Source organism: Motacilla alba, chromosome 7 (genome assembly GCF_015832195.1).
Source record: "Motacilla alba alba isolate MOTALB_02 chromosome 7, Motacilla_alba_V1.0_pri, whole genome shotgun sequence".
NCBI lineage: Eukaryota > Metazoa > Chordata > Aves > Passeriformes > Motacillidae > Motacilla > Motacilla alba.
This window is the reverse complement of record NC_052022.1, coordinates 31,177,931-31,466,288: the sequence shown is the minus strand read 5'-3', so window position 1 is coordinate 31,466,288 and position 288,358 is coordinate 31,177,931. Positions and strand designations below refer to the sequence as shown.

The 288,358-nt window shown below is 38.4% G+C and overlaps 1 protein-coding gene across 9 annotated transcripts; it reads left to right on the top strand.

Moving 5' to 3' along the window:
* The first annotated feature begins 108,655 nt into the window (after positions 1-108,655).
* On the top strand, positions 108,656-252,034 carry GULP1 (GULP PTB domain containing engulfment adaptor 1). 9 transcript variants are annotated; one of them, XM_038141783.1, is made up of 14 exons: positions 108,656-108,809; positions 128,010-128,064; positions 176,055-176,143; positions 188,577-188,638; positions 211,882-211,953; positions 220,061-220,159; positions 222,312-222,449; positions 223,770-223,886; positions 224,237-224,329; positions 233,689-233,913; positions 236,752-236,890; positions 243,446-243,540; positions 245,275-245,285; positions 249,999-252,034. In XM_038141783.1, exons 3-14 carry the CDS (start codon positions 176,116-176,118, stop codon positions 250,018-250,020), a joined length of 1,101 nt encoding a protein of 366 aa, XP_037997711.1. In that variant the 5' UTR covers positions 108,656-108,809; positions 128,010-128,064; positions 176,055-176,115; the 3' UTR covers positions 250,021-252,034. The 9 variants fall into 9 exon arrangements, with proteins under 9 accessions (XP_037997711.1, XP_037997704.1, XP_037997705.1 ...); XM_038141777.1 differs by lacking the exon at positions 245,275-245,285 and adding an exon at positions 117,661-117,755 and having other exon boundaries at positions 108,660-108,809; XM_038141779.1 differs by lacking the exons at positions 108,656-108,809; positions 245,275-245,285 and adding exons at positions 110,754-110,770; positions 117,661-117,755.
* The last annotated feature ends 36,324 nt before the right edge of the window (positions 252,035-288,358 follow it).

The window sequence follows — 288,358 nt, the reverse complement described above, 5'->3', positions numbered from 1 at the left end:
TCTCAGCACTTTCTGAAAACTTTCATGCAGAAACTGTCCCACGAGTACATTGTTCCACCAGGCTGACATATCTGCTCATTTGCAGGTGATGAATTCTCACCAGAAATACATTTCAGCATTTAAACATTGGGGGCAGTTTTGAGACTTAATTTTTCATAGAGCAAATCATGGCTGTGATGTGTACAAGAGAACTGAGGGGGGGTGGGGGGTGATATTTAATAATCTATAGCACATCTATAGATCATCTGAAGAGAAAAGGAATTGTTTTTGAGATAAAGAAGAAAAAAGGATCGCATATGATGATTCATAATAGTAATAAACAATTTATAGACTCTACTAATGTGATCTGGATGAGATTTACACAATATATTTATATAAGAGGAACAGAAGCTGGTTTGGCAGTCTTACTCAAATTAGGCAGTTCGGGGTGAAAGGCTTTTGTTCTAGCCTTGGGCCATGACCACTGAAAGTTCCTGCAATCAATTGATGGCTCATGGCTCCTGCAAAGAGGCCCAAGAGCCCCAGCCCTGATGCTGATGAGCAGGAGCTGCCTGCACTCAACAGACATCCAAAGTGAATCCAAAGGCAGCAGGGCCTCAGGAGCTGACACCTGTGTGGTCTGGGGACATGAATTCCTGTGAGCTGGCACCCTGTTCACCTGGGCTGCAGTGTAACTGTGTGCAGGGGTGGCACTGCTTCGGCAGCCACTGGCAGGAGCCTCTGCTGAGCTACAGCTTCCATTGGTGGCACACTCAGTGTCAGCAGGAGCAGTGTCATCCAGTGTCACCCAGTGTCATCTGGGAGCAGATTCCTGTCCTGCACCAGGACAGCAGCAATCTTCGGGAACAAGGTCACCATGCAGTTAAATGCCAGATTTAACCATCCATCTTAAAATTGTTCAGTTAAGAAATTGTTTTATTTTAGCTCCTTGCTGACTTTCATGAGAACTGGAAGGACTCAGGAAAGATAAAAATGTGCAGACATAAATAAGAGACTGGTTGTATTTGTTACAGCTGAGAATTTATCATGGTACACTAGGATAATTTCATCTGCAAAGAATATTGACAGAGACTTCCACAAAATTAATACTTCAAATCATTTCCTTGTTCCATCAGCACTTCTCTGCATTTGCCACTTTCCCACATTTAATGTAGTAGTGTCAGTCTGTAGGAAAAGCTGCAGCTAATTTGTCTAGTGACCCTAATGAATGAAACAAATTATTCTATTTACTTGAGCAGCATTCTGATTCAACAGCAATTTTCTCAGCACAGCAATTTCACTGCAGTTCCAGTGCAGAGAAATATTTTCAGCCAATGTTTAGGCAATCTCACAAGTGTTATTAAACACTGTTAGTCATACACCAGCCATCCGTATCTTAGAGCACTCCAATCTTGTATTAAGAATTGAGTATGTTATGGAGAAAGTCAGAGAAAAAAAGAGCAGAGAACATTACTGAAAAATTCAAGACAGTCTATAAACTGAATAAGATTCCGTAGGGTTAGCTTGGATATTATTTGAAATAAGATGTTAAGACTATTTCCCATTGTTTATATTTGACATTTGAGTATTTTCTGCAGTGATATGCAGATAACACTCATTTGTCCAATAGTATCATTACAAAACAAGACAATTAATGAATAAAAGCCTTAATACTTCACTCAGTTTATCATGAAAGCAGAAACAGCATTGTTAGATCAGAAATTATCTACAGGGGAACACAGTTCTTGTGAGAGTACTATCTTGTGGGGTAGATTTAATTGTATAACCACATTAAAGGGTAAATTCAAGGTTAACTGCTTGAAAGTCCTCATTAGAAAGAGTTTGTGGTAAACAGCTATCATAAAGTCACTGTTAGAAATTTTTTGTTGTTTTTGTGCTGAACTAGATTTCTGATGTTGTTGGGTATCTCTCTCATAATTCAGTATTTGACTGTTCTCTCTGCAATCTGATTAAGGTTTAAAAATTTAGGAATGATTAATGACTGGGATGTAAAATTTATCCTTAACAAACCCCATCTCTTTTACAAGCTGGTTATTTGTATAAAACCTTTACATACATGACTTTATTCCAATTTTAATATACAGGCTTTTTTCACCCCAAAGTCTTTTTTAATCAAATAATCATAGGCTGAAATAAACATAGCTTAAATGGGGTTTTAAAATCACCTATGCTTAGAATGAAATCAAATTATCCCCAAATTAAAACAAAACAAAATTCATATGCAAGTATAGTCATGTGCATGCAGCATGTATAGAAACAGAAAAAAGCCTTTTCCCAAGATATCACTGCTGCTAAGCTGAAGCATGCAGTGCTATTATGCAACCTTTTATGAAACATATTCTCTCCCACACTTCAGCCCTGCTCTCCACATCCCTTCAGGCTACACAAAAACAACCCTAATTCAGAGAGATGACACTCTACAAAACATTGTTCTGATTCCTACAGTTAGTTTGCCACTTCATTCATCTGACACCAAATTCTAGTGCCAACCTAGATGCTGAGCATGTATAAACAGCTGAAAATGACTTGTGGGATGGGGAAATATGAGCAAGAAGTTAGGGGGAAGTTCCCATTTCATCTACTTCTAAATGGCAGGTATTTGCAAGGTTGCCCTTGAGGGTGCATTCATCTCCTTTTAGACATACTGACTAGCATCACAGACCACTGCCAACATTTGTTACTGGACAAAAGATCGTCACTGAAATCTTTACATACTCCTGAAATTGTAGTTTCTGCCTCAATCTTAGTTTGACAACTCTGACAGAGGTTTTACAGAAGGCTTTGAAATCAAGCTTTCAATGGATTGGTCATGTCACATATACAGAGAGGTGGCAAACACACAGGAGTCCCCTAACACATGAACATATTTAACCCAGGAACCTCAAAGCATTAGTAGTTGTTTAATACAACCCTGATGTTAATTTTTATGCTGTCACAATGGCAAAACAATACTTTTCTGCTAAAATAGCTGTAACATTTACTCTGAAAGTATCTGCACATGCAGAAATCATTTATAAACAGCAATATGCTCTTCAAGTTCATACCTGGAATAACCATAAAGTATCATTTGCAAGGTATTGCTAGAGACCACCTTACTAGTGCTAAGAACCAGCTGCCCCACTCACGTGTTGTCATGACCACTTCAGGGCAGATGGTCACAAGAGGAGACAAGGGCTTCAATATGCTGATCCTGAAAATCCGTTCAACTTTTGATGCAAAAGGCATGCAACAAAAATCTCCAGAGAGATAACACCCCTTGAAGAGTTTTATTCCACTAAATTGTGGGTCTAGAAATAAATAATAGCATTTTGGGGACTAGGCAGTGAAGACCCTCTTTAGAAAGCTCTGTTTAGGGCAGACATTTGGAGGAGGATTTATCCTTTCTTGCCATTGACAAATAAGAACACTTGTATTTTGGAATTCTGAAACTTTCTCTTGTTCTTCTATGAATATGTTAAATCACTTCTAATAAAAGATAATTGAAAATCTATCAACTCACTAACCAATTTCTTCTAACTACTTGGAATCAATGTTATTCTCATATTTCTTCAAATGTTTTAAGAGTGTGACTAAGTCTGGGGAATAACACAGCAAATACTACTAAAATGCTTCAGTTTGAAAGAATTATGGAAACTCCATCCAATATTATTGATAGTAATATGACAATTAATTTGAACAGCAGAGAGTAATCCAATTTGTGCTCTAAAGGAAAACCATTTGCATGATACAGAAATACTTGTACTCAAAAGAGCTGATGCCAGGAGAATTTAAAATTAAACTATCCTAATATATTACTGGTATATCACACCATTTAATGAGATTTATTATCAGATTTTCCTCCCAGAATGCTAAGTCAAATATTGGTATAGGCACCTTACTCATCTCTTATTTATACATACTATTTGATACTAAGTATTTAATTCCACTTTCTTCCCCCAGACACAAACTTCCAATGATCCTTTGCCAGGAACCTCAGTTATTGCCATTCTCGACAAAGGCAGCTAATATAAACAGAGTTAAATATTTATTTGCATTTGACTTCATTTATTCTATATTGCTTTTTTTTTGGTAGGTTGTAGTACATATTTAAGTATGTCAGACTAAGTGAAAAATACGAGAGGTTGACTGCATCACAGCCACTGGAAAACACTTAATTGTTTTTTCCTTTTCTTATTAAAGCATGCTTTATGTAGCACGCATCACTAAGTTTTTTATTGGCTTTAGTAAATCAAGCACAAAGACTTTTAGGAAATAACTTATGAATGGAAAGGTGAACTTGATTACCTTATATATACGAGACTGAAACATTGCAAATCTTGCGCAAGTCTAGAGTACAGAAGAAGTTCTTGTGTACATGTAAGCTCTTCACCTGGAAAGCACAGGACAAAGCAACAAAAAGATTTTGTAATTCAGTTTCACAGTTTTAAGTTATTGCATTTAAATAGTTCCAAAGTTCTGTCACGGCATTACTGTCTGCTGTGTCTTTATCACAAACATCTGTGACCCACATTAGGGCTCCAAATGAAGGAAATGTTGGAGAGTTTCTTTTAAAATCAGCTTAGAAACTAAGGACTGTTATCAGAAGCAACAGCAAGAATCACAATGGGCCATTACCTGTTCATAGGAAAGAATAAAAACCAGATATTTTTAATTAACCTGGTAACCATTTTAGAAAAGGTTTGTGCGGTAATCATGGCAAATATCCAGAGCTCTCCTCTTAGCCCGATACCAATTTCTCTACCAGAATGTTCAGGACAAGTATAGCTGTGAAATTCCTGCTCTGCTGTATATTAAAAAATCAGCAAACCTGGTAAAAAGAACACAATGCATTGAAAAGCATATTTTTGGTCCTTGGGCATTAATTTCCTTCACCTATTGATTTGCAATTACAGTAAATAACTTTGGGGTTTTTTCCCCATGGGAAGATTCATCTTCTTGCAATTCCCCACATAGTTAGAGGGGGAAAATATTTTTTTCAACCAAAGAACCTATTTTTAGTTCAAGGGCTTGCAGAGCTGACTTGTAATATATTTTAATGCTGCCCATGTGACATTTTCCATTTTGGACATTTATATCTAGTGAATTCTGTAAACACACCTTCCATATTTTTTCTTTCTAATCATACCCATCATAGACTGTATAGTTTTAATTATTTTAAGATTTATGGAAAATCTGTTTATTGCTTTTTGTAATTAATTTCTATTACCTAAAACAGCCTATTTGGAAAACTTTTCATTTGGTTTTCAGTTTGCCCCAGATGGAGTCTCTCATTTTGCCTGTAGTTGTTGCTTCATCCATGTGTTCTCCTCTGTAAGGATGGACTGATCAGGCTGACCACAGACTCTCTGAAAGCTGCTGACTGCACACTCCTGGAGGTCCCTATCACTAAGAAAAGGGTCCAGGCTTCCAACCCTAATAAAGGTCCTTAGGTAACCACAACAAGAACGTTCCAGCAAAGTACATCCCTACTTTGCAGATACAAAAACTGAAACAAAATTTGAAATACTTTGTCTAGTCATAACAACAGACTTAAAAAAAAGTTTTAAATCCAAACCTGCATTTAAATCTAGTCAACTAGCTCAATTTCATAATGCCAAATGTTGAATTTATAGTTAGCAAATATGTTCTGTGATGAGGTATGTTCAAAATGAGAAATAATGTGCACTGAGGCCAGGAGAGTTCTCCTACTGATTCACCCAGTTCTTCATAATCCAGCAGCTGAAGATTCTAATGCATATCTGACTATTTTTTCATTATTTCATCTTCTCTCCTTATGATCCCAATCTGGTGCCCACTGAATTTCAAAAGAACCAGATCAATGGCTTCCCAGCACTTTCCATCAGCTGCTGAACTGAGATAAGGCTCATTTCACAGAGCAGGCAAATGTCAGAGGAGGGAGAGGGGCAGCAGCACCCCAGACCTGGCAGCCCTGCAGGGGAGGAGGTGTGATGGGCTCTGTGAGGGGTCATGCTGCCTTCAGCCCTGCCCAAGGTGAGCCAAATGCCACTGCTCTCCTGCCCATCCCTAACTGTCCTCCAGCAGGGCTTTTCCAGGCCCTGTCTGCCTCCAGAGGAAGGAAACTATGCTTTGTGAAGGCTGACCTAGGACAGAGACTAGACAGAGTTAAAGAATAAAGTAGGGATTTATTAAAAGGCCTCAATGGGTCCACCTTGGGCAGCACAAAAGCCCAGCCAGGGCTACACCCAAGATGAACCAAAATGGTCACAAAATGGACAACTGGGTCTCTCACTTCTATGAGTTCTGGTCCATTTGCATGTTGGAGTTAATTGTGCAATTACAGTTTTGGTTATGAAGTCCCATCCTGTTTGTCTTTCTCTCTTCAGTCCACATTGTTTATGCTCTTGGGCCTGAGATTTTCATCATTTATCCTTGATCCTCAGCTAGAGAAGGAATTGTTTTGTGTCCCTGCTCCATGAAGAGAGGTCACCATCCCCTAATATGGAGCTCAGAACTACACACTAAAGCAGCACAGAATCTGAAAAATATAAAAGCTAAAATGTGAGACATCAGAAACAATGCTCTGTACTCTGTACACAGCCTTACCCTCATTAGAGTATTTTCCTCACAGCACTTCTAACAACTGCTCTTCAGTGCCTACTATAAGGAGCAATCCTACTGGTACTTGTAAGAGTACGACGTAGCAAACACTATCCTCTGCACAGCAGCCTTCTATCATAGCTGAGAGAAAACAGAGTGAAACAATGACATTAATAACCCTAAAACCAAAATATTAGATTGAACGAGCTACTTCATTCATCCAGGAATAACATACTATTGTTGTACATATGTACACCGTATGATTAAATTAATATTTTGCCTAATCTATTTAATCAAAGTGCAGACTTTACATTTAAAGCAAAATCAGAACTTGATATCTTCTCCCCCAGAGCGCTGAGCAAAAAAGCAGTTGTTGTACATATTCATACAGCTGAGAATAGGCAATTCTTCCTGTACAAAACTGGAAACTTTCCTTTCTTGCACTTTGGGCTAGAAGCTGAGATAAATAATGTGCACGGAAACAGAAACCACTGTTTCCAGTCTTGAAACATGTATCCATTTCAAAAAGGAAAAGTTGGTGCCACAACAGCAAAGCAACCCAAACAATCACCCCCTAATGACGTACTTAAGCATAAATCACAGATTTTAAGAAAGTATTTTGATAGCTAAGGTTAAACAGTCAGTCTTGATTCCAAAAATACAGAAATTTATTGAATAGATTGATAAATAGCACTAGAATCTATAACCCTAAGGACAATGAGCTTTTTGAAATATCAAAATAAATCTAATTCAGCGTGTGTTTGACAGAACTAGCCTTTCAACAGAAATCACTGAAGTTCAGTTTAGAACCATAAATGCTGAAATATATATAAGCCAATTGTACAGTATTCATGTTCAAAACTTCTAGAAATGGGAAACCTTGTACATTTTCGTGCTTTACAACACAATTCAAATTCAATTCTAACATAACTCTCTCCTTTATTAGTTTAAAATGTTTTTTGGAGAAGTCTGATAGTTGCTATTAATTAAACATTTAAAGAAACGTAAACCCTTATTAAAATTTAGTCCAAATTAAAGCTTCAATTCACTTTTCTTTCACAATTTGTTAACTGATCTCAGTGGAGCTCCCTAAATTTACACTGTTTAATTAGGATTAATTCTAGACTACAACTGTTGCAAAACATACAGTCTAGAGAGAAACAACAAGTTCCTATTTGTCTAACAGAGAGAGCATAGAAAACTACTCATTCTGCTTGCTCTTGGATTTGATCCTTGTTCCTCACTCTCATCAAAGAGAGACTTCCTCTGAAGGCAGGGGATAAAACTCCTTCCTCACTGAGGTCAGTGAAGCCAGAGCTTTTAATGAAATGCTTTTCTCTCAACTGATGAAGTCCCCAAGCAGCACAAAGCTAAAAAAGGAATAATCAGTTTCAACTGCATCTCTACTGCTTTGGTCTGCAAGTAAATGCAGAAACATTTTACAAAAGCAGTAAGTTTCACTGTAAAATTAAGTAGTAAGTTTATTCTGGCCTAAGTCAACAGCAGAATAAATTGCTCAGTGTAGACAGGCCTGTAACACTAACACTGTTTATTCTGGAACCTCCCTAACATCCATGGCCTTTAACACAACCTGGTGCTTTTCATTGATCATCCACAACTGGGTTAAATTTTTGCCAATTCCCATTGATAAGTCTCTGGTAACATAAGGGTTATTCCATAGTCTCTTTGGATTTAATTAAAAACATTTCTTGGAGTGATCTAACACATTCCATCTCCTAGCAACTGAATTAACAATTACTTAAGTAACTTAAAAGACTGTCCTATAAGGCCATAACTGGGACAGGGGGAAACATTTGTATTCCGCAGCACCACCCAGGAACTCTTGGTCCTTTCCCTGATGGCGACATTCCTGCAAAGGCAGTACCTGGCACAGCGGTTCCTGGCGGGTTTGCGGTACCGGAAATAATGTGACAGGATTGCTCTGCACTCGCTCCTTTGCTGCAGCTATGACAAAGGGGCTGCTTCTGTGGATGCAAATGAGGCCACAAGGACAAGCAGCACTACTTAACCTCGCTGAAAAACTTCTCATGCTTCCCTGCATAATGTCCTGTTTGCCTCAGGAGTGAATCAGGCTCCTTGGAAAACAGCATCACTGAGTACAGCTGAAAATTTTGTTGGCTTGGGAAGGAACAGCTGTGGTTGTGACCCAGGTGTCACTGCTTAGACACACCCAGGCAAACAGAGCAAGAGAACCAAAAGCTGGAAAATTTAGAAGTACAACCTGTACTATTGATAGTGTAATTAAAACAGCAGTACAGGAAACAGGCACAAACTGCATGAGTCCCTCGAATTGCCTGCCACATTAGACACTCCAGAGAAGAAACTTGATAAAGCTCAAGGACATAAAAGGGTATATTCTACAAAGACCACCTAAACCTCATTGACATAATATCACGTTGCATGTACTGCACACAAGAAACAAAGCATCAATAATCTCTAATCCACACAAAGGACTTATTGTGAAAGCGCTTCTAGGCAGACTAGTTTGACAAAACCAGGCTGCATAGTCAACTTTTTCAAAGCCATGTAGGAGACACGGATTTTCATTTCTATTTAGATAAATGTACTAAACTTATTGAAGTTTTGCTTAACTGGGGAAAAAAAAAATCACATCCACCTGCTACAAGATGGAACATAATGTTAGACAACAGAAAGGCAAATAACAGGCAGCGTCAGAAGAGACAGACAAGACCTGGGTGACAAAAGCATGACTTGCAGTATTTCTTCCCTCAGACCACTACTATAGCTATTCTATACACCCTAAATTAGGCAATAAGATGTTTGACCTTGACAAGAATTAGAAAGATCAGGGAGCAACATTTTGTGGAATCAAAATTTACAGCAACAGCCTGAGAAATGGTTCAGAAAGGAGGCCCTGGCCGGCAGTCCCGAGGGTGCAGCACTACTCAGTGCCAGCAGGGAGGTGATGTGGCAGAAACTGGGAAACATCACAGCAGAAAACGTAAAAGTTAATTTAAAAAAAGGGTAGGATTACTCTGTCTGCCAATACATCAAATCCATGCCTGCTGTCATGAAGTAGCCTTTAAAGTGAACTGCAGCCTGGGCCCGAAGATTTGATAGATATCAGTCTCTATGTGCAAGAAGCAACAAATAGTGCTGCAAAATAAGATAGTGGTAGTACAGAGAGATAAAAACCCAACTTCCCAGCCTACCCCTCAGGGCTACCAAAATGCAGCAGCTTCATAGGCCCATCACTCAAAGAGTTACTCTCTCCAGAAACTCCAAAACCAGCAGGGCCAAGATGAGACTTGGAGTGGTGCAAACTCCACAATCAGACTATTTAGAGCCCAAATGAAATAGGCATGGGGATCTCTTGGAGGAAGCCCTTCCACATTGAAGATATAAAAAGGATGAACAAATAGAACCCTCAAGCAACCTCTGCCTTTGATGCCGAGCAAAGAGTGGCATGCATAAATTTGTGATGTGTTTGCCCTTGTTTCTTATTGAAGTTTCTCAATGATAACAATATATTTCAGTCTCTTATCTGTTAGAAAAATGATGATCATTTTTGTATTTATTTCCTAAACTGAATCCAGAAGTTGTGAAAGATGCAAGGTGGATTTCACTGTGTTTGCCAGCTGCTGAGAAGACAGCAGGACTTCAGCCAACCCAGAGGACTAATTCCACTGCTTATTACTGCAGATAAACACCCAGAGCAGAGCCCTCTGCTCTGCCAGCCATAAGTCAATCACAGGAGTCAGAAGGCAGTTTGCTCTTTGCTAGACTAATAGCCTGGCAATTATAAGCACACTTCATTTCTTGCTAGATGTCCCATTTTTTTCCCATGAATGCACCTTGTAGAGAGTGCAGCCCAACAGCTCTCACATCTTCATTTCCACTCCTAGGAAGGCAAACAGGAATCCTTGCAGAGGTGCTTTGTTTCAAAGTGTTTTTCCATAGGGAAAACCTGCCCATCACTGCCTGTGTGCACATCTTTCTATCGTCATTTTTAATGGGCTGCATCAACTCTACCTGCTTTGCTGCACCTGATTAACTGCTTTACAGACTGTGACACCTTAATACTGACCATAGACAATGAAATGTAGCCAGTGCACAGCCATAATGGAATGCACAGCTTGATATTTTAGTGACATGGATGTTTTCTGTGTGAACCTTGAAAAAGTGCAAAGACTTTAGAATGATGCCTCCCAGAAACATTTACCCTAAGAGGGTAGAAAACAGCAATTTTGTTCACCAATGGCTTTCCAGGGCACCACTGGTATTTATAGGACAGTCTGTGACCCAAGAAGGTTCTTGAAGAAATCTTGCCTGGTTGCCAGATTTTACATCTGAATTCATTATTGTTGAGATGTGGCTTATTTAAAAACAATCTTATTGGTGTCTTTAAGCCTCAGCTGCCTGCAAAGTTCAGCTGTATTTTAATAGAGTCTGTGAAAAACTTTTGCAGATTCAACAAAACTGGAAAGAATATCTACTTTAGACAAGTGGGAGATACAGAATGACCAAAGAGACACAAATTTCAAATAATTCAGTATAAAAAACCTGTTACAAGAAGTCATGTATAGAGATAATAACATGAAAACTTATAAATTACGCAAATGTATTTCTACATTTTAGGTATTTGGATGGTATAAATACGATCTTCTGAAAAATCCTAAAAGGCATCAACAGATATTTTTGACAGGTAAAAACTTAATTTTCTCTAGTTATACTTTTTTTTTCTTTGTTTAATATTCAAACATTTGTTAACTTGAGTTTTATAGCTACACTTCTCCCCTTTTTTCCTCAAAACTTCTGATTTCAGTGAACCAGCTAACCTGATATTTCATGCACTGCGGGCTGTCTGGCAAGAAACTAAACATTTTTGTCTACTTCAGTCACATTATCTAGGTCAGTGGCTCAAGATCCAGAGAAATATTACATGTGCTCTATTATTTCCCTCTCACTCCACTATATAAAACTGAAAGCACAGTAAATTCTGATTTCTGAGCTCAGAAATGGCATGTACCAATTATCTGTCTGAACATAGGCAGCAAAACACTGATGGCCCTAAATAAAATCCCAGCCATCCACCAGAGGTAGCAGAGTTGGAAAGCACAACGCAAAGCTTTGGCAGTGTCAGGAGTCACTAGAAACACAACCCAACAGCCACAACTAACAAACTTCATTTGGTTCTGCCGCCCTTGAAAATGCCTGTTTCCAAGTGGTTTCTTCCTTCTGTTATCTAGCAGGGGCTCACATACCTACAGATACACATCCATTGATGCTCCTCCCAATCTATTTATTTCTGCATTTCAGTAAACAAAACAAGCTGAACTCTTTTACTCCTATGGTAGTAAAGAGATTAGTTACTTCAGCTAAAGGTCTACATGTTAAAGGAAAAAAATGTCAAAACAGCTTCTGACTTCATTTGAGAGACTCAACTGAACTGTTGACACTACACCTGTAAAAATGATGCCACCTAGTTTTTGTTCCATCCAGAGTGCTCCCAAAAACATTGTGAGAACTCAGCCTTGCAGAACGAATAAAGAGAATGAAACTCCAGGTCTCAGACCATCAGGATACCGCAACCACTAAGAATTAAACTCAATCCTCTAGTCTGACTGCTCAAAGGTTCAGGAGGCTGCTGTAAAGGTGGGTTATTACAGGTATGTATTTCGGTAAGATGAGGCTGAGCTAAGCACTTTTGTTCCCAGAGTAATACCTCCCAATGCCAACCAGAACTACCACTGCACTCAAGAATCATGGATGCAAAGAGCCTTGAAACAATAGAACACAGAGGAATTCCCTAACACAGATACCTAAATTGCTCAGGAACAACAAAAAATTATAACTATGCTAGCAGTGTGAAATGTTGTAAATAACTTCAGCTCCTTAGACAGAAATATTACCTGCCTACAGCAGTAACCCAAGGTATGGTTGCAGTTTCATTTGCAGAAGTCTTTGTGTTCTTTTATTGATTTTAAAATTGCCTGCCACATGCCCTAGAAAAAATAATTTGTAACCTACAGTACTATGGATAAACAAGTATGATTAGTCCCATGGATAAATAAATGCATTTGTACTCAACCTCCCTCCTCCTCTTGGCCTCCTGTTTTCCTGTTTGGTAGTAATGTGATGATGATGATGCTACACAGCACCTGGATATCTTGTTCTGATTTGATCTGTCTCCCAGCTAAATTCAAAACCAAGTGAAGGAACGTGCTTGCTCATTTTGCTGAGCAACAGGGAAAGGGTGTATCTCCTCCAAGGAGAAATTAAACTTTGCAACTCATAATTAAATTGCTGCAGAGAGAGTCTTAGCAACAAAAAGACTCAGCTTATAAAAAAAGCTTTCTGTTTGTAGGTATCACAGAAGTCTAATTGGAAAGATTTTACACCTTTCTCTTTACTCTGAAGTAGTAAGTTTTAATTAACAATTATTTCGTGGCTTAGAGCAGCCTGTACAAGCTGTGGCAAAATATCATTCTCCCATTTTGTTTTACAAGCATTTACTTTTACTTCAAGTAACACGTATTTGAAAGTGCATCTTGAAAACTGGACTGTATTTTCCAACACTGAAAGAAAACACAGATACATCAAGGGAAATTAATAAGCAAGCCTGCTGTTACTTTGTGAATGTCAACAGGTCTTTGAATTCCTACCTCAACTTTAAATATGTGTGGAGGGCTATATAAATATATATGTACACACACACACACAGAGGAAAAAAAAAAAAAATCTTTTCTTGGTATCCCATTCCCCAAGCCCAGCTGGGACTCTATTGAAAACTCATCTCTCAGATCCACTTCAAGTTAGTAAAATATTTAAGCTAACCAGGTCTGCTAGAAATCTCATTAATCCACAGAAATGAAAAACATCCTCCTGAATTAGTACCCAAGTCTCGCGTCTGCAAGCACAATCTAATGCAAGGCTGATTTTCAAAGGATGGGTGTTTATTGAGACATCTTTGCAGTGGGTTACTAACTAGGTTTTCACCATCTTTCACATAAAAATGTTAGTTTAATTATGAATTATCTTCTGATTTAACATTTTCCTTTAATTGGCAAATATTTGTAGCAATTAACCCCTCCAGATTGACTCAGACAGTGTGAGTCATGTCTTCCCTTGGGGATTTAACAATTACATAACTCTGCTTATCCATACCACCACATATAACACCTGGATGTCAAGTTGCTGGAAGTGTTTCTCTCCTTATAAATAATGCAACATCATAATGCTGCTAATTATGACATGTACATAATTTACTGCTCCCTAGGGGCAACAGAAATTTCTTCTACAGAAGGCATAATATTAGTTTTTCTAGTGACAATTTTGAGGAAAATTATCTCAGAGCAGGAAGGTGGCTGGAATTCTTCTCTTCCTACTTACGTTACACTTCCATGAATAGAGTGGGAATTTTCAGTAATTGTCTGATTTAGAGCAATATTCAAAACCACCACTCCTAAATAAACATTTGCTCTTCCAAGTGAATCAGTTTGCAAAGAATTTTCAAGGGCACGTTTGGTAATTTCTGCCTTTGACACCCCAAACTCACGAAGAGAATTTTAGTAGAATAAAGCTTAATGGTCATGTTCAGATTCTTTTGGTTTTGAGTGTTGTTTTTCCCTTTTAGTAGTCCAAAATTTGGTGTACATTGAATCACATCTGAGGAGATATTTCAAAGATCTAGATGACAAATTAAGTTTCAGAGATGGATTACATGACAAAAAAAAAAATTGAATTAACATAGCAGGCTCACATTGGTTATTATGCAGTATGAGAAGAGTAGACACAGTAAGTTGCAAGGAATTGGCAGTTTAAGATTTTCATTAAGCAGTAACAAACTGAGGCATGTTTAGTTTTAATATGCAACCTGAGAAATGACAAAAAAAAATCTGATTCTTGATAAATGACTGTTTAACTTATTTCTTACCCACTACAAAAGACTTCAAGTGAGTAAGGTCACCCTTGGAAATCCTGACTGTATATTGATTATGTGCTCTTTATTAAGAGGATTCATCTTGTTTCCTTTGTTTCCTGGGAATATGAGAGTTTTCATGGCTAACCAGTCTGACTGCAAAGCTGTTATCACCATGTTGTAATTGATCTGTGAAAAACCCCACTGCATTGGGAAATCTGCTCTCACAAGATGCATCACAGCCTATTTGTTGATGCTTCCAGCATCAAATCATGTTTGAGCATATGGACAGCATTTACCACATTTGCTGTTTTGGAGGGAATTTAGCTTCCAGTAGGAAAAAATTCCATGCAGAAGTGTCTGAACTCAGTAGCAAGTGACCAGCAGAGACCCCAAGCACACATCAAGCTAGGTTTGCTTGCCCTGCTTCATCCTGCTGAACACATAGATCTTGTTTAATCTGAACAATGCATGTTCAAGTTTTTAAAATAACTTGACCTTTACCCTCTTATGATATTTAGTATTGGCAGTTAAACCCTAAAATAAACTCAAATTTTTTAAATTTTATATGAATACATACTGTAAAAATGGTAATATAATTTTTTTCTTGAATCCAAGCGGGCACATTTCCAGTAAGCTAATATGACCATCCAGCACTTCTTTGCTAAGAAAATCTACTGCAGTAAAAAAAAATCTGCAACTATTTCATGCCAGCTTTTCCTTACAGAAAGGTGAGAAACCAAGACAAAGAACTGATGGAAATTAATTTTTTTTTTTAAAGTCAATGTTTACAAAATTGTGGCTTTTTTTCCCCTCAGCAAATTACTGTCACCTCCTCTGAACCCTGAGAAGTTCTTTGAATATATGCCCTGCTTTCAGAAAATGTCACTGCTATTGAATTCCTGCTGCAGCTAACTGGTAATATTTTCACCAAATTAGTCTAATTTTCTCATTTTTACCAGAAAAAAAAATCTGCCTTCCCCCTTTATTTCCTGAGAATTTAATCAATTTAGGCTTTTAGAAATAAGTTTGGGGAGGTAACAGAGAGGTAAAGTGAGGATGACTCAAAGACAGTCACCAAAGCTTTTTAAACAAAGCTTTCTAATACATTTACTGAAAAATAAGTGCTTTTAAAGAGCTTTTACAGCATAAATCACACACCATTTGCAGTTGCAAACATCAAAAAAAGATGGTATTTCATCTTAGCTAAGCGGCTTTTATATACGAGATTGCATTTTTCTGAAGGTTGATGGGTTTAGCAGCCTATTGTTTCTCAATAACTATTAGGAAATATGCTCTGTTCAGGGCATGTGAAGTCTTCTTCCAAGCTAAGAATTCTCAGGTTTAGTCAGATTTTCTGTAGTGAAAGCACTCTTATCACAACCTCTACATATTTAAGTTTCTGTATTTTCCAAGCCACAAAGTAGGGGTTTATAAAAACCCAAATACTGTGTTGCTCCTATGTAAAATCCACAGGTGGACCCCCACCCTTTGGTCAATTTTTACTACTGATTTCTGCACGATCACTACATTTCAAACATCAAATAAGCTCTTCAAGCAGCAATTAAACTGAAAGAGCATTAAGGACTTAAACCTATCTAAAAATTCCTTCTGTCTCCTGCTCAAAAGATCTATAGAACACTTAATTTATTTCTGACAGTATCATGGCAATGCCATTAGGCACAAAATACAGCAAAAATAGGAGGGAGCTCACCTATGGTCCAACAAAATTGTCTCATAATGTTTAAAATCAAAATTAACGCACTAATCATTTATGGCTCATAGGTATGGAGACCTTGAAATTACCTCAATAAAGAAATGTTGAAGACAGTCTTAATTATAAAATGTGTCAAGAAGAAATTTTAGGAGCAATAGGAAAGGTCAAGGCAATTAATTTTATTGGATTTTCTCACTGATTGTTAGATAGAAATAAAGTGATTCAGCACACCAATGCTGCTGTTTGTACACCCTTGCATATACCAAGAGATCATAAGTTGCTTAGGAAAAGGAACCTTTAGAGCCCTTCATTTAGAATTATCATCTACCAGAAGCATCACTGTCCATTTGGACAGGTTTTACCATTGCTTCAATTAAATTTCCTTTCCCCATGCTAAATGAAATCAAAGTCAATCAATTATTGTATCAGACCAGAATCAGGAGACTGAGGCAGAACTGCTTCTTCATTTCTGGGATTAATGCAGCACCACTCCAAGTCCTCTCCTGACAGATCATTTATAAGTATTTCTCTTTGCAATTATATTCCCAGCTTGTTCAGTGAAATCGATTTTAAGCTAAATAATTACTTCAGACAAAGTCACAGATTTCTCTGCTCTGACTGATACAGAGAGGCATCTGAACGAGAGGCATTAATAAATTTGTGAGCTACTTTGAACAAATTACACATATTGTTACAAGGGAATTCACAGAAATAGCAGATCTAATTAAGTGCTTCATAAAGCAAAACATGGGGCAGATGTCAAACTGATAAATCAGGTTTATTAGGTGTTATTCTGATGAGATTTTACTTCTCTTAAGAAGTATTTTCACCCTATGTGACAATATTGTGCTATCCAATGCTTTCTAACATTTGAGCAATATGAAATCTGTAAATCTCTCATTTTACAATTCTGTATTGAGTGAATTGAAGTTCAGTTAAATATAATTCTTAACTGAGAAGTCATGTCAGATAATGGTGTTGTTTATGGTTCAGCTGGTCCTACTCCAAGCATAAGCATGATAGCTGTCTTTTCTAAAAGCAGAATAACATCTATGGAGAATATCTACAGGCAAAGTCTTTTACCTACAAGTACAAAGAAAAATTAGAGAACACATCAACGTGTTTCAAACATTTTTATATGTTCTTATAATTGTTTTGTGAGTGAACTGGTCAGCATTTTCACAGCTCTAGGATTTACCATGTTTTAATAGTATACAGTTTTACATATTTATAAAATGTTTCTATGTGCATTCATGTACCATGGAGAGGATCAAAAAGGAATCTCAAACTTATTTTCAAAGCTGAATATCTCTTTGCCACTTGAGCAGCAGGACCAGATCAAGTGGTCAGACTTGATCAGACCCAGTAAAAAAAAAAAAGGAAAGAATCTGCAACTTGTATGAGCCTCCAGCTCTGAGATTGTTTTGTAATCTTTGCACACCACTAAAACAAGGACAGAGGCAGACGTGGATAATAAAACAAAGAAAACTATGGAGAAGCTAATTAAGGTCTTAACTGAAATAAGATTAATTGTTTACATGACAGCAAAACTGTGGCTTAATAGCCATTCATAAAAGCCTGCAGCATGTAAATATATATTAGGAGAAGAATACAAAACGTGCCTTAGGAGGGGATAATTGGAATAAAGTAATGAAGTATGAAAACAGAAAACCTATGTTATCAGAATAAGAAAAAATATGACTACAAATGCTTCAGAATAACTTGCTCTCCTAGAAAGACTTAATTGTTCAGTGCTGGAGAGCTGAGTTCACCTGTAAAGGTAACACTATTTCTTTCTAGCTCAATGGCAAACCTAAGGAATATATTTTTCTGAGGTTACTTACTGGTAAAGTCAGCACTGCACTTGCTTTGCATTACCTTTAAAATGTGTCTCCCACTGAGAGTCTGTGACTTTCCATGCAGGAAAACCTTCAAAGAGAGTACCCAAGAAAATGACTTCTGGCTCAAGAACAAGAAAAAAATTAAAAGGATTTCATGATCCAAATTATATTGTAGGAACAAGAGTTTGCATTCAGGGTAAAGATGCCTTGTAAAGAACAAAGTCAATTGGACTATAAACCCATACCCTGCCCATTTCACCATTGATTTGAAGCAGCCACAGAGAGAAAAGGAAGATTCTGAAAGCATCACAAAAGCAGAAGTCAGCAGATCTTGCAAAGACAAATATAAGTTTTAAGTAGAACACCACGGATCTGTATCATTGATTTTTCTGCCAGCATCTGCATATCCCAAAGGGCAGCCCAAGCATGAAAGGAAAAAGCCTGCTAAATAAAGGAAAGGATGAGTTGGGTGCTGAACCTCTGCCTTGTAATGGGGAAATGAAGGCCGGACACCTTGTTCTATCACAAGTAGGTAAGAAAAATAGAGTTGATGTTTTCATCACTAAAATGTTCACTCTGTAGAACAGCACAGGAGCCTCACTGTGCTGCTGCTCATGACTTCAGTCAGGCTGCAAATACTTGGGCGACGTCAGTGAGGCAATGTCACCTTTCTGTGCCAAGAGCAACACCTAGGCTTGTCCCAGGGGATCATCCCTCCTGCTGCTGGCTTCCCTTTCTGTGCAAAGGGCAGCTCCATGCACTGGGAGCCTGCTTCAGGCCATAGAGAGGCCCTGACTCTACAGAGCCTGTATAATACATGCAAATCAGTACCTGCATTAAACAACAGTAATTACATGGTGTAAATGAAACCAAGGCTCTAGCAGCTGAACTGCCACGTGGGTGAGTGTCCTGTCATGCTCCGTCACCTGCGCTGGTCACACTGGGCTGTGTGGGCAGGGTAGCCACCCACAGCTTGCATGGCTGTAGCTATTTCCAGCCACCATTAGCAGTGCACACACAGCAGATGGAAATTGAGCATTGTGTTGCCATTCTCTTACCTACATTGAAGCTTTCTAGGGCTGCAAAAAGGGGGAAAATAACTAAGATTTGGATCAGAAAGTGCAATAAATGAAACCATATTTCATATGTCAGTTTCCTCTGGATCACCTCTCGCTGTTTTGTTTTCGGGCTGTGGTAGAGTATGTCTTTTCTGCCCCATTTCATCTTTACTCTAAAGGCATAAAACAGGAAGCAGTTCTACATAGTTCTTACCTGGGCAAACTTTGGGTTTTTCACCTTCCAGCTTGGCTGGAGTGGAAAAAAATGGGGCTGGATGCATCACAGCTGCAATGGGGCCCAGTTCAGGAGGGTTTCAGCTGAGTTTGGTGTTAATCAAGGGCATTTCGGGGCTCCAATTTTAAAAAATAAAAGGCTGCTTTTCTTGCACAGTTGTGATTCCTATTGCCTCATGTCTTCTACTCTCTACATGAAGGTGAATGAAGGGAAAATTTTGGGGCTGGGCATAATCTACAGACATACTGGAGCTCTACCACTAGAAATCTGAAGGTCGTGCAGAGACCCACACAAACTCCCTTATATATGCTTATCAAGTTATTTAATCAAGCAAAGACCATTTCCCCTAATTTTAAAACAGAGAAATGGGGTTTTTTATTTACATTCCAAGTTGGTTGAATTTAAAAATATTTTTATTGAAAATGATTTATTGGACAAAAATCAGAACTCCAGCCAGATAAAGGCATAAAACATGAACTTTACTGGCTTCAATAGTATCACTCCTCCCCTGACTCTAAAGGTGTCAGATCTGCTGTGCCTTACAAAATGAAGGGAAAGAAAATCTGGAAGTGACAGTTTGCGCTGAAACCAGATGATAACTTTTAGCAGAACATATTCCCATCTCAAAAAGAATTTTGCAAGGCTTGTCATAATGATCTTCAGAAGACTTTATTGTGGTTGATGCTCATTTGGAAGCCAGGACTGAATTCCAGACAAGAACTTTACAGTGAAGCAGCTCCAGGTTTCTTGAAATCAAATATTCACTTTTCAGTTTGTGAAGGAGGCAGCTCACATTATGTGACTTGTGAAGGGGCAAATGTTAATCTCATTTTACCCATCCTTTCACTCAGGAAATTATTTCTCTTTTGGCAATCAGCAGTGCCAAACAGATATAGATGACTAATGATGAAGGTCATTTGCTGAACATTGTCCCTTTTTGAAGGAGACATTCATTTCTCAGCTGCCACAAACAAAATTAGGAAATCTTGTACAGCAGGCAGAATTTTAAGAAACAATGGATCTTTCTTTTTATAAAGACAGTTCCTTATTTTTAGTCTGTAATTGCAAACCTACAGTCACAAACATTTCCACAAACTTAAGTACAAGCACAGGTAATGAATTAACACTTAATAGCTTAGCTATCATTGATTTAATTCTTCAGTTATATTGATTTATTTGATGAAAGCACCTCAGTCCATTTTACTTCTTTCTTGATAACAAAGGAAGTTTTATATAGGTATCAAATTATCATTAATAAAATTATTCTAGGGAAACTCTTACAGCTGTATCCCCATACAAAATTGCAGTTGTAGTTCAGTGAACTCTTAATCATTCTAATTACCTCAGTTTGAAGCTGGTTGGAAAATACAATTTGCCTACAGCCAAAGAATCAAGTATGACAAATATAAGGTAGAATTGGTAATTCCAATGTCAGGATTTATCCCTAGCCAGCCACTAAGCCCCACACAACTGCTCACTCCCTGCCCTGGCAGGGTGAGGGAGACAATTAGAAGGGTAAAAGCAAGAAAAATCTTGGGTTGAGTTAAGAACCGCTTAATAATTGGAACAAAAATTAAGAAAAAACCAAAAACCCAAAACAATTTATTGTAATAAAAAGGAAAAAGTACAAAGACAGAAATAAAACCCAAGAAAGCAAGGGATGCAAATAAAAACAAATTATTTGGCTGACGCCCAGCCAGCCCCCAGGCAGCAGCCCACGTTCCCCACAGTTGATACACTGAACATGAAGCCATATGGTCTGGGATGTCCCTTAGGTCAGCTGGAGTCAGCTGTCCAGCTGTGTTCCCTCTCAGCTCCTTGTGCACCTCCAGGGTCCCTGCTGGCAGCATGGGGTGAGGAGCAGAAAGAGCCTTGACCGTGCAATCCCTGCTCAGCAATAACCCAAACATTACTGCATTATCAAAACTGTTTCCAACACAACTGCAAACCACAGCCCCACACCAGCTACTGTAAAGAAAAATAACTATTTTAACCAAAATCTGCACAGCAAATCAGTTTCTTCTTTACTAAGAGGCGCTGCAACTTCTGAAAGGTAGCACTGTGCCTTCACACCCAGGCACAAAGACTCAGAAAAGGCTTAGCCATCCTATTTAATTATAAGTGTCATTTTTTGTTAATGGCATATTCTTCTCAGGTGCTTAATAGGAAGATTTTTTTACAAATTGCCAAGTGTGCGGGACACAAAAAAGACAAGAGATTTTTATTGTAATCCTGCAACAGTCTTACAGTTCATTTTTTTTTTCACATAAGAATGCTGTGACAGGTGTCTTGAAGTAGCCTATTATAGCTGCTAGACAGTGTATCACAAGGTTGTCACCTTCCCAGCTCCAAGGGAGAGACTGACACAGCACACTTTGGGACTCTGACTAGGCTTGGGGACTGAGCCGGGCTCCTCACAGCAGAGCATCCCCCCAAAGCCCTGTAACTGCAGCTTTTCCAGGCATCTGGATGTGCTCAGAACTCCAATGATTCCTTTGGCCCCAGCCTTTCCACACATTTTTGTTTGCAATGCACAGACAGTGCTGGCTCTGCATGGCTGTATGCTCACAGTTTGCACATGGCTGGGACCCCTATCCCAAACAGGCCACAGCTGTTTCTTCTCTGCCTTATCCAACGCAAAATGGAGAAGAAAAAAAAAATCAGACTAAAGTGGTTTTGATCATAAAGCAGCTATGCATCACAACTATGATGAAAACAATCTGGTTTTCACTTGTTTCAGTATTTACTCAGAAAATAAAGCACAACAAAAACAGCTGTGAATCAATTCAGTCTCAACTTACGGTTACACACTGTCCTTTCCCCAGAATGAATTGCACTGCTATAAGCTAAGCCACAAGCACATAAAATAATCACAGAGCTCTATTTGCCATGGCTTATACTTCTGTGGAACTATTGAAGTAGCAACATATTATCCCACAGGAAAGATATTATCAAAGATTAGAAAAATGTCTCAGAAGAAAGCAGATTTCCATGTTAAGGTTGCTGTGATTTACCAGTAAGCATTCAGTGAGATGATTCCTCATGTTATATCACTGTGAAATAGAAAAATACCTTTTGAGCTTGTGGAACACCTTTAAATTTCCCAAATACTAAAACAAATCCACCAGCACAATTTCCCAATCATTGCATGCAAAAAGAAAATTAAAAAATGGATTGATTTATTTAAAAATAATTTCATATTGTCCTGATACAGTTCATTCAACAGATCATACCTAAGATGGTTTATAAAATTTAGTATTAAATGCAATCATGATTCAATATGATAATACAATTATCTTTTTCTATAAATACACACCTAAATGTATGTTTAACAATGTAATCTCATCAATGTCCATGAAATAAACTTCATAGTGAAAAAGAACCATTTTGGATATTTGAAAAACCCCATTGTTTGTGCATGTCCAGTGATTCAGAAAGAAATCCTGTGTGTATAGATAACCATCAGCTTACTCTACAGAGCTGGGATTTTAGGCTGAGAGAATAAAGGAAACAAAGAGAAATGTGGAACATGGAGTCTCCCAACTTGTTTTGGTACCTATGTCTGGATCCCTGTTTCTTAAACACAGAACATTTACTTGGAACACTCTAGCTTTCACCTGGATTTTAAGTGTAATTTCCTCTTTCATCATCTGCTGGAGTTGACAAATGCTGACATCTCGCCCTGTAATTAACAATTGGATCTAGCTTGCCTTGTGCTTTTTGGCTTTGCTGAATTGACAGCTTTTGAACCAGCTCTGCAGGGTAGCTCGAGGCTCTAGGGCAGAGAACACAGACAAAGAAAAAGTAACAGAATTAGCAAAACAGGAATGGGGTGGGAGAAATACAGTAGTGGTAGTGAGAGCATGGGAGAAAGAAAAAAGAGCTGTTCCATCAAATCAGGTGGCTGCTAGTCCCACTTCGGTTCACAGTAGAGGACAGAAAGCACTTCATGGTGCTGATGTCCATAAGTGAATTTAAAAGGAGTGATGAAGCATCCTCCTCCAGAGAAGTTATAAATTCTGCTCATCCCTGAAACAGCTACATTGCTATTCATGTAAATGCTCTAAGCAGTAAAGTGCAAGTTTGAAAGAAGCAGCTTGGTGAATATTTTGATGAGGCAGGGACTAGGAAAACCGAATGCCATGAACCACAGTAGCTAATTCCACTTTCAACTAGATCCTAGCTCTCATTAAAATACAAACTGACAAAATAATTTGGGGCTGCTGTGACACATAGAGATTGAGGTTGAGAGTGTTAAAATGGCTGGAAGAATTAGAAGTAGAATTGACAATTAAATCTAAAGCAAGATTATGGGGGTGGGGGGAGAGGAGGAGAGAAAGTGCCTTTTGCTTTGAAAAAAAAACATCATAGAAGGGGAATGGTTTCCATGATAACCCCTCAAATAAACAAGAAAGGCAATGATAACATTCCTAACTCAGTATTTCACTCTATGGTGACCCACCACACATCACAGTCTCTGCCAGGGAATTTTAACTGGCACCCAAGGTCAGTGTGCTGCCTGGAGCAAGTCAACACAAAATATCTCATTTCATAACTCTTAATATCAACTTATTAGATGGAAACAGTTGAATATTTTTTGATTAATAATTACTGTTCAGACACACAATATCTGAAGAAACTCTTGATGCTTACACTTCCTTTCCGGGGTATAAATCTTGGTGGAAATATTACCAAGCAGAGCAGAGGAGGGGGTCAGCCAGACACTGAGGTGGAGCACAGGAGCCACATCTGAGGCAGAGAAAAAACCATTTTCAGCTCTTGCTGAAGGTCTCAGGTCTATGCTCACAACCAAATATTCTTTTTGTATTTACACTGTCTCTATTGACAGCATCCTTGTATCATAACTAAGTTTTAAACCATATCTTTCACATTAAAGCCATAACAAAGCATTTTCCCTTTTAAAGGTATTTAAACTTAAAGAAAGCTCTCGCCTATTTTGTTCAGGTTTTGCTTACTTTCAAGCATTTCAGTATCACTTCTTACAAAAAACAAGACTTAACATCTGAAGTAGACCTTTCTTCTGGATTGTTTGCAAAAATTTGTAGATCCTAGCAGACTATAATATTAAAGCATAACATTTATTTGGTGACAGCATGACAAAACTGACATATAACACTTAATTGTAAATTTATTAAAATATTCCCTTTAGTTGTGCTCAATCTAATAATTCGTTTTAATGGTCCAGTTATTAATAGCAATGCCAGCTGAATCATTAAAGGCAGAAGATGGACATAAAGGACACATCAGTACCGGCTTCCTTGGAGGTGCTGTGTCAGCAAAGTGCACAGAACCGACAGAATCAGCATTACACGGAGCAGCTCTGTCAGGGTCTTACCTGTACAGCCTGCATTTAATGGCCTGTGTTTAGGTTCTGGGGACAGTCTCATCCTCATGCCCTGTGGGACTGAGTCTCACTGTGGGCAAACTTGGAAGTTTGCAAATGAACACTACAAAGTTAGTAAGAAGCACAATAAGGGAAATTACAAACAGGCAAAACCTGTGATTGCTGTGATTCAGAGCAATCTCTGAAACTTTTTTTACTTTATTTGTTAAACATCTGTCTAGCTCTGTTGTTATTACACTGTACCACCAACTTAAATTTATCTCTGTCAGATCTTAAACAGCACCTGGAATGCAATTATATGCCTCATGATACCTTAGCAGCAAGAAGGGAATTCATTTGACATTTCCAATTTGTTCCTATGGGATATTACAAGGACAGGGTGTTACAAGGAAAAATGAACAAAAAAAAACCCAAAAACCTCACCAAGCAAAAAAAAGAATACTCAAAATTCTCATGTTGAAGTTCAAGAAATTAGCACAGTTCACCATTAATATATGATCATAAAACGAGCACATAACCACATATAATCAAGAATATTTTATTGTATAGCCTGAACTTTAGGTTAAAAGTTCAGTTAAGAGTGAATATTTTATTCTACTTATCCAGACATCTTGTTTGTATGAGCAAAGGTATGGAAAGGAAGACAACCTACCCAGCTTCAAGAAACCAAATGGACTATCACACCCTTTGTGACCTTTGAGAGAAAAATAAAAGTGTATCAATGAAAACCACTGTTTTCAAAATCCAGCATATAATCAATGTAATCCATGACTTTTTGGGCATCTCTTTTTTAATTGTTGCCCCCCTACCTCTGAGTTACAATAAGTCTTTACAATTCCAAAAACGCAGAAAAACAAATCACTCTGGCTGCTGTAGTCAAAGCCACACAAAGAACAGATTCAGAAAGTCTTTAGATAAGAAAAAGCAACTGAACACCTTTATTGATCAAAAGAAGGCCAGTGGAACAAAGGTGCACACAATGTCTAGTTTATAATAGGACAGTTAGTAACTATAAAAGAATGAATTCTGGCCCCAGAATCCCCAGCTGGTGTAAAGGCTGTGTCATGGCACAGCTCATGTCACGGAAAGCAGGTTAAACAAATGGAAGTTTTTGGTCTGAATTCCAATATTATTCAGGGACAATACCAACAAAAGCTGAACTGTTCCTCTCATGCCTGGTGGTGGTTTGTGTTCTGCAGAACCATTCAGAAGGCAATGAGGAGGCACAAGCTAAGCAAAAAGCTTTGGTGGCACATTTCAACACATGCTGAACTTCAGGCAGGATCCCAGAAATTAACTTAATTAATGAAGAATGCTGCAAAGTTCACAAGTGATGCAAGAGCCTCCAGAGCACAGACCTAGGGTTCTAACAGTCTTGAGGCTCAGAGTGGAAAAATCTACTTATCTGTTTAAAAAACCCTCCAGAACACTGATGGCCTCCACTATCAACATGCCAGAGCCCTTAACCTGCATCAGTAACTACACAGTAAAATAAAGGATCACAACCCATCTTCTGGAATAACATATACAGAGTTTGTATGAGAATAATTAGATATTCTATTTGTGTCATCTTGTAGTTTCAATCCATACAAGGTACCTTCCAGGAGTAGGATTTATCATCTACCTGCACTGGTCTTTGAAAGGAGAGGAAAAAGGACTGTTTTTTCCTTCTAAAGACAACAGTACCTAAAGGAGAACTGCAGCTGAGGGTGTCTTAAGCAAAGAACTGGAGAGGAGTGATTCCTTAGGGTGCTGGATTGCTTACACAGTTACATTAACAACGCCAGGCTGACAAACCCACCCTGACACTGCATCAGGTATTCACTGTCTGTTCAAGGGAGAGCCCGGCTCCTGCAGAAAACTTCCCAGGAATGTTATAAACACTGAGTGCTCAGACAAATTACATCAATTCCCCTTGTGGGGAACGCAATGCTTGTAGCCATCAATACTGAATGCAGTCCTGGAAGCTTTGTTAATCTTCTCTGCCCTGCCTTATCCCTGGCACTAATTAATCTCAGTGGGATTTTGTAAAATGGTGAGAACAGCAACCGTAAAAATCACATTTAACAACCATTTCCAAACTGGCACGAGTTACTTCCCCAGCCATTGCAATTCAAGAAACCCCAATTGCATAAAGAAACCCTCAATGCAAACCGATGGCATCAGGATGTCACACCATGGAAACCAAGCCTCTCCAAAGCCCAGAGTGGCTCCATGTAATGGGGGTGGGGGTAAAGGGAAATTGTATGGGTTTTTTTTTGTTGGTGGGGTGTTTTTCTTGACAGATCTCCTTTCAAGCAGGTGTTCAATGTTTCCTTTTGAAATAGGGCAGAGTATTACACCTGTACTACAGCAGGACTGGAGTAGAAGAGGAAGAGAGATGATAGATGGGCATGTAATACCCATGATTTAGGGGTTTTTAACTGACATCATTTAAAAATTATTGTTATTTTTTAATAAATAATTCCTCAAATTATTGTGACAAGAGACATTAGCTCATTTTAGGGAGAATTCTCATGACCACAGCTAGAAAAAGCATTAGTTATGCAACTACTTTACATTATTTAAATCACAGCACAAATAACATCAATACATAAGCAAACATATATAATTTAAATATTTGTACAGGAAAAGAAATAAAACCATATTCCAGGATTTTTTAGAGCACATATAACCAAATATACTATCTTTTGATTGAAATTCCTATTAATAAATTAAGAGACTTTTTTCAGCCATCTTATTACTTCAGAACAGGTAAGTTACTGTAAGGTGATGAACGTGCATGATCTGATTACTTCAGATCATAATCACCACAAAATATGGTACAGTCACATCTGCAGCAGGAAAAAATGAAGAAAAAAATCTAAAAACTTGTGCGAAAAGACCACAAACACAGGGGGCAGATATCAATGAATTGAGTAAAAATTACCTTTTCTAGTCTCCTCATCTTAAAATGTGACATTGGAGAATACTACATAGTTGCAAATCCTGCATAAAGTTAAACACAGAGACAGGGAGTCTCAGGAGTCTGTAAATTACTAGCAGTGAACAAAAAGCAGGCTAGAATGGGATTCTCCTCAGGCATAATCTCAATTTTGTTAGCATTTTAAATGACAGTTTGAACTATCACTTCAGAGGTTCAGCTTTGGCTATAATAAAGGCTAATGAATTTTTTGTCATCCTGATACATGTGCGTCCCAACAATCTCTGCATAGATTAACAAATGAATATTGGCAGAACCTGAACATAAAATCTCAACATTATTTACAAAAAAAAAAAAAAAAAAAAACAAAAACCTCAAACATTATTTACAAAAATCTGTAAAGTCAGATTTAAATAATGAAACAAAAAAATCTTCCAATAGATTTTAAAAGGAGTTCAAAATAGGCAGCATTCATAAACATCAACAGTATATGGCATGACCTTGATTTCATTTCAGTCTAAATTGTCTCAATGAAAATTGAGAACACACTTTGGTTGGTTGGCAACAATTTAAGTAATACCACCTGTTTGCTTTCATTTGTAACTTGAAATATATTTGGGTAGAGGCAAACAGATATATTTAAATCAGAGCTTCTGAAATACTGCAAAATTAAGCTTTTGATTTAAAATGCTTTAAAAGCCCTTTACCAGCCCCAGCTCTACCTGAGTAGTTTTGCCAGGGCTGACAAGCACCATGGATAGTACCTACCCAAAACCTAAGCAACAATTCTGGTATTTTATGTCATGAAAATGGTGTTATTTATAAAAACAAATACTGAGCTTCACAGTTAAGTGTCTTCTCTTTCCTTCTGTTATTGGGGGATTTACACAGGCTCAAAAGAGTAAGGTGGTCTTTGTTTGAGAGGAATGACAGATTTGGTATTGCAACACCAGCCTTCAAATCTTTATACTGCAATTTATACTTGCAAGAAAAGCCTAGTAAAAATATAGAAATGCTTTTCAGCAGCTTTTTTCACTGGTTGAACTGACTTCTATGTGTTTTAATAGCAAAGAAACCAATATTAACCACTTAAAGCTCTTGATACGCACACACATCTGGATTCCTATTATTCTGATTGTTATTCTGCAAGGTTGTCACATTCCTGCTGCATTTTTGTTTATAGAGAGGCCAAGTCTCCCCTGACTCAGGTTTGTAGTTGCATGGCAAAGAATTCTTGTATTATGGGTCTTTATAGTACGACAAAGATCCCCTCCTGTGCTTCATATCATAATTCTCTTACACTACATAGAGCTCTCAGTGCCTTATCTACTTCAATTACAAGGTCAGAATTCAATTTTATTTGGTATTGTGATTATATTAGTGTCATTTAAATTAGGATCTGCTTGCAGTTACCCCTGACTGAAATTACCAAGTGACAATAGTGCTTTTGCTTTCTTTGTGTAAGAAACAATGCCACCATGACAAGCTTTACTGCTTTTCGATGTTTCAAACTGCATACCGACAATACTATGGGCAAGATAAGGCAAAACAGATTTAAATCCATGCATGCTGTAAATAAGCAGTTCTCTGTCCAAAGAGCCTTATTCCAAGTGCTAAAAGCCCATACAAAAAGCATTTGAATAGAAAATGCAAGATGTTCCTATGGAGGGATTTCTATGGATTTTTTTCCCACCCACCTTTTCTATATCTTCTGTGTAAATCACAACCCTGAATTTTCAAAAAAATTCAATGGAATACAATGGAATTCAATGGAAAAGTCAAAATATTGCACAAATCAGCTCTCCATCACACAGCCTGATCCTAGCAATAAAGTCAACTAACTACTCCCTGGTACAGTATTTGAGGGAGAGATCTATACATTTGTTGTCCACGAGTAATTAGCTCAATCGCAGTGCTACACACCATGGAAACCCATCCACTTCATCATCTAATTTTACCAGGCTACAGGAAAGCCAACTCGGTCAATAGTGATGCACATGAGTTGTAAGTTGTGTAATTAATTTTTTGTTCATGGCTATAAATCTTCTGGTTTCAAATAATTGACTCTTGTCAATGGGACAAATGACAGATATGCTTGTGACAAAAATTGTAAGTTAAAGATGAAAAATCTCCACCAGCGACTCAAACGTTCTTTCAAACTTGCCCAACCTTATGCATTTTCAAAACCATTCAATATAATTTTGTAATCATCAGTATTTGTCTAAACTTCCCTATAGACAAGGCTATGCTAAAAAATATTTCTTCTCCACTTCATCTTCCCAGGCCATCACACATCATTTCTATTGCTCTCCCGAGTCCCTTTACACTGTCTTCATAATATAAAACAAATGGAAATAAGCCACATCAAAATCTATACTTAGTCCACTGAAGTAATAAATAGTCTTTACATTCTTCTGGATATTTTTTTCCTTATACCTGCTGTTGGGGAAAACATTTGTCATACAAATTTATGGGCACATTAGGTATAATAATTCTGTTTTGTATTTTATCTCTGCAGAAACATTAGGAGCTGTTCTAGTCATCTGAGTGCAATAAAACAGTTATGCTTTTAATACATCTTATTTGCCTATGAATAGCTTTGAGCAAGATAACTACAGGCTTCTTTTTATCAGCATATTAACATTTAATGTGTGTTTGGACTCAGGGCCTGTGTGTTTCTTTTAAAGCAAGATTATGACATTAAGATTTGTGAAGAACTCTCCACTGGTGTCAGTAGGGAGTAGTTAAAGCATGACTGACACGAGATTGTGCCAGTCACAGCTTGACCCAAGTTTCCTTTTTCTGCAAGACATTCACTGAAAGACTTTAAACAGACTGTGCTTGCTCCCACTTGCTCTGAAGAAAATAATTTCTAAAGTTCAAAGGGAAATATCTGTGCAAGCATCACTAATGGTATCCTAAAAGCGTTCTTTTATTTCAGTCAAGGTGAAACAGGAGCAAAGACCTGCTGTTTACAGCTTCAAACTAGGTTAACTTTAACTGGGCTCTTTAGCCTGGAGGAAGGAGATGAAGAGCCCAGGCTGGCAGATCTAGGTTAGCAGTCTTCTACAGGGGGCTGCCTGTAGGAGCAAGGTGTGTTCTCCCACTGACACTGCTGTGGGCAGAGTGCACATCCTCACAGGGGAACTACATATAGCCCACAAAATAATTGTGCAGCAGGTTAAATACTGGGATAAATACATGCAGCAGTACCCAGTTCTAGAGGGACACCTGCAGCCTAAGCGTTCTCAAGGTAGCAAAGCATTTACATGCTGGGATTTACTACCAGTGTTAAGCATTTCCAAGAAATGCAAGTTGCCTTGAGGCACACAGCTTAGCTCCATTTCAGAGGAAGGCAGCAGAGCTGGGAAATTGCAGGTGATTCAGTTTAAATTGACTTAAATTCAAACATTTTGCAAATACAGGCTGCATTCCTTTTTCATGGACAATCACAGCTGCGACCAATTGATTGCGCAGAGTATACAGACACATGAAGATCATTCCTGCTGAGAACAGTCCTTCAGCAAAATACTATATAGTATATGGAATGTATATTAGTAAAAAGATGCATAAACTAGTACAAACTAGTTAATTTACACTTTGGGAAGTTAGTATAGTATAAACTTTGGGAAGATTGACCGAGTTCGGCCTAAGCAGTCTCGTAACAGAACTTCTGACAGGCTAGCTATTTCTTGTACCTGAGATAGTGCTACAACATCAGCTAAAAAGAAACATTTCAGCAGGATGAACAAGACTTGAAAATAAACTCAGTCATAACCAAACTAATTTTGTCTAATGTTGCCTTCCAAAGATTTAATATGCACTGCCTGTTCCAGTCATAAGAATTAGAAAGTTAAACTTCATTAAGGTAAAGCTACAACTGTTGCAAACAGACAGTAATTATGGACCTGTCAAACAAAACTGATTTGAAGAGAAGGGAACTGCTCAGCCTTTCTAATCCTAATTTGTTAGGTAAGTACAACATATCATTACAAAACATCACATGGGTAAATTTATGACCACAGAAAAACAGCTGAATACATTAGGCCAAATAAAAACAATTCCCTTCAAATAAAATTTCATGTGCAAATCTGGACCTGCAGACATGAGAATGGGAACATGGATGACATGCAATCCTATTCATGTTCTCTAATTTTTTTTTCATATGTCTGCACTGATTAAAATGAGTATTTGCTGGAATTGCTGTATTGGAACAATAATGAAACAAGCAAAAGATACCATTCTGATTTGTCACATCTTAAAAAGCCAAATTTTCCTATCAAGTTACTGTAGAAATTTAAAAGCTATCAGGGAAAGGCAGTGGAAAAATATTTGTTTTCACAAGTAATGGATGCAATGCTTTTTTCCTTCTATTTTAAAAAGACCTTTAGCTCTTCATCAATGATAGTTACATTTAAGAAAATAAACTCTTTCCTCAAATGTGCATTTCAAGTCTAATAGCAGAAGCCAATACCCTGATTAATATTACATGAACATTTCCATTATCATTTCAAGCTGACTGAAGAAATAAATGCCTTCATAATGCCTATTTCCAAGTTCAGTGTGCTGCCTTGGTTTTCCTATAACTACTTTTTCCTTAATCCAAAGATTTCAGTGTTTCCCTTCCAGAGCCTGCCCAAGAGCAGAACAGCTCATGCAGACATGAAGGTTCTTTCCCTTGTTGGAGAGCTCTGATCACCTGCAGGAAACAAGAGACCTGAGACTCCCAGAGCCTGAGCCCTGCAGCTGCCAGAGCTGCTCTGCACAAAGCTGGACAAGAATATTTCCTCAAGCCAAACCCCTATGATCAGCCCTTAGTATCCTGATACTTTTCTTTTCCTCCAATTTTATTAGGTCTCAGACAATGGATTCTATTGATAAATGACACATCTATTTATGTGAATACTAACCTCTTAGACACTCTGAGCTCAGCTCAAGTTGTACAATGTCTCCAAAGATGTTCTATATATTGCAGAAAGACATTCAGTTTCTCATAGAAGTCAGGTCTAAAAATTTTGATTTATACAGCTGAAACGAGTAACAAAATTCCATGCAGAAGTAATGTTATTTGCTGAACTTCTAATATAAAATTGTTTTCTACTGAATAGTCGACAGCAGTTATGTGAATTTGTGAATAGCAACATCTATTAATTTGTCTTCTTAACTGATTTTTCATTTACATCAGTCCTGTCCTTTTTTTTTGTACTGTTCCCAGAATGGGAGAAAATGGAGTAATCAGTCTTGAGGTACCAGTGGTAAAATTAATACCTTCCTTGAACATACATTTCTTAATACTTTTTTACTCTGCAAGGATATAAAATATCCTACTCTCACTGCACTTCTCAAATTTATTACTGATGCCCTAAAAGGTTGTTTTTTCAATGAAAAGCAACTTCTGAATGAGAAAAATCTACCAATATGCCTATCCTGTTTGCAGATCCCATCTTTTCTTCTCCTTCAGACTTGTAAATTGAGGGAAGTGCTTTCATTTTGTTTGCTTTAACCTGTTTCTAAAGACTAATTTTGCTTTTCCTACCTTTATGAGAAACCTGATGATGCTCATTCCTAAACAATGAAGTGATATTTTATGTGGTAAATTGTCAAAGGAACAATTTTTTTTTTAATCTGTAAGCACTGGAAGTATACATGTTGCAGGCTTCATGTAACAATGTGCCAGGCATTTTACATGCAGCAGACAGCAAAACACCTCACTAGCTACTATTTTTCATGTTCTTTGATTTTTTGAATATTAGGACCGAAATTGTGTCTGTGTCTTACTGCCTCTGGTAGCTTTGGGTGTGCCAAGGAGCTGCAGAGCTTCCTGACAGTGACTGATGGAAGTGCTGAGTGCCTCTGACAGTCAGACCATGCACCTATTACTTTGCTGTTGTTTTTCTTGCCACAGAGTGTTTTTATGGCTTTCATCTTTGCACAGCTCATCTCTTTGTAGTGTAATGATGCATTTCCTGTATTTCTCATGAGAGTTAAAGTTCCACATTCAATCTCTTCCCATTTTACCTTCAAACTTCTCTGAATAGGGGGTCTTCCTTATGGATTTTCCTACATTCTTACAAAACAGAAAATATTTCTCATGTTTAGACCTATGAGTTGCAGCAGTTGAATTAGAGGCAGCTCAACACAACCTGTTCCAACCAATACAAATTTCAGACTCCAGCCAACAGGTAAAACTCTTTCTGCAAGCTCAGGTCCCTGGACTGCCTGTCTCTGCAGATAGAGGACAGCTCACCATGAGCTCCTTCAAGGGCATCTGCACCAACTCTGTCACTCCAGACAAACTAGACTTGCTAGTACTGCACCTCCTGGGCAAAGAGAAAATTCACTAAGTAATTCCTCTTTAACACTTTCCAGGCAGGTTTAAGAGGACAAATATTGGCTAGAATTAAAGATCTGAAAACTGCAGCAATGCTGAAGGAATGGGAACAGACAGACAGCCAAAAGCAAGCTCAAGCAGCAACAGGCAGAGGTTCATCCAAACCACAGGACTTCACTGTTCTCTGTATGTGATGGAACCACTCCTGGTGCTGCAGTCAAAAGGGCAGGGTCTGCCTGGAAGCCGAGTTCCTGCCCCAAAACTGCTGAAGATATTCATGCATAGGCCCCCTGTTCTTCTCTAAGTAGAAATGCAGAAGCCAATATTAGTACCTTTTAATATAAGGGGCTAAACAAGTGCTTAAAAACTTGGCCTCTGAATATTCAAGGTTTCCTACCAAAAAAATCCCAAAAAAAAAAACCCAAAAAAGCAAAAGAAAACTACCAAGAAACAACTCACTTTCAGCCATTATGAAGACAGATAGAGAAATCAACTTTTTTTAAATGAGGCCCTTTAAAAGTCAAGGGCCTCATTAATAAGTGATGGAAGCATTATAAAAATGGCATGAGCAGTTTCAATGATTGGGGAATCACATAGGCTGAAATGGAGTTAAGTTGAAAAAAAAAAAACAAGCCACTACCAACAGGCCTATTCCAATCACATCGTGTCCTGAAAACATCAAGCTGAATGCAACTGAGAAGTGAGAAAATGACAGCAGCACTTTGAGAGTTTAAATCCAATTTTTCCACATGAGGTGAAACTAAACCAGGAATAAAATGAAGTCATGGCTGAAAGAGGTAATTTGTAAAGCAACACTATTGCTGGTACCTTCAAAGTTGATTTTTTTTTTCTGTAAAAAACCTAAAATACGCAAAACTGTTAAGGAATGAGTTAAATACATCTGAATACACCTGAAGTAATCTTTTATTTAACATTTTGACAATAGGTGCTGCAACATGAAAACATTATGAGAGAGCCAGGTACCTCCTGTGTCTCTGTACTTGCTCCAAGCCTTTGTTGAACACCTGCCACATGATCCTGCTGCAGTGCTGAAACCATAAGGATTAAAAAAGCAGAGATGGTAACTGGAGAGCAAGTTTCATTCATGGTGAAGATGGCAGCTGGATCACACCAAACTTTCCAGAGTAATGGAATGACTCCAGCACTGTCACCTCCTGACTCCACACGTGCCATGCCAGCAACAAGACACACAACTCGTGTCCTGCAGGTGTGATTTCATGAAGGTAACTGGGAAGGCGTTAGGTTACATTGAAAGAAATTCAACAAAATGCTTCTCAGTACAGAGATTACACAAATCAGCAACCCTATTATGGGTATCAATCAGCAAACAACGTGGAGAACCTACAAACAATTACTGCTATTAACCTTTGCAGTAGCCAAACACAACAGCACATGGTGAAATTCTTCAAAGTAGTGCTGATGGATTTCATTTTCAAGGCATTCCTCAATATTTTATGCAGCTTTTTCAAAATAAAATAATGCTTATTGAGGTCAGCCAGCACTAATTTAAAGTCACCCAGAACACTGCTCTAATGCCATATAAGACACGTATGGCATAGGAGGCTTTATTTGCCCATAACTGCAGAAAAAGACATATACTTTTATCATCCTGTTTGTGCATTTCAAGAAATTACAAGTTCCACACTTATTTGGGATGGAAAAGACGAGTAACTAATAAGAATCAGTTTCATTTTATAGTCTTGACACCTGTTCAGTATTTTAGAGCACATAGCGTATTACTAAGCAAGTCATTAAAGATCATGGAATAATCAATATCAGAGTGATAAAGCCAAATCACCCTGGGTTTATAGAAAAAAAATTAATAAAAGTGAAACTTACTACACAAATTGCTCTGAGAACAAACACAAAGCTACATCAAAGAACACAGACCCCAAAAGAGATCAAATTTGGACTAAATAAAAGATATCCATATTTGCCAAAATTTTGAAAATTGAAAAAAGAGTAAAAAAGTACCTAGGAAATGGCCTGGAACATGAGAAGGAAGGATAAAACTAAAAGCATAGCAAACATCCCCCTGAAAACAGAAGCATAGCAAACATCCCCCTGAAAAGTTGAAGTGCTTCCTCCTGTATACTATTTTTGGATGGGGCAAAGATGAAAAGATTAACATAGTATCAAAGTGAATAATCATGTTTCCTACATCGAGACAAAATGCCTGATCTTAAGAGCACTTGTGCTGATTAACTCCTGTGTATAACTGAAAGCAAGTGACAGTATTCTCCAGTCAGTGTCAATAAAATTGGGAAGGGAAAACTGCAGGCAATTGAGGTAATTAATCCTGGAATAAATCTGCTCATAGGCAATCCAAACTGAGTAACTTTTCAACTCAATTTTACTGGTTCTCTTGTAAGTAAATGGAAAAGTAATAGACATGAATTAAACATTTTCATTTCACAGCGCTAAGCGTTCACCCATCACCCATGAAGCTCATTCCTCATCCCTTGGGCATCAATTGCAGCAGTGCCTGCTTAATAAATGAGCACCAATTATTCAGAATTATTAAGAAATGTACTCAGCATGTACTCCCCTCTTTCACATACATCCAAGAGTGCAGAGCATCAGTCTGGCACGCAAACTATCAAGGCATAGCCAATCACAACAAATAAACTTAAAGAAGCAATGGTGCTAGTAACTTATCCTTAGGACTGATAATACTGTTTGGGTTCTTTTTACAAAGTACAGTCTCAGAGCTAGAAAAATATCCTCAGAACCTGTGTGTTACAAAAATCAATAAAATTATTGCTGCTCCAATGTGTAACTTATCCATAAAACATGCAAACATGTTTATAAATTCTCTTTTTCAGACAATTGTTATATGGAACAAAAAAAAGCAATATTTGGAATTGTTATACTTTTATAGTATTTCTGTGCACTACTTAAAATGAAAACAGTTTCAATTCTAAGACCTAACTAACAGGACAACTTTACCAACCATCATCTGGTAAGTAACACAATATCCCCAACATCATTGAACTTCCCAAGCACACTCTACACAGCAAAAAGATATGGGAAAGATAATAAAATGTTGACTCAGGAATGCTTTTTAATGAAGATAACTTCTTGGCCTCCCCTAGTTTTTAATTGTGTTCAAGCTTCCCTTCCATTGTTTTATTTCTGGATAATTTCCCACAACAAGCTTATAATGTTCTTAATTTAAATATTTAGTTTTTGCTGATCATTTGGCTAATCTACACCAAGACTGAATAAAGTTTCAGTTTTCAGTCTACATTGAATCAAGCCAATCCGACATCTTCTAAAGCAGTAAATACACATCATATTCATCTGGTAAGCTATTACTCGTTCCTGTAAGGAATATTTTTGTCTCAAGGAATTTTGAAAGAAGTCAGTTCTGGGGTCAAAAAAGCAATTCAAATTCTCTCTCTCCTGTTTTTCTCCCTAAGAGTGTGCCATTTTGCAAATGGAAATGGGTAATTCTCACACATGCTTGTGTGCTAGGCAGGAATCGATCCAACAAAACTCATCGGAACCAGTTTAGAGTAATTTACCAACTCAGATTGCAGAGCATCTAGTTATTACTCTATTAGAAAGCAGTGACTAACTCTAAAGCAGGAAGTTCCTGAATCACAAATTTCTGGAATCTGCCAATGTTCCCTCTAGAAAGACTGGAAATTATTCTGTGCTCTTCTCCTCCTGCCTCTTCTCCAAACATCTGTTGCTGGCCCTTGTCAGAGAATGGATATTGAGCAAAACAGACCCAGCAGGACTCTTGTCATGCTATTTGTCATTCAGATTAATAGTAAAGCAGCGAAATCAATTTTATTTCAATTTTAAATATCCACACATAACCAAGGTTGTGAAAGACAAATTTCATTTTCACAACGACAATATATTGTTTTTGATGCCTTTTTCTGCTAATGCAGTGTATTTGCACACAAATAGAAATCTAAGTTCAAAACAAAGACAGTCAAAATGTCTCATTAAAGACACTATCACTATTCAAATTTTTATCTGATTTCCCTCTGAAGAGACACTTCTCTCACAACTAATCAAAGATGTTAGCTCAATTTCATGATAATATAATTCAATTGAATGACAAAGTATCTCCAGTTTCTTCAGTCACAGAGGATTAAAATTTTTTTCTTCAAACAGGTCTTGATTTTCAATCAATCATTCTATCCTTCGTGAATTTATTCACCTTTTTTCACTTGTTCATTTTTTTCTTTTTCAGCTGTCCCTACTCCTAAAAAACATATCCAAATAAGCTTGTCCTCACTAGACCTCCAGAAGATTGTTGAGTATTTAAACCACATAGCCTATTCCTGAAAAACCACAGAGTTTTATACATCCATTACTCAAAGAGCTGACAACATAGTACCACCTCTGGGAGGCTTTTGAGCTCTGAACTCTGTCCTATTCTTGAGCTCTGAACTTCTATAGCTCAAGAATAGTGCAGCTACACTGCTACCAAGGCCTGCATGGTTTTGTTAGAATTAATTTGACCACAACTATAGATGCTGATATTATTTTGTAATGCTAATTTAAGAAACATTTTATGGATTGGAACAAAGAATAGACAGCACCTCTTCATATATTTTATTTCTGGGCACTCCTACAATTTGTCTGCTTGAGAATAAAAAAAAATTCATACAAGAAGGATATTTTCTAAGGTAATAAATAACATTAATAAATCCATGCAGACAGCTATTACAGGCAGATAAAAATGATGGCACATAAAGGGAAAGCTTTCTTCACACATGTCACAGCAAACAATGCTATTTGCTGTTCTCCTGTAGTACACTGCTGTGTCCCATATGGTATAATGGCACACAACTGTTCTGTTGCTTTCCTTACACTCCTTTCTTACTCCTCCTCCCAGGCTTTCCTATTTTTATGTGACCAGTTGCATTAGTGCCCTGCACATGAAGTGCCGCAAGCAAACAAGGCTCTCTCACAGCAAATGCCCAAACACTCAGAAACTAACAGTTTTTACTGTTTTAAATTCAGAGAAATATTCAGCTGGAATTTAAATTCAGCTGAAAACATTTTCTAAGTCACAAGCTTCCAAAATACAATACTTTCTCATTTAGGCATCTCTTCATATGACTGCTGAGGAGGCTCATCAGACAACAGGCTACACTGTAAATTCTATTGCTCTCAAGAGAACTGCAGTTCCATGACTAGTTTAGATGTCTCTTACACTGATTAAAATTAGCATTTAAAATACACACACAGGGAGTATTTTCTGAAAACTAATAGTCAGATTAAGGCTTTGTCTCGGTCTGCATTTCCAAGTTTTACTGATGAAGCTGCACCTGTTCAATTCAAATCACATATACTGCTCAGCAGGTTTTGACTTCATCAGAATTTCTGATATAGACAATTTCCCTCCAGAAGTGTTATTTTGCCTGATTAGTATTTGGGATGTTCTGATGGCATTTGCTCCATATACACTAGAGGAATAACAGGGTTTGGCTCCAATTGCATCTGCAGCCATAGTTGCCTACATAAGATGGTCCAGCCTGTGCACATCATTAGTCTGGCTCATAAAAGGTAATTAAATGGTTCATGAGTCCTTCCCAAACCATCTAGAATTTGTGCTGAGTTCCAGACAGGTAAACATAAGGCCAGACAATTTATATTTAAGAAAAATGCAGTGGAAGTGCTGTGGCATCATTCAAGACCTGCCATTGGAGCTTGCCAGCAGTAATCCTGCCTTGTGTCTGCAGCACACTCCAGCTGCACTTTCAGTAGTGCAGACAGGGTTGTGTAAACAACTCCTATAGCAGAGGACATATGCTAGAACAGGGATAAAATTACCCTGTAGGAGCCACAGCATCTACATCTGGCTCAAAAATGACACGGGTGTTATGCAGAGGGCATAGCAAGCCTGCTGCTCTCACACCTTCCACAGTCAGCTAAATTCCAGCACACATCTCCTTCCCCTATCAGATTACTGACAAGAGACCATAAAATAATGACCCTGGGCAATTTTATTGATTTGTGGATTTGTATTCCTGTGATAATTTTGCTCTAAGTGGCAACTTTATGTTTATATTCATTTTTACTCTGATCTTTGTGAATATTAATTAGAATTACTTCCTTCTCTTCATCATGTCTCTTTTGGCCAGTGCAAAACCAGCAATTAGCAGGGGGTGGGCAGTGCAGTGGGAGGTTGAGTGAAATGCAGCAAACATGAAGCATTCTGCAAAATCTTAGAAGTGTGAATCAATTCATACAATACCCTGACAAGCCAGAGACATGTTATCCCATTTTATGGGAGTCTGAGACACAATTTAAGTGACTTGCCTAAAGCCAGAACTGACAGATGGGGGATTAGAGGTCCTGTCTCCCATTCTCTTCCATTTACTTTTCTGATTTATACCTGCAAAAAAGGAGGCATGGCCTTACTCAAGAAACAGTATTAAAGAGAAACCCAAAGAAATTGAATATAACATATGCTTTGCCTTGCAGAAGATGATAAAAATGTTTAAGTATCAACTTAGATTTTGACAGTTGAAAATTTTTGTGGTTGTTTTGCAAAATGATGCAAAACAAAATCTGCCAAATACCTAAGTATTTGCACCTAAATACCTCAGACTCAAATTTTCCTAGAGAGGTCTGAAACATAGGACATCATTGAAAGACTAGGAAATTGTGTGCAAAATGGGAACTTTGTTATATTTTACAAGTTCTGAGAAGGCAATGTTGGCTATTTCTTGAAGCTAGTAGTCCCTGCATCACTCAGCATTTTTTGCTTGCTATTGGCAATGTAACTCTTACCTGGTATTAGTAGAGAAAACAAGTATTCAAGTACCTGAAGAGACTGTAGATGAGTTTCTTTGAACCATGTTCAGGAAAAACAGCGAAAGGGATCAGGGCATCTATTTTTTACCTTTTTTTTTTTTTTTTTGTAGTGTCTTTTTATAATTTCTAAGTCAACTTCAAATAAGTGAGTAATTCAGTTTCACAATATAGCAATGCTAAGTAGTTTTAAGATGATTTTTGAGATCTTTAAGCACCCATAAAATGCTTCTGTTCCCATTTTACCCTCCCCTCTTCTCTACTGCCCCCAAACCCTCCTGGTTTTGCCTGAAAAACTAGAGAACAGCTCCTAAGAGAAGGCACAGCCTTAGAAAAACCAGGATTTTTTGCCAATAAAGTTAAAAGAAAATAAAGAGAAAAATTTCTGCTAAGTTCAGCAATATGTACAAGACCCAAAACACTCCTTTTTTCAGTAGAAGCCACTACATTCCAGATCTTACCTTCTGGAGGCTTCTATTGGACTTTTTCCTAGACTCAGAACTTATTCTGGTATGGTCAGACCACAGAAAAGAGGAGGATGTGCCCCTACTAGGAACACAGCCACATTCTCACAAAATCTGCACACTTACAGAGAGAAGGAATTTAGCAGCACATGCCTAAGAAAGAAGGAAAGAGAAAGTCTCCAGGGAAGGGCAAAACTAGAAATCAAGCACACCTGTTGTGTTGCTCCTTCCCATATCCATAGCAGGAAATGAAAATTATTTTCGAAATAGCTTCATTAAACTAAAAGCATGTGTTCTGCAGCACTTGTCCTTAAAATTCCCATTATTTTGTCAAACGCTTCAAACTTATCTTTGGCAGCTTCCTTGACATCTCTTCATCCTACCCAGTGCTGGTACAGCTAAAGTGGTGCCTTCTTCAGCTGATCAGCCAAGGGCTGATGGCCACAGCAAGGATCTACATGGGGACTGCAGCCTGCTACAAGTGACAGGAGAGAGGCTCTGGTGCAGGGGAAGGAAGTCCCAATTCCTGTCATCATAAAGAATGGAAGATAGAAAGATCCCTTTCTTCAAAAGCCTACAAGATTTTCATTAAATTAAGAAATAAAAGAAGCTGGAGTGTTGGAGTATTTTTCTTGCTACTGAACCTCTAACTCAACCTTCTTCCAAAAGAAATGAAGAAATATAACTAAGTTATGGTTCTTAACTTGCTTGGGAACAGTTTCATCTGCAAAGAAAATGGCCTGCAATAAACCCAGGAGCCACTGGAGACTGAACAGCATTCCAAGGAGAGGAAATGAGTGATCCATTTTGCATTTACAAGCTACATCCTGAAGTAATCATTAGAAGCTTTTTTTTTTTTTGCATCTTTTGAACAAACCAGTCATTGATATAAAAAAGCTCTGCAGGAAAAAATGTTAAGTGCCTGCTAAGTTCAAGAGACAGGAGAAGGAAAAGAGGATTTTCTTCCATGAAATTACGCATGCCTTTGCTCCCCAAAGATGGGAGAGCTTCCAAGAGACCGGGTGTTACACAGACTATTTCCAGCTGAGTTGCACTCTTGCCATAATGTCAGAATCACATGAAATTAACTCTTTACATAAAAACTTGAAGTTGCATTCCCCTTACTCCTCAGAAAACCAGATTCCAGTAGTTCCATGAGATAACATAGGCAATTTGCAATAACCACTCACACTGCTTCAAAGAATTGGCAGGCAGTTTGTGTTTAAGGAACCCCACCAAATATTATGAAAGCAGCATCTGCCAACACTTTGTTTAGTGCAGTCTGTGTTCCAATACCCACACAGCTCTTACACAATGTTCAGTGTCAGGCTTCACCATCAACTGGGAAATAACTTTTCCAAGTCAACTCTGTCTTGCAATTTTTTTTTTTTCCCAGAACTTGTAAGCATGTTTGGTAAAAGAAAGACTTCTATTCCTTCTTTTATAAGCAGAAAAAAGCATTTTAAGTAGAGTTAATGATATGAAGGCAGGCAAACAATTCACAGATGTACAGAATACATCACACAGGAATACAGTCCTGCCAATAAGGCTAGCATATTTTTTACCTGAAAGCAGTAAAAGAAACCAAACTACTCAATGAGAATCTCCTGAAATCCTTGCAGAGACTAAAATGAAGATACTTTAATTTTTTTTTTTATTTTATGATCTAATTCATTTTTTTTACATGGAGCAGAGGTTGGGAAATGTGAAATTGAATCTACTTCTACTCATTCAACAATATCTGAGAGACAGACTTAAAAGTTCAGCAAAGCACAGAAGTTAAGAAAGAGTGAGTGTGATGTTTTTTATACCTCACAATAAAATCACAAGGCCTAGACACATATGATATGATTAGACAGAAGTTCCCCAGTGCTCAAATTACTGTGTTCACACTGCTTGCGGGAGCTCGCACTAACAGCACTGACCAACAACACTTCTGCTCTGATGAAACATTATTTCTTCCTTGCTGAGATTAAAAATATTTTCAGTAATATTTCCAGTTAACACAACTGTTATTAGTGCTGCATTAAGGCAAAGGACAGGGCACAAAGTGTGGCAGGACATCAGATCAATTCAGAGACCACAGTCCATGACAGAGCAATCCATATACGACATGCCAAAGAAGCTGCTTTTTATTTCCATAGCATCTGACATGAATCCCTACAGGGAAACGTGCTCAAGCACAAACAGCAACACCCCCCTCCCTTTCATGCATTAATATATTGCTTTCAAAGTGACAGTCAAGGCATTCCTATCGTACTTCATTTTCCTCAGCTTCATCTTTAAACTGTGTGCTGCTTGTAAACCACTCAGGCAATCACAGGGAATTAATTTTTTGGTGCATTAACATCTGCTCTTGCTTTCTTCAGTTTGATCCTAGCCTCAAACTACAGACCTTAGTGTCATTGCCACAGTGGGTTCACGAGTCATAAATTAAAAGACTTCCCATTTCATGCTGAAAAAAAAAAATTACACAAGCCTTGCAGTATTCCCATGTATCAAGTTAAGGGAGCAGGTTTGTAATAAATAGTAATAAAGAGTGTATAGGTTTTAAGCTAGAGGAATGCCCCTGATCCTCCAAAATTCCTAAGGTAGGATTTCAGGAACCCAGCATTATTCTGGAAGTTCTTTTTATTTGCTATTTCGTTCAAGAATTAACGAGGATTGCAAAATTGCATCAGTCAATGCCACAAGGCATTCAAATTCCTTTGCTAAGACTGGGCTAGCAAGCCAGCTGCTTTTATTTCATACCAGTGCCTGGAAATACAGTTGCTGTAGGTCTACTGTTATTGTGCCTGCAGAACAGCAGTCCAACAATCCCAAATACTTCAAACATAGCTGGGCAAAGTCTCTGGAAAAAGGCATCAGAAAGCCAAAGCAGGAGATAAACTTTTCAAAACACTGCCCAAAAGTAATTTAATGCCCAGAAAGGGAAAGAGCTAAAGTGGAGCAGCTTGATAAGATACACCTGCAATAGAACTTTGGGGTTTGGAGATCTTTTAAAACCCTTACTAATCCAGTCAGTGACCCAAACATCAGGTTAGGTTTCTTTAGTTTATTCATCACAGAGATGTTGTAGTTCAGCAGTTAGCAGCAATGATCACACACAGACTGAGGAGAGAAGAAAAAGGGAAAACAGAAAAATATTAAAAGTAAAAATGTAAGGTGAATATCTCTTTGTCTACATAAATATATCACTTTGTCCATTAAGGTATGGGCAATTTTAAAAATAAATGCATAAAGAGACAATATGTATTAATCTGCTTTTTTGACTTCAAGACATCCTCATCTATACATTACGAAGTCCACCCTTCACAACCTGTTTTTGTAACCTAGCAAAGGCTACACTTCAAGAGCCTCCAACAGCATCTATCAAGGAAGTTTCCTTAGCAAAAAACTCCCAGATGTTCTTGGAGCCTAACAAATACAAGTCAAAGGTATAGACATCTTCACAACACCATATTTCCCTCTCATTTCATCAAAACCATCAAGGACATAGTCTTCCTTTTCTAATTGCTCTTGTGGTTTCGTACTGACATGCATTTTTCTGTTAGGAATCCACCAACCTATCTAGCTTTCACCAAGCAGTCATAACTAATATTCACATATATGATATTTACTGCTAACCAGACTTAAGGCCAGCGATCTTACGTAAGGCAATTTTTGCTCAGAAAATCAATCTTAGTGAAATTTGCAGATCACATCTCAGAGGATCAACCACTCTGCATAATACTGCTACAGCCAGTACTTTTCATTTAACCATCCTGACATACATGTCCACAATTTCTCTGTCTTGCTTTTTCTGCTAGATTTGTTCATACAAGAGCCTCAAGCATCCTTGTTAATATATTGCAAATGGACAAATACATCTTCATAGAAATGAATAAAGATATAGGAAACTGAAATCCCTGTTCTTATGCCAGCATATAAACCAAAACCTCAAATATAGATGGTACATTCCTGTGTAAAACTTTTAAGTACAATGTCAGACATTAATGATGAAAACATTTGCATAAAACTGCTTTGCTTATTTACAGAAGACTCAAGTCTTTAATCTGAAAAAGAAGCACTTTCCCTGAGAAATGATTCACACATTGAACCACATACACAACGCAACTATTTGCTTCTCAACACAAAAACATAAATAGCACTCTGTTTCCTTTAGGAGTAGCTGTGAGAAAATCTTTGAGAGACTCTCCTTGAAATAAAATAGACATGGAGATAAACAGAATTAGCAAACGGCTTTACTTTGGCGAAGTTAAATCACAGCTGGAAAAAGTTCCCTACAAAACCTCACACGTAAAGAGGATTGCTGGATAATGTTTTGTTTGGTGCCATCAGTGTACAAATATTCGTGGAGTTTTTTACCCCTAATGCCTCTTACTGCACCCCTCTACTACCTGAGGAGTACCCCATTACAATGGCACTTCCTGCAAGGTATCTGAGATCACAATCCCACACAGGACTGCTGGGACAGCAGCTGCATATTTTCCTCTCTTAGTTTAAACTGCAAGGAAATATAGACAGATATATCCCACTGCACACAAAAAATGATAACTCATTTCATGGCATAAACATTCCTGTTTCAACCACTCCAGCTGAGACTCTTATTTAGCTTTTTTAAACCCCTGCAACTCTTTCCATGCCCTTTTGATTACACCTTATTAATCTAGTTCTAAATAATAATTTTTATTCATTGATTATACAAACTGATAATATTTGAGACAGACAGTTTGTATTTCTGATCAAGAGCAGAAATGAGTTAGGACAAAGAAAACATCATGTAACCATAAATGAAATAAGTAAATCAAAGTTTTTTGTTTACACTACACCAAAATTGTCAAAATTAAAAAAAAAATGAATCTAAATTCTTCCAGATTTCACAATATTCATCTTTTCTGAAAACAACTTTCTGTTCCTTAAGTTAACTGCACAACAAGTTAACTTTTAAAAGTATCATTTAAAAATGCATTCCTGCTGTACACTTTAAGACCAAAATAAGAACTTGCTATTTTTATTGGTCCCCCCTATTGAAGGGAAAACAAAAAATAAAACCTCAATACCTATTTATACTGGCTAATTCTATTATTAGTGAAGAAAGCACAGAGACTTTTTCTAAACTGGTGGCTGAAAGAGTATTGAAAATATGGTGATCTCTGGGTAAGAGGGATAGATCAGTGCTATGCAGCCAGCACTACCCAGTTCCTGGAAATGCTTGTGAGAAGAGAAGACCAGGCAGACAAGGGTCTGGTCTCTCCAAGAACTCCAACATTCTCACAAATTTTATCTTTTCCAGTGGGTATCTTGACAGGATGTCTGTTAGATTGAATCTTTCCATGGAGCAAAAATGAAGAATAATTTCTATGAAGTTATTTGATTTCTACAAACTGCAGGAATTCACACAGTATCTATATTCCATTTTCCACCTAACATTTACAGAGTTTTATGAGCACATGAGGGTCAAGTGCACTCATAAGTGCAGTTTAATTACTTCCATATCAATACCCACACAAGAGTCATAGGGGATTCCAAGTTTTAAGTGTCCTTGTCAGATAACTAAGAAAAGGAAAGAATAAGCAGTAACCTGAAGTAACACCAGGGCTATAATTGTCAAATACAAATGGAAAAATAAATGCTTATACTAGTTCTCTCTCTAACCAGCAGCACCTAGCAATCAATTTCTCTGTCCACAAGCTTCCAGCATGATTTTTGATGCACCTTCAGACAAAGGAGTTCCACCAAACATGCATAATGTTGCCAAAGCAGTTCAAAGATACATATGCAGTTCTTACCACAGGCACACACCCAAGATACTGCAGGAATTTCCATCCCATTCCAACCACAAGAGTTGTGTGGCACAGAGGTTGCCTGGTTTATTCCCTACCCCTGCTTCCCAGGATGAGCTTGAACCTAGTTCCAGGGCTTTTTACCAGCACTACCAAAGCTACCTCAGGGCTGAAGACAGGCCCCATCAATAAGAAAAAAATATTGGTTTGCAAATATACACAATTTGGTGGAGCTAAGTATACAGTCCCACTTTTAAATTCAAACAATAGATGACCTATGTTAAATCAACTTTTCCAAAATCTAAGACTAGACTTTGAAATTGCATCTCCCCTCAGGTGAGCAAGAAAAATACCAAACCTACAACAAAAATAACCTCTCAGCTTATCTCTGTTCTGTGCTTTCTAAAGACTTTAATTTTTACAACATGACATTGTCCATAAAGGTGAAAAGGTCCAAAACACATGTGACTAAAGCTGGTTTTTGCTGAAGTTGTGAAGCAGAGTGTGAAACAAAGCTGGTCATGAAGGACAGCTTAACCTCAAAACAATTCACTCAACATCCTGTGCACAAAGCAAAGATGTCAATGCTGTCTGCTAAATCCTGACCAAATTAGAACATCAGACAGCTAAAATTTTAGTTGCAATCCTTGTTCTAAGGATTTATTTAAATGGTCAGTTTACTGGGGTTTTTTTAATCCTGAAATCAGAGGCAATTACTTTAATCCCTAAAAAAGGACAATAAGCATGAAGAAGCCCCACCTGAGTGTGCAGGAAGTTGTATTGAAAGAAATGAAAATCATCCTGCTCAAACCGGATTTAGAGACTCGCCCTTTCCAGAGCTTTTAGAGCTTTCTCATAGTTTACATATCATAGGATCCAAACAGTGTTCATGCTAACTTATCCTTTGCCTGGAATCGTGTCATAGGATTTACAAAGATGTTTTTGCCCAAATCCACTATTATTATAATCACCAATGAGAAAATCTGGAATACCAGCGCAATATTTTTAGGTTTCTCTACTGAGTTTTCACTGTCTGAACTGTTTGCTTCAGAAGTTATTACAGCTATGACTTTATTTGTGACCTACTCTTGGGGAAAATGGGAAACATGCAAAAGTTTCTGCAGAGTCAGCAAGATTTTTCTGTTTTTAGCAACACATTTTAATTGCTGAGCAACGCACAATAAAATTTAAAAAAATGGGAAATAATTATCTCATGTTAATTCCACAGGCAGATAGCACATTGGCTTAATGATTTCCTCATTTTGTTGAGACTTGAGGTGCATTTGCCCCTTGCACTGAGAACATCAGCTCTCTCTATACCACTGAACACACTTGACAGCTTGCTTTCACTTTCTCTATTAACAATAGCCTTGAAATTTGCTTCTTAAAATGGGTTCATACTTCAAAAAGACTTTTCAATAATATTAGGAAGACAAGGAAAATTACTTTCAGTTACATAACTGCTAGATAAAATATGTAGTTACACTGAAATGAATAAGGATTAACTCAAATTATATTTAGACCAGCAGTGATCTCATTGGATTCAATATTTTAATGGGTTTGTATTAGAGTAAAACATGCTGAGGTGATAAGTTTGAATTGTTAATATAATTTTTTACCTTGCAGGTAGTAAGACTTTTACTCTTCACTATGATGCTTTCTATCTTGTATTTAATATGGCTTAGTTATGTATTCAATGCTACTACCGTAAGCAGTGATTTAAGTAGGCAAACTTAGCTAAAAAATTTTGCCACAAGCAGCAAATAGTTAGTATTAGACACCAAAAATGATGAAGTTCACAGGTCCTACAGGTTAATAGCCATATGAAAGCCTGTACAAATTAAACAACAACAACAAAAAAAAACATGGAGTCATTAAACTACAGTTCACTCATTTTCTCTAAGTTATGGGGGTTTTTTTTTGTACTGTGATACCATGGAAAAATCACATTCATAAGCTTCCCTTATCTGGCTGTCCACAAAGCTTCCAATAAAATGCAATCATTAGAGACATGATAAGATCTGAAGCTGCTCCAGGCAAATTTTCAAATACTTTAGGAGGCTATTTGATGATTATCCATCTAACAAGTAGACTGAAAGCAAGTGAAAACAGACTGGTAGCACATTCAGTGAAATAGATTTCTAGTTTAAGAAGTCTCCCAGAACCCATGGATGTTTAGTGTTTACTGGAAGAGCAGAGACCCCTGTAGATAGAAGTAATTACCATCTGCACAGTGCCAGCCCCTGTCACTCTTTTGTCTCACTTGGAGATGGCTTAGGGGAAAGCTGCCTGCTCGCTGCTGTGTCCCTGCAGCTCAGAGGGGAGCTACAGGATGGCAGTGGAGGCTGATACCATCTAGGCACAAATGACTATTCCCTACTGGGATAATTCCCCTCAGTGGCTGTGGGGACTATAACCCCAGTCAGGTCACACTGTGACCAACTCCTATCAGTGCTGTCTCTGCTCTTATAGACACAGCTGGGACTGATGGAGACAATGCTCTGAAATGCACTACATTTTAGGGCATTTTCCTGTGATGCTTAAGTGAACAGAATTATAAGATTAATTATTTAAGAGTTAATAGGAGAGAACAAGCTCTGTCCATGTTCTCTAAACCATGATTGTCACAATGGGCAGCATTAAAGAAATACTGTGTTTATATGGGTACATCAGGTGGTGAATACTTTCAGAGACTTCAAAAAAGTTAAATATCAAACTAGAGATCAGAGGTTTATTTAATCAGCTAAAAATATAATCTGAAGAGAAAAAAGAGCCTTTTTCTTCCCCCACAGTAACTGTCACATTCCTCATTTGGAATATCTACTGCTGTAAATGTACACTTTGTTAAGCAAAGCAGTAGTTGGTCTGAAAATTGTCAGCATGACAGAAGATTAGGCATTGTGTGTCTGAACCAGTGTTTCTTGTTATCTGCTTATCCAATAACCAGTAATTCCTTTTATCTACAGCACAAAACTATTCCTAACATGAACCTTCTGCTGTCATTTATAGCACAGTTAGCAGTGTGGAAGTATACTCCAATTAAACCCACTTCTTCTGATTTTACACATATTAGTAGCCATAGGTGAAAGAAGGTGGACTTGGCTCTTACTATAGTAATTTTCTTAAATAAAACAAAAACAAAACAAAAAAAAAATCAAGGAATAAAATCATATGGACAAGCAAAGAAAAATAAGAGCTCTTCTTTAGGCAACCACTTAATTCCTTTTAATTGCAATTGCCTAAAAATAACCCTAAGCCCCATATGGCATTTAAAACTGGTCCAGGGGAATTAGCTTAAATCACCCGCTCAAACTCGAAGACAGGTGTACAGCTTTCCCATTCCTAACAAAGGCTCTTAAGCAAGGATTGTGCCAGTGTTAAAGCTGTAAAATCTGTACACTCATCCCTCTCAGCGCACAGGAGCGCTTTGTGACACTAATATTTCACATGATCAATACTAACAGGGAAGAAGGCTAAGGTCCCTGAGTTAAGTTGTTCACAGTAGCCACAACAGCAGCGTTGACAGCTTTTTTTATTATTTTTTCCCCCATCAAATTTACATCTCATACTTGGAGGTGCATATATGCTAGTCAAAAGGCAGACTCCTGTCATCAGAACAGCTTTGATTGTCAGCACTTTTGCTGTTGTTTGGTTTCAAATCTGATAGAATTAGTTCTTCAGAAACTGCAAAGGTTAAGGTGCTTGTAACATTCTCAATGAGCCGTAACAGTTAAAAATTCCCAAGTTTGTTGGATTATGTTAACACATATAACATTACACAGTATCTCTAGGCACCCCGAGAGGATCAAGTCCTAAGAAGGATTTTGAAGGTATAAATTGAGCAGCATGTCTGACTACTCCACAAAGCAGCATAGGAAAAGGAAAGGAAAAAACAGAGAAATCAAGAACCCCAAGAAACCAGTCAAACATATGGCAAAATAAGACTGGGAAGCTGGCTTTAAAGCTATCACAGGGAAGTAGAAGCCTGAAATAGAATCCTGATACTGAGAGGTTACGGGGCACAAAAGTCCAACAAAAAGATCTAACAGCATGGAACTTGAAATTACTGTCCTTTTTTTAGCAATATTTCATTATGTAATTCAATGACAAGATTATTTCTTGGCATTTGTTAGATGAAACACCATTAAATTTCAACAATTAATGCAGATGAGATAGCATATCTTCAGTTACCATCTTTTGGAACCCAAAACTCAGAATTACTTCTATTTATTCTGATTCATTACATGTTTATACTGAATTTTTAAAAATCAGCTTAAACATAAGTATATATTAAAAGAGCAAAATAATAAATAAAAAATTATGCTCTCTTAATAAAGACCACTTTCTTGGATACTGTATCTATTTAAAGATATAGAAAGCCGAGTCTGAAAAAGACTTTGCCAAAACTTATTAAAAACAGATTTGTCAGCTTACAAAACACCTTCTGCTGTTCCTCACAGAAAGATGTGACAGGTACATTTAATAGGGTTTTGTTTTTCAAAAGTCTGCAAGAAACAGTGACTTCTACAGAATTACCATTCTTTCTTAATTGCATAATTATTGCAATTCCAAGCATTTAGTTCAATTCAGGAAAGATTCCACTATTTCCACATAGGAAATGAGCATAGACTTTGCACCTAAAAAAATTTAACTGAAGTAGTTTTACCAAGAGACACTTCCATTTACTCATTACAAAGAATAAGAAATTGTGTCACAATTTGAGGAAAGTAATTGGGGGATGGATGTGAGGGGTGGGGAAATGAAGTAAAGAAACTCATCACGACTCTGCTGTAGATCACACATTGAAAGATAGTTTATCAGCTCTTAGGAGTTTTTTTCCAGATCTTGGCTCTACTTTCATTCATGCCCTTTAAGAAAAATAATATCTGCATTCTTACCAATTTTCTATACATTCTTCACCTATTCACATCCTCACCTGAACATTACAGTTGGTTCCTCAAATCAAGGTAGAACACCATTAGTAATTAAGTGTATGCTTAAGACAGCACATAAATCAGGATTTATAGGCTCAGAGCCCATTAATCTTCACAAAATCTCTTTGGATTAAGTGAAATCACATTAGAATCTAGGGATAGCATTTAGGAGGTTGTGTACAAGACTGCACAGTAAAGTGTCTAAATAAGAGAACATATTTCTAGGAGAAAAAATTAAAAAGCAGCTCAATTTATGGAGATAGCATAAGTTGATATATTATACCAAAAGAAAAAAAAGCACAGTTCAGTCATAATAACAGGGGACACACTCTTGGATGGTTTAAATTTGCCTTGTTGGGATTTTACAGCAGCAGACACAGCAGCACAAGTAGCCAGCAATGCAGATGCTCAGTTAAGAGGCACATCCAGGAGCAGAGATGGACACCAAACAGCCCTACATGTGAAACCCTCCCATAATTCAGCAACAGTACTCATCAGCAGTTATTAAGGGCATGTAATTCATGGTAATCAGAAAGAAGTACCTTCAAAAATTAAATGAGTGCTGGGCTGTGTGTGCATTTTACAAGGAGCCAATGCAAACTAGAGCCTTCATCCAGCTGGGCAAAGCAACCACCCAAAATTCCTTAAAATTCCCCTAAAACTGTTAAACCTGCTCTCATCAGATCTGTAAAGTTACAATCACTCTCATGTAACTTTCCAGAGAAAGACATCTTTTTGAAATCATAACCAAGAAAACTTTCCAAAAGTACCGACCGGTACATAATAACCCCATAGATGTAGCCATTAACAGGGGAAAATAATAATTTTGCATATGTTTCTATTAAAAAAATCTCTATTTCTACGATGGTTTTCAACTTTATCACCAAAATCAAATGTTTGGTTTTGGGTTTTTTTTTAATTCATAAAGCAGAATTTCCTGTCAGGAAAATACCCTTCGAACTTGTTTATTTTAATTTTAAGTATTGAATTATTCTGACCATTGCCTACATTCATGTCTCTCTGCTTCTTAATGGAATAAAGCAGTAAGCAGAAAAGCTGCTGTAACTCTTGCTGTGATGTCAGTGTAGGCAGTGACTGCAATTTGGGATGTAATAGAGTGCCAAAAATTTAACTCACTTATAAAATGCCTGACAGATAAATCAGAGCTTGGGCCATTTTAACTGTGATCACAGAAATTTATGACCATGAAGTCTTGAAGCAAAATATAATTTATTTAATGTGGGATAAATTCATTCAGATAATTGTCATAATAATCAGCCCTTGAAGAGAAACCAAAGCTGAGGTTCAGTATTAGCTGATATTATATGAAAACTGAAACAGAGAAAAGCTGTTAGAATATCAACACCATATAAAGCATTTTTACTTATCTCCTAGTTAAGACAGAATGGACTCACATATGAGTAATAAGGGCTTGAACTGTGGTAAAATATATCAAAATAAGTGCTAAAAATGGCAAGAGGCTAGCTGTTCCTATCCAAGCTGCCTCTGAAAGCTCTACTTGATACTTAGCAAAAAAACCAGGATTTAAAATTGAAAAAATGTACCTTATTTGTGCTCATGTTTTCCTGCCACAGCATTCTTGTAGTAGCATAAATGTTTTACTTTGTTTTGCTAGATAAGGCACAAGTGAGCTCACCTAAGTCCTTCTTTCTGGAAGAAAAGTAGCACATTGCTATCTGTGAAACAGACTGAACATGAAAAGCAGCCTCCTCTGGCATCCAACTGCAAAGACACATCAGACCAATTTCAGTCCGCAGTAAATCTAGGCCATGTTTCACTTTTAGTGCCACCTTGCATGGTGTTTACTTCATGGCAGACTCTTCCTACATTTAATCCTCCAATTACCTCATCCTGCACTTCTCAACCCAAAAAATCCTATAAACAGGGGTCAGCCTTACTGTAGCCAAGATGCTACTTCTCATTTTTGCCATGCTCAAAAAGCAAAATTGTGGGAAAAGGGATTATTGGTTGCTATTTATGTGGGGAGGAGGAAAACAGAAGGAAAAACAGCAAAGGAAAGCAAATAGAGCTTAGGGGAAAAACCAGTTCCAGACAGAGAAAATAATCAAGCAAATAATTTAGAGGAAAAACATGAACTAATTGTTTCCTCTGCTAATGTTGGAGGCTTTGGGACTGAGGGAACACAAACCTATGCCATGCTCTTTCCTTTTTCAGTTTGAATCCAGTCACAAATCCTCACGGGCTGCCCCAGCAAGAGGACAGATGCATTATTTAGGCAGCTGCCAGCATGCAGTGTAGCTAGGAGGAGCAGGGGAGCTCACACACTTCAGGGGTTTCCCTTTCTGCTGCACAGCACAGCAAACCCTTCTCAGATCTGCTCATCCCTGTGCCAGCCCTCTGCCTTTCCCTGCCTGTCCCATGCCAGCATGGCAAAGGTGCGGTTGGTGTTTCAGTACCCGATCCTGGAGTGCCCCAGTTCAGCCAGCAGAGCTGCTGCCAGGCCATGGCCTTGCCCAGGGACCTGAATTTGGGCAGCCCCCCCCCAGGGCATCCCAGAGATGGGCACTGCTGTCACACCAGCATATGGCTAGTGAGAAAATAAGAAGCCTGCTTTACATACAGAACGTACACCTTTCTAAAGGAGGAAAAAAGTCATGAAATGCTCAAGCGTACAATTAAAATTCGAGGTTTTTAAATTTAGTAGTAAATATTCCAAAGTATAAATAACAAATCAGCTACAAACAAAAGATGAGAGGTTGTTCTAAGCTTTGACATCTACCTCCTGCCAGCCACCAGCAGCAATGTACCCTTTTTCTCCTAAAAGCCATCCAAATATATTTGAATCACTTTGCACCATCAAGGTTATGAAGGCACCAAGATAAACTAGTTGCTTCAATTAGTGCAGGTATCAGCGCTAGCATTACTTTGCTATAATGTGTGTGCTGGAGAAATGAAATCCATTATTTTCCTTAACATACCTAATGGATGAGTAAGTTCCTTTCAGCAAATTTCAGTAATATTTCATAACCTTTTTGTATTTTTAAGATATTGGCTGCTGGCAAAGCTTCCAGCTGGACAGACAGGCAATTCCCAATCCTGTGAGGACATTCTTAAGTACAAAAACATTTTGGAAGTGCTCGACAGAAGGACTTACTATGCAGGAGGTGAAGCAATAGGCAGCTTCAGAAAGCAGAGCTGGATCTCAGCTGTCCAAGTGTGTTGGTCTGGTGTGCAAGCCCTCAAGTCAATCAGGAATCTGAGTAATGCAAAGAAAAGTTACCTGAGTCTGGAAAATTTTGGCAAGAGGAGCTACATCTTAAAGCAGGAAGCCAAAAGGGCTTTTTCTGAATTTACTTTTATCACACAAGCTTTTATTTATTTGATTTAATAAACCCTAAAGTCAGCCTCAGAGGAGGTTTTTTTTATGTTAACAACTCAGGCTGTGTATGTTTTACATGGCAAATATTAAGCTAAAAAATAACATGCTATAGAGAAATTGTTCTAGTATTCCACAGATGTCATTGCACAATAGTAAGAAAGGTACTGTGAAACTCTAAACAGAGGCATTCTGGTAGTTTATTTAATAGCACTTATTTAAATTGTTCACAAGTGTGTCAAATTAGTTTAAAGTATTCATACATTGAGTTTGTTGAACATCAGCAGTATACAGCTGCTCGTGGCTCACAGACTGCAAAATTGGTAGGGAGCTATTAATGAAGTGGAGAGATTGCATGCAAGAGCCACATTAGTGCAATGTGACTGTACAGGCAGCCTTGTAATTCAATTTAATGCTTCCCAGAGAAAGCTTAAGCAGGACAGACAAAGCAGTTACACCAGATTTTCAATCACTTTTCTATTATATTTTTCCATTCTAATTGGCACGATACCCCAAGGTACCAAACCTCCAGTGGCACAAAACTCACCTGTCCTGCTAATGCCTCCCCAGTTGTGAATTACTCAGTTTTTCATACATGCACCAAATTGGTTGTTTGAATTGCACAGAAATATCATTACCATAGCAAGAATAACAGTTTAGGAGACAAATTGACAGTGTGCAACCAGTTACTTAAATGTTTAAGTAACTCATGGAATATTATCAGTTATTGGAAGAGCATGCTATGATAGATACCAAACAGGGGGTTTAGGGTTAATGCCACGAGTTCTTGAGTGCCTCAAGTAAACTTCATTTTGTGAAGTACTTTATATCTGTTACCTGTCAGAGATGAATTAATTTTTTCTTCTGCCTGATCCATAATCCCAGTTTGAATGTTAAGAATAATCCGTGCATTTTTACGTTAATTCACAGCAAAACAATTGCAGCATTGATAAAACAATGAATCTATAGTGCTTTGAATGCATTGCCAAGCAATATACTGTATTTGAATAGTTGGTATTATGAAGTGACTCATCAGAAAACCTTCAGTGTCCAATAAAGATGCATCAGGTTACATGTTCATTGCTTTATGAGAGTGTTATAATACAGAACTCTCTAAAATAATTAGACTGAAGAAATAATACTTGAATTTTCTAAACTGAGGATGCTTATATTGCTGCATCAACACTGATTCTCACTAAAGCACTATTTTAAAAGTTTTCAAAGAGCATTTAGCAGCAAATAAATTCTTCAAGTACGTATTCCAGCTCCAAAGTATAATTAGGACTTTTGGAGAGACACTGCAATGTGTTGAACAAAGTGTAGCACAGAGGGATAACAAAAGATGACAGGTGTCAGTCTTTGTGCATGTCTTGGAGGGAAGGTTGACAATAACTAGAAAATATAAAAGGGGGAAAATTAAAAAATAACATGGTGAAAAAATTAAAAAATAACAGAGTGGGAAGTAGCAAAAACCTCACAACTTCCAATACTGAATATAAACCAAGTACCACCTTTTCCTTTTTTAAGTACCCTCTCGTACAAATGCCTTTTTTTTAGAGCTGCAGTTAACATTTTTCAGGACACCAAAAACCAATTTAAGAACTTTGGAAGTGGGCAATGGACAGTGTGTTTCAGTTTTGTGTGCAGATATAAATTATGGATCAAAACTATACTTAAGAGAAGAAGTGGCATGTAGTTTACTTTTCTGGAAATTTAAGTTCTGCTTCAGATTTTTCATCTCCACTCAGGAAAAAGTTATTCTTGGTCAGAATCAATAACATATTGAACATGGAAGGGAAGGAAAGAAGCAAAACAGGAGTCCCATGTCAGAACAATTTCTATGATTCACATTTTTAAAAAATTCACTTTCTAAACCCAGATTGTAAACAACAGCAGGAAATCCAAGAAGAAAAGTTTGGTTTACTTGAAAATGAGGGGCTATTTCCTCAAAAAAGTCCACTACTTCTAATTTGAGCTTCAGAAAAATAGTTCCCTGATTTATATTTTACACAAATATATTAGTCCCTAGATTAAATTTGTTACTATTTAATAAATTTAGTCACTTTAGGATTGAGAAAAAAAATTCACAACACACCATTTAGTGCAGAAGGTATTTTGGCTGTCCTTGGCTTGCTGAATTAGAGTGGGCAACTTGTCACACAGCAGCCACCTGCCCTTGCTGTGATGCCTTCACACCAAGGGGACACAGGTCATGTTGACAAGTTTCTCTTTGAATGTGTAAACCTGCAGTAAGGTAAAGCATGCTACTGAACAGTAACACTAAATGTGACATTTCAGGAAGGAAAATAATCACTCAGCTCTCTACTGATTCATGCAGCCACTTTCAAGGCAGTGCTAACATTCAGCAGGCAGGCAGGCAATATTCAAGCCAGGAAGGCTGAATATCACACCAGAAATCTTACAATGAGAGAACTAAAGTTTTCTCTAATGTGTGATAATTGTAAATATTCCAGAAAATAAACAAAATCTTCAATATTTCCTTGGTTTTCCAGCAAATCTCAGAGGAAGGAGAAGCTAGACTTGAGATGGCCACAGCTATATCTGAGAAGAGGCACTCTTGTAGCCTAAATAATAGGGTTGGTTCAAATCTGAACTCGAGATCAAACATCTGCGCACCCAGTACTCCGAAGCATTCCAGAAGACTGCTTACAATTTCAGGAGTTAGGTGCTCACTTCAGGAGGTGTCACTGAAGCAGACTCAGTGTCAGCCTAGGATCCCTTGGAACACAGAGAGGAAGGCTAGCAACAGAAGCTAATACTGGGCAATGAAGCTTGCACTGGTGTCTATTAATGAAGGTACACAACCAGAAAGTAAGAGAAACATGGGTACTTGGCAGTATTCAGGATGCTAAACAAAAAACATTATGAGAAATTAATTATTTAATCTTCCCAACATTCTTCCATCTTTCAAGCACCCAGGCTAAGATTCTGAAATTTATGTGGCATTGTATTCAGATGTAGGCTCTGGAGTACTGAGCAACAAACTTGTAAATATAATTGACTCAGAATTTTTCTGTTACCGTATTGCAAGTGAAAAATCTTAATTCAGACTCCAAAAGTCACACAAAGGAGTACAAAAGCTAGGGATGACATGAAATAAACATGCTTTGACACCCCCTCCCTGTTGAATTAAAGAGCTTGGAAGTACAGGAATATAGTATAACCAGAAAAGCATGAAAAATGTTTTGCAGTGTTTTTTTCCTGTGTACTAATTCATATTGTTCTCAACTGTAAAGAATGAAAATATGTTTGAGAGTTGGAGTAGAAATAAACAGAGAGCTGTAAGTGACATTCTCTATTAAAGGAAACTCGTGGCAATTGTCCAAAAATGTAAGTGCAGAATATTTAGACTCATTTATAGTCAGCATTTATTAGATTGATTAGCTTTTACACACAATACCTATTAACCTTCTAAAGTCACATATTTGATGTACAAAACCATGTAGATGCAAGTATCAAAAGCTCATGGCACAGCATGGGTACTTAGGAACTTCCTACTTGACTTTGCTACCTTTTGCAAGCTAATCTGAACATTCTCAAGTGCATGCAGCAGCAGTATTGATAAAGACTTCAAATTCATGAGAAATCCAGCTGTTTTCTTTCAAACATTCTGATGAGGGGGTTTGTTTTGTCTCCAAGTAAGGCAGCAATTTAGTGCAAAGGTTGAGAGCTAAAATGAGAATATACAGTTGTGAAGTAGCAGGGAAATGTTACTAGAAATGTTTTAGAATTGAAGTAATTACTTGTAGTCTGTATAATATCTAATTCCCCCTCAATTAATTTTGTTTAATGGAATAGTGTATAAATAGACACGAACTGTGCTACACCAGTTTTACAGTCCTTTGTAGTTTCCCCCCCCCATTTTTATTTGAGGTACTTCAAATCTTGGTGCTTGTTCTTAGCGGATATCTCCAGAAATATTGAAAATTTTGGGACTAAGAATTTAATTTGGAGTTCCATGGAAGTTAACCTTCAGATTGCTGTATTGGATTGACAAGAATGTTTGAAGAGAGACAGAGAAAGCAGTAGTCCAAAATCTGGCTGGAGGATTGCTTCTTTCCTGGCCTCAGGCAGCATAATTTCAATACAGGGCTGCCAGTGCTAGATTGTAGAAATCCTCAAAAATAAAATTACTAAAAGGAGTCAGAACAGCTCTCTCCTTCCCTCCCCCCTCCTCTCCAAGATCCACATGGGAGCATACCCTGGCAATCAGGAACATTGATGTAGAAGGTACATCAAGGGTAATCAGGTCTAGTTGCCTGGCACACTGCTGTTATTAATTATTGACTACCTCACAGTGACCTTCAAGCAGTACCTCCCAAAAAAAAGACAGTATGGGTCAGACTACAGCTATCAACTCCTCCCAGAGAGGGTTTTCTGTTCCTGCACAGATATCTGTAGTGTATAGTCGCAGTAATTAAATAAAATGAAGTTACATAGAGTTTGGAGTGCACACTCGACCTGAAGACACAGCAACTCATCTTTTCTTAATATTATTCTCAAGTGAATTAAAAACTTAATTACAAATTTTGACTAAGTCATTCCATGAGAATCAATTCAGGAACTCTTTCCTCTGAAGAAAATGAACACTAAGATAAGCATAAGAGTTAGATAAAAGTCCTTCAAAATAAGAAGTTCTGATTTTTTTGAGAGTCAATTAGAGGACATGAAATGCCCAAGGAACAGAAAACAGGAAAATCTGAAGAGTTGAAAAAGCACTGGAAATTATTCTGTAGAATTGCAGCAAAAAGAATGCTATAGGCTATTCAATAAAAGCACACAGGGAGTGATCCAGCTCAGTTCCTAAGTTCTTCAGGAATTACCTTAGCAGTCCCTTAGAAATCATAATATAGGGTTACATGGAGCAAGGGCAGCATAATTCAGCAGATCTTCACCTATGCTTAAACTGGAAATACTGCATGCCTTACAAGAATAAAGTCATTCAAGTTAATTTCTCAAAGAGCTAACTTGGCTCCTCCAGCCAACTTTTTTGAAAAGGAGCAGAAAACCTACATCACCCAGCCAACCACTACAAGCCATTTTCCAGGGCAGCATAACACAAAACAGAGCTCAAATGTTTCTGTATGCTGAGCTAATTAAAGGAGTAGATTGCTTACTAAAATCTGATAATTGAGCTGATATCAAAGCCCATAAAGCTGCTAGCCTTGTTTTCATCTGTTAAAGCAGATCAAACCACAGTGAGGATAAAAAAAAGAACAGGTTTCTTGCTAATGAAAACATATATTTAAACATGACATAGCAGGTTGTAGAAAAGCCTCCAACAAAACTGAAGATTTAACTTCTAAAACTGCTTATAAATATTAATACAATATCATAATCCATTTAATTCTCAACATCTTTCTAAATTTGCAACAAGGATTTTACAAGTCAGCTTTCATCATCAAATATACCTTAAGATGTGAAGACAAGAGCTGTCACTTTAAACCCTCCTGCAGTCTTTAAAAAAGACAGGGTGCAACCTACTGCTGGAGTTACAGGTCATTTCCCCAGAAAGGCTCTTGATAAAACTCTGGAGAATCAAAAATCAGGTTTACTCACATGTAGCCTAGAAAGCACCAATTAAATAGGGCCAGTCTTGGATATCTTTCCTTCTATGCACACAGAAACAATACCTGAACTTGGAGACCTTCTGAGAGCTTACACAGCTTTGTTATTAACAAAACTAACTTAAGCATTACTTGAATATGAGTCCCAGTAACAAGGACTGTCTGCTAATTTACTGTCACAATCTTTGTGACAGAGCACAAACTTGCTCAGTTGCTTTGAAAAAGAATGCTCCCCTACTCAGAAAGGATCAGAAAACACAGCAAGGGATGAGAAGTTCAGCAAAAAAACTGAAAATTGGGATCAAGGGTTAACAGTGTTATTATCAACTACATCTAGGTCTCCTACGTGATGTTATCCTAGTCATGCTGTTAAAAAAAGCCAAAGTTATTTGAAACAATAATGAATTTCCCTATTTTTTAATTCAAGAAATCAGCAGATGAACAATTAATTTAATTTATTCTTTTACTTGGCTAAGGAATGCCTCAGCAATTTAGAAGACATCATTCCAAACTCCAGCCAGTAGTGTTTGCCTCCTTTAATAATTGAATAGTGAATTATTTGAATTATATACCTTCCTATATTAAGACCTAAGAGGTCTATAACTCCCAAATACTTGGTTAATTATCTTTAGAGCTCTGGCACTCCTATTAAAACTTGAAATACACATGAAAATGCTGTTTTGCATGGGGATTACGGTGCTCTCTTCACACATAGAAGACCCCAGCATAATCATATATTTAATACATACTAGTTCATAGAGGGAAGCAAGAGAAGCACAGCACAGCTTGCTTCTTAGCAAATAAACACAACAAAAATTCCACATCATACATACAGTCTTAACTTGCAGCATAAATCCTCCTACTGCTCTGTTAGTGTAAAAGTCATGAGTAATATGGTCATAAGAACAAAGCTGCTAAAAAGTTCAAGATAAAAGATTTATGCTCAAAGAAATTTCCTGCCATGCTACCCTAATATTTCAATTTGAAGGGGATTCATCTGAACAGATGCAGATTTGGGCCACCAAGATGGTCCTGAATGGCAATGCAAAGTAGCTTTATATCTTCAACCAGCATCATTGAGATTTAAGTCCCAAATACAGGCTGCCATCACATTCTGAACTGGGACAGTATCTCTAAAACACCTCCTAAATGCCAGAGGCCAGGACAGTTAGTTTTGAAAAATGGCAATCCACTGATACCATTATCCCTCAAACAATGAAAAAAAGTTTAGAATTCTGCATTGAAAAGTTGGTAAATATGACAACGTAAGCCAGGTTTAAATTCATTAAAAAAAGTAAAATAACAATTTAATGGCTAACACAGAAACCAAACATTCCAACATGTTTTTTTGGGGTTTGGTGGATTTTGTTGTGTTTGTTTTTCAGTTTGGTGTGTTTTGCTTCCTTGTTTTTTCTTCCCCTTAAAGCACCACCATAATATTGTTTATTCTAAGGTTTCTTGACATGGGTAGGTTGTGAGTGGTTTAATGCTTGGATTCCTGGGGTTTTTTTTACAGTGGGAAAAACCATTTATCAACATTGCTCTCTAGAGGAAATTTGACAAATTTGCCTTGAACATTTGAGAATTCAAATGCAAGGTGGGAAAGAGAGACAGACAGGGTCCCCAGTGTAGAAAGGAGGAAATTACAAAGTAAATGAGAAAGTAGAACTAAACTTCTTCACTCACACACATTACTAAGAACTTTCACCAGTTCTTCCACATGATGGTTTGATGGCCCAGACAATTCAATTAATCACACTGCTTGAAACAAACTGCACACAGCTTTCATAAAACCTACTAATTCTGGAATTCCTAAGATTGGAAAGGCATAAACAGAAATAAAAGGAGACATGCCTCAGACAATACAAGTATTAAATACCAAGCCAGGTGTTCGACACATTACTTTTTGGATAAGTCATCTATTTCTGTCTTACAGACACACATACAAAGTAAAATAAACCAATGACAAGGAAAAAAAAAAACTCCAAATCTACAACTCCCTAATTCTTGCAGGCTGTATTTAGAGCATCATAGCAAGTGCTTCAGCCATGTAGAGTGAGCAGCTATGTAGCTATGGCTGGAACATATGAAGCAGAAATAGACACAGCAGACTGTTGTTTCTCATTGGAGCAGTTTGTGCTACAAACACAGCTGCACCACAATTACCACTGCACTTAAATCAGTACACAGCCACAGTAAATAGCAGTGGTATTTCTAAAATTCTATTTATTTTCTGAGATGTTTTTTAGTATTAACCAGTGAGGCTTCAGCACAAAACTACACATAACAGGCACAGATTTCAACACTCGTTGTACTAGATCATCAGCGTTGCTTCTGAGGAGACACTTAATTCCACCCAAAAATCAGAGGCCCATTATTATATGCTGGAAAAAATACATTTTGTGTCTGTAAGTCTACCAAGTATCAAAACCAAATGGGACTATTACAGTAATACATCATATTTGAGCTATCTCATTTTGTGGGTTTGAGTTTTTGGTTTGTTGTTTTGGTTTTTTGAACACAGATAGCAAGACTGTATTAGTCACATTACTCTATTTTCTGGGAAACATATCAGGGAAAAGAGAAATGTAAGAACACTCCCTGGCATTCATTCCTTCCCAAAGCATGACAGAAATTTCTGAACTTTAAGGAAATGTCTTTTGAGCCACAGAGCAGCAGTGAAAATCCTTTTATTGGCACATTTATCAGAACCAAATTCTTGTCCTTCACATTCCTTACTTTGTGCATTTACCAGTAGAAAGAAACAAAACACTTTAGAATGGCGTCAGTCTAACAGACGCTTTTTTTTAGGCATCTGCAGTGCCCTGCGAAATCAATGTCACCATGAACATGTCTACATTTAGATCTCTGAACTGCACAAGTGTTTTACTGCAGAGCTGCAGTTGCATGGAAATACAGGCCAAGAACCACCAAAGCTTTGTCTAGTTCATGCTCTGACAACACAGCCTCATTTCTTCTCACTCCTTCTCTCCCTCCACTGCCCACTCTTGCTGTAAATAAGAATATTTTGGCATTCTTGGTGCCTTCTCCCTCTAGCATCTCTAATGGGGTAGCTATTTACCACACTACAGCTCATCAGGTCGCTGTCATTTCAGTGCTGCTTTATGTGCTGCATATGTCAGATTTTTCATGTGCTGGCAGGAAGTCTGAGCAATGTGTCCTCAGCAAGGATTCACTTATTTCCCTCATTGCTTCCTGAAGAAGTTGCAAGACATGTATAATCATTCACAGGATTTCTTGCTGAGTGCTTTGGGCAAATGTGTCACATTGAGTTATTCTGCTCTCTGATAGATATTTGAACCTTAAAAAAAAAAATGTTTAAGCCAAGATAGACAGTTTGAAAGTAATAGATCCTTGGAGGAGAGCAGCCTTGAAGAAGAATTACAGCCTAAAGAAGACACAATAAAAGCCCGGGCAAATCTTGTGGCAACACAGTAAACATACCCAGAATAGTCATGAATGAGATACCTAGCAGTAATTTTGTAGAAAAGGGTAATTTTCTCCCCCTCAAAAGTTATTTTTCAGTACTAACTACCACAGAAGATTCCAATATAATAAGAATTCTTCAGAATTCTGACCACAAGTGCTGTCATGTATGCTGCTCTTACAGAAAAAAGTGTAGTGCCAACATTTTCTAGTGTTAGGACAGCAATAGCTTGTCATAAAATCATCAGGTTCTGCTCACTTCCTTTCCATAGAATAGTCATGTTGTTGGTTCTCCTTTTAGTCCTTAATTTATTAAGGACAAAGGAAATCTGACTCAGATCATGAGTTTTGAGCCAAGATTTAAACTACAGAAAGTACAATTATATTGCATATTAACATAAACAGAAATTCTTACAATTAGTTCAATTCCCCTTTTCTCCCTTCATAAATAAGTGCTCACTATTAGTTTCTCTCTCTTTAATAAAAGAAGGATTTGTAAAACATTAGAGCAATGAAAGTTTATCCTTACATACTTCTGTCAGCATAAGCCTTTTTATCTCCCTCAATGATGTCGTTTAAGCATTACATGCAGAAGGTTGAAGCTTGTTTTTTTTTTTTTTTTTTAAGATTGCTTGACTAGCAAAGATCAGAGTCAGTGCTTTTCATTGAAGAGAGTGAGCTGAGACACCAAAGTGAGCAGGACCTCACTCACCAGCTCAGGACACTGACTGTATTCACCCACAGCTAGAGAAATATCACAGACAGACACACAGATTTAACCAGCCTGTTCTAGTCACACCAACTGCATTTTGTTTGCATAACTCTATAAGTAATTAATTTGTTAGAATTTCTTGCTGTTATGACTCCATTAAGTATTGTCTTGTTTATGCTGTTAATTTCAAATTTAAGAGCCATAGTGCCCAAAACAAACAAGCTTCAGAAGAGGCTGTTAAACAGATCCTTCTTATAATTACATCTTTATTTTTAATGCAAATGCATCAAGAACAGTTTAAGACCAAAATCCTTCTAAGTAGCCCAAATAAACCCACCTGAATAGGCTATGAGTGAATAGCCATTTGAATCACAAAACATGATCATAAATGAACCAGACAGATTCTGCAGTCTCCATTGCATCACCCCACTGTTTCAAAGAGTTGTGTTCTAATAAAGTCCTCTGCAAGAACTTGTCAAACAGACTAGAAAATGTGAATTCAGATGTCAAGTGGAGCTCAGACTAGTAAAACTGAATGGAGTTCCAAATCCTGAAGTAAATGAAGGTTTAGAATACATCATTTCAAATAAGTTTTAATTCAGGCCTATACCATCTACAACTGAAGCTTCATTCATTCTCTGTCCTCTTTTTCATATCAGCTCACATATTTTGTCTCATACTAAATTTGCTGCTGACATGTCAGGTGAGGACAGTGGCTTCCTAAAGGTGATGCAGCACTTAACACAATGGGTACTTGAGTGCATTTGCCTTTAACAGCACACAAACTTTGCACGTTTATGTAAAGTCTGAGCATGTACATTATTTCAGATTCAAGTTTTTGCAAAAAGACCAGTATTGGGCAATTATCTCTGCCCTTAATTTATTCAAACTAACACGAAATCCATCAGGAGTTTCACACAAAGGCTACAATCATGGCTTTTAGAATTTTATGACCACATAGCTCAATCTAATTCCTACAGTTTCAAATTGCTTCAATGAACTTCAAAGTTGTGCTAAGTAATAATGTCTTGGGTCATTAACTTGAACACTGCCAGCTTGCCCTCATGATTGCATTTACTTTAATTAATGTAAGGTAGTAATTAATGGCACACTTAACAGAAAGGACTGCTTTAGCAAATTGCCAGTTTTTAACAAATAAAGCAATCTTGAAGTGTTTCAGGCAAGACTGGAAATAATCTGTTGCAGGTGGCAAGTGCAGAGACAAAAAGGCTAAGCCACAGTGTTTTGTGGGTTTTTTTTCTAAATTTAGGTGCAGCAGGTTTAATTGTCATGCTAAAATCTTGCCCACACTTTATCACTTTTCTTTTTATTTTTGCAATACTAAATTTGATTCATAACAAAACTTCAGCATGCATCCATGATTTCTACATAAAATTATGAAACTGTTGGAGAGAGAAGTGTTAGTTATTCTACCATAACAATGAAGACATCAAAAGAGAACTCATTAAATAACTGTGTACCAACCTCCTACTACCCTAAACAGCTCTTACAAGAACACTTGGTATTCAGACCTCACACTCCCCTCATGCATCTTTTGCAAGGCCTCCAGTAAAATTTTGACCAAGCCAAGCTTTGTTCATGGGATGAATGTCTTAATGTAATCTTTCATAAGTTTTTGAGGGGAAAAAAAACCCTAAAATACTTCTACTAGCAGAAATAAATTTACACATAAGAACAGCGGTATGGTATAATGTAGAAAATTAATTTTCTAAATACTCTGCTCCACAAAAGCACTGATCCACACAGTGACTTCCAACTTTAGACTTCTTACTAAATTGTCCAAAGCCAAGAGAAGTTTATTCTGACAGCATAGCATTTAAACAAAGTATTTGAAGAGAATACTCCTTCACAGACCTGGATCAATTATCTGAACTGGTAGAGTGTAGAACACCACATTGACATGAGACATAATTTGATGCTAGAATGAGGTAACAAGTTTAGCTGATATACAAATCGGTAACACAAAAGGAAACTCATCAAGGGTAAAGCTCATTCCTTTGACTTCTCCTTCTCCATCCTGAAAAACAAAATGAGAGCATAGGCCCACTAAGGTCTGTATGACATTATCACAATAATCATTATCCCAAATGTTTTCACTGGCAGGGGATGAGAGAATCAAGAGCTAGGAAGCAGAAAAAATAATTTCAGGTACAAGATTTCTTTTGGATGATTCAGAAAGAAATCTGTCTGCCAGCATGAAGAACGATTTACTTTGAGAGCCATCTGTGGGAGATAACTGCACCTGAAGTCTGGCAAAAAGCACTTTTTTTCTTAATGACTCATTAGTTCATTTTCTCCTCTGAGAATGATAAAGCTTCCAGTCCTGCATTTGGAGAGGAGGGTAAAATATTGGGAGAAAGTGGTAGAAAAATGGCAAAAGCAAGGGACAGCAAAGAACATATGAAAAAATGTTGGAGAGGGAGGTGCACCACATGCCTCCAAAACTTTGATTTCTGTATTTCCTTGCATAAGATTGCTCCCTGCATCACAACAATGGTAAAGGATTCATCTGGAGATGTTAAATATCATGAACAGGTGGGTGGGAGTCCTTTCAATCATGCATAACCAGGGAGGAATCTCAGAAGCACCACAATAAGTCCCTGCTTCTGGTCCTTGTACCATTCCCAGGCATGCAGGCAGACTCTGACAGTGCAGAAGAATAAGCTCTACTCCCATTTGTGAACTTCTTTTTTTCTTTACAGCCTGAAGTTTTAACAAGGAAAGCATCTGTTTAGATTAAATGCAGAGATATAAAAATGTCAGTGTACTCTGAAGTAGTCTAGTATGTTTGGGAGTTATAGAATAATTATAAAAGCATAAATAATCATAGGCAGTTTACTGGTCTGACATTAGAAACCACATCACTGGAAATACTCAAAACCTCCAAATCTAAAATCCAGACTGCATAAGCACAAGCTGGAGCTGGAAAAATAGTTTAAACAGATACTTAAGGACAGGAAAACTCTGATAAAGTTATGAATTAAAGCAGTCACCACAAGACAGACTGCAAAAATGACAAACAGTTGCAACATTTTCATCCAACTATCAGCGCTGACAGATATCACAACATGGGGACCCCTCTTTCATCACACCACTGTATTCTCATCCTGGCCACTTCACTTGGTTGCTGTCACCCTGTATCCTGACTACTCAGAAGGGGGCATAGTAACCAAGAGATTGCTGACCTTAGCCTACAAGCTGCCTGGCACCTAAATCATCCATCAGTCTCACATTTGAAGGCAATATCAGACCATCAGTCTCACATTTGAAGGCAATATCAGACGATGCATTTGTGAAGGAATAGAGCCAAAAAAGTCAGACTAAATTCAAGTAAGGACAACTCAATATTGCCTTGTTAAAATGCAGAATAGATACCAAAAAAAAAAACAGAATACAAATTATTATCTGTGTTCATCTACATATGTAGAAATACAAGAAAATATTAAAGAGGAAAAATGTGTAATGATTTAGAATACTTTAAGATGGAACAAAAAAATGTGGATCAATGAGCTGTAGCTTACTATCACATACACAGACAGGAAAAGGTCTGAGTCTCAATTACTCAAGGTTTTATCTGTCTTCAAGAAATTCTGCCACTATTCCCACCTAAGAGATGCACTTTCCAAACTGTTCCTTCAGGCATAACATCAACTGTAGTTATCAGTAAATAATGAATATCTGACAGAGCTCACTCAGTCAAGGGGCATGATCTGTTTGCTGCACCACTGCTATTTCTATGATGCTATTTTACCTTGGTTTCTCACATACCTTTTACAGCTTTAATACACCAGTGTTAACCCAGCACTTTAAAAAGTGGTTTCTTTAAAACTGCATGTTGGACAGCCCCACCCATCATGTTGGTGCTATTTCAGAGGACACACTTGGGGATAGATTTGGGTGTACATAGCATCAAGCTCTCAACTAATGCTTCAGAACAGCTTTGTCAAACCTTATCAAAAAATGACAATTTTTTTTCCTTTCCTTTGCACACAGACCTCCTACATGGAGCTGAAAACCCAGAGCTTCTAGCTAAATCATCTGGAAATCACTTCACAGTTCAAACCACAGTGTAATCCTTCCCCTTGACAAGAGGTATTTCAGGAGAAGTCTGACAACACACAAGGGCTTTCAATCCAGCAAACTCCAGGAAACTGTCCATGATGGAGTTTCTAACTCTCTGTAGGTAATGTATTTTAAAATTCAGTGTAACATTTTAAATAGTTATTAAGAAAAAAAACCACCAAAAACCACAAAACACCCAAAAAACCTACAAATTAAGCTAGTTCCATACTTCTGCTCTACATACACTAAATTTGATTTGAGGAGGTAGTACATGTGATACATGCAGAGTGACAGAAGTCACCCAATTTCAGCATGCCCACATGTACAGACCTCAGTGATGCCCACAGAGGCTATTTGTCATGCCCAACCACATTGAACATCAATGAACAGAGTCAGCTGTAATTAGTTCTTCACTGGCTTTGCAGCAAGGCTTGCATAGGTTTGTGTTTGGGGCCATGCATTTGTGGGTTGAAGTTCTTAGGAGTGAGCAGAATTGGAAATTGTTGGCAGGCTTACAGAAATAATACAGATGAAGTCTGACAGGAGTCAGAGTGCTAAGCTGAGACTTGCTGTAATTGAAACATCAGGCAATGGAGAGGCTGATTAAAATCAACATCTTCATCTGACTATTTTGGCCCTCCAGGACATGGTCCAGAGACCAAATTGCTAGAAATTAGTCATGCCTTGCTCATTACCCCAAAGGCACAGACTTGCATACAAGAAATTGAACACATAACTTGAAAAACTCACTGTTGTCCAAATCAGACATTTTTAAAGAAAAGAGACAAAAAACCAAAAAACCCAAATCCATCAAAACACACAAAAAAACCTCACCAGATTTAAACTGATCCATAATATTTCCTTTGTTCCTTTCAAAAGTGTTTTTACTGAACATCTGTTGATTTAATACATATCCTACCCACACCAGGAAAAAAATGCATAATTGATCATGTTTTACCATCACTATACACAGAAGTCGTGTAGTCAGTAACTAAATTTTGGAAAGTCATGAAGAAATTGTAATACAGATTAAATTACTGGAAACCAGGTAGACAGCTTTTATCTCCATTGCATTATTTGTCTAAGTCCTAAAGTAAACTAAGTATAAAAAACATACATAAGATGTTACATCATATGCATGAAATATCTATAAATATATGTACCAAAGCTGTAATACGAGGAAGAATAAGTCCCCAAAACCAGCCAAAAACTCCATTACTCTACTTGACAGAAATTGTTTTCTTGAAGTTTCTAATTTTAAGCTCTGCATACATCAAATGAAGTCCTAAATTAAGCATAACCAAAGATCCTTTTCTAAACACTAGATTACCAAGGGATGAAGTTAGAAGTTTTATTAAATCCAAAAGTTTATATTATTAAATAATGAACTAAAACTCAGGGCTTAAAATTTTGGGGGAAAAAATAAAAGCAATAATGATTAATGTAGTTTTTGAAATTCCTAGCATCAAGCTATGTTTAAAATATAATATGAAACTCCTGAAGAGCTTTTGAGTAACTCATAATGCTAGATGATTATTTAGCCTCTTTCAAAGCCAAGGAAAGCTTATGTTTCCTAGACACTTTCCCCCCCTCTGAGTCAGTAAAAAACCAAGAAGGTCTCAAGTCTAGAGAGGTTTCATTTGTTTCCAGACTCATTATATGTAGAGCCACTAACTTCCTGCAAGAATCTTTCCTTTGAAACAAACATGAATTTGTCAAGGGCAGACTAAAATAAACTTTCTCTGTGATGCACATAAAAAATTTCCTTTGTTTGTAGAACACAAATTAGTACCTCAAAGCATGTTTCAACTGAAACCAAACACTGAATGCTTAGATTTCCTATTCCTCCTTATAAATATTGAAAATTGCCCATCAAAAAGGTTTAATGACAATTCTTTTCCTAAGTTTGCCTCTGGTATCTGAGATGTACATGCACCAAGACCAACTGAAATGCATTAATATCACATTAACACTAAATAAACAAAGCCAAACAGTCAAAAATTAGTTTTGACATATCCCCCCCACCCCAATTTTTAATTACTCTAGCAAGTCCTTTAGGAAGATTGGTATTCAGTTGCTGAAAGCAGAGCAGAGTTGTTGCACGACAAACAGTGCATTACTTGTGACCAACAAGGCAGCCTTTACTACTCCTGCCTCATGAACAAATATCATAACCAACCTGAAAAGGGGGCTACCATCAATATAATATGTTTATTATATATAATTCAAATGACAAAAAGTTATGTTTTAATGATCCATGATATTTAAAATCACGGTGCTTGTCTGCAACTATCAGCACCACAGCAGGATACACAGCATGAAGAAAGCAATTTCATTTCCAAAAGGTTCTCTGGAAACCAATTTTGAAGTGCCTAAACACAAAAAAAAAAACCAAAAAAAAAAACACTGAAAGACTGCTGTAATAGCATTTTGAGCCTACTCTACCCATGTGCACAACAACTTCAAATCTTAGTAGTCTGGAAAAGCAATACAATTATAATCCTAATACTGGGGGACTATTTTTTATTTTTAATATCCTGAGCTGGGAGGGATCCGCATGATTTTCAGAAATCTGCATCTAAACCTAGAGATCAGAAATTTTCTCTCCCTCACCGTTAGTTTGGATTTGCCAATAAGGAGGGACCTAGGAATAGTTTGTTGGTCAGGACAGGAAGCATTTTGCAATTTTTCATCTAAAACATTAAGAGGTTTTTAGAGTGCTGGTCACTCCACTGTCACTCCATATCACAAATTATGTTCCTGAAGAAATAAAATTTGAACTGACATACACTCCACTGGAAAAAAAAAAAGGAAATACACATTGTGTCTGCTGTAGAAAGAAAACAAGCATCATGCCTACAGCAGAAGTTTATTGTAAAATGTTTTTAGTATACTTAATTGCAAAGATGGGTCAAAAGTTCAGCTACTGATTTAATATTTCATTATGCTAGGGGACACCAGCCACTCTGGTGACCTGCCACACAGAGCACAGATTTAATGACTGAATTGCATCTTCTGAGAATTCTTGATTACAAGGTTACTTCTGATCCACAGTCAGACTGAGATGATCTTTTGTTAAAGGTGCAATTCCATAACACACAAAAATTGTCATTAGAGAAGGCAGGTTTCTGTTCAATATAATTTACATTTTAATTATTGAATCTGGAAAGAATATGCCTGGAGGAGAATTTGCAACACCATTTAAGACAATTTTTTCAATATCACTAAATTGCTAAGTTTATGAAACCTCTCTGATTAAGTAATAAGCATTTTCTTCTTGAACAGCATGATGCTAACAAACAGGAAATCAGGGGTCAAGTTCATTGTCCTTCTTATTCCAGTAAAGAAATCTAAACAAAGCCTGATTGCAAACAATCTACAATTAGACAGAAATTACTTCTCAGAGAATTCTTTATAAACATAATGATGTATTCAAAGTCAGTTATTGTGATAACTGAGGAAGCAACAAGCTCATAATGAGCAGTGTTTGATAACTTCTAATCAGAAGCAATCTAGAAAAAAAGGTTTATTTTTAGCTCAATTTTTGAAAGAGACATGGAATTTGTAAGGACAGTACATTTCTTACATAAAAGACCACATTCTGAGTTTTCAACTATTCCTGTAAAACAACAAACCCAAAAAACCCACAAACAAATGAAAAAAATACTAAGCTAAAATTTTGATACAACAAAAGCTGAAGAGTGAATAGGCCATGTGACATACAGAATCATGAAGCATCTAAAAGCTCTTTTATGGATCAAGCCATTAAATCAGAGGCTAGAATAAAATCATCCAGCAGCATCTAAGTCTCTCTAGAACTGACATAATCCATGGAACAAACAAGCAGGCTCCCTGCTCCCTCCAGCAGCAGAAGGGTTATTTCCATGATGTCTTTTCTTGCTAAAGAAATAAAGATCCTGAACATGTAACTGTTTTTAAGACAATACAGCTTTTAGGAAATCAAGCAATGTGTTTCACAGGGTGTATTTAACAGAAATAATTCATCAGTGATGACAAGGGGTTTATTTCAGGGTTTGGTGCTTTGCTGCTCTGTTTCACTTAAGGCAGTTATTCCAACTGTTGAACAATGCAAGGGAGGAGGGGAAAGGTGTGAAAAAAGGTAACCTTTCTGCTTCTCTTTTGCAAACTTTAACCTCACTTGCGCTTTGTGCCTGGCTGAAGTCACTCCTCCACCCTCAACAGCCAACAGACCATGACTACAGCAAACATTACCTCCCATAAATGTGGGCCAGCATCTGATGCCCAAGACAGCTTTTGAAAATTAAAACATTTTTCCCCATACACATTGTAAAGTTTTTTTCCCTATTTATATCAAAAGTGTAATCCTTTTTTCACCAGGACAACCATCGTATCAATCCTAATAAAAATTTTAGTTTAATTTACAAGAGTTATTTACGCTGAAAAGCAATTTCAGACTCTCTAGCCTCTAGGTTAAAAGCGAGAAGGCAATTTTCACTCAATATATTCCCTTAAAATCATGTCTATTTTTTTCCCCAAGAGCGCTTCTTTTGTACTTCTTGTTCATCTTAATGAGATTTGAACAAGTTATTTAAGAAGCTATAAATCCCAATAGAAGATTTGACTGATTTTTAAGCAACCTACAATACTTGATTGTAGAGCCATGAGTCTTAGATAATAATTTTCTACATAATATTTAAATAATTAACCTGTTGCAAAATGTGCTCTTTATAAGGTAAGGCTCCAGAGCACAGCTATAAAATGAGTTTGGGACTAAGTCAATGCATGATATTACATTTCTTTCATGTTGCAAGACTTCCTCTTTCGCACATCAAGTTATTACAACTTATTACTATGTACAAGTACACCACAAGCTAAATTTGTGCAGCATCTGTATTATAAACACTCTTATCTTCCACACTATTCCCTTCAGATAATGCTCTCTTGTTCTTTTGTTCAAAGAGCTGACTGCAGACAGGGAGGAAAGGAAGAATTATCATCTCTGTGCAGGCAGGAATCAGGATCAGAGAAGCTTAGCTACCCCGTTGGAATTGATATAAGAGCCAAACCTATCTCTGCCACAAGACTAGCATTCCTTTTAAAGCCATCTGTGAGATTCCTAAAACACACCTTGAAATAAACAAGGCAATCCACACCTCGATTCAGACAGTAACGGGTCTTTGTGCAGAAGCAAAATTGTTTAATAAATCTAAACCAAGCCCAAATTCATTCACTCAGGAAGTTACCCAATAGTCAGACCTGATTATGAACATTGATGGAAAGTAAAGATAAAGCTACCACTGAAAGGTTTTAGAACTGTTTAAAACTGGTCTCTTGAGTTAGGGAAAAGAAAATTAATTGAAAGCCTTCTAAAACCAGTATCTTTGAGAAGTTCAAGATGTCATGATCTTACAATATTAATATCTACAATATAGAATTTTATATCTACAATAAAGAACCCATATTTTCACTGATCTCACAAGAATGTTCCATGTATCTTCTGAATTACAAAATCAAGAAATAAATCACACATTAAGCAATCAAAAGCTAATCCCAGTCAATGATTAGACTAATTTTGCTTATCATGATCTGTTCCCTGTTCTGCAGATGAAATATGGCTTTCCTGCTTTTATGAGTATCATAATCTGGATAGATGGCATGAGATGAAAGTAGGAGATTGAGAAAATGACAAAGTGTTCAGACAGATTGCTTTCTAGATCAGATTATCCACCAGAAAAGGAAAAAAACATTCACAACCACTGTTCTTCCATTTACCACTGCAGAATTAAAAAAAAAAATTAAAAAATCACACGACAAAACCATCCCAATCCACTCCCCCCTACACACATGGTATTTTCCAACGCACAGCTATCCTTTAGAAATGCTGTAGATCAAGAACTAAGAATGGAACAAACCTCTCAGAACTCAGAACCAACAGCCTCACATTCCAGGTCTAACACTGATACTTGCTTTGAGTGCTCACACACAGCTGCTGCTACTTTTGCAAAACTTAGTTCTAGGGATTCTGTAACATTACAGTATTAATAAAAATTTGCTCCCTGTGGTGTGAGATTTTTTGCTTTCCAATCTTCAGGCAGGAAGGAATTGGCAAGTGTTCACTGATTTACTGCACTGCTGCACAAAGTTTATTTTGAATATCCAACAATAAGCTTCACCACAAATTTGGTGCTTTGTCTGTTTTGAATTTATGTCATCTACTTCTGGTAAGGCTTAATTGACTTAATATTCCACTTCTTGGAAGAGTAAATAGTGTGAAACAAGTTTATAAACATACTCTAAATAACTGGGTTTATTCAAGCTATTTATTACTAGCAAATTCTACATCGCTTATCCTGAAGCATTTTGTGTAAGTGTGGCATGAATTTCTCATAGCTCTCTACATAATTTTCTTAAATGTTTGCAAACAGTTCTGCTGGCAGGACTGGTTGTCCAAAACATGAGTTAAAGCTTTCTTTAAAGACACAAATGAACATGAAGGTAGAATTGAAATTATTATACTAGATGTTTGCACTGGATCATAAAAACACCCTCTCGTTTTACAGTGAAAAAAAACCTGCATTTTGAATGCTGGCTCTAAGTATGGAATTGCAAATAGAGGACTCTGAAAGATCATTTTGCATTTTACCAACTGTGCAATGAAGTTACCAATCCAGTAAAACAAAATCCTAACACACCCCCACCATTAGCTCATAAATCAGTTTGAGGAAACATGAAATCAAACAAACTGAGCCAAGTTCAGATCCCATTGAGTTCCAGTAAATCTCTACCTCTGTGTTTACTATAGATTCTTTACCTCTATGGGAAATACACTTGACTGAGAAACCTTGTTTTATTCTCTCAGCCCCTTTTAAGAGGGAGGAAACATCCACGGCTTAAAGCACTGTCTCACTTTCCAAGATGTTAAATGTTGGCACCCATTGCACACTTCTAAACCTGAACAAATAAATTACCAATTCCAGAGGGCTGACCTGGAATTAATACTGACCTACATACTGCTCTTCTGCATCAATTTGGTTTATGCTAAAAAGCACAAGATTAAATACATTCAGAGGGTTTGAAATTCCCTTCTTCAAACTCCCCAACAGAGCCTTCCCCACGCCTAACCCACAGCCAGAGCATTTCTTTGGAAGTGCTTCAAGGTTCTCACCATGTCAGATGCTGGCTCCCAGGCCATGTAGGACTGATCAAAGGTCACTTAAAAACACCTACTTGCTGAACTAAATTCATTACTTGGACATTTTTTAGTACTTTTCACCCATTACTGTTAATATTCTTCCACATCTTGCATGGTATTTTTTCTTACATGATTCAAAGCAAAGCACTGAGCATCAGATTCAAAGCATTTGTAATAATTTCTAGGTTTAGCCTGTGGTTTTTTTGAAAAAGTAAGGCTTTTAGATCTATTTTATCATATCCTATGCAGTAATCTGAAAGTCTAACTTTGGATGCAAAATAAAAAAAATAAAATGAAATGTTTCATTTAGCAAAAGTACAGTCTCAACTCTAAAAATGTAAGTTATCAACTACAGCTATGTAATAAACCATCCCAACAGCATCATTCCAATAGAATATTATTTAGATGCATTTTATTCCAAAAGCTCTATTTTTCCTGAATTTTCAGGACCTCTGCAGACCTTCGGCTCTTCTGTACATGTTCAAACACTCAGTTCATAATATTCATCTTGACCATGCACAAATGTTTTGTGAACCATTTATGCCAATTGGTGCAATAAATGAGCTAAGAATGAGTTTCTCTAATCACATTACAAGGTAGCTTTGTTGTGTTGGACTTTTTTTAAAGAAAAAGTGTACTTTTCCCACAACACACAGCTTGTATTCCTTTGTGACTGCTCCAGGAAAGGAAAAGAATGAGGAGTTGAACTTAGTGCAGCTAATCAAATGAGTTAAGATTGGAAAATCCTTATCAAGCAAATCTTCAGGAAGCAAACTCAAAGAACACTAAGTGGCTTACTTTCTCACTGGCACTTGGGGAAAGAGAAGGAGCAGGACACAGCAACCCCTTCTCTCACATAAGAATCATTAGCATTTACAAAGCCTAAGCTTTGAAGGGAAGAAAGCCTTCCAGTCCCATTCTGCAAAGGAAACCTTTCAAACATCAACTGAGGGCAAATAAATGATGTGCCAAGTCTGGTGCAGAGAGAAAACCTGGATGCCAGAAAGTGTCCCTCCCCCTTCCTTGGAGGGCAGAAGGAGACACATTGTTTATGCCTGCTCCTGAAGTTATCCTGAAGTTCCCAGAGGGCTCTTAACTCTTGAGGGACCAACTCCAGGGTGCAATTCCCCCTGATCTGGACTGCTCTATCCAGCAAGCCCAGAGGCAAGGAACAGGCTAAACTACATTACTCCAATTCCCGGACCAAGTGCAATATGAAAGAAAGGTTTTAATGTTGAAAATGAAGAAATAAGGTCTTTGAAAAGGAATTTAACTAAGTACTAACCTTGGAACTATCAAGCAGGTAAACTTAGGGCTCACTGAAATCTTGTGGACATCTCTGAACTTATAAACACTGTAGCAGTCCATACCAAATTAGACATTATTTTTAGATTTCATTTTACTCTGCTATCAAGATCAAATTTCTAAGACAAAGCAGTGGGTATAAGAAGGTAAAAAAACATCTCCAAGTGCATTGAAATAACAAAAACACACATCTAGTTTATATTCCACTCTACTGTTGGAAAAAATCCATAGAAATCAGGCAGAATTACTTTGGAAGAAGTGGAATCAGTTTCAGACTAAACTGATTACTGAGGATTCCTGAAGCTTAACATACACATTTACAATGGAATCATGTCTGATGTTAGTTTCTACATCATTTGGTTAGTCTCTCAACAGAACCTGTTAGCAGCCTTCACTTTGGAGCTCATTTAACAGTTCCCAGCACCACCTTTCATTTTGTTCCCTATTCTTGGTTCTGTCTTCCATGCCTGTGTCTGCAGAGTACAGTCCAGTAAGTACAAACTTACTTTTAAAAGCCAGATGACAAGTAATTGTTGTCTGCACCCTTTTGAGTAGAATTATGCCCTTTATGAAACACTTGGAGTCATCTCAAGGTCACATTTCACTCAGATCCTTTATGCAGTTAATTGAGCCCTTAGGAATAATAGCTGTGTCTAAATGTTTGTCTACCACAGTCCCTCATATTCAGCATTTCAGTGGCACTATTCCCATCAGTCTTAAAACAGCATCATATAACTGGACAAACAGCTCCATTTCATCCCATTTCTGCACTAACAGCCCACAAACTTAAAACATGTTGCTATATTTGGGGCAGAATAGAGGGAAAAATAGTTTCTAGGCTTGCAGCTTTGAATTCAGAGGAAGGATATGTCTGATTACATTTTTGTGTGTGCTCAGAGAAGTTAACAACCTCAAAGCATATTACTTAAAACCCAATTCTCTGTCATTAAGTTTCCATTTACACAAACCTGGAACTGGCAGCAGTCTACATCCTCTAATGAATATCTTATCTATCATTCAGCACAATAATTAATGCAGAAGTTCAAAAGAACACTTTTGCTCATCTGCTCTACTCATGATTTGACTAAAAGATTAAGACATCCCTTAATATGCAGTCCTACAAGGAGATATTTCTTCAAAACTGACCAGGCAGTTAACTGAAATAATTTTGAAGCATGTGGCTATATATTAAATCCAGTGATTAAGCTTTCAGACAGACCTTACTAGTAACTTTCTTCCAGACTCAGAGCTTTCACCTTGCATAATAATCCTTGGCTTTCTTGAAAGCACTGAACCTTTGTTGCCAGCTAGCACAAGTTACAGTAGTTAACACCACACTTAATTGTGTAATTAATTTATTGTGACTAAATTTCCAGCTGAAAGCTGTGAGTCACGCAGACCCTGCTCCACAGGTCTTTCCTCCAATTTCAATTGAAGCAAAACAAGCATTAAGCAGATTTGTTTTTAAAGCTCAGCATAACACCAACACAGAGCTACTCTAACACCTTCTCTAACAGCTTGTAAGCCCTTCCTTGCTATTTCTGTAGCTCCATGTGCAAGGACTCTTCCATCACCAGCTTCCAAGCTGAAATTTTTTCATGGCTTAATTTTTTGGCCCCATGTCCACAAAACACAGGTCTTCTGTTCAGGACTGTTAGGATTGCAAGTTTTCACCCAAGAGCCTTCATCCTCATAGCATTTGACTTTCCACTATCAGCAGTTCCCTCTTGTTCTGTAAGAGGACAAGCCCCTGCTCCCCACCTGTCTGTCGTGAGGCTCTAATGAACCAACTTGACTCAATTTCAGTGTGCTCAGCTCCTGAGTTTGAGAGGCTTCACTCTTGCCATTACAGACCCTGCTGCACACGACAGGTAAGAAAGACTGACCAGTTTTCCCTGCAGTACTGATGTGTCACCCACATGACAATGTACTCAGCCGTCTCCAGTGAGCACAACTAAAAAGGTACATCTTGCTTCAGCCACACAGAAATAAGTGTCAAGCACAGAATCTGGGGCCATTTAAACAAAGCTGCTGCTGTAAATTCTGTTTCCTTTGTGGACAAATTACTAGAACGACAGTACCTAGTCTTCCAGGATATTAATTGTTTAATTTAATTAATTCAGTGATTCTGCTGAAGCAAGGATTGAGCTCTTCTGCTCGCACCCGCTTCCCCTCCCCAAATTAGAATGTGGCAACATTGATTATTAGCAGCTATATACAAACCCCCTTCTCAGGTTCATGCCCCTAAACCTTTATCCTTCAGTAACCATCCAGTATTCAGTACAAAAGCAATTGCACCTGTTTTAATTAGAACACCTTTTAGCAAAACAATTTTTCTTGCTTCCCTGAAAACACAAGAAGGAAAGGAATGTTTGGGTTGCTGTATAACAGGGTTATTGATAAACTATTTTCTTCATGCAAATCATATACCTAATAGTCCACGGCTCTAATGTTGGCATGCAACCATCACCATTCCCTTCGCTGTCCTCCACAAATACAACAAATTCTGTCTCTGCTGCAGATCACACCTCCTTTTGAGCCAGGTCAGATTATTCAGCAAGATACAGACCTAATCCTTTGGTGCATTCCTAATTGCTACCCATACCACTCTAGAAAGAGCCTTAGCAGATTTCTTTCTAGCCATAGCAAAGCAGACTTTGTCTAAGACAAACCTCATGGACATGCAAATTTAATTAGAACAAAAATTTAGTTCTGCTTTGCTTCCAGACATGATTAAATGTTCCATAACACAGCTGCAGCATCTATCCCTCCCACAATTGTAGCCTTTCCATTGATAAGGCCTTCTTACAGAATTTTTTTTTTTTAGAGCTAGACATTCAGCTTTCAATCTTCCAAAGTCTTCTTTACCAGGTACTCAGCCATAATTTTCACTGTGTTCCCTCAGAGGAAAACATCATCTGCACGCACTGAACCCATGAAATGTGGACATTAGACCAGAGGGACATCATAATTCATTTGGACTTTCATTTGGAAAAATAGAGCATTAAACAACCTTCAAACCCTTACATGTTGGCGATGCTGCTGTGGACTAGCAGCACTCATGGACTGTTAATGAATGGGGACGTGTTTCCGACTTGTGTTTTAAGTTACATTTCCCTGCAAAACATGCAGCACCCAATAAAATCCAAAAACAGTCTGAGAGACTCACCTCAAAGGGGGCCTGAATTTCTATCTGAAAATACCTTATTTTCCTAATTGGTTTGAGCTAAAAAATACTGTAAGAAGGCACACAACCATGAATATCTGAAAACATATTTCCTCAACTGATTATTCTTCCCTTAAATTTAACACCATCAATAAGCAATAGTGACTTCTTTTGACACTCCTATAAGTTGCATTTCTGATCTTCTCCCCAGTTTAACCCTCACTGAAAGAAGTTATAAGTTGAAAAAAAAAAGTAGCTTTTCACTTTGAGATACAACCAAAAAGGTCTAAACAAATCTTTACCCTAACTACAAAATATTCTCCTACATAATGATTTACAGATTTCTTTTACAGCAGTAAAAAACATGTTCACCATAAACAGAAATAGGATACAGCTGTACTCTTCTGTCCTAAACCAAAATTAAACAGGAATGACAATCCCTTCCCCATTATCAAACATATATTCATGTGCAAGACTATTAACTTGAAAAAAATAATCACCCCACAGATAAGTGCTGTGGATAGCACAGTTCCAATGGCAAACCCCTAAGCAATCAGTGTGTTATCATTATAGATGTTTTCATCTGCAATACCAATGATTAGAAGTATTACAAGTTTAATATCCCTCTCAGATTGTTTACACTTCACATAAGTATCATTTGTCTTTGGTGTTCTCACGAATACTTTATTCATTGTACCCTGTGCAGTGCTGATTAACCCCACAGATGAGTCTGTTGTATGATATTGTATAAAACCCTCAGCTCCGGTTCAGCACAGTTACACCCTGTCTTCCATCAGTTCCCTTTGTCTCAGAGTTGTGATTATTTTCTTTTATGCTGACTCTTAACTTAAACCCTGGGTAAGGGCAGAAGCTCTGATTTTACTCAGTTTTATCAGTAAAGATATATTGCTGGATCTCTTATTCTAATTTACATAATTCATTAAGATGGGGATAAATAGGTCATTTGAGATCCAAGACTCTCCATCACAGACATCTTTCATTTATATATTTTATAACCCTTGAAAAAAACTTGTCCACAAATATTTAATTTTTCACATTTCACAGCTGGACTTCTTTCCTTTATTAATTTGAATGCTACCCTCCTGTCAAAAAGGCAGGCCTAGATCCTAGAAATATCTCTAACACAGGCCTAGGTTACAACACTTTACCTCTCAAGTACAATTCAGATGTACATAAACCAGAAATAATTACCTCTGAAAGCAATATGAAAATATAACAAAATAATTCAGAGAGAACATGCCCAATAGAAGCTTTACTCTTGGTATTACTCTGTATTGCTGGTTTTTTGCATGAAAAAGTGCTTTACACTATTGTCTTGGCCTTCATGCCCTTTTTTGACTGCTTTTCTTCAGCCAGGTCAGCCTTCACTAATGACACCATTGTAAGATGAAACAGAAATGGAAACACCACACATCACCCAAATGATTCAGAATTGATCGGAATTATGATTTTTTTCTGGATTTTTTTTTTTTTTTTTTGCAGCTCAGTTTGCTGCAGGATGCTCATAAGCGAAATCTATAAGAGTAGTAATCACAATACTCAATTCTCCCAATAATTTTTGGTTTATACAGTATTTTAAAATAAGGTGGATAGAAGCGGGACTCAAAGCTGAGTCTGAAAGCATAGAAGTTAAAAATAAACAAAGCTTAGAAATCACAAAAAACCACTACAAACTGAGACCATCCTTTCTTCCCCTACCTTAAATGCTTGTCCTTAAAGCACAAATCAGCAGCTACCACAGTATGGTCCACAGAAATTTGAAAATTCACAGCTGCTTCATAGGAAGCCAAAGAGGACAGCTAATCACTCAAACTCTCCTCTTCCCTGCAGACATCCTCAGAGCACCAGCTCTGTCCCCATCAAGGCTGATAACTCAGCACTCCACAGCTACTTTAGGAAAGTTATATGTACATCTAAATAATGAATAAGCATAATTTCTTGGGATGAGGAAGCTTAAAGCTACAAACAGATAAAACTGAGAGCTAAATCCATAATGTATTACTCATAAGTTACAGAAGGAAGGATTATTACAGATAATGTAGAAATTCAAAAAATGTGTTTGGTCAGCAGCATTAGCAGCTACCCAGAGAACAGTAGTAATGGAAAGAGACCAATTTTCCAGTCACAAACTCCTGAGGTGAGACCTTGCAATAAGAAAGAGCAGAATAAGAAAGATTGGCAAAGGGCACTGCTCTGGTCTGGTTCCTTTGACAAGTGTGACAGCAAGGAAATGTGATTTTCCAGTGGGAATTTTAACTGTCAACATGGAAAACAAATATGGCTGGGTTTTTTAATTTTCTAATTATTCGACTTTTCTTTAGCTACAAGGCTAGCAGTTTAACTTAAAAAGAAGTCAGATGAAATTATTTAATGCAACTCTCATGAGCTTCTAGGATTTCAAGTATTCTCATCTATAATCCAAGCACAGAAAAGTTTAAGTAATCGTAGTTCAGAGATGAATAACCAAGATATACCAGCAAGCTTTTTACATGGTAAGGCTGGAGAATCCTCAATTAGTTTTAAAACTCCTTAATGAAGCAAATCAATGAAGCATGAGTCTTCTCATTGGGTCCTTAGTTGCACACATCTTAAAAGACTAAGCAATTCCATCAGTTTACAGATATAGTCTCTGACATTTTAGATACTTAACAGCAGGCAGACTTTTCTGTTCATGCGAGTTCCTGACCAAATCTTTAATTTTACAGTGATAATGAATAAAAAGTTACATTGTGCACTCCGTAGGTCTAGTTTACCTTTTTAAAAAGCAATAATACTTTATGTGGATAAGTAGGGGATGGAAAAGAACATGCAGTTCATACAGAAAGACATGGGAAGACTAATGAATATTCCACTTGTGTTTGGGTAAGGCTAATTAAGTTGCAGAATCACTATCCCAGTTAGAGCCCTTCCTGCACCATATACTTTTACAATATTTAGACAGTGAGAAAGATTATTTAGGTAGCACAGCTAGTCTTAAAAAGTCTAAGAGTTTGTCATAAATCTAATAATTAAATCAATACTATTAAAGTCATGTATTTTCCTGCACCTTTTGCCTCCTTGGAGAGCAGCTGTTCACAATTACAACTGCATTCTCAGTTACTTGCTTAGGTCATATAACACCAAGGAACATTTGCTTTCCTGAGCAAAATCTTTAATTATAAGAAACTCTTCATTTTCCTCCTTGTCAAAGACAAAAGAAATCATAGCAGTATAATCAGGACATGCAGCCTTCCCATTAATAACATAACAGGCAGAAGAAGATATACACCATTTTTGTAAAGTGCAAATTCCACCTCCTTTTCACCAGTCTTGCCCAAGGTTTTAACAGAATAATTCACAAGTGGTTGAGGTGTTGCTATTATTTCACTATTGCTGTACCCAAGACCTCCAACCACCACCACACACTCCATCCCTCATAGTTGAAGTTGAAGGGTTTCCTTGCAGCTGAGAATAATTAGCTAACCTGAACATTTTGGCACAGCTAGATGATGTTTTACCTGAAGGCACTAATTACTTTTACTGTAGCTATCACCTCATTTTTCTAGCTAGCAAGAATATAAGTACATTGAAAGGCTTTCTCCAAGGGATTTTGACAAGCTCCTCAGTGGATAAACTGGGAGTGATTTGTCAGGGCTGGTGGCATACTTCATGTCCTCTGCACTGATATTTCCCACCAGATTTGAGAAATCCAGGTTTAGTCAGAGAAATCAGAGAACTGCTCAAAGCAAACACTATGTAGCTTAAGATGAGAGTTTGAGAGGAACCAAGCTGTCTTAGTGTCTCTTCAGAACAAGATTAGGCTTAGGCTTGTGCAAATCACCTGAAGTACAAGGCTGCAGGGGTTTTGACAGGGAGTCAAATATGGAATATGCTTACACATGCCCTATTCGTTCCCAATAGGACTCTGTTAGCAAGGCCTTTGACTCAAGGCTGATTTGACAAAACCAAAACACAAAGCCATGTCAGGCACATTTGTAACAATGCTCTATCACTGATCACCACAACAGGAACATCTGCCTTTTCGTCCTGCTCTGAGAGGAGCATGTCTCTCTAAAGAAATGCATCTGCAAACAAAGTGTAACAACAGCACATTTACACTAATATTTAAACAGCAGTAAACACCCTAGATACTGCTGAAAGAATCAAGCATCAGCTGTAGGCCAGCTCTGCAACACATCCAGTGACTCACCTGGTAAGTACTTTAGCTGCTAATCCAGATCAAACTCTGTAGTCACAGCTGTGGTTATAGTTCCCTGCAGTCAGCACAAAAGTGAGCTAAACCATACTGTTATATTCTTACTTGGATATTGCCTAAAAAGCTTTACATATACTTGTCTGAGTCCTAGTCAAAGCTTTTTAGCATGTCTTCAACCTGTTTCTAAACCCTAATCAGGAATTAAACCTGATATCTCCATATGACTTTACTCCTAGAGGCACAAAGCATCAGCCTTTGTTGCTGCTTCAACAGTTTTGACAATTTAGTTTTCAAAATCATTGGAAAAAAACGTACTATTTCTCTAAAAGAGCAAGTAAATACAACAGACATACACTTTAGTGAGATTTTCTAGCTAAAAAGCAAAGCAGGCATCTTACTTCAAGAACCATATACATAGTATTATACATAATCTACTAGTGAATTTTCCTGACTATTTTATAAACTAAAAGAAGGCTTCTTCTGTTTGTTTTTGTTATAAACAACTGCCGTCTTCCTAATGATAGCAGTAGCCTCATCAGAAGTAAAACAATATATCCCAATGACCAAATTCATCTAGAAAAACTAAATAGCAAAGAAAAATTAAAAAACCCCACACACAAGATGCCCTATAAACAAGCCAACAACACCAAAAATCCAAAGAACAAAAAGACAAAACAAAACCCCAAAAAACATCCAGTTTCAAAAAACATCACTTACCTTAAACTGAAAATGAACTCAAATTACTAACTTTAACCTTAAATTCTTCAAAACATAGAAAACCTACAAAACTGATATATTTCAGTTGTCAAAAAATATGTTTAATACCAGGCAATTTACCTTTGCTAGACAAGCTAAGATTGCACCTCATATGGAAGCAATTAGAGGTACTTAAAACACCACAAGGACAAGTTTAAAATCATACTTTTACAAGTATTTTTCACATGCCTATAGAACTATGGACTGACATACTGAAAATACTGTTATAATGACAAAACACAGCAAACACTTAACTGAAGAAGGAAAAAATGGCATATTACAGCATATATTGCAGATAGCCATAACATACAGAGGACTATACAACTTCAGAAAATTTTAAGCATTCATCTATCTATACAGAGCAAATCCTTACCTCATCAGAAGGCTTCAAGCATCTACCCACACAGAGGACCATCTTACCACTCCAGAAGGCTGTAAGCATCTGCTCCTAATTGTCCATTAGCCCACCCTTTTATAGCCTCCTGTTAATGCATTGCACCTGTGTGCCCTCTGCTCCCTTGGGTGGTTGCTCAGTGCCCCGGGCACTACGTGGCTCATTACCTTCAATAGCATTCACCTGTCCTGCACAGCTGCAGCACATTAGGGGTGAGGCTTGGCCACAGCCCCACTCCCAATCACCCCAAACTGTGTGCCCACAATAACAAAACAGCTTGTAGAAAAAATCCCCACCCCATTCTAAAGCCTTGCAGCAACACCTGCACCATTAATAGCAAAGTACTCACAGGCACAAGTGTGGTGTCATTGGGCAGGGAAATAGCATTGAAATCTCAATCTACTTTCATGTTTACATGACAAAACTGCAAATGGAGTAAGAGAATCCAGGTAGGGCTTGCCTGATGGACACAATACCTGAACTCCCTGCTGCACAATCTGCAGGAAATTGGACAGGTACTGCAGGCTCAAGGTAGAAACACAGAGCACTTTCAGAAAGAGTCACCCACAAGAAGGTCACATCATCAAAGCAAAAAACAAACACACAGCACCTGAGAACACGGAGCAGCACCTTGGGAACAAATTGCAAAGGCCTGAGCGCGTTGAGGGCCCTGAGCGGCCTCACCTGAGGCCTTCCGCAGGTAGGCTCCATTTAAACCCAGGCTGGGGACATGGCTGCCTGTTCTCCTGAGGGATGGGGCTGTGCTCCTTATGATGTTCCTGGTTAGATGGTGGTCTTGACACTGTGTTATGTCCCTGGGGGGCCATTAAGGGCAGGTGAGCTCTGTTTTTCTGCCCTGTTTACTGTGGGGAGTTACCGTAGTGGGTGAGGTGGTCTCCCGTACTTAGCTTCCCTCAGAGCTCACTTTGCCCTTCGTGAGGGAATGGTCCCCCTCTTATGCTCACTTATATATAAACAGTATTTTAGCTTGATATTTTTAACTAAATACATGTAGAGAGCAGTTTGTTTTTTGTTTTTTTTTTTTTTATTCAGTACCTAAAGGCTCCACAAGCCATGTGGAAAAAGCAATTACTGCTTTTCACTAGCAGGATATTTTCCCCACATCAAGTCCACAGGTAACAACAGAGGTTACGGCAGCTTTCCATTGAGAAATCTTGCCTGCAAAAGGTAAAGCTTTAGATATCTCCTAGAGGGGGTGGAAAAAATAATTTAGTATGGATCAGAAAAGACAGTAATAGTTGTGGCAAAGTTAAATGTAATTTATAGGGGATGAGTTTTACAGGTTTTTGTTATGGGTTATCAGGCATGAGGGAGGGTGTTCATGAGAAGACTAGACAAGCAGTTTGTACCCTCCTTCTGAGGACTAAACAAAGCACTTCTCTAGGCTGGTGAGGGACATGGGGACTTAGTGCTGTTTATACTTCCTTTGCAAGATATTGAAGGGTGTTCTTATGCTATGTAAAGCACTGAAATTAACTTTATCTGATATATACTAGAGCTTATATTCATTGCAGGATAGGCTACAATAAAGAACTTTGATACATGTGGTTCTTATCTAATTGCCTCTTAAAGAAAAGAAGTAAAAATTGACTACTTACTTCATTGCCCTAGGTTGGACCTCAAACACATGGTTATTCTCTTCTTTTCCACAGCTACTTGATCAAGCTAATTTCTCTGCAAAAAGTTTACTATTGTAATAACTTCAAGTAGTCTTCTGGATGCTAAATGATAGCAGGAGGGGAGCTGTGGGTTATTTTGGCTAGAACTTTGCATTCTGAGGTACTCCTGTGCGCATCTGACATTAGCAATCAGACTCGCCCTTTGATACTTGTATTTGTTAAAGCTGCAAGCATGTTATGTCCTTCCAGCCTCTGAGGTGGAGCAGGGAAACCACAATGAGCTGTTGATTATTGACTGTGGAATCAAAGCTTCGTGTTAAAAATGCTTTTGGTGATACATGAGGGAAGCTTTTTAGACTAGAAATGTGCTAAATGGATAGTCTTTGTCGAAATGTGATAAGTAGCTAATAGCTGATGCATTTTTGGTCACAGCTCTGCCTTCAAATATTGATTTCATATGAAAATTAGTAGGTTAGAGGAAATTACATTTTTTCAAAGGGTTTGTTAAAAGAAAACTCCATCCATGTTTTTTACAGGGTTTGCTTGTTTTCAGTTTGGTTTTGAGCTAGGAAATTTGGTCTTACCTTTTTTACTGAATTTTAAGGATCTTCTCTTTTCAGAAATGCAGAAATTAAAGGGCTGTTGGAAGGCCTTGTTTAAGACAGTAAAGGAACTGTGACAAGTGAAGTATTTTAATACAGTATTTATTGATACAATCTGCTTTGATGATGTGACCTTCTTGTGGGTGACTCTTTCTGAAAGTGCTGTGTCTTTTTGCCTGTCCAATTCCCCTGGAGGTTGTGGAGCAGGGAGTTCAGGAATTGCACAGTCCATCAGGCCAGCCTCCCCTGGCTTCTCTTACCCCATTTTCAGTTTGTTCAGCTATCACAATATGAATGTAGACTAATATTTCAATGCTACTTCTTTGCCAAATGACACTTCACATGTTTACTTTTCAAAGCTTAATCAGCAAGATGTTACAATGCTTTATAACTTTTGTAGTGCTGACAGTAGCAATACTCTTCCTGTAGCACCCATGTCTCCCCAAAAACTTCTCTAACTGTTGTTTTTACACTGGTGTGATAGATGCAAATAGCTGTGTGTGCTCTCAGAGAGGCACCAGGTGAATCCATGGAGCAGGAGGGGTGTGAAGTGTGTTAGGGGAGAGGCCCTAAGCCCTGTTGGGGTAGAAAGGTGAAAGGAGGGTTTGACTGGTGAGCTGCAGCTCAGGCAAAGGATCAACTCCTGGGCAGGGCTCTAAAAAAACAGGACCAACCTGAAGGCACCTAGCTGGTACTTGCTGCAGCTCAAAAAAAAATGAAAAGCTGGAAGCAAGGAGCTATACTGGAAAGACAGTGGCTGAAAAAAGAGGTTTTTGTTAATACTTATATCTAAGTATCTTCCATAGATTGTGAAATGCTTTTCTACTCAGTAAGTTTATTATTCTTGATTGTACAGAAATACAGCCCAGCCTTTCAGAGAGCAGTAGCCTGGCCCTCACAGTGTCTGAGGCTGTGGTGTGTAAGGAATGTAACCTCAGTTTGGCTGTGGTAGTTTTGTGTTATGAATATCTGTTGTTCTGACGGCTATTTCATCTGACATGAACAAAAGGAATGGAGCAAAAACCTGTGTATTTTGTACTGAACTCACAAGAGCAAGAAGTTACTCAGGACAGATGTGTCTTACTAGATATCTTTGTAGAGTGGGATATTTTGCATTTAGCAACTCTACCTTGTAGTTTGGGGGTCTTTGGAGATGGTCACTGTCCTTGTATAAGGTCCACTGAGGTGTCTGTACTGGGTGTTCATGGTTTAAAAATCTGAGGCTTTCCATTTGAATTTCCTTGACTTGGTGATGTGGCATTCAGAATGCTATTTAAGCACTTTTCTTTCCAAGTTTTTTTTTCCTTTCAAAGGCTAGGGTTTTATGCCTTAGAAACTGAAGGTAAAATAATAAGGTAATTATATCCAAAGCCATTTTCTTAAGCTAATTTAAATAGAAAAATTGAACAATTTAATTGCTGTGCATTCCTTGGCTTCTTTGCAATGATCTGTAGCAGTCAACAAAGCAGATTGAAGTGAAAAAGGATTTTGCTTTTGTAATGGGCTTGTAGTGCAACTTTGCAGTAAGCTAATAAAAAACTAATTGAAAACTGAAATCTAGAGAAGTTGTCATGCAGATATTTTGCATTTAAAATGGTGTAGATTTATATCTTTTATGGAAGTATTAAAGAAGGGTATGAGGGTTTGTTTGTTTTTCCAGTTTGGGGTGAATTCTATGGTCTTTTAACAAGAGAGGTGACAATTTATACTTTTGCCTTGAAACACAATATGGTAGCATTTTAAGACGGAAAAAGGATTTTCACTTCTGTAGGAACAAAACAATTGTAGCAAAGAGCTTTATATTTTTACTTCCTTGTAAGAGCTGCATATACAGGTGAAAAATAATGGAATAGAGGACATTGTAGTTGGATGTTCGAGAATGGGATGGACTTGAGGTTGTGAAAAACTTTTCTTATTGCTTTGTGGAAAGACACTGCTCTATACTTCTCAGGCTTTGTCTTCCTCTCAACAGTGCTAATTGCTAGTCCAGCTACTATGATTATTAATTGAACATCTTATGAAAAAAACCTTTTTTTGCAGATTCTGCTATAGGTCTAGAAAAAGATGATAAAGTCCAAATAGCTTGCAAATTGTTTTAATCCATAAATGTTTATACCTATTTTTCATACATTGCTCTGCTGACTGAATGCAAGGTCCATTGACCTTTAGGACTGAAGTTTTTCATTTCAGCTTATTCAGTTTTGGAATATTTGCTTCTTTCTGATTGTTAATGATGAATAATTCTTCTAATGTATTTGGAACTGGCAAGAAACAAGTTTAATCCAAGTATCCTCTAACACCTATTGCCTATTACAGTAAGGAAGTGTTGTGAAGGAAAAAGATGCTTCACTTTTTTTCTTGGCATCAGGTGGAATCTGAACAGTCTATGACCAAGGATTGCCATCCACACTAACCAGGACAGCAGGTCTTTATTGATTTGTATTTCATGTTTCTCCAGCAGTTTCTTCTCATCTGAGACATTTAGTAAGGGTGTGGTATTTTAGAAATAAAATTCCTGTAACATTCTCATTTTCAGAGTAAGACAGACAGAAAAAAAACCCAAAAAACAGGGCCTCCATGATTTGATGGTTTTATTTTTTTGGTTACTTCAAAGGATGTCTTTTTTTTTTTTTTTTCCTAGCATAGGATATATGCAACAACATTTAACTTTTTGGATTTTTCAGTTTTCTAAAACAATAAAACTATTGGCCGATGGTACATACAAATTGCGAGTGCAGCCTGACAAATTAGGCCAAAGTATTTGGCTTATAAAATTCATCCTGGTGCTAATATACTGAAGTCAATATTAAATATTTACAAAGTATTTATTTGGCAAGGAGGAATAGATGTGACTTTTCTCCCTGTGTAAATAAAAATGTCAGTACCACATGATGGCACAATGTTACAGTTTTTACATGGCCATTTGATCACTCTTCTCAAGGCTTTACCTTACATCTCAAATGGATTCTTACCACTGTAAAATACCAATGATTTATGATGTACATGATTAAATTACTGCACTAGAAATAATTTCTATAGGGTTACCTTCTGCAGGTTTCTAGGGACGTTACTTTGAAGTGTTTGCATGCCCAGACTAAACAGAAACCTTTTTAAGGGAGATTTTGAGATGTTTGCCAGTGATACCAAGGAGTGGATGATAGGAAATAGTCCAGAAGAGCAAACATGACTGGTATTTATCATCTGGATTCTAAAGGAAAAGGAATAACATCTTTCAGGAGACATTTTGCCTCAGGAAAGACAACACCAATTGCCAAAATCTCCCACACTTTTCTCTTGCCCTAGAAAAGAAATCCAGTAATAAAGTGTCCTAAGACAATGCAACTAAACTGTCTATTTTGACTGCAGTGACTATCATATTTAATGGCCTGAAAAATTTGGGCTAAAGTGAATTTAGAAATTTCTGAATCCATTATGATGCTGGTAGCAGATCTTTTCTTATTGAAATTCTGTTATTTCCTTCTACCAAAGAATTATCAAAGACAGGTGTCCTTTATTCATGTAATATGTATGAATTTTTTCAAGAAACCAAAGGAAAAAGTGATTTTTTTTCTCTAAGAAAAATCTGCCTTAGGGAAGGTAATTTTTCTCTATTATTTGCTGCAGATTCTTTCCTTTCCTCAGTCCATTAGATTCTCATGATCTGCATGTGTTTGCATGATATTTTGATGTACTTTGATACTCTGAAAAATCACAGGATTCTCTTAGAAGCACAACACAATAGCAGTTTACCAATCTTTTCCAATTCTCTTAGTACTTTCCCCTAGTCTCTTGATTCTCTTGATTTGGATTACAGCTGTCAAGAAAATTATCTGGAGAGCAGAGAAGAGTTTGGGGTTGGCTTATTGCAAGTTTAAAGTTAATAAAATAATAAAAAAAAAGGCATCTTCCTAGATACTTCACATTACTCATTTAAAAACCTAAAAAGTAATTGTTCCCATGTCTATTTTCTTTTAAGTCATGAAGAACCAATTTCAGAAATCTGAGCAGGGCTCTTGCCCATACCCAGAAAGAACTGAATTTAGTTTGCTTTTGCACTGAAGTAGAGCTATTTCGTCTCTGCTCTCTAGTAACTTCTACCTTTTATAGTCCAATTTAGTAAAATATGCCAAACAAAGTAGGGGGAAGAAATCAAACTACAATTTGATATATCATGGAATGCTACAGGACATGAATATTTCCTTGGAACTTTTAACAGAAATCAATAAATTGTGCTGCTTTTTCCAGCAATCTTCTTCAAAGGAGACATTTCTTGTTTGCTTTCTTTTCCTTTGCTGTTGGACATTGGCTTTATCCTTTTACTGGGACACAGAGATTTGAACAATTCTAAAATTTGTTTCAAAAGGGACAAGTCCACAATATTAAATGGGGAAAAATAATTTTACTGGCTCCAAATCTTGTTTGTAACAACAGGATGCCTTATTATAAGCGACAGTTTCAACCATGAATAACAAAGATAATTTAGATTACTCCCTGGCAGCACAACATACATCAATTGATGAATTGTTTAAAAATGTGTAGAACCAGTTCACGAGTTGAACTACCATGTTCTGTTTTCTCCCCTTGTGGGCTGGCAGAAGATTTTTCTCCCCCATTTAGGACTTAGTGATGTAGAAAAATCACATTAGCCAGACACCAGTTACTTATTGCTGTATCATGCCTGATTGATGGGGGTTATTTTACTATCATCAGATTAGAGATGAGGAGAGATAAATTAAAGAGGCAGGAGAACTCTCTTGCTCTGGTGTCTTGTGCTAAGAGGATAATGATGTTAATGCACAGCCAGGTACAATGGTAACTTAGCAAATACTTTGAAAGCCCCTGTGACTTCATTGCTGTGAATTTGTAATGGAAGTGTTGTGCCATCTCTCAGAGATAGGTGAGCAACTTTTAATTGATTAGCAGTTGATTCGTTGCTCCTTTAACAAACATGTGAATTTGTGTTTTCATTTAAGCGAGTGGTTACCCAGAGCAGCTATCATCCTGCAGGCTGAGGGAGATTGCCAACACAGAAGAGACTATGAGCTTTGCCTGCTGAAGGCTCATCAAACAGCTCAGGGAAGGCTGTGGAGTGTATCTACAGGCAAGTTCACTGAGCACATAATCCAATTTGCTTATTTTCTGCTCGCTTTGTACCACCCCATCATCCTGCTGGAGTTTGTCTGAACTTCACTGTACTTGACTTTCTCTGAGGATTTCCTGTAGTGGAAGTGCTTTAACAACTGCCCCTGGCTTCAAAATATGCTACATGGGCTTGGAAAGGGTTCAGATGAGAGGAGTCAGTATTTTAACTCCTGATAGTGTTTTCTGTGTACATTTGGGAAGTGACTTGCAGGTAGGACTTTGACTTTTTGGAGATCATTTGGTTGACAGATGTTGATCCAAGAAATGATTAGAAATTATCAGACTCGTTTGGCATCATCACACTAAGATTAATTGGGACTTATTCTTCCATGGTAAAAGTAGTGTGTAATTCTGCATTTCTGAAAGATACGCAATCTTTTTGCTGAATATTGAAATGAAAATTTCCCTGTCATTCCCCATTCCTCGATGTTTGAAAGCTGTGCAAATACTGTGGCTGGTGAATATAGTTCAAGCCATAGGAAAGAAGTAATCTATTTTAAGACGAGGACACTAGAAAGTAAATAATTCAAATTATTAAATATTAAGACATGTTTTGCAGCCAGTGCAACAATGATCTAAAATTAATGCACAAACTTCTACTTGCATAGAATTTGGGGAACATTGGAAGACATCTAAGAAATTCCTCCTAGCAAATGCAGTTTGTGTGTAAAATGGCAGCACACAGCTCTGTTCAAGTTAAATGTGACTTTAATCAGTTTCACAGTGGTGGAATTGTAATTCAAATTAGAGTTTCTACATGGTGCAACTGGCTTGCAAGGAATATCCAGTCTGTTCTGCAATCATGTAATGAAAAGGGTCACAACCTCATCCGTGCTTCAGGCTTTTGATGTCTTTTAAGGCGTTCTGCACTCTGAGGTGATACAGTAGATTTTAGTATGAGTAAAGGCACTGACTTTCTCCTGTTCCCAAGAGGGAGAGACCTTTTTCTGAGGACATGTTTTGCCCAGGACCAGCCTTAAAGCATGTTTTTGCCTGATTTCCATTTTGTAAAATAATTTTTCTGCTTTAATAGTCAAGCCACTCAAATACAATCATGTCAAGGGAAAAGTGCAGTTTAAGGAACATTTAGTAATAAAATACCACAAAATGATCAGCTGTGTTGTGCAAATACTGTATTAATATTTCTTCATGATGAGATTTTTTATTTTCACAAAAAATTGCTTCACTAGGAAATAGTTGAATCTCTTTGTAAACAGTCTACAGTGTTTACTTGAGTTTATTTTTAGTCTTAAATATTTTTTTAAATAGTGTTGTTTATATTCTTTACTTTTTGTAGGACTGGGAAGAGCAGGGATGTTTTGTTTTCAGTCTGCAGACACATCTAGAATGAAGAATGGAGTTCAATCAGTACCTTTAAAATATTAATTTTAGTATTCAGTGCTGCTGCCAACAAAATTAAGGGCCAAAGTTCTTATGCATTAACATAATTTTGCAGTATTAGAACTGGAAATAATTTATGCAATTTTTGAATGCTGTTTTCTGATGGTTTTTTAAATGCCAAAACCCCCTTTTGGCAAATAGCATTTATTGATCACCAGATTTTAATAAAAAGTAAAATGGGTCGTTTTATTCCACCAATGCATCTGTGGTTTTTTACCTTATTTGAAATGTCACTGGACTCTTTTAGCTATAATCTTAAATGAAATGCAAAAAAAGTTACAGAGCAATTTTCCCTCAGACAATCACACACATATTCAGAAAGAATTGCCAGGTGTTTTTACCTTGCCCTTATCTAGTCTCTAGTGCTTTCAGTACATACAGCTGAAGATCCAAAGAACTTTACTTCTCTGTGTGCTGACATTTTATTTTCCTAAGGATTTTTCTCCTGCTTGTTCTGCCCCACAATTGGACCTTGCTCTGGATGAGAGTCTCATCTAAAATTTGTTGCAGAATGCAAAATCAAACTCGGAGTAGTGGTGAAAACAAACATCCAGGAGTACACTTTGTCCTAGATAATAACAAATTCCTAACTTAACATGACAGAATAATATTAGTCAATTTACTGCAACCTGTACTCTTAAATCAGATTTGGTCTGGAAGGTCAGCTTTCTATAGCACTAAACTCTCCCAGCTCTTAGAAGAAATTAGTGTTGAACAGCAAGTTTAATTAAAAACCCAATGCAACTGAGCCTATCACCTTCCAAGCACCTCAAACAATTTTAGTTATAGCAAAGCTGGGGATTTTTTTCTCCTCTCAAGTGTCTCTTACTCCCTTTCCTATGATTGTGTATGTATTATGAATTAAAGGAGAAAATAATGCCATTGGAAGTTTTTTCCTGATCAGGAGTATCCTTGCATAGAAGATAACACACTGCTATGTCTATTGGTTTAATGCAAGCCAAGATATAAAGGGAAAAATCAAACAATGATGATTTATTTTCATAAGACAATTTAGAGATATTGATCTTATTTTCTGTTCGAAATGCACACTTTACAATTCGGGGATGGAATAGATTTTTTTTTTTTTCCAGGCTCCTGTTTCTAAGACAAATCTGAGATTCTGGGGCTTTTTTAAGCAGAAGGGTCCTGCTTTTGTTCCTTCATGTTCCTTCATATGAGCCAGCTGAAAGATTGGCTCTGTTTTGATAGAACAAGGCAGTTTGGAAAGGTCTTATCCATCCATGGGTATCAATAAAAGCTACTTATTTCCTTCTAAATATTTTTATGAATGTTTCCTAACCAAGGACATCAAAGTAATTGTAACATAAACTGCTGACTTGCAACTGTGGTCTTTTATATTCTGGAATTTTTCCTTTTCTCGGACAAAAATATTTTTGCAGCAAAGTAAATCTTTCTGAAAACAGCTGTTTAAACTTGTGATTCTGGACACTTTGTTCTGTTTTGCTATACTTCAGTTAAATGTGAAAAGTTTTTTTGGAAAGGAATACAGAGATTTAAGGAGTATTTTTGACTGCTCTTGATGTTACTTTGTTCAAACTTGAAACTTTAAAGCTGCTTTGTTCCTCATCTTCCCTTTCCCCCATTATTGTTTTTATAATGCTTTTTTCTCTTTGCCACATAAGAAAAATAAATAGACAACAGAACCACTGTGTTCTTCTAGTCAAATGCTGAGCACATACAGTTGTTATGCATTGCAAGTAGGACATGAAGTCCAGCTGGTGTTGATTTCAAAGAGGGGACACTCATCAACCATCCTCTTTAATAAAATGGTACAAGAATCCTCCCAGTTGTGTTGACACTGAAGATGTCCCCAAAACAATAAAACTGCAATAAGATGGCAAAAATAGCTGTGCCTTTATGAATGTGCATCTTAAATGCATAATCTTTGAACAATTGCATCTTCTTTGGCATTGTGTAGTATGCAAGATCCATGATGAAGAGACAGATGCAGTGATAAGTGATGTTAGTTCCTAAATTCAGGTTCACAAACACTGATATGATTTTTTTTGTTATTAAAGTCCCACTAAGCTACCATGTTTCTTTTCTTGCTTTCCTTTATTATATTTTAGGGTCATGATTTCAAAAACCTGTACTACATAATGTATGAGAAACTGAGTGGAAAACAATAATGAAATTGTAAGGTAGGTGTTAAGTAGTCTTCACTATTTAATTCCAGAACTTGGCTTAGGACGGGGCTGGGTATGGCATAAAAGGCAAGATTAGTACAAGGAAAATCAGAACGGTAGGCTGATATCCTTATCTCAAATACACTGCTTTTTTTAAGGAGATGGATTAACAGTTGTCAGGGAGGGGAACATCAACTTATTTTGCTGCTGGAGTTGAGATCGTTCCTCTAGCAATCTCTGATAGCAAACAGTCAGTGCATAAACCATAGGTAAAGTGTGTCCTTGTAAATCCAATCTGTTTTATTGTCTCTTCCCTTTGGGTCATGTGTTACATACGTTGTCATTGTTTGCTCTTCCTTTCATAACTCTTTTCAGAGTTCCCTCTACTCTCTATTTTTATTTATGTACTTTCATAAAATTCCTTTCTATCCACCCCAAGCTTGTGGATATGAGTGTTTGCTAGCCTCCATTTATTGCTGGCAGTGTTATTTTAGTTTTTTGCTGTCAGCTGTGCAAGCATCTTCCTTTACCCCATTTGCTGGCATATGGCATAACCAGATTTCAGGCTGCAAGAGCGCAGCCAGACATGGCAACAAGTGGCTGAAAGAAAAGGATATTTCTGCTCTAATTTCAGCAAGAGCAAGGATTTTGATTTGTGTTGCTTTTCTTGCTTATTGCTTCCTCAGCTCTGGATGTATTTTTGCGGTTTCAATTTGAGTTTAAAAATCCCAAATACTGACATGAGTTAACTCTTGGATTAATCTGTCTAGTTAACTCTTGCTGTACTTCTACAGAACTGTGAAGTTATATACAAAAATGCTATCAGTTCTTATGTTAATTTGCATTTAATATGAGAAAGATTTATTATTAAAATCCCAACATTTTCTTTGGAACTTTATCTCTTTGGAGATGCTGAATCATTCTTTTGAAGTAAATGTATGCTTGCTAGATTTCAAATAAGATAATAAAGAATGTTAAAATTTGCTTTAAAAATATAATTTATATGCTATGAGTTCTCTAACACAAGTATGGCTGATGTGGGTGTACACTGAGAAACAGTATTTCTAAGAAGAAAAGAACTAATTAAATCCTCCAAAATGTCACATTCATGATTAGAAAAGATTTTTCTTTGAAAAGAACGAAGGCAGAAAGTGGTAGAAAGTGAGGTGTTCATAGCTGAATTTATGGTTTTAAACCTAAAAATAATACCTTAAAAAACCTTGTCCCCCTTATTCGAATAGATAACTTTTACCGTTGACTTTGCAGCTAATACCAGAAGAAATTTGTTCATTTGCGTTTCATGTAGAGAAGCCAGCCCTGCATTCCTTAGGCATCTGTTTAAACAAAGGGTGATATCAGATCAAGGGCAAAGCTAAAACTGGAGTAATTTGCTTTACTTGGAAGAGGTAAATAAATATCCCACTGTACAGTGTCATTGCAACATATGACTTCTGTCAACCTATAGCTGATTTAAACAGCTCCTGAAATCTTAATCTGTTTCTTGTCTCTCCCAGTTGCAGTTTGCTCTCTCTAGCTGTCCTAATCAGTCATTTTTAAGACCCTGCTCTCAAATAGGCAAGCTGAAAAAGAAGAAATGAACACTTGTACTTCTAAGGTGTTTCTTTTAACATACAAAATATGTATCTAAACTTGTAAAGAGGCCACGCAAACAGCTCAGCAGAACAAAAGGTGAGAAAACAAGTTTTTAAGGGTGAGTCATCCTATAAAATGCTTTTTGTAATCTGAAATCATCCTAGGAATTGCAGAGTTTTCTTCGATCCTTTGTGCATATCTTAAATTTCAGCCAAGCAGCTTTTAATGGGGGACTTTTTCTGGCTTTTGTTTCCTTGCAGTTCTCACATTAATACAGGGGAAATGTATCCTTGTTGAATGTGTTTCAGTATTATTTACAATAAGTAATCCCAAGCATGCAATACTTCCAGCTAATGAGCAATATAGATTAAAGGCAGATGTTTGCTGAAACCATCAACTTGGCATTCACCTCATAGCAACATTTAATCTGTGCTTAATGTTTACTTCTTGGTATGTTGGTTGCCAAGTGGTTGCAGTTCTCTTCTGCTGTGGTTTAAATTTTAAGAAAGGCCTCCATCTTGGAATTGCAGAATCAGAGAATATCCTGGGTTGGAACAGGGACACAAGGATCACAAAGGCACACAAAGTCCAGCTTCTATCCCTGCACAGGACACCCTAAGAATCCCACCATTTACCTGAGAGCATTGCCCAAAAGTTTCTGGAACTCTGTCAGGCGTGATGCTGTGACCACTTCCCTGGGAAACCTGTCCGGTGCTCAACCACCCTCTGGGGGAAGAGCCTTTTACTAATATTCAATCTAAAACTCCCCTGGAGTCTTGTGCCCCTCAGACACATAGGGAAGGAAAACTGATCAGTGTTTAGTGCGTTTGGCAGAGAACACAGGGAGGTCTGATAGCCAGAAGCTGCTTGAGGCTGAAACTCAGCAGGAATTTGATTCTGTGTTAAGTGGCAGAAGTAAGCTGGCAAGTTTAACTTCAGAACAAGTTGTGCTCTTCTTGTTGGCACTTCAACGATGTTGAGCATGTTTTAGGCTTCTCCAGCAAAGAGAGAAGCAGGTGCATGTGTCTACTTGGAATAAAGAGGTTCTGGGGAACAGTCAGCAATTGTTCTGATTACTTATTGTCACTTGACCATGCAGGAGATGGATGCCCTGGTGCTGAGATCTCCTCTCAGAGCTCAGGTCTAGTCAGTGTTGGGTGCTGAGAAGTTGGTTTGTGTTGTGTGGTGTGAACGCAAGACAGAAGGGATTCCAAAGCAAACAAGATATCAGAAAGCACTAACCAAAGGCCAGTATTTAATGGTTCCTAAGAGAAGAATAAAAGGAAAATAAGAGAAAAACAACTTGTGACCAGAAACAAACGGAAGCAGAGAGTGGCACTGGTTTCAGCTGAACAACAAGCAAAACTAGGATATGAAAAGAAAAAAAAAAGAAAACAATGTTAATGCTTAGAGGCATTGACACAACAGGAATTATTAGGAATTATTTTAAGTTAGAGGCAGAAGCAGAGAGATAAATGATTAGAGGAAGCCAGGAGAAAAGACAATTTCAGGGAAGCTTATTTTGTCTGATGGCATTGGTGAACAGGATTGTATTGTCCTAGCAGACATCCTTTAGCTTTGTTTAGGTAGAGAAGAGATTGTAGTGGGATGGTAGGAGGTTTTTCAGGGACACTGCTGCTTTGTGTTGCTAATATCAGCCATGTACTAATCTAAAATTACTTGCCATATAGGTACATTAGTTTTTCTTGAATATCAAAAGCTGAAAGACTCTAAAAAGAGATCAAAGGAAGATAAAATATCGTGCTGAATTGTCTGTTTTGTTTCTACAGCAAAGATGTTCTTTAGATAAGTTGAATGAAAGAGAGGAAAGGAGATTGATGGGTATTTTACTTTTTTGATGTTTTCTTTAGGAACTTTATTCCTAGTTTTGTTACTGAGGCTATCTTTTGCTTGGTGGAACAAATATGTTGTTTACTTGCTTATTGACATGGGTGGTGGGATTGGCTACCTAGAGGCAGGCACTGAAATGAGCAGTGAATAGAGAGCCATTTCACCCACCTGTGTGGGAGTGTGAAAGCACATGTTTGTTACCCAGCTCTAAGGATCAATTACTGAGCTGATAACAGGAGCCATTACTATGCAAAACAAAAATAATTTATTCCCTATGCTTTACCTCGCAAGAAGTGGGTAGTTGGAAAAATACCTTATTGTTCCAGAATGCTAATGACTGATTACTGATGTCACTATAAAATCAAAGACAGGTTTTTTTCCCTTTGTGTCCTTAGGTGAAGGGAGGCTAAAAGGTGCAGCACCCAGACCAGCACACCCCTCATTCTTTTTGGATGGTTAAAATTGGCTGGGCAAAACAGAGTTGCCTCACTTTATACTGCCATAGTTCTGTGACCTGTTTGCTCTTTATTCAACAGATAAGCACCCATGACTTTTTTGAAAGTAATACAATAATAACATAAACCTTTACAAATTAGAGCAGTTATTGCTTTCAAAGGGATGCTTAGACTCCACTCTGAGGTGTGCTGAATGTTAAATAGTCACTAGGGGGATGTAGGAGTTCTGGATGGAAGTTGGGTTCATCTTGAATGCGTTTTTATCACAGCATTAAAATGTGATTGCTTCATCGAGAGCAATTTTTGAACTTTACCTGAAAATATTGCACTCTGTGTAATATAAACTTAACTATACCCTCCTTGGCATTTTGTTTGAAAGCTCAGCTGGGCTTTTTGCCTGAGCAGTTTCAGATTAGTTTTAAGCAATAGCTCTTTCAAATATAGGCTCACATATGGCCCAAATTCTGGGAAATGTTTACTCCTTGAACTTACCATTCTTTGTTTTAATGAAAAGCATCTGAAGATCATTGTCATCAGCAGACCTTGAACTAAAATGCTAACTGCACCTGGTGAAGGGAAGGCAGTTTTTAACCTCCACTTGTGGCACATGGATGGTGAACAAGAGATGGCCTTGTCTGTTACTGAAGGCAGGGGCATGAAAGACCACAGTGTAGCTCTGCAAGAGTAACAATTCCAACACAACACAGAGTTCAGCTCAGTACCAGTCAGAGATGGATTAACAGGTATGTTGTAGTGTTATCTGGATTGCAGAAGTTATTCACACCTGTTACTCTGTTTTATAGAATGCACTATTACCTTTTAGACAAGAGCTGAATTTTGCTTGCAACATAAAAGTCCATTTATAATCTGCCAACAGGCTTAGCTGCTTTTCATTTAAAGCATAAAAAAGAAGGATTGCTATTAAAGGACAAACCCAGGAAAAATGATGTGAGGTACTTACCAAGAAAATGGAAAGAATGTATGGGTCTGAAATGGGTGGCAAAGAATAGCACAAAGCTTTCATGGTCTGATAGCTATGGAAATGTGTGAATTTGTGCCTGGTGAAAGCAATGAAGACTTATGAATGTGTTCATAAATCACTCATATCAGTTACAAACAAAGGAATAATACTGTTCATTTCTCACTCCTGTAATTCAAGAAGAGTACCTAAGAAGCCTAGAGGGAAACATGGAGGTTGATTCAAATATCTGAGCAAGCCTGTCCCAAGTCTCTATTTGCAGATGGGGGGTTGCTTTCCACTAAAAGGTTTGGTGTTCTGCTCTCCTTGCTTTAAGGCACCTGTTTATGCTGGGAAGTACATACCAAAATCTGGTAGTTAGCAATTCCAAACTTCAAAGTAATGCTTCTTCATGTTGTTTTACCTAAAAAGACAAATTCATTGTCTGAAATCTACTGAGGATTCCTAGATGGCACCACCACTGGAAGAGACTAATGGCACTCTCTCTTTCTAGACAGATATATTCCAAAAAGAGAGCATACTTAAAAAATATTTGCAGTGCTAAACTTCTCTGAACCACATGTTTTCTGTGAAAAATAAGTAAGCAAGAAATGTCATGATTTTGGCTGGTATTTACGACCAATGATGAGAGCAGTGGGCTAAAAAATGATGGTACTGCTAACTACAAAGGAAGCAGGTTCATTTCTGCAGCACACAAATAATGCTGATAATTCATTACACTCCAGAATTTCAGCTACAAGGTCGTTCTAATTGGATGTTTATTCTTTTTCCGACAGATTACAAAATGTGGTGTGTATCAGGGCTTTATTTCTTTTTGCAGTGTAAGGCTCTTTGTTGCAGTATTCATCCCACGCTGCCTTCAGCTTTCATATACTTCCCCATGCCTTTTAAAAGTATTACCAAATTTATTGTCTTGTAACTTATCAGTTATAAATGAAAAGTAACCCAAGGGTTTTTAATGTGCATATTAAATGCATGCATCACATCTGTTATCACTAGGCTGTGATTTGTATCTATTGTGAATAAGTAAACTCAGCCTTAACTTCATATGCATCTACATCCAGTCTTCAGTAAAGTAGAATGAAGTATTACACAAGGAAAAGAAAGGGAAGTTTGAATTATGACACATGTATATAAAATATTTAGTCTTGATTAAAAGCCTCAAATAGTGCTTATGTTTTGTGAGGCCTTGCCTAGGCTATTTTACTCAGCCATGAAGATTCACTTTCCAATTTACCTGTTTAAAGATACTGTAGTGTTTATGTCAGGGGCTTAGAAATTCTTCCAGATCTCCTTCCAATATTCTGCCAATTAGAAGGCCTGAAAGCAAAGACTTTCTATTTCAAGGTTTTACTCTTGTACAAATATTTTATTAATATATTGCTCTCTTTGACTTCCACAGGAAAAATCCTTGTCAGTTTTTTGGGAGCTAACTTGAAATTTTTTTTTTGGTTTACGCACCATTGAGTAAATTTGTTGCAATTTTTTTCAAATACCATAAATATTTTTTAAAAACTTAGGTCCATGTGCAGTGTAGAGAAGAGTAATGGTTTCTTTGATTCTTTCCTTCATAAGCTAGTGGCACAGTTAGTTTTTTAGGCCTTGTGTTCCAAGTTTTTTTCATAGACTAAGCAATTTAGATGATTGAGATATTTTCAGAAGTAGATGTTCTACCACAATTCCAAGGATGACTGGCTCAGGAAAAAAAAACAAAACAACAAAATAAGCATTTTCTTCTCTTGTTCTCTGTAAAGAATACTATACGTCAGCCTTTAGTTTTTAATGAAAATTCTCTATTGTTTCTTCCTTTTCTCAAAACATTAGAGTGAAGTGCCAATGTCTCTTTGTTTCTCTTGGCTTTTTGATTGGCGTTTTATAACCAGCATTAGTCTGTGAGAAGTTCTACATAAAATATTGCTTTTCTATTTTAGAAATATTTTGTAGGGATGTCTATAATAGTTTTAATGTCACATACTCCCAGAAAAAGCTTCAGGGATAGAGAGTCTGACAGTCTTTGAGATGAAAACTCTAGTAGCTATGACATAAAGGACCTTCTTTATATATCTTGTTATTACATAGTGATAACCAGCTCAGGTTTGCAATGAGCAACAGTAAATCAGTCACCACCACCTGCACTCCAGCATTGTCAGCTGCTTGTTTTTCTCATCCATTTACTGCTGGTTTCCTCGGGCCCTGAATGGACTCTAACAACTCAATAGCTAAGACATCTGGTTAAAATTGTGTAGCCTATGGCACCTACCAAATCAAAGTAATGTAATAGTTCTTTCTGCTCTTAAAGTTTTACAAAATGGGAAAAAAGAGTAACAGCATAACAAGCAGAAAAAATGATCAAGTATCTGGCAAGAGTCTTTTAATAAATGGGAACATAAGAGAAACACAAGAAACAAAAAAAATAGTGTGGTTTTGAGTGAATAACTCTTCACATCTTTGAAACATGATTACATTCCCAGTTAATAAAGACAGAACAGACATCTACTCCATGTTTTCCCTATTTCCTAACTGTCTCCATATCATATCTTCTAATGTATATAAGCCTCTGTCATAAATCCTCTCCCAAAATAGGTTTTTATTTTGCCAAATCAAAGTGAAAGTTCAGGTAATATGATGCTATACAGCTGCCTTAAAGAGACTAGCATCTGCTCTGATGAGCTGACCAACAGTAGCCTTGTTGTGCGCTTGGCTTAAGTCTATAGATAAAGCAAATAATTGGCAGGCTACTCAGGTCCTTCTGGCCTTTGCCATCTGTGATGCCTAAAATGATCATACTGCTAATGATGTCCTTCCCTTTGCTGAAATACAGAGGCTTCCTGTTGTTGTTGTTATAGTCTAAGGGTCATTAAGATGAATGTTGTGGTATCTGTTTACAATGTGGCATTTACAGATCTTTTGGCAAGCTGAGGAAAACTTTAAAGGAGGATTGTACATTGTACTACCATAGCAACATTAAAGGAGCTAGAAGTTATATGGAAAATTGGGAATAGCTTCTCTGGCATTGCTTCCTCATAAGAAAGACTGAACAGGAGTTGTTTTGGTTTCTTGTTTCATGTCCTTGCAGAGTAGTGTTATGTAGCTTTTGGTCTATGAGAGGTGAGACAGGGCCCAGAAGGGTGCAGGAACTTCTCAGGTTCTGTAATTGGAGCAATTCTTTAATCTGTTTTCTCTAGTAACTATTTTCTGGCAAATCAGTCCAAGTGGTTATAGGCACACAGTTTGTGGTGATTGGGAGTGGAGCTGCAGCCTCATCCCCAGTGCGTGCAGCTGTGAGAAGCAGGTGAGCAGCACTGATAGCAGTGAGCCATGGAGTGCCCAGGGGCACTGAGCAACCACCAAAGGGAACAGAGGCACACAGGTGTGGAGGAGTATATGAGGAGTATAAAAGCTTGGGCTAAAGAACAAGGGCAGATGCTTGCAGCCTTCTGAAGTGGTGAGGTGTTGCTCTGTAGGGTTGGAGCTTTCTTAAATTGTGTGGTGGTGCTCTGTGTATTGTGGCTGTCTCGACTGCAGCATGTGCTGTGGCAAGTGATTGGTGTTTTTCCTTTGGTATCAGCATAGAAGACTTCTGATTTTAATGCTTTTGCTTGTCCTCTATGATCTCCACACAGTCATCACCATCTGTTGACACGACTGACACTTACAGTCTGAGGAGAACAACAAAACCGGACCATTCATGTAGGAGCCAGGGTGCAAGCCTGAAATGGAGATGGACATTTCATAAGGGCACACAGTGATGGGACAAAGGGCTCCCAGCTGAAAGGGGCAGGTGTTGATTAGATACTAGGAGGAAATACTGAGGCTTCTGGGACACTGGAATAAATTACCCAGAAAAGCTGTGGGTGCTGCAGCTCTGGAAATGTTCAAAGCTGGTCTGGATGGGGCTTTGAGCAACCTGGCCTAGTGAAAGATATCTGCTTATGGCAGGGGATAGGGACTGGATGATCTTTAGGGTCCTTTCCAACCCAAACTGTTCCATGCCTTTCTGAAAGAGAGGGTTTTTTTCCTCTGAGTATCCTCTTTTCATTTCTCCTGTGCCCAGTCCTTTGCTCAACTTCTCTACAACACACAAGTATGGTAGTCTTGGTAATGACCTGAATTTGTCCTCATGGATTGTGGGGGATCTAGACAACTGAGCAAGGCAGGATTTGGTTCTTTTTGCTCTCAGTCTTTTGCTTTATGGACCACACCAACTAAAAATTAAGAGAAATAGGTATTAATTAAAGAGTTCAAATATTTTTCCTTTACTTTTCCTCTCAAATAATGTCCTCATTCCACCCTGAGGCTATCACTGTGGATGGGGAAAAAAAAAAAACTACCGTAAAAGAAAGATGTCACATTTTCTTCTCTTTCCTTCAAATACTATGCAGCAAATTTAAGTTGAAAATAGGTTTGCTCTACATTCCTTTTATTTAGGCATTTCAGTACAGATTATGTCAAAAATATATCACAGAAGCATTAGAAAGCTCCCTATGTCCTGAGTATTTTTCTCTTGTGTTATAAAATGTCTTACTTGCTTTAAGAAAAAAAATTTGCATGTGGAAGGGATTTTGAAAAATGTCCTTTCCTGACTAATATATTCTATACATGTAATTTTATTGCATTTAAAATGGTATAACTTGATTTTAGAAAAAAATCTACCCTGACTTCATCAAGCATATTTTACCTCAGAATATGTAAAAAAAAAAAAAAATTAAGTGAAAAAACCCCATTTCTGCATAATAACTTATTTTTAGCTTCCTCTGGTGTAAAATCTGCTATGGTACCAGAAAGAAAAATTAAAGTGCCCCTAATTTTACTTGCTTATTGCATCACCTTTGAAAAATTCATAGCATGTATTTCAGTAGCCACAACATTTTCTCTTTGTCTAGAGTGTGCTCTGCTTTGCAGATGACAGCTGAGCTTGTCTAATCAAACTAAAATTGGTACACTTACTGAACAAGGCTGAGCACTTGTTTATGATCTGAACCAAAGACCAACTTTGGATGTATGTTTTGGAATGCCAAATAGATAAAGATGCTTCCTGACACTGAGATGAACTGCAGTTTTGCCTAAGGAAGCACTGCATGAACTGCCTTGTTGCTTTAAAAACCAGCCACACAAACATGAAAAACAAGCAACTGAAGCCTAAATTATTTTATCACAAAGTTTGAAACTTATGCTAGATGAGTTTGTGTCTGTATCTTTGAGAAATTCTAAAAAAATAAGGTTCTGGATAACAGCTGACTTTGACTTTTCTTCCATGATTTCATACAATTCCTAGATTATCTCTTTCCCCATCCTCCCTGTCACTGTTTTTGACAGGGAGAAGTGGCTGAGGAGACGCATGCAATACAGTTGTCAGCTCCTACCAGATGCTGCAGAAAGGTGTAAGGGAATAGCTGTCAGTAACAACAACAGTGAAAAAAAGTTTATTTTTGATGGCGACTCGTGCATTATCTGTGAATGAAATGTGTTTTGCTCAGATTCTCCTGCAATCATCTTAATGTTGCTGTAGACAGGTTTAGTAGGGGTATTTTTTTTTTCTTGTTTGGGTTCCCCCCCCCCCGAAGTATATGAGGTTTAGTATATGAAAACAGTAGCTGAAAACAATTCCTGGATTTGATGTTATTTAGAATTTAAAGTTCATACAATTTCCCCAAGCGTGTTCCATTTTCCTTCTTTCTCAGAATTCATTTTATCTTTATGTTTTGGAATTTAGCTTGCTAGCTCCCTAGTGAAGTTTACAAATAACTCTGAAACAATGTGAAAAGTTCAGTTTTGTTTCCTTCACTTGAGAGACTAAACTGATGGAAAATTTCAGTCATTTTCTTATGTCTAGAGCAGACAAACTACTAATTTACCTGCATTTGTGTATCTATTTTGGAGTTTGATTGGTTTTGGTTTTTACTTTAATCACGAATGGAAAAGGCAGCCACACTAATTAAATTTTTGCATATTTCATATTTATGCATGTAATTATCTAGAACTTACTGATTTAAAAAGCTGCCTGCTCCTGACTTCTACCCTTCACGTTCTTTTTCTGTCATGAAACTTTCCGCTCCGGACCATAAATTGCAACCCTGAACTGTTGTCCATCTTGTCTTTAAAACAAGAATACACCTGCTGCAGACAAAATGCCTTTGCTTTGGTTTCAGTGACATGTTTTGTTCTGTTCTCTAAATGGCCATTCTCGGGGTTTGTCTACTGATTAATGCAAAATGTAAGGCATCTTTCATGTGCTGTTAAGAAAAAATAATCAGGGAGGAATAATAGATTTGTTTCCTGCCTTTCCACAGACACTATATGCCCTATTATTGGCAGAAGCCCACTAAGAATAAAAGAAATACGGCAGACATCAATTCCTTGCCTTTCAACAGGTAATGCTTTGCCCCTAACTTGCACATACCACGATTGTCATAAAAATATATTGGATTTCACCGTTCTGGTGTTTTGAAGCACATTTTAATGGGGAGTGCCACAGACGTTCTCAAAGTGCGATGCTGCGCATCTGTACCTGACAAAATTCATAGCAGCTATAACCCAAACCAGTGCGAGCCTGTCTACTTTTCTTTAGGAGATGCCTCCTTGAGGAGCGTGGAGTTACCAAATCGCGTTCCTCACTTTCTCAACTGCCGCCTACTCTTCACGCCGCCTCTCCGCCGCTCGCTGCTGCTGCGCTGCCCAGCGCTGGCGGTGCGGGCGGGAGGCAGGGGGAGCCCGGGAGCAGCGGCGGCGGCCCGGCCCGGCGGCGGCGAGCCCGGCAGCAGGCGGGGTCCGCGCCCGCCCGCCCGCGCTGACGTCAGGAAACTTTCGGGGCGGCCGTGGCCGGAGCGGGCGCCGGGAGCGGCGCGGAGAGGCGGCGGGACGGGCTGCTCCATCGCCGGCAGGTACGCGGCTCTCCGCGCCCGGCGGCACCGCGGGGCCCCGCGCCGGGGCGGCCCCTGCCCCGCGGCGCCGAGGGGCGGCCGGCAGCCACCGGGGCGCGGAGGGGGGCACGGGGGTCCCAGCGCCTGTTGATCGCCGCGGCTGAGCGCTGCCCCGGGCTCCGCCGCCCCGCTCTGCCGTCGGCGCGGAACTCGGCGGGCGCGGGTGCCGCGGTTCGTTCGCGGGGCTGGCGCCGGGGCAGCTTCTCGCCCCCGCGGGTCCCGCTTCACCTGCGTGGCCGTGCCGCTGCCGCGGGGTCCGCGCTCCCCGCTCCGGGGCCGCCGGCAGCGGCTGCTCCCAGCCCGGCACCCGCACGGACCCCGGGGTCTCGGACACACGGGCAGGGCTTTGTGAATTTCAAGTAGCTGCGAATAATGAGCTGCCTTTCATTCGGGGTTGGGTGTTTTGCCCGTTGTAAGTACAGTAAAGCCTTTATCCGAGAGGAGGTTTTGTTTTTCTCGTGAGGCTCCGCCGTGGCAGCCCGGCGGTGCTGGGCGGCAGCCCGAGCTCGCCGCTGGGGCTGCTGAGCGCTCAGTTGTTGTACAAGGGAGGATCTTCGGCTCGTAACCAAACCCAAACCATCGAGATAATTTTAACTCCGCGTGTGTCGGGAGGGTGGAGTGCTGGAGTAGTTTGCTCGATCATCATGCGAATAGAGTGAAGTCTGAGCAAGGACTGTAGCTCTGCCTTGGAGTCGGGAGGGAGATTCAGGGAGAAATTCTCAGTTTGAGAGGGTCTGAAAGTTGTAGGATAATTAGAGGACCGTGTAAAGTTATGTTGTTCATTTAATTTCACTGTCCTTCTCACTTATTAAGGGGCACAGAGAGTCAGTCAAAGGCCCGTAAAGGTTAATTGTATTCTTCATATAAAGGAATTGGCTCCCTTCCGAAGAAATAGATTTCTGGGGTCTTTTTTTTGAACTTGAGACACTTATTAGATTTCTAATTTAAATAGCATGCAACTTTTAAACTTTTCAGTTCCTACAGTTCTGTTGCAGTTGCAAGTTCTTAAAACGTCATCTTTATGGAAAGAAAAAGTCATCACAACTAAAGAGATGTTAACAAACTGGAAAACAAGGCATACATGAAGGTGATTATGAAGGTGCTTTGAATGTACAGCGTTTCAAGTAAAATATTATAGCAATATATTTAGTTTATTCAGTATAAATATAAATAAGCATCTGTATTTGTGTGTTATGTGAATACTTCTCCTTTTAGAAGTTATTTTCCCTGATTTTCTTCTCCTGCATGTTAGATGAACATGTAATGAGTGGTACCTTTCTGTTGTTGTAGGGAATAAACAGCACTTCAGAGCCACTTAAGGTGTTAATGAAAATAAGACAAAACATTTTACCAGAAAGGAAAAGAATATATTTTTGAAGGTCAAGCTTCTGTTTTTATGGTCATTTCAGAATGACCATAAGTTTTGCCAGTAAATTGTTTTGTCAGGAAGTTTTGCCTGATAATTGTAGATTTACTTGGCTGATTTGTTATGCAGTACTATGTCCAGTACATCTTCAAATATCTGGAGATTATCCACTTGAACTTGGAGAAAGAAACAACAGAACTTTAATGATTGTTAGCCATACATACACTTTTCTGGGATACATTTTAAGCATATGAACATGTTAGTGATTATAAATCTCATTAAAAGCATATGTTTACATGAATGGCTTGAATAAAGAGAGCGATTTAGGGATTAAAAGCCTGGTGTTATGGCACAGTGCTGAAGGATGCATGGGAGAACTTTGGTTTATACTTTCAGCAGAGCTACAGTGGGAGGAATATCAATGAAAGGGGGCTGGAAATAAGCAGAAACAAATACAACTCTGGTTGCCTGACAAGTTTGGATGACATGATTGGTGGAAAACAAGAGGGGATGTTATACAAACTACTGATTTGTACAGCCTCCTTAATCTTTGGAGGTAACTTTCTAATCTTTTTGAGGTTTTTTTTCTTGAGTTCGTAGATCGTGCATCTACTGTTCAGCAAAAACCTCACCTGATGTGCCATTTCAGATTTTCCTTTACAAGCTCATTTTAATTTGCTAGTCTATTGCATTTAGACAAAGGTTAATTTTGTGGTTCGGTAGCAGTTTGTAAACATTCTTTGTAATGTACAATGTTTGTTAACATTGCTGGATGCACTAAAAGTCATAGTCAGGAGACTTGCATGAAGCACTTGAGAGGTCTAATACAATAAACTGGAATTTGTATTACAATTATGGAATTAGTTTTTCCTCTTGAGATAATCCCTCAAGAGTGTACTGCTTGAACTTGTCATAAGAACATAATTAGAACTACCAGCTGAATTAATTAAAGGGCAGCTTCAGCTTGAACTGGGGAACATATAGCTTGAAAGAGAACAGAGGGGGAAACTACCATATAACTAAATTTTGGTCATATCTAGTATGCCTTGTGTCAGGATTCTAATTCTGTAATTTTTTTTCAAGAGGACAAGTAAAACTCTTGAGAGCTGAAAAGTCCACCAGATTCTGCTCAAAAAAAACTGCAGGTCGCTTAGACTTTTTAGTTATTATCAATGGTGGAATGCATGGCAGAAGCTGAGTCTGTGTTCCAAGGACATCAGCTCTTGAGACGGGGCAAAAAAATCATTAGTTCATGGCTTCGTAGAGTTGTTGCACAAAAATATGCTAATTGGGCAGAAATAAACATTTTCCCCATTGCCTTTTTTGCCTTACTGTAATCTGATTTTTGAAGGATAAGCTCCTTTAGAGACTCAGGTTGTAATCCAGAAAAGAACAAACAATACTGGCCCTGTTAGAACACACAGTGTCTCTGCACAGCTACCTAACAATGTTGTCTTTGGTTCTCTTGTCTTCAGAATGTAACTCTGCATGCAGATATATCTGTCAATATCTTTGGCAATAATTTCCTTCCTAGTATCTCCTGAATCCCTGAGATCAGAACGTTGGCTTTGTTCATGCTGATAGCTTTGCTACCTTGCTGCCAGTGCTCCCCTGAACATTCCCTGTGACTTAAATGCTTAATCAAGCTGTTCCGTGGCTTTGCTGTTGTGGGATGGCCAACTACTGCCACTGAATGTGTAGCCTTGATATGGGTTTACAGTCACAGCCTGTGTTGTTAGGGCTGGGAGGAAGAAGGAGGCAGGCTTACTCAAATATCTTAATTTTGTGGTCTGTCCTCGGGGCACAGACCTGAGTGCAGCAGTGTCATCACTGCCCATCCTTTCAGTCTCAGATGGGTAGCTGTGGACCTTGTCTGTGCCACTCTCTTTGCCCAGGGGCACTGTAAAGATGCTGGGAATGATCAGTCGTACCTCTTAAGTCTTAAAAATGTTTCTTCTTAAGCATTTTAATGCACTTAAAATGCATTTTTAACCTAGACTGCAGCTCCACTGCACGTAATAAGCAGACAGTCCTCCCTTAAGGAACCCCCTTGCCTTGTGGTTTCAGAGAACGTTTGTTACACTAAACTGAGCATCGAGAGTCCAAAGTGATGTTACCACAGATTTCATCCAGGATCCCAATAGAGAATTTATCCAGCTGAAAAGACATCATGAATTCCCAGAAAAGCATTTCCACTTTGATTCCTCCGCTCCTCTGCCAGTTTAAGCAGATGTTCTCATCACCAGGCTAAGAGGGCGCTCTGAATTGAAATATGATTGTTTTATCAGGCTGAAGTGACATGTTTCTGATGTGTAGTTACATATCAGCAAAGACAGAGAGAATGTAGAATTTTGTAGCTGAAGAAAACAAACATATTTGCAGAACAGACAACACCTGGGTTTCTGACAGACATCTAATAGTTTTCACTGAAGCAAGAAGCAGAACTCAGGCTGTAACACCTACAGTTTCACACACGCTGCTTGATAATTTGGCAAAAAGTACCGGAAAGCCTCTTAGATTAAGGCACTGGATTTCTTTAACTTCTGCAATATTTTTTTTCTGTTTTGAAGGGCAGCCATTAAGAAATTTGGTCATTTTAATTCCAGAGTCTGACATATTCATCTTATTAGTATATAATCACTTGTTTACTACTGCATTTATTATATGTTGCACCCTAAGCTTGCGTATTCTGGTTTTATTCTGAGAACTGAGCTGTGTTTTCTCCATTTACTATATCACTTGGAGTTATAAAGATTCAGCAACATCTGTGCAGCCAAATGTTTTTCTGTGTATTCTGTCAGCAATACCTGATCAACACCCTTGACTTGCAATGGTGTGCACAAGTGTAAATTGGTAAACAATTCTCTTAATAATGCACTGGTTGGAGACTGCAGCTGGTTCTGTTGACAGAGTTAAGGTGGAGTGTTTGGTTTTTTGTTTTGGTCACCAGAAATTAGAACTATCATCTGTGGAAATTCTGGTTATTCTTGTGCTGTAGAGATATCCTAAGCAATGCAAGTAAATAACATTTTTATGCTGAAAAATGTGGGAATTTTAAGGCAAATCTTTCACCACTCTGAAGTGCGTGATGGCTGTTTCTAGCTTGCTTTATTGCTTTGTTGAGAAGGGTATGTGGATACTCTAGTACTTGGGAATAGATATGGATACAGAAGCCTAATCTCTTCAATCTTCTCATAATTCCCAAAATAACATGAAAGCTGTAAAACTGCATGCAAATTCCTCCTCCTTATTTTCAGATAGAATGGAATAGTTTTTTGAGGAGTGTTGAGTTCTCTGGAACATTTTAAGATCTTTAATATGATTTCTTTTTTTCAATTCTTCCTCTGCTTTCTCCATCCCCTTAGTTTTAATGGGGAAAACTTTGACCAAAGGCAAAATGCAGCAGTACCACAGTATGCAAATCAGGATCCTGACTAGTACCTGTTGTGCCATTTAATATTCTATTCTGTTTCCATTTTTCTTTTTTACATGCAGATTTCCTATCTTCAGTTCCTTCTAGGCCGAATGGGACATTAGGCACTTAAACATTAGGTGCTTAAACTTTCCAGGTGATCTACTCTAAATCCCTGTAGCCCTTAAGGCTTTTTCAGAGATCTCAGCAGTCTAGGCAAAATCGAAATTGTTTTCCACTAGACAAAAGGCTGGGATGAGGTTGCTCCTGCTGTGGAGAAAGATATCTGGAAGGGAGATGGTTGCCCATTCTCCCCTGGGTCTTGCAACTCTCCTTGTGGTAAGGGTCCCAAGGGAGAGCTGGTTTCTTCCCAGCTGCAGACCGGGTCTGCTCAGCTTTGGCAAGTCTCTTCTGTGCTTGTGCTGGCAATTTATATCTGCTAGAGTGTAATTATTGGTTTTCCTGTGCACAAAAGTACTCCTGATATTAATGAGTATATTTTCTCTTTTGTCGCATTTGGAGCTTTTATTTCAGGGTGTGTGTCTGTGTTTGCACATCTTTTAAAGAAGGTGTCTCCTGAAACAGCAGCATTTTTTTCTTAATCTGTTGTGAAATCTTCTGGAACATATCACTGAAGTGAGGTAATGAGCCTAGATAAAGGATTGTGTTCCCAGTAAAATAGATTATTTTTCCTGCAGTCACATCTCAAAATGTTGTTTGGAACAGCAATCATCTTTGCATGCCAGTTACATTAGGAGTTGTTTAAGAAAGTTTCTTGTGTCCTCAATCCTATTTTTTTAACGTTTGTCCAGGCCATCTTTCCAAATGCCTTGCTGTGCAGATATGTGCAGTCTCTAATGCCTTCTTCCTACACGCTGTCTTGGCAGCTGAGTGCATTCAAAGATCGTGAGTCAGGTTCTCCAAAAAAACCAAAATCTTAAGAATAATGAGATTTAAAATACTATAGGCTCCTTGTGAACATTTAGTATTGTTTTCCTTCCTTAGAGCTTTTTGTTTACACAGGTATGTAGATCAGAATTTTATTTTTTTAATGAAAAGAATTTATTTTTCACATAAATTCCAAATTTTAGGACTTGGGTCTTGAAGAAAAAGTCTCTTGTGAGGCTTTCCCCACAGCTGAAAATTGTAGCTGATAGCTTTTCTCTTTTCTCTGTTTGCTGATTGATGAAGTGGCAGAACCATCATTTCCAAAGCAGTGGACGCTGGGGATCAAAGCTAAAGGCTGATTTCATGTTGCAGGATATTGTATACCCAAGTCATACCTGCTTTAGAGTAGCTGTAGTTAAGATTAATGTGTGGAGACTTGTTAAAGCAAAAGTGAGAGGTGAAGTGTATATGGTGAATGATGCTGAATCTTTACTTGGGATAGAAAATAGCAGCAGGGGATTGACGATGTAGCCAGCAGAAAGTTTGAGACATTAACCCCCACTGTGGTGCCTCTTAATCTGTTTCACATGTGTAAGCTCTAAAGCAGAGCCTACTGTGGATTTGTAAACACAAAGGTCTTTAATGTCTGAGATAAGGACAGTCTTTTTCTTGATTCAAGCAGCCTAAAAATTGCATTACTAATTTTGTAAGTTACACGTTGCATTAATATTCAATTTATCATGTTGTGCAAATGAGCTTAGGAGGGAAGAAATACTTTTCCAACAAGTTGTGCAGCTGGAGCTGTTACTAATTCCCTAATCTTTCTGTGCCATATAGTAATTGCACTTAATTGTTTGCTTTTGCTGTGTTTTATGGTGTGAAATGCAGTATGTCAACACTGCTGAGCAGGTACATCAGTGTGTGTAATGCTAACATTCTTAAAGGAGAGAATTTCCAGGTTTCACCTGACTGGATGAAGCAGCTCATGTGTAGCTACCAATGCAGTGCTTCATACATTTTCTTGTAAACAGAGTTAGTTGTTGGTTTTTCTTGATGATGGGTTGGTTTTGTCTTTTCACATGTTTTTGTGAGGGGTGGTAAGATAAGAGAAGGGCCTTTCCCAATGCCTGTGGCTGGGAAAGGGACATGTAAAGTAACATCATTTTATACAGCCATTTAAAACTGTTAGTATTAACCACTGCTAGTGGTTGATTTTCTTGTTAAATTGCTCCCTTCTACTTCAATGGGGCTCTCCACTGCTAATTCTACTTTTTATTATTTTAAAAGCATATTAGGTTTCTTTGGAGACCAAAAGAACTCACCTAGAAGCATTCCAGCTTGTAAAAATGATTCCTCCATCTTCCTTCCCATTCCATTCTGAGGGGAGCTCTGTTTCTAGTTTACTCCTTATGGATTTGAAATTGTAGCTAAGAAACCAGCCAGTCTTGGAGAGGGCACTTTGGAACTTTAGTTCCCAAGCTAAGTTTTTTCAGGGCCTATTGCTTCTGCCCTGAAAGACAGCAGAATCTGCATATTGTGCTTTAACCTGCCATACTGACTGGCAATCCCATGTATTTGTCACAAGCACTCTGCCATTAACAGCAAATGTGATAATCTAGATGAGCATATGAGCTATTTATTGTTTTCTCTTTCAAAATTAAGTACGTCTCCCAGAGGTCTTGGTTCTAATCCCTGTGTTTTATGGCTGAGGATATTGAATGCAGCTATTAAGCTGTTAGACTGGTTTTGTATTAGTAATTTTCTCTGCTATGAAGAGTAATTCCTGAATCCAAATCATTATCTGGCATTTCAGCCATGCCACACTGAATGATGTGCTTGCATGGGGGATACTCCCCCTGTCAGTATAGCTGTGTGGTTCTTTTTTTTACTGGTTTTGACTGGGGTGGCATGAGACAGCTGGTGGCCACTGCAAATCTGCCAGTGTGGAAAGCTCAGAGCAAGCAGAGCCCACGTGGATGTTGCAGTGATCTGTCAGGAGACTGAAGTGCAGTTGACAGCACTGTTGATTATTTCTCTTAGAAACAAGCAGGTGTTTGCTTGGCTTCGGTACTGATTGGCAAGGCAAAAATGATTTAACTGCGCAAGTGACAGTGCTGCTGCGAGGGAGGAGGATTTGTGTCATGGTAGGCAAGGATAGTGTGCTGCACTGCTGAGGAACTGCTTTAATGCCTGGTGTTCTGTATGGTGTTTATTTCTCCAGTCTTGCACAAAAGTGGAAATGCTGGTTGCTATCCACAGCAGTAGATGTAAAATTGTCAATCTGCTTAGATTTTCACTTCTGTTGTTGGGTTTTCTGAGGAGGAGAAGGATGGGGTGTGACTACTGAGCAGTAATATGATGTCATGGCACCCTGTTTCATGTAGCTATCTAATTAAAAGAGATTATTACGAAATAAGATTATTCTACAAGGGCATTCAGTATTAGATGGCAAGCCTAGCATGTACAAGCTAATACACCTTCTTGTTTCCTGTGTAACTGATAGCTTTCAGTCTTCTCTGTTTTCAAAATGTACAATTTGCACCATAAATTCTAAACCCAGCCTCAGACTCATAAAAGACTGACATGCTCTAGTGAAAAGTTTGCAGTCTTAGACTTGTTTTCTCAAGATTGAATCTAATAGGATAAAGGATATCTTAAGAACAAATATTATTTCGCTGAACTAGGATGCATTTACAAAATATCTTTCTTTATCTGAATTTTCTTCTCACATTAGTCTGTTTTGTCTTTTAAATTCTCAGATTTTATAAATAAAGCAATGACATAATCTTTACTTTTAAATCTCTAAAGATATAAAGCAATCTAGTCACTATAAAAATAGATGCAACATCATTTGCTCATGTATTTTATTTGAAGCCAGATAAGAAAATTATGTAGAGGTAATAAAAATGAGAGATGGTATTGTGTGGATAAAGCAAATAATTTTCAAGTGCTCGTGGATGAGGTTTTTGATGAAGTGCATCATGTGTAGCCTGGCATCCCCAAGGTGATCATTTAAAATGCAGTAGAAAGCTGCTTCTTCTGGAGGCTCTCAGACAACAGAGGCCTCTTGGGGAGACTCTGTGTGATTCATATACTTTGTGTGTCCAGATATCTTTGCTGACCACTGATCCACTGATATGTTTCAGGATTTCCTCATCTGTGATGCTTTTGGTTTGAGTCTTCAATTCATTTCAAACTCCACTCCTGGAAGAATCTGGGGTACTTCAAACAGAAGTGCAATGTAAGAATGAACAGTCACCATCGAAGCTCTTGACATCCAGAATTCAGAGCCAAGTCATGTTTTGATGACTTAAGGATATTGTACTTTATTATGTAGCATTTTTCTTACCATTCCTGGAGGATATCCTGAGTTTTTATAACTTAATGGCTTATGAAGAATTCCTAAATAAGACTTTCTCCCCCTTCCCATTTTGGAGTTGTGTTTCCTCTGAAGCATTGTTAGACTTGATTAGGATCTAGGAAATTTTTGAGTAATGAGTCAGAAAAATAAACAAAATGTGAGCAAGCAAAAGGTGGGGAATGGAAAAGACTTCTGGTTTAGATGAGTTTAAGTCCTATCAGCTCTAAATTAGAGGTATGGTTTCCCTCTCCTGCATGCACACCTTTTCCTTCCTTTTCCCTTGTCCTTTTCTTCCTCTTGCCCTTGTACTCTCAAAAAACCCCAGGAGAACAGTTGTCTTGTACTTTACTGAGATGACTTTATGGGTTATGGCATATCTGTGGGATATATATGCTTCTCTAAAAGGCCCTGAAGGGAGAGCTTTTAACTGTAACAAATCTGTCCTGTAAAGGATGGAAAGCAGTAAATATGCTTATAGTTGTAAACACTAGTAATCCCACAGCAGTCCCTTATGTATCTCTTACTCAGAAAATTATCTTTGTTGTGATTCTGTGTGCTTTTCAGTTTGGGGTTTCAGGTTTTTTTGACATTGAAACTGAGCTGTGATTAGAAGGTATGAAGAAATGGACTATAAAATAGATGTTTAGTGAAAGATAAGTAAAAGCATACTTGATAGGATTAGTGGAATATATTTGAGATGTGTTGTGTTGCTGGCATACCCGTGACTGCTTAACCACTGAAATAATCTGTTGCTATTTAATCCAAATCAATTTCATTTGCTAGGTCGTCTGGAAGTTACTGAATAAGTTACTTAGTTGCTTAGCCAAATGGCAGGGGAAAAAAACCAAGTCAAACCACTGAAGAAATATGCCTTGACAGTAACAAAAATAATAAAATGCCAAGGATCTCAGTTCTGAAGGAAATAAGTGGTTGGCTGGAAATAATTGCTTGAATATTTTGAATTCATTATGGTGAATTTTGCCAGATGCTTTTGAAGAATATTTGTGTGTGTTATTAGCTGTTGTGTTTCTTGTGCTTGCTGCAAGGCATGTGTACTTCTGGGTAATTTGATCCTGTTTGTTTATGGTCTAGATACTTCTTTTCCCCCCAGACAGCAGTATTCAATTAGGTATTATTTCAGCTGCTATTTGGAAAACGTGACACAAATATAAGTCCCAGGCAGTGTTTGTCTAAGGTAGAATCAAGTAAATTTCTTCTTAGCTGACAAACTGGGTGGAATCTTGACATATCTTGACAGGTTTCTGAAATTTGTGTTTCTCAATATACCTGGGAACATTTTGCAAGGTACGATCGTTAAAGAGGTGTTTCAGCTCAAATACATTTGTAGCATGTCTGGAGAAAGCAACTTATTAACTGTACTCTGAGCCTCTGACTCCGTGGAAGTGTGAAGGGTGGGGACAGAGTTTTCTGCTCGCTCCTATCTTGTCACTTATCTGGAAACGTGACCATTATTTGAGTCTGCCCTGGCATGTGGATATTAGGAAAACTGGTGTACATGGCAAAGAACTAGCTAGTGTAAGAACTGAAATGTGAAAAATTGCTTTGTGAATGATGGTAATTTTATGGTCATTAGCTCTCTTTTGTGTGCATGTAGGAATCCTGCTCATGTCTATTTGACTTCTCAGGGTGTCAAGATGTTCACTCTGCAGTTGTGGAAGTCATTTAGAGTGAAATGATGCTCCTGAGATGGTGGTTGAAGCACTTCTCCATATGCTGCCATCCTTTTCCTGTCTAGTGCACCTTTCTGTGGGTACTGGCTCAGGTATTTTTGGTATGGGAACTGGATCAAGTATGACCAAGAACTGGGAAGTGGAGGAGTAAGTTAATTTAGACATGTTCAGTCTGACTGTGGAGCAACAGAGTAAAATGCAACACAGATGCTTTTCCTAATAGATATAAACCCCTGGCATTGGTTTGTCATACACTAGTTTCCTCAGTGCCTGCAGTGTAGTTCTTTGCTGACACAACCAGAACAGATTCATCCACATGGACATTGTCTCTATCTGGCCTTCACTTCACTTTTGTGCTCTTCAAGGCACCCCTCCAATAAGTGAGGATGAACAGTGCTGTAGTGCAGAAAAGCAGAAACCTTGTTGTTACTATATCCAGCTTATTTAGCTTTGTCATGAATTCAGGTTCCTGTGTGTGTGTATTAGGAAGGTTTCTTTTGTTTTCCTGCTGAGCTCTATCAGAACAAAACAAACAGAAAAGCTTTTTTCTTGGTTCTCACTTCTCTTTAAAAATGAGGAATGCATTGACTTTTGAATGCACTCAGCTTATCTATTAACTAATAACAGAAAAGAAACAGAAGTTGCAGCAAACAGTATGGTGGCTCTGTCTTGTCCAGTGGCTGTTGTCCCCTGCTCACCCTCATTTAAAATATGCTGTTGCTAAAGACAGAATTTTGCCTTTGAATCTCCACTTTTGTAAGGTTTATCATAGCGTGGAACGACCTGCCAGAACTTAATTGCCTTTTGGCAGATCTTTTTTCAGTTAATGGTGTTGCTGGTGCAGGAAGAGAGGAGGATTCAGGTGTTCAAGGGACTGACCTTGAAAAAGAAGTCAGACCTTTTAAACTAGGTTTTTTTGAGCTACGCTCTAGTGGAATTGGGCTGCAGCAGAGTAGTGCCATTTTTCCTTTTGCCTCTATCCCTGGCAATGATTTTGGAACTTGTTGGAGTCCTCCAATAAAATTTTCATGCATTTCACAAAATCTGATGAATTGTTAGAAAAGAGAGATTGGTGTCACTGTCCCTGTAAGAGACGTGCAGCTGACTGGAGTATGATGTGGTTCAAACAGTCAATTCTTGCTCACCACTGAAATGTGCTAAGTTTTAGTTACAGTTACCTGTAATAAAGCCTCTGATAAAAAATAGGGTTTTTTTCTTGGTCATGAAAATTAATCCATTAAGCTCTATCATAATGGATGCAATCTTCCCAGCGCTTTGTTTTGGCGTGGCCTTATAGGTGCGCAGCATTGTCAATTTCATTGTGAATTCTTCATCATACTCATGCAGTTCTGTCGTCTCCTTTATCTTCTATTTTTTATCACATTTTAGCACATTCTGTTTTCTTGAAACTTTTGTTTTAGCCCTCTTCAGTCTGCCTTTTCAGTAGACAGTCTTTTACTCTGTTGTGCTTCAGCAGAATTGGCATGTCACAGCCAATATATATACAGTATACCAAAATTTCCTTGTTTTGCCCATGTCTCTTCAGCGTTCCAGATTTTTTGGCAGTGGGCTATCAATCAAATAGCTTACCTGTTTTTCTGTGGAATTCTCAGTTTGCTGTAGGTGGCCTCTATGCATTCCATATGCTCCCAGGATTGGCAGCCAATTTTTCTTCTTACAAAGATTCCTTCAGAAATCTGGACAGCTTTAAAGCTGCATAGTTTGGTTGTGTTCAGATGTCATTTCAATATTCTTGGTTCAGCAGTGTTCTAAATGACCTCTTCCTCTATCTGTGCAAGATTCAGACTTGCCAGGGTGTTTTGTATTTATTTTGGGGGAGTTTTATGGTTTGGCATGCTTTGGTGCTCTCAAATGAAACCAAAAACTAAAGGAGGAAATCTTGTGTGCTGTCTCTGTCTGTTCTCCCCTTGCAAGCAGCTATGTAGTAATGTCCATCTTGAGGCTTTGAAGGTTACTTTTATTACATGAAAGAATTTTAGGATCTTCTTGTTCACTGGGCTGCTTCACCAGCTGTGCTGGTTTGATTGGTACCTTTTCTATACAATAATTCTGCTGCTTTTTCTTTGATTTTTGTTGATTTAGTCCATGCTTGCATGGATTTTTTTTTTCTTCTTACAATTCATTTTAATTGGATAAAATTTTAAAACATTAAATTTTGCTTTCATGTGTTTTTCAGTTAGATGTTTCACCTGCTTTTTTTCTCTTTATACTCTCTATTATTCCTTTTATACCTTGTTTTCTCCACCACATTTTTGAAACTGATTGTGTGTGTCCGTCTGCATCTCCCAGTTCATTCACAGAAGTTAGTGATAACCTAATTGATGAAAGCAAGAATTGGAAGTCTGAAAGCATATCTCCACATTTGTTCTTTGTGCCTGATCCCCATCTGGAATTGCTCAGGAGAAAACAAGGAATAGATGTGACTCAAACACTGAGGATGCAATTCCCATCTCTGCGGTGTTTCACAAACACTCTTTTCCTCTGACTACTTTGCGGTTCTCCACATACTCAGATTTCCATTTATGATGTAGATGATAGGTGATAAAGATGTACCAAGACCTCCTGGGTTTAAATATGATCTGGTGTTCTCTTCTGGATGAAAAGATGAGTCCTGTTCAAAATGGCTTTCCTTTCATCTGCTGCATTGTGATGATGTCATGGATGGGACATTTTTAGCCTCTTGTGATTTTTTTTTTTTTAATATTTAATATGTTTTACAAAGAAGGCTTTTCCTATTATTGTTCTCTTCTGTGATGAGAAATACAAATGTCCTGGAGAAAACACTGTGTATAATTTTAGCTGAAATACACTGCTGATCTAAAGATCAAGTAGGACTCTTAAGATGTGAAGTGCTAATATCTCAAGTTTCAGCATGTCTTTTTGGAGATTTATGGTAACTGTTAGGTACAATATGCTTAAAATATGTTTTTCTCCATTTTTCAAGTAGAACGAGGAAACAGCCATCCAACTAAAAAAAAAAAAATCTGTCTCTTCTGTCACAGCAATAATCATAGTTGTGGGGGAGGTTTTTAGTTGGTTGGTCTGTTTGTTTTATATGCAATATGAGTGAATGGAATGCATTAACCCTGATGTCCTGGACTTTGAAATAATAGTGTCATCAGTGTCCTGTCCAAAAATGCACATTGAATGCGGTGATAGCTGAGAAAGGAGAATATATGGGGTTGTACAGAACTCTGGAATTAAAATGCTAAGAATATGATGGAATATTTCCTTATGGTGAAACAAGGATTAAAAGATAGTTCCTGGCCCAAACTGCACAAGTGAACAAATTAGATATTTTTATGATGCAAACTGGGACATTTGTGGCAGAGAAGTAAAGGTTTTCCCTTTAAGCTTCTTGTGCCTGTATCAGTTTAGTCCATTGGTTATATTGTTGACACAACTTGAATTTATATTTATTGCTTGAAAATAGAAAATATTCTTAAATCTCTCTGCATGTTATATCCTACATGAACACATAATTGGGTGTTTGGGCTCTAGATAACTTCTATCAGTGTGCCTAGCTGAATTGTGTATTACAGTCAAAGATTTATGTAAAATGTCTATTCTTACTTACATTTCAATATTTCTACTTGATATTGTCTGAATACTTGATCACCTAGATCCTGGTTACTTTAAAAAATATTTCTTGGTTATTTTAAGTAGTCTGTTTTACTTGTCATATTTGTAAGCTTCAGTAAAAAAACAACCAAACATTCAGTGCCCAAAAAGAAGCCTTGGTTTTTATAAATCCAGAATTTGCAGTCCTATTCTATTTAATCCAGGTGTAACAGAAATATCATTCCATGCTGCCTAGCAAGTATGTCACAATGTCCAGTCTCAGCAGACTAACAGTTCTTGAGGAGCTGCCTTTGTTAAGATAAATCTGAGTAGTTGGTAGCTTTGTAGATGTGGATGGCTGTGCATGGGGTGTATCTAATGAAGATTTTGATTTTTGAAGTAGTAAAGCCAATGTAATTTCAGTTTTTGTATTGTTTCTTGAATTGGTCATAGGAGAATATATAGTTACCCTCTACAAAAGTCTTCTGCTGAAAATAGTATCTGTAAGTCACTGCAAGATTTTTCAGTAGTGCATGTAATGCTTCTTTGTATGTGCTTATGTTTAGTTCTGTTTGTTGAACCCTGACACTCAGTGCAGCAGTTTCATATGGTTACCAACGTACTCCTTAACAGAAGTAAAGAAGTCGGGAAAAATAAATATGTACATGATGACAACTTTTGTGACTTCATGGAAAGTCTCCTAAATGAAGAAAAAATGTCCAGTCCCATACGTGTGGTTATGAACTTGCACTCCAGGGTGCTGAGAACTGAACACATCAGCTTGAGGTTTAAGCAAAGCAGGACCAGCTCCACTCCAGAAATGCTGTGTGTTTACCTCCAGAGCCATGTCAGCATGCTTCACTCCTAAGGCAGTTCAGGAGTGTGAGGGTGTTGGAGACATGGCTGTAAACAGTGTGAGGTTTCAGAGGTCATGTGGGTCTCATGGCATCAGTCCCAAATGGGGTGTTGAAAGGCAACCCATGGAAATATCCAGTTTCCATGCTGTGCCCATACACTGCTGCCTCTCTGCTTAGTCCATGAATATTTCTGAATTTCTTGGTGCAATGTCTGGCTGTCTCTACATCCGTTGTTAGTATATGAGCATGGTCAGAATCTTTTTGTAGCTTCTTGACAATTATTATTGCTAGACTTGTATTATATTTTATAGCACTTGTGTCATAGCACATTTGATGTGTTGTAAGATATCTGGAGTAACTTAGTCATAAGTTATTTGGAGAAGCATGTTCAGAGAGGCCTTAAGGTTAATTTTCATATCAGCTAGGTTGTAATTTTAATGAGGAAAAAGGGTTATGCCTGTGTATTAGGCTGAGGAAATCTGTGGCTTAATATAAAACTTCTGTCTGCATTGCCTGGTTTGCTTTGGGCTGCCCCGGTGTGAGGAGCAGCCTAAAGATTTGATGTGGCAGCTCTGTGGGGTGGCAGTTTTTTCCAAGGTCTGTGTACATGTGTAAGTCAGCGTGCTCCCACACATAAACACAAATTCTTTCTATCCTTGCATAGGACAGAAAGACAGAATTTCTTCCTTGAAAACTGATTGCCCTTTCCAGACCCTGAAATGGAACTTAACCAGTCAAATATAGTTCTGGGGAGTTTGATTCCCAACCCCACCCTGTTTTTTCTAATTAAAAGTGGTCGAGGTGCTGTAAGAAGCTTTTTGCTGATGTTAGGAATACCTGCCCCTAGCTCTTGGCTGTGATTTGGGCAAGTGCTGACTCTCATACCTGAAATCAAGGGCAGCCTGCTTTGATCATAAAATACTCCACATTTTATAGCTCTTTAGGAAATAATGCCTGAGGGCTTGCACATGTTTCCTTGGCAGGTTGTTTCTGTAGCTTCTGCCAGGTTTTACTGCACCTGCAGCAAATCAGTTTGAGTGTAGCTGAGTTTAAGCCTCTCAGTAGAGGAGACAGCAAAATGCTTGATGATCATTTCAGATTGGAACCCCCAATTCTCTTATGTTCAGGTGCCACACTGGACAAATGTGAAATAAGGACAACACTGTTTTTGAAACAAACTCAAGTTTGTGGACCATAAAGTGCTCTGGTGAGAGCTGCCAGAGAGCTGTCTCTTGGGAGTGTCCTCTGGCTTCAGGCTGCACTTTGAGGAGTTGGTGGCAAATAATGCACCAGGTTTTGCAAAGGACCGTCAGACAAGATGTTCATTTGGTGACCTGCATCTGTTTTGTGTACTGAACTAGGCAGTAGCCTACAGAAAAAGTATCATTGCACAATCACTCACTGTTGTTATGGCTACATGTAAGGGAATCCCAATTATGATCATGTGGACAACATTTTGCGACAGAGGACTTCAGTTTTCAGAAAAACAAACGACTTTTCTTCTCCTGGGTAGTGCTGGTGGCGGGCTTGCCTTTTTGTGACAGGGATTTGCAACTGAAGCACCCACTTCCTGCTATGTCCTCTGTTCCTTTAGGAAGAGGCAAGTTCACTATATTATGGGGGAATTCCTTCTTTCTTCCTGTTGTGCAATCCCTGCAGATTTACCTCATATTTGATTAACAGCATGGCTTCTGACAAAGGAAATATTTTTAAATCCAGGATTTTTAAGAACTTTACAGGAGCTAATCATGCTTGGAATGCTTCATGTGTTCTTGTTCATAATTTAGATTGTTGTTGTTAATATAGCTGAAGGAGTTGACAATCACAGATGTGATTCCTATTGGAAAACTGGGGTTATTGCCCTCATGGGATTTGACAACACACACTTTTGCAGAATCATTGTTTTTGGATCATCTGTTTCTTGTTAAGAGTCCATGACTAATTAGCTTATAAAAAAGTCATTGAGCTAATATCTTATAGAGAAACCTGTGATGTCAGATTTGATCCCCTAATTGCTCTTATAATTGGCATTTATTGGAGCTCTTTCACAAGTCAGGGCAACAGACCTCATTTGTTTTATGTAGAATGTTGTAAAAACAATTGAATTGGCAGCTGATTACAGTTTTCTATTCAGTAAGCAAATTTGGAAGACTGTGGGCTAGACAGTTGTCTGATTTGCCTAGGTTGTAAAAGTTAAATGTAAAGAGATGAATTTTCAGCATATGGCTCTGTGTTAGCAATTACATGCATTAGTGGTTTAGCTGGTGTATTGTGTCTGCTTTATAAATGTTTATATTGCAGCCTTCTGCTAATAGATATTGATGACAGGCAGCGTTTGGAGGCCCAGTGTATGGCAGTGGTCATTAATTATGGCCCAGTAATGATCCATCTACTTGTGTTTGCTAGCATATCCAGTTCTAACCCATGCTTGTGGAAACATCAACTACTCTGTTGTTCCCTAATAATTTAACACAAGGTCATTGTCAGCTGGGATGTAAATTAAACATAAAATAACATTTTATATTGAGCATATTCAAGCTTTAGAACTCTTCAAGCATTAGTGAGCCTGGAAATAAAATTATGCTGATGATTACATGAAGCTTGTCTTATTAATTCTGAAATTATTTGGAATGTTTTTTGATTGCCTAACTAAGTGTATAAAGGAAATATACAGTCTCTTTGTCTGCTCTGGAATTAAAGAGAGCTCTGTGGTGAGAGGAAATGATGAAATGCCACACTCCTGTCAAGAAAAAATAATTCATTGACCCTTGTCCATAAAAATTGGTGGAAAAATTGCACACTTCTGACCAGTCTCTGGATCTCACGTCTCAAAAGTGTGAAGAATGTGATAAGTTTGAATTCAGCTGTGATGGGTATTTTGACACCAAAATATTTAACTTTTGTCATGTGGCTTCTCTCAAAATCTGTACTTCTTTCTCAGTTCCACATCAGCTCTGAACAGCATGGGGTTTGTGGAATGATGTCTTCAAGCTGCAGACACAAAAATTAGCTTTTTTCCAAGTATTTGTCAGTTAGAGACAGTCCTCTGGAATGGCTGATATTAAATTTTTGTAATTGTAACAATGAATGTCTAATCAATGAAAAGAATAAATGAAGTATTTCTGGTGGCATTCATCCTGAAACCAAAGCATGATTAGCAAGTAATTAACTGTCACTGTTATGCCTTTGCATGACTTCACTGGCTGGATCCCAGGAATACTGACTTTTCCTAGAGGTGAAAAAGATCAAGGGCTTCTCTTGGATGTTGAGTTCAGGTGGCAGAGAACAAATTCCTGTGACAAGTGTGAAAAATGACCTGTGGACCTTATCCCAGATGCATAAGGGTGTAGGGCAAGGACTGCTGAGCTTTTCTGTGCTCACAGTGCTGTGGTGAACATGTCATTTTTTGCCCTGGAAAGCTTTTAGTTTCTCTGGGAATATTTTTTTTTAACATGGACCTCTTCAGGCCACTGAAAATTTTCTTTTCTGTTCTATTTCTTCACATTTGATAACTTCAGAGGAAATATATCTGCTTATGAAAACTTATATTTTAATGTGTAATAGTTGGGGAAAAGTGCATTTGGTGAGAGTGTTCAACACTTTGTGCTGTTTTTATACGCAAAGGCTCTGTACTAGACATGGTAAAATTGCTCAAAGAAGATACTTAAGTGATTTGCCATTAGATCTCATAAGAGCCTTGGAAATTCTTGGGACAGTTGTAGTGGATATGTGTCCCAGAGAACACGTCCCCAAAATTCTTACGTGTGTTCAACCCCTGGGAGTTAATTAGTCCTTGGCACTGGCAAATTTTTCTTCTGTGTGTTTAAAAAGGTTCAGTTGTACCTCAAACAATCTCTTGGCTCGTGTTTGACAAATTATTAGGCCAGATAAACTTTGATGTCCAAAGTATTAGCAATATATGCAAGTATGGATTGAAAATTAAAAATCATTTTATGAATTACTAAGAGTTTGATCTAATGATTGTGATTTCTGAACTTTGACAGATACCTTTGAGGTGAGATGCAAGACACGTGGAGAGGAAGGTACCACTAGATCAGGGTCAGTAATAACCTTTTTTGCTTTACTGTATATCTACATTTGATCACATAAATGTGCTTGCTAACACGAACAGCTAATCCCTTTTATTGGTGATCTGATGTGAATAGAGTTAATTTCCATTTGTTGGAACAGAAATATTCTAACTGGAGGTTTTTGTGTGCTGTTTACACAGGGGAAAAAATCTGTAAACGCCCGTGGTCCTTTTGCTATCTGAATGCTTCTGTTGTCACTGCAGGGCACATGAAACCACAATAATTGTGGAATGGTGAAAGCTAATCCTTATCCTGGATGAGTGCAGTTAAAATCTTTGTATACAGCACATATCTATGTCAACTTTTATTACTAATTCATGGTTCCTTAATGTGCCTTTTCTTGACCATTATTTATCTCACTTTCACAGGCTGAATATTTTATCTGTTGCTTTACTTTTATTTCAGTGTTAGACAGGGTTAGATCACAGACCATGCAGATGCAGTTGTCAGTGCTTTGGGTGATGTGTTTTCAGAGTGAGGTTGTCATCACTGCTTTGAGAGTACACAAATCTGCTTTTTTACTGGGTCAGTTTCTTGGGGAAGTGTAGTAATTAAAAAATGACACTTGTGACCTTCTGTTGAATTTGTTCTTTTGATTTCATTTCTATTCAAGTTGTTGCATTCTGGTACAAGGAACTAGTGTAACTCACCAGGTCAGATGGATTCTGAAATTAGTAGGACTCTGTGGTCAGGATTTGCTGTAGGATTTTGGTTACTGGTATAAATTGCAGGCTCTGTTCTGGGGAGCTGGGAAGGGGAAATCCCTTCTAGAACTTGACAAGCAAACTTATGTGTTGAAGATATATAAGTAGCTAGGGATTTGTTCCTGATGAAGTTGTAGCATGACTTACCTTAAAACTGTGATATTTTTATTACCTGACTTCCTTACAAACCTTTTAAATTACTTTCTCTCAAGAGGAAGCAGAATTTAAATCTGCATGGTTTATAGTAGAAGAATATAATTGCATTTTTGATCCAAGGCATGTGATTAAATAAAGGAGTATGGGATGAGAGGACGATGTACTCAAATACTCTGTCATGAGCAGAAGTAAATAGCATGGGCTGTGCTCTCAGAGTTACACTGTCTAACAAGTGATGATGTTCTGGCACCTATAAAGCATCATAGCTGAAGTTTCTTGATTAAAGTATTTCTGAGAAATAAATCAGAAATAGCTAGATGGTCTGATATTCTAAATATGAGCTTTTGGCTCTTAGCTCAATGAAAGTCTTATGGAAAAAGGTTGTTGAAGTTTTTCAAGTTGTTTTGGATTCATTTGGGGTTTTAATGGTTTTTTTCCCCCTTTTTTTGGGGTTTGTTTTTAACATAGATAAACCTTGTTGATAAAGAGGTGGTGTTTCAAGGCAGAATTCTGTGTGTCCCCAACCCTGGTGTTCCCAGGCACCAGATTATGTTGGTCTATGGCCTAAATAGGGAGACACGATAAAGAACCCAGAAATATGAGTTCTGCAAAATCAGCATGTTGAAAGTCTTCTGAACTTCAGATCAGGCTCCCAAAGATACATTTCAGCTGTGATTGTTGGAGACAGAGAAATATAAATGGGCTCTTTCTGCTGGTGCTTGTCACATGGGACAGTCACTCTTTGTGTAAGAGTCTGTGTGAGCTTCTCTTGCTTGCCTTTTTTTCTGGCTTTTGCCTTTCTGCTTAAGAATGAAGCCTCAAATTTTACTACTTGCACTGTGAAAATTGTTAGATACATTTAGTTACAGTGAGCACTCTTCCAGGGTCCTATTTATTGGGACAAAATGAATAGAAAGCTGTTGTTTATATCTATATTCCCTGATTACTCTTACTAGCATGCCAAATATCTAATGAAAAACTGCCTTGTGAATTGTTGGTTTATTTATTTATTTCTTGAACAAAGCCTGGTGTGCTGATGTGATCTTATGGCTCCATAGGGGTAGGCTAATATACTGTAAGTGGCATTAATCAGAGCTCCAGCTCTGTCTTGGTATCTTTAACCCCACCTGTGGGATTAATGCAAGACTTTGTTGTCTTCACCACTTATCATCTGTCTTTTCTGTTAATTTGCCCAGTAATATTGGATCCTTATTAGGTTGAAATTGGAAAGGAAAGAATCCGTTACTTAAGTTTATAAAAAGGGAAGCGCTGTGATTTTAATTTTTTCCTTTTATAAAGTGGTGCTTGCATTTATCTAAGGTGAGAGAAAAAACAGTGGGGCCTGTATGGAATGAAAAAGGAAGTTTCCAGTCCCTTCTACACATCCAGATGTTCTCACCCTAAGAGAAGCCTTCACTGTAACGGATGTAGTTTTGTGTGAGTTTTGTTCATCCTTTGGGATGTCTGGGTGTACTAAAGCATCTTTAAGGACAAGCTGGCAAACCTCTGACTAGCTTAAAGAATGCCAGCTCCTGATGATTTTTGAATTGTACTAAAGTTTGGAGTATGCATTATTCCTTGGCACAAAGAGGATGAGTGTTGGTAAACCTGTGTTTAGAACCTAAATGTTTTTTTCAATGTCATTTATGGATGCCCTTCCTTTAGATTTAGAGTCAATTTAGTTTAGTTTTCACAAAGGAAAACCACAAATTACTAACAGTGTACTGAAGTCATTAGCTAACAGCCTCAATTAGCATAACAAACAAAATGCAGAATAAATGCAGGAAGAGCAAGACTGACTTAGCCTTGAATTTTCTGCTGTGTCCTATTACAGTGCTGCAAGGCTTCATTCAGTTTAGACCTGACAGACAACTGGAGACTTAAAATGTTAAAGAATAAATTCCATTTTAATCTCTTTTGGGGAAAAAAAGCCACCAACTTTTGGAACTGAGATAGTAATTAGGCTGAAACAGCGTAGATTAGCCCCACTTAATGTGGAATTTAATTACTTGAAAGCAATTAAATTAACATGGAGTCTGCTCAGCTTGGGGGAGGGCTTGAGTATAGGGATTTTTGTCAAAAATGTTAATGCAATTTCTACGCTATAACTTGTTGATTTAATGTAACTTTCTTTTTGCAGTTTGTCATCAATTCAAAGGCAATTATTTTTCTCTAAATGAAATAGGTCTTCTTGGTAGAAAAAAAAAAGTCATAACTGGCTAGATTGAACTTTGGTTCCTAGTTAGCAACAACCAGGCAGATAAGACAACATATTCCCTCCTTTATTACATTTGAGATTTCCAGCCCTTTGCTTCCCTCAGCTTGTTTACTTCCTCTTCACTACCTGGGAATTGCCAATAACTGCAATTATTGGTAGCACAGCTACCAGGGAAGCAGTTTGTCTGGGATTAAGGAAGAGGTTGAGTCATTTTCCTCTGATTTGAGTCAAGATTCACAAGATGCACAGGGCATCCACCTGTTGTGGGGAGAGGAAGGCTCTTTGTGGTGTCCTGATGAATCTTTCACCATGGTTAAAGGAGGAAAGACACGAAGGCACTGCTGGTGGACCCACACAGGTGTCAGGAAGGCATGGGGCAAGGGCAAGGCCACTTTGTGTGGGAGCTGCTGAACTTTTCATTTGAAGAAAGGATAGGAATGAAGGAATCCAGGATTTAGTGCTCTGGTGCTACCATCTTTTGTGCAGTGTAGAAGAGGACATTATTGGTCACAAAGTGGCCCTAGTTGTAGACAAGGTGAAGGTTTGGGGTAAAATCTGGGGACTCTTGGGAAAAAGGGCCAGTCCAATGCTGCCTGTTTTCCCTGGCTGTGGTTTTTTGGTGCTGATTGCACCTGCTGCTTGGAGAAAGGGTCTCCCAGAGCAGCTGCGCAGGAGTCATTCCGTGCCTTGAGCTTCTCCTGCAAGTGCAAGGCCAGCCTTGGCAGGGGCTGCTGCTGCAGCTGGTGTAGGGCTGGTGGAACATGGGGTGTTCCCTGTCATTTATCAGTGAGCAAAAGAGGCTGATGGGCCATGCTAGGATGTAGGATTTCTGATTTTTCAAGCTGATTTCTTGTCTACTGCTTGGCTTTCAGATTAGAAATTTGGTGCTGAAAACACCTTTCTTTGGGTATAGGGAGAGATTAAGTGCCATCCCTTCGTCCCTCAAGAAACCCAAACCCACAGTGCTGCTTTACTTGATTTTTGCTATTTGACTGTGAAGTAGAGGACATTGTGTTTTTACATGACTCTTTAGTGGCAGCTTTAGTTTCCAAGTGTGTTGTGTCAGGGTCTCGAGAATCTTTTGAACTTGTGACTTCTGTTTTCTGCTGGCACAGTAGGTTTAAATGTGGCAGTAAAGAGTAGTAACTTTTTAAGTTGGAAATGTCTTTGGAATGTGGTTTGGGCATATATTTTTTAAAGGAGGAACACAAGTTCAGATTTGTGTTTCCAGTGATAGGCCGCTTTGAAAGATAGCTCAGTTTATGGATAATATTTTTGAGTTTCTCCTGCCGGGTTTTCACTAAGCAGGTTAATGGTGTGTGTTACTCAGACAGATTGCAGTAAAAGTGCAAAGAGACCCCCAAGAGGACTTACTGTGAAACTGTTTGCATGCTGGTGGCTGCATGAGTAAAGTTGGGATTTAAAGGGAAGGAGAGAAGAACTGAGCCCAGCTGGCTGTGCCTTTCCTCAGAAGGTGACTCTATTTTCAAAGGTCCATTTTCTGGCCTGGATTTGAACAACGGGCTGATAGTCCCGACCTCTTTCTTGTTCTCCCTTTTCTTGGAGGGGAAGGAACTAGATCCCTTGGGATACATCTGTGTCTTAATACCTGTTGACTGCAGAACACTGCTGTGTTGGTGGTTTTGTAGCTCTGCAGTGAGCTGTGCTCACAGGACGCTGTGGGTGAAGGCTTAACCTGGGGCCCCTTTTTGCAGAGTCTTTAGGGCATAACAGGCAGGCAAAGGCCACCTTTGGAGGCAGCTGGGGTTTGTTTTACCATTGCATATAAATCCATTCTGCAGTGTATTCATTGTGCTGTGAATGAAAGAGCGGATGTTTTGATTTGAAAGGGAATCTTGTTTATAATTCTTCAGTATAAACAAATTGTGGGGAGGAAGCCTTACTGTAAAGCAAAAGAGCCTTCCTAGACCATCTTCTGGTTCAGCAAGTAATAACCCTTCTGGTGTGTTGCATCAGTGACCATGTGTGTGTACATGTATTTTTAGAAGGGCTTCCAAAGGGCCCCTTGCTGCATGTGGGTTTGTTTATGGTTCTGTTATGCAAACCACGGGATATTCCCAGCTCTGCCCCCCTCCAGTTTAAGTTCCCAGCCTGCCTGTCTGTGCCCCTGTGAGCTGCTGGCTGGTTCAGGGAGCAGGGCTGGAAAAAGGCAGAGCTGTGTTCTCACCTCACTTTCCTCATAAATGGCATCAAATGCTAATTACTGTTCATTCTGCACTTCAGCAGGAGCAGAGTGATACACAGCTAGGGTTTGCTTTTCCCCAGGGTGCCGTGGGTGTGACTGATGGAATGGAGCCAGAAGAATTTGGCAAAGTAGCCGACTGTAAAGGGAATAATCTCTTTTTTCCTGATGATGGATGGCACTTAGAAAGCAGCTGAGCCTAAAAACCATTTCTCATGCTAAGGCTCTGCAATGTGCAGGTCAGCCATTGAGCAAATGCAAGCCTTCAAAATGAGAGCTAATAGCTTGGCAGGTTATGCCTGACAAGCAGCAAGTGATGTGCTTTTAGTTCTTTAGTGTGTGGGGTTTAGTAGGTTTTTTTTTGTGGATTGTAACATTTAGTAATTCTAATATTTTTCTAATATTAGATGATCATCTGTTTCTAAGTTCAGAAATATCTTAAAGAAAACATAGTTAATAAGGAAATACATTTTCATACTCAAGTACAGTACATTTCTCTAATATCTAAAAAATTATTTCTATTTAACTGCTACACATGCAGCAGTTTAAGAATATAGGATAAAAAAATACATTTTAGCTGAGCAGTGTTAAGATATTGGCCCCTCACTTTTTTGTGGAGCAAATTGACAGCTACCTGGGACAGAGAATCGTGTGTTGCTCCCAAAGAAATGGCCAGGGAGTTGTGGAGGGGAGATTTGAGAGGAAAATCCATAATGGAGTGAAGGTAGATTCTACAGGATAACAGTTGGAAAAGACACTTGTCTGATTTGGCATGCAACATTCATAGCTCCTGGAGAGCTTATGTTGTCATATTTACTGCTGACTTGGTAAAAGAAGAATACTGCTGGAGGAAAGGCTGCCTGGGAAATACCCAGATACTGAGTTTACCCCTGCAGGTTTCAGAGCTGTTTCTTGAAGAGAGCTGAACTTTGAACAGCTGCTTTTGTCGGATGCTGGATTTTGAGAAGATGAATGACAGAACGTTTATATGTAGACTCCAATAGTCATAAAGTACCTACATTTGCAACAAAGTTCTAAACCCCATTGTAAAATGTGGATTTTTCTCCTAGAACATAGGCCTGTGAGACTCAGTCCCTAGCATGCATTGTGTTGCTCTGTGAATACAAACAGTTCTTATCATAGAACTGCTTGTTGAGTGCTGTACTTACTTCTGTTTACTTCTGTTTAAAGGGTTAAGTTTTGAGAACTGTTCTCTCTACAGCCCAATAGTGCATTATTCAAAACAGAGACTTCACAAATAGGTTTTGTGAGATTGTATTTGCTAATCAGCAGCATCTCGACAATAAGTACTTTTAGTGTGTCTGAAACTCCTTGTGTTTACCAATTATCATCTGTGATGCTTGAATTGATTTGTTAATCACAAAACTGGAGTTCTGTTTTACAGGAATGTATTGACACAGTAATTATAAATGCAAAGTTTTCATCTTTATTGTAATAAAAGTTTTATTATCCAGTATTTGAAATAATATTTTCCACAACAGACATATTCATATCTTGATACACATGTGCACTCTGTGCAGTTTTCCCAAGAATGCTTCAACTTAGCAGTGGCTTAATAAAGTATTCAGGTGAAGTAGGAACCTCATTTAGACTTGCAGACCAGCCAGAAAGGTGAACTATAGCATGAACTTCCCTTACAGTTCGAATTCAATGAAACTGTATTCTTAACTTGTTGTACATTAGTTCAGTACAGGACGGGAATCTGTTTCAAATTTCTCTTTCTGCTTTCTAAAGGTAAGTATAGAGTTTAGCAGTTGAGTACTTCTGTGGTCCTAGGAAGCAGAATTTGTTTCGATCTTCTTCTGAATTTGCAAATGCATTTCTGCTTTTTTTGTTGCTCTATACTGTGATGTTATGAGAGGCAACTGAAACCCTGCTGCAAGGTATTTGTGTCCTGTTGTAGTTGTGGTCTGATAAAATCCTGTAAGACTAGGCTGTTTGCATCCAGAAGGGCTTTTTCCCTTCTCAAATAGCTGTGATCAGCAGATTTTGGAGAGCAGTGGTTTGCGCCGCTTAGGCTCAAAGGGCCAGTTTAACACGGTGCCACATGCAGTGTAAGGTGTTGCCTGTACAGTTTGTCAGAACATGCAGTTAGTGATGGAATATGCTGTGTGATTTAATTGAAATAATGCTAAAACCATGTGCTCCTAATCAGGAACTTGCAACCTTATTTACTGGGGCCTTGGTGGTTGTTAACATTAGAAGTTTCTTGGACAAAAGGACACATTAGAAACTTTAAAGTAACTAAATAAGCAAGGTTTTTGGAGAGATTAGAAAGAGAATGTGGGTATGAAATACATTTTGTGCCTGTGGTGGAAGGTTATCAACTCTAAACTTTTGATTTATGGGAAATAATTTGTGGAACAAACAGTAGATTGCTTGCAACATGGATGTCAGATCCATGTAGAAATAATGACTATATTAGTGTTTTATCTGCAAAATATTGTGTTTTCTCTTAAAATTTAAAAAGTAGAAATCGAAAATGTTCAGGGTGATGCTTTAGCTAAAGTGTATCCATCCGGTTTAGGGTGGACCTTTGGCAAAATCTTTCTTCTTACCGTGTGTGAAAAAAGACATAGTTGTACTATTAAATTTCAAGCAAGAGCTAGAGCAACAGATGGATGATGGAATATGCAATTTCTGCTTGATTTAAGTTTACAAGACTCTTTAGAATTTCTTTCTGAATTTTGAAGAGGTAACAAATCCAGTGCACGGAAAGAGGAATATGGACTGTTTCTACTGCATTTTCATAACTATACCTTTTGGTAGATTGATGCTCCAGACTTTGACTTCGTGCTAACACTGTAATATATTTTTTGATCAAGCAGTTAACACATTTTATTATCCAATGAAGCAGTGAAGTGGCATAAGGCATGCAGTTTTCTAGTGCACATGGCATTGCCTTACCATTGTTTAGTGTGCTTTGGTTTACCAATATGTCCTTATTTTTATAAACTCAGGGAATGCTGGCTACTAACATATGCCAAGTAGTGACTTAGCCAAAAATTAGCTCAGCATTATGAAAATCACTGTTTCATTTTGCCTTTGTTTGTACCTGATGCTTTCTGCAGATGTTTCTGTTGTTTCAGATACTAGATCTGACTCAAGTAAGAAGCATGAATTGTTTGGAAATTGCTATGAATATTGTTTGGAACTCCTTAGTCATTTTCTGTGGTGTCTTGGTATGGCTGGCATTTTTCCTGGATGTGACTGTGTGTCTGCATTCAGAATGTGACAGCTGCAAGCTGCTTTTCCTGCAAGTTCTATGAGGTTTTTTTCGTGGTAAAGTGCCAATTTTTTATCCAGTCTTCATTGTGAATCTTCCTGGACAGTTATGAGGAAAGAATAGGATGGCTTTTAACAAATTTCTTTTCTGAGACTTTAAGAAGTTGCTTTGCTTACAAAGAGTGAGTGATGGGTTGTCCCTTGCCTCTTGTGGAAGAGGGACCCTTTTCCTGCTGTGCAATAAGTGTGGCAAAGACATACTGGCATGTTACAGAAAAGGGCAATAGTGCTTTGTCCAGACTTTTTCTTAGCAGGAATACCTCTTTCTTTCTATTTCTCTGGGAAAAAAAAGGTAAATCTCTGACAGGGTTCAAATGTGTCCTGGGTAGCAAAGGTGTAGACTTGGGCAAGACAAGGTAACAGGAGACTGCTGCTGCACAACATGGACCCTGGTCACCCACCCACAGTGATGCCTCAAACATTTTTGGTAAGGATGGCATTAAAGAAGGTAGCTCGTTTGGTTTTCCTTCCAAGTGAATAAAGAATACTCAGGAGAAGCTGAAAAAATATATATCTTCAAATACCCATGCTAACTTGGTGTCTATATTGTGTTGCTGATATATGTATTTTCTGGGGTTTGGCTTCGCCTGGAGGAGACACCATTTAGTGCTTTATTTCTGCTCCTTATCATAGATCTCTCCTCGTGTGGTAGTAGGAATGATAGCAGGAGCATGAACAAATCTGTTTATTTTACTGATCTTCTATTATCAGAGTAATTGCTAAATAAGTGTTGCTGTAATTGCAGTAGTTAAGGTCACTTAAATTTGACATCTGAGTCTCCCAAACTTCTTGTCTTCCCTTTCACAGCTGCTGGAGGTAATCAAACTTAGGAAAAGCTCATCCATTCTTTCTCTTTTTATTGTAGTAAAGAGAAGGCAGAATTAAAATTTCAGGAGTACCTTATTATACAAATTTTTTAGGCATGGTTTGTCAGGAACTTAAGTGTACAAAAAGGGCTTGCCCAACATGCACTTATCGAAACCATGCTGCTGTATTGGGAAATACTCCTGTTAGAGGCAATTAAGAGGACACATGTAAGACGGTTCCTTTCTTTCTCAAGGCTGTGTACTCAGCATCATAAAAGCTCCATGCATCATGAAACATGGTGGTAATAAAAAAAAAAAGAGATTGCTAATCCAGTTTGTCTCATCTTGAATTTCTTTACTGGTTAAAGGTTTAGTCAAAAGGTTTTCTTGTGTGGTTACAGTTGCTAGAGGCCAAGTTGGAGCTGAAAATCTACAGGGTGTCAATACAAAGTGGAACAGCTCCTCGTGACACAAAGTTTATTTTAAGAGCCCTGTATCACAATTCTTCAGGCGCATCAGTTCTTCCCCTTGATGTACACTAAGACTTTAATAACAGCTATGGAAATACTCTTCTGAGACTTCTACATTCTGAAAAACGTTCTGCTTCCAAACCTAAGAGCTTTTGTCTCTTTCAAGATGTTCTGAGAAAGAACTGGGAATAGTGGAAGGAGAGGAGAAGCAAAGCAGTGCTGCTACAGGAGTGCGCTTCCTCCATGGCTCACTAGGATTAGCACTGTCCCTGCTGTTCAAAGAAAGTAGCAGCCTGAAGTTTGCAGTCACAGTATGTGTGGTTTTGTTTTGATAAAAGATACTTGATCTTCTGTGACTCGCTTGAATGAAGTTTAATAGGCTCCAGCATCATCCAGGTGAATGAATCTTGGCAGCTGCTTCCATTAAAAAAATTTTATTTGTAGCCTCCCAGGTGGCATGTTTCATGCTGTTTAGTTGCAAGATCTTTGTGTCCTAGCAAAATAAAAAAAAGTATGTATTCCAAAATGTTCCTCTTGTTTTTTAACCAGAGAAGTGGAGGCAGTTTTCTGATATAAAAGAATGAAGATTTTCTGATAAGCAGAAATATAGTACAGCCGCTTTGTGTCTGACAGTATATTATGGCATATTGGACAATGTTGGAAGCTAAGGAATTTGACTTATATTTAATGCACAGCTTGTTTCTCTCAAAATACAGTTTCTATTTCCGTCCACATTACATAAGAGGTGTTAAATGAAACAGGTGAGTTCCAGCAGATGTTCCCTGACTGAACTGTTCCCAGTTCCCTGACTGTGATGGCATGCAGAAGATACCTGTTCCTGTCCCAGAAGTCTCAGGCCAGCTATTTCTTAACCTGTGTTTGTGAGCAGTTGTGTGCTTTACTGTCCTCCAGAAGATTTGGGGCTTTTTCAAGCCCATTTAAATCAATGTGAGATACTCTGATGTGTCCGGTTATGTTGGTGTCTCTCTGAATTACAGTTTTGAGGTCTTTTCAGTCACTGATGTCTGAAATAATCAATCTCTAAGGAGACTGTCCTCTGTGACACCAGCGAGTCTCAGCTGGAGGTGCATCATTGTTCTGTGTTAGCGAGAGATGGGGAAGGATGGGAGAGAAAATGAGGTGAAATGGAAATGAAATAGGTGATTTTTGCTTGGTCTCCATCTTAATGAAGTTGGATTTTAAAACACAGCCACGACCACGATGCCTGCTTACAAATTTCTTGGGAACATACAGTTGTATGACTGTAGAAAAGAGCCATAAAAATGTGCAGAAGATTGACAATTAGAGACTTAATGCTTTTCAGGAAGAGCAATTATAAATGCCTTTACTATATAGGAAAACAGCAGGTAGTGATGCTTGTGTTCTTTTGCAGGGAGACACATAACAAGTATCAATCACTAAAACAGATGCTTAATAACTGGCTTTGGAGGTGAGGCATATGTTTTTGACAATGAAGATGATTCATCTTTTGGACAAGCTACCATTTGGGAAAACATTGTAGCCATCCATTGAGACGTTGAAATTGAAAATGTAAATTTTTGCTGTAGCTTTTCAAAGGTAGAAATCCTTCCTAGATGAAATTTAATGGCCTGTGACAGGTGCAGCAGGTAATTTTGGTCATGAAATTTAGAAATGCTCTGCCTTCCTAGCTCAGCATTGTGATGTGTTGTTACCTATTCCATCTGGAACAGTCTTCGCTTACTGCTTTTCTTCTCAAGTGTAATGTTGATCTAAGTGTCTAAGAGATAAGCTCCTAGAACACTTTAACTGGCCACTTATTGGCATTGCAGAAACTTCTCCCTTCTTAGAAAATGTCTTTAATAGGCAGCTTCTCTTTTATTTGTGCTTCTTGATTTTTTCACATTGTTCGAAGCTCAGTAACTTGCTGTGGCAGCGTTTTTGAAAAGAGCCATTTCTTAGGCTTGGGACAGATGTAGATGCAGTTTGTCCTTTTTCTTGTGGTAATAAGCCATATTAGAAACAATGTTTGGCCTTTAACTTACTGATTATTTAACTATTTTTTATTTATGGTTTCAGGCTGTGCTCAGAAATATTTTGGTGCCTTCACCAATGCATTGGGTTGGACTCCTAGTATAACTCTCTGTAGCACTGAATTCTTCATATTGTGGACTCCTCTCTTTTGTAAGGTTGCCAGCTCAGCTATGGTCTTTAAAAGGGATCTAGGAGACTGAGGGGATAGAAATCTTACCAGTTTTATGTGCAGTGGTTCATTTCATTCCCCACTGTGTGGATTTTGATGTAGTATCAGAGGTAGTGTTTAAATTCTTATAGTTGAGATTTAACAGCAGAACTGAGCTGGCTGGCGTGGTGGCTGTGACTTGACAGACTGCTTTCTTTCCATTTCACTTTGTTGCATGCCTGCAATCCTTATAGAATGTGGATCATAGGTGCTAAGTGGGAGATGGGCAGCAGCTCCTTTCCTTTGGGCACAGGAATTTTTCTTTTGAGAGGAGTTCCCAGAGACAGCAGGACTCCTGGCAAGTACTGCAGAAAGGCACAGCACCCATGAAGTGATAGAAGGAGCAGTGAAGAGAAAAGCCCCAGAGACTCCATAAGGAAGCGAAGCAGCTAAATTAATCTACAGAGTGACAAACCTGCTGAGCCCAAAAAGATTCATTGGCAGAGAAGCAGTGGGCAGGAAAAAGGCTCATTCTTTTTTTGGATCACTCAAAGTGGATTCTCTTTTCTCAGCTGACTTCACATGCTTTGTGAAACTTAGATTTTTGGTAACTTGTTGTAAGACAAATTCAGCTCTAGCCCAGGTCAGCTTGGAGTTCTAGGAGAGCATCACACAGCAGTTAAGTAGGAGCAGTGGACTCAAGTGCTGGAGGCCTTGGGCAACAAAAACTGTGGTTGCTGTGGAATGTAGCCATGTCAAGAGTTAGAAGTTTTAATAGCTGTGTGGAATCAGATTAATACTCTTTGTGCTGTCCTGTATGTAGACTCATTTTCTCCTTTATTCTTTATTGGAGAAGGTAAGAATGAAATAGCCTACACAGTTACTTTCTTAGTGATGTGTAAGTTAAGGACAACTTGGATCAAAGAAGATTTATTTTGTGCTTAAGGGAACTGGATGGATGTTTTACCCCTATAGCTTTTTCCAGACGCTTTTTGAATGCTTGAAAATTTGGAACATGCAAAACCATGAGCTTTTATCAGTGTCCAAGTTAGAAAGTCTGTGTGCATACTTATTGAATACATAGGGGGAATTGTTATTGTAATGGTATTGATACAGTTGCCAAACATCAGTACTGTTTGATTTGGCATGTGGATTTTAATTGACTGCTTAAGGGGTTAGTGGACATCTGTTCAACATTCCAGCACACCAATTGAAATGATTAGTTAATAGCTGGTCCTAGCTGTATGTTGTATAGTGCTAACTTTGGGAGGGAAAAAAATTGCATTTTTATTCCAAGGCATAATATGACTTTTTTTTGTTCCTGTTAAATCATTGATGTAGAACAGGGGAAGCTGCTCTGAAGTTTTGCTAGTTACATATTTAGTTAAATGGTGTGCTGCTTCCAGAGAAATGAGAGGCTATGTAGGAACTTTCCTAAAGGAAATTGAGCACAATAATGCAAATTGAATGTAATTCCATTGGTTAGGAAATCTAGTGAATAGCTGAATTGTGAGAGAACAGAGATATTGTAGTGGCTGTTCAGCTTGTAATTAAAAATCAAAGCAGTCATATATTTTTTTCCCAGTTCTATGCACCTTGAAAAATGAACAGTTTATACTTGATTTGTAAAATACATACCATGTCTTTGTAGGAGAATGCAGGGGGAAGTGTGCAACATCTTAGAATTAACTTAGAAATTTTGTGGGATTTTTGAAACAAATGGTTGCTAGAAATCATTTTAATACCTGTCAGTGTCCCATGTTTTATGTAAGTGTAGGTTTGAACTGTACCTGTCTAAATTCAGAGGATTTGCTGATACAAAATTGAGAGGGTCATACCTGACTTAACTTTTGGAATATTGGAATTTATTTGATTTATTTAGTACTTGGCTTGTCGTTTTCAGTCAATTCAATTATCCTTCAAATGAGGCTCCAAGAATTCTATCACTCTAAAAAGATGAAGTATGTGCGCTCCAGGAAAAACTCCAAAACTTGGGTTTTTCTGGTTTGTACAGGGAGATTTTTGCAGAAATGAGAGAGGAAATGGACTTGCAGCAGTTTTAGAAGTTTTTTATTATGTGACCAGGGATATCTAGAAGCCTTAGATAGCAAATACCTTACCAAAAAGGGAAGCTTGGAAAAGAATTCATTGTAAATGCCAAGATTAGATGTTGCACTCCTGGCAGTTGTCGAGACAGAAAGCAAAAAACTATTTAGGGAGTTTGTGTTATTGCCACATCTTTTTTTCACAGTTGCTGTAGCAGCCATGGGAAGGGAGCAGCAGCTGGATCACATTGGCAGTAGGAGAAAGGAGCTAACTAAAAACCCCCTTGATCTTCAAAACCCTGCTCAGAATGGCTGAACTGAAAGAGAACTTCATGTATAATACAGGAAGATTGCCTTCAGAAGCTTGCCATGCAGAACAGCTTTATGCTGTAATTCCAGCTTTTCCAGCACAATACAAGTCAATGCTTGATCTAACTGGTATCACTTATGGAAATTGAATGTTCACAGCAACAGTTCTCACATCTCCTTGTACTTTCATTGGATCACAAAGTCAATGTTTCTTGCTGTAAATCTGTTCAGTTGTGTTTATGTTTTCATGCACAACAAATAGCCTATTTTATTGTGATTATTTGCGGTAGTGGTATAGATTTGATACACAAGGGTGTCCTTGGGGTTCTGTTTTGGTCACAAGTCTGGTTTACAGAAAACCCATTTTGATATGTGGCCACTAATTGGTAAAGCTGTGATAATTTTATCCTACAGTTATACCAAATGAAGTGTTTTTCAAATGAAGATAACTTTTTAATGATTATCGACATGTAGATGTCAATCACTTTGAGAGCTGTTAATTGGAAAAAAAAAGCTGTCTTGGGTTGCAGTGCATTAGAGGCAGGATTCAGATTATAATTGGCTAGAGGGAAGGGCTTCTGTCATCTTCCTCCCGTGCCCCAGTTACCTGTCAGGGGAGCTTAAAACCTCTGGTTTTTAATGATTTCAGATGACATCCAGGGCATTTCTCACTCAGGGAAGCTGATAACCTGCAGAGGCTTTGATGAGCTGGTGAGAGGTTTTCATGTCTCATTCCACCTTGCTGTGGCACATCAGAGTCTTTCCTTTGTTCACCCAACAGTCTTGCTTAGGGCTGGCTCTGTGTTAGGAGCTCTGTAGAAAGTTATCTTGGTTGTAACAGGCTTAGGTGTGGGTGTTTCTGCTTTTAAATTTTAAAAGCTGCATTAGTGTTTTACTACAGAAAGTAGCCTGGTGAAATGAGGGCGGGGAGCTTTATTTAGGGTCCCATATTGGTCTCATGAATGTTTAGGTATGGCTTTTGTAGTTTTTGCAGTTCTGTCTCTGCTGGCCTGCCCTCTCCCCTACTGTGGGAAGTGTGACTTAATAGCCAGTAAAGTAAGTAAAACATGTGAAAAATGTACTATGGGACTCTGAAGTTTTCTTCATCAAAGACTTCACTGTTATAAAATGCTGATTCCATATTTTGCTAGTCTTTACTGAGTATCTCGTATCCTGGTTTTTCCCCAAGTGTACATATCTTAATGTTTTTGCAGTTGGGCTGCATTTCTCTTGGCCGTGACTGTATGGTCATTACTGTGTCCTAAGAGAAGGTCAGCTGCATTCTTTCAGCATTTTTTGGTTTTTCATACACATGGAGTCCAGTCTTCTGTGGAGAAACATCTGTTTGCTGTAGGACTTTGTGAATACATGCAATCATCTTTGAACATTTAAAAATGCTTTCTGTGCATTAAATTTACTGAAGAATATAAACAGTAAGAACTCTTGATTTCTGTGAAGATAATTTTCATCCATTTTAAAAGATCAAAACAAGCTTTAGTGTTGAAGGAAGATGTTTAATGTGTACTTTTTCTCTCCTAATGAACTTAGTGAGCTGCTTCTAGGACCGGTGAGACTGAATGTATTTACAGTGCTGAATGACCTTGGCCGGTTCAGCCATTGCAGGGGCCACTGCATCTAAATTGTGGCAAAGCCAGATACTGGGTTTCAGAAGGATACATTAGGTATTAATTTGGAACTGGATTAAGATAAAGTGTACTGCCTGTGCCTGACTGGGGATGGCTCACTTTGGTGTGAGTGGGTTTGCTCAAAACCAGAGAATGCCCATGTGAAATGCAGCTGTGGCAGCAGGAGAACTGTGCTTTCTTAGAGGTCATTGCTGCAGTGGAGTTAAAGGGCAGGAGAGAAGCATTTTTATGTAGTCTATGTAATCTTCTAATTGTGGAATCTGAAAACAGCCTCCCAGATAGACATAAACACTGCAGGATGCCTCTTCCTTCACCAGAACTCATGGGGTTGCTTGGGGAAGTAGGGAAGTTGCTTGGAGTCCTTGGGGAAGAGTGATGTATGGCATCTAGTGAAACTGTCCTTTAGTCTGCATGGCCGAGTATCTGCACTCAGGTTGCTCAAGGCATCTTTATTAAACGTGTGCAATGGTGAAAAAATGTTATACAGAGCTTCCTGCGTGCAGCATCTAGACTTGGCTTTGCTTGAAACTTTTGTTTGTGGGCGACTTTTAAGTTTAATCCTATTAATAGATTTGGTTCAGGGATAATTTTTAAGCCTCTTATCTAAAAGTTTTTTATCCATCTAATATATTTTCTCACTATGACTTCGGCTTATCTTTGCTTTATGTAATGTGATTTGCAAAACAAAGTTGGGGAAAATCTGGCTTTTAGGTCACTGATTACAGCTCTTGTGGTGGAATGTATTTGGCAAATAAAAATCTAAGGGCTTTTAAAAATTCAGATGAAAATTGAACTTACCCTCCTTAAATATATTATGCTTGTTAAAAATGTCTATCTGATGGTAAAGTTGAGAAACCCATCCAAAATACTTCTATAAAGATAATTGTTCTACATTCTTTGTAAAGGGTTTTTCCATTCTGTTAGTATCTGTGAAATAACTCTATTTTAGTTTAAAATATGCAGTGAAGCACATGTTATTTCCATATAGTATATTCTGGTGATTGATCATTAATTGTAGGTTTGTAGTTTGGCAGTCTTGTTTTTGTATTGCCTCACTTGCCTCTTCCTGAGTACTTGTTAACATTTAAAACATATCTCAAGATAGACATTTCAATTTCTGTATATAACCTTGTCTACCATATTATCACATACAAATGAATGATGATTCTTAGTTGAAACAGAAGGTGTTTGCCTTGTTTGTCAGGTAACTGTTATTTACCACCTATGTCTAAAGGTAATTAGGGTTTTTCTTAAAGGAGAATGTCTCTATGGCCAGGGCAATTTGAGAAGTTGCTATGGATGCCAGAAATGTTGCAGCTCCAGTGTTCTATGTGTTATGCAGTGAAACTTTTAGTTTTTCACTTTTGTTCTTTTCTTTCCCGGGTTATTATTGAAAACCAGGATGAATTACCAATGTAGTTGGTGAAGTCTTATACAGTCATGCCTTGACCAAGGCATCTTCCTTAAGATGGGGATCGAGTTCTCTATGTGATGCATTTGTGGTATTGGCAAAACTCTTGGGATTTGGAGTGCAGCCCATGACCCTCATTCTTTGCATTGCTTCCATCTGCAAGGGCAGCTGTGTTCGTGTCCTGTTCTTAGCTGGGTGCACCATGCCTGTAATTAAGGGCAGTGAGGATAGAGCCAAGGATATATAATACTGTTGTGTCCTATGGATGAAGTGGAGCCAAGAAAAGAGCAACTGAGAGTCTTTAAAAGCCTAGATCATTGTAGAGAAAATACCATTGTTTTTCTGGAGTAATTTATTATTTACTAGACACCTCATGCTTTTGGTCCCTGTTTATTTGAGTTTTGTATTCTTTATGATTCCATTTAGTTACTTGTAGATTTTTTTCCTTCTCTTACCTATCAATTTTGTGCTATTACATGATCATAACATGGAATCATTTAATAGAGATTGAGAATTTAGATGCTGTCTATTGTGCCTTGATCCACAGGAGCAGTTCAGAGCTGTGAGAGAGGGGTCCTATGTGATTTCAATCTCAACTGAGCTACTCTAAAGTATTAGGGAAATTTAGACTGTGACTGAAGAGCTGTGCAGAGGTGCTTTAGACCCTTACAGAATGGCAAAAGTCATATAACTAACAGTGTTTTCAAGTATAGTGAAATAGCAATAAACCTGGTGTTTCAGAAAAATCTCAAGGAGTGTAGTGTTGCAGCCCCGCAGAGAGTTGGCCATGGGAAGAACTTTAATGTGAAACAGTCTGAAAGCTCAGGTGAAGGCTTTCCATGAGGAGTACATGGCCCCAGCATTCACTATATCATCAAAAATTACTAACAGAAACATTCTCCTGTTTGAATCATGTAAATTCAGATTTTAGGGAAAGACAGTAGATCAGATTACAACTTCGGAAGGCGTTTTTACCTTCGCTCATGCACTGTTGTTAGTCTTGCATGTTGACGACTGCTTGTCTCAGCCTGTCCATCCCGATTTGATTTTTATTTGTTCCAAGGCTTGATTAGAAGTGATGTGCTGCTGGAGTGTCTGAAGCTGTCGCTGTATCTCATAGAGGAATCTTGTTGGCTGAAATAACTCCCTTAGTCCTTCTTTACACGGTGCTCTTTACGGTTGTTGTAATGGCTGTAAGTTGTTTGTTACTAATCAAAGGAACCCTTGATACATATTCATATGCAGATGGCAGGGACTCATCTATGAACCCTGCCAATCCCTTGCAGTTGGTTGAGTGTCAATGTGCGAAATTCTCCAGTTTTAATAAGGCATTTTTGATCAATTATCATGACTATTACTGAGTGTTGACATCACTTTTATTCATGAGTTTTGATAGCAGCATCTAATGCATCATTAGAGATAAATTTTATCCTTGTGATGATTTTTGTACTGAGTGCATTTTCTCATGTGAGGTGATGGCACTATCAGCTGCTCCAAATGCAACTCTGTGTCAATGTGTTCACTATCAATGTTGTGATAAGAGATATCAGTTAGCTGGGGTTGAGTTATGTATGACTTAGAGATCTTAATCTTTTATTTACTGGTTGGAAAACTTCAAATTGTTTGAGTTCTTTTCCTAAGTAAACCCAGGACTGAAGAGTTAAACAAAATTATATTTTGATATTAAATGTATTTGCTTACTACTTTCTGTCTGGATACAGAGCAAGTGTATTTTATTACTGGGAAGTAACATGTCCATTTAGAAAATGACTTAGGCTACAATATTTTTTGTTGGCAAATTTATTTTCCAGGCATAATGACTCTGTTTTTTTTTTCTATACCCATTTGTGGAAAGATGAACTCACCATTAATCATGTTTCAAAGGCTGTGATGCTGAAATTGCTGTTTTATGCAGCTGTGGGCTGTAGTGTGTAGGCAGACTGTCATCTACAACCTGGCCTTTTTTAAAGTAATTTCTGATAAATCACAAACATAATCAAACTTTTATCACCAGATAAAAACAATGCTTTTCTTTAAAACTGGCCCTGAATTAGTAACCTGACAGAATGTTTAAATCAAAATTGCCATCTAAGCAGGAGGAAAAAAGGTTATGCTTCCTTAAATCAACTCAAGGCAAGCAGGTGGCAGGCTTACAAAGAGAGGCTGGAATTCCAGTTTTGGTTTCATGGACTACTACATTTAGAGAACCTGCGCTGAAAAATTGGTGTCCAGCTGCTTAAATATAGTCATATAGCTGTTCCTCTGGGGGTGAGGAGCAGGGGTCAATCACTTCCCTAGCTTTTCAAAGGGAAAAGCTTTGAAAACAAAGTTTTTGCTTCCTGAAATGTTCGGGCTTAGTCTGTGTGATGCCTTGAAGTATGTTTTTAGGCAGGAGGGCTTTGAGGTTGGACACAGGATTGCCTCCAATGTGCAGATGTTTGGAAGTCCAATCAAAAAGAAGTTAGCATACATGATGAGGCTTGTGTTGGCTATTTTAAAACAGTCTTAAGTTATTTAAAGTCATTTGGGCTTCAGTAAAGCCTGAAAACCATGGAGGAGTGAATAATTAGTGTGAGAGTTGAGTAGTTGAGTCTAACCACACAACCTTGTATTTCTATTTGCATGTCAGTTTGGTAAGCGGGTAATTTTTGGACTTTCCTCACTTAACTTTCAGCTTTGTTTACTTAAGATACTAAGCACAAAATTATCCTTTTTGAAATATAAAATAATGTTTCCCAATGCTTGGTGGGGTATGAGGGGATTAATTTACTAAAGTCATGTACATGAGGTTTCCCCCTCACATACTTCCTGCGTTGTTTGTGTTTGTTCTTCACCTTCCCTGCCTCCACTAGCTGCATTTCCAGCTCTGCATGTGTCTTTAGACAATGTTTACAATCACTGTCCTCTTTATTTACTGACGTAGCGAACAATGTCTGGAGTACACACAGAAATCTCTCAGTACAACTACAGTGTCGTTTGGGGCTCTTGTGATTTTCATCTCCAAATGAAATTTCTTAGTGGTGTTTCATGAAACTTCCCATTAAATGGGTAACAGCTTCTCTGAAATGTTTGATTCCTGGTTTGACACTTACGTGACTTTCCCATCACTGCACCACATTTCCTGGTCAGGGGATGGATTTGCAGCACGTCCTCATGGCACCATTGATGTTCCCTGCTGCAGGGACTGCTCTTGGCACCATGAGTGTGGCACGTTCTGGGCTGACTTCAGCTGCCTGCATGAATTCTGCAGTCCATGTGCATGAGGAGCATTTCAGGGGAATGCAGGCAGTGCTAGGAGCTTGCCAGGCTACAGCAGCTGTATGAGGAAACCATCCTTGCCAAATGGTAAATCCTGCAGTGCCCAGGGTCAAAACATAAACCTTTTCTTACAGTGAGGAGGCGCCCTGTGGGAATAAATTCAGCACAGTGCACAACAGTTTTAGAGGGAAAAGCTGCTCTGGGAGACAGAGGTATTTTTCCAAAATGGTCCTGCATGAGTCATTTGGAGCTGCAAGCAATACTATAATTACATTATAAATTATACAGAGGAAGGAGTTCTGAATCCCAACTTCTAAATCGAGAAGTTTGTGTTTCTTGACTGCATAAAAACTGTTTGTGAGCCTTGCATTGTTCCCCTGTCTCAGTCCCTCTCCAACTTGGAATCAGGGAATAGACTAGCTGGAGGAAAGACTACTTGCCTGCTTTTGTGGCTCTCCTGGATACAATACTGCTAAGATCCAGACTGAAGTACACAATGCAGAGAAATTGTGTATTGGTTCGCTCTGTGTGTGTACCTACACAGCAATGTGTGTTTGCATGTGCACATACTCCATTCCTAAAGATATAAGGGAAAGTATTTCACTACCTTATGCATTTTTTGAGAGTGATCTATTGGTGCAGATTTATCACTGTTCTTTCAGTCTCACAAGGCTGTCGTGATCTGCTTGAAATTATTTCATCTTGTAGATGTTTTGGAGCTGGCATGTGGGTGGGCATAGATCAAAAAATATTTTGTAAAACCTCCTCATGGATTAAAATGTTGCAACAATCCAAGATTTTGGTTTGGTTTTTTTACTGATACCATGGACATTTTAAAATTTCTCATCCTGCTGTTTTCTAGCAGCATATAAATATTAGTTGGTCAGGGAATTTTTCTTGGTTTTGTGGCGTCTTTTGTAATACCCATTAAAATGCACTGAGACAAGTTTTTGCCTTTTGTTTGTAAACAGCTATCTCAAGTAGATGTGTATCTGCAGATCGGCTTACATGAGAATGAGGGCTCTGTAGGCCTGCAAAGACTGGCTGTGGAGGGAGAACTTGGGTGATCATTTCTTAGATAATGAGCTCCAGGCTTGTTGTCCATTGTAAAGTCAGGAGCTGTGTGTTGGCTGTCCTGGCAGAACTCTATGGAGTTCTTGTTTGATAGCTGGTTTGATTCAATTCCTTGTAAACATTTTTGGAGAAGCTTAATAAATGAGGTGTAGTAATGAAAGATGTGTATTTGTACCTAGTACTTGCATATCATACCGCTGAACATAATCCATTTTCTCTGTTTTCCTTTGTAATTTGTGCTCTGAATTAAATACCAACCACCAATAGCTGCAAACTCCTTTGAGTCTCCTTTCAATATTTCCAGGAGTGTTTTGCTTATTTATGAAGCTTGATATGCTCATACCCTCTCCATTCTTCGTGTCTCAGGCACAGATGACATGTAATGGTCAGATAAGAAGTGTAGTACTTTATCTTAACTCTCAAATCTGCATTTTATGCTTTGTTTCTCTTTCATGTTTTTATAAAAAAATTCTGTTGTCCAGCATTCTTGCAGCATGTAATTTGTCTACGTGGTTGTTTTTGAGTGAGAAGGAGTGGAATGAGCAGGAAAAAAAGTAACAATGTTACCAGGAAAAACAAGATATGAGATGTGTTGTCTGAAAATAAGATGGGTTCACTGAGTGTTCTGTTCATTGTGGCAGTTAATTCAACCCTGGTCACAGCAGTGGAGGCTCATCAGTGAGTCACACAGAGCTGGCCTGTCTGTGCTGAGCAGAGTAATTCACATTAGCCAGTGACTTTTGCAAGCTGGCTGAAGTGCCTTGTGCTCCTCCCCAGTATCAGTAGGGGAGTACAAAGGAATGATCTCTGGAGTCCCTCAGCTGCTGACCGTCCTGTGGTGATGCACTGCCTGAATAGCTGGGGAGACAAACCAAAATGTGTGGAACTGTGGGAATATAATGGAGTGGTAGCATCCTGGGGTATTGCTTGTTTCTCTCATCCTAGAGACCTTCAGAATATCTATCCCTGGCAGAAATGTCTCTCATGCAAAAGAATTAAATAATATTCTACTTGGGTGTTTCTTTCCTGTGTAAGAGTGACTGCATCTTTAGTCTCAGCTTTGCAGATACTTTACTACCTAAAGTGTGAGAAATTACTATGTCTAATTTGGGAACTTTATTTTCTTTCCCTCTTAGTCTTTTCTTTTTATAGAGGACAATGTGGTTTTGAAGTGTAAAAAGTCATAGCTGGTTTCTCTTGAGACGTGCTCTCACTTCCTGCTTCCTGAATTAACCTTAAAAAAATAGTTTGGGATTTTTTTTACCAGTTGGTTTACTCCCTTTTATTTCTTTGCAAGGTCTTACCCACCTTGTTGCATACAGTATTTAAAGCCTATGTGGGCAACAGGTTCTTAATCCAACCCTCAGACTTGTCATGAGGTTTCTTTTCAATGTGGATTCAGTTTCCAATACCTAATTCATGGTCTGGCTGCTTCCTTCCATAATCTGCTAGAGCTCATTGTTTTATGGGACTACTGAAACATTTATATTGCAGGGTGGTTTAATTCCTTTGAGTACAGCTTTGCTTTTTCTCTTCTATCACCCACTGTAGAATTTACTTTAGGCCTTTACATGTTAGCTTTATCAATTTTCCAGGATTATTTCACATAACACCACAGGTACATTTTTTTTTTTTTTGAAACTGTGTTGTCAGCATTACTCTGTGGGTATGTAAGTAAATCCATTTGTAATGTGAAATACATAGATACCACATTCCTGAGACATACAGGACTTCTCATCTGTAGAAAAGCAGGTTCTCTTAGGTCTGTTGAACCAGAGTATTTATAACAATTATTTTTATGACCTTACAAAAGAGCAAGGTTAAATACTTTGCAAAGCAAAGAGGAGATTATTAATCACATTAAAATTCTGTAAGATTTCAATAGGGAATTCATCTATGAACTGAAGAAGACAGAGATGGGGTAAAGAAATTTGGAAAGGGGAGTTTACGAAAGACTGCTGGCTTAGCTGTGGCTGTGGGGGACTGTGGAAACTTTCCTGTGGATTTAAAGTTGGGAATTAATTTTTTTAAATGGCATAATCCAATGTAAGTATATATGCCCCAGATGTGCTATATAAGTCCACTAGGACAAGTGTGGTTATTTATCTGGAGTTTTCAAAAAGACAAGTTGAAATGATTTGGAACATTTTGCTCCAAGATGATGTCAAGCATAGTCTACCTCACAGATTTTATAGCCTTCAGTAAATGTTGTTTGTTGTCTTCTCAAACTGGCATATCTTCTACTAAGCTATAATTATAACAAAACATCCTCCCTCTCTTTAAGGAAGAGATAAAATTGAGTATTTAGGAAGAAGTTATACTGCATCCTGGGACTTGTCAATTTGAAATGTATTCTGAAAGCTGAGTTTCCTATGTGCTATTTTATGATGTGGGTACTACTTACTGAAGCTGTGCAGGATTGCTTTGGATTTGTAGAAGTGAGAAAGTACTGGTTTTGATAAAGATAGATTTTTGGCAACTGTATGAGAACGTAACACAGCCAAGGTGCTTTTGTGTCTTTCTCTGACAATTCAGTTGAAGAACCTCTCTGTGTGTGGTTTCTGCAATGTGTGTGCCTTGAATATAAAGAGTCAATTGCTGTAACTTTCTGCTGCATATCCAAGTCCTTTTGCTCACAGCTGCTCTGTAAATATAATTCCTGAAATATTGGTTACAGCGAATGTGAACAGTACAATATGAAGGGGTTTCTAAATAAATTTTGCTTGCAGGCAGCTGTGTCAACAGCTTCAGGCACTATGGGGTGAACAGCAAATAAGCAAAAAAAGGAGTAGAGCCATTTGAGTCCGTGTAATCCCAGTTCCACTGCTCCTTTTGATCTAACCTTGAACACTGCATTAATGAGTGTTGGCTTCCAGAGTGTTCTATGACCTTTTCTCTTGTTCTGCTTTAATATGAAAAGCACAGTTGGGATGCTGTTACCATATAGTTACAAAAAAAAAAACCAAAAAAACCTGTGAGAGCCAAGTAAAAGTGGTTACACTTTTTTGTTTTATTAAACAGCATTTGAATCTCAGGAGTGAGGTGTAAATCTAGGTGTGAATGACACTTAAATATGTGTTTCAGACTTGTCTTCTGGGTCAGATCCTGTGTCAGTTGACAAGAAAATGTTAGAGTGGTTGCTGTCTTTAAAACCCAAATTTGCAGAGGGGGGAGTCTGAGAATTTGGAGCTTCTGCTGTCTTCAGGGGAACAGGAGATGCTCAGCTGTACAATCTCAAATAGAGTCACAAAGTCATTACGTGTGGAATAGTTAATGGTTTTATCTTCTGCCTGGAATATAAAACTCTTAAAAAGCACAGTTATAGTTTAGGAACAAAAATACATTTTTGAAAAAGCTGAAATTGACACTCTTCCTTTTGCAGTTTTTTTTAGTGGAAAAAAATGAGTGGTAGAGTATCAGAGTGTGAGTGCAGCATTGCTGTGCTGAGTTCATTACTATCCTGATGATGAAATGGTACAGGATACATCTCACATCAGATGGAGGGAAAATGCATCTTGTAGCTGCAGAACACATTCTCTTAGACAAATGCCCTTCAGCATTTATGATCTTGGTATCCCAATGAAGGCATGATCGAAGCAAGTGAAACAGGCCAGCGTGATGCATTGCATAATTACTAAAACTGACACATGTTTTGTTTGGCAGAGTAACAAGGCAGTGAAATTACAGCCTTGTGGGGCAGTGTACACCCTGCTAGGGAAGCTTTCTGCTGTTTCAGCCCTTGGTTTATGTTCTAATAGCAACCTGTATCATTAGTTATATATTTGGGGTCTTGACCACTGGGTTGGTGAGGCAAGTGCCTGGGTAACTGAGACTATCAGCAACTTGCTAGGTGATATTATTTGGGATATTAGGATTCAAAGGTAGTAAATTGGGTGTGGTAGCTCTGACTTTTGTCCCTGGTAGGATAAACGGAATAATTAAGCACTTGGTGCAATGGTCTGAAGCCTTTTTGCCTCCAATCTTCTTCTGCTTCTTGAATCAACAAAAAGTGCCTTTGCCTCCGATAAACTTTAGGTAAGAATATAGGTCTAGATTTGAGTAATATTTGATCATGGGGCTTCAGCGGTTAAAGTTTATGATGATCTTTACTTTCTTACTAAATTCAGACCACAATGAAAACCAGAATTTCCCTTTCATATCTATCAAGTGCATGTGTGATTATAAAGTCTTAAAGATGACAAAAATAAAATAAAAAGATAGTTCAGACTAAGATGTAATATCAAGTCTGCAATTGGTTTTTTTACTGTTTCTTCTTGTGTTTCTATGAAGATTAAAAGGTGATCTAATGGTAAGAATTGCGTGTTTGATAAGGAGTTGGGTACTTGCAGATTTTATCACCTTTTCATTCATTGTACTTAGTAGATATCAGGTTGTAATTATTATTGGTGGGCTCTGTGCTGCAGCTGAAAAGCCTTGGATATTTATGCTTCTCAATTTGTGGTTAAAAACTATTTTGAAATCCTTGAATGCAAGAACTTCATCTTCTTGGTAACAACTGACTGCAAAAAAAAAAGAAAAAAGGTATATCAAACTGTAGGAAATTGTTAAATAATGTGTTAGAGGCATTGGTGTCACCTGGCTTTACTTGCCATCTTGACTAATGATATAGGAAAAAGGGAAAACATAATTAATTGGATTGATTTTGGTGCAACTCAGCTGAGAACTAATGAAAAAAAAACCCTGTGGCAATTAATAGAGTAAATGGTACAGGGGGATGAAGGACTGCATAATATAAGTTCCTGGTGTTTTCCTTAAAGTGAATGGGGAAAAAGCAGCCATGTCAGGGGAAGTGGAATGAAGTAGAGAAACAAGAAATGAAGGAAAAGAAATAGCAGGAATTCATATTCCTAACAAAGATAGTTTTTACACTAAGGCAGCAAAAGATAAATCAATGAAAGGAATATATAGAAGATGTAAAGCCATTTATCCATTTAATGGATCAGGAAAATAATATAATAGGTCTTGATACCTTGATACTGGAAAGTTAAGAGATCCAAGAGGATTGAAGGAAATAGTATAACTAAATAGCTCAGACTGAATCAACAAAAATATCAAGATTCAAACTAGGATGGCTTATTGAAATGTTCAGTAAAGGGCATATTTTCAAATCCTCAGTTCTGCACCAGAGGGGATTGAACTTCCTTATGCTGAAACAAGATATGGTACCATTTCTACAGGCACATTTCCTACAAGCTGTGGGAGTGCAGGATTTTCTTTTTTATTTCTCTCTTTTAATAGTTATGAAACTGCCAATCAGTTTTGCCTTAAAGGACCAGGAGTTCCTGTATAATTCTGCATGCCTTATGCACTCATATTTAGTGGAATTAATTTAAAAAGTGGTCAAGCTACTGCTCCGTGTGTTAAGTGGTTATTTTGTTGGTGTAGGGCAGATGTGGATGAGGAAATGATGTTGAAATATATGTATCACAATTCCTATTTGAAAATGCAGTTCTATTGCTCACAGCATTTTAGTTTGATTTACACTTCTCCAGCAGAACTGTATTAAATTACATGAAATATATTTCCATTGAGCTGTTGGCATTACATTTCTTAAAATGAGATAACAATTACTGTGCTTTGATAATACTCTAGTTCAGAACATATATCTGTCATTGCTTCTTTTTATTCTGCTACCTCAGAAACTATAAAGCAGCAGTTATAAAGGTTCAAAAATGTTGGCAAATGAGTGATCTATTCCACATGAGAATTAGTGTCTGCTCTCTGCCTTGGCAAGAAACTGGAATGCAGAGTGGTAAGCTGGTGAAATTGTTGCTGTGCAGTGTTTTGCAGAAAAGGATTAAGGAAACTTTTTTTTTTTTTTGTGGTTGAGTAGAGGAAGGTTTCTAATACTGGAGTGAATGACTCCAGTTGGATTTTTGGTTTTCTTTTCCATATAAAATGCCTGTAAGAAAGTCAAAGATTCATAAACTTTGGGGATTAGAGAGATGCTCATGTTTGTTTCCCCTATTAAACAGCACCCCTGACACTAACCCCATTGAGTGTGTATCAGAACTGAGTTGTTGACCCAAAGCTCTCCCAGTCCAATGATCTGTGTTTCAGTAACCCTACTGCTGAATGAGAGGCTAATGCTTGCAGGCATGACACTTACAAACTGGCTTTTCCTCTTTTTTTTCCCTGTTTTATATCCCTCCCTTGTCCGCAGCTGATAACTCAGGGCTTAGACTGCAGGCATTGCTACACCCCACCAGAGCTGCAGTCTCCCTGCTTCACTTCTCTGTAGTCTAGAGAGAGAGGCTTGCCTAGATAAAGGAAAGCAGCTGTGAGTTTCCATTAATTTACTGGGGGAAAAAAGGGCAAAATTTGGGGTTCCACAGCGCTATGGTGTATCAGAGTTTATTTATAAAAGTGGTTGTAATATACCTGTGAAAAACACTACGTGCTTTAAATAATTTCTAAGTGTGGCAGGGGAACTAGGAGCCTCTGGAAAACTGCATGTTTGTTTAGCTTTGTGAAAGGAAGGTAAGCTAAAACAATGTATCAAACTTTTAGTGATATTTAGCAGGGATAAGCAAAAACACTTGTTTAGCAATCTAGTGGTTAACAAAAACTTTCTCCTGGCTGGTTTATTTCAGTTAATGCAATGTGCTCTAGAGCAAGTGATTAATTGATTATAAATCACCAAATCTATTGAAGTACCTCTCAAAGAATAGAGATGAAGTTGGCTGAGGCTGTCTGGGAATGCTGCTGGCTTTCCCAGAGGTTGTGTTTGACAGGGCCCCAGGATGGCTCTGTGTGCACAGCACTCCCCTGACTTCCCTGCTCCTCCACACACATCACTCAGGTGCAGCCCCTTCCTGAGCTCCTTGCAGTGCCATGGTCTAGAGGGTATGCAAGTACTGTATTTCAAGTAAAAGTTCCATGGATTTTGGATTATTGCTGTGGCATCATCTTGTAAAATGACTAGAATAAACTGCTGGTTTTCAGGAAGTCAGTGTGTATATTTATGACTTGGTTGTTCATTCTTTCTGACAACCGCAACTCCAAGTCTCTCCCATGGATGTTCTGGATTCAGCTTCTATCTCTGCACTCAGATCTTCCAGATGGGTCTGTTTTTCCACAGTGAGGGGCAAAGCCAGACTCATTTACAGAAACTGTTGTTGATAGGACTCATTACCAGTCCACAGCACAAAATCATTTTGTAAATATAGACCTATTTGAAACAGATTTGTATAATATTCTTAGGTACAAATTCTTTTGCTGATTTGCAGCAGGCTTATGTAGTATGTGGAATTCTGGATTTTAAAAACAAATCTGGTGTTATTAAAGTCTTTATTTTTTAAAAAATTGAGTCCTTGGGCTTTTAAAGGTGTATGTACTTCTGGTGACCATCATTTATTGAGTGAATGAAGCAAACTTAGAGCAGAAATTGCATAAAAATGCACAGACCAACCCTCCAGATACCTTCAGGGCCAGGGTTAATCATGGACATTTTCAAAATCAGGAGCTGACCAGTGACGGGATGTAAAAATTCCAAAATAGCAAACAAGTTCTGACTTCACTGTAGTGGAGTAAAAAGACAACTTTCAGTAACACAGTGATTTTGCAGAGGGTTAGAGTTTTTTTACTCTAGCAGTCATATACTGCAGTAGCAATATAGTAGGAGGTTCTGGCATGCATGACCTGGTTCAGCTGGGTAGCACTATTGATTTGTTTTTGCAGTGCCTCTGCTTTAGTTAATTGTAACTTTGTTTTCTGATCCTTGATTAGCTCGGCAGTAAGTTGTCATTACAGCATTCAACTCCCTAAGGACATGATCTATAAGGCAGACTTTTCCAGTGGAGGGTCATGATTCAGCTAGTTTACACATAATTTAAACAGCAGTTGGCCTAATACCCTGAAGTGGAATTTGAAGTACTTGTAGTCCAAGAGTGTAATACCATAAATTACTGTTTGTGTTAAGCACTCTTTAGAGACCTGCAGGAGAGGCCAGTGGGACATGGAATGCCCCTTGTGTTCCTTTTTCAACAGGCAAGTGAAGTTAAAATCTCAAGGAAGATTAAGAAGGCAGTTTCACTTAGAGCAAAACTGCCATTTAACGTTTCATTGGGAAAGCTTTGTTTCATCAGAGTTGCCATAATATTTGTTTGCCCAGATTCTGTATTTGGATTTGTTTTAATGCCTATTCCAATAATAATGGACAGAATAAAAATGTCTTCATGTGGTTAGATTAAGCTAATGAACTCTGAATTTTGCACATACTGGTTCTGTATTTTGTATAAATTCAGTGCAGAACTGCCTTCAGCTACTTTAAACAAATTTTAAGATACAGGGAACTTGTCTCTCCTATAGCATCTAAATGGCTTTGTCAAGCAGAGCTGATGTCTCACAATGCCTCTAGAGGCAGCAAATTGAGCATAAATGAGTTGAATTCATGTCTTTTCTGACTATTTTGGCACAACCTGTCTGTGGACTGAAGTGTGACTGTTACTGCACCTAAGAAGAGATTGTTATTACTGAAAGATTTCTGATGTACACCGAGGCTGGGATTTCCAGTTCAGTACCACAGCACACAGCAGGGTGGAAGGTGGCAGAGACAGTCCTGCTGCTCTCCTGCTTTCCAGTGTTTATTGTCAGACATTACTTTTTGTAGCGTGTGATTGGAGAAAACTTCATCGCAGTTTTTTGCAGGGCTTTTTTTCCTACATATTTTCCTTACAGGAACTCTTTGTGCCAGTGCAGAAGGGCAGTACGAGTAGGAGCAAATGTTTGGACAGAAGGCAGCGAGGAGCACAACTGCTCCAACAGTGTGTTAAATCAAATGCAAAACTATTCATGTGACTAATGATAAGAGTAATATCAGATCTGCAGTGTTTGAATGGCTGTGTTGCTGCAAAATGCTTTTCAGACTGCGAGGTGGTGACTAACTTAAGTGCATTAGCAAAGTTTTTTAAAGAAACAGAAGCTACCATCTAGATTCTTGGACTTTTTTTAAGTAGCTGTACTTTAACATGATTGAGTCAAAACTGTACAAAACCTTCTCTCTCATAGGATTATCCAACAAAAATGTTAGATCATAGCTGAATATGGTTTTCCCCCAGAGGTTGGTTGGGAACTGGAACAGGCTCACCAGGGAACAGCACCAAACCTGAGTTCAAGAAGTGGTTTTGGTCAATTATCTCAGACACATGGTGAAATTCTTGGGGCTGTTCCATGCAGGGCCAGAAGTTGAACTAAATGATCCTTTTAGGTCTCTTCCAACTCAGGAAAAACATGAAGTAGTATGTTTTAATAAGCAATATTAATCATGTAAAACTGGTAAGTATGTACATTCAAAAGATAGTTTTCCCTTAAAGCATTAAAAACATTTGAGTAGGGAATGTGAATGGTGTTCTAAGTATGAGCAAGGTATATGAAGATGGTGTTCAGGTAGGTGGGCAGAGTTATTTACACAGTCTGGATTCTGAAAATCTTTCCTATGGATGTTTAAGCCTACAAAAAGCCTACAGTAGTGAAATCCAGTCTTAACTGCAAGATGTTTGCATGACTTGATTTTGGTTTTCTGCTTTTGTTGTGTGTGTTTGATTTTCTTGATTCAAAAATGGATTCTGCTTATAGGGCACAGGAGTTCCAGTGCACCGATGAAAATCTGTGTGCTCCATACTGTTCACCATGATGTGCTTGTGTAAAGCTCTGTGTCTCTGCTTTGCTGTGTGTGCTGGGCTGCCCCCATCTCTGCTGTCTGTCTGCTGCTGGGTCTCTGCCTCCCCAACTGCCAGACTGGTTTTAGCACTGCTTTGTCTTGGTTCCTTTATTGCCTGTGGTGTGGGCAAGGAGCCAGGCAAGGCTGCAGCCAAATGATTCAGAATGTAAAATGTCTTCCAGGTCTGCTTCAGTGCTTTACCTTGAGCTTCTTGCAGTCACCTTTCCTATAGGCATCCTGCCATTTGGGAGAGTCACTCCTTTTCACAGGGCCATTAAACTTTTGGAAGTTCGCAGGGGGTGAAGATTCTGCCACATCTCTAATTAATTTCTTCTTTATAGGCAATTATCAATTTATTTTTTTTAAAGCTGCATCTAGGCTGCATTATGGTTATTTTTAGTTCAGCATTAGGCTTTAGCATCTCTTAAAGTCGAGCAGTTATATCATTTTAAAACATTTTTATCTCCAACGTTTTGGTGTGTTATTAAAATAAATGTGTGCATTGCAGTGCCTTTTGGCATAATATGTAAGGTCAAAATATAAGTATACCCTTTAGTTTAAGGTACATTGAGATGCAATTCTAGCTGCTTTATCCCTTTTAACTTAAATAACCATAAGAACAGAGGTCTCTCCTATGGAAGCAAGGGCTTCATCAATATCTAGATGTGCTCAGTCATTCAGAAGTGTCAGCAGCCAGGGGATCTCTGTGCTGCAGTTGATAAAGCTTTTGGATGCCCTGCTGCATCTTTACAATTTGCTGTAATCAAGCACAATAGCCCAGTTGATGTTACACAGGTCACAAGGAATGAAATTATGTCCCAGCCATGACCAATTCCAGGTGTGGAAATAAGTGTCTGAAGTGGTTGCCAAAAAAGGTTCTCAATAGCCTGAATACAGGTAATGAGTGATTAAAAAAGTAAAGAAACAAAAATCGGATGGATTTTGTTCCTGTGTTTGTCTTCCTTCCCAGTTGCCCTCCCCAAACCACAAATACTGTTGGAAGGGTGTTTGGAAGAAATCCCATCATCAGCCAGTTCAGTGCTTGCTTGGGTTAATCCCATTCTGCTCTTGGTACTGCTCCTCCAAACCACTTGTTTGATTCTTTGCTCATTAGAAATACTCAGTGGCTTGCACTTCCTGCATTTAGAGAGCTGCACTTTCTCCAGGAGTAAACAGATGAATCAAAGTATCAGAGGCCACATCAAATAGGTTTGTGAGACAGCTCTGGAGTGCTTTGTAGTGGAGATGCAGACAGAGGAGTAACACAGCTGCCCCTCTACCGAACCCTCAGTCTGGTTTTTAACTGCAAGTCTCTTCCATATTTCTGAGCCATGGCCAAGCCAATCCTCCTGTGGTCAGCAGCTCATTGGCTTTGCACTGCAGATATTACTTATAGGGTAATTTTTTTTTTTGTCTGACACTGGTTAAATGATACGTGAAATTGAGAAATTAATTCTCAGCTTTCAAATGCAACCTGTTGCCACTTGTTATTTTCATTTATAAATTACTTTATTTTTAAGATCTCTCTCCCCACAGTTAACATTCCTAACAAGCATGGAAAAGGTTGTATTTTTTCCTGTCCTTCTTGAGAAAAAGATGAACTGCAGTCTTTTATTTGCTGCTCTTGAGGGAGGGAAATAATTACATTTCATATCTCTGTTTGGTATGAAAACACATAATATTCTTGTTAAGACTGTAGGTAATTACAAGACTGTCTCATAATTCGTCTTTTATTTATTCTCCCATAGTTTATATATTTGGTTTTATATTTAAAAATCACTGCATGTAATTTACTCCTAGAGCTGGAAAATTTGCACCAATTGTTTATTATTTCAATCCAGGTTTCGAGGCTGTTTTATTCTTTTACAGACAAAAGTAATCCTAACTAAATTAAAGAAAGGGTACTATTAAGTATTGCAGCAGTAAAGCGCCCTTGCCCTGCTTTGGGTCCTTCATTTCTGTAGGAAGTTGCTGCTTCATGCTCAGCTTTAGCAGTGTTGTACTGCAGGAGTAGGGGGACTGGAGCTCCTCAAAGCATATTCAGGAGCCAAAATCTGTAGGAGCTGATGTTTCCACAGTTCTGTAACCTTATTTTCTGATTTTTATTAGCTTTTTTGGTATGTGGGACACTTTCACCTGCTCCTAGAGTGGAAGTACGAAGGCCAGCTACCCTTACAAATGTTTGAAAAACAGTGTGAGCTAGCATGTGGGTGTTTTGAGAGTCTCTACTTTGACAACTGAAAAACTTGATAAATGATTTAGCGATAAATCAAAATTTACTTAATTGCCTCTCTAAACATATGTATTCTCTAAAACATCTATATTTTGCATTTCTAAATTACTATGGGATTTGAGATGAAAATGAAAAACAGTACCAAAGAGAATTCTAAATAAATATAAGTTTAATATCTCTAACCCAAAATCTACTTGGACAGGAACATTACAGTTTTGGTCTGTTAAAGAAAACCCCTAAATTCAAGGATATCAGACCTGAATACCCAAGTAAGTCATGTTTCAATGATGCAGAATAACAGAAAATAAAGGCTTGCTGTGTTACTGGTTTTTTACACTAGGACATTTTTTGGAAAAAATATTGAAGTGTCTCTCTGAAGTTCATCACACCGATAATAAAAGCATTTTGAAAAAAAAAAGACTGAAAAATCAGGAACATGAAAACTAACAGTATTTAAAATTAAAGTTTTAGCTTCTGCTGTGAGGTTCATGGCTCTGTGGTGGCAAGTAGAGATTCTGTCACAGGCTCTCTTCCTCATTCTTCCTGCATCCCTTGCATTTTGAGCAGGTTTTATTTTCCTGGGTGAATTTAATGCTTTTTGCAGACTTACTGCTCTGACAGGAACTCTGTGGCTTGCTCTGCCATAGTGGACATTAATATGCAAGAGCCTTTAAAAATCGTTTGTGGCAGAGTGCTCCTGCAGCTCTGGCAGCAGTGTCAGCAGCTCGGGGTGAGGTGACGGCCCGAAGGGTGGCTGTTCTGTTACAGAGTTCTCTGCCACCCTTAAATAACTGCCATGGCTCGATGCTTTTGCAATTTTCCCTCGCTAAGGCACTGTGTTTTTGAATTGTCATTCACACAACGTTCCAACAGATCCCTGAGCGAGTGTTCATCTAAAACTGCCAGTCTTACAACTCCATTTATTCCTCCCTTCCTCTGAGGAGTTAAAAATTAAAACATGCCTCTGAATATTCTTCTACACCTCTTGATTGTTCTACTTTGTGGCTGTTCACTCAAAACACAAAGAGTATTTCCAGCTGTTGGCTTCCCAGCACCTGATTCTGCATTTTTATACATGCTGGTAAATATGGTCTCTCCAATGTTTTATCCTTGAATGCTAAATGGTGTCAGAAAGGTCTTCTCCTGGACATCAGTCTCTGTCTCTGCCCTCCCATCTCTAAAATGAAAGTGAGCTATGAAGGTGGCAAGTCTTTATTATGTGATTAAAGAAGGTGTCAAATACTGTGATAATGGCAGCTCTATGGATATTTAAGAACTGATAGCTAAGCCGGGTGATTTTCTAGAAAGTCAATTGCTATTCACCTTACAGAAATGATATACTGCAGTTTAGAGAATTTCTGTTAATCAGATAAACCATCTTAATTGCAATGATAATGGCTTACTGACAAGTACAAGATAAAACATGGAATTTTAACCTTGAGTCAAAGTGGTAATTAGTTACATATTTAAAAGCAAGTCTATAATTCTTATTTCTTTCCTTTGGACAGTGGATCTCATTGCTTGTAAAAATATCCCTGACTGATAACATGATAAGACTGACTTTTTATTTGCCAGTAACACCAGACTGTTGTGTTATACACCTTGGACTGCACTCACGGTCATCCTTTGTGCTCAGATTTGGATGCTGCTGGGTAGGTATCTTTTCACCAGCAGAAATGCAGCTTATTAACTCTTGCTGATGAAGATGCACAGATCTCTGGCTAGCAGTCTATTGAATAAAGATAGTTCTCAAAATTAACTTTTTCGACAAGGGAAGATGTCAGAGTCTGCCAGCACCTTTCCATTTATCACCAAAGAAATTCTATACGATTTGGTTAGTGACTTTTTGAGCCTTGAAAATGTACCGATTTGAAACTATCACAATACAGAGAAGTAAAAACAAGTATCAAAGGGTGATTGTTTGTATGAGTTAAAAAAAAATTGATTTGGAGATGAAAAGTGCAGATCTTCTAAAGCAGTGAAATATTAATTTATGATTTTGATCAGCATATTGTAAGGAGTACTCACGAAACAGGCAGATCAATAGATGTAAATGTCACAAGTGAGGTTGTTCATGACCCTGAGCAAAGCAAAGATTTGTTTTCATGTGAATGAATATTCAGTGCTGGAAATCTTGGACGTAGTGCTGGAATACAGCTGTGTACAAAAAAGACCCCAAAACCCCCCTAATCAGTGTGAGCTGTGAAATAAGTTGAAGGTGATATGTGGATGAGAATTCACGGCAGGACTGTCTATCTCATGAAGAGAAACCTAAGAGAGGATGCCCAGCTAACTTTTACTACATTTTCCATGTGTTTGCTCCCTTTTGCCTTAGCCAAAAAAGCAGAAAAGAAAACTTTCAAAGGTGCCTTCCTTTTGCCAGGAAGCTCTGTAACAGGGTAAGCATCAACTTGTATCATGTATTCAGACCAGTCTGCAAGATCTTTATCTTGCTAATATTTTAAATAATTCAGCGGCTGGCAAGATAGTGACTTGTAGTCACTTTATGAAGTGTAGATACTTTATGAAGTATCATACTTGTAGATACTTTATGAAGTATCATAAAATAGCGATAAAACCACAATTAATCCAAAGTTTCACAATAGCCACAAATAGGTGAAGAAAGTGGAATCATAAAGGTATGCTTTTTTCCTAAAGCAGATAGTTGAGCAGATTTAAAGGTATGGTGGTGAACTGCTCCTCCTTTTATTTCAGGCATTTGGAGGAAAAGCTCTTGGTTTTAAGTTTCTTAGATGAAAAATAAGAGTATCATTTATTCAGGACCTTGCATGAGTGACCTATCTGTTCATAGAGCAATAGTAGGGAATATGAGCTGCCCTCAATATCAAACAGATTAATTTCAGCTTGGATGGTCAGCTAAGACCATTTGAAAGATGGAATACCTATTTCTGTCAAGAAAGTCATAGCATGTCACAGTCGTAAACAAAGTAAAGTGAAAGGAGTGGAGGTTTGGCAGAGAGATGGGGAATTTCCATCCACAAATACACTGTAGTACCTCATGGCTCCAGTACTCCCAGCTTCCAACATTGCTCCCTCTTCAGTTTCTTTTCAGCTTATCAAGGCATGGATTTTCACATGTAATTTTCTCTAGCTTAAATAATGCTTTCTGCCTTCAGTTTGCAAGAAAACTACTAATTAGTCACTTTTATTTTATTCTCTCCCCCCCCCCCATACTTCTTCATGTTTTTTCTCCATGCTGTTGTTCTTTGGCTGTCTCCTTTTCTTGTTCTCAAAGCAGAGTCCAAGGTGTAAGAATTCAGTAGCAGTCCTTTTTGTCCACCTGCAGGAGACAGAGGAGAGTGCGCATCTATGTATTTGCCTATGCAGTAAAGCAATTTCCAAAGAAGAATGAGCTTTGCTTGAGTTATCTTGCATACATTTTCTATTAAAATAGAATGGATTTTAGACAAGTGTGGAAAACTATAGGTAAAGATTTGATGTGTTTGAGCAGGACATTTATAACACTGGCCTGTAATGACTATTCCCTGTTTAACAAATCCTCATATGTTTTTGCATTTCTCAATTATTATCTTTGCGCTCATTTTTTACCAAAAAATAATTGCTACTGCAGTAGAAGCAAGACTATTCAGGATGGTAATTTCACACAAGCTTAGTTTTTTTCAGTACCCCTAGCTATTTCTTTTGAAATGAACTGTGGAATACATAAATACCAGTATAAATGCACAGCTTGCTCTCTTGAATTGTCACTATTTGACTGTATAAAAACATTAAAGGCTTTTGGAAAAGCAGTACTGACACAGTGTCGGTGAAGTTGTGTTTGTATGTGAATCCAAAACATCAAGTAATTGAATTTTCTTTGGTGACTACTAGTAGGAGTTGCATGTGATTGTCCTGGATGTAACTTAAGGAATCTGAACAGTTACTTGTGATTCATAAATTCAGCAATTCTAATCTATGTTGTTGGGGAAGGAGTAGGGGAGATGAGCCTGTGGTTTGGTGTAATTGTGGGATACAGGCTGAAGTTTCACGATGATGGTGCTGCTTCTGTTTCATCAGCTGATTCATGCCTAGGTTTGGCTTTTGCAAAAAGCATTTTCTCAAGTGCATGAGGGCACTTTGTGTTCTGTGGTTTGCCCCCTTGAACAGAGAGTTGATAACTGTGTAGAGAAGATTCTGTCTGGCTGTGTGTCACTGGGGCATCGTGAAGGAGTCAGTGGTGCTGCTGGAGCTGTGCTGTTAATGCAGGAGCACAGCTGTTAGCCCTGAGCGGTGCTTCCCAAGGAAATCAGGCAGCTCTGGGTGCTCAGGTGCCTTGTGCCAGCTGGTAGGGACAGATGTTAAAGATCTATGAACAGAGTTTAAGTTCAGTTAGCCTGCAGTCTTCACCTGCATAAACAGATTTGAGAATCTCACTCAAAAGGCATTGATACACTGTGAATTAATACAGTGAGTTCTTGAAGCCTTGGGTAGTGAAGCTTAAGTTTATTAGAGGACTGAGCTGCTGCAAAACTATGACAGTTTTTCTTCAGTATTTGCAAATCTAGTACCCAGAGCCATAGACCAGACTTGGTATCTCAGAGCTCTAAAAAAAAAAAAAAAAAAAAAGGGGAAATGGAATGCCTGACAAAAGCATTTAAGCTATTCAGTATGAAACTCTGACAGTTCCATTTTTTTTTATCCATTTTTTTTAAACATTATACTTCCAAACTTTGAGGTTTGGTGTTATTTATTTTGTGTTGTTTTGTTTTTGGTTTTTTTTTCCCCTTTTCTCCCTGTGCTCCCACTCCTCCCAGGTTTCAAGAGGGTAACTTAAAAATTACTTTCTTTGAAACATAACAGGTGTTCGTACCTACTTTTCACATCCCTCTTCTTTTACATCCAGTCATTAAGTTATGGACTCTGCCACAGAATGTGATGTTTGCAGGTGCCTAAATTACCTCCCAACACTTAGGAGGATGATTCTACAGTTGTTTCTATTCTCTGGTGCTGGAGGTTCAGCCCAGCCTGCCCGGGGAACAGAGCTGCTGTGTGTAGTGGTTTAATATGCTTGTGAAGGGTGGGACAAGGCAGTCTTTCATTTCCAAATATTGAAGTTGCCTCACTAAAGGGTTTTAAACCATGTGAAGCTGAACAAACTGTGAACATGACTTGCAGCACGTTTCAACCACATGGATGTTAATGGGAGCAGGGTCTGGGACTGTCCCAGTCCCCAGCAGCCAGTGCCAGTCTGTGTGTGATGTGATCCATGATTCAGTCTAAATCTGATGGTCTCTCATGTTTTTAAAACCTTACATGTTCCTTACATGTATCCCAACTGTAACAGAAGATACAGCTAGCACTTGCTAGCTTAGAAACTCTTATGTATTAGTGTGGATTTCAGTACTTTCCACCAAATTACCGTAGGATGGATCATGTGCCAAAATCTTGAAATAAGATTAGTAATGACTGTAATAGTGTGCAAAACCTGAATGTTTCTCCTGAATAGACACTATAATGAACTATTTGAATATATACTGGATCTGAAAGACAGAGGTGAGGAGATTAATTTGTCATAAATATTATTTTGTTTCCCATGCTTTTGTGTCACTTCCATATCTGTGCTTTTAACTTGATACCACCACCTTACCAAAATGGTTGGGTTCTTCAGACTGTGTTCAGATAAGCTAAAGGAATGTAATGTGATAAAGCCTAAAAACTAATGTAACCTTGTTTTCAAGATACTCCCTCTGAGATTAATTTAGTACATGTAAGAAAGCGGATATTGCCAACTTTTCTCAATCTTGAAAACTGTTGAAATCACTTAATAAAGCCCATTTGATCTCTATAAATAAAACTTAATACTGTCCTTGAGGCTAACCAGTTAAAGCCAGGAATCTGAATGCATTAATATTAATGAGAAATCTGTTGATTTTAATAGGAAGGGATTGTGTTCTGTATCACAGATTTTAAGTCTTTGGGAAGTGAATGACACTTCTTAAACTCCTGTTAAGTGAATGCCATTTTTTCAGGAGTATGTAATATGTTCATAAATTGATTATGAGAAGCTAAATTGTTAGAAATTTTTATGATAGTGATTTTTTTTCATCATATAACCTTTAGCCTTGTAGTTAATTGCTGGTAGGAATTGGACTGTAAAGGACAAGAAAGCCAGGAAAGCCAGCATATATAGCCTGCATAGAAGTCTGTATGCTTAGAGTTTATACAGGGTTCTGGTTCTCCTTTGAGGGACAGCTGTGGGACACAGGACCCCAAATTAAAGTATTAAAGTATGAACTTTAGGTCCTGCAGATAAATTAGATTTAAATAATTATAACATATTTCATTTCCATAAAAGGATGATCTCTACTAACCTTGTATCAATCTTTTACTTTAAAAAACATACCCAAATAGAAACAAAAGCCCCAAAAGCTTTTGCAATTAGAAGAAAAAACCCGAACTGATTTTAGAGACTTAGGAAACCATTTGGAATGTCATAGTTTGGATCACTTGAAGAAAAGGTGATTACATTTTTCATTTTGCATTTATAATAAATTGTTGAGAGGACTGTAGCAAAGAAAATATCTAGTGTGTGCTGCACAGGAGTGACAAAAATGCAGGAGCATGTGTGGAGAGATGAAGGCACATCTCTTCTCATTCTTCTCCTGCAGGTTCTTCTCTGGTACTTCCCCAGAAATTTCTTGGTTGCTTTTGTCTAAACAGACATCTGGGGCTTTCACTTCATCTTAATCATCTTTGGAACATCAGTAATCAGCTTTTGAACTTCAATTATGGTTAATGCACACTGAGGGAAGCATATGAAGTGGTCTTTTGGGACCTGTTGAGCATATGTGCACAATGGTATGTCTGATGCACTTTTCAGAATTGGCCAAGTATACTATGGTAGAGGAGAAAAATGATGTCTTTTGTTAAAATCTTGTGCCTCTATAACAGATCTGCTAAATATGATGAGTTTTTACTCTAAGTGGATCTAAACCTATTTCTGAAATTGGTGTGCTTTGTTCGGAGGTTTACTTTCAGAATACATAATGAGTCTTTTGGTCTCTGCCTTTTCTGTCAGCAGCACTTTTTACAATTACAAAAATGCAATGAATGCAGTAAATGTAACTGGAAAAAATTCAGAAGGTTAACAAAGATTTGCTGCTGTTTTGAGACCTGAAAGTTTCAAATACATTTCCTCCCCCTTAAAAAAATAAAAGGGAGGGTTTGAAAATCATCCGCCAGTAAGGAAATAAATAGGCTCTCCTGATTGATGTAGAGCAATCAGCTCTTACAGAGGAGAAACAGTGATGCCAGGATGGAAGTAACCATACTTTGTGTCAGGGAATACCTTTATTTGACTCTGTCTGTCCATTCAAGCAAGGACTGTGTGTGAAATCCTGAAAAATCACTCCTCCTGTGAGTCAAAATCTCAGGTCTCCAGTAATCCCTTCCACCAGAACTGGGTTATTTTTAAGAGCTGTTCTGTGTTTACCTGTCTGTGGTAGACCCCAGTGATGAGCTCTGTTGCTGTTAAAAACAGAGCACTCACAAAGCTCCCCAGGTGCTCGATCATCCACCTGATAGTAGTGGGACAGGCAGAAATCTTGTTCTGATTCCATCTAGCTGATCAAATGGCTAATGGAATGTGAAACACAGAATACTCTTGTCTGCAAGATGTTTGCCATCTGTCTGTCCTTTGGGAGCAGATGAAGGTGTCTGAGCTCTTTGGGAGAGAACACACTTAAAGCCTTTCTGCTGGCTCTGAGCATCTGACGTTTGTAAGTTCTTTTACAGTGGAGTAAGAATTAGGCTGACAAGACTGAAATCCTTCACATTTGACTCACTGGTGCTTGTGGGCTGCAGGCAAAAGGAAGCTCCTCTCTTATATCTTGTTATGGTTATTTTGTCATAATGAACCAAATAATAGAAAATAGAAATAATGGAACTGGTTTCTGCAGCAGAGGATGCTCTTGTGTTTGCAATGACTCTTTGGACAGTATAAACTTCAGTTTGTTCAATGAGTCATGTAATCCACTAATATGTATCAGCATAATTAAGCATAATGAAAAAATTATTGTTTACCAGTAAATATGCTGAGAAGTGCAGTATTTTTTTAAATTACATTGTTCCTAGTGCTTTCAAAGACATCTAGAGAGCTATTTTTGTGGAACAAGTACATTTTCTATTTGTCTGGAGTTTTTAAAGGTCATTCCATTATCAACTTCTCTGAGGACTTATTGGTGCTTGCAACAATTATAAACACATTTTCTTCGTAGTTCTATTTCAGTACTAAAGCTTATTCTTGTTATACTTATTTATGTTGATATTTCTTCTTGCCGTAAAACAAAAGTTAGTGATAACCTTGCCTAAGGAATTGTTTTTGCTGTCAGCTGTCTGAGTGATATCCCCTTGTCACCTGTTTACTCATCTTTATTTTCATTTTTTGCTATTGAAAGGAACAGATTGTTTTAGGAAATGGAAGAGTAAAAAATCACCTAGAAAAGTTTTGTGAAAACTACTATGAAATGCATGACTTTCATATAGATTTTCTGCTTCCTGGCCTCTCTTTGATATTGATATTTATAGCAAAACACTACTGTCTCCTTGTCCTTGGTTTCTGCGAATACTTTTTGGCAGATCTACTGTATGAGAAATGCTTTACCTGCAGTCTGAAAGACTCCTCGCTGTGGGCTGGAAAGCACTTGCCACAACAGTGCTAGGCTTATACTGTTTGAGAGAGAGGAAGAAAAATACAGGGCATGTGTGACTCTAGTACCTTCCTGGTGGTTTCAGGAGCCTGGGGGAGAGCAGGCTGATCTCAGTCAGACCACAGTAAAGTCTTCAGCCTTCAGATTGGGGTGTTCCTGCCCATTTCATTCACAGAAGGAAAATCAGTATGTTGGAAGGTGAGCTTTTTTTTAAGGCTGTGGCTTCCAGCTGTTTTGTGTTTGCCCAAATCATTTCTGTCTTCTCTTCACTTACAGTGGGTGAACCCCAGTGACACCTCTGGGCACTTCACCCACACACTCCAGGCTCAAGGGCCAGCAGAGCTTTTTGGGCTCTGTGCCATTGGGAATTCTGTCATCTCAACAGCAGTGCCTGCTTTGGTGGTGGAAAGATGGGAATTTTAGGTAGAAGACCAGCTTTTTTCCAGTTTGCCCTACCCCAACCTCTGCAAAATCGAAAAACTGCAAGAAGTAATTTTGTATTTCTGCAGATTCATCTTCAGGAGGAAAGTATGGGTGCCACTTGGCTCTGGCTAATCCATGTTTTTGAAAATGTGGTGATGAATAAAACCTTGACAGTAAAGTTTTCTGGTGACTGAATGTTTTCCTTCATCCTGGATTTGTGCTTCTGTGAATTGTAAAGCACAAGTGCAGGCTAAGAACTTCATTTGACAGAAAGATTTTCAATTTTGGTGAGGCTCATACAGCTGTGTCATTTTTAAGTTCTTTTTCCTGCAAGTTTTTGTAGTGCTAAATTCTATTTAAATGCTCTTGTGGTTTACAGCCCTACAGACTGTTCTGTTATTGTTTATAAACATAAAAGGCATATGTGTTTTCCTAACAACGATTGAAAATTCTTGCTGCTTTCCTAGCATGACAGTGCAAGTTTGGGTCTGCACCAAAATAAGTTCATTGATGTGTCATTTCTTAATGATTTTACTGTTTCAGAGGAAAAAGTGTTGGCAAGTTAATGTTGTAGTTGCCTTCATACAAAAGGAAGGCAAAGTGCCTCCTGATATCAGGGTGTTTACTTGTGTTTTGTATTACTTAATGCAGTCTTGTATTGTAATTTTTTTCTCTGCTTACCCCATGTCATATTAGAGCAGTATTTTCACGGAGTTTTGGTCTAAATCGGAAAAATGCTTACAAAGTTGGTATTATATTCCAGTTTCTCATCTTTCCTTCAGAAATAACTTTACAAGCCTAAGTTTCATTTCAAGTCAATGAATCACACATTCCTGTGTGCTGCAGCCCTTACAAAACAGGCTTTAAGACATTTTGTGCTGCATTCTTTAAGGAATGTTACCCAGTGTGCTTTAAAAGCTGGGATCTGAGAGGGGGGAAGTGTCTGAGTCTTCATGTCTTCTGAAGCTAAATTTGCCTTTGTAGGGCAACTATGTGTGTGTGAGGAAAAGGACAGATTGGATTCTATTTTTTATTACAGAGAGGGGATGGGTGCAAGTTGGACTTTTTAGGCAGGTTTTGTTGTAGTTATTTGTGAAAGGAAAAAGAGGCGTAAAATCAAAGACTAAGACTAGGTAATTGTTATAGCCCAATCCATTCAAAGGGACTGACTGGGGAGGAAACCCCAAATAAGTCCTCAGGAATATTTCTAAGAGGAAATAAGAGACAAAGGAGATGAGTTACATTCACAGCTTGTTTTTTTCCCTTCTTAAGTGTGTTCTCTTGGCTTGTCTGAGACAGCTCTAAATTTAGAAAACACATCAAACCCCAGCCTTCTGAAGGAGCCCGCAGGCGTGTGGAGCCGCCTGTGTGGAAGTTGTTGTGTTGTTTCAGCAGGCAGGGAGGGCTGCAGCCCTTGTGCTGGCAGCTGGAAGTCTGCCACTCCTTCATTGTTCACAGCCTTTGCTGCATAAGGCAGAGGAGACAGCCACCAACGTGACTGTCAGTGTTAAAAAGTAATTACTCAGTAATCTCAGCTTCAAATCTTGCCACTCCCCAGTCCAAATACCTGCCAACACCAAGGCCACTTGTTTCCCCTTACTATTCTGCAGTTTCCTCCTTGCTGTGACAAGACCTCCCTTGGTGAAAACCAAGGGGTTAATGACAGTGAAGAAAAAAGGAGATGGTGTTTGCTTTCCCTGTGACAGCTTAAACACCCACCTGCCCAGCACACATGCCCATGTTGGTGTTCAGGCTGTGGGTGTCATGTTCTCCTGCTCAGGGTTATTGTCTGTCACTGGAGTATTTTAGTGTAATAAAAGTATTTTCTAAGCCTTTTCTCTCTTTTTTTCTCTTTTATCTCTGTCCTGAAGGAAATACCCTGATATTACCCAGATTTTCCCTAGTTTGTACCTGTCAGAAGTCTTCACATTTTTTCAGTTAAGTGCTTTGTGGAATCCTAAGCAGATTTTCTCTTTCCCAGGAAGATTTGGTTTCTGGACAAAGCTGAAGAAAACTCTTTGGAGTAAGGTGGAGAAACATTCTTTACCTAGGTGTGTCTTCCTGAGTGATGAGTAATGGAATGGCTTGGTCCACATTCTTATTCCCTAATGCCTCTGATTGTTACAACTGCTTTACCCTTGCAAGTCAAGTGGTTTATAGGCAGGACTCTCCCCTTTTCCACAGGGCTTCCTGCACCAGAACGGGATTTTTGACTTGCCTTCCTTTTGGCCCTTCACAGGCTTTTAACAGACTGGTCTGTTCCAGTGGTTTGGTGTGCTGAGATTTGTCAAAAACTCAATTGTTTTCTGCCAGAAAACTTGTCTACCTTCCATTACCAGAGAACAGCTTGTTTGCTCCTAAGGGTTTTATTCTTTGTCCTTGGAATGTCCTGGACAAAGATATTACAGGATGTGTCTAAACATAACTTTGCTTTTCTGATTTAAAACTTCCCAGTGCTGTGTACCACAGTCTGATAACCACCCTTGTGCCCCAAGCCCCACTGAGGAGATTGAAATGAACCTGGTGGTGATTGGCTTGGTCTTTTGCTAACAGCAAAATTTAATGAGCATTTCATCATCTCCTTTTTCAGCATCTGAGAAGTTGATTATGTTGTTCATATCAGAGTTTGAGAGAATTGTAAATGCAGTTACATGTAGCTAATTCTGTTTCTGTTATTAAATATTTAATAACATTTTCTGTGTGAAGTGAAAGTACACTGATTAAGTGTTTTGATTTTGTTTGGTGCCTAAACCACATCTGTGTTTTGTTCTACTGATGTTTTGTTGGAATTGAAATCATGAACATAGTTTTGGGAATACTGGCCATTTTTAGCTACGTAGTCAATAGATTTTGGCTTTTATTAGCATAGGTTACTTCAGTGGTAATATATCCTTGCTCATGAGGAAGAAACATACACTTAGTTACACTGTGTTTTAAACAAAATACTTGAATGGTGAGCTCTAGAAGTGCGGCCAGCCAGCTGCCCTGTGATGTGCCTGCAGAGTTTCTAATTAGAAGATGCTCTATGCAGTAACCATCTCAAATACGTTCCTTAGCAGTTTCTTGGATGAGACAGGAATACACAAAAAAAAAGGCATTCCGAAAAAGGGCATGTTCTGATCCCATCATGGAGCAGAACTCAAGTGCTTGGTCAAGTGCTGTGCAAGAAAACTGCCAGAGGTATCTTAGAGGGGAAAGGAAGTTTTTTTTGCTCAAAACTGACTGTGGTAACTCATGAGGGTGAACATCCTGAACAAAGTTGTGCTACTGCTTATACATCCTAAGCATATCTAATAGGGTTCCCGTGTTAAACCTGTAGGCCAAACACACTTGTAATTGCTTAAAAAGCTGAAATTCTAATGTTCTTCCTTATTGCTCTGTGTCCGCTGAGTTGATTGTCCTCACTTACACTGGTGAAAGCCCCACACTGCCTGCTTTGCCAGGAGAGTTATCTGTGCATTCTCAGCTTTTGGGGACCTTGATGCAGGTTGGAATTCCCCCAGTAATGCCATTGCCCTTTCCAGGGATGCTGCTGAAACCATTCCTAGAACTTGAGAGCCCTCGTGGGTATTTTTTGGTTTCACTGTCCCTTGTGTACCCCCAGCTTTTGTGTGGTGCTGGTGACAGTGAGGGCAGGGATGGCTCTGGGGCTGGGTGAGGCTTCCCCAGCTCTGCTGTTTGAACTGCTGGGCACCAAACGCACTCTCTGGGCTTTGCATCAAAATCATGGCTTGGAAATTGCATGGGTAACTCCTGCCTGTGCTGGTTGTCGTGCCCTCCCTTCTTAAATGTTCAGTAAAATCTGTAAAACAGTGATCTGGTACCTGGGCTTTAAGGAACAAATGGTTGGTTGTATGTCCAGGGTGCTATGTGAGTTTAAGTAAACAGAGATTGCTCCTTCAGTCTCACAGGACTTTGTGGAGAAGTCCTGCTGCATCAGTGATTAGTGGAAAATAAAATTGAGATTTTGTTATTTTGGTTTATTGGGTTTTGGATTTTTGGTTTTTTTTCCTAGCTGTAATCTCCCATGTGTTCCGATCTGAAAAGTATCAAATATTTACATGGAAATTTGGATATAATTGTTTTAATTGGTGTTAAACTTACTTGAAAAAGAGGGGGTAAGCACCACAAGAAGCATTCATGAGCTGCATAAAGTATCCTAAATGAATTTGTCATCTTAATGCTGACATTTGAAACACTGGCCTAAGTTTTTTTTTTGTTGAAAGCAAAAGTACTGTTCTAGTTGATTTTAAAAAAATCATCTGATAGCAAAGGGGTTTTACTTTGTTTTTTTACTATCCCTTTTTTTTTTTTTTTTCTTTGACTGGACTGCTTGGAGAGCAGAGAAGGATAAACATTTTGTGATAAAAAGTGAACTGGTGAAACTTTTCCTTGGAAGATCTGAACAGAATGAAAAGTAGTAAGGGAATATCTTTACATGTGTTTGTAAAAGTAAAAGTTCTGCAGTGCGGAATGGGATGGTTTGGATGTAGTGGATTTTACTGGGGTTTTTATGTTGGTAAATAATACAATTCAAAAATAGTATTGTGAATCAAAAATTAAATGAGAATTTAAGAGTGGATCTGTGTTTTTAAGGGAAGAAAATACAGAAATTACTGTACAATCTGAGGAAAAGGGGGCAAGGATGTAGCAGCACTGATAGAAGGCAATTTTATCAGTATTGTGTCCCTGAGTGAAGAAAAGTCTATATATTATGATTTAATTTTTTTTTCCCTAGTGTCAAGCCCATGTGAAGATGGAAGCCTAGCTTGAAATAATCTGACAGTCTAAATGGCACAAAACAGGGCAGTGCAAATGTGAACTGAGTGTTTTTTATGGAGTCTTGTAGCCAGCATTCATTTTAAAGCTTTCTTTCCATCCTATTTGTGTGTGGTATTTGTCTTCATGTATATGTATAATGACACCTGCTCTGTGCCTCTGAAATCTTCGGGAGAACAGCTTAAAGGAATCTTAAAATATCTTTCTGTATGAAGCACCCCTGGATGTTTTGAGCATAGATCTTCTCAATGCTGAAATTCTTCCTCAGCAAAGCACATCCTTGCTTTCTCAGCATTACTTCAGAATTCTGAAGGTCATTTGCAGTGTCTTTAATATGGAGATAGATAAAACTTCAGCTATAATAATAATGGAATTTTCTGTTTTCTTATGTGTGTTGTTCTGCAGGTTAAAGTGGGGAGGAAAAAACCAAACCCAGAAGCATCATTGACTGGGTAGATTTTTCAACATGAATCGTGCTTTTAGCAGGAAGAAAGGTAGGTAATTTAGCTTATATTTCATGGAGACATAAATACCCTGTAAAACTTCTTTGGAATATCCATTATACAAAGGAAAACCTAATCATTGCACTGAATTATCTAGATAAAAATGAGCAGCCTTCTAGGAGATGTATGGAGCAAAGCATTCTTGGTTGGTAGTTACAGAGCTTTCTGCATTCCAATGCTGAAGTTGAATTTAATATATTTTTTATTGCAGGATGTTTTTACACACACACACATATAAATACATAAACATAAAATACACATTGTTTTCTTTTTTTGCCTGCACACAGCAGAGGAGGTGCTGGAGGGTTTTAGAACTTCTAAGAGTCAGTGACTTTTCTTTATATATATATTAATTGGATTGTTATTCTTGGAGAAGCTATTTTTTTTTCAAACTGTGTTTAATATACTTGAAATATCTCATGCAGCAGGATATTTTTAGCTGTAAGACATTATTCTGTATTTGTAGCAATCTGAAATGGCATACTTTCCAAAAGAATATCAAAGCACTAAATATTCAGAGTTATAGATGTTGCTCCTCTGGCTTGCTTAGTCTCTTTTCATGAATTGCTTATGATTAAACATAAGGCTTTAGAAGGAGCATTAGGGCTGAAGCTTTTTTTACTGACAGCTTTGTTGATATTTCCCCCATTTGTGAGGTAGAAAATACTCAGTAGGTCTCATTTCTTTATTTTCATGTTTTCTTCTAAAGGTCCTTAAGTGTGGCACACACTGAGATGAAGCCCTTGCATGAATAAGCAGGTGTAACCTCAGTTGGACTGAGTATAAATATATTGTTTATATAGCAAGAATTTCTGCTTTGTTGTCAATGTCAAAGCTGGAAATAAAAGGAGTCTCTGTACTTAGGCCAACATGGAATGCCAGCATCACTGCATCCTTGTGTGTCCAGTGCATTTGTTTGTTAAACCCAGGTGAATCAAGGTAAGAGAAGCAGTCCAGAATATCAGCATGTGACCACAAAAGGAAGATACACTTACAAAGGCTGCAAAATAGGATGGAAGATCTTTTAATACCCTGACAGCAGGAGGAAATAAGCTTAAACCCATAGCATGTGCTCTCCTTAAGCACTGATGTGTTTTCTTTTGTAGGTAATTGTCACATTGCTATCAACAATTAGCACCTTTCAGGTGCTTCATAATGTTGTCAGACTTCTTCCAGATCATTTGAGAAACCATTTCATTATTCTTTAATTGCGGATTGATTTATCACAACTGAGAAAGAAACTTGGGGATTGTAGATTATTTTGTCTAGGAGACCATGTAATTATTTTCCTTTTTTTTTTCCTAATGACTTCTGATAATGTTTGAAGCTCAGCCTGCCATGTTTCAGAAACAAACCAGTTATGTTTTACTGGATATTTTCTCAAAGTTTGGACTTGAACCCAGAATGCTAAAATGCTCTGTCACTATTTCATATTGCTCTTGGCGGTTTCTGCATCTTAGCTTTACAATCAGGTGTGAAGTTGTATCCTCAGTTTCCTGGGATCATTTGAGGGGTCTCAATTAACTTCTCTCTGTTTTCATTTCTTCATAAGAAAATTCTTACTAATTTCTTACTAACTCCTTATCTATATTTTTGGAATTTCATTGTATTCCAAGACATTTGCTCTGTTGTTCAGTTAATTTTGTGCGTTGTTTTCTTTACCCTGACAAGAAAAAAGTATCATATAAAGTCTGTCAGGCACAATGAAATGCAGTTAGTGTGGCTTCCTAATAATGATTCAGAACAGGAGGAGACAGAGGAATTCAATGCTGTCATCCATTTATTTTACTCATGGTAACACTCGTGACATTTCTGTTCTCAAACCCTAAGAAAAAACAAGTTTCAGTTAAGTAATTGTAAAGAATAAGTGAAAATTACATATTTTAAATGACATCTTTTTAATGCAAATTGAAGTTCAGAAGAACTTGGCTCAATCAGTGCTCATGCATAATAACTGCTTTTAAAAACAGTTTCAATTGCTGAACTTCCTTTATAGTATTTGATTTTGCATGCCCGATCTCATAGATACAGTTATTTCCATTTCTTGATGGGTTATTTGTGGGTTTCTTCTGTCCACAAGAGTGTGAATAGTTGAGGCATTAACAGTGTGACTGCTGTGGCTTCCCAAGCAGTTCTTGCTGAACCCAAACCAGTTTCCAGCTAGCTGTGCTGGTGGGGTTTGTGTGAATTCCAAGTTTGCAGTGCTGTTACCTTGAAGCTACAAAAACAATAGCCTTAAATCCATAGGATTGTGAGGGGAATTATAACAAGTGTAGGTGATTCTTGGATAATAGCCAGAGATTATCTCTGAATTGGGCAGATGTACAGAATAAACGTTCTGATGTTCTTTGTGATGATCAGGGTGCACATAGGGAAGGTAGTTGCTCGTGCCATGGCTCCCATCCTTTTGAACTGGGCAGACTGGGTGCCAGAATGGCTGGGATTGTGCTGTTTTTGCTGATGAGCTCTGTTCTCATTCCATCACCTGATCCTAGCAACAGAATTTTTCTTCTAAATGTTCTGGGAATTATTTAATTTGCAGACATTGGTAGACAAAGCAAGAAAAGAATCACTAAAAGCAAGCTTTCTTTACTTTTTCCCCGTTTTTCTTCTGTTGGAGGCTGGACAGCAGCCTGTGCTTTCACAAAAGAATTGTCATGAAATGTGAGTCGCTAAGACAGAAAGTGAGCTTTTTAAAAATTAATTCTTATCCTTTACAGGCAAAAGTTTCCTATAGATAAGATGTGTGGCATGAGTGTTTATGGAGAGAATCTGTTATGGGAACAGCAGCTTTTCATAAATCAGAGCACTGCTCTTGAGAGCACACATCTCCACTTTCAGCATTACCAGCACTTCATTTCGAGGCACAAATTTTTACTACAGGTATCATATCTGCAGCCAGTACCCAGTGTAAGTTGATTTTTGAGGGGCATGGTTTGGACATGAAATAGCCACTTCAGCTGACAAGGTGTGCTGAGTGCTCTGGCCTTGAAAAAGTGGTAAAGCCATTGCCTGACTCCCCAAGGTTTAGTACAAATCAGAACAGGTGAGTTTGCTTGTATTTCAGCTGGAATTATTTTTACTTGTCTGATAGTCATTTGGGTTGAAGGCTTAATTGATATGCTTAAATCTCAAATTGAAAAAATCAAGCTGTTCATCTTTCATCCTAATAGTGGCAATGAAAAAATATAAGAAAATGTGAAGTTTAAGCAAATTTAGCTCGCTCCAGAAAGTGCTTCCACAGGTAATGATAAATGAAGGGAATCTTTCAGCAGTCCAGCTTGTGATATCTGGTCTCTTATGTTACCCGTGAGCTTTTATAACAGGGAAACAAACTGTAGGCACTAATATGGAAAAAAAGGTTCATTTTGGGTTTAAAGCTGATACCAGCACTTGCTGTTTAAAGTTGCATGTTTAAATATGGAAAAAAAAAAAAACCTTGCAAAGCAACATAGCCTCTCTCGGTTTCAGTAGAGTTTGGTTGGACTAACATATAGGTGTGTTTTGGAGAAAATTCTCAGTTGCAGAAATAACTATATGACTCTACAAACTGTACAAAAGCAGGCATTCTGTTTTCCATTCATTGATCAATGAATGCAGTAAATTACAGTGAAAAGATAATTATATTTTCTTTAAAGATATCTTTCCTTCTCCCACAAAAACAAATTGATGAACAATATGTATGTCCTTGTTTTCTTGTTATGACCAAGCTTTTGAAAACGTTTGTGTATCTATCACATTATAGGAAGCTTGTTTTTGTATGTGATCCAGTTTTGAGGAAGGGGTTTTGAGGAGTCCTCCTTTTCATTTTCAGTTTTTCCTTTTGAGTCACATATGGTAGCATGCCCACTTTGAAATGCTGTGATACAGAAAGTCTGTAGTGCTGATGGAAGTCTGTTCAATTTGAAATATGTTTGCATTTTGATAATTTCAATTGCTCTTTTAAGTAGCTCAGGCATATTAATGTAATTCTCCTGTAAGAGATCTCTCTAAATGCTATATTGTTATGTAAATTTTTATCGTTCTTGGTATATTTGTATCTAAACTGAATTACTTACTTGTTCTTAATTTAGACTTGATTTTGTGATGAGATTTATTTGCATAAACAAAATAGAAAACATTAACTATGAGGGTTTTGTTTTGCTTATTATTTTAGTGAAAGGAGTTGCCTCACATAAATGAATTTGGCATATTTTCTGATCCTGCATCCTTCTGTTAAAAGATGCTAGAGTAAGAACTGGTGCATAAAAGTAAGGAAAAAATAACTAGTGTTTCCTAGCTTTTGCCTCATCAGAAATGTGAGAGAAAACTCCTGTTCCTTCCAGAGAGGGACACATCTAAATAGGGAATGACTGTAATCCAAAGCCTCTGCAAGCAAAAGCTTGAAACTTTTTGAGTGGCACAAAACAGTGTTAAAATGTAGATATACTTGTCCCCTGAATTACAATGGCTGAAATGGGTGAGGTTGTGCAGGATGTAGCAGTTGAATTAAGTTTTTTTTCTTTATTGTGCCCCAATGATCCTCCTTCATCCCATAAAGAATGTCAGCCTTCGTTTTCTTATGACATGAAGTTCAATATATGCTGGAATCTTAAATTTTCTGGAGTTTTTTTCCATATGATAGGAGTTAATAGGGTGGATAATTGCTGCCAATTACCAGCTCCTGAGATGTAGATGGTCTTTATAATGCTAAATAGACTGTATTGACGTAACAATCTGTTTTAAATCATAAGTTTCAGCAATTATGTTTCTGTGAAATGGCTTTTTATGAGTCTTATTTATGAAAGTGTAGACAGGTGCATTTAATGGGCAGGGGCTGACATATAAAAAAACTGCAAAGGTTATAGGATGCTCTTTTTATGTCAATGGGCTGGCTATAATAAGATCTTTATTTTTATTGTAAACATATGTTGCATTCCAGAGATGAAAAATATTTTGTTTTATATTTTATCTCCTAATGAGAAAGGGCCAAAAGAGTGATGGGATGAGTATAGTCCTAAAGTAAATACTTTCCTTCTGTCAGAATCTATTTCACATCATGATTTAAACAAATGGCCTGTTGTGTGCTGGACTTCCACATTTAGGAGTAATGATAAAAAACATAAAGAGGATATACTCAGGTTTAAAGGAATGTAAGCAGCCACAGGCTCTCACACTGTTATCTTCAGATATTCTTGTGGTTGCACTTTATCCTTTCATAAAAGCATTCACCTTACAGAGGAGAAAGGGGAAAAAAAATACCCAAAACCCAGCAACTTAACAAACCCAACCTAGGTCTAAATCTCCTCTTCTGCCCCTACTGCACAAAAGCTGCTGCTTGATGTTAGTAGGGTTTTCATGAACAAAATGTTTTTCAGGAGTGAAGGGTGGGAGGAAAAGAGGGTGCTTTTTTGGTATTACAAATATTTCTGCATTCAGCTGGTCTTGATACAAAAATCATTGAATGGTTTTATAACACCTCCACAAAGAAGTCATATGTATTCCAGTTACTGTTCCTTGTCTTTCTAAATGTGGGGTCATGTGGAAAACCAATATTCAGTGGCCAAGTCCCTTTTTTGTATTGTTTTTTTGACTCTTTTTTGAAGTATTGTTTGCACTATTGCTCTCCTTAGGCTGTGGCAGCACCCATTCAAGTACAGCAGCAAGGAGAGCTGCAGGGTTTCCACCTTCATTTGGCTGGCAAGGACCCAGAGGTCTTTTCTTGGTGGGACACGGCTGTGCTCAGTCTGACACTTCGTGTGTGTTTGCAAATATTTGTAGGCAGCTGGACACATATTTATGGTACTATATTCACATTCTGAAAGCAGAAGGTTCAGCTCTAATTGGTTAGGAAAAAAAAAGGTTACAGTATGTCTTCAGAGGAGGCATGCAGATGAGAAGGGTGCTCTGGAAACCTTCTCTGAAGGATTCTTGGCTCTCTGCAGCTGAGCCTGATTTTTCTTTTCTCTCTGGTCCCATAAGAATAGGAGGATAATTTCCTGTTGCTTATTTCATCTGCGTTATCTTCAGAAAGGTGTTGTAGAGCTGATCTTATCTCTTGCCTGCTGTAAGGAATATTCTAGGCAGGTTAACAGTGACATTTACAGCAATAACTTGTGTTACTTTTCCCAAAGCTCAGGAGCTCCTTTCCAGAAGACGTGTACTGCTGAGCCATAGGCACAAATACTGGGAGGCTGAAGCTTTTTGGCTTCTACCCTATTAAAATTTACACAGCCTCAGCCTTGAGTTACACAGGTACACTGTGAGATTACTTGATGGGTATCTAGTTAAAGGCAAAATATCTTATCCTGTGTGAAATAAATTAGGGCTGTAACAACCAGACCTTTATAGGAATCACAATGGCAACTCAATTTCATAAGAATTTGTCTTATAAAGCAGTTGGAAAATTGCAGAGAATATCCAAAATAGATCACTCAGGAAAACACTGTTTTGTGACCTCAAATCCTTATCCTTCTGGGACATAAAAGGATGTACCTTTATGTACCTAAGCAAGAGGAAGCCATAGATATGCATATTTTAGTTACTCAAACTCCTTTCTTCTCCTTCCAGTCTGAATTTTAAAGAAAGCTTCACTTAAACTTTTATATTGCATTATTTCAGTGTTCTGGAATCAGAAAATTAAAATTCTATTTTACTTGTATATTGAGATTGTCATTTATGCATATTTTTCTTTGTTTTGACCTATTTACATAATGTTCTTTAACAGCAAGAAATTCTTCAAAAGCTTGCTTTTTAAACATTTTTTACAAGTTTAATTGATACTCCTCCAAATTTATTTGTAGCAATAATGGAATAGTTCACAAGACTACAAGACTACAAAAGGGAACTATGGAGTTGGAGGTTTGATCTCTACATATATCTTAGTGAAAACTTGCAAAATGTGATCACTTAAATTATCTAATGCTAGTAATCTATTTTTGACTTCAAATAGAAACTTTTATCAAAGATTGTGGAGCTCTTGTTGTAACTAGAAGACATACAAGTTATGGGCTAAGTAGTTCAGATCTATTTTTCTTGTTTTTTTCCCCTTGGTTTAGGAATATGAACTTGTTAAAAGTTCTTAACATCAACAAATCAAAAGTGCAAAAGCTAAGATTTGCTAATCACTGGTCAGTTGCACTAACACTTTCGTCCTATTTTCCTTTATTGTCAGAACTTATATAACAGCATCCATATCTCAAAAATATACAGTAAATAATGTGTAGGCTATGCAGTGGATGTTACTGTTGAGGGAAATGCAAATACCAGGCTTGTTTTCATTTTGTAACAATGCCAACCCAGCATTCTGTGACAGCATTCTGCAATTATAGCAATCAGCTGTTTAAAACCATTTACAAGGTCCTAAATATTAGGGGAGAAGGACACAGGCAAAGCATTCTGCCAAGCTCACTCTGTTCTAGGGAGATATGGCTCTTTTCTTGGCATAAGAGTAAATATGCCTCCAAAGCATGTCTTATGTTTGGGGGAAAAAAAAGAAAAAAATAACAAAAGTAACTATTTTTAAGCTGTGTGTATTGATGGGCATTTTTATCTATACGTTTCTAGGGAAGGCTATGACTCATTATTTCATTTCCTTAGTCATAGTAGTCTGTTAATAACTTTAATAAATTACTGCTCTCAGGCACCCAGACTTTACTCAGTCTAGGTGGCTGGAACAAATGCTGCAGCTGAACAATGCAATAATATGGGTAGTTTTGTTTGTTAGTAATATTTTGGTATTATATTCTGATGAAAACTCTGGTGCTAAGCATTGTCTCAGACCTCAGCCTATCCATTCATATGTTACCTGCAGTGGTCAAGAAGTCAGATTCTACCTTGCTGTCTGACCAGCATAAGGAGGCTTTGTGAGCACCTGCCTGTTTCTACTGCAGTCAGAAGAAAGGAAATTATTTAGCAGGGTGACAGTTCTTTCTTGTTGAGAAGGTTTTCTTTCTTTGCAGAAGAATAGATAATCTAGGAATAATGAAACAGAGAGCATTTGTGTACATAGACTGAAGCAAGTAAGCTGTTTGTTCCAGAGGCAGTAATACCTAGCTGTATTATGGATCTCTTAGGATATCTTCTTCAGGAGACTCTTATTATGCTGCTTGTCACTAAAAATATTTTTGTCAAACCAAGTTTTGTAAAACAGGAAAAAAAGACCGTTCCAACATTTCTTCTGTTAGCAATAAAAGCATCCATCCATGTGAAAAGATAGTAATCCAGTAAAGAATAAAGGCCTTATTTTCTACCTTTTAGAAATTACTGTGTTTTCCTTGTGGCACTGAAAAAGTTAAAATCAAAGTCTTTCTCTGTTCATTATATTAAATGAATGGCCACTAGGCCATGATATATGCTTTGATAAACACTTTAGAAACATGAATTAATAAATGTTACTTAATGTTAATGAATTAATAATGACAGTGTGCTTTAGGGAGGCAGTTAACTAAAGCTGCACTGTGAAAATGCCATTCTACAATCTCTTAGGGCAGTAGCATGGAGATAAATTAATCTCAAAGGGAGGACAGTGTCTTGGCACTGCTGGCACTTTCTTTTTTGGCAGATAAATGGTCACTGTGCTGTTATCTAACCTGATGCCATCCTCCCCTGAGTGCAGCTCAGTAGTTGAGGGCCCTTGATGAAGTCCCCGAGTCGATTGCGTTTGGTGTGTGATTTGTCAGCACATGTTTGTCCCTCTGCCCTGGCTCACACACGGGACCCAGCAGGTGTGAAATGCACTTTGGAAAGCAACCTCTCCTTTTTGATGCTAAGGGGCTGGCGTGGTTCAGGCAGGTGAGAAAAGAGAGAGGGCTCAATTCTGAGCAGCATTACTCCTCTGCCCATGGAAGTGCCCAGCTCCCACTTCCACCTTTGCAATTCAGGCTGTCAGACCCTTGGGTCTCCCAGTGTTAACTTGATGCAGTTTTCTCTTAGCAGACTGGTATGTGCTGGCAGCAAATAAAACCTGAGAAGCTCTCACCCAAGTCAAGTTCTCTTAAAAATTGGACAGTGCTGCTCCTCTGGGGGCTCTCTGTGCTTGTACCACACACTGAGCACACCGTGGACATGCTGGGGTGTTGAGGAGAGGCTCCATACAGATTGCCAGTCCTGGTTAATCAGGGCTGTGGTTTACCTCATGCTCTTGAAATCACAGTGGTGGCCCTTTTTTACACCTCTTGTTCCATGCAGTGCCAGTGAATGTGGCCACTTGCTTAGAATTTCTCATACCTCAGTTAAGCATTGGTTCTATTGGACTCTGAATGGCTTAAAGGCATAATTCTCAAAACCTCATAATTCTCAAAAAACAACTGAGCACTTTTTAAACTTTAATGTAAACTCTAAGGCAGCCTGGATTAAGAACTTCAGACAGGATCTAAAATAACTGTGCTTTTCACCCAGTGTAACAGCATGAGTCCTTTCACTTTGTATTACTGTTAACATTAGATGCAGGTTGTCAGGTTTGGTTTTATCTGGGCTTTCAGTCCTTTCTTTAGGACCTATTGTTTTATTTAGCAGGGAAGTGTCTGTGTAAACTGCTTAAAATAATAATATGATCTGTGATTTTCATTGTAGGGTTTCATATTTTGCTTGTTGCTTCAGAATGAATAATTAAGTTTTAAGCTGTGAAAACTCTTTAAAAATTAAATTAGCTGAGGGATCATGCAAACCACAAGCCATATCTACATCAGATATTTGGCCAATGCTTCTTTTTTAGGTATTCTTTTTTCATGTTTTTCTGGTTTATGCATGCAAAATGCCTGAAATGTGGTCTTTCTCAACTGCTGTGAAATCAAACTAGTTCTAAGAAGTATTTCAAACAGCTGCTAAGGGTGGTGTAAGTCCATAATCAGACTTTACAATTCAGAAGGAGATGCTGGTAACAAAACAACCCCATAATAGCTTGAATAATTTTTTGCATGTCTTTGCTCTCCGCCTGAGTTTTGCCTTGTATTGATTTAGTTTAGCATTAAGAGCTCTTTCCAAACCATCACCACTCTGTAATTATTACCTGCTTCTAAGAAATGGACTTCCATGGTCAGAGGAGATCTTCAGTAGGTGTGTCTGTGGAGCTACATCTGAATGTTGGGCTGTTTTACCAATAGCACAAGACTCCTGGAACCAGGTGTCTTTTGGTACCTCACTAAGTTACTGATTTCATTTTGAGCTGGGAGCACCTGGCCATATTTCCTGATCTTCCTCCCAATTAGGGGTACCAACAGTTACAGCAACACTTGCCCAGCAGTGTTACTCCTTGCTGGAATCTGTCACATTACTGTTGCAGGCTGGTAGGCAACTTGATGAGTTCACAGAAACATTTTAAGTAAAGCTTGTTCATGATAATAAAATTTGAAAGATTACCTGATGCTGAATTAAGACCGGCACTTCACACTTGACTCCCAAACTAAATAACATTTTTTTCAGATTTTAATTTGCCCTGATGGGCTGAAGGGAGGAAGAAATATTTGCCAGGAATAGTTTTGATGGCACCTGTCTAGCCACTTGTCTGCTTGTATAATTGCTTTAGAAGCTACAGCTCTGTCACTTGTTTGTGGCGATACTAGGCATAAAATGAGTGGAGCCCTATTGCAATTTCCTTAAGAGGCTCAGTGCTCTATTTTTATTAGATTTTCCTTTATAAATGTATAAATATGACCATATCCCTACTGCAGCTAGTAAACAGTAATGTGAAGGAACTAGAACCCTTGGTATTAGCAGTGTGGCAGTGCACCTGGAGCAGTTGCAATTGGCCCTGTGCAGATGTTCACAGAGCAGGCAGTGAGCAGTCCTGTCCTGAGTGCCAGCTCCCCCTTGCCAGCAAGCCCAGTGTCCAGCTGCTTGGCTGGGCTTCAGCTTATCTCCTGGCCTGACAGGCTTTATTCTACCTGGCCTAACTCACAAATTCCCTTGGATGGTTATTTTGCACTTTCAGATAACATCAGCCTTTGATATTATGCTAAAGTAGAGATCAGGTTTCAGGTGTTAAAATATTCTGGGAATTGATTTCTCGGTTCCGGCAGTCCAATCACAAGCCCCAGTTAAAAGGAAGAGCCACTTTAATCATCCCCCTGGGTGCTGCTGAATGGACAAATCATTCTTCCTTAATTAAAAAGTGATAATATCACTCTTCAGTAATGGAGCTGAACATTGCTGCCATCTAGAATGAAATTTGCTAAGGGAAAAAAGAATTCTCCCAGCTTTATAGTTCTGATCCTGTTACTGTGGTGACTGGTGAATAACTTGTTTAACTATTTTCTTGCTCCTGCATAATCTGAAATGTTTAATTATTGCTTTAGTGTCAATCAGTGTCACAGCTTTTGCTCTTCAACAGTTTGAAGTGAACAGAATTTTATTGTCCTTAAGTGTAACTAACAAAAAAGTTGGTAATTACTGTAACTGCACCTTCCCATAAAGGCAAATGGAATTGGGAATATCCAAGGGTAGAATTTTGCTTTAAGCTGTTATTCTGTTACTTAACTCAATAAAGTTCCAGTTTTGTGACTTTAATTCATGCTCATTTAAACCAGGATAGTCTCAAGTTAGAAAATAGTACTAAATGTTCAATATATATAATATAAAACATTAATTGGATTTACAGATTCTCCCAAATGGAGAATGGTAATGAAAATTAGTATTTTTGAATGTTTTTGTTTTCTTAAATGCTTTCAAATGAGAAAATTTTGAAAATTGTTTCTAAGATTTGTAATAAGAAAAAGCTTTTCCTCAGTGTTTGGAATTCCATCTTAAATTGTGCAGAACATTCAAAAAGGCCATTAAAGTAAGAGGAGATGATGTATTGAACAAATAATTACTGAATTATGTCCATGCAGCAGGAAAAGAGAATAACACTGTATTGTAATGGGAAAGTTAAAGGGTAAATATGCAAATTTGTTTAGCATAGGTATGGAAAAATTACAGATGATCTGAACTTAAAAATCAAATCTAAAACTTATAAATCTGATGCTCCTCCTTTTTCTTTTGTAAGGATTAGGGCTTTCTTCTGTCAGTTACAGCTTGGATAATTTTTGTTTGTACCTTTAATGTCTTCATTATTCATCAGAAAAAGCACATAATTCATCAAAAAAGCATCATTAGATGCACAAGATGCAGTCAGTGCTTTAAACATCAGGATGCAGAAAATCCTGATCTGAGACAGAACCAGCAAACAGCCTCAGACCAATTAATGCATTTGGGGGGTGGAACTGTAGTTCTTATGGAAAACCAAGCTGGTTAAAATAGGAAGTGTGCCCAACAGAAAGAAGCAGGTTGTTTCTTCTAAGTGTTTGGGAAGGTGTGAGATATTTCTCTCCAGCCCCTCTAACTACCTCAGACATCTGTTTTTTTGAGTAAGAGGATGATTGTTGAACTTTTCCACAGAAATACTTTTATACTTAAGTTAACAATTGGATAACCTATTCAGTGCTTCTTTTATTTTGCTTTTCTGTAGACAAAACATGGATGCACACTCCTGAAGCCTTATCAAAGCATTATATTCCCTATAATGCAAAGGTAAGAAAATATGAAGTTATTTTCTCCTCATGCCTTTAGAATGCCACACATTCTATCTCGTTGTGACTTGATGATTTCAGAGACATAGATTTGCCAGATGAAATAATGAAGACAAGCTTAGTAAATGTCTGTTTTGCAGGTGAAAATGTTCTGGTTTTAATGACCAGTTGATTCTTGTTCTGAGCTATGGTTTACAAGAAAACAAACTAGTGTTCCTTCTCTGCTTGATGATGTTTTTGTAAATGGAAGTTTTGAGTGTAAAGGAATTTAACATCAGGCTGCATGCTTACAATATTATTAAAATTAATGGCAAAAACTTCTTTTGAACAATATCAAAGGCAGTGAATAACAACCCTTTCTGCTGGATATATTGAAATGTCAAATACTCAGGAAATGTAGTAGAACAATAAGGGCGTTTTTGCACAGTAAAGCCAGAAGCCTTACTTTTGTTTTCTTATCCCAATTACAGCAAGATAAGTTTATATAAGTGATGGTTCAATTTGTCTAATGACATCCCGTGACAGGAAATGCATCTTACCTAAATACTTTAGAACCTAAAGGTTCCTAAATACTTACCTAAATACCAGCTTAAAAGATAGTTTGCTAAAAGGAGGAGAGAATATGCAGCCATCAGCATAAATCAGAGTAAACTAAGTAATTTGCAATTACTTGCTCAAACTGAGAGTATAATTGAGTAAAATTCTGTTGTGGGCTGTTCTGGATGACGTTCTCTTATGGGTGGTATTTCTTAATATAAAAACTTTTCTTAAAATAATCTTGGTAAAAATAAATGTGAAAATTCTTTATTTTTATATACATATATGTGTATATATATATACACATATATATGCATATATATATTTATAAATATTTGTTTCACAGGATGGGGCTCAGGTTTCTACATGAGTGTTCCCTGCTTTTGTATTTGCAATTTTCTTTTGCTTAGCATTGCCACACTGTGAGCAAGTGTTTTGTAGTGGAAAGTGGAGTCTCTTTCTCACAGTTGCCAGGTTTTGAATGTCTTTTTTATTCTTTGTGTTTTCCAACTGAATTTTTGTCCAAAGGATGTATTACCATTTAACTGAATAGTCTTGCCAGACACCTTGGCTTTATATTACACTTCTTCAGAGGGAGGATTACTTGCTGTGGTGACTGTGCCATGTGTTCTAAGAGCAAGCTGAAGCCATGAGTTTTTTCAAAGCACTGAATAATGTCTGTTCATTTCTGGTCTTTGAGAGAAAAAAGAAACCTCCTTCATCTTTCATGTTTCATTGTCTTGCCTAAGAGCAGATCTGGTGAGTAGGTGTCAGTGCAGCTGTGCAGAAAAAGAATTAGAATAAAGAGGATGATGCTAAGATGGTGGTAGGTGTAGAAACAACAGCCTCAGCAACTTCTGGAGCAGAAGAAAAGAATGTAGAATTGCAATCTAAAGGAAGTCTGCTCTCAGCCTGGTTACAAAGACTCTTGGTCCAAAATATCTTTCCACTATTTAGGCTGATATGTGCCTAAGTGTACTCTCCAGTTCTGCTCCTGTTTGTTGTTTATCCCAGGGCCTCCTCCACCTTTCTGGTGGCCTCTAAGGTCTGCCACAACACTTGCAGGAAACTGAAATTTTAATACCACGTATGTTAGGTTTTGGTTTTGTTTTATTTATTTCTTTTTTTTAAAAAGTTAACCCATTTTTTCATTTGGATAGCAGTAGAAAATTCTTGTTTAGAACTACCAGTCATTTGATTCAAAGCAAGCAAAAATTGCTCTGCTCTGTAACTGGAGTGTAAAGGGTATGGGATTCCCTACCCTGTTTATTTATTGACACCTGGAATAAATTCACACAGCTTTTATGAACTCAGCTGGCATGTGGAGGCATAACAATAATAAATCTAGATATTTCCACCTCAGTTCCCAAGTATCATTCTCATTAAGTTTTGCAGTATTTTTCACTTGAAGAGGAAAGAATGGATCTCTCAGTACCTTATTTGGGGTTTGAGCATTTTGGGTTTTAAGTGAAATGTCTCATTGATTTGATAACTTGTAACTATGTTGTGAAATTATGATTAAAAGCTTCAGAAAACCTTCATAGCACAAGAATTTAACAAGACTCATTGATTTTTTTGCCCAAATTGTTCCAATTCTCTAACATTTACTTCATTTATCTTCCATGTTTGTTGGGACAAGACTTGAGCTGATTTATTTCAAAAAGTAATCATGTGAGTGGAGAATGACATACTCAGAAAATCAAATCATTTTGATGGAAGATAATACCAAAGATGTAGAGATGTTATTTGTCCATGAGCAAATGAGCTGTATTCTTCTCCACAGTTTTTTGGAAGCAGATTAGTGTGGATGGAAAAGTGGCTTCTGTTCTTTATAAGACACAAAAATAGTTTCTCTGACACTAATCTGAGATGATCAGAACATGGGCAGAGCTTACTGGGAAAGATGAGGTTTTGTTGAATCATAAGACAGCTCGTTGATGAAACCCAGTTCATGAGTTGACTGTTATTAAAAAAAAAATCCTAGCAAAGTTAACTGGAAATTAAAAGAACCCTGCAATATTGACAACTGGCCTTCTTTCCCTACCAATTGGAGAATGCCTTTTTTAACATAATATTAGTAATGTCATATCTCTTAGAACATGCACCCTCAGGATGATTTATGGCCATAATCCTCTTTGCAAGAAAACATGAGCTGAGTTTTTTCTTCTGTGAGTAAAATCCAGGAAACATGAGTCTCCTAAGGAAGCCCTGAAATATAAAAGTGTCTTGAATTTCTCTCTTTTCCAACACACCCACTTCTACTTTGCCATTTTGAAATTAGCTGATTTTGGCATGGTTTTCCACGGTGTAAACCAATGGGGCTTTGGGTTCTTTTTATTTGGGGGGAGGGGTGGGGTGGGGAACGGGACAGGACAGGGGTGTTTATTTTCCATCTTCAGTTTTGTTTTGTTTGCTTTTTTTCTGTTACTGTCATTTTTTTGTGTTTAGTGTTTTTTCTTGGGTCCTTTTTTTCCCCTTATCTTACTGATATCTTGGTCTGCCAGAAGGCACTGATAATGAGATTCCTTACACTTCAGCATGCTCTGGATATGTGACCTTTGTTTAGTGAAGCCAGAATTTTGACATCAGTTTGTGGTCCTATGTTTTTTTAACTGTTTCACTACGAATGAAAGCATATTGGTCATTCTTCCCCCCACCCTCCCACACCCAGAAAGATAATTTAGAGTTTTTGTAATGCAGTACCAAATATAGACTCATTTTGATGTGGTTGCATGACAGTTTTAATATCACCCGGACATAAAATTATAAGGCAACCCCAAACTTCTCTTTGTTATCTTTTAATGTAATGGTCCTTAATTAAGAAGAGATGGTTGTGTTGTTTTCTGTACTGTAAAGAAAAAGTTCTCTTTTGCCCTTAAGGCAATTCTTTTGATTTGAGGCCAGCTTCCTTTCTGCAAAACAAAAGTGATCAAAGTGTGACTTTATAGTGGAATAAGACTGCAGCCTTTAAATAGGGCTGGTGGTTGTCATCACCTGAGTGGTGCCTTTCTGCCAATCAAAAGCTGCCCCAACCAGCCATGTTTACAATGTCTCTCTGTAGTAATTGTGTCTGTAATCCCCTTCTGAGTCACTGGCTTATTTTTTGGCTTGTATAAAATTTCCTCATGCACAGCTTTCCGTTTTGCAGAGAGAGGTTGTGCTTTGCCAGCCTGGTGTTTATGTTGGCAGCTGGCAAGGCAGGGGTCAGTGGCTCTGACCTTGCATGAGGCAGAAGGGCTGCTCTTTTTCCATGGCAAGTGATGGCACATTAAACCCTTGGGAGGGTGTTTGGCCAAGACATGTCACAGCTCCCCAGTGCTCACACAGCCACTGGCCTGATGCTCGCTTCACACTCACTTTCAGAGTTTTTATATTGTCAGCTGCAGATTTGATTCTTGATGTAGTAGTTTCAATTTGAAAGCTTAGCGTTAAATGAAAAATTCAAAAAAGGAATTTAGTAATGGTCACACTTTATGATCTGAAAGGTCTTTTCCAACCCAAATGATTCTGTGAGTCTGTAATAAAAGACTTCCCTTGGCAGTACCTAAAGCTCTTAGTCTTCGCTGTAGGACAGTAAACAGTTTGTTTAGAGTCTCAACATTTTGCCATCTCTTATTCCATGATTGAATGGCAAATAATACTCTTGTGGAGCAGGCGTTTTGGTCAAATGATGTCACTATGGTTGCAGGGCTCTAGGTGCATTTCTGTCTTTTGAATATCTGCATTTTGCTATCATTAGTGTACAGTGTTATCAAAGCCACATTTTTGTGGCATAAACTGCACTTCTACTGCAAAGTATTTTTTGCTATTTTTATAGAAATTATCTTCTTCTATCCACTCAGCATTTCAGCAGAATGATCATGACTGTGTCATTAAAAGTAAGGAAAAAATGTCAAATGGCAAATTGCATGTAGCTTTCCCAAATCAGCAGAGTTACAAGGCTCACTATTTAAGATATGTGGTGAAGTTATATATAGCAAAATAGTTCAAACAGAGCACAATAATGTTGAAAACTAGAAGCTACTGCAGTAGAAATTATGAGAAATAATGAGTTTTCCTACTTTAAATTTGTTATAATTAGAATTAATAACCTCATACCAATTAACTTTCATTAGAGTACCAAAATGTCTTGCATGTGATCATAATTAATTTCGTGTTTAAGCACAAGAAAAATTAGTTTTGTGAAAATACCCAAATGAGATAGGAAAGCAAAAAATTGTAATTTTACAAGGCAATGCAAATTTGAACTTCTTAGTTATTTCTGATGCATTACAGTCATTAAATTGGAGCTTATTATACCAGAGATAAATAAACATGCAAATGAAATATAAAATATTTAAAGTCTGCAACAGGTAATCTCAACAGACTTGGTTTGATTGCTCTTACTCTCCAGAAGAGGGTCTCCTTCAAGAAAAGAATCAAATTTATGAGCAATTCCAGTGTTTCTTCTTTAAAGTCCACTTGTGCGTAGTAATGCAAGGCAGTTTAGTGTAATGGATAATGTTTCATTTCTTTCCTTTTTCCAGAGACGGAAACAATAGAGTGTATGTGTTTCAGTGAAATATTTGTGGTAGGTTCCAGTTAGAAACCAAAAAAAAAAATTACAGGAGCTAATTTAATTGGCAAAGTGAGATAAGAAACACCGGTCATGTTTGTCAATGCTTTATAAACTCCAACTGAAGGACAAACCAGTAGCTCTTGATCTGTTCTCCATGGCTGTCATCTTCTTTAAGGTTCTACTTGTCATCCTTCGGGCTTTTCATAAGCTCCATTTTCCTTGACATTTCGGAGTCCTGTGTGACATAACTTCAGTTACAACTATGCCGCATAAGTAAGTTATGGGGGCTGGAGGTTCTTGGCAGGAATCACAAATCCTTCATACCAATTAATGACTTTCAACATAGGATCTGAGAAGTAATTGCAGTCCTCTCTCAGTAATGCAGTAAGATGTTAAAAATGTCATAAAACAGGATGGAGACAGAGCCCCTTGTCTACATTGAAGCTGATGCGTGATCCACCACAGCCTAAAGTATTTCCTGTCTTGAGCAAGTTTTAGGTTTCCTTTGTATCCAAGCAGTTTGCTTCTCTCATATAAATTGCCATCACATCCATTTATTTAGCACCCTGGCTGCTTAATTACACTTTCTCATCATCTCTGATTTAAACAGTCTAATTTGCACCTCTCCCATCAGAGAAAAAAAAAAATTTTTAAACAGTTTAAGAGCTTGAGATAATTTTTTTGGTTGAAAGTTCTAAAATCAGTAATTTCACACATTGATATGGTTTCTGACAACATAATCTGGATTGAAAATACAAACCTGCAAAAGATTTAGCTCATTGTTGGATTTTGAAACACCCTCAATTTTAGGAAGGGGGAATGTCCTATGTATCCTTGAATGTTGGCATTGCCCCTTGGCTGTCCTGCATTTGGATTAGGATTTGCTTTGGAAATTAGAGTGGAAGAATCCAGTGTAATGTAGGTTGGACAGACCTCTGGAGATGATCCAGTTGAGTCCCATCTGAGAAATTATTTCAAAGCCAGGTGGTACAAAACAGAGCCTCATGCAATTGAGCTTTAAATGCCATTAAGGGCAGAGATTCAGATCCTCTTGGCAGCCAGTTCCAGGACATATTCCCTACCATTCTGACTTCTTTTGCCTTATTTCTAGTTGTAATTTTTTTCAGCTTGTGACTCTCAACCATGCATACACATCGACATGTGTACAACAGGCTCATCCCCTTCAGGCTGAACAAGTGCAGCTCCATTTTCCTGACCATCACCTTCTCTGTCACATTCCTTACTGCTGTCAACCCCAGCTGAGGTTTGGTTTTTCTAAATTCATCCCTGCATGCCTGGAAAAGACACCTGTGTTCTTCCTATGTTGCCTGTGCCACATCCCCCTTCCTCGCCCTCCCCTCTGTATCTCTGCCAGCTGGAGCTGGAGGCTCAGGCAACTGTTCAGGGATACAGGAATGCTTTTGGGAATTATGCAGTCTAACTGATTGCTGCCTGGGCCATGGCTTTAAGAGGAAAGGTGATTTTTTTTATCTTACTAAGAGGCTTCAACTACCATAGCAGTTGGTCTAGCAACATTTCACATGGAAGTCAGGCTTAGTTGAAGCTTCCAAGTGCGAATGCAATTTAAGGGAAACAATGAAACTGCAAGGCCTTATTTACCCTGCAGGGCCTGAAGAGTTTCCTTGTTGGGGTGCCCCTACAGGGAATGGCTGAATGTTGCTGCTCATGCAGAGCTGGTCTCTGGGTGGCAGAGGGCTGTGCTCAGCATTAGGAGCTAGGATTCTGAGGTTCCTGCAGCCATTAGTATTACCAGGTTTCTCACTCTGCTTAGATATGGGGAAGAGTTTGGTCTAGGTGTAATTTTAAGCCTTGTGTTTTATTTTAATTCAAGAATTGGTTATTGTTGCTCTATTTTGTCTTAGAATCAGTTGCAGAAGGGCTGGAACATGAAACCCCTGGAATTTATGTAACTTTGGGATTGTGTGGCACATAGTTTATACATGTATGGTAAACTTCTTTCTAGCTCAAAGCTCTTTTCAACCTTTTACTAGGAGTTTTGGTTTCCTAAGTATGTGTATTGTTTTGATTGAGTTGGAAAATCCACAGCGGGGGATACTGTGGTGTTGATTTCTCTGGCACGGAAGACTTATGTGGATGATGGAGTTAACAGAGCACATTGGTGAACAACATAGCACCTGAGACCCAACATTCTTTAAGTTATTTAGGTACATTCTTTAGATTACTTTTGTTGTATAATTTATTATTCTTTATGTAGATTATGATTATTAGATTATTCTTATAAATTGTGATTCTTGGTGTACAAGAGCTGTTTGTTGGAATGAAGAACAGCCATGTGTTCAACTGTTAATCCAAAGTAGAAGAAGAAAGTAGAAGAATATATTTGTTTTTATAGAAAATGCAAGTGGAGAGTTTTCTGTAGTAGTAATAAAAACTCTCATCAGCAAATCCTTCATAATATTGCATTTAGAGCACAATTACTATGAGGAGCTGCTGAGGGAGCCCCAGATACTCCCCAGCTTTTTTCCCCATGGGCAAAATGAGGTTGAAGGAAAACCATATCGCTCTCTACATGTACCTGAAAAGAGGTTGTAGACAGGTGAGGGTTGGTGTCTTCTCTAAGGTGACAAGGGTAATTGCCTCAAGTTGTGTCAGAGTAGGTTTATGTTGGATATTAGGGAAGCTTTCTTCACTGAAAGGGTGGTCAGGCATGGAACAGGCTGTCCAGGGAAGTGGTGGAATCACCAGCCCGGAAAGTGTTCAAAAACCGTGTGGATATAGCACTTAGCACATGGTTTAGCAGTGGCCATGGTAATGCTGGGTTAACAGTTGCATGCAACGATCTTAGAGGCCCTTTACAACCTTACTGATTGTATGGTTTAGTATTGAGCACAGCATCCTGAAGTGTATTTCTAAAGATACCATGTTAGCTATGAGTTTAAAAGTATGTTTTGAACAGTCGCAACTCTGCCCTTCCCTGGTATTGTCTCAAAAGAGGTGAGCAATGAAATTGTTGAGACAAAAGTCACAAAATCATTAGAAGCTTCAAAGCAGCTTTTACAATGTCATTTTCCTATTCTTCAGAGAAAGACGAAGTTATTATTTGAGTATTAATCTTCTAAAGTCTGTGGTACTCAGAGTCATGAGTTCCTCAGCCCTGGATAAGAGCAGGCACTCACTGACTAAGGAGCAGTGAGTGATCTGCCTGTTCAAGACAAATGAATAAAGCTCAGAGGTCTGTCCAGTCAGAATTACCAAAGCAAGAAAGAGTGTGCAAGGACCTTAGGGTCAACAAAGATTTACTCAACCCTCCACATCCCTCTCTCTTCCTTCTGTTAGTCATTTATTCCCTTGCCTCTCCCTAAGTCTGCTTGGAACTGCCAATTAGCCTCATTAGCATCTCCTCTGGGATTCCCTCTGCTGCTCTGTTTCCCTGAGAGCTGGCAGCTGTGGCAATGTGAGGTTTCTGCAAGAAGGCCTTTCAGCATCTGCACTGTCAAGTATCAAGTGAGTTGCATGTCTGACACTGGAATTAGTAGGGTTGAAGCATCTGGATTATTGTCTTTGTGGGCTAGGTGGCCCACAGCTGTTTCTAGATTGGTTTGCTTAGAATTAAATCAGACCAGCAGATTAATTACTCTTTCTTATCTCTCATATTTAATCTCAGCCTTTCTATAAAGTAGAAACAGAGCTGGTTTATAGAAAATAAGAGAATGGCGCAAGATTTTTAACAGAAAATTCTACAAGGAGATACAATTTAAAAACAGAGCCAAGACTACAGGAGTCTGTCCAACAGCCAGGCTGTTCACCATTCAGGAAAAGTTTCACATATGCTGATCTCCATGAGGATTCTTCCTCTGTAAACCATCAGACAAACCACCAGCTGCAGTATCTGACTTTATTAACTTTAATAAAATAGTAATGTACACTAGTCAGCTGCAGATCCTGGACTGCAATAAATACTTCTCTCAGAAATGCCTCCTTCTGATTACTCTGGCTCAGAAAGGGTAAAAACAATCTTGACCTGTTTTAAAAAGCATTTTGAACTTTGAATATGAGAATATTAGGTGTAACTTAATAGAGGAACTAATATTTTCTGGTGTGGAACATAGCAGAGGAGAAATGTTTGCTTTAAGTTATTTGTGAAGCTTTGTTGAAATGTTTTGCATTTTGACTAGGAATTGTTATGTGCTACTAAAAGGGAATGATAGGTTACATTGGTCTAAACCTTCATTTTTTTTCTTCAGTGTTTTCATAATTAATATTCTCTTCATTCTGAATCTTTAAGGAAAATTGAAATGGGGCAGGCAGGTCCTATTATTTTACATGTTGTTTTTCAACATGTTGCTGTAGTATTACTGAAAATAGGGAAAATGTAGAAACAAGGATGTCCATTAAATCTTTGAAATGTGTAGAACCAAGGGTTGCATTTGAAGGGAAAGATAACTTGAAACTGGGAAGGTCCTTAGACCCTGTCTTGTACTATTGCTGTAGCTCCCAATGCTTCTGAGTAGAAAGAAACTACAAGGACAGATAAGTAGCTCAACAAATCATGTTAATTAGAGCTAAAAAGATTAAGTGGGAGGGAAATCTAGTTTACTCATGAATACAGGTTCATTGTGGAAAAATCCATTACAATCAGGAATTTATAGGTCTTCTTAAGTCAGAGTTTAGAGGCCATATCCTCACTTTATGAGGCATTGAGGACCTGAAACTCTTAAAGGCAAGCACATTCTCAAAATGAAAAGCATTCCCCAAAATTACATGTGGATACTTAATGTTCAGAATAATCTTAAATCTTTAAAACTAGGTAGGGGTTTAGGGGTTAAATTTTGGGTTTGGAAGAGAGGCAGGTGGGAAGGTGGGACCTCTTCACATGTTTTTTTTTTCATCTATGAAATCTGCTGAAGCACTCTGAGTGTGTGATGTGTGACAGAAACACTTTGTTAATTTTGTGCTGGTTATAGCTTTTTGTGTTAGTGTTGGCTGTTTGATGTGTTTGAGGAAGAATAGGGTCGATGTTTTATATTGATTTTCATCAGTAACACTCAGAGGTACTAACTGAAACTGTGCTGTGCATTTCCAAGGGGTTACTGCAATTTATCACAGTTCATTAGATCATAAATTCTTTGAAGCTAAGGGCTATCTTTTTGATGGTTGTGCAGCCTCTAGAATAATGAGAGACAGGCTGTAGGTGCTACCCTGATGCAAGTAGTCGTAGATTAAAGCTCAGAATAAGTAGGCAACAGAAGACCTTGGACTTCTCTTATGAGCTTTCTTCTCAGCTGGGATAATTAAATGATAATGCAGATAAGAAATAGGTGACTTATCCTCAGCTTAAAGATAAGGAACAGAGGTGATACTGAAGGTTTTCCACATATCTGCCCCAAATCTCTATTCTTAAATCAGACCCCAAATTTTGAACTCTGCTTTCATGCCTTGAGCTCAAGATTAATTGTCTTCTCAATATCTGCTCTCTTAGTGAAAAGGATTAGGTTGCTATTTAGGGAAGACTCCAAATCCTTATGTGAAGGATTTTTAAATACAGAATCAGACTTTTCTGATTCTATGTTCACCTAATGATGCAAGTATCACTATAATGATCTAGTCTAGATTATTTTTACCACTTCAGCACCAGATTGAGGTCTTTTATTGGAAAATATAAATTTTTTTATGAAGTAAGAAGTGAAAGCCAATATTTTGTTGGATTAGTTGCCATTGTAAAATAATTTACAGATTACGTTCCATCTCAGTTACGTTCTCCTAAGTTCATCCAAGATGTTCATCTCATCTGCTGGTGAATCTAAAGTCATGATAATTGTAGTTTCATTTCATATCTGATATTGTCAGGTTGAAATATTTTTGCATTTTGCTAAAATAATCAGTCTAATAAGACAATTCAGCTTTCTGTTTTGTACTGTTCAGCAGGAAGACTATCTCCTGTGTTTTAGTAGTGCTCTTCACGTTTGTTAAATGATGACATAAAGAGACAGTTATTTCTGTTTCAAATATTTTTTTAAAATACTCTCATCCTAGCCAGATTTTGAAAAAAGCTCTGTTACGGATTTTCTTCGAGTGCCTGAAGGCCAGGTGTTGAATTATGGTGGTCACATCTGTTTTATAGCTGTCCTTTATGAGAGATTATGTGTAAAGAAGGGAGTTTCTTCTGAAAAAGAGATTAACGAGAGACAATATAGACAGGCTCATGAAACAGAAATCATCACAGAGAAGACACTACCAGTTCCCTGGAGGAAAAGTGGAAGATCCAGTACAGCTAGACCAATGTAAGAAGTGCTTTTCTTGTTGAGGCCCATTGCCTGAGTTGTACTTGCTTCCAGGATCTGTACTGGACTTGAAGAAGAGGGATTTAGAGTAGGGTTTGTGTTCTGTGCAGCAGCACTTCCACAGACAATGAGGCAGAGGTATGTTAAGGGTACATTCCCAGCCTTGGAAAGGAAGATTTCCAACATGCTTTTCCCATAAAAATTTTGAATGCAATTCTCAAAAATCCTTGACCATCTTACCTTGTGCTGTAGTCATGAACCCGCAGTAGACGAAAACGCTGTTAAGCCACTGTGATTGAAGACCCATTTCCTCTCCAGCCCCTGCTCTTCATTTGCTTTTCCAGTTTGCCTCCCAGCAGTGCTGTCTAGTTGCTATTGTCCCTTTTCAGTCCAAATAATCAAAGCAATCAGAACCAGTTCAGGTTGCCCTGTCCTTTTTCTTTCATTCCAAGGTACCCACTTAAAGATATTTTGTCAGAACTTCAATGATGTTGCAGTTTTAAAGCCATGGCTACTGTTCTATTTTGTTCCCTGTGTATTTATCTGCTGCATGGACCTTTTCTCCCTGCAAAATTAGTTCCTTCCACAAGTAACTAATTTGATTTTGACTTGGTTATCCCAGTCAAATACTCTCTGAAAATTTCTGAGTATTCTGTGAATACAGCAGGTGAGAAAGACATTTTTATGTGTCATTTGTATAAAATTACCAACACATTTAAAGAAGTAAATGGAGCTAAGGAAGTAGTTTCTAGGAGCAAAGAAAAAAAATTCCTTTTTAGATGAACACAGACATTTTCTTATCCACTTTTATCGAAATGCTGATATTTATTTCTGTGAATAGTATTTAATTTAGCAGATTCATGTAGATTAGCCACATGATTGTGAATTACACTTTGCATACTGACTCAACAAATTTTCCCACTGAAGTTACATTACTAATAAAACATTAAACTTAGTCTTTTTTTCACAAATTAAGTGGTTCTCAGTATAGGAAATCTACAGTTTAGGGGCAAAAATCAGCCAACCTATGAAAAAGCAACAAAGTTTCCCACTTCATGTTCCTGTCCTTTAATACTCCTCAGAACCTATATCTGCCCCAATAGACACCCAATGGTGTCTATTATCTTGCCCACAGAATGTATGTATAAATTATTTACTGCACACAAAGTTATGATACTAGATTTTAAAGATGATCTTCTCTGGTAAGATAGCTTAAAAAAAATAAAAAATTGAGACTCTGTCCAGAATTTTGGGTTCCTTGAGAAGCCTACCAAAATTTGTATTATATTTCCAAGCTGCTGAAACATTAGCTGCACACATTCATGGCTCTTTCTTCAGAATAGCTCTTTTCTGGTGTGCTGCTTGTCCTCCGTTTGACAGCACATCGATTCCCTGAATCAAGAATTAAATCAGGAGTCATTTATTCTAATTATGGTGCAGAAAGCCTCGCAGTATTAAAAGTCCTGATTCAGAAGCAATGCAGTGTCCTTAAAATAGGCCATTTCTTATTTCACATTAAACTGGAAAAGGTCTTTAATAAACTGAGAGTCAGGGACAATAGTTATTTGTTCCTATTACTGAGGCTATTTGTGTTCGAATGAGGATTTTGTTCCTAACTGTGACTTTTTTTTTTTTGTCCCACAGGGAATTCCTGTTTCTGTGTTTATAATGTCATTGCATGTTGCCATGGTAAAAGTGTGATAGTACAAGTTCAGTATTATGTTAGTCAAGGACAAGGGAGGTAGAAATTAGATCAAAATAAATTTTAACCACAAAATGGGAAACGTCTGTGGAATTTCATCCTTGCTTTTATGAGATATTGTTAGTGTTTTCTGGTACAAAAGAATAACTTCAATAGTTTTTGATTTGTATTTATTAACATATATATAGTATATGTATGTATATAAATCCATCACAATTTCTTCCAGAGCTTGTAGAATTTATTTGCATTGAGCAGAGGAAGGCTGTAAGAATTTTGTGTCCAGCTTCAGTTGCTACAAGCTGAATGCTCAGAATTGCACAATCCCACCTTGAACTGGCACATGGAAACTCCTGGCTGGTCTGGTACGTGTTGTTATGAAAGAAAGAATCTGAAGCCTGTGCTCAAAGCCCTTCCTAGCAATGAACTCATCTGGGAAACATCTCTTGGAAGGAGCAGCTGCTCTCAGTGGTGCCATGGCCTGTTTGCTCCCCTGGGTCAGAGCTGCACCCCAAAAGTTGTGAGTGCTTCAAAATGCTCCTGGGTTTAGAAACCTTCACCTTATTGGTAGAGCAGAGTGGTTCTGTTTTCTGAATTAAGATAGCTTTGTTATAAAATACTTGATGGCACATCTTGGTTCTTCATAAGGGCTTTTTGTCTCAGTTCAGTTTCCACTCTGTTTTGGGGAGATAGGCCTAGTATTTATAACAGGAAAAAAAGTCAGCAGGACAGATGGGGCTTAACAGAGTTCAAGCTTCAGCTTGCTGTATTTTGTAAAAAAAAATAGAGATGGTTTCAGGATGTTAATACAGAGCCAACCAGTAGGTGTTGCATTCAAAGGAGCAGTAGGGTTATGAAAACCAGGGTGATAATTCAGCAGGGCCAAATTGTCAAACCAGGACAGCAGCTTTGGCTGGCTTATGCTGGGTGTTCAAGCTGCTGTGATGCAACTTGGGATCTTTATCTTGCTTACCTTTAATTGTAGCATTTTACTGGAGAGGTGTGTCTTTTTTGAGGGGCCAGTGGATGTGGGAATCTGTCCTTTCCATTTGGGAGTGCTGAAGAAGATGATCTTTAACCTCATCTTGAGTAGGGTAGTGGCTTTACACAAGTAGTAACAATTGAGGGTTTTCTCCTACAGCAGTGCAATGGCATTCCTGCTGAATGGCCAGGGTTACTGGCTGGCATATGCAGAGCTTAAGGGGGACATGAAGCAAAGTGTTCTCTGTGTTCTGAAATTTCTAACACTGCATTTCACATCTGTACCAAGAATGTAGGAGTTGTTGCAATTTTTCAGTTTTATGTTTAAGGTAAATTAAATCACTGCATTGGCATCTGGTTAATGGCAATAAAAAGAAAAAAGCAGCAAATGGTGTCAAATTCGTTACATTAAGATATTTGAAAATATCTAGGACTTAATGAAAAACAGTGTTTTAGTACAATAAAGGGCCTACTGTGACTTTACAATTTTCATGAAGAAATTATGCTTGAATTAAATGGAGTAGCTGTGGTGCAGAACTAAGTCTGTCTAATTATGAACATGTAAAGCTGAAAAATCTGTCCACTCTGTTATTTTTACTTCTGAAGCTCAACATTTGGTGTATAAAGCAGTGAATATTAATTATTTTTAGGTGGCTTTCTTCAGTGAAGGTAAATTAATTTTATTTTTTTTACTGGAAACAATCCAGTCAGGAATAGAAATTTTCTAAATTGAGGTATTTAAGTAGTGGGGTGTGTCTTCAGTGAGTAGCAGAGGCTTTTCACATTTGAATATCCTTTCTAAAGGAAGTGTCTGGTTTGATAATTAGGTTTGTTTGTCCTGTCTTGATACAGAATGGTTCTTGTGCACACCTTCACTAGATATTGGTTCAACAATGAAAATTCTTGCAGAACTAAAGGTGTGCTGCCTTTTAGGACTGGCCAGTCAGTTTAGAGCTGCCAGTTCTTTATTCTTGGAGGGCACAAACTAAATGGGATCTAAAATAACATGAGAGTAACAACAGAGGGTTGCAGGAGCTGACAAGGATGTAATTGAGCATCTGTGGTTGGATAGCTCAGTCATTTCCTACACAAGTCAGAGGCAGTTCAGGTCATGTTGTAGGGTCAAGCTAGATCACATTTGTCAATACTATGCTTATTTGATGGGTTTTCTCCTGGTAGTTATCCTTAAACTTTCAGGCAGTATCCAGCTGTGCTACAGGAGGCTCTGCAGAGTTGATGAGTAGTGGCAGAGGAACAGAAGACAGTGATTTGATGCCATTGTTTGGTGTGTCAGTAGTGTATGGATTGAAGTAAAAGAGCTGTAATAACTTGAGCATGGTGCCTTTGGATTATTCACAGACATCTCCTGCTGCAGTAAAATGATCTGACAGTTTTTCCTAACCAAAAAAAAAAAAAAAAATCTTTTCACATGTATAAAAAGCCAAAACTGGAAACACAGAGTATGTCCAAATTTAAGGCCAATAGATGACTTTTGAAAATGTGTCATTCTTTAATTTACTCCTTCATTTTGCCCAGCCTCTAAGCACAGGATTCTTGCACGTGAAGGCTAAAGAACATTGCAACACACATGAGGAAAGAAGGCTATCAAAAGAACCTGCGTGACCCAGTCACAGCCAGGGAATATATGATGAGAAATTATGTTCTCCAGTGATGAATTTGCTGTCGCTGCCATTTTCTCCTGCCCTTGTTTATTACATGCCAAATGTTATCCTTGGTTTTATTTATCAGCTATGGGAAGCACATCTGGGATTAAAAGGAAAACAAGCCTTCAGCATGATATACTACTAGTATTAGCATCACTGCCATTTGTGCACTGGCAAAGTGTTCCCTTTTTAAGCCCTTTTCCCATACATCAAAGTTTTTTAAGAATTTTCTAAAAGTGGCTTGAGCTTGCTGCCTTTTTTTTTTTTTTTCTCCAAGCTGGATTATCCCTAGGACATATACCTACTACCCTCCTGCTTCTGCCTCCTCACTCAGGGCTGGAGTGAGCAGTCAGCTCCAGCTAAGGAGTGGAGCAGAGCCAGGGAAATGCTCTCTGCTGTCAGTGCCTGAGGTGCTGTGGCTGGGGCAGCTGTGATGCTCTCAGCCTGTGCCTGTAGTCTGGGTAGCTGTGGGGGGTGGCTGCTGGTGCTGTGTGCAATGGGAGGTCAGAGTACACCACCCCCAGTGCCTCTCTAATCTTCAGGTGCAGTCTGACAGTTCCTCAGGGCATGGTTCAGTTTGAGGTGTGCTTCTGAAGTGCTGAGGAGATTGATAGGCTGAAGAAATGCTGGCTGGTTTCTCTTGTACGATTGGTGTTTTCTGTAGTGACAGTTGACAGCATACATGTGTTATCCTTACTCTCTTTCTGTATTCCAGCCTGCTTCTTATCTCCCTCCTTCTCTGTCCTACCTGTATTAGCATCATTTTATCTTTAGGATTAGATAACCATCTAACACAGAGCACAGCTTTGATAGATGTGTTGCAATAGGATTTGAATTTTTATTTTATCCTTGTTGATAGCCCCCTTAGTATATGACCACACTGGAGAAGGTTTAAGTTTTGATCATTTACCAAGTGTGCCCTAAGATCTTCTGAAGTTCTGCTTACAAACAAGCTGGTTTTGGTAATACAAACATATATATTCCTATTATATTTTTCTTTTTGAGTGCCACTTTCCCTTCTGGCTGCAGTGGGACTTGAGGAGGAATGTGACCTTGTGTAATTATCCTATTCTTTGGCCTTTAGGCTTGGCCCACATGTCGGAATTCTTCCAGTCAGCAGCTCAATAATCTGTCTTTTTAGCATATCTGAGCATGGGTTAGGAGACGGGTGTAGGCAGGATTAGGGCTGCCACATGCCCTCAGTTTCTCAAGTAGCTTTGACAGAATATTTCTAGGGATTCCTGTTTCCAGACATTTGGGCAGGAGCCACATCCAGGTGAGGTGCACTACTGCAGGGAAATGTCTCTTGTCTCTGTCAGCTCTTCAAAGATCTGTTGAGCTTTAGTTATCAAATAATGTTCTTTATTACTAATTAATAGATCCAGATTGAAAGACTGAAATGACTGCTGGTACATTTGAAGGTGAAGAGCTCTTAATTACTGCAGTTTTAGAGAATATAAGAAAGTACAAATTAAGCCAGTGGGGCTTTTTGAACCTAATTATTTTATGATCCTTTTTGTAACACTCTCTTTTTTTCTCCCCAAATAATTCAATAACTTACTCCATAGATTTTTCTTTCGTCATATCTTAATTACTATAAATATTTTCTATTGATGGATGAAATACCTGGTAATATTTGATTTCCATTAGATAACTTTTTTTTTTTGATGTTTTTAATTGTGCATTCATCTTTCTTCTTCGCCAGTAGTACTTGAACACTCCCTCAAAAAATACCTCGAATTTCTTTCCTGTGTCAGGGCCGCCGTTTGTGCAGAACATTAGATGTCAGACAAGCAGGGGATATTCAGGGAATGTGCTGATCTCTGTCTGATGCTACTTTGCCTCATACTCCCATGTGGTGGGTTGGATTTCTGCTCTCATTTGAGTGGCAGTTATTCCTGGGAGTTGTTTTTAAGGTGGGATTAGGAAGGTGCTCTCCAAAGGGGAAAAATCCAAACATTTATGTGCTCTGGCAAAAACATGTCTTTGTAGGGAGTCAAGGAAGCTGCTGCAGGTGAGGAGCTGGACTGTGGGGTGGGGAAAGAGAAGGAACCCAAAATACAAAGTTTTGTTTTATGGTCCCTGTCGTCCTTCTGCTGTTTGAGTGATGGAGAAGGCTCACGAGTGCAAGGCTGAGCTAAACGTCTGCCTGGGCTTATGGAGTGGTTAACAGTTTAGACATTTGCTCAGAACTGGTCCCACTCCTTTCATTCTTGTTTTATACACTGTTGTTCTGGTGTTCTCTCAATAGGGATACATTTGTCTCCCTTTCATCAGTAAATCAGCATCCCTGTAGAACTGAGGAGGTAGAAGGAGCTAATTTGTCAAATGCTGCCAGCAGGTATCCAGTAATTTTGCATTGTTTTTTTTTTCCCTTTCTTTATTGTATGAATTTGGTAAGTACTATTTTCATATAATTGCATTTAAGTCTGCATAAAAGAGAACCTTTAAAGTTCAGGAATTTCAGAGTAAAAAGAAATGTGGCACTGTAAAAGACTGGGGTTTTTTTTTAAGATTGAAATGTGATGACAAAGGAAAACAGATGTTTCATTATTAAAGTATCCTACACTGCTCTCTACTGGAAGAGTGGAAGTCTACATTAAATATTCAGAAGTGCACGTAAAACTCTTTCTTAATCAAGAGTCAAGTTTATTAATTTTTTTTAGTCTGGTAAAACTAACTTTTCCTAAGCATGTATAGAGTTTTTTCCCCACCTAAGCTTTGAAGAAAAGCACCTGGATGTGCTTTGCATGTAAAGCCAATAAAATGTTGAGGGTCAAAATCTATACTGCCAGGGGAAGAATTACTGGAGAGTTTCCTGCTAATGTCAAGGAAAGAAAGTGCACTGCTAACCTTAACAATTCACCTGGCCTTACTAAGACCTGCTGGGCACATCAGAACAGCAGCAGGCTTGTCAGAAATGTAAGGGATTCTGGATGCCTGAAGTTGTCTTATATTTGAATTGATTTTTAATTGAGCCAGCAAAGTAAAAGATTATTTACCTTTTATTTTAATACTTTCTCCAGCCTCAGTATAACTCTAAAAGCAATTTTAATAATTTTGCAGTGGAATTGGACCAAAAAATATCTTGTTCATGTTTATGCATAGGGAAATGTCACCTACATTCTGACAAGAGATATTCCCCACGAAGGGTCTGTCTGATAGCTGGCTGTGTAACACAGCCCTCCTGGCCATTACAGGGCTGAATTTTCTCTCAGTTGCCATCAGTGATAAAACCTCTGTTGATTTAATATGTTGAAATAGTGTCTGCTAATTCTTTGCAGCTGCATTATCTTGCAAATCTTTGCATGTGGAGTGACCACATCTGGTTGTCTGCTAATATTACATTAGAAACAGTTTGATCTGAGGAGTTTGTCTTGTATGTGGCTGGCCAGCAGCTCACTTTCTTCATGGCAAACATCACTGTACATTAAAGGAACACTTAAATGGTCCTGACTGATAGGATCTGTTGGCCTCAAGAGTTATTTCTGATGGCAGACAGCTGCAAGTGAAATAAGAATGAGTAATATATTAGGAAAATAACTGCTCGTCAGTTTTCTAGGGAATATGTTTGGAAGAATGGCAGACTGCAGTGAAAAATATGTGGTAAAGAAAATTGCTTTAGCTTATTTTATGTTATACAAAATATTAAATGTCATCTTCTTCCAACTTTGTGTCCAACAAAAATTCAGCATGATCACAATGAACTTAATAGTAACAACACATAAATATTTGAGTCTCGTGGCAGGCCAAAGCTATGTATTGTGTCTGTTTGAGTAGGCATATTATGCATGGAGTACACCAACCTCAAGAGTAATCTTTTTGCTAGCTGCAGACAGTGAATGGATGTAGCAGTCATATGTAAACATTTTTCAGCTGTATTATGTATTTGAACACATTTCTTGTGTAAAGAACACTCAAGCACTTAATGCGTTTATTAGTTTGCATTTAGGATTAATAGTGAATGAGCTAAAGGGAAACCTATTTTCTGTTTCCCACTTCTGCAGTGAAGTGTAGGAGTTGTGTTACCTTGACTCTCAGGAACCACTTAGGTTTCATATGCTGGTTGTTCTCCATGAGTCAAGTTGCAGAAGGGAACCTCAGATGCTGAAAACAAAAACTGACTTGCCAAGTTCCCATCTAAAACTCTGGATCAGTTCTGCTCCCTAAAGGAGCCTGGGCTTGGAAAGGGAGGTTTCACATTTACCCCTTTTGCTCTGAAATTTTTCTTGCAGAAACTCTTCCATGCTGAATAATTGTATTATTCATGCCACAGCTGGACCAACTTCCTGATATAACAAATATTTGTTCTCTGTTTTGTGCGAGATTTGGTGAGAAAAATCTGCTGCAAGGACTGTGATGAAGTGGCCACCTTCCCATTTCATGAGGGTGGTGAGTTAGTTGTTGGTGGCTTCCCCCAGAAACCCTGGTGGCAATGTGTCTGCTGTGCCAGGGGTTGTACAAACTGCACAGTGACCTTGGCAGCTGAAGCCCCAGCTTTGCAAATACATCTGTTTGCTTAGCTTAACTATCATCAGTAATACCACAGTAATTGGTACCTCATATTAAGCAGAAAAGGATGATTGATGAGATGGAAAAGGTACAGAGCAGATGAAAAAGCAAGCAATAAAAAGCCTCCCATTAGAACATTAGCTATTTGTTAAAGCTTTACTGCATAGTCATTCTTTTGTTACAAACCTGTCTCGGTCTGAAATTCTGTCTATATTTTTCCCCAAACAGAACAGTCCAATTAATACAAATATTCAGAATATATCCCCTTATTTGCTGGTTTTCTTTTTATTACTCTTACCAAGAAATTAAGAAGGGAGGTCAAGCATGAAATGTGCAAGCAATTTTAACACACCTGAATTAACAAAAAATACAATTGCAATTAAAAGTGTTAGAAATAAATACAAACAGAGCAATCCATAGTATAGCCTTGTAATTTTTCTTGGTATTAACGCTGAAGCTATAATTCTTCTTTGTATATCTGGATTAAATGTGTCTTAATTATTTTCCTATGCTTAATAGTTTATTATGCACAAGCTTGAATTCTCAGTTCAAAACTGCTGAGAGCAATTGAAATTTTCGTGGTGATGCTTAATGTCAAAACCAACACTCATCTGGAAGAGACTGAATGACTTATGGAATTCTAGTGGGTTATGTTCTGTAAATGCTGATGTTAGGCTCATGGTGTTTCTAGATTCTCCAAGTCTTGGTTGTTTATTTCTTTTGTAACTTACTGAGCAAACACAATGAGTTTTTCTTCAGGTTTTGTCAGTCTTTTAAAGTGCTTTCAGCAGTTTATCTTTCTGCTTAGAAATATACTTCTCCCTCCCCTCCATGATCATAAATGGTAATTTCTGGTTTGGGGAACATTACTATAAGCTTTAAAATTCAGTGACATTTAACACATTCCCCAGCTGTGGCTGGGGAATTTGATGCTTATATTTTCTGAGGCAGTTGTGTGAATTAGCATGAGGTACAAGCTTCTGGGAAAACTGTATTTGTGGAAGGTAGTGTTTGTGGAAAGATTGGTCTGCTGCTGGGATTTACTGAATACAGCAAAAATTCCTTCATCCTCCTTGGACTGCGAAGCACAGGAGAGTTCTGGGGAAAGGACTGACTCTTTCTTAGCTTTATCAGAGCTTGGTCATCTGGATGGAAGTAAGTAAATAAAAAATGTAGGGCAGCCCTGTGCCCTTCTGGAGAAGCAGCTGCAGGCGAGGCAGCATAACCTGTGGCATCTCTTTGTGTGCATGACCCAGTTCCACCAGAGGCCTGGCCCTCAATCTGTATTGAGAACTACTGGGCTGCTTACACTGGTACTGGTGCTACCAGTTTGAAAATAGCACAAGGATTAGGAAACAGCCAGGGATGAAGCAGCTGTCTCAGCTTCTGCATGGGCAGCCGTGACCTGTGCTCTGCTTGCTGAGCCTTGGCCACACCTGCAGCTCTGGTTTCCTGTGTTTCTGCAGGATTCCTGCTCTGTGTATCACATACCTTGAGCTGCTCACTAACTTACAGCAATTACATTTCTGCCTTGTGTTCTGCCAGGTGTGGTGGATAAGTTTACTTGTGTGCAGATATCTGGTAATGTTGGTGTTTCAGCCTTCCTCTTAGACTCTCATCTGATCTTAGCTGCTGGTTTGGGGTTTTTTTGCTCACTTACATTCACTCATCTTTCCTTTTCTGTCTTGGCCACATGCAGTATCCATCATGTCCAAGAATCATTCTTCCTTCTTTACATTCATTTTGTGCAGCCATCACTTTTCGAGGCAAGATCACCCCCTCGGTCTAAAGTCATCAGAGATGTTGTGTGAAGGATATCAAATCAATAGCAGAGCCTTCTGCTCTGTTCTTCCAAAGCCTTGGTCTCCTGGCTGGAGAAGTATAATCATAGAGAATATTGACAGACAGTGTGTGGTGTTTTGATTTACACTGTTGTTTTTAAGGTGGCGTGTTGTATTTCAGAGTCAGTAGCAAATGTCTGATGAGGTTTCATTGTTGGTGGAGCTGCACAAGTTTCTTTGCAGGAGTACCTTTAGCACACTGACTGCACTAAAGATGTTTGGAAGGTTTAATTGAACTATAATTGTCAGAGTTAGTCTGTTTAAATTATCTTGGCAAATTTAAATTCCTTTCAAAATGACTAGGACTTAAAAATTGTGCACACCTCTGTGTATCATGGTACGCAGAAAACTGTACTTTGGGAAAAATGGTTTGTGAATTTTTTTTCCTGGAGTTATTTTAGCATATATATGTACATGATGTGACTTAACTGTACTTCAGTGTGAAAACTGGGCAGCAGAAAATCAATTTGTGTATCATACAGATGGGTTTCAGGCAGGATTATCATACCTTTTGGAACAGTACAATACAAGGGAAGTGTGACTGTACAGAAAACAAAAGCATTTCAAATACAAATACATTTCAAATTCAAATACAAATAAAGAAATAAAGTCCTTTTGCAATATTATGCTTTATATATGAAAACATATGTTTGGTTTTCATTAAAGCCTTACTTGGTAAAAATATGAATTGTAATAGAAACTACTTGAATATGATTCTTGTCTTAAATAAGCTGGAGCCTGGTTCCTGTCCATCTATGTTACTATACCAAGCAGCTCTGAGAGAAAAATCATTTAATTTATCATTGTGTATGAATGTTTCAGTGACAGAATCCAAATGATTGGCTCATGGGAAGTATCTTCCATCTGTATTTTGCATGATTTTTTTAAAAAAGAGTTATTACCAAAGTGGTAATTTCCCTGTGGAAAAAAGTACTTGAACTTCTGATTTACAGATTTGTATAGGATGTTTTTATAAAGTCATTTTTGATAATGCTAATATTAGTAGAGAATGTAATTCTTTTTATTTTATTGGTTAGAAATAGGTGTGTGGAGGTTTTTTATTTATCAACTACTGAAGCAATTGCCTTTCCAAAATGCTGCTCGAAAATAATTGGAAAATAAGATTACTCAAGTTCATTGGGCCTTTAAATGCATAACTTGCTGCTCACAAATTACAATTTTTTTTCAGTTTCTAGGCAGTACAGAAGTGGAGCAGCCCAAAGGCACAGAAGTTGTAAGAGATGCTGTTAGAAAATTAAAGGTAAGAATTCTTAATGAAACATAAATGGAATGTACTCTTACCCTCTTTTCTAAGACACGTTGTAGGTTTTCTAGGTGAATTCACTGGCTCTAGAAGTAGCTGCTTTTACTGATCTCTTTAGTGTGTAGGTTCTTCCTTATTATGTCTGTATGGTCAGGTGTTCTGCTGTGTACAATATTTAGTTGTCCTACAGGTTTTACAATGATTCAGAAATATTTATAAAGTTACTGTACTTCAATGGCTAATGGTTCTTTTTCAGGCCTGTTTAGGGCTTCATTAATACAAACTGAGGTAGCAAGAATTTGTTTTAGCTGCCATCCCCAGCTAAGGCTGAGAAAATCAGGCTTTTGCAATTTCCCCTTGGCTACGTGTGCTTGGGCACCAAGGGACTTGGTGGACAACTAAAAATATCCGAGTGCAATGACTTGTGGAGGGTTGTTTTCAGTTAACATGGCTTTGCCTTGACTGCTTAGAGCTCTTCAGACACAGTGAGCTGGGAAGGGAATGCTGATTGTTCCAGTCCACTCCACTGCCTTGTTCCTGTGGAATTGCTTCATGCTTAGCTGCTCTGAGCTATTGGCCCTTCAGTTTACTTAGATGTAAAAAAATCTTTCTCCCCACTATTGCATTTTTCAGAACTTTCTTGCAGGTTTTTCATTATTTGTCTAAACAGGTTCCTTGGAAATGGGCAAGAAACGTGGGGAGTCAATATTAAAAAAAATGATTGTGTTATTACCATACTAAAGAAATGCAGAAAGGAAACATGAGGCTACTCATGCAGCTCAGCTTTTAAGGTTCAGTTTTCCCTTGAGAAAGCCATCTCTACAAGATGGATCAGTACTCTTATTAAGGTATTGAAACTACATTCTTCGCTGTTGTTCTCACTCGACCAAAATAGCACAGCTGCCTTTAAAGATTCATTTTGATGATTCTTGGAGTGTTTTATGCCAAAAAGACTTTATTGTGCTGCATAGTCAGAGTCATTATTGCTTAGTTGTTTTCAAGTGTTTTAGGCTAAGTTTGACCATTTTTGAAGCATTGCAGCATTCTATCAGTGGAAATAACGTGGGTTTGTGTGCACCTTGTGTAGTTTGTCTTTATAAAATTCCAATACCCTGAGAAAATTCAGTTCTGTGCAGAAATCTGTCACAGTGATATCTTGCTATGGAGCAGCTTTGCTTCTGTTTTAATGGTGTTTTATTGGACTCCTGAATAAACAAAATGCTGAGTTTCTCTGTCTCACTGGTGGAACCTCAGGTTGGCCTGGGCTCTCACTCATCACCGGAGGCTTTGGGTGAGTTGAATTCTGTGATTTCACACATGGAAATAAATGTGGTGTGTCACTGGAGTGTATAGATACCTGTTCTAACTTTCTACACACATTTCCTAAGTAAGCAACCTTGGAGATAGAAGTCTGAGTAGCTGCTGCCAGAATTACATTATTTTCTTCAAGTTTGGAATTTTGTAGCTTAGATATCAAGTATTGCATGTGATCTAACATAATCACAAGTTTATTAGAGACATTCCAAAGTAAATAAACATGACTTTCGGAAGGACTTGAAAAATCTTGGAACACAATTCAGAGAGCAATGAAAACACTTTTTTTCTTTGAAACCATCCCCAATTAATTGAATACTCATTTGAAGACTGACTTACGCTGTGCATCTGCAGTTTTTGAAGAGAAGCCTAGAGGTATTAGATTTTTTTATTAATCACACATCTGTAGTTGGTTTTTTTTAAATGCTAATTAAAAATTTTTAAGCAATTAAAACAGCTTGAAAAACTAATGTCATATTGAAAGAAATGTTGAAGAAATATAAAGTGGTTTGGGGGTGGGACAGTTTTTAGAAGGCATATAGCTTCTGATGCCATATTTATATTTTTAAATTATCTGGATTTGCTTTTAATTGCGATGTTATTAATCATAATTTTTTAAAATTAAAATTATTAGCTGGCAGAAAAATAACTGACACTTTCCTAATGTTTAGAGCTATTTTTACAAGTGACATGCATCACTCTAATACTCTTTTGAAGTCACATGCTCCAGTGATATATGGCCCATGAAGCACAGCCACCAGAAAGCATTTTTCTTAAGCCCTCATGTCACCAAACTGTCAGAGTCAAGATTTGATATACAACTGTTTACTTCTCTAAATCATCTAAAAGCCCTTAACTCAGCACAAAAACTTGGGTTGCCCAGCACAGAAAGTGCAGCTGCCATGCCACATACTGATTTTTCCCAGCAGATGGAGCTGATGTTCTACAGAAACATAAAGGATATTGGGCGAACTTTTTCTTGATGCTTCGTTGTTCTTTTATCCCAAATACCACTTTTATATTTTCTTGACAATTTTTCTGGGACAGTTGAAATTAGGAGATAGGTTTTTTCCAAGCAACTGTGTTTAATTTTTCTAGAGGATTCTCCAGTGTCTTATCTAGGTGGGATTTCCCCTTGGGTTTTCCATGTGCTTGGAGCTGTACTGCAGGATGGAGAAGAAACTTGAACTCTAATGTTTTACAATGTGCTTGTTTATTTATTGGTAAGATAAGGTGAACTATTACCATAATTTATTACAAAACATGTTTTCCTTCAAGTTTTCTAGTCAAACTGGTTTCTAGAATGAAACAAAAACTAAAGCACGTGGCACCCAGATGCTGTATCCAAACATGCCTATGGTACTGAAATGTCTACATGTTGTCAAATCACACTTTATTAAATGAAATTATTACTTTCCTTGATTAATGAAGTTTGTAACTTCTCAATCAGACTGTAATGAATGAATTTGATCCTTCTTATAAAGTGTAGGAAGGGTTACCAGAGGTGGAGACAGGTAGAAAGAGCACCATAAGCAGAGCAGTGGTAAGAAAGCTGCATGGAGTGTTAAGGAGAAACCAGAATAAACACCTGATTTTTGGGCTGTTTCTTCTACAGTCTTCCAAGGGATGTTTTGTGAGGGCCTAACTTAAGGCTGTTCGCTCACCCAGCTTTCAATTCATTATCCTTGTTTTCTTCCACTTTTCTTCTGTAAGTGGAGATGACCAGACGAAATGCAAATAGAATGAATCACTTTGAAACCACTTGAAATATTTTTCATCATGTCCTTGACCTCTAAGGATACACAGAGTGAAGAGTGCTCGTTCACACACTTCCACACATGCAGGGATGCTGTCCTGCTGCTGCCCTTGAAGGCCCATCTGTGGATGTTGTTCTGAGCTCCCTCCCATGTTAAAGCTTAGTTTAATTTGTTGTTGAAAGGACAGAGGAGGAGGGTGGAGTACAGAGAAGCTTTTAATACTGGGATAAAGAGATTTGCAGCCAAGCCTTCCAGCCATGGCTGCTCTCTTTGAAGTACTGCAGAAAGCAGAATTTGTGGTTCAGGACCAGTCAAGGACATCCTGAAGACCAAAGCAAGTCAGATGAGAAGACCTGAATAAGAAAATACCTGTTTAAGAAAATACCCTGCCTCTCAAAAAACCTAAAATTAAACCATGCCCCCCACCTCAAAAATAAAATCAACCCAAACCAACCAACCAAAGTGGAAAACAAACAAACAAACAAAACCTGCCACAAAAAAAAAACCCCAACAAACCTCCAAAACTCCATGCCACCAGACAAAATAACCAAAATATCTCAAAACAGCAACAACAAAGCAGCCCACCCCCAGATAAAACAAAACACAGAAAAATCTGCCAGGAAGTGAGAGATGAAGAAAAGACTGCACTGTATTGTCTTCTGTTCTGTAGATAATAGATGGATAGCCTTCCTCTTGGGCCAGTGTATGTATGGAAAATAAAATACAACCTGTTCCATAGACATACACTTCTGGATGGCCTTTTCCCTGCCCAGATGGTTATTGAGAGATTGAATTTGGCATATCATTTCACCATTTTCCTCCTCTTGACAGCTGTTTTTCAGAAGCCATAATTTCTTTATGCCCACATCAAATCTCCATGAGAGTTTGGACCATAACGTGACCGATTAGATGACATGAAGGCACTGCAAAAAAAAAAAAATGGGGCCTGTTGGGGTTTTTTTTCAGACATGTTTCCTTATAATCAATGTTGTAATAAAAAAATGAGGAAAAGCATTTTCTCCAAGACAGGTTACAAAGCTGTTTCCCAGCTTATCCAACGGCCCTGCCCTAAACTGGGGCTCTTTTAAGGTGTGAAGTGCAATGGCTGATTTGTCACTGGTCACCTGCATTAAATAAAGGAGTTGAACCTCTGTTCCCTGGGATGAAGATAAGCACCCAAATCACAAGAACATCTCCCTTTTGATGTCTCAACTCTTTTTAATTAAATCTTGAATTGTGCAGGGAGGTGTAATTATTAAAGAGAAGCACATAGATTTGATTCCATGGCTTAAATTGATTTATAGATCTGTAGAGGTAATTACTCTTAACAATTAATTCTTTAGCTCCAGTTCCTGGCTGTCTTGAAAACATGATTTTTTTTCCTCATGGCATTTTTGTTGGTTGTGATTTGATAAGACTTGATATGTAAACACATCAAATTTAATTTTAATAACATTCTTAGAGTATGCATTTTCCCCTGCTGCTGTGATAAATTACAAAATATATGGATGGTTTTTCTTTTTATTTTTAAAGCTAAGTTAAACCATAGAAAATAGGTTCATTTGTATCTGTTCCTTTCCTTTAAAATGCCATGAAAATATAATGTTAATTCTGCAGCAGTTGAACATAAACCAGCCCATCCCACTGAGCTGGACCAAACCTGGAGTTCGTGCCTGAGAGCATTATATGTATAAACTAACAGTTTAAGAATTTGGCCCATTGTGTCTCTTCCCAAGCCATGCTGTGATTCATTATAATTTTATATAATTTTCCATTTTGATGCCAATGGGAGGCTGCAGATTTTTACCCTCTTAAATAATCTTGTTACTGTGTGAGATACAAATATTTGGTTTCAAATGTGTGCTGATAGGAAAATATAATGTTTGTACATCTCCCAGGTCCAGAGGTGCCGTGGGGTCCTCCTTAGGTAGAAGGGATGACTAGAAATAAATAAAAGAGAAAATTCCTGATACCTGATTCAGTGATGGGATGTGCTGTTCAAACCCCACACAAGTTTGGGAGGTGGCTGAATGTGGCATTCTGGAGAGTGTCAGCTGTAAGAGAAATTGCTGATCAGTATCTGTGTGCTATCTGTTGTTGCACAGGACAGTGGGCAGGAAAAGTGCCCAAAAAGGAACTGCCACAGGTTTTCTGAATTAATCTTTGTGTGTTCACTGTAAACCTTTGATTAAAAAGCTCATTTGTCTGAATGTCTGTATGGAAGGGGTTCTTTGATGATTGGTTTCTTTCACCATTGGTCTGGTTTTGATTTTATAGAGTGTCTTAAAGTGTGTTTTCCAGCCCTTTGCTAAATATCCTGTGAATTTTTTCTCCATTTTGTCAACATCCTTCTGCATTTGAAACTCTCAGCAGATAACATTTGACTGTTTTCTCACAAGCAGCTGATGCAGTGCAGCCATTGTTGTCATCTTAAGGATCTCTTTGAAACACCTTCCCAGTTTTGGTTTCATGAGAAGGTCCTCAGTTAGTGCAAGTCCCACCATGTTATCAGACTTCCTTCTTCCATCCTCACAGGGTAGTCTCCCCAGAACCAGAGTTGGTTGGCACATGTGGGGTTTGCAGGATTGATTGTAGGAAAACAAGGGGCTCTGTTGGGATACCAGCCTGTGCTGTTCTGGTTGATGAGGCTTCCCTTTGTTATTTGCCCCTTCATAAGCCTTTGAGGTCTGCAAGCTTCCTCTGTAATGATTTTAGATTTCAGATCATTAGTTCGTTTTGTCCCCTTTTTTTCCCCTCTCATTTTTTCTGCTTGCAGATTTTATCAGTAATTTTTTTTTCCTCCTGGTCATTGTTCAATAATGTCATGCTTAAGAAATAAACCCTGCTGGAATACATTAGAAACATATCTTCCCAATGACCATTTCCTGTTTATAACTGCATCTGGAGACTAATGTAACTAACTTAACTCATACTTTCTTTCTGTTGCTTCACTTTCTTAAATATAAATGCCATACAGAATGCAGATGCTTTGTCTACTTGGACAAAGCTGCATTTTTTGTAAAATATTGATCATCACTAATTTCATCTCACTTGAATTATCTAGTTCTTGAACTAGATTTCTGCTTTTTGAGAGTGGAGACGTGGTAGGGTCAGTTTGTTCACCCTTGTTTTTGGAATTGGCACAGAACTGCCTTCTGGAACTTCCTCAGTGTTGTAAGTCTTCTTGACTACTTGGAGCAAGCTTTGGCCAGCTGTTCTAAAACTTGTGCAAGTTATTCACATCACTTACATTAAAACCTTTTTCTTTAAAACTTTTTTTTCTTTAAAAACTACAGCTTTTTCATGTGTAGCTGTTGTTTGAGACTCTCATTCTCAATATATACCATGAGTTTAACACAGTAAAATCGAATAGTATTTGTGCTTTTTCTTCACTGCTGCACAGAAATTCTCGTGCATGGCTTCTTGGCAAAGGGACATGTCCAAAAGGTCAGGATTTGCTCGAGTTCCAGGCTGTTTCAGGATGAGTTGTGCCCCAGGGTTATTTGTTCCATGGGAGTGTCTTCCTGGGCACCGTCGAGTACATTGGAATTGAGATGTACAAATTGTCCTGGTGATCTTTGGATTTTGTAGTCATTCCATTTAACCTGGCAAAGTGAGAAAAGGGACCACACATGTCCTCCAAGTCCCACCCACTGAAGGGACTTCAGGAAATTACAAATTGGAGAGGAAAGCTGGTAGATGCAGCTAATGAATAAATCCATGATCTGAAAATTATCTAAAGACACTAAGTTTTATATTCATCTTGGAAAAAAAAAAAAAATCTGCGCAAATAAAGCAATGGTTGCCCTCTCTTTTTCCTTTTTAAGCACAGACTAAAGGCTAAATTTGCAGTATAAAAATTAGGACAGATTTTGTGTGGTTTAATGAGTGATTTTTATTAAATGGAAAACATATTATTTCGCTGTAGTGAATTTTAATTCTTTAAAGTCAACAGATGTCATTGGACAAAATACTGCAAACCAGCAGTTATGGGTTTTAAGATTTTATTTTCTATAAAATGTCTTTTTAAAAAATTAGAAGATGCATATGGAATGGTACACCTTAATAAAGATACAGGGATTAATGTACATTAAAAGTGTATGTAGCAAGACATGGGCTTGAAGTTGAATTTGCAGATAGGAAAAGGATGTGCTGCAAGAGGCATATACATGATGCTGAAGAGGCAGAAGTAGAAATTGTATTTTCTGACTCTCAACTAATTGGTTTTCACAAGTCATCCTCTATGAAATATAAAATACTTCATATTTTATAAAATACTTGACTGATGTCTGTAGCATTTCTAGATGTTTAAATGCAAAAGAGGTATTTATATTTAAGAGTTGGTTTTGAGAATGGCACAGAGTGGTTTAGATGGGGGATATTTGAGAGAGAAAGGTAAGTCTTGAAAAGGATGGAAAATGTATTGGATAGGAATTACTACCCAACCCAGTCATATAAAGTGCTGTCTAGCCACCATCTAGTGGGCTGCAGGCAGACAAATTCTGAGGATAAAACAGATCAAGTACTTCTTAGGTGTTGACAACTGTAGTGCTTTCAAACTGACCCCATTTAAAACAACTGCTGGAATATCTTACAGGAGAATCTGGAAGTACCCTCCATGCATGAGTATGGAAGTGAGTTTAGAAATAGTGGGGTTTCACAGGAAAACACAGCAATGTTCCCTGCTCAACAAGGGAGCTTCTAAACCGAATGTGTTCATGCTTCTGCTGTTATTGGGGAAATCTCATGCAAAATCTTCAATTAAGTGCATAAAAAGCAGATAAAAGTTTCAGGGGAACATGCTAAGTAATCTTAAAATACTTCTTCCTGAATTTTAGGAACATTCTGTAGTGTGCAGTTAGAAACACTGGTCTGTGCCCAACGGAGACTCTTGGAATAGTTGGTGTTGTTTATGGGAAGCTTATTGAAGAAGGAAGGAAACAACTTCAGGTGGAGAGAGTTGAGAGAAAATTAGATTTAATAAAAACAAATAAACTTTCCAATAACTTTTTGCTGTGCTTTTTGTGTTTCAGTTTGCAAGACATATCAAGAAATCTGAAGGCCAAAAGACACCCAAAGTTGAATTACAAATCTCAATTTATGGTGTAAAAATTCTAGATCCGAAAACAAAGGTAAGAAACTTACATGGGTTTTATTTCATGCTAAGCTAGTAAATATTTGTTTCACTGATTTTAAGGTTTTCATTGTTTTGTATTTTTTAAAGTATTATAACAAAAGCCATTCTGTTGGTGGAAAAAAATCTTCTAAAATACCATGTTTTGTTACAACACCTGGGTGACATCTTCCTAGGAAGGTACAAGATGGTCCTGAAGGCACACTGTAGCTAATGTGGCATTCAATTTTTTCATTCCTTTTATAGCTGGATTTTTAAACTTTGGGGAAGATGAAAACAATGAGCTAAATAAATGTTAACTCTGCACATGATAAAAATCTTTCCCTATATATGTTGAATATGGAATTTGGAAGATTCTTTTGTTCCTGCTTCTTAATTGTGGAGTAATTGCCACATTCAGGCAGTGGCAGTGTCTTTCCTCAAACAGTAGCTGTAGTTCAAAGCTACAGATGCTTGCAGCCTATTTTTGCTTCAGACTCTTCACACAACCAGAACTCAACAGTTCACACATAAGCAGAGGGAACAGGAAATATCCATGTCAACTTTAATTGGAGTTTTTGCATCTTCCTTTTGTGGGAGGGCATAAGGAAAACCCCATATCCTGGCAGAAACTGTTTTAAAATAACAGTTTGAAATGCCAAAAGATCTCAGCCTTCCTGCAGAGATTAGCAGAAATCTGTGGGATATATGTTCCTGGGGGACTAGGAACATTCTGATCTCTTAGCAATGTTGTTATTACAACTCAAGTAGACATCAACTGTGAGCCGTCCTTTTTATCTCCCCCGCTTCGTTTCTTGTAGCTGCATGTAAATTTCAATTGAGTTTTCCTTCTCTTTGCACAGTTTATAAATGCTTTAGGAAATTCAATTTCACGTTATCAGCACTAATTAAAGTCTTTTTTGAAGTGTGTTTTTCAAACAAGGCGCTTCAGTAGGAATATTGGGTTTTAGTCAGGCAGTGACTATTAATGGCAGTAGGAACAGGAGGCCAGCTCATATATCAGGACCTGCTTCTATACTTAGCACTCAAAAAAAGGATTATAGAAAAGTGATTCTGTTCTTAAATGAAATAAAATAATTATATGCATCTGTAAACTTCGTAGTGCCAGGGCAAGCACAGGTTATTATTTCTGTGTGTTGAAGAGCTACCACAGGACAGGGATCTGGGACATGGGAGAAACTGAATGCTCAGAACAACTGTAAAGACTGAGAAAATGAACTCGCTTGGGGCAAGGGGAAAAGACTGCCCGTGGGGTGCATTTTTTGGCTATGTGGTTGTGTGCAGAGGGGGCACAGCCTTGTTTATGAGCTTACAGCAAGCTGGGAACCACAGTGCTGCACATTTTTAATAGACAATAGTTCACATCTAAAAGACATATTTTCCTTTAAAGCAAATACTTCTTTCCCATGTAATAAGCCAAATAAAATAAAATACCGAGAAGAGACTTGTTGAAGGAAAACAACAAAAAAAACAGAAAAAGAGTTGAGATAGTTTATTTCAGTCTTGTCAAGCTCTTGCAACTGAAGAGTAGTGCCATTGCAATTTTTTAAATAGCTGGAAATTGCTTTTTAATAGAAAATTACATACAGTGGCAAAACATACAAATAATAATGCTTAAAAGCTGCTTATGTGGCACCCCAAGTAAAGAAGTATTTGTGTGTCAGATTTATTTCCCTTTACTTGGTTAGCAAAGTAATTTTATTTCTGTTTTCTGTATTTAATGTAGCAAAGTAAGGACTCATTTCAGTAAATCCATTTTAACAAACCTTGGGAGATGATGAAATTTAAAGATCTAGTGCACCTGGAAGCGCACAGATTATTTTACATAATCAGGCCCTAAATAAATTGCAGAGGGATGCAACACAGCGGTAAAATCAATTTTCTAGAACAGAAATTACTGTCTGAATAAACGCTGTCCAAATAAACTTCCTGTTTACATTCAGTAAAAACAGGACCTGCTTTTAGGAGATGAGTTTGCTAACTTCTGTTACATTTTAAGTCTATTTTTGGGTGCTCTCATGTGCAATAAGAGGCATTCAAAAACATTACTGCAGCTTGCCTGCTCTTATGAGGAAATCCAGAGCTTTCCTTTGTGCATCTTTTTCCTGAGTGCAGGAATTTCTTATAAAATGCCATTCTGTTGTTTGCAGGAGGTCCAGCACAACTGTCAGCTCCACAGGATATCCTTTTGTGCTGATGACAAAACTGACAAGAGAATATTTACTTTCATCTGCAAAGACTCAGAATCCAATAAGCACCTGTGCTACGTGTTTGACAGTGAAAAGTGTGTAAGTACATGGGATGCTCTGCAGGGCTCCAGGGCACTGTGCTGCTGGTGGCTCTGCCCTGAAATGAGGTGGGAATGGTTAACAAGAGACAGCCTGCTTTCTAGCTGGGACACAGTTTTTCATGCCACTATGGTGTCTTGCAACTTAGATGCATTAAATTAAGGAAGAGTCTCTTTCTTCAGTGATCTGAGGTGGTTTTCCAGGATAATTTCTCTTACTCCACAACATTCCCCCATCCTGGGGGAAGCATCTGCAATACTCTTGGAGAACAGGCTCCATCCCACCAGGCTTGAGATGTTTGCACAGCTGTTTGCAAAGATTAGTGCAGCTCTGGGGCTGAGATACCCTTGCAGGCTTTTCTGCTGATGTCAGTCTCTGGATTTAGTGTTGGGGTTTTTGTGTGCTGTTTGTTTTTTGGGGTTTTCTATTATTTTATCACAGCTTCTTTGTCCACCCCTTTCCCTGCCACATCTCTCAAGTTCAACACCACAAAGGACTCCCAGACAAGTCGTTGCACCAAGAACTGACATTGTCTGGTGTCTGAGACAGTACAGTTATTCCTTAGTGTATTTACTTTCCCTGCTAAAGTTCTAAGCAAATGGTGTATCCATATGTTCAGCTTCTGGTCCTGCTTTTGAATCACTTGTTTCTGAAACCTAGGTGTCCTCCATCAGATTCTTATAGGCTTATTTTACCCCCATCATTTTTGACAGAGATATTCTGCACTCACTGTATAAACACATGATAACATAGGATATGAATCAAGTAAATTATTATACTTTGCACATACAAATGCAATATCTGCAGATTTTTTTTTCTGCATATATCTAGTTGGAAATAACTGTGCACTTAAATACTTCTCAGCAGTATCCTGAGTGAGCTTTTATAGTACTCAAAAAAATAAGTGTTGAAATCCAGATTTAAAATCAATAGGGGTCAAAATATCCATTGCCATGAAAACATTATTTCATTAAATCTAAAAGACTTTATTTCATGATGGAACAGGCTGTAAATGCTTCAGAAATCATCAGGAAAAGCCATTGTGCAGTATAGTATCTGTGTTTATGGAAATTGAAGACATAATTTATACTTCCCAGTCTCCTTTCTTCATCCAAAGTACTTTTATATTCTTTACATTTTGCCAAGGTATTTTGCTGAGGGGTGCTTGTGGTGTTCCTTTGTTATGTTGGCTTCATGGTGGATGGGGTAAAGCCTTTGGATATGATACATGGTATAAAGTGTTTTGTGATATTCTGAAATGAAAGGATCTCCAGCAAATATTCCTCATTTACTAATTTCAGTCTTATGTTTTATGTAAAGGCGGAAGAGATAACTTTAACAATTGGTCAAGCATTTGACTTAGCTTACAGGAAATTTCTGGAATCTGGAGGAAAAGATGTTGAAACAAGGAAACAAATTGCAGGTTTACAGAAAAGAGTAAGTTCTGAAGTATTTTGTTCTTTCTAAGAGATAAAATTATGTGCTGCTGTATTTATATTATCTGCTTTTTATAGAAGCATAATTTCCAGCATTATTCTCAGATTGCTAAGGTTAAAAAAAAGAGAGACTGAAAAAAAAATCTGTTAAAATATTTGTCTTGCTGTCCTCCAAGGACACTAAAAAGAAAGTTTGAAATATGGAGGATACTGAAAATGTTTTACAGTCAGATAAAGAGTTAAACCCTGATTCTAAGTCACCAGATCTGTGATGAAACTTATGCTCAGTGGGTGCTGTTGTTGAAATCCATGACTATCCCAATAGCTGTTGAATAACCACTTGCTTTGTAGATTCAAGAATTAGAAACTGAAAATGCAGAACTGAAAAATAAAGTTCAAGATTTGGAAAACCAGTTAAGAATAACACAAGTACACGCATCTCCAGTAAGTACCTGCCATAACTCTTGTGTCTGAAGTCACTCTGTATTTATAATCACTTTATCATCATTCTGACATCCCTGCTGTTCCCAGAGATTGCCATTAACATGCAGTGATCAAGTAGCACGTCTGCTGAAGGGCAGTGTCACTAACAGTGACAGAGGGACGAGCCAGCAGAAGTGCCAACTGCAGGCTCAACAGCTGTGCCTCTTCCATACCTATTTGTTGCTGCCTGAGGACAGTAAATGCTCACTCGAGTAGAGAGCTGAATGTGCTGGCTGAGGGTGAAAAACTGTTCTGCACTGAAAGGATCTGGTTCCTAAGCGCTGCTTGGGAGCTTCTCCCACCTTTGCCACAAGGACATTTTCACCTGCAGCTGACAATCTGCCTGCCAAGGAGTCATTAGGTCTTGGGAAACAGGTGATAGGGACAGAGTAGCAAGGGTGAGTTCCTTACTGGAAATTCCAGCTGCTGTGCAGTTCCTGTAGATGATCAGGACAGAAGCTTGTTTAAATTGCTGGCTGGCACTTCCTGGCACCTAGGCAGGGCCTCCAACAATGCAGGTTGCACTGCAGACTGGTCCTAATGACTCCCCTCTTCTCACAAGTGTTCCATCTGTACAGCTTTAGGCAGCTATCAAAATAAATCCAATTTCTTAATGTATGTGTGGCAAAATCTTTGAACAAGAGGAATTGCTTTTCAGCTGTGCATTTTGGACTGCCTTGAATGTTCACCATTTCCCCTTAAATGGATGTTCAAAAATGTGGGTAGTGTAAAAGCATATTTGCAGTGGTACTGACAGTTTCTCAGTAGTGTCTGTACACTCTTCATGTTGATCAGATGCTTGTTCCCATGAGGGACTGCCATTTCATTTTACTGAAATCTACTTAGAGGAGAAAGCACCATAAATTATAAGTACTGTGCAACCACCACAGTGAACATTTTAAATTATGAATGTCCTGTCACTTATGAAGCGTTCAGTGATAGGTAATCAATTTTAATACTAAATTTAATACCAACTTAGTCATTTATTTAATCTTTTATTTTCCTCAATTGGGATGGCAGTTTGTTTTTATTTATTAATATAATAACAAAATGTATATTTGAATGCAGATAAATAGGCTCTTAAATGCATTGCAAGCAATTGTTTTCTTTCATTTAAATTGAAGAACTTTGTCATTTCATTAAGCAAAAAAATGAAAGAATATTAATAATAATGTCCCAAAAATATCCAGTAGTTTGTGGTTTTTGGTGTCTTTTAAAATAATGGTGTTGCATTCCATATTAAAGAGTTAAGAACTAAATTTGTTAATTTGGCAACCATTTGTGAACTCTCTCCCTAGAGGGTGTTTTATTGTTAATTACTCTTGGTACAGTGAACAGGCATATTGCTTAAATAGAACTTGTGCTGCAACAAAACTATAGATAATTATTGATATTAATTGATTCATTTAAATAATCACTGTTGGCTATTAACTTGCACTTTTATTTTATTGCTTTATTTACTCCTTAATCTTTAAAATGAAAGCCCCAAATGTTTCCTGTCACAAATGTTTAAAATTGCAGTAAGAGCCACCTAAGAGCCTGTTCAACATCTGCATCCATTCTGACACGAAATATTTCTATAAATGGATGAGTGTTGGAACAGAATGCCCAGAGCTTGGAGCTCTCTGTACTCCTGGAGATGCTGGACCTTCCCTGAGCATGGTCCTCAACAGCCTCAGCAAATTGGATTCTGCTTCAAGCAGGAGTCTGGATGAAGCTCCTTTCCTTTTACAGGATTCTTCCATCAGTTGTGCAGCCAAAAATTAAAACGAAACAAAACCAGCCAACCAAAGCCAAGCTCATTTTTTAGGGAAAGGTCTTTCTCAACTCCAGGCCCACAGCTGTTCCCACCAAGCCCTATCAACTTTGGCACCTCAGCAAGAGGCAGCTTTCAGCAGATCCTTTTAAACCAGGTCTTGTGGAGATGGTGAATCAGAGCTCTCAAGGTGTATGAGGAGCTCCATGTCAGGGAACTGTTAGGTTGAGAATGAATGAAGGAATGGGCTGGTGAGCTTGTCAAGTGACTTCAGTGCAGAGAAAAAGATAAAATTATTATATTGTATACTAATTAATAAATAAAATTAATATATTGTATATATTCTTTATTAAAGATAAAATAAATATAGCTCATATAAATTTACAATATTTTTAGGGCAGTTTGAGTCCATTAAAAGGATTATCAGCCAGTGTGCCAATTTTTAGCCAATGTGTTTTCATCTAGCAGTGAATGTGATGACTCTTATCTCCTTTTTTACTTTGTGAGCAACAAATATGTATGGAGGAACAAAATTGCAAACAATTCATACGATAATTGATTGCCTGTTATAGTTTACAATTTTTTTTTTGCTTTTCATTCAAATCAACTATAATTTTAAGTATGATTCTGCAAAGTCTCAATTCCTATCAGAAAAAAGAAGTGGTGCAAAAATTTCTTTCTCCATATTTCCACATGATTTCTGTAATGAAAAAATGTCACTTTAGTTTTAAACTAAATAATTACAGATTTTTTTTCTGAATTTAAACTAAAAATATCTGTACTACTGCTGCTCTTTCTTTAAAGTAACAGATCTATATTGTGATTATTTTGTCAGTAAACTTTTCAGATCTGCTGGTAGTATTTTTCTGAAATAAAATAGCTTAAAAGAAGCTAAATATTTAACATGGGGAATAATACTTTGTTTGAGCCCCTTTCTAAGCACTTTTGGGTGGATGGGGAAAGCTTCCTTCCTTGCAGAGAGTCTTGGTATTACATGCTGCAAATGTAAGATAATCGTCCTTGTTATTTAGAACAGATTTATTAAACTGTAAGTTTTAAGTTTTCTTGCATTTTTTGTATCACACTGTTGAATCATGCAGGGATGCCAGTGTCATGCAACAGCTTTCTGAAGCTTTTCTTAGCCATAATAAACATTTTGATTTATTTGTATGTTTTTAAATCTTTGATGGCTGGAGCTCCTTATCTGGCAGTCCAGCTCTTCTGCATGCTGAGGTCTAGGGAAGGAATTTTTCAGTGGTCAAAGCAAAGTTGAAGCCTTGATCCTTGACACCTAATGTGATAAAAGAACTTTAACCTAATGTGATAAAACAACTGTGATGCCTTTAAGGGGCATCACAGCAGTTTGTAAAGAAATGTTCCATTTCAGAAGCCAGCTACAGATGGTTAAAAGTTGCTTCTGTTTGTGGTTAAACAGTACCTTGGATTTTCACAGCTTGTGCTTTCCTGCTTGTATCTGGTTGTCTGCATGCTGTTTGTGCTCTCTCAACATTTGCAGATGTGCTTCAGTGGCTCCCCTGTCCCACCAGTTGTTGGCTGAGCCCTTGCTGGTCAGTGCCTGGCCACAGCAGCCCCTGGCAGTCAGCAGCCCCCTCCAGCAGTGGGATTAAACAAGGATCCCCTTCCCAGAGCAGGGGGTGCTGCAGGGGCCTCTGCTGGCAGGGCACAAACAGGGCAAGAGAAACATTGACATCACTCTGGGCTGTGTCCTCTGCTCCCTCAGAGCCCATCCCAGGGAAGCCAGGGGGTCTAAGCAGGCACAGTCAGGCTGGCAGTGATCAGGAGGGTGATTTCCATCCCCAGGAGAGGAGACTTAGGGGCTTCTAGAGTTTATTGCACCTGCAGTGTGACACACTGCTGTGACAGCCAGCACATGGTGTCACTGTCATGCTTTCCATGGTAAGATACTGATCAGGACAGAATGGCTTTCCCACCTGGCAGTCACTGGGAAGCCATGGCACTCTTTGCATGCAGGGCCAGTCTATCATTTCTTATTCCTGCTTCTGAGGTGCACTGATGAATCATTCTGGACACATTAGTCTTCCTGTTAGTTTTTAATGAAATGAAGAAGGGAGAAAACACTGTGGGAAATTTGAAGTGCAGCAGGTTTTTTTGTATTATATCACTGACCCTTGATTTGTGTGACATGGGGTTTTTTTTGGTTTTGTTATTTAAAAAGCAAGCCAATTTTGCTCTTTTTGACAGCTCAGTCTTCTGATTCACAGATCATTTTCCCACAAGCAGGACCAGATTACATTTCCTGTTTTCACTTCAGTATCAAAAGAAAATAGAATGTGAGAGCATCTTTAAACTGCGGATGGATAACTTAATACATATAGGGTTTAAGCATCTGGTTCACTGCACATTTAAAAAAAAAAAAAAAGTTTCAACATGCTTCAGTTCTAAACAGATACATCCAGGCTGTCATTTGAAACAAACTTTTCTAACTTCCTGTTGTCACTGAAAATAGGTTTGTAGCTAAATATGAAATAAAACCATTTGCTCAGGATCAAATGTAATACTATCCAGACTTCTAATGCAGATCCTCTTTTGCTTCCAAAATGTTTTTAGAACATTTTGTCTGTAGTTTCACAAACTATGACAAAATGTGAAATGCCAGGCTGGACTGCAATGTGTGTCTTTGCTGATAGATTTACTTCTTTAGAGGAGTTTGCCCTGTGCTCACATATTGAGTTCTTGGGTAATAGCGTTGAACACTTTCTTTGCAAAACATAATACTAAAATACCTTAATTTGCTGATCCTTCACATCAAAATGTGTACAAATTGATGATCCAAAAATCCATGCATGGTCTCACCAAGAGAAGAAAATGCAAGCAGTGAATTGTAAGCGTAAAGCTTCATTTGGAGCACAGAATCAAATATATTTTGAGTTGATAATTTCATAAGAGAGAACATCTTTCCAGCTGAAATATATGTTAATAATTGTTTTAATTAAATTATATTTTAAGTAATAAAAGAATTTGAGTATTGGGGAGTTTATTGTGAGTCCTCAGTTGCTCTTAAAAAAAATCAGAAACAAAGCCAAAACACAAACAAAAAAAATGTTCCATAATAAAGTTGAAAGTAGTAATAATTTACAAATTTAGGGATGACTTTACTCTCTCCAGTAGTGCAAGTTAAAGGCTTGATTGGGATGTACAAAGGGAAATTCAGTCTAAAACTGCTTTTCTGATGATTCTTGCTTGTATTGCAGTTTTTTTGCAGGCCAACTAAGGGTTTATTTGAGGACATATTTTAAAACAAAACTGACATAGGGAAATGGGTACAAAATATGTGTGTGAATAATGCAATTACCTACCCTTTGCATTTTTGCAGTGTGTAAACGGGTGAAAAGCATTGGCAGCAATCAAGTTCTGCTTTCCAGGGATACAGTTGCCATCAGGATTCTCTCCTTGCTTGCTTATTATTATCACCATGAAAATTTTTCTGTAGCTGCTCTAAATCTAGCCATATGGCCAAATCAACATCAGTCTAATTTAGGTTTTTTTTCTGTCAGTTCATAAACTCTATGGGAAAAATAAAACTTCTTTCTGAACCTATAAAAGAAGCCATTAAGGCAATGAGATCATAGTTGGAAATGAAAGAGAGAAAACTGGATTGTATAATGAAATACTTTTGCATAAAATATACTGTGAAAGTTGAACATCAAATTATCAATCTTCACGCTTTTTCTCTCAGGATATTGTAGCTAATTAGATTTACGTTTGCTCAGCACTTTCAGTAAATAATAAACTGCTTAGTGATCATGTTTTCTGCATTTGGGTCGATGGATTTGAGCAGTCCTCCTAGAACTTTGAGAAGTTAGTCCCTCAGATGAGTTTGTTTGCCAATGCAGAAGTGTTATGCAACAGGAACTATCACTTTTTTTTTTTGGTGTCCTGAGTGGCTCTGTTGAGGACGTGCAATGCCAAACTAAGAGTTTCCTTAGTTTGCCTCTGAAGTTGCGCTTCCACGTGCCATGGGAAATGTTGGCATGGAATGTTTCCTTTGTCTCTCTCCTTTGCACGCACTGCTCAAGTTTCTGTGACTTGTGTATCTGTTGTTTACTTCTCATCTGTTTCAGTGGCTTGGCAATGCTTTAATCACTGATCTTTTTTGCATTTGGTCTTGATTATGTGAGGACCATTGGATTCTCATCCCGTTGTTTGCCTGTGGGGACACTGCTGCAGTTAGTGTCCCCAGGAGGCTTTGGGTGCTGCTGCTGTGTGGAACTGCAGCCTCCGGAGCTCAGCACAGCCCTGGTACAGTGGGCTCACATCGTGTCTCACCTGCTGCTGTTGCCATTCCAGGGCTCCCTGAGAGCCCTGAAATGTGGGGGAAGCAGAACTGAAGGGCAGCAGGAAGAGGTGCTGGGAGACGCAGCCCCAGAAGGATCAGTGTTCTTTCTCCCACGCACCATAAATATTACCAAAGAAGCAGTGAGGAGTACATACTCCTACATGGAGGTGGTGCAAAACCCTTTCAGTTTTAAGCAGAGCATTAAAGACACTGATTGATTAGCCCTTTTCTCCAAGGTTTTGTTGTGACCCTCACTGGAAAGCTTTACCACACTCACGGGAAAACCCCAAGATAGATGTTGGAACTGTATGCAGATTTCAAAAATCATTTTGGAATGTGTTTATGCATATCACTTGATTCCTGTTTCCTCCAAGATTGCCAAGTGGGAAAATGCACATGGTTTTTTTGGCGTTTTTTTTGCCTATCTTCAGCTTGTTTAGATTTATAATATTCTGTGTTCAGTTGTTTAAGCACTTCTTCAAGAGGGTATAAAATTCTGTTACATTTATAATGTTAAAGAAAATGAATTTGAAATTTCCTACGGCATATTCCATGTCACTGAAAAAGTACTAAATGAACTGAAGATGTAGCAGGTAATTAATGGAACTGCTAATGCCCATGCAGTATTTTATGAATTACTAAGTTATGGATTAGCAAGTGTTCTTAGTAGTGCTGAATCTCAGGAAATGAGCAGCTTCTTGACTAAATGCATAATTTTCAATTCAAAATTGCTCACCATTCCCTGGAATATCGCTGCAGTTTCCTGCTGTGGTGGTTCTGTGTATTACCAATTTGAATGTTCTAAGGATCAAAACCATTTCTTAATTTATTCTAATTCACACTTAAGTGATTGCTATGTGGGTGTGACACAGAGATTGCAATCAGTGGCTAGAGACACCTTGTAAAAAGAAACAATTTTGAAGTGATTTCCTGATGCATAAAACTTCAGTCACGTTACCTTTTTTAGTATGATGCAGCACAAGAGTCCATCTTCAGCGCCCTTCTCAGTAGAATGAGTCAAAAATAAATCCTTTGCTAGCACATAGTTACATCTAACCATAAAAGGGACCAAGTCCAGTGAACTAGTATGATAATTAAATGAATTATCATTTCTTGTTGTTTTCTGATGTTAATGGAATGAGGCCCAAATGGGAACATGCTGTATCAATGCCACTGTTACTGCAGGTCTGAGTGGGAACCTCAGACAAACCACAGTTGCTGTATAAAATGACAATTTAATTATTTTTACTATGTTTGATTTTCTTCCTTTATAATTTGGTGTAAGAGTATTAATTTTCAGAAGCTACACTCTTTTCAGGTTTCATTTTTTAGAATAAGGGTCTCTGCCTTTCTCACTCTGCACTTTGTGCAAATGGTGACATTCCCTGTTTTCCCTTGTCAAATACACTTCCTTGCTGCCCCTGTGGTGTCAGTGGGCTGTGAGCAGAAAGCCCATCAGCCTTGTAGGTCCTTCTGGGCCCTGGGGTGAGACACATAGCAGCCCTCCCAGCACCTGATGGGTTCTGTGCTGCTCTGCAAATGAAGAATTCCCAGGGAAAATCCATTTCCTGAGCAGGTGTATTCCCAAAACTGTGGTAGGAAGCTCACCACCCCATAGGGTGTGTGGTGTCCCAAGTGCCACTATGATACCTGTGCCTGTTCCTGTTCAGGGTTCAGATGAGACCAGGGCTGCATATTCTGGTTTTGTGTTGAATTTTTCCATTGCCTGGATTTGATAGACGTTCATCATCCTCGTTGCTTTGCTGCTTGGTGTCCTATGTGCATTTTGCTGCTTTCTGTGTGATTTTTCATTTGACATCCATGCCTTCTTATGAAAACTACTTATTCTTTGCTGTTTTGCATTTCAGGAGAGTATTTGGCTTTAATTACACTCTGATTAGTTTTTTTGAGCATTTATTATTCTGAGGGCTGGGGTTTTTCCCCAGAGTTATATATGACACCAAGGGTTCCATGGCAGTAATGCACAGTGGCACTGCAACTCTTCTACCTGTAGTCTGGTGATACTCTTGAAATAATAATCAAAATTCTCTCCTGTAGATTTTTAAATTTCTTTTTATTGATTACCATTCCAAACCCTCAATTTCACAATTCCAGTATGGAAATTTTTGAAGTTGGGATGAAAATTTTTTTATTCTTTAATGATGAATTGCAAGTTTTGAGTAGGGAATTTTGTGGGTTGCTATGATATTCTCAAGTATGGCATTCTTATTACATTTAGACACTTGTACCCTTAGCAGGTTAATCAATAAAGAAAGAAGCTGAGACTCATTTTAAAAGGATATTAAACGTTTGTTTTCTACATAACACTGAAAAAATGGTTTAAAATAATTGAATCCTGCTCTACTGAGTTATGCAAACTTCTGATGAAATAATCATGGCATATCCATTGTATAACACTACAAGGGGAGAAAAGCAAGCTTCAGAATTCCTGCTGCGCTCATCTGCCACTGCCTCAGCCTGGGCCAGCCACAGGGGTTTAGGCAGGACAGGGTTTTTAGGCAGTTTAGTGTTTAGGCAGGACACCTCCAGCCCAGGTGCCATTCCTGCCTTCTCCAAACTCTTGGCTGTGGCCAAGAAGAACTTTCTGCACAAGTGTGCAATCCCTTCTGTTAAGATCCAAAGATTAATCTGTCCAATAGTAACTCAAGTTGAGGACAGTAACAGTTCTGGATGTGTTAAAATCTTGAAAACCGGTTCTTTTATGAAATTGATTCACCTATGGTCATGGTTGGGAATAGCAATATTATTGGTTCAATAATGAGCTGTTCCTTCAGCACTGGTGGAATACCAATGGTAGATTTTTCCTCACAGAAAAGTCTGACCTGTGCATTAACCAGCACAGTAATTCTTCTCCCCAGACTTGTGCCGCCCTGCTAATTTACAAGTGCAGGTGTGAGATTGTTGATACCTTGTTGGATTTAGACATTTCTTAGCATCTCTCACACACACTATTGGAAAGATGTCTGACTTCCTTTTATTTGGTGTAATGATCAAGGATCAAGTTGTCTTTGTTCCAGTTGGTACTGCGTTACCTCTTAATGTGGCATATTCCTATATTTTGTTTTGAAGTATTTTCAAGTTCTGTATCTTGTAACTGTAGCGCTGAACAGCAAGTTGCTGACAAGCTTTTTTGAAATATGAAATGTGTTTCTTTTTTTCTTCTTTCCCTGACATTACCACGTTCTGTTCCTCAGAATGTTTTCTCTTTCTGTGATTCCTTTTCAGCTGCTGCACATAAAGTGTGATAATGATGAACATATGTTTCAAAGACCCTCTACTTTTTTCTGGTGTAACAATGAGGATTCACCTCCTTGTTTAGATATCTCTTCCATTACGCTTACTCCTAGGAGTTCTCCTGACTCTAGACTACCACCTGGATTGTTAATACCACCACCTTCAAAAAGTGGTCTTCCAAAGCCTGCCAGTGAATACAGCTGCCCAAGACCTCGTGTAATCTTGCTGTGCAAAAGCTTTTTCAGTTTTAGTGGTGTTTTTTTTTTTTATTTTTTGGCTTTCTTTTGTTCTCTGTTGTGTATTAACTTGTATTAAAAATGTGCATTTTGTACAGTGGCTAAAGGATAGGGCGGATGAATCTTAGGTTCTCTAGGGGTAGTCTTAGAATATGGAATTTGTGGAGAATTACTCTTATTTCTACAGACCTTTTTCTTTCCCATCCCCAAAACATAAATTTTTACTTTTTCAACATGTTTAAATTAATCCATTAATTAATGATCTCCGTTATCTGTCAATCTTTTGGTTAAATTTTTTTATATGAAGAATAGCAATTCAAAATAATTCTAAAGATCCAACTGCAAGGGCTTATTCCCCCCAGGAATTAATAGAAAAGCGATGAGCCATTAAATAACTTTTAGAATACTTTATAAAGACTGTGCAAAATGAAGGTTGAAAATTATTCTCAAATATGAAATGGGCATATTGCCTCCTTTTTCATATTCATGTGCTTATACTCTCAACTTTTCTTCCATTTGCAAGTAATATTTGGCTTTATTTAGCGACCATCCTGGCTTTTTGCATGTGTTCACTAAAGCAAAATGCTTCTTGTGCTCATATGTATTCAAAATACACATTTCTTAATTCACTTACAGTTTTAATTAAATCATATCAGTAGAATCAAAATGGCCAGTAAGTGACTTCAACAAAATTGAATGTAACTGGGAAATGAGTCTAAAGTTTGGGTTTTCTTTTTTTGCCTGAAAGGCACATTTATAACTAAATGTAAATGCTGTTTATCTGTCTTCTAGATAGCCGTAAACATGTAGCAAATAATAGGATTCTCCATTAGCACATATGATCTCCAAGTCATTCTAGGATTGCCCATGGGTGTTGATGGAAATGGAGGTTGATGTAAGCATTTATTTATGCCTTAAACCTGATCCCACCTTCCTGATGCCGACAAAAGCCTGTCTACAATCAGGGCAATTTCGGATGAAGGAAGGGGTGTGCTCCTTTATTACGTTTATTTTGGGTCAGCACATCCATTGCCCTGCTTGGAGTGGGAGCAGATGACATCCAGCCATCTGCCAGACCTGGATTGTCCTGGTTCTCTGCAGGGTTCATGCAAGGTCCACGGACACTAACAGGAGCCTGTGGGGCTGAACTCTGCACTGAAATCTTTTCACAACACATGAGCTTTGAAATTCCAATAGTAACTCAAGTTGAGGACAGTGAAAGTTCTGGATGTGTTAAAATCTTGAAAACTGTTTTTTTATGAAGTTAATTCACCTATGGTCATGATTGGGAATAGCAATGAATGACTGAGAGAATTTTTTTTAAAAAGGCAAAAAATAAAAGCAACATGTTAAATGTAGATTTTTTTTTCCCTTGCTATGCTTCTGTATATCTGGGAAGAAATACTCCAGGTTTTTTTAGATATTGAACAGTTACAGATCTCTCTCAATCCAATTTTAAAGTATTAATCCAAATTTAAAATGTGAATTCAAAGCTCCTAAGAATCACAGAACCTCCAAGCAATAGGAAATGTAGGACTTGAGAGCCCGGTGTTTTTTCCTCTTTTAACAATGCACTCAGAGGAAGGCCGTGGATCAGTATTGCTTCTCAGCAGCCACTGCAGAGGACCTCCAGAGAGAAATAGATGTGGTTAGGGCCACCTGTAGACTTGGCTTAGGGATCTGTCAGGTGAGCTGTCTCAGGACAGCCGCAGGTTTGCAGCGCAGGCACTGAAGAAAGCAGCATTCCAAAATAGGGGTTTATCCATGCGACTCTCATGGACAAGCACTGCTAAGGACTATCTGCTTGCCAGGTTATCATATTTGTGTATTCTGAATAAAAGGATCCACGTGACTAATTTACCTTGTGCTTCAAAATTTCTGCGTAGATAGTTTGTGCAAACTGAATTTTGTTTCAAAGCTGCAGGCTTCTGCTGTGCCTGGCTGGCTTTCTAATACACAGGGTCTGGGGGTTTCTGTATGGTCTCAGCAATAACATGAACATGCAAACTAGTTTTGCCTTCAGCTTGTCAGTCTCAGTTTTAATCTATTTCATCCTCTGTCTTCAGTGTTCAGTGTATTTTAACTTGTCTGTGCCTCACTTGTGCCCTGAAGTAGTGGACTGGTGGCAGGAGGAATGAACCATTCAAAACCAAATATGGCTGTAAAATTATAATAATTGGTGGGTTTGGGATTTTTCTTTCTTGCCCAGTATTTTTTTTTTAATGCTTCCAAATTACTATGCCTTTTAAATGAAATCGCTTCGGTTTTACCTTCGAGGACAACAGGTTTATTTTGGATATTAATATTCAGTATGTCACGTTTCGATTATTCCTTATGGAAAAACACATTTAAAGCTTTGATCGTACCAGTTTCTCTAATCTGCCAAATAAGAGATCATGTAAAGAAGAACTAGTAAAGCAAAAATACTGGGATTGTATCTTTGAACTTGGTTCTGTGCTCTCCAGAGCAGAGCACATTGTTGTTGCCATATTACCTCGACTGGGTCTCGTGAAGGTGTTTGTGCTCATATGTTTGCAAGAGAGCTGCTTGTCACAGCTTTGTCAGGTGTAACTGGGATGCATTTTCAACTGAAAATGGAAAAATTACAATGCTGCTTTTGTACTGGGGAGTGTTAGCATGTGTCAGAGTCTGTACTGCAAATGCCATTTGCTTGGTGTCAGGAGCTGGGGGTTGCATGCTGATGGTTGTTTTCAACTTTTCTTTTCAAAATGTGACTCTTGTCTGCATGCTGAAGAATTCAGTATTGTGATCTTTTTCATGTGAAACATTGCCCTAATATTTATTGTCCTTATTGTAGGCAGGCAGTGTGACACCTAAATCACCCTCCACTGACATCTTTGATATGGTTCCCTTTTCTCCCATATCCCCTCAGTCATCAACACCTACTCGCAATGGTACACAGCCTCCTCCAGTACCCAGTAGATCTACAGAGATCAGTAAGTTTTGTAACAACTGACCTACTTTTTGCTTACATTATTTTTTTAATAAAGCATCTTTTAAGTTTTATGTACGTTTTGCATGAAAAGCCAAATACAGTTTTTGTAAATCACATTCACTAATGCTGTTTCGTCTTTATACCATCCTCCCAAAGTCCTTGATGTTGCTGCCAAGTTGCATTATAAACAAACTTACAGTGAAACTGTGACATATACACTTGGAAGGAGTTGGGTTGGGGATTTTAACTTGGCTTTTCTTTTACAGTCTCTTTTCTGTACTTCAAGGAATACTTTTCCTTCCTGTTAGTTCTTTCCTTGTCAAGCCACGGTTCTAGCACCTAGAGCCTGCATTTCTGGGGAAGGCAGCAGGTGGAGTAAGTATGGTGATGGTGATGCCCAAGGGAGAGCTGGAGGAACCCCTCAAGGAGACTTGGAATGCTGTTTTCAACACTGCTTTTCATGTCATGCACAGCTTTGTCTGGCTGTAGTTGATGAACCTCTCCAGATATCCAGCCACTCCTAAAAGGTCTTCAAAAGGTTATTAACAACAGCAATTTTATTTTGCAAAGGCTTGAAAGCATCTAGTGTAAGGTTCTTGAATTCACTGGAAATCTTTTTGGAGTTCAGAAAGTCTTTTTAAAAGTTTTGGAAATCCCTTGAGGGAGAGGAGAGTGGGGCATGCACAAGTGATGTTAGAGCTTGTGGAAATACGGGTCTGTGTTTGTATCTTCTGTTCCTGATGCCTATTTTAGAGTGGATAAGGGACTTTAATGTTACTGCCTGCCACCATATGGAACACATTTGAGGGGATTGTGCTGTTTTGGGGTATGCCTCTAGGATGTAGAATTTTCAGCTGCGAATGGGAGCTGTGCACAAAAACAAAAATGCCATTTATAACTTCAGTCAGTGAATATCTTCCCTCCCTGAGCCCATATATGATGCACTGTTTGGTTCCATTGCTCAGAATGTCTGTCACCTTCTAAAGAGAATGTAAATGTTCAGACTCTTAGTTCAATAAAGAGCCCTGTTTTTTTAAAGAGAATATTTTAAAATAATTAATGAATTTCTGTGGGATTCTCAAAAGGTATACTAACAGAATTTTACATCTATCAAGTATAATCAGTAAAAACTATTTTCGTATCATTTAAAAGAATATTCAAATATTCTAATAGAATAATAGAACATTCTGTTGAGAGAATTTTATGGCTTTGTAATAAATAATTGAAAGATTGCTTCTCTGAAACTACAGGCAATGCCATAAAATAGATCTAAATGTGCATATACAGCTTCAAGAATGGCAACTTAACTTGAATTGAACTATAGGTCAAGATTTTATTTTTTTTTCCTATTGTCCTACCTCAGTTCCATAGAAATCTTGTGGGAGTCAGCACTCAGTCTTAAGGGATCTTGAAAATTCCAGCTATATGGGATTTGTTTAGGCAGTGGGTTTTTACTACAAGAAAAAAAAAATAGTTGCTTATTAACAGTGATATCTATTGTTTAAAGTAGTTGCTGCTTCTGCACTTCACTGATTTGCCTTCAGCTGAGATGATGTAGTTCAGAGATGCCACTTCAGGGAGAGATTACAAAGCCCATCACGGTCTTTATACTTTTGATCCCTGCTCTTTCATTCTGTGTCATAGTACTTTCTGTGTTGAAAATTACTGTCTTCATCAGCTATTAATGCTTTTTGGCATGTTTCAGAGTGTCACTAAAACATGAGAGGAATATTCTATCATCAAACAAGGGCTTTACTGTCCCAGAGGAGAAAGTTCAGCTCTCTTAAGCTCATTCAGGCTGTGCAACGTCCCCTTACTGTAGCAATGTGCAATAATGCACTGCTTTGTGGTGTCACTGCTGCCACTACCAGCAAGCTGGCATTTCTTTCTCCAGTACAAGTCAGAGAGCTGGCAACCAAGGGAGCCAAAGTTTGTAGTCTTTATTTTCCAGATAATCTTTTCCTGCTCTTATTTCTACTGTCTTTGTCACTGCACTCAAGCAGAGTTGGTCTGGTGCAATTACAGGGTGATTTTGTTGGATTTTGTAACTTTCACCTTTCTCACATTGAGTAGTAAAGAAGGAGAAAGGTGAGGGTTTGCCATCTATTTGTTAGTATCACCTCACTTATTCCTTTTGCCTAAGTGGGGCCTATTACCCAGGGAGGGCACTTGTGCTGCTCAAAGAAAATGTGCTTTTAAAAGCCACAGTTCATCTTAGTCATCCACTGGCCAGTTTGAGAAACCAGCCAAAAATAACAGTGTCCCAGAAAGGCCTGGGCACTTGCAGGAAACCTGCACCAATACCAAGCACTTTGTATTCCTCCAAGACCAAGTTCCATAGGGGATTTCTGGCACCAGGATGACACTGCAGCTTCCCATACAGAGAAATGCCCAGAGTTAGAAGTTGGCTTACCATTTCTTCCCTTGGTAATTTCACAGGAAAAACAATTGTGGGGTGATAAATGGTACCTCTGGCTTTGCCAAGCTCACAGCATGTAGTTTCAGAAACCCCACCTTTTAATACTAGAGCAGAGCAACCTTTTAAACTTTTTTTTTTGTTGGTTTTTTTTTTAGGTTTTTTTTGAAAGACAGCTATTTCCAAAGCGTTTAGGCTTTAAAAAAATAATTAAGTCTTGAGATTTTGAGTTCATATTCAGCAGTCTTCCAACAAGGCTACTCAGTAAATGTCTGCTCACTACTGGCTGTATCAGCAATAGCAAACAAATGGGGTTTACCTATTTAAAGGAGAAAGTGGCATAATTTTTGTACAGGAGTTTGCAGATTGGTCAAATGCACGCTGACTCTTTAGGTAATAATTGCAGCATAATGAAAGGCAACCAAAAATGCAATGCTAGAGATTGCATTTTCATGCTGCTTCTTCCTCATGGAATAAGGGGTTGTATGTGTTCTTATAAGTTATCTGAGTGGTCAGAATTAGTTCATTAATTTTATTTCATTAAAGGAGGAATTAACTTATGTTTCTTGTTGGCTCAGCATTATTTTCATACCTCAGAAAAGAACTGTAGAGAATTATTCTCTGTTGAGTTGTTGAATATTTATTTCACACAAATGCGTCATGAACAATCCAAGGTCACAACTGGCAGATGCAGAAATCTGCTCCGAGGTGCTCTTTTTCTGCAGATATTTAAGAGTATTTTGTCAGAATAATGGCTATAATGATTTCCAAAGAAACAAATACAGAGTAGCCTGCAGTTAAATGAAAGGCTTTCTGGATTCCCCTGTCTCAGTTTATTCCAAATATTTCTTTGGGTGCCTGTCTCTAAGTGTGATTCATTTTTGTCATCACAGCTGCTCCATCTGGGCAAAGCATATATCAGCATAGCTGTGAGCCTGGATGAGGGCTGAGGTACAGATTGGGATGTCAAATGCAGCAGAAAAACCAAATATTTGAATTTTTTATTTTTGTAATTGCTAATTTTGGATTTACCATAGAATGCGGGTTGCTATTCTCCAGTATTTGTTTGTTCTCCTGAATGTCAGGTCCCAGAATTTATTACTTGTTCATGTTATCCTGTGGTTTGAGCTGAGGATCTAAAACATCAACATTTAATGGCTTTTGAATTTGTGGGTCAGTTTTGCAGCTTGTGAATTTATTTCCATCCACAAAGGAGTGAGAAAAGGAAAGGAAATTATTTGTACTGTTTGAAAGGATAATTTTCAAAGGCTTCCTGGTTGCTGTTTATTGGAGAAAGAAATGCCTGTCTGTGCTACAGTAATGCAAATACTCTGGCCTGAAATAAAAAGTTACCAATTTATCCCATCTGTGCTAAAAAGGAGCCCCCCTCCATCATGAGTGGAGTGAACACTGGTGGATAAGCTTATGGATATCGCAAGGAATAGTGCAGCCCTGCAGGGATGAAATCTTTACATTTCTCCACTTTGCTCATGGTCTTCAGCTTTTGTTCTTGAGGCAAATAATGACAGCGCTACTGCAAATATTCCATGGAACGTTGTCCCTCCCTGACTCTTAGCAGTGCAGCCTCTCTTATAACACTCAAACTTTAAATGCAGAAAAGCAGTTGTTCTGTGAACTTCTCCAGCTGGAATGGATAGCAAGTTATGATAGAGATAATTCCCCAAGTAGTAGCTTTGCACAGAAACCCAGCTAGGTAATGCTTCTTTATTTTGAATTTGATTCTGTGTAGGGTTTACTAAGCTCTGTCCCTTGGAATAAGTCACACTGTGTTTGGTTTTAAATTCTGCCTTGTATACTGTATAAATTCAGACATCTTTCACATTAAAGGCAGGAGTGACATTAAAGGAGTTAAAACTTTTGCTGTTCTCCTGCTAATGAGCTCAAAAGGGCTTTCATTAATAAAAGCCCAATAATAAGGCATGAATGAGATAATAGCCATAATAGTGTCAAAAATACTTCCTTTTAAAAATACTCATAAGTCATAATTCTGTACAAATTGCATGCAGGAGTTTTGTCCTTCTCTGTTTTTTTCCTAAATACATTCATAGAACATTAGCTAAGCCCTGGTGTTGGAACTGTCTGCTTTCAATTGTCTGACCCCAGAGAAAGCTGTCAGCTCCTTTTAAAGGTAAAAAGAAAGAAAATGGACCTACATAATGAACCATAGACTGTTGAGGGTTATAAAGTAGAATCACTTTTTTTCCCAGTAGAGGTTAGATTGCAAGTCAGAGCTGCTACACATCTGAAGGTTATTTGCTAGGAGCATCAGAGCATTTCAGGACACTGGTTATACTGGAGCAGACCCATTTTGGCTGTGAAAGAGGCAAAGGATGGAGGAGAACCTAATTTTTACATTAGATTATCCGAGTTAAAGTCTCTCTTGCACGCAGGTGGTCTGCCTTTGCCAGGAAAGACTGGATTTCTTCTTGGCTCAAGTGGACTCTTGGAATAAGGCTCTCTTATCTGGGCCATCTCCTGGTCCCGTGTGACAGTTTGTAGCTGCTTAGCCACAGTTTTTTAAATGTGTAATCAATCAAGTTCTGCTCAAATGTCTGTACTTTATTATGGGAATTTCTGTACTTTATTGTGGGAGCAAATGATGGTAGTTGCCAGTAATTTAAAATGCCTGCTGTGCAGCCTGGTAACACCTAATTGATAAGGGCAAAGCCCTGACAGACTGATATGCACAATTACTCTTGAAGAGCCCAGAGAACACCGGTGTGAAATTCTGCCTCTAAGGATGCCAAAATCAAACCAGCTGTGCAGCTGTAGGCATGTGCTGCACCACTGGTAACAGGACTGGGAACACTGCAGTGGTGGGTTGGGTCCAGCAGTTGTCACCCAGACCTCAGGTTAAGGGTGAATGTTGTGCTTAACTGCTCAGTCACTTCAGGGTTACTATTGCCCCCCTTACTGTCATGCTCTAAAACTAAAATTGTTTTGGGGCATGTAGAGTGCTTGTCAGGTTTCTTGCTAGGCAGCCATGAAAGTTAGGAGAGAGAATATCTCATCATGGTTCTGGTTTTCTCTCCACCAGTGACACCTTGGTTCTGTAAATTCTGCAATCAGAGGGGTTGGGTTGGGTTACCAAAATTATTTTTTTAATTGCTGTAGTTTAATCCACTGTGAGATGGGAAATGTGCCTAGAGATGGAATCTTTAACTATAGGAAAGAAAAATCTATTACTAAGAAGGAGCAAAAAACACTCAAAACCTGAAAACCAAAAAATATTTGAGCAGGCAGATATAAACAACTATACTGGTCTAATATGAGAAAAGAACCTAATTGTATTGGAAGTGTTTCTTCTTACCCAGACAAAAATGAAACACCCTCTCCCTTTGACCACTAGAATGCAAACTGCAGTTATGAAAAAGTGAGAAACTTTTAGTATTGAGAAAGTGAAAATTTGCAATCATTCCATTTTTGCACCCAAATTTAGTGGAATTTTAGCATGACAATTCATGGTCCTCTTGTGGTTTGGTTTTTGTTTTTTTTTTTTTTAATTACTTTTTCTTTCTTAATGTGATCTTCTCCAATATTTAAAACTCTGATGGCTTTTAGTTTTAATTACTGCTAGTTATTCATTGAGAATCTGTATCAAACTAAGGCCTTGCCTTGCCTGAGTAAGAGTGTGTGTTCGTCTCACAAAAACATCCTTAACCTGAGGAGTGGCAGACAGGGGACGTGGAGATTAGTTGGTTGATAATTTGTTGTTGACAGAATGTAGAAATGAAATTTGGCAACTCATGCCCAGTTGCTTCCTCTTCATTTTTGGAACTCCTTCTACACACAGACTCCAGAGCACACGTCAGTAAATGATGCCCTCTTCCAAGAGCAGCAGCTTCTCACCGGATCTCTAGAAGGCACAAGCATTAAAGGAAGATAAAGAGAGGCTTAAACAGAAGTCCGGTTGTGTTCTTGGAAAAATATTTGAGTATTAAGGTTTGGGAGACTGCCCAAGACTTGGCTTGCACACTGGGATGGGAAAAGTTGTGGTTAATGAGTGGCATAGCTGGCGGTGCTGTTGCTCAGCTCAGGAGATGTAAGGTGGCTTTTTCAGAGTGCTGTTGTTGTAGCCCCTACCTGTTCTCCCAGTGACTCACTTTTCTGTCGTTGCAGAGAGAGACCTTTTTGGAGCAGAACCTTTTGACCCTTTTAGCTGTGGAGCAGGAGATTTCCCTCCAGACATTCAGTCCAAACTAGATGAGATGCAGGTAACTACTGTCTTACGTGGGTTTTCATGGCTGTGTGCCTATTCTTGAAATACATGCTTACCATATTCTGAAAATGTGTTCCACAAAGCACGCACTAATGCACAGACAAACCCCTATTTCTGACCATTCCTTCTGTAAGTTTATCTCCTGGTCTTTGAGCTGGAGTTTGGCTTTGCCTCCAGAGCCCCACCTGGTACCAGTACAGTCAGCTACACTAATGAAGGGTTTCTCAGCAGCGTAACCAAAATGGTTTGGGAACTGTTACCTGGGAAGGGACTAAGAGAGCTGAGCCCTCCAGACCCCTTGATCTTCAGCTGCAGCAATCTCTACCATCCCAATGTAGCCTCCTCTTTCCCTCAGTTGGCATCACTTTGTTTTCTCTCACCATTGGTCAGACTTAGGTGCCTCTGAGGCCGTGGCAATTTTTTGCTGCCTTTAAGAACAGCTCTATGGCACCCTGGAGCAATTAAACTCTTGAGAATTGATTTAAGAATTCTGAACTGTTGTTTTTTTAATCAGAAAATGTTTCTGGATTCTGAAACACTCAACATTGTCCATTCAGTTATTGACCCAATTGTGAAACAATTCTAGGAGAAAGTCCTCAAGTTTTGGAACAAATGATGCTCTTCAGTCAGACTTTCAAAACTTCTAGTTCCTTGCCAGCTTATCTCTAGTATTTTTTAAGCAGCCTGCCAGCAGAAGAAAAGGCTGGAAATAATGGAAACTTGAATTTCTAGGATCCTGGCTCCTCAGCAGAAAGTGTTCCCAGGGTTTCCAGCCCTCTTGTCTCTTAGCAGCCCACCAAGTCCAAGAGCATTTGTTCTCTTCTGTTGCTGTCTCCTGCCTAGAGAGCAGCAGAGGCTTTTTAAAATGGCTTAAATAAGATTGAAATACCATTTCATTTTCCTGAGTACATTTCCTTTTCTTTGTCAGGTCAGGATGGTTCCCCTGATAAACTCTACTCACAGTAAAGTAAGAAATTTAGCTTCTTAGTCCCCTATATTATTTCAAAGAGCAGCTAAAATCCAAACCTGTCTTCTTTGCAATTCTAACAACATGCTGGTGTTTTGTGAATGCCATAATGTTGTTACCAAGCCCTTGAACACAAACCCCAAATCTCAGAGCACCTCCCACTGATATACTATCAACATTTCCACTGTTTCAGGGAAAAAAAGTAAATTGTAGCAACTGTGGTTACCAGTAATAATGGTATGTCAATATTTAAATGTCACATATTAAGAGCTCCTATACAGGTAATACTTTGACAATATTTGGAATTGTTTGCCTGTAACACTACAGAGTGCTGTCACCTCATAAAACATCAGGGAATGGAATAGTAAATGTATTTATCAAAGATGTTTGAAGTCCTGAAATGAAAATCTCCCATCATTGTTTGTACTCTCTTGATCTAAAAAAAGGAGACAACCAATCAATAGCAAAACCCCCAAGCATTGGGGTGTTACTGTGTCCTGTTGTCCTGTCTTTCCCCCTAGCATATCAGCTATCCACTAAAAATTAATCAGTGGGCCTTTATGTAGGCACAAAACTTGACATTTATGATCCAGCTGAGAACAAGTGTACAGCTGAAAGGGTGTTAAAATACCCCACATTCTAGCTTGAGCCTAAGCAAAGGCTATGTACAGTTATTTTACTCTGTGATTGGTGCAAAATACAGATTGAAACATGTTTTTCCTAATGTCTCTTTTATCTTCTTGTGCTTTCCTGGGTGCACAGCGTCAGCGATGGTTGGTATATCATATTTTAATAATGGTATTTAAAGCATTTACAATTGAAATGTGCAAGTGTTTGTCTTGTGTTTCTATTTTTATGTATATTTGTTTATGTATAAAAATGTCAAGATTTATGGTTTGTGTCTAGAGCTCTGGGTCAGGGCCATTTTCATTTTTTGGGGCCTACAATCTCTAAGTTAGGCACAGCTGATGGTTGTTTTCTTTACTCTGTCTTGCCAGGTGCTCTTACTAAGCCTTTGTTTTCACTGCTGTTTGTTCCCATGTGTACTTGTGAAATCCCCAGTTGTCATTATCAGATTGTCACTAGTGAAATGGTTTAAGCAAAACCTTTAGTACAGAGATTGTGTTAGTGCAACCACGTTTGAGAGCGAGTCTTTGTTTGGACATAGTGATTTGAAACTTTTCAAGGAGCAGAAGCAGCTGTGCTAGTCTCAACAGCTGTGTTAGACACAGCCTTTGTGGAAGGTGAGGGCACAGAACATAACATGCTCTGGAAATCCAACAGTGAGAAACGTGGAAGAGAAGTGTGGGCCTCTCTTCTTTTCTAAAAAGCAAGGTGAATGAATCTGTCATCTTTGCATTATGGAAGCACAGCCTGGGTTTCAGTAATTATGTGTTCTGTCAGATCTGTGAAGGTAAGTGTTTTACAGGCTCCTGGCAAACAGCTCTGAGTATAAACTTCCTGCGCCGTGGTGTTGAATGCAGCTCAGCCTGCAGTGAGGATGTGCCAGCCTGATTGGAGCAGCCCAGTCCAGACTCTCTTAGCCTGTTTCTTTTGAGGAACACGTGAGGTGCCTCAGCACACACACAGCCCATGTGCAGAAAAGCTGTCCTGATCTGGCCTTGTGCTTTTGGGAACAAAGTGGGAGAGGGGAGCACAGCACACGAGAAGCACTGGAGAATGAGCTCTTGAGTAGTGGGTGCTTTTCCTTTGCATCCTGCATTCTGAACTTTAGACCAGATAAAGTTCCCTGGCCTCTAGGGGGAACACTCTTATTTTTAAACTTCAGTGAGGATCCAAATTTCACAGTTAAGCTTTCTATTCCATTTCTCAGTCCAATCTCTGTTGATCTTTTTGGAGAGCTTAAAACTCAAACATTTGCTGAGATGTGACTTTTATAGCTCAGGCCTCTCTCTGATGGCTGTCCAACCTCCTGTTTCCCTGCACCCTTATGCTGAAACATATTTTCATCTTTACTTTGACTGTGTCCAGACATTAATAAAATGAATGTCTACTTTCCCAGAAATCTTGCAGTGAGGAGAAGTTTCCCTGGATCATGAATCACACCAGCAGCAGCTGCTATAATTTATTAAAATCTCAAGGTAGTTAATATCAGAAAGCTTCCAGGAGCTGCAAGCCATTCTCCCTGCATGCCCTGAAGCAGTCAGTAGACTTGACATCTTTCCATCTCAAATAAGTTATGCTCAGCCCTCTAAATGCTCTTCTCAGAGATATGTAAATTTGTCATTGCTTCGTTGGGTTTGTGCTGACTTAAGCTCATTGAGTGAAGTCACTGTGAAGTGATAAGTGAGTGAACTTCTGAGCCATAAGATTGACTCTGGAAAGTTTATCTCCTGATAAAGTGCAAGTTCTTTGTCTTGTACTGCTTTCTTGTTTTAACCTGAATAGCTCACATCATTTTATCCTTGACTACAAAAAAAGACTGGTTTTGGAAGAGGGATTGGTTTTGAGCTGTTTCGAGTGAAAACAAGCTTTGCTCCTCTCTTTGGGGCATCAATCACATCCCTTAGTACAAGTCCATTACTTAATAGGCAACTAAACTGCTCAGTCCTTGTGTTAAAAATGCCTCTAAAGTAAAAAGGCTCCTTGAGGAGGACATGAACACAGAAAAACAAGGCACAGTATAGATGCACACTTCATAGCCCTTCTCATTCCCATTCCTGGCCAATGCCATGGGGTGGCCTTTTTCAGCATTCCCTGAAAATGCACTTCATGTCTTCCACTTAAATATCCAAGAGGAAAAAAACCCTTGATTTTACATTCCTTAAATGAAAGGAATGCCCAGCTAGCCTCCTGGATTGCTTTGATGTCCTCTCTGTGCTGTTGGGCTCTTTGGCCTAGTGGTTGTCATGGAAGTTTGAGCCTGCTTGGAAGTGCAGAATCTGGCATTGATGGTCGTGGGTTTGGTGTGGCTCAGAAGTGACCATGGAAATGCCATGTCCCTGTCACAGACAGGAAGGTGCATGAGCCATTATTCTCAGAAGTGCGGCTGGTAACAGCACCTGGCAGCCACAGCACTGATTTCTGTTAGGACAGACAGTTCATTTTGGTAATAATGTTTAAAAGTTTTTTAATCATTACGATCTATAAAGAGCAGCAGTCTCGGAACAGATTAGCATTGATCACACTGCAAATGTGTGGAAATGTAATTGTTTTAAATGCAAAGTATCACAGCTTGAGAAGGACTAAACAGGAGTGGAAGGAGGTGGCTGGGGTGAAATTGCAGAAGGAAAGGCCAAGGAGGCCACGGTTCTTCAAGAATGTGGAAATAGCTCTAAGTCATAGCAAACACAAGCAAAGTGCTAAGTGACAGAATATCAGTTTGTGTGGAAAAAACTTGACATGCTCAACGTAAGAGCAGTGAGATGAGGGAGATGAGTGTCCTTCCAAAATGCATCAACTGATTTGCTCTTCGCTTGCTGTAAAAGGGGCATTGGAAGTGAAGCTACTTAAGACACCAGCAAACTGTGCTTAACAGTAAAAATAACATAAAAATAAGAGTGGGCAGGACAGGAATGGGATGCATGTTGAGTGAAGGCTCTGGCTGGCTCAGGATGAAGGTCTTTATCCTTTCAGACCAGTTGTTGGTGATGTTCTGCTGTTGGAGCTCATCAAGCATCCTCAGGTTGAAGCACCAACAACAGTCCCTTGTTGCTGTATCCCTTTCCAAGCCCAAAACTGGAAGCAGCCTTCAGAAGTTGAGCATCCTAGGCACACTGTAACTGCAGTTACATCAGTTAATTTACCCTTTGAATATATGAACACTGTCTGTTTGTTACAGGATGTGTTTCACTTGAAATATCTTCTGCATTGAATGTTCTTCCTTTTAATCCTTTGGAAAATATAGAGAACTAAAAAAAAAAAAAAAAAAAAAAGAAAAATCTTAAATACACTAGCCTTGGCAGCACTTGAGCCTTGGCAGCACTGTGTCACCCAGGCAGAGCAAACTGGGCAGCACAGTTGGGGAATGTTTACACCACAGTGCTGGTACTTGCTCAGCATCTCATGGTATGGATCTGCCTTTAGGAAAATGCAGCTTTTACTTGGAAATTCTCAGACCATTTAGTAACTACTGTCAGGAGGTTTGTTCTGTTTTTCCACATTATTCTCCTGATAGCAGTAGCTGGCAGGGTTATTAGATATTCATACACTTTTCAAGTGTTAGCCTGTGATTTGAATTTGTTTGAAAGTAAGCTGGTTTGATGTGGAATTTATCTTCTTAACCCAAAAGGTATGGTCTTGAGGTACTGCTGTGCATGCAAGGGAAACACTTGAGTTTGTGCCTAATCCCCACACAGATGGTTTTACAAAAAGATTTATCTTGTTCACAAGATGTTTCCTTGATGAAAGGACCTGTTACTGATTTCCTAGCACACAATCAGCACTCTCACTGAACACAGCACTGCCACAGCTGCCACTGGAGTTGATGTTCTCATGGCATTTCTACTCAGAGCCCCGTTTCCAATTGCTTAAACCTTCAAGCTACTTTCACCCAACAGACTGAAATTTTATTGACTTCAAGGTGACTTTTGAGGGTCAAGCCACAATTATTCAGCTTCTTTTAATGCAGAAGGAGAAATGAAAATAAGAGTGGGTTTTTTTCTGTATTAAAAGTGCAGTTGTTACCTTAGGACTGATGTGAACAATGTACCTTTAGCAAGCCAAGCATCTATGAAAGCATACAAAATAAAAAGTATTTGTAGAATTAATATCTTTTCCATAGAGGAGGTGGTACATCCAGCTTATAATCTTTTTTGTGTTTCTGTTAATAAAATGAATGTGAGCAAACTCAGGAATTTTGGTCTGAACTTTTAAAGCAACTCACTGCACTTTCAAAATACCACTGTGTTTTATTTCACTGAGGTGCATGCCTTTAAAAGGCACATTTTTTTCATTTGCAGTTGAATAAGTATGATTGTATTTGCCTTTTTCATGTAGCTCAGATGGCAGTGGGCAGTAAAGCCCTGTCAATTTAACTGCCCTGAGAGCAATTCAGAGCACCCTCTGAGGTGGGGTAGTCAGCACTTTTTGTTGGGCTGCTCTTACAGCACCACAGAACATAGGAGACACCTCGTGTCAGCAACAACATCCATGTCATACCTGTCTTTTTCAATATAAATCTTCTTGAATTTTGCTCAGGAACAACATGGTGCAAGTCAAATTTGTTTGGATTTCTGTCGACCTATATACAAGAATATTCAATATTGTTATTCTATAGTATTTTCTTCACTTTATGCACGTACTGTAGCTGTGCTGTTGTATGGTGTGCATCTTTCATGAGTTAACCACTAAGACCTACTAAAAAGTGTCTGACCAAATAATGTAAATATTTGTGAATTCAGGCTGAGGTATCATTGCAGTTTGTCTGCCTAAAACTAAGCTTGGAATTAAATGTTTTTACAAGGAGAATGTAATCCTCTAGAACTCACTTGGCTCTTTACTAATGATATCTTGTTTCATTGCAGGAGGGGTTCAAAATGGGATTAACTCTTGAAGGCACAGTATTTTGTCTTGACCCACTAGACAGCAGGTGCTGATGCCAAGAAAGTCAATGTGAATTTCCTCCACAGTGGGTTTTTTTTTTGTTTCTCAACACGTACTCACAAATACTATCCATGTGCCAAAAATTGCTTTTTTTTCAACATGTAAACTCTTGTGAGGCTTGCTTCTGTAAAAATTCAACTTATTTCCAGTCTTTCCCTGTACAAATGTAAAAAGTTGTGTTTGTTTATGAATTATGGATGAAATTACGCTGTTGTGTTTCTTTCTGTCACACTTTGGCCCGAGTTTACTATGCTTTATGACTATTAGCTTGGAGAAGTTCTTCAAAAAGGTCACTCATACCTCTCTCTCTGTCTCTCTCTGCAAATGTGCAGGCATGAATTCTACATAATACTTTACCTGGCAGCATTTTGAAATTATGCTTTTAAGGTATTATTTAATATTCAAGCAGTAAAATTATTAATATCTGCTACAAAAATTTCAATTTGCAGTGAAAAAAGCATAAAATACTAACCATTACTATATGCTTCAAAAGTAAATCTGGATGCAGTGTGATTGATTTCCATCACTGTATGTGGTTACTGTCCTGTATATCCATTGTCATTGGTTTATACAATCCAGATTTTAGATCATTCATGTTTTAGAAACTAACAAGTTGTTAGTCTGCTAATTAGTGCTGAATGAGCCTAGAAGAGCTGCTGAATTGCAGAATGGCAAAGCAACCAGCCATTGTTTTTGATATTTTATAGCTGAAGTGTAAAGTATGTACCTTGGAATCCATTACATGCTAGCCATAACTTAAAAGGAAGATTATGGTCCTGCATTTACTTAGGAACTTATGTGATTTTGTGTATAAGCAGGCACTGGGCTCACTTCTGTAATTACTTTCAACACCTGAGTGTTTACAGCCAGGCTCTGTTGAGTATAATTCTTTTACTCTCTTCTTTAGTGTTCCATGTCTTTAATTTTGAGGCTTTCTGCAGAGAAACAACTATAAGTCCTCTGTACCCACTGGCTGTTCATGTTACAGAAATACCTGCACACCAAAATTCTCACCTGCTGGTGAGATGAATGCTGACATGTCTATGCATACTCTTCATTAATCTTTCTCATAAGCAATAAAACACCCTCTTAAACCTATCTCAGAAAATTATTATCATGAGTTCAATTCAAAAACCTTCCAACCTCTAGTATTTTCCCTTCAAAACATACAAATGTGGAAATCCCCCTGCCCAAAATTTTCAGATTTTTGTTTTTATGAGAGCCTTTTTGGTGGCACTTATAGTTTTGTCCTTAACAGTCACAGTTTACACCAAAACCACATTTTTCAATTTCATCCCGAGTATTTTTATGCCTTGTTCAACAAAGTACTTGTGCGTGTACCTTTGGAGTCCTGTAAAAGAATGGGATTATTCCTTTGCTGGGTTTGACACATCCTCAGGTACCTTGCTGAACTGGGCCCTTAACGTCCTACATTACATTTGTCTTCCTCTCCCTCATTCTGAGTTCATCATTGAAATAGAGTATTATAGAGAAATATATATATATAAAATATATGAAATCACTAACAAATAGAATAGTATATGTTTCATAAAGAAAAGTCTTTATAATTTTGTTTGTCATATAGTATTTTCGAATTTGTATAATGAGGATGTTTAGTAGCCATAGCAATGGCCTTTTTTAACAAATAGAATTTGTATTTTTATTGTACTTTAAAAAGCTTTACATAATAAGCATATATTTAGTGGTCATTTATTATCTATGGTAACACTAAGATAATATTTGCACATTTTAAGAAACCTTTTTCGTTACTGATTTTTACGATAGTTGACTGCAAATGGCATGGTTAAATCTTATATACCTGGTCAATACATACAAAAATACTTAAATCTACACAACAGTGCATTTTTAATTTTTATGTGATCCAATTGGAGACTGTATTTCTATGTAATCTCAAATGTCTGTTTAATTTTGCCTAAAATAAATGTTTTTAAATAAATTGTGTCCTAGAATACAGTGTCTATTCACTAAAATGCCCAGCTGGAAGGTAGGGTGGGCTGGTGCTTAAATATTGGGCTGGATCTGCCACAAACGAGGGTTTAGAGCTGGAATGGGTCAAAAGTCACCTTTGAAAAGGATCTGATCTCAGGGTAGAATGACTCCAATCCCTTTTTTGGGCTAATCTGCAATCAGCAGAGGAAAAATCTTGTTCTAAATGCAGCTGTGTAATACTGACAATTAGGGAGTAACTCTCTCTGCAGTGCTTCCTGGATTTAATTGACTTTTCTTTTTGCCCTTTTCTTCCCTCATACTTCTCTGCTCAATATACTTGGCTGCTGACTGACTATTTAAAGAGGGAAGGATAATAATTGAATTTTTCCTGAGCCTTGGAAAACAGTCTCTGTAACCCAGGAGTGTTCATGGCACAGGCTGCTGCAGATGGTGTCAGTGCTTTTGAGATAAGTGATCTGAAACCATCTGGTAAGCTGTTCCCTTGTAAAACTTCCCCCCAAGCTAATGCTCAAAACCCATTTAAGCACTTGGGTCTGTGGGAATGGGGCTTGAACACCCATGGGAATGAGTGCTGGCAGGTGAGGAGCACATGTCATCGTCTCCTGTGAGCTGTGAGCACGAGCTGTCAGTGTCTCTCACAGGCAGAGCAGCAGCGCCTCGTGCCACATCTTCACTGCTGCTTTAAAATACCTGATGGGAGCAGAGGAGCCCGGGCCATCGCTCTTGCTCTGCTCAGGAGAAGGGGATGCTGCTGCTGCTCACAGCACAGTGTTGGTTATGGAAGTTTTCTTGCTACAGAGAGAGAGAAACACCATTTATTAGGTTAGAGATATGGTGCTAATGAGTCAGGAATATGACTTTTTTTGACTTGTAAATTGCAACAAAAATAAAATATAAGTGCAGCTTCATGCTGCCCATTTTGTTGACACTTTTTTCTTTCTTGTGGATGCCTTTTCTTTCCATTTCTATTTTTTTCTTCCATAAACTGTGATCACTCTGCTGACAATGCTAACTGTGGCTGTATCATTTCTGGACATGTAATAGCAGATTTTGGTTCCACTTGAATGACCAGCAACTCTCCTGGCCTGTAGCTATATTAACACCTAGAAGCAGGATTCCTTGCTTTACATTCATTGTTTTCCTATGATATGAACTAATTTTTTCTTCCTACCTGCCTATCACGGTACACCTGAGTAAATGAGCTGCTTAGGTGAGAATTCTGAAGTCAAACAGCTGAAATAATAGTGAGTTGGTGTTTTCTTTTAAACTTTGATAAATCATTGAGCATCAGTGCAGGATGTTCTTGGCCTAACTCATCTTTACTTCTGACGGGTCTGCAGGTGGTTCTTACCTTTCCATGTGAGAGATGGGATTTCTGCTAAACATAAAATTGATCAAATTGCTCAAATTGGTAAAAAGACCTAATCTTTCATGTGGTGAAAGGAATGATATTCCATTCTGGCTTCACAGATGGAAAGGAAGAAAAGGAGGAATTCTCACACTTGAAGAAGCGTGGTCATGTAATCCCAGAGGTGATTGAATGTGCCAAGGAATGGGGCTGGCTCTGAGACTTCATTACAATGATTAATTTTCAATTTGTGGAACTAAGCATGGTCTCATTCTCACTGAGCAGCTCTGCTTCACAAAAAGAGTCTCTTCTGCAAAGGAGCAGACTGTCACTGCCTGAGAAACCTCTGCTTAAACACACACAGCCCCTGTCTACACAGTATCTCATCTGTCACTAGAGATTGTCATCTTTGGGACACTCTCTAAAGAGAGGAGGTGTGATGACAATTGCAGGCAAGCTCTCAGTTTCCTTATTTTCACACTTTGCGGTTTTGTTGTTGCTTTTTAAACTTAAAAGATGCAGAAGTCGCATGTAAAAAAAAACGCTCAGAATAACTGGCCACATGTTTTAAAATGCAATGGAAAATGCCTGCTGGTAGGTGTTTGGTGAGCTTCAGCTAAAAGGCAGCAAGTGAGCCTTCGTACTTCATTAGCCTGCTTTTCCCCCCTTTCTTTTTAGACAAATTCTTAATGAGAGACTGAGGCATGAGTTGCACTGTGAGCTGGTGAAAAGTTGGTGAGCAGTTGTCATAAATGAAATAGAGACAGGATTTCAACTCTCTGGATTTGTTCAGTTATTTCAGAAGGTTATTTCAGTGCTTTTTCTGAGGGAATACCTGACATTTGTAATTCATGCTGCCTTCCTGGATCCTGCTTCAGCATGCATCCAGTGGTGGTGCACAGATTAAAGAAACTGCACATTCATGTATTCATCAGACCAAAACACTTTCTGGAAGTACAAGACACAGTGGGATTCATGGAGTGAATATGTTGTTCGTGTGTGTGATGGGGTAAAGCTTTCCAAACATGAATATGTAATTTAACTTTCATGTTTAAGAAATTTCCCAAGAATCTAATTTCTATATAGTTGTCGATAATAAACCCTGCGGTTAAGTTTCCCAAAGTGGACTCTGGAAAGGACTGCACTGATTTTAAGTCTCATATGAATGACAGTAACCAAAGTCAGCAGATTTCAGCCTTTAGACTTTTTTTCTTGTTTTTTTCTCCCCTCACATTTTCCACTGTATGTTTCAGCAGAGCTTATGCCTTGCAATAAAGATTAAGAAGGAGCAGAAACAGATTAGGAAGGAAGTATAGAAGAAAATCAAAAGGGAACAAAAATATCATCTTGTGCCAACACTAAGCAATTCAGTCACACTGCATTTTTTGTGAAATTTAACTGATGTGAGAACTTCTCTCGTTCTGCCCCATCTCTTTTTATGCTATCTGAGGGTTGCACAAGGGCTGCCAAGAAGCAGATTTGCCATGTCTGCAGCCCCCAAGAACTGCTCTTGGAGCTGTCAGAGTGTGCCAGCAGCAAGGAACATTGCCTCACACAGAGTAGGTAACCACAGTGAGCCTTGTCCACGATGCTGCTTGCTGCAAGCTCCAGTTTCAATGCATTTATCCTAATTTCTAATAGTTATGTTTCTAATATATTAAAAACCTGGCTAAGTTGCATATCTGACAAAGGCTTCCAGAAGGACGCTGTACTAAGCCATCACAAAAGTTCTTTAGCTAATTGCCTTTGTTCTAATACTGATTGGAAGGCATGACACTCATCCATATTTTCTAAATGCCTGATAATAAAACCTTTATATAAATTAATCTCCTTAGAAAAACTTTTCCAAAAGAGACGTTTTAGAATAGACCCTTTCAAATTTTCATTGGTTCAGTTTCCTTGGCAGCTTCATGCTACACACAAGCTTCTCTGACCAAAAAGAAACTCAGAAATTCTGTTCAGTGTGAGTACTTCTAAGAGCTACCTCTGGTTTTTACCATGTGTGACATTTAAATTGTGGCAAGTTTTATTTCTTTTATGATTGTATTCTGTAAGCATTTTATTCAGTAAAAACAAGATGCTTTTTGAAGCTTCTGCACCATATTGGAATTGGAATATTTTGAGCATGTTCCACTGAAAATAACTGAATGAGTTCTCCAGGGATCTAAACTGGTTGGCTTTGGAAAATTATTGTACATTTTAAATATTTTGGTGTTCTTATATTTTGGGTTTTTTTTTTAAAGGGAGCTTCATTGTTTTCAAATAAAGCAATCCTTGATACTGAAAAGACAGAAAATCTTTCTGTGCACTGCAATAGGATAAGGCTCATAAGATAATATGGTTCATTGGGGGGAGAAAGCAACAAAACCTATTTGAAGGACCTGGATAGATTAGAAGGGCCTATTTGAAGGGCCTGGATAAATTAGAAATCTGAGATTTTTTTTCTCCTCTTCATTAATATTTAGAGTATGTTAGAACATTATCACTACTGCACATACTTTGCTGTTGTTTTTGTGGTGGAAGAGAGCCCCCACAATGGCAGATTCAAGTCACCTACAGTGCAAACAATGCAGAAATGGGGTTCTCCTGGTTTTGTAACCTTATATACTATGAAAGATCCAGAATCTATTCAAGTTTTTTAAACACTTCAACCCTGTAAAATAGTGACATGATCACATATAATTTGTGGTTGATAAACCTGGGATGCAAAACAAGCAACTACACTTGGCAATAAAGGTAAGAGTTTTTAAGGTGAGTGAGAAATTGTGCAGGAACATGGAAATGCTCTGTGGGATTGCTGGTGTGACTGGGCTCAGCTGTGCTGCATTCATGAGTCAAGCTGTATTTATGTAGCTTAGCTGATGATCTGCTGTACTGAAAAGCAAAAAAAAAATTAACTAAAACATTTATATCTTTGATGCTGTTTGCAGATTTTGAGTCAGATTGTCTCCTGATGAAAAGTGTTAATGTTGCTTCACAAGTTGCTTGTCTGTTTTCACATCTCTGAGGTTTTAGTGAGTCTGCACTGAAAGCTGTCCCTGAGGGTGTTAAGGATTTTTAGCACTCACTGTGTGTATTTTGATAGGACCTGTAGATTGTGTAATATTTGATGTAAAAAGACTGAACAAGGCTGTGATTTGTGTCATCACAGTTGCATGTTGTGGTAACATGGCAAAGGCTTGATGGATGAAATTTGGAGTAATATAATTTCATAGAAGATCCCACTATTTAATAGCCCTTTTCAAAGTAGGTATTTGAAAATAATGGAATCTTATTTAAGTCTGAAACATGTGACTAGAGGGCTAAGTAAACAAGATAAATTGCCTCTTGGCACTCTAATAAATAAGCCAGCAAGGCCATTAAAGCCACATGAGTCATAGAGCCATAATGAATTTACTTGAAACTTAGGAAAACAGCCATTTGTTTTCTCAGGACCACTGATTCAGTCTCTCACAGACCTCCCTGGCTAGAAGTTTGAATGCCAAAGGGAAAAAATCCCACACAGTATTCTAAGCAATATTTTATTCTGGTGCAGGGGTCATCTTGAATCTTGGTGTGTGCTCATAAGCAAACTGTTATGGTGGGAAAAGGCACAGGGAAGCAGCGAGAAAGCTGATATAAAATGAGATAGTTAGTGTTAGGTTATAAGCAGGAAAATCCTGAGTTTGCATGACCCCACAGCCCACAGAAAACACTCACATGATGCTTAACTGCTCTGAAAAGACGTTTAGATCATCTATGAATGTGTAGCTGAATGCTACTGAGCAGTATCTATCAAGGATCTAAAACTACTGTGTTGCAGATGGCTTTCATTTTTCAGAAGAATGTGTGGACAAACTGTTTACAACATTTCAAATGATATTTGCCCATTGATCTGTCCACCCTGGAATGGGGATGCTGCACACATGCAAAACAGGGGCACTGCAAGCTTTCCTTCAGAGGTACCTCTGGAGGCAGGAGGGGCAGTCTGGGGGGCTGAACGGGGAGGTGCTTCAGGCCCTGCAGCTGCTGAGCAGGAATACAGATGGACAGAGCTGACAGAGTTTGTGGAAATGTCAAGTCACTCTCCATCAGGAGTTCAAGCACGAGGCAAATAGGTGCAGACAGACTTTGAATGCGCTCCAGACATTGGCCCCTCTGTCAGCTGTTACAAAACAGAGAACATTTAAAACTTGCTTTTTCTCAGCCTGAGGGGAAACCCATGGGGAAAGGGACCTTCACATACATTCTGGCAGAATTTACATTAAATATGGATACATTCTGACTCCCCAAGTTTCATTAAAAAGCAACAAAACAATAAGCAGGAGAGAGTTTAATGAAACACATAAAAAATGTATCATCCCCGTGTTTTATAAATGCAAGCCCTTATTTGCAAGCCCCTAGAGTATTCTAGCTTCTATTTGTTTGAATACTACTTATTTTTCTTATAATTGCTTAGGTTTTATGAATTAATTTTCATTTTTCCACAATTTCAGTCTTCCTAGAGAGCTAATTTCAGCCTTCCTGGAAGGCTGTGAAATATGTAGTAGGTGCATATCTCAACATTCTGACATTTCTCCTTAGCAACAGTGGCAAGGCTGTTTTTTCTTAAAACCTAACATCCAGCCTTTTTCCTGGGAATCACAAAATGCATGTTGGTGTTTCAAAGGGCAAATAAGCCTCCAAGAAAAGCTGGAAAAAACCTCCTGTGGTTGGCCCCAAGAAGCCTGCTGTTTTCCAGGAATGCTGGGTTAGTTAGCGATCTACAGCTGCCTGTTTCCTTAGAGCTGTGCTTTTCCTCCCCACACCTTATGCAACAGCATCACACGACTTGAGCTCTGACTAGAGCTGATCTAAGGTTACTGGAAAGCAGCACTTGAGGACACTTCCAGGAGAACACAGCTGGAGTTTGTGGGGAGTTTGTTCCTGTGGGCACCCAGGGACGCAAGTTCTGTGCATCCTGAGACCTGACCAAAGGCAGGGGAAAATTCAAGATGTAGTGATGCCTCAAATTCTTTTTCAAGGGTAATGTTGGTTACAACCTTGTAGTCTACCTTTTTTTATCCAACCAGCTAATGACTATTGTTTTTATTCTGGTGTTTTTGTCCCATCAGTGCATAATAAGTACATGGTAGAAAAACCTTGCCAAATTTAGAAAGCAGGTAAAAGGTGCCAGACCTTTATTTCATAAAAATAAGTTCTTACCAGAATTCTTGTGTGCTGTCTGGGATTGTTTTCTACAAACTGCCTTTTCAAAGCTGTTTTGTTAGGAAAAACTGTTTACCTTTCAGTTGCACTGCTATATTGGATGTTTCCCAGATTTTGATGCCACTGTAGGTATGGTGAGATAGAAACAGAAAAATGCTTCCATATATTTTTCAGTCTCTTGGTGTCATTGGCAGTCAGGCCATTCCTTTAGCTTACGTTGAGATGTAGACATAAATAAGATTTGATGTATAAATTGTGTCTTATTATATTGTTCCACTGCAGTGATTGTTGTTTTTGAGCTGCCGGAAGTACAGGATTAGGGCATTCAAGGCCCTGTGCTGTGCTGCCAAATTCCAGCAGGCCCCAGTGTCAAGGGGGTTCAGTCTGTGCTTTGGAGCCCCAGTGTACCCCTTGAGGGCAGCTGGGGCTATGACCTCTGGGTTTGTCTGTTCAGGTGACCCTCTGGTGCTCAGCACATGGGTGTCCAGCTCTGGGAAAGGACAAGAAAGCCCAGAAATGCCAGCCTTGGTCGAGGACTGACACCCTTATGTGCTACGGTGCCTTGCATAAACTGGCGGGGTGTCTGAACCCCACTCTGAAATTAAATAAGCTTTTGGTGTTTCAGCTTTGGATTCCTCTCTTCTCTTTCAGCCCTCCTCTTCCTCCCCCAGCAGCCTCTGTGCCCACACTAGAATCATGTTTACATAGCCACAGCCATTCATCAATCTGGGCTCTTGAACAGTTTACACAGGACTTGCTTTTCTGCTCTAGAAAATAAATCCTGTCCTGAATCTCACTTGATAGGCCTTAGTTGGGTTTTTTTCCCTTCAAGCTTAAATTGGTTCCTGTGGAGCGTCTGCTGAGAGGGAAACCAGGCTTCCAAGCAGCACTGCTGTAGGACTTGTTTGAAGCATGATCATTTAAACCTCATGAAAGGCAGACTAGATACTTCTGATGAATCAGTCCCAGCTTCCCATTAAAGTCTGTCTGGAAGGACTTTCTTTGTGTGGCTGCCATCATGGTCCTCAGCAGTTCATTTGCTGAGGAGATGCTGCTGGAGGCCAAGCCAAATGTACTCCTGCTTTCCACAGGGCTGTCTCAGGACCAGTCTGTGGCTATGGCAGATTGAATGCACATAGAAAAGTGAATTGCTGCCCCACAGACTTGGCTGCCTCCACTATCCCAACTCTGCCACCCACACAATTCTCCGTGACCAATATTCCTGTTAATCCTTTGATCCTCCTGTGGATTGCTGAAGGCCCGTATGCCATGTCCTAGGAATTCCAGAAAAATTACCAACAGCAGTGCCTCCTCCAAATTTATGCCTTAACTCAGGGTAAGACCACCCATCTAAGAGCTGGATGCTTCCAGTTTCATCTCCAGCACTGATTGATGAATTAATTTCCATATGGGCCGCTGCCCCTGTCATAGAGGTCTTAATTCCTGGTAACTCCAGGACACACAGGATCCAGTGCAAATAGTTCTTAGAAGGTTTCTGTGGTCCAGGCCTTTGCACAATCTTCTTTCCTCTTCAGCTGTATTTGGTATAAGTAGTTTTTCTTCTGAGTCTTTGCCATTGTGGCCAGGGGCTCTCCTGACCTCTGCTGAGGGTAAAACATTCTTTAGTCAGAGGTGTCTCTGTGGAGAAAAGGGCAGTGTGTGCCACAGGGATGCCACCTGTCCATGCACAGACTGCCAGGCCTTGGGCAGGGCCAGGTCAGGTCCCAACAGCTTTCTCAGCTCCCTTTGGAAGTTGTGGCTGGAGCTGGTGTCTGGACATGGTGGCTGGGCAGTGTAAACATGGAGGGCTGGAGAGGAGGTTGGGTTGGGGACAAAAATGATGAACACATTAGCAGCCTGTTAGTGTCATTAAAAGGGAGAGGCACAGGAAAGACTTGCGGCTGAGGACAGAGCAGGGAAAGGCAGGAGGAAAGCTGTGCGATTCCATTGTTCAATCGCTTTCCATCTCGTGTCAGCATTTTCAGCAGCCAACACAGAAGCAATGAACCACATTCTGTGTGAGGTTATATGTGCACAGCGCAGGGATGTTGGACTTCTGTGGCACTGGGGCATCAATCCTCTCTGCCTTCCCAATTCTTGCTGCCTGATTTCATATCCAGTGACTGATGTGCTTAGAGCCCATGGCTTTCCCATGGGGAAAGCATTACTTCTCCACTTACTCTGTGCATCCAAATCATGGAAATTTTATCTGCAAGGAACCCCTTGCTCAGAGGGACACAGATTTATGGTGGAGAATGGCAGTATGTTTTTATGTGACCCTTTCATGGATTGTTATGCATTTAATTTAATTGGTATTGTTTCACACTGGCCCTTATTGACAGGGTATAATAAATTTCAGTGTGACAGTGGTTCTCCCTGTGATTGTCCCATAGGTACCCTTAGATACTTGACAGATAATGTAGACACTTTGCTCCTCCAGGCTTTGCAGCCAGCTCCTCCCTGGAATAATTAGCAAAACATGTTTCTAATCCTATCTCCAGGAAATTAGTTGGTTCTTGTTTTCTCTTTCTAAAAGAAAGAAAAAATAAGTATACATTTCATAATTATATCATTATCTCTGCCTATGTGAAATCAACCTACAGTTTGGAAAAGAAAAATAATCTCTTCCCTTTCTAAGAAGGCAAGACTAGCTAATCAACACCGTAAACTCCAGCTCTTGCCTTTAATCATGCAAATATTTATATATGCATGTGTTTAAATGGAGATGCTTATATATAGGTGTATATATATGTACCTTCAAACAAAAAACCTGATAGAAACCTTTTGGAAAAGCCCATAGTAGCAGAGTGAGTAACCATGTGAAACAGATGTAAGAGCTGTGACCTTCCTTGCTGCCACATCAGTGATGCTGCAATCTACCAGCTTAGAAACCCTAATTTATATACATATACATATATATATATGTATTTCTTATACACATTTGGTACATAGTTTATGCCACCTTTGCTTTGTAAATATGGACAGAGTAGGAGAAAATGGAAATATTTTTATTTACTCTAGCATTTGCAGTGAAGAACAAAGGGGAATGTGAGAGAAAGGGATCAAGGATGCAAAGTTCTTGCTACAGATTGAGATGTGTTGTGAAAGATGTGTGGCATATGCTGTTATTCTGAACTGGCTAATGCAGCCTTACATAGAAACAAAAAAAAAAAATACACATCAGGGAGTTACAGTGAAAGGGCAATTGTGTCCAAATTAACAACACATTTTGAAAAGGTTTTGTTGGAAGGCAAGTCAGTGCATTACACGACTTCAGCAAAGCTAGCTCTAATTATGTGCAGGATACATTCTCTATTCCCTGTATCGGTTTTCAGATATGTACATCCTATTACCTAGCTTTTATTAGACAATTTGTGAGCATTAGAAAGAGTTATTTGCCAATTTTCTCACTCAAAACATCCCTAGAGTCTCATGTTCCAAATAGCCTGTGTTGTGGTTGAGCAGGGTATGCCACAGAGAAGTGAGGACTCTCCTCAGCGTGACTGACTGGTAAATTTGCCAGAACCAGCTTCTAAATGTAATGTGTTGTAAGTCCTAGACCTCCTTAACTAAGGTTGTTCTTTCTCATTCACACAGGGCTGCCACTAAAAGGGCAGAGTAATGGAACAAAGAAAAGGGGGGAAGGGGTGTTGTAGGGAAATAGGAAAATAACATGATTAAGATGTTACTCTTTCTTCAAATATACCCAGAGCAAAGAGTTATAAATTGCCCAGAAGGCTTTTTTATAATCTAATGGCATGAACATAATTTTAATTTTATCCTTTAACAATACATTTAATCTAGCCACAAAAATATGTAGGTCATTTGCAGCCAGCATTTTCAAGGCAAAAAAGCTCAAGCCATCAAAAGCAATGGAAGCATTCCTTGATGTTTTTTTTTTTCTGTTGGGCTGAATTACTTTGCTCTGAGTTGATATTTTAGCTGTCTTTCGGTTTTTACTTAGCAAACTTTAACCTAAGTTAATTTCATTAATACATCTAGGCTGCAATGGTTTTTTTTTGGTCACATATTGGAGAGCTTTTTTACTTCTCATGATATCTGAACTCAGCTATGAATAAAGCTTTCAGTGTGGTCACTGGTAATCTGACCTCCTTTCACATGACATGACCACAAACTGAACTCTGCAATGAAGATTTTACTTCTTTGTTTCATCTGTGATCTGAAGTGATACCAAGTTTCCGTTGTTTCTGGGAAAACTCAAATCCAAGCTAAACTCCAACATGCTCTGTGGTTTTGATCTAAGTCAGAACAAGCAGTTTGCAAATCTCAGGCTGCTCTGCTAGGAAGACCTTGACAAGCATCTGCTTCATTTTACTTACCAAAATCCTAGATTATTTTAGTCACTGCCCAAGCTTTTGGCACACCAGGGGAGTCAAATCAGGCCTGTCCCATTTCTGTACTCTTTTAGCAGCTTTTGGCAGAAAGAGAAGCTCATACTGAACTGGTCATCATTCACTCTACAGCCATGGCACCACAGCAGTGATTTGTTATTTTTTTGGGATGTCCCATCCTATCTAAGCACACAGCAGGAGGCTGAAGAGGGCTGAGATACTTCCATGCGAAAGCAAAGTCACAGAAACCCTTCCAAACCACACAGGTGCCACAGACTCTGCCCCCCAATAGCTGCAAACAGAAATAACCTTGTCTCACCCACCTCCCTGTGGCACTGCCAGGCTGAGACAGGCTGGGGGGCCCTGCAGGACCTGGCCATGGCAAAGACAGAAAACCTGGGCTTTTGTGTTAGTGGAGAGCTCAGCAGCAGTGCCCAAAGGCACAGGGGACTTTAGGGGAGGCACAGGGGGGTGAGCAAGGACATCAGCTTCTCTGGCTCCTGACCTTTGCAGGGAAGCACGGAGTGTGTCCCCTAGGCAGTGACAGTGACATCCTGTGGCTCAGCAGGATTGAGCTGAGTGCCTCAGGGGATATTGGGAAGCAGCAATGTCCTTTCTTATCCAGGTGTGCTAAGCAGCAATGATGGGGTTTGTTAGTGGGTTGATTTGGCATTTGGGTAGGGTTTGTTTGGTTTAACAGATGAAGAAGCGATCTTCCCATGGGATTAGGAGTGAAGCAGTCTGAAGGGAGGAGAGTTGGGCAGGAATGTTTCCTTTACAGGAAGGGAGGACAGAAAAGAAGAAAGATGAGAGTTGGAGAAGACAGCTAGGAAGAGCTCTGAGAAAAACAGCATGCCTCTAATCTATAGATCTCACTGGAGCTGTAAACAAAAGAATTCAAACCACTTCCTATTAAATTAGGAAATTTAAATCCTTTTAAAGACAACAGCCTTTGGAATTAGAAAAAAAAAAATAGGTGTCATAATAAGATGTCTTATGATTTTATGCTGTTTGAAAATACTTGTGCTTCTTGTCATTTTTATTGCAGATTGAACAGGAATTAATTAGAAGTACTCCTATTGGAAGAGTCCAGTATGTAATTCCGGATCTTCCAAGACACTGAAATATCTGTAGTCCACTTTATCCTACTACTTTTAAATCCCTGTAATGTGTAAGCAGAGTGCAGATTATTTTGACACTGAAACTCTCTTGCAGGCTCAGTGAGAGGCTGCACAGTTGTGAACAACAGCAGGGAAAGGAGCAGAAGGAGCAGTTATCAGCTCTGCTTGCTAAAATCCTAAACTGACCAAGGCTCTTCAGTCCAGTTGTTTCTGTTTCTCTGGATGGATTGTCCATTTAATCCCACTGTTGTACATCTCTGCTGTCAAGCACATCACAGAGCTGCAGTCTTAAACAATTGCATTTACAGACCCCCAATCCCAGCAGGAGCCTGCAGGGCTCCAGAGCAGCCTCTCTGAAGGATTGCCTAGTGAAATGCTAACCACGGGCCACTCCATTTGATTTCTATCACATGCAGATGTCCCCTGTGTGGTTTCCTCTGCTGCAGCAGCACTCTCTGTCAAGGTGACACTGCACCAAACTACCACATGAAAAAATGTAGTGATGTGCTGATTAGCCTCTTCTATTTGGGTGTTAGTTGATTTTTATTTTATTGATGTCCTTGGGGAAAATCCAATGTGTATTTTCTCAGACTGCTTTGGATCTAAAACTAATATTGTCAGAGATTATTAAATTATCTGGGCACATCTGCTGTTTCCATCTGTTAAGAGAAAGTGCAGCTTCTTGCTTTTATTCTTTAAAAGTGCCTTTATGTGGTTCACTCTGAAAATTTTCTATCTGGAAGAGTCCTTGTGTTACAAACCTGAGACTTCTGAAAATTTACCATCATCAATACTGCATTAAAAGATACCCCGTTAAAGTGTGACCCCAGGCAGATATCCTTACTGTGGAGATTGATTCTTTCTTATGTTCTTCCAGTGGTTTTCTCAGGACTCAGTGGGGATTCAGTATCCAAATTCCACAGAAATTCAGCAGAAAATGCAAGATTGTGCAACTAAGTTCAAGTGGGGCAGTGGAGAGACAGAGGTGCAACTCAGAGGTCTGTGGGAAGAACCTGAGTATTTGTGGGTACATTGAGCCATTTGAACCCTGTCAGTCCTTGCCTGACCCCTGGATTTCATCTTACTGCCTCCAGGACTGGCTTGGGCATCCTCCTGCTACAGTCAGCCTTTTCTGGGTGCTCTGGGCTGGGGATTTCACCCCTTCCTCTCCTCCCCCAGACTGCAGGCACACAGCCTGCAGTGCCAGCCTCTCTGAGGAAATGCTTGAGTGAGGTATTTGGGCCATCTTCCACTGCTCGACAGAGGGAATTAAAGCCTGAACGGAATTCTTTGATTTGCACAAAAGCTTTGAGGGTCACTCTCAAGATTCAGGGTTTTTAGGCTCCCCTAAACCTGCTGGAGGTGGTCTCAAGTCTTCTGTATCTGATCATGCTTTCCCTACAAGGAAACAAAGATAAAAACAAAGAGTTCCTGTGTAAAGAATACAGCTGGAAGTAGATAGAGCTGGACACTTCAATTTCTGATTTTGAGGGAAAGCTTCAGGAAAAAAGGCATCTGCAATAAGGAATCTTCTAAAACCCAGCCTTGCTGGGTGTCATGGTGCCAAATTTTGTGTTTTCCTGATGGTACCAAATGAGGTATTAGTTACTTATTTATTTGGTTTTAACCCCTGCTGAGGAAAGGGTCTTTTCCCATCTATTTTGGTACGTAGTGGATTTCTTCACTGTTGTGAGGCAGAGATGGAGTATTATGCCACAAATCAAATTACTGAAGTCTAATTGAAAAACCAGCACTGCCATTCATCTATACCTCTCGCTAGAACTCTAAACAAGATAATTAAGACCACCTTGCTATTAAACAAGAAATTAAAAAAAAAATAATGGCAACAGCTCATGGAGTTAAAAAATAAAAAAAAAAGTGTAATGATAAAATAATTATGCTTAAAGATACTTTACCACGGTTTTCTTGATTTGGAGATCTCTAGAAGAAAACTCCTTTGTAATAATTTCTAATTTCTTTTCTCAAGTAATCATTATCAGAGGCTTCAAGGAATTCTGACTTCCCTGTATATTGTGAATCTCACAGTGTAAACTATTGTCTTAATGAACCTGTCATACTGTCTTACACCAATATATCACTCACATCCGTGGTTCTACCAGTAAGTGACAGAGCCATTAAATAAAAATTTTGCTCAGGTTCTTTCATTATTTTCCATCTCTCTTGTTTCCCACTTAGCTTGAGTCAGAACATTTCACCTGAACTGTCCCATTAATCCACTTTAAGGTGGCTGTCACTGTAATATTGCATGTGAGTGACTCTGTGAGCAAGAGAACACATACTGGGAGAAACCCCAGCAGAAAACATGGGCAGTGATGAGTAACATCCAGAGAATACCAAAAAATAGATAATGTAAAATAAGGTAAGCAAATATAATGATTGCAGTCTTACAGTTGCATCTGCTTTCAACTTAAGCACTGTAAATAAATGCAGTAAGTATATAAAACCACAAGTGAGATAATAAATATAGTCATAAGAACATAAGAACATTTACATTTCCATGCTTCTAGAAAACTAGTCTGTACTTTTTATGCTGTATCTATTTTACGAGGTATCTTGTAACTAAAACAGGAACTCTGCATAATTGTGTATTCAAATATGTCAGTAAAAATATGCAAGAATTAAATCCTCTAGGGTTATCTAAATTAAATTTTTTAGATTCTTATAACATTTCTGCTGAACCTTATTATTCTTTAAATTAAACCAGAGAAAGTTCCCATAGATTGGCAGTTGTAGAAAAACTCCACAGCATTGCAGAGATTGCCACAGATAATAATAGCCATCCTATACAATCTTTCATCTTCATCCAGATCTCCACTTAGCGATTGAATACTTGGAGAAGTTTTAGACAGCTATGCAGAAAATCTGCAGTTTCTGGGTCACAGTTTCTCTTTTTTTCATCTGATGGTTCAATTTAAATAATTTATTTTCCAGTTTTTTCTTGCCTCTTCAAAATTTTGTTCATGAAAATCATGAAGATAATTTCTTATGAAACAATTATCTTCTTCCAGAAAATTCCTTACTAAACAAATAAACAAAGCCCGTTTTTCCTTTTGAGTAACAGTTTTTTGTGTGTTGTTCAAGAAATCAGTGATGTCGATCAGGGGAGGGAAAGGAGAAGAAGAATGTTATAAAATGCAGAGATCTCTAAAGGCCATGTGGAAAGAGGGTGCTGAAATTCTAATAAAAGACAGGAACTGGGATCTAGGACAAAGTTTTGTTGGATACTACTGCAGAACCAGAACAAAACTCTGATAAAATAATTAGAGTTTGGCCAGTCGGTGCAGTTCAGAATGAATGTGTAGAAAGCAGATTATCTTCTCACATCCAGGACACGATAGAGAATTCAAAACAGTCCAGTTGCAGAAATTTGAGGCCACAACACAAAACATATCACATGTCATGTTTGTCACAGCATACAGAAACCAGAACAGCAGTCACCCTCTGGAGGAAGCACATGGTGGTTTGGAAGTGCCAGAAGAGAGAGCAGTGCATTGGCAGACACGTGACAGGAGCGCTTTTAGTTTAGGAAGGGTGACAGGATTCCAAGCCAGCCAAGATTTTGAGATCTGTCTGCACCCTTGTTCAAAGCAAACAGACAAAAGCAAAAAAATCAGATTTGTTTGTATAATATCTGGAACAAGGTCATATATGAAACAGAGGAAATCCAGAAGACAGAGATAAAAATAAAAGGATCTAAACACATCCTTTGTTCAGCCCTCTTTGCCCTTGAAAGAGAGCATGTGTGCCATTTCCCTGCTCTCAGTTAAGAAACCTTCTATTGCAAGAAATTTTACAGAGTTCCCTTGTGGAAAAAGTTTCTTGATGTCCCCACGGAGGCCTTGCCATGGCTCAGTGTCCTGCCTCTGCCCCTTGCCTGCTGCCCTGTCCCAGCTGTGGGCTCACTCTCTGTTCAGCCCGTGCTCCAAGGCTTCCCTATGGTGCCCAGCAAGCTGCACACAGCTCCACACCTCTGGAGGGACCAGGCTATCTGCAGGGGTCCATGGACACGAGCTCCAGAGCGTGATGCAATTGTTATTCCAGTGGAAAATGGAAAGTTTCTTGATTTCAAACTGAACAGAGGTTTGCAACCCCAGTGATGGCGGTAATGCTGAGAATAATGAAATTAAGAGGACAAGAGGAATCAGAAAGTCATCAGATCCAGGTGGGGGTTGGAGCACTAGAACAAAGGGACTGGGGGTTCTAAGTGACCTTTGGGCACCTGGCAAAGAAAAAAGACCTCATAAACAGATTGCTTTTTAGCCCCAGTTGTGGAAATTTCAAGCTGAATACAAGGATGTGAGATATCTGATAGTTGAAGTTCTTCCTTGTGTGTGGCAAAAATGTACTGACTTGAGGAGCGAGAAACTACATGTCTCAAGTTTATGCAAAAAATATAAACCTGTCTAGTCTAGACTCCAAACTGCAATTCCTGAAACCCCTGTGAAGGACAAGACACAGTAAAATGGATTGAATTTATTAGAGTAGTCATAGTCATTAGACTACAATATTAGTCCTTAGCAGTCCTGGATGGATTTTTTTCCAACAAAAGTATTGATTCTGAGAAAAATGTGATTAAATTGCCATTTAGGGGTCATTTAAGGATTGGGATATATAATAGATGGCTTACATTGGCCCTAAATAAACAGCAAACGTCAAGGAAATTATTAAGGCTTTTCTTGTGCCAAAGATTATAAAAAAATCTCTAAGGAGACCATGTCAGTACAGTTCCTTGGAATAAGTACAGATAAGCTTAGGCTGGGGAGGGGGGGAAAAAAAAGAGGTATTTGGCTTAATCTCAGACAGTAAGAATATACTTTCAAGACCTTGTTTAATCAAATCCACTTTTGCTATATGCAGTGTATTTAAATGAGTGTCTGGCAGATGGCAGCAGTTTAGTGAACAACTTCACAGTTTTCCGTGCAGCATCGGGTAAATTCTAAGTATTTTTACCTTCAATCTAGCAGGGTGGTGAGATAAAGATGTTCAAATAATTACTTACCAAAATATTAAAAAAATGCAACAAGGCGACGTAAATATTTTGGTCAGCACTGAGCCACGATGTCAGAACTATTAAAATATTCTGCACACTCCCTGGGGAGTGCAGCAAAGAGACAGATCCAGCAGAGGAAAACACAAGAGGCCGAGGTCCAGGAGCTTCTATTTGATGAAAATTGTATCTGTGACAGCCTGGTGGGAAGCAGGGTGTGAGGGCTCAGGGTGTGAGGGTGCCACCAGTCCACAGGCCCCCCAGGCATGGGGCACGAAAGTGCCCTTAGGAGGGGCTGTTTGGAGGGAAGCCAGAGGCACAGGGAGCTGTGGGGTGCTGGGGCCACAGCGTGTGGCTCGTCTGTGTCTGCCAGCTCTGGTGTGGAGGTGCATCCACGAGTGCTTTGTGCTGTAGGGCATTCACAAGGAGCAGTCTGTGTGAGAGCATTTAGGTTGTTTGCTGTGGTAACTGTGACACCTTGGTGACCCAAATATTGATGTGATGCTCGGCAAGAGGCAGGTCAGCTGGCTGGGAGCTGGGCCTTTGGGAGGGCACTGGGAAGGAGCAGGTGGAAGCCTCTCTGGTAGGGGGGTGCAGGGTAAGTGGGTGTTTCACCTGTGCAGGGGGCTGCAGGTGCAGAGAGCTCAGTGGTGATGAGTGGAAGGGCAATGAGGACAGAAAGCAAGCTTCTTGAATGCACATTCTTTTAAGGTCTAATTTTTAGTTACCTACAAAGTGCATTGTCCCTGTATCCAAATTTCTTCCTTCATTTCTTTTAGAGCTTTCACGCTCCTCTGCCCTTGCCTGGGCTCTTCTTGTCCCAAATGGTGATATCTCCTTCCTCCCTCACCTTCCAAACTTTCTCCACCTCTCCAGGCACTGGTCATTTCCTCAAAGTCTTCAGCCTTGCACCATGGTAGCGATATTAGTCCAAGGGTGACTTTTTAATGCTGCTAACCTCTTTTAAATAGGGCAGACAAAAAGGATATAGCATTTAGACCAATTTTCTTATTTTCTTTCTGGGAATAAAAACTGTATGATCACCCACAGTGCAAAATCAAACAGCTCAATGATTTCTCTGGCTGAATAACCCTGGATTATTTTTTTAATGTGACCAGTTGATGCATTGCACATCCCTCCCTCTGTCCAAATGGGAAACAACATAGTCAGAAGCCAGATTTGCAGCTGATTCAAATTGGCATGGTTCAATTTTATTCAGCTGAGTTTTGAACAGAATCTAGCTATGCATCTAGCTCTCTGTCCTGCTTCCTGCTCTCAAAACATTATTCTCAAAAAAATATATAGAGATATAATCCTATATTTTCCAGTTAATAGACCAAATTAGATTAAGGTGAGACCATGTCATTTTTAATTCTATAATTTTTAATGATAGAATAAAAATGTCATTAGAATAGAATATTGAATTTTATTAATAATCCAAATATTATTTCACAATAATATTTAAACCACATACAACTAATTAATGCAAAGCACATCAGGAAATTCAGTTCTCAGATTTTTTTAAATAAGATCTCTGCAGCTGGGCAAACAAAGGAATATTATTTTATCATATTGATATAAAATCTACACTCATACTAATTTGCTTAATGACAATCTAGAGAAAGTGTTGCAAGGGGGATGTAGGAGACTGCTGGCTGAATCACCTGCATCGAAAAATACTGTGCAGTTTCCTCCTCCTTCTCAGGGAGGTGCTGACGCCTCAAAGAAGCATCAGACAAAATGAGATCACTATATTTTGTTAGGAGAAAGTTCAGCAACCCTTATTTTTGTATAAAAATAGGATCTGCTTCTTTTAATGTAAGTTTATGCCTTTCCAGTTTTTATTTTCTATGTCACTCTTGAACTGTCCCTTTGTGACATCAGACTCAGTTTGACTGCGTGTTAAAGTCTCAGTGGCTGGGTGAGGAGTGGGACCACTAGGACTGGAAGATGGATTCCAAACTGCAGTGAAGGAAAATGAGAAACCTTGGAACAGCTGCCTTTCTTGTCTTCACAAATGATTACTGCCTATGTTTGGGTCTTCCATGAAAATATGAGCTCTAAGGAGCCATGCATGCAGAAAGAGGAAAGGAACAAAAAAACAGTTTACTGACTGCAACTTGATTTTTTTGGGGGTTGGGTTTTGTTTTTTCTTTTCCTGCAGAACAACCCACAGAAAATGAAAACAGTGTTTATGTGTTCAGCTGCAAAAAAATTACCATTATTTGCCATGAGAAGGTCAATGTGTCCTGGAGAGAAACTAATCCAGCAATGATTGTCTGCTGTCCTTCTTTCCCACCACCATGGGGAAGCTGTCATTAACAGTTTGGCTTTGTTCCTTCCCAGGCACAGGACCAGAGTGAGACCCTCCCATCCATCCTGGGTAACACCAACCTCTCAGAGAACATCACACAGTTAAAGTCCCACTTTCAACCACGCCTGCTTAGGAAAAAAGGCGCAGTAAAGACACGTGGATTTTCTTGTACATGTCAGTGCTTTAAGGGCCATTACATAAGCTGGCACCAATGTCTTGGCTTTCTAGTCTCTGAGAATTGTGGTGACCATCTGTAAGATCTGAGTTCTGCAGCTGTATTCAATAAGACAGTGTTGGACTAAATCTTGGAAAAAAGTGCCTAATGCCAAACTGTCTATCACTGTCAGTTTGGCCGCGCTTTAAACTTACAAATATAAATTTCCCTGAACAGTTGGGAAAGAGTAATAAAGTCAAAATGTCTCATTAAGCAATGCATGCTTTGGCCTAATGAACGTATCACTCGGGAGATAAAGGATGAAGCATAATTAATGACACGTGACACCACAGAGATTGTCTGGGCCACACTGACCTGTCTTTCAACTTTAACTCTTAGAAGAAAGAGGTTGCTTTACATAAAAAGGCCAAGTTCATCCAGGGCTTGTGCAGACCAGCACTGCCAAATAAACCAGATTATGACAGTGGTGTCATGCAGACAGCAACTTTCTGTAAGCTGGCCTTCCATAAATTTGTTAGACATGAGAAGGTTTCTAATTTACTTTATGAGGCAGATATGGGAACTGTAGACAAAATCAAATGAAGCAAGTAAGAGCCTTCAAATTGTTCAGGCTTAACAGTTTCAGGCTTAGTCAGTTCTTGAGCCTCTGGGAGGAAAAAAGCACAAAAGGAAACAAATGTTGAAAGTACTCTTACTCAATATTGATGAAATTTAAGGCTGTCAAATGTCTACGGGAAGGTGGGAATGAGGCTGATTCTAAATCATTCAATACCAACAAGATTTCGTCAGTTGACTTTTTGGACTCATATTTAGATGCAGCAGATTTTGCCTTCTGATGGTTAAAGCTAGAGCTACCAATTCTAACATAAAAGCATCATCTAGTAAAACTCATTGGGGAGAAGAAAACTGAGTGAAATGTTCTTGCTTACTGGAAAAATTTGTGTTGGTAAATATTTGCTGTTGTATCACCTAAGTTGTAAATCTTAGTTAAAACAGGAGGCAAATTCATGTTGGTAGATGGAAGCATAAAAGCTAATGTAATATTGACACTTTTATTTCCTTTCAACTGGTGTTTAAATCATGTATCATCTTTTTTGAAAGTGCAGCTGCTATTGATACTTAATTAGCAAGATTAGCCTAAAGTGTAATGGTAAAAAGAGTAAACAAATGCCAAGTGATTTTTTTCCTGTTACTTAGCATCATATTCACATTATAAAACTGCTGAAAAATACTTCAGTTTTGGAAATTTAAACAAAGCAAGCAGGCTAGATTTAAAAACCAGAAATATAAACTGCCTTAGGAGTAACTGCAGCTTGCATTAATTTGTGCTTGTGTGTTGTTTAGGTTGCTCCAAAACAACATTCAGCTTGAGGTGCAGTTCTGATGTGTTATAGTTTCATTTTACAGCAAGTTCAAACAAAAATATTGTAAAAATATTTTGAAATATATGTATATACACATATATATGTATGTGTATATGTATTTATATGTGTGTGCGTATTCATGCCTCAAATATGTAGCAAGTGGAGATTGTTTCTAACTGAGCCAAAATCAGATTTGGAATTAAGGACAATAAAATTTGCAGAACAGGCACTCTGACTAATGCAATGAAGAAATCTTTCACTATTCTGCAGTTTTCTCATGACAATCCTCAGGTCCCTGGAAGTCTGATTCCAGCAGCCCAATAATCCCTCCGAGCCATCCTGTGATTTCCTCTGCTTTGCCTGTGAGATCTGCAGCCCGTTGATTTACAGGAGTTTGCTGTGGCTTTGGTGAGTTCTAGCTGCCTCTCCCTGCCCTTCTTCCCCCTCCAGGCGTGTGTAGCCCAAAGCACCCTCCTAGGCAAGGACGTGCTGGAGAAGCAGAAACAGCCTGTGCGGAGCATCTGCTTGGGAGTCTTCCTGGAGGCACATCCCTGCCTGCTGCTGATGGAAAGCATCTGCAGGAACACGGAGGGCGTGAGTCATGTAACCTCTTGGGGCTTCATTACTGAGAAGCAAATTGCCTGGGTCCTCTCTCTCGCCAGCTGCTTTTACAAAACAACAGGAGAAGCGTGAAGCAGAGAGACGCTGCTCAAACACCCGCGTACGAACGAGCGGCTTCTGCTCCAGACGCATGTCTCCAATTTGCACGGGCCCAAGTGATGGCCCACTTATGTCTGTGAACAGGAAACACTGAAAAAGAGTGAACATCTCTGTTTCTGCACAGCAGGAAAGCAGGTAGTACCAGGGGGGTGTTCAGTGTCCAAAGCAGAGCACAGGTATCAGGGATAGTTGATAGGCAAAAGTAGCTTGAATATGGCAAACCTTGTGGAGGGGGCCAGCGTGACTGTCTGCACTAGAATTTACCCCAACAGCATTATAAATAAGCATGTCTGTTTTCTAAATAAATGAAAACTCTGGTGGCTTAAGGTAACATCAGCAGCACTTTACATGCCAGAATTGTACCAAGAAACCTGCAAAAACCTGGTGCAAGGCTTATATAACCATGATTAGCATGTTCATCCTAAGCAGGACAGAATGAAGCTCTGCCAGGTACTGGATCAGCCTTTCTGTCCACAGCTCAGGGCTGAGTGTATGGGTATTGCTTTTGCCACATTAATGTTAACAAGAAAACTACAATTATCCTGTCCAGCTGTGTTTCTGCATTTAGGAGAGATATGTTATAGCTTATAAAGAAACAACTTACTGGTGAAGAGGGGACAGATTTTGTTCAGATCTCAGTATCAATAGCAAGGATGCACTGCAAAAAGATGGCATTTTTCTGCAGTTACTGAGCCCCAGAGATGTATTTTGTGTGAAGTAATGTTTAAATACTTTTCATCCATTCCTGTTGCAAGAGTTTCCTGAAGCAATATCACCACAGATGAGCACAGTATCTATTTCCCCTGACTCTTTCCTAAGGTCCTCCATATTGACACAAAAACACACATATCAGACAAAGGAATTTTCTGTGGTTTGGAGCCAAGATGAATATAGCAACTTGGTAAATACGCAAGATTACTAAAAACTTAAGAGTTTACAAAAGTTTTCCATATGGCAATAGTTGAGACACCACAAAATTTCCTGTTTCTAATGCAGGGGGATTGTGTGGAAGCTGTTGACAAACATGCTTTTTGTACTGGGAACCCCTGTATTATGTCTGGGTTTTGAACAAAGTTCTTCCATGCTTTAGCATGAAAAGATGTGATGGGGCCATAAAGCAAGCATGTGAGCCATTTATAATTTCTGCGCTACACAGCATGGCTACAAAGTATGTGATAACGCTGGGACCCTGTCAGATAGATTAGAGCTGAAAATGTCATTGGGGAGTGAATCAAGAAGGGATGGGCTAGAGATCAGGCTGGAGGAAGAAAAAAAGCAGGACCCCCAAAGCAGGAGGCAGATAAGGAGAAGCTTCTCTTTTTTTTTTTGTAAAATGCTGGAAGATAAACTGGAAGAAAAGCTGAGAACACAGAGCTGGACTGTAGCCTAGGCTGAGTCCCACATCCTCAAGGAGTGTGAAACAGACAATATTTGGAGTCTAGACATATCCAGCTGGTTGAGGGAAGTCATTACTCCTTTCCATGTGGCACTTGTGGAGTCACATCATAAGTATCGTGTCACATTTGGGGCATCGCAGGACAGGAAGGACGCTGACAAGTGGTGGGGATCCAGCAGAGCTCCACCCAGATGGTTTTGATGGGACTATGTTTATGTACAGAGGGGCTGAGAGGGATGGGCTTGCTCAGCACAGAGAGCAGAAGGCAGAGAGCATCTCTTTGCTTCCTTCAGCTCCCTGGGGGTGAATGTCACGGGGAGAACAGAGCCTGACTCTTCTCAGAGATGCAAAGCCAAGGAACAAGACAGAAAATCATGACTTGCAGCCAAGGGAACACTAAACACAGCCTCCAGTGGGGAAGTGGGGAATGAGCCCACTTACTACAAGTGGTAACCAAGGGGTAAACATCTCAGCAGGTGGTCCCAAGGCCAGGGAGGAACAATGAGGAGTAAAGCTCTTAAAACTTGCCATATTTTTTGGTATGCTGTCTTATTTTTATACTTCAACACCAGAAATAAAACAGCCTTATCTTCAACTCACAAAGTGAAACACTACCTGGCTCTGTTTGTGGTTGCATTTCAAGTGGGGATTGGGCATCTTTGAGGGGATGGTCACTAGCTCTAGTTTGTCAAAAATGGAGGAAAAAAAAACAAAGCCAAATTTGTAATAATCAGCTTGCCAGAGTATATGCACTGCAGGTTGCTCATTGCAGTATTTCTATGCTTGCAGATGGAAAATCCAAATAGGACCTTGGCTTTGCTTTGGACACAAGTGGAAATGTCAAAATTATCTGTAGACAATTTCTGGTGTGGCCAAAGAATGCTATCTATAAATGTACACAGTCATTTCACTGGTATTTAGGCTATTGTTTATAAAGAATTAGACTGATAATAGTATGAGAATTTGCATATTTATAATTTGTTGGCCTGCAGAAAATTGTTCAAAGAAAAAAGTCAAGAAGTATGTGTAATAAGCCTGTTCCATTTTAGTTCTCAGTCAGATTTCATTTGGGCTGTTTATTTATTTATTTATTTATCTATTTGAATTTCCTCTCAGCTGTACATGCTGGAAAATACTCATGAGATGTATGTTCTGAATGCTTTTGTTTAGCCTTAGCTGTCATGGCCATCTCCAACACATGCATACTTGCAAGTTGGCAGACCTGATGTACATACTTTGAAAAGTCACCTGTATCACTCAGAGAGGGTAATTCAAAAATCTCTTTGTGCTTTACATCCTGGTGTGGCATCTCATTCTTGAGGTGTGTTTTGTTTGAACTCTGGTTTCCTTTCCTGTGGTTTTTTTCCTAATCCATAAACCAAAGTAATCCTTCTCCTTAATTTAGTTCCTTTGTTCACAAAACTAGTTTTTTTTTTTTTTTTAATTGACATGCTCCTATTTGTAAAATAGGCCAGTGTTTATTGTCTTCAGCTGTAGTGTCCCATGCTGTGATCTGCAGCCACTTACAGCTTTTTCTCCTGCTCAGTCCTTTATTACTGACTCACCTCACTCCAGCACCGTTTGCTTATAAAAAAATAGCAAATAGGACTGAGGCAAATGGGTTTGGCTCGGGGTCAGTTTGGAAGCACATTGTTAAGTTTTCAGTGGTTTCCATTGCAGACTAAAATAAATAAAATGCATGTCCACTTGCATGCATGCTACTCATGTGAGTAAGGGATCTTAAAAGGTCTACTTCTCTTTTGTAAATTGGTTTTATGTGACCAAAAGGGAACAGTGGATGGATTTTATCCTCGTGCTAAACATAGTTTCTCCATGGTCTTAAGTCTGTAGATTCCACTAAACTGTCTTAAAACCTTCAATTAACTTTAATTAAAGCTACATGAGGACTTATAGCTATAAGCATTGTTGATCAGGAAAATCTTTTGCTCAAAGTTTGATAAAAGCATAAAGAAATGTATTTGTGAGAAGTTGCATATATCCACTATAGCAATTATTTCTGTCAACCACAGCTAAGTAAAATATGGTGTCTGTTTTTTGAAAGACATCATTACCAAGCAAAGCTGTTATTTTCTGCTTCAACATCCAACAGTGCTTGGATACATTATTGGCTTGTATTGAATGCAGATCATTTAATTTCAGATCCTTTTGGCTTTCATAGAAAACTGGCAAATGGAGTAAATATAAAACACTCTTCTGGCCACTAAAGCTTTTTATGAGTAGATATGCATAAACATGCAAGTTTCTTTTGGAGTTCCTCCCTAAACATCTCAGTCTCATAGAAGAGGGTCAGACCCTATGGAAAATGGGCAAGAATTGGAACCAACAAACCCCATAATTGTCCTGATTGTGTAGGAGGCCAGACCCAGCAATGGGAAAGATGAGGTACTTAGTGTCAGCTTGGATTGCTGAGACCAAACATCTGATAAGCAGAAAATCCTCCTCATCACCAGAGTCCTGCACATATTGAAACTTTCACTAAAATTGCTTTAAGGGACTCAATTCACCCCAGACCACCTCCTAGAAAAGACGCATATTGAAAGCTCAGGATATGTACAGATCCATTTTACAAAACATCCTGAAACAGTGAATTCAATCTTTTTACATCTACACTCATTATTGTGCTTTACTTAATTTTCAATATAAGTTATTGCATTGTATTTGATCAATATAAAAATACACTATGTTACTGTATTTTACTAACAAACTGGATACTTCAGCTTTATTCTTTAATTTGAAACAAAAACAAAAACAAAAAAAAAAAAAAAGAAAGAAAGAAAAAAAAAAGGAAAAAAAATACCCAAACCTAAAAAAACCCCAAAAACTCTAAAAAACCAAACCCACCATCTGGGATGATTATTATTGTTTATAAAACTTAAGAAGTTTAGTGCAGTAAAAGCCAATTAGATACTTCTTTTGTTTAAATCTTGTCCTAGAGCTGAGAGAAGTCTTGGCTTTAAACTAAAAACTCTTAATCAGGATCATCTTTACCTGTTTTCTTTTATGTATAGGGGATTTCAGTAGGGATGAAAAAAATCTACAAATTCATATTCCATTCATGACAAAGTCCACATGTGCATCTCCACTTTGTTGTTTTGCTAAGAGTGCAAAGAAATGTGAATGACAAACTGCAAAGATGTAAAATGGATAATCAAGTCACCAGTGGTAGAGCAGGACACTGGGATTCGTTTGCCTTTGGTTTGAAAAATAACATTTCTTAAATTCTGTGCATTACTTGTGTTTTAAACACACTGCAAAACACTGGTGTGTGCAAACACAGCTACTGGCCTCCCCACGCTGTTCCATTCAAGAAGAGATGAAGAGACATCTCACACAGCAAGTGACAGCTGGACCATTGAAGGCATTTGTAGGACCTGCTCAAATGGTATGGTGAGAGAACAGGGCATTTTTTTCCTCCCCCATTTCAGAGTGAATCCTTTCACAGATTGGTGACATGCAGCAGCAAAATCCAAAAATAAGACAGAAAAAGATATTGGGAAAGATGGATCTGTTGACACAGCTGTGTCTTGTGATGACTATGGAATAATACATGGTTTATAGCTGGTGAAGAGCTTTGAGGAGAGAAGGGGGCCTTGATGGGCAATATTTTTACAGGGAGAATCACAAGCTGACCTGAGGGAGTTTTCTTTACAGAAATTGGTGAACACTGACCGTATCAGTGAGCATGTTGCTGAGTGCTGGGTGTGGGATAAATAATGTGTGATAAAGTCATCCAGTTCCCCAGATAGTCTTTGCCAACCCTAATGAGCAATAGTATAAGAAAAGAACAATAGCTGGCATGTTTATAGGAAATTTGGCTTATTGCTACTTCTAACTTGGTTGTGTGTGACAGAGATTTTATATTTCTGAGCTATAAAAGTGAGGCTTAAAAGAGCAACTCCCTTAAAGGCTGGAAGAACATGCAGATCATGCAGATGGCAGCTTTGGCCAGTGTGAAAGATGGAGCCTGGACTTGCAGATCTGTCAGTGCCCCAGGGCTGGGAATCTGTTCCTGGTGCCCACAGACATAGTGTGGGTTATTCACCTGCTCTCTCCATGGGGCAAGTGAGTTTTCTGGGTTGCAGCACTGTGCCTGCCAGTCTGAGTCACCCTGAAGATTGCTTGTGTTTGCAGATCCCCTGTTGAGCACTCATCTGTCCTGCTCTCACCTATGAAACCTGTGATTTTCTGCTTGAGATGGTGGTTTAAAGTGCCCAGTTTAACCTCATGTGTCTTCTCAGCCACCTCTGGGGCTCTCATGGGGTGGACTGATCACTGCACAGATCCTGAACTTCTTCTGTGTCCTACTTCTCCATTTCAGCCACTGAATTCTAAATTGCTACACGTAGCAACATGAGACTGTTTCAAATCTGGTTTAAGAGCCTCCTCCCTAAAGCAGAGCTTCATCTGAGCTCTCCAGCATTCTGCACAACAGGGCTGCTAGCTGAAAAGGTGATCCATTATTCATTTGGGTGTCTCTTGCTCAAAGACATGCATAGGACAGCTACATTTGGCATGATCCTGGAATTTTTCACAGCAGTTGTGTTTCTATCCAGGTGCCTGGCAGCCAAAGAGACAAGCGTAGATCAGCACACGCTGTTGCCTTGTCTAACTGAATAGGTTCTGGAGCTGGGAGTTCCTTTCTTTCCTTAAAACAAGATGACCACATGGAAGGCAGTTTCATCACCCTGAAATTCTTGACTTGAAGCAGCCAATGAAGCCTCACAGAGGTGTGAAAGCACCTGGCAAAGAGCTCTGTGCCAGACTGCCAGGACCACTGGGGAAGTTATCCACTGGACACACAGGTAGGAGCTATGGAGAGATGGCAAATAAGTGTTTATTTCTCTGCAGAGCACAAAAAAGATGTAACAGATAATGGCTGTTGCATCAGTTGCTGTCCTTGGATTTTGGGACAGAAATGTGCTGCCTGTTGGCCCATGCCTCTCACTTAGCCCCCTCTCAGCAATGCTAGGGGTAAAACACAGGGTGGCTTCTGCTGGTGAACTCCTTGTCCCAGGAATATCATCACACAGTGGGAACATCCATCACAGACACCAACAGACATTTCCCAAGTACTCATTGCAATTTGCTTGCCTAATTAAATGGGTGGACTCACTTCATTCCACTTCTGGTGTAAATCTCTGATAGTTTTCTCAGTATCATGCTGTAAACTTTAATGCCGTAATCAGCACAGAACATATCTGCCTATTTCCAGACCATTTGGAGGGCCAAAATCTTACATTTTTATGTGCAGTTGGTTAGATCACTTTCACAGCCTCTTCTCTAAATGGTACTTAATTTGCAATTTTAATTTCTCTAGCCATCCCCCTATTGCTAGTGAGTACTACTTTGATTAAAACATTTTTTTCCTACATTTCCCTGCATTTTTTTTTTTGAGTAAGAGTCAAATTCATTAGCTAATAGTGTCAGGGATATGATTTGCTGACAGTTACAAGTGTTAAACCTGCAAACTGAGGACTCTTTAAAGAATAAAGTGCTTCAGTGTAGGTGATGAGACCTCTTTGCCCACTGTGACCTTTCCCCACGTCAGGGAACGCTCTCTCTGTCATTTGTTCTGCTATCACAGCAGAAAATTGTTTCACAAAGTAGATATTTGGGTTCTCCAGCCTATAATATCCTATAAAAATGAACAGAGATCTTAGAGATCAGAGATTAATGTCAGAGATCAATAATATCTATACAAAAAATTATCCTAATAATTTCTTTTAAATCATGTTGTTCAACTGTTTGAAACAATTATAGTACCTAAAGAGAATTACAGGCACTCAAATTACATCTTGTCTTCTCTTCCTGTTCTCTCATCTGAATTAAAGCTAGTCTCCATTTTTACCTTTTAATGATGATTTTATCTATCTTGCAACTTTCTGAGATGAATAATATATCTTGATAAATCAAAACAGTAGTAGTATGTTGGGGGGGTGGTTTCTTTGGTGGAAGAGGATGGTTTAAATACCTTCATTTTATATATATATATATATATAAAAAAAACCTGTTTGGAAAGTCAGGTGCAGAGTTTGCTGAGGTGCTGATAAAAGAGATTTTACAGTATCTGCTTTGGAGCAGGGAGAATCACAAGTATTTCCAAGTATATATATGTGTCAGTGATGAAGAAAAAGCTTGGAAGGGTATCCTTAGCTGTACATTTTAATAATAGAATGAAAAGGTGAAAGATTAAAGAGCAAAACTGGATCAAAAAGGGTAAACCAGGGTTTAACATGAGTTCAAAAAGAAGTACATGCTTAAAAAACTGAAAAGTAATTGCCAAGCTAAGAAGTTATCATTTGAACTGCAATAATATATATAGCACATAAAATTTCTTTCTGGTTTGGACATTTGCTGCTCCCCTCTTGTCTCAGCTTTATTGAGAATGTCTCTCTCTGTACACTAAACAGGCTGCCATCAGTAAAGCACAATAAGGTAAAATTCACTGTCCACAAAAAGTCCTTGCTTTAACCTCAGTTAATGCCATAATAACACATAAATATGTCATAAATAATTTCCTGTTATGTGTTAAGAAAAAAATTATCTTTGAAGGCATATTTTATAAATTAATTTAATCCAGTAAAATGATCCATGTCTGAAGTGCAGTCCCCAGCACTCTTTAAAGTAAAGTCAAAGAACACTTTTTTCTTAGGTGAACTAATTACCAACTCTGGTCATGCCTTGAATGATGTGGCACAGATTTTTTCATTCCTGGTAGAGAGTTTTTGAATGCTGCATTAAAATATCATAAATTTAAATATTTGTGTTTTCTTATCAAGTTATCTTTTTTTTTTTTTTCCCTTAGTACTTCATTTATTTCCCTATTCTAAAAATATCTCATACAGGATTTGAGTTATACTGCAACTCCAAGCTTCTTTTTCTTTAATATATTTCCCACCAATTCTCTGTAGTCAAGGGCTGAAAAGTTCAGGACTTTAACTTTCTTATCTCTTGCCTTATGCATACATAAAAACAAAACCTGTTGACTAGCAGAAAAAGGGTCAGAAGAAATGAAAACAAACTTCATACTTGTGTGTGCTTGCTTCCTTTCCTCCCAACTGAAAAAGAAATGGGAGAGAGTCATTCCACACCTCTCTGTTTGACTAAGACAACCATTCCCTGATTAATATAACAAAACAGATTTCCCAGGGGACAAAACATCAGGCTAACATAATAAAAATACAAAAGAAATGTGGGGAATGCACAACTGGTACATACTCATAAAACTGTACTCTATTATCCTGTTTTCTCTAATGCTATCTCATGTGGGCTATGAATGAAAAACCATGGCACTCTACATGTGTACCACCATTTCCAGATTAATTTATGTAAAGGTCTTTAAAGAGAACATTAAAATAGTGTAATGTAGCTTATGAAGGAAATGCTGTAGACTTTATTGTTTTTTTGGGTTTATTGAAACAATGTGTGACTGACCAAGCACATGCTATTTTGAGAGATATTCAATCACGATACCAATTTTATTAGCCTTTTCTTAATTGATGAGAGAGCTCACTCAGTAAGAAAAAAGGCATTTGTTGGAAACCATCAATGAAACAGTCACAGAGCTGATAGTCATTAGGTGACCCATCATTTCAGTCTGTGCTGTGCTTTTGGGTCTTCCGTGGTCTGATTACACATTTACTTGTAATTTAGTGAAAGTGGGCTTAATTTTTTATTTTGTGTGGTAGGGACAGCTTTTCCTTTTTTAACATTAGCAAATCAGTGGAGGATGGTCACAGAGTACAGACAGCATCTTCTGGTCTTGCTGCAGAGGTGACAGCCATGGGGGTGGCTGGGTCACAGGAAAAGCCTTGCATCCATCCACTCGCCCAGCAGAAGTATTGGGATGGATGGATGGATGGATGGGTGGATGGATGGATGGATGGATGGATGGATGGATGGATGGATGGATGGATGGATGGACAGCCATAATGTGCCTCTTCATTTCCAGTGCAGAGAGACCCCATTAAGATGTTCAGCAGATCCAGCAGCTGCTGTGCCAGCCCACAGGATTACCTCCTGTGCTCTGGCATGCTTCCCAAACCCAAGCAATACACCTGTCTTCTCCCCAGCCGTAAAACATGGCTCAGACTCTTCAAAGGGACAAGTGAGCATGAGGCATCACTACAGAGAACAGAGTAACTCAAGCTAAAGAGGCGGATTGCCATCACAAAAATTGTGTTGAATAAGGCAGATCTCAATAGGATTATGAATGTCATTCTTCTTTTTTTCAATTTTAAAGAGTGAATGCGCTTGGCACTTCAAGGAAACCAGAAATCCCTCCAGACACATTAAATTCCAATTCAGCTTTATATTATTAAGTAACTAATGTGATCCAGCCATCCCTATAAACAAAAAAGTGCTGAGCACAAGCAAAATAGTCCTTTTTACCATGAATAGTACTTTGTTTTGGACTTCATGGTATCTTTCCCTGCAACAGTCTACAGAGGATGTGAATTCCAATAGTCTATTTTATAAAAATAGTGAAACGCACAATGTAAATATTCTGCTTTCACTTTTGGGCTGTGCTACCCAGGCAAAGACAGGTGACACTCTAATGGATATACTTATTATTATCTCTTTTATGTTAAAAAAAAGCCAAACCAAACCAAACCAAACCAATATGTTTTGGTATGTGAGGATTATTCTACATGCAAAACAGGAAAGTGAGGCAATAGAGTGCAGAGGAGCCTAGTCCCACAGTAATAATGATGTCCTCCCTCCCAAACCTTCCTGTGATAACAGGATTTAGAAGCTTCCACGTCAACCCAAATGAATGCTGAAGAACATTCCTAAGTGCTTTGATCATAACAACTGTCCTGTGACAGTCACCTGGCCCTGACAGTCATCCTGGCCCTTAATGTTCAGCATGTTTACACAGAGAGCATTTTCCAGAGGTCTTCAGAGAGTCAGGATGCATCTTCAGTCAGAGCACCATGACCCATGCAGGGGTTCCAGTCGAGCAAACAAAGTGCAGGAGGACAAAGAACAGTTCTGTCCTCAGGCAGCCAGAAGGCAGGGTTTGGGCACAGCCCTGCAGGAATTCAGCTGTGCTGCTTCTGCTCTGAGCTGGGGCAGTTATCCTGCTATAGTGTTGGATGTGCTAATCTAAGGCTGTGAGGCTCTGAGCCTTGTGCTGGGCTTCAGGTGGGACACATGGCTTGACTTTTTCTGGGCTGTGCAGCTTTTTGCACTTTCATGGCTTGCTGACAACCAGAGCTACTTTTGAGATGAGGATGCTTTTAGCCTTTTAGCTTGCACTGCCCGCTACCAAGAATGAGCACACAACAGATACTTTTACTCATTTTAACTTGTTCTGTGTCACATTCTTTCCCCGTTGGAAAGGTTATTTCAACATCTTGCTGATTTGTTGCATTTGCCTTTCTTTGCTCACTGTCTGCTCTCAGCACTGGAGCAGCCAATTGCTTTGCTTCATTGAAACCTTTACTGTAAGAAGGCTGAGATCACTTTCCTGAACGGTATTAGGTGGGAAGCATTGCCTGTGTGTTTTGTGTCCCAGTACTCATTCTCTGCTGTTATTTAAGGACAACTGCAAGTGAAGTAGTCATATGTAGACTAATTGCCAGCCCTGAAGGTTCTTGCTAGTGATTTATGCACTCTGCCAGTATCGTTACAGCACTTCTACTACAAAACCTTACATTTCTTACCCAGTTATTTATAACTCTGCCTGCCTTATTTTAAAACTTGCCCTTTTTTTCATGTAGCAAAGGTTCACCAAGATAATAATAGATTTTAATGACTGATTTTGTAGAATAAACCTAAGAAATAATCTCTGCAGGAATTTTATCATCCCAGTTATCTGGTTTTAAGGATGTTGCTTCTTTAAGAATTGAGGCCAAATTGCGCAATATTTTGTTTCAACTCCTACCCCATATTTTCTTAAGTTCCAGTCTCCCCACTCCTAGGCTGCAAGTGTAATGAATAGCTCTGATTTACAAGATGGATCATGAGAAAGCAGAAGAGGTCTTCCTGCTGCTGTCTGCTGGTCACAGATAATTCCACTTCAGTCTTCCATTCAAAACAGAACAAGCTGCAGAAAATAAGTGTTTCCATGAAAAATAGACAGGGAAACATCTGCCACGGAAAACAAGAGATGCCAGTAAATAAAGAAGCTTCAGAAAAGAAGATGTCCACCCTCTTTCATCAGAGGGAGGAACAAAGAATATTTCCATATCTCTATAGTTAAGGCAAATGAAAGACTATGCTTTTATGAAAATTTGTCCACTCTAATTTCTGAAGCCTTCTTCAGCCTGACGAAGGAAACAATGCCTTTTCTACGTGTCAAAGCTCTCAGCCCACCATGATTAAATTCAGAATCATACATATCACATGTGATATTCTATTCCAGTTTTAGCAATATGTTTTCTCCAGGATCACATTTTTCACTGCAGCAAAGATGGACAGGTGTGGTCAAGAAGAGTCAGAGCAAATCGAATCTGTGTAGTGACATTCCATGTTGCAGAGTACGGGTAGCAAAGATCTTTCTGCTGCTTTTTGGTGGCAATTTTTGAGACTGCCAGAAGAGGAGATTAATCATATGGTTACACTTGCTGCATGTGGAGGAGCTGTAGAGCAAATAAAAGTTTTACTGAATCAGCAGGCAGCTCTCTAATGCTGTTACTTCTGCTCCTGAGGTTTTTTCCAAGACAAGAGTTGCAGAAGGAGAGCAATCAAAAGTCTCCAGATTTGTAGAAGTAATGTGATAGGAGACATAAAGAAAGGTCTTAAGATCCCAGATACAGAATAATGTGTATTGATTTTTAATTTAGTAAAAATTAGATGCAATGCTGTTTTTCCATTTTTATTACTGTGTCTTCCTAAGGAGATAAATTTGAATTCAGATGCAAAGAGAATTAAAGTCAAAGGATTTCAGTTTGGTCTCCAGTAATCCAGTGTTTGGGGAATAGGATGCTGTCTTGTATTTAAAAGTGAATTGTTTGTGTACCAAACGCACAAGGTATCATTTCATCCTACAAGGCAATACCAAAGTCACTCACCAAAGTCAGAGTGATTGGCAATGACCTGGTTTCTAAAGTGGAAAGAATTATAGCAGAAATTGAGGTTTCCTCATAGGATTTTATGATTCAGAAAAACAATTCATGCCATATAAACAAAAATGCTTCCAGCCTAAAAGCATGTGTATCAGTTTTGTAGAATGTTGATCCCAAAATGGCAAATGGAAATAAAGATTTATAGTAGAAATCAATCTTATATTTTATATTCATGTTACTAATCAGATGTTGTGCAGTATGTTAATGTCACATATAATAAAGGGAATAAAATATGTTTTATTAGCTGGATTTTGCCAGAACAATACAATTTATATAAATAGTTTGTCTCAGCTAGAAAGAATTCAGCAGTGTTCTCAGCGGAATATTTGTTCTATGCAAATCAAGCTGGATGTAGAGGACTCAAACCAAGTTGGATGCAAAAAGCTATAGCATCCTTTGCTGCATCAATCTTGTTTCCCCACACCCGAAGCCTCTGAGCACTATACGTGTCTGAGGCAGTGTCCAGGCATGCCGGATCCCTGGCAGACACTCAAGGACTCAATCAGACATGGAATTTCTCCGTGGCTGCACCCACTGGCAAGCTCTGTCTAGCGAGGCTCCTTCTCATCAGCTTCCCCTCTTGGGGTCACTCGAGGCCACAAGGAGCTGGCTCAGAACAGGCTTCTGCCTCACTTGACCACAATGGGAAAAAGGGTGGAAAGGCTCTCAGGTACCTTTCCTGAGGATTAAAAAACAGCTGCTCCTTCCACTGGGACCTTGTGGCTTTGGGGGGAAATTTGTTTAGATTCCTTTAGTTTCCCCTGACCATGTGGTTATTCACCCTGGCAATAGGCACCTGCTCTTGGCCACATCTCTGCCTGCCTTGGGAACAGAGAAGGGCAGGAATGGCCAGTGCCTGTCCTGCTCTTTCTTAATGCTCTTTTTCAGGGTGTGACCTTATCCTTTTGTACGTGTGGCATTCCTTCATATTCAGATGGTCCATTTGTTGGACAGAATGCATCTTGCTATTTATTTGGGATTCACTGCCTATGCATAAGGTCAAAAGTGAATACCATGATAATTCTGGCTTGCAAACTGTTCTGAGCGAGCTTAGTAGTACATAGTAGCAAGTCCATGATTCCTGCTACATCTTTATCATCTCTAGGAGATACCAAGTCCTGCTGCAAAATCTCCAAAGACCTGAACATATGCAAAAAAAAAAAAAAAAAGAAATCCAGTTCTAATTTTTATTCTATTTTAATTATTTTTCATGTTTTAAAAACCACTTATTAGATCTTATTTTTCATTTATCCATCTTGCTTATCCTGTTGTTACTTAATTATGGGATTGAGGGACAGTCTTTCAGAAATTGAGTGCTGCATAACTTTAAACAAGTTGTCTTCTATTCCTGTTACTTTGAGAGACTGTGCGGAGTGGGGAGGAGGTGCTGGGGTGAAATAGGAGAGTACCTGAGTGAGAAGTGTTTTTATAGTGAGATAGAAACTATCTAATAGTGTTTATAGCAGCAAAGAAATATGTAGTCAATGAAATGGAAAATATAAGGACTCTGATAATTCAAAATAATTTAACTCTTTCTCAAGAGAAATTTGGAAAATTGTTGGATTTGTATGTCTCTTTCTTTGGTTCTTCTGGTCTCTATTGCTGTTGGTTCAAGTTAGGTGAGTTGATTTTTCAAGACCCTCTTTGGGTGAGAGACAAGTGAGAAGTTCTTAAAAACATTAACTTAATAACACCATTCTCCCCAGATCACTAGAACTGGCTACAATGTGTAGCAAAAAATATTCATTCTTCAGCTGATAATTACATTTTGTGTAAATGCCGACCTTCAGGTCTCAAGCATCTGCCCTGAATGAAATATAAAGTGGATCATTTACAAGATTTTATTTTCAGGGGGAAGTTGATATGATGACAAAACACAATTGTTTCAAAAGTTGGCTTTGAGTAACCACCACTAAATAGAGTAACTGCCTTTGGAAAAAGGGACAAGCTTCTGAGCTTGCCCCTGCACCTGATCACCCAAAGAGATGTGCCTGCACAGGTTGGGTGAGCAGTGGGTGCTGCCTCAGCCCTGTAATTCTAACCCAGGCTCCAGTGAAAGTACAGCTTCTCCAGCTCCAGTGCAGATGTTTTCCATACAGGAAGCCTCTAATCCAAACTTTCCCTCCTCTCCTCTTGCTGGCCTCACATGGCCTTGTTGTGCTCTTTGCTGATTCTGAAACAATTATATACATTTGAATGGCAGCCAGACCAATTGCAGCCTGTTTTTCAAGA

Coding starts and splice junctions, on each gene's coding strand:
- GULP1 (XM_038141776.1), top strand. CDS start 176,116: ATGAATCGTGCTTTTAGCAGGAAGAAAG. Junction 223,887..224,236: donor TTGCAGGTTTACAGAAAAGA/GTAAGTTCTGAA, acceptor CTTGCTTTGTAG/ATTCAAGAATTAGAAACTGA. Junction 236,891..243,445: donor CAGTAGATCTACAGAGATCA/GTAAGTTTTGTA, acceptor CTGTCGTTGCAG/AGAGAGACCTTTTTGGAGCA.